The sequence below is a fragment of the Trichomycterus rosablanca genome, chromosome 15 (genome assembly GCF_030014385.1).
Source record: "Trichomycterus rosablanca isolate fTriRos1 chromosome 15, fTriRos1.hap1, whole genome shotgun sequence".
Lineage (NCBI taxonomy): Eukaryota > Metazoa > Chordata > Actinopteri > Siluriformes > Trichomycteridae > Trichomycterus > Trichomycterus rosablanca.
Window position 1 is genome coordinate 19,938,794 of NC_086002.1, and position 233,101 is coordinate 20,171,894.

At 36.8% G+C, this 233,101-nt stretch overlaps 7 protein-coding genes, 2 long non-coding RNA genes, 1 other non-coding gene and 3 pseudogenes across 13 annotated transcripts; 5 read left to right on the forward strand and 8 right to left on the reverse strand.

Moving 5' to 3' along the window:
* Nucleotides 1-4,764: 4,764 nt before the first annotated feature.
* On the reverse strand, nt 4,765-5,202 carry LOC134328354 (histone H2B-like). The gene has a single exon (XM_063009458.1). The coding sequence runs from the start codon at nt 5,200-5,202 to the stop codon at nt 4,828-4,830; it is 375 nt and encodes a 124-aa protein (XP_062865528.1). The 3' UTR covers nt 4,765-4,827.
* Nucleotides 5,203-9,144: 3,942 nt separating this feature from the next.
* On the reverse strand, nt 9,145-9,578 carry LOC134328916 (histone H3). The gene has a single exon (XM_063010157.1). It carries the CDS (start codon nt 9,553-9,555, stop codon nt 9,145-9,147), a length of 411 nt encoding a protein of 136 aa, XP_062866227.1. The 5' UTR covers nt 9,556-9,578.
* Nucleotides 9,579-10,225: 647 nt separating this feature from the next.
* On the reverse strand, nt 10,226-228,330 carry LOC134328802 (histone H2AX-like). Its single transcript, XM_063010030.1, has 3 exons — nt 227,948-228,330; nt 84,412-84,435; nt 10,226-10,607 (listed from the first exon to the last, which is right to left on the reverse strand). The coding sequence occupies exons 1-3, from the start codon at nt 228,328-228,330 to the stop codon at nt 10,226-10,228; spliced, it is 789 nt and encodes a 262-aa protein (XP_062866100.1).
* Nucleotides 11,221-11,861, reverse strand: LOC134328884 (histone H1-like). The gene has a single exon (XM_063010118.1). It carries the CDS (start codon nt 11,818-11,820, stop codon nt 11,221-11,223), a length of 600 nt encoding a protein of 199 aa, XP_062866188.1. The 5' UTR covers nt 11,821-11,861.
* Nucleotides 12,814-12,976, reverse strand: LOC134329710 (U1 spliceosomal RNA). The gene has a single exon (XR_010014934.1). It is a non-coding gene; the product is annotated as a U1 spliceosomal RNA (small nuclear RNA).
* On the forward strand, nt 18,067-19,804 carry LOC134329148 (uncharacterized). The gene is made up of 3 exons (XR_010014803.1): nt 18,067-18,329; nt 19,073-19,226; nt 19,598-19,804. It is a non-coding gene; the product is annotated as an uncharacterized LOC134329148 (long non-coding RNA).
* LOC134329116 (uncharacterized) lies at nt 42,638-43,211 on the reverse strand. The gene is made up of 2 exons (XR_010014767.1): nt 43,081-43,211; nt 42,638-42,923 (listed from the first exon to the last, which is right to left on the reverse strand). It is a non-coding gene; the product is annotated as an uncharacterized LOC134329116 (long non-coding RNA).
* LOC134329761 (5S ribosomal RNA) lies at nt 49,729-49,837 on the reverse strand (annotated as a pseudogene).
* LOC134328712 (NACHT, LRR and PYD domains-containing protein 12-like) lies at nt 125,248-145,225 on the reverse strand. Its single transcript, XM_063009893.1, has 12 exons — nt 145,187-145,225; nt 144,933-145,068; nt 143,989-144,116; nt 135,954-136,011; nt 135,573-135,777; nt 133,427-135,203; nt 132,576-132,749; nt 132,111-132,284; nt 130,883-131,056; nt 126,611-126,784; nt 126,206-126,382; nt 125,248-125,938 (listed from the first exon to the last, which is right to left on the reverse strand). Exons 3-12 carry the CDS (start codon nt 144,099-144,101, stop codon nt 125,902-125,904), a joined length of 3,063 nt encoding a protein of 1,020 aa, XP_062865963.1. The 5' UTR covers nt 144,102-144,116; nt 144,933-145,068; nt 145,187-145,225; the 3' UTR covers nt 125,248-125,901.
* LOC134329646 (5S ribosomal RNA) lies at nt 180,924-181,032 on the forward strand (annotated as a pseudogene).
* LOC134328877 (histone H1-like) lies at nt 191,960-195,308 on the forward strand. 4 transcript variants are annotated; one of them, XR_010014757.1, is made up of 2 exons: nt 191,960-192,512; nt 195,031-195,308. XR_010014757.1 is itself a non-coding variant. In XM_063010108.1 (2 exons), the coding sequence occupies exon 2, from the start codon at nt 192,916-192,918 to the stop codon at nt 193,516-193,518; it is 603 nt and encodes a 200-aa protein (XP_062866178.1). In that variant the 5' UTR covers nt 191,960-192,512; nt 192,653-192,915; the 3' UTR covers nt 193,519-193,608. The 4 variants fall into 4 exon arrangements, 3 of the variants coding, with proteins under 3 accessions (XP_062866178.1, XP_062866179.1, XP_062866181.1); XM_063010108.1 differs by lacking the exon at nt 195,031-195,308 and adding an exon at nt 192,653-193,608; XM_063010109.1 differs by lacking the exon at nt 195,031-195,308 and having other exon boundaries at nt 191,960-192,079; nt 192,427-193,608.
* On the forward strand, nt 200,074-200,470 carry LOC134328963 (histone H3-like; annotated as a pseudogene).
* LOC134329087 (histone H4) lies at nt 205,348-212,921 on the forward strand. Its single transcript, XM_063010334.1, has 2 exons — nt 205,348-205,370; nt 212,600-212,921. Exon 2 carries the CDS (start codon nt 212,610-212,612, stop codon nt 212,919-212,921), a length of 312 nt encoding a protein of 103 aa, XP_062866404.1. The 5' UTR covers nt 205,348-205,370; nt 212,600-212,609.
* Nucleotides 228,331-233,101: the final 4,771 nt, after the last annotated feature.

The window sequence follows — 233,101 nt, forward strand, 5'->3', positions numbered from 1 at the left end:
GTTTTAGAAATGTGTCAGTATATGTGAACTTAAAGCTGACACGAGGATGTTCTGTAGATCTTACAGCACAAACATGTAGGAATAACTGAAATGAATGTTAGTGTATTAAAATATTCTTCTTATTATCACCATTATTATTCTAAATTGTTATATTTACTTTTTTTTTTCCATTTGTTCTTTCTGCTACATGACAGTTAAGCACCCTGGACTCGACCTAGTCCTGCTTGGTAGCTGTGTTTTACTTCGCACTAAACAGCCTATTTTTCTAGTAGAAAAGGAAGCTCACATCCGCTTATAAATACATGTGGAAAACACCAAGGTCTGGTTTGCTCTTTTCAGCCTGTGTCTACAAGAAGATCGGGTTTCCTCGGCATATTTTTACGTGTAATAAGATGTGAAATGTGCGCTGCGTCGCTTTACGCATCAGGAACGGTGTGCTGTTTTAGCAGAACACAAGGAAACAGAGCATCGTTAGGTTCCCTTTGCGGGCTTTTACATGAACGAGAGAGCTTATGTTCGGCCGACGTGCACTTTATTACCTCGCATTTTATACCAGGACTTGTATTTTAATCATTATTTGCCATGAGAAAACACAAGTACGCATGTGTCACGGAAGCACACAGACGCTGCGCTGGCCGAGCTGAGTCTACACAGTTCTCATGTGTGCTATAAAGCCCCGCCCCCTCTCGTAAGAGGGAGGAGTCTCTGTACAACAGAGCACAGCGCTTCACTCGCTCTTTCTTAGCGCCGTTTTAGCTCCAACAACGATGGTAGAAGAAGCTCCAGCACCGGCCAGCTCGGCCCCCGCCAAGGCTCCTAAAAAGAAGACCACGGCCAAACCCAAGAAAGCGGGTCCCAGCGTCGGCGAGCTGATCGTCAAAGCTTCCAAGGAGAGGAGCGGCGTGTCCCTGGCCGCCCTGAAGAAAGCTCTGTCTGCAGGTGGATACGACGTGGAGAAGAACAACTCCCGCGTCAAACTCGCCGTCAAAAGCCTGGTGACCAAGGACATCCTGGTGCAGACCAAGGGCACCGGCGCCTCAGGCTCTTTCAAGCTCAACAAGAAGCAGACCGAGGCGAAGAAGCCCGCGGCCAAAAAAGCCGCCGCTCCTAAAGTGAAAAAGGCCGCAAAGAAACCCGCCGCTGCAAAGAAGCCCAAGAAGGTAACAGCCAAGAAGCCCGCCGCTAAGAAGTCCCCCAAGAAGGTCAAGAAACCCGCTGCTGCCGCTAAGAAAACCACCAAGAGCCCCAAGAAGGCAGCCAAGAGTCCTAAAAAAGCCAAGGCAGCCAAACCAAAGACCGCTAAGCCCAAAGCGGCCAAGGCCAAAAAAGCTGCACCCAAGAAGAAGTAAACATGTTCCTGTTTTATTACCTTCGTTTTTTTAAAACGGCTCTTTTAAGAGCCACCTATTTCCTCCCATAAAGAGTCGCGTTTCCTAAACACATAAATACATATAAGCATGCATGCGATCATACAACTATTCATACATGCAGCCATCTATACATACATATTTTGTGGAGAGTGTAATAAGCAAGGAGTTAAAAACACTAAGTATGACTGGTCCTGTTTTATGTATAATAATGATTTTGTCACACATCCCCATAAAACTGTCCGTATAAATGTGTATATGTATGTGCACTCACGTATATGAGCTCTTTATATAAAGTAATTGTTAGTGTAAATGTTATTGTGACATAATATAATGTAATTGTTGCTTAAGAGAAGCTTTTCTGTATCATACATTACACGGGCGGGAGAACGGAGAAGAAGAGAGGGGGGGGGATGTGGGGGGCAATACAATGCCCCCCACATGTGTGCCCTGGAGCACACAATGCAGTACACTTACCTTGGTCTCATCATTACATTTACATTTTCAGCATTTAGCAGATGCGTTTATCCAAAGCTGAGCAATTGAACAGCCTTGCTCAAGGGCCCAACAGCAGCAACCTGGCAGTGGTGGGGCTTGAACCAGCAACCTTCTGATTAATAGTCCAGTACCCTAACCACTAGGCCACGGCTGTACTCATTACTGCATCAGGGAGTTTCAGCATGGCAGTGAATGTGTATGGGGTCCACTGAAATTTCACAGTTCTGTTAAATGGGACAAACATCCAACAGAAACCCTGCATGCTGATTTCTGTAGAATGATTTTATAAGTCCTAAGGAAAACACCGACCATTTGGCAATATTGTTTCCTACTGTCATGCTTATAGAGCTACTCAAATCTGAATCTACATACTACACAAACAACAGCGGTCAGAAACTAAGCATCATGTTAGGAGAGGAGAAGGAGAGCAGCACTGTAGCAGCACAGTATGTATCTACCTGCAACAGTCTGAGAGACACGGACTGATACACCCGAACAGAGGAACAGTCTGAATTAACCCACAAAGAGAAAGTGTTACATATATATGTGTTTCATTTTATTACTTTTTATTGTTTTAATTTATATTTTCTTTTTTTCCCCTTTGAATAAAGTAGAAAGAGATCAAACATTGTTATTGTTATGGTTATTTATATATATATATATACAGGGGTATATATATATATACAGCTGGTGCACTGGTGCAGTCAGAACAACCTGGAGCTTAACACGCTCAAGACTGTAGAGATGACAGTGGACTTCAGAAAACACTCACCAGCACGGCTCCCACTCACAATTTTAGGCAGTCCTGTTTCAACTGTGGAGTCCTTCAAGTTTTTGGGCACTATTATTTCCCAGGACCTGAAGTGGGAGTATAACATCAACTCCACCATCAAGAAAACCCAACAGAGAATGTTCTTTCTGCGGAAAATGCGAAAGCTGGGACTGCCACAGGAGCTGCTAAGACAATTCTACACTGCGGCCATCGAATCAGTTCTGTGCACTTCCATCACAGTCTGGTTTGGTGCAGCCACAACACAACAAAGGAACAGACTGCAGCGACAGGTGAAGTCAGCTGAAAAAATCATTGGTGCTCCTCTCCCCTCTCTCCAGGACTTGTATACTTCAAGAACCAAGAAACGGGCAGAGAAAATTATCACTGACTCCTCACACCCTGGACACAACCCCTTACCTCCGGCAGGCGCTATAGATCCATCCACATTAAAAGCACCAGATTTAAAAGCAGTTTCTTCCCACAGGCGATCTCCCTACTAAATAAATAAATGACTGATAATACATAACACGTAAGCGTAAAAATATTAATCTGCTGCCAAATTGACTACACTGTAGTACTCATCCTACATGTTGTGCACTTTACTGTTTTGTAAATATGTCAGATGCTGCTAAATTACATATCTGTATATTGTGTGTATATAATCTTATAGTTTGGATAATTTTGTGTTTAATGTTTAATGTATACGTTGCTTGTACACTGTATCGTACCATTACTAGAGAGATACCATCAGCCGGAAACAAATTCCTTGTGTGTATCCACATACCTGGCCAATAAATCTGATTCTGAACATGACATGAGGTCATATTTGTGATGGTCATCCTGATGACCTGTATGAATCTCATGAATAACTGATGACACTTGTACCTTAATTACTAAAATAATTAATATATTGCTCCTGCATTAAGGCATACATTAGCAGTGGTGGACAGTAACTAAGTAAATGTAACTAGTTGGGTGAGTTTTTACTTTAACTCCACCACATTTGGTAGTCAAATGTTTTACTTTTTTCTCCACTACATTCTGAACAATCTGTGATTCCTTTTGGTTTATGTGTGAATAAAAACGTAACATTGTCAAAATAAAGGAAGCGTGAAGCGATCACACCAATCAGTGTTTTGTTCTTATGATAATTTTAATAAACATTAGTGTCAGATTAATAATTGACACGAGTCTTTCCACCCAAAATGAGTTGATTCATCAAGAGTCTTTTTACAGAAATGATAATGAAACATTAGAGCCATAATAAATCATGCTACTTTTACCTTCATACATTTGTACATTTGAAGGTAAATACTTCGGTACTTTTACTCAAGTGGAGGTAAAGAGTATTTTTTTAAATTCATTCATGTATTACATGTAGGAATCTATTATTAATCACTCATGAAATAAGAGATGAATTAATGCTATTTCCTGTACCTGCACTATAATGTTTCTGGTACGGTAGTGTGTTTATGAATCTGTTCATTCAGTGCAGGTAAACCTTATGAATCCAGCCACATGGTTTAGTGTTTAGCCAAAAGTATTATTATTAATCCTCAGGAAAGTGAAGGGAGGTTAGTTTATGCAAAAAAAAAAAACAACTCCTATGCAAAAAAAAACTCTTTAATCTCTGTACTGTATATTGTCTCTACTACTTAATGTCATTGCATTATGTGCTAATATAATGTACTATGTGTTAACAAGAACGACCTATTAAAAAGTCTTTATAAACATCAATCTTCAGGCAGTTGAAAATACCCAGAAATTGTACACATTTTTATTATTTACCGTTTAATGTCATTCACTGCTGCCGGTCCCATATGAGAACATGACAGCGCGGATCTATCTGGAACTATTGAAGGGGCACATGAACCACGTGACCGCGTGGCGGCGAGATCAAGGAGTGTCGCAACTCTCTCTACTACTCTGAGTGAGTCTTACTACAGTATATTAGTACAGTGAGATTTTATTCTGCGTGTTATTCTAAACTCACCACATAGTGGCAGTCAGGGCCCAACAATAGTACTATATATAAATAAAAGGTAAGATATTACAAACATGTGAGGCTACCTAGATAAAGTGGGTATAACATATTCAGACATAATACTTAAAAAGAAGAAAATTCTCTTAACTTGATAAGATGGGTGGCTCTTAAAAGAGCCGTTGGTTTGCCAGAGCGACTAAGGCGCTTTACTTGGAGCTGGTGTACTTGGTGACGGCCTTGGTACCCTCGGACACGGCGTGCTTGGCCAGCTCACCGGGAAGCAGCAGGCGCACGGCGGTCTGGATCTCCCTGGAGGTAATGGTGGAGCGCTTGTTGTAGTGAGCCAGACGAGAGGACTCACCAGCGATACGCTCGAAAATGTCGTTGACGAAGGAGTTCATGATGCCCATAGCCTTGGAGGAGATCCCGGTATCAGGGTGGACCTGTTTCATGACCTTGTACACGTAGATAGCGTAGCTCTCCTTCCTGGCCTTTCTGCGCTTCTTGCCTCCTTTGCCGGCGGTCTTGGGGACGGTTTTCTTGGAGCCCTTCTTGGGCGCGGCCTTCGCTGGTTCGGGCATGATGCTGCTGTTTCCTCTAGAACAAACTGCAAGTGAATGTAGACGCTCTACACACCCGCTTTATTAACCCTGCATGCTGAGTAAGCCAAGTTGGAACACGTAACTCTGATTGGTCCAAAGTCCTGGGTTTCTATTGGACAGACAACATACCGTTCCACGCCCCCTTCTGCCCCATTCACTAGAATCTGTTCTTTGTTGTCTGTTCCCGCTTAATCTGAGGTCGATACATGTTTTAAAACCGAATATAAAATAATCCATAGCAATATTTTATTAAATTTTATGATATATATATATATACATATGTATGTATTTTACACAAAGATCGTGTTAATGATTGTAGTGTAATCTACAGTATGGCTGTACATTGGTAGTATGCAAACACGCCGTATGAAGGCTAAACGAGAGATCTGATAGTAAACGTAATACTAAAACTACTAATGATAATTCCAAGCTTTTAGGGCTACATAAATGAATTTATAAAAAAAATGCATCAGTGAATGTGTTATTTTTACTTATAATGATGCTTTCAAGCTTTTGGGGCTAAACGAGTGATTTGCACATCTACGCATCAGTGAACGTACTACTACTAATAATAACAATATTAATAATAAAGCAGGAGGACTTTCTCTTTTGTAGAAAATATGAGTTAGTTGTGTTAGCGTGGAGGTCTGAACGTTTAACCCCCGAATCCGTACAGGGTGCGTCCCTGGCGTTTCAGAGCAGAACGAGCGTTTACAGCGAGCATGTTATTTCTCTCTACCGGACCTAGTTGAAGACAATGAGGCGGAGTTAAGCAGTGACCGCAGATGCTCGGAGTAGGCCTCATGTAAAGCGCGTACAATACGAAAAGACGGTGTGGGAGAATACAGCAGTGTATGATCAAAAAATCATATTAGTTCAAATCAGTACAGTTGTAGTGAATATTGAATTTGAAACAAACAAGTAGCTTTAGAAACCTTTCAGTGCTTGTGAAAGTAACATTAGAGACACGTTATGATAAAAACAAAGAACTAAAACACCTGCAGCAGTGTAGGAGGAGGTGTAGGGTAAATAAAACATGAGGGTAAAATTGTGTTGAAATGTGTAATATATAAATGGACAACGCCAGTGTTTTTTTCTAGTTTTTGCAGATGTGTCACTGGCCTAGTACCTTAACCACTAGGCTACAGCTGGCCCTGGATATGTGTCACCTGGACTGCTATAGATGTTTTGTTAAAGTGGGTGTTAGTGGGTGTGATTGAATAACTAAATAAATACATAAACAATGAATACATTAAACAAATAAATACATAAATAATGTGTAAAGCAGTGTTTGGATTTGTCTGTGCTGAACAATACTGATTAAAGTCTTTATAAGTGACATCTGTGTTAAAAATGTGTTTGTATATTTCACTGTATTGTGAGAAATGGGACGTTATAAGTCATATTCTGCTAAAGCATAACGTTTCATAAACATATTTCAAAGTCAGAAACATCTTGATTAAAGTGAAAGTGGTGAAAGCTGTGTATCAATAAAAGCGAAAAATAAGTGAAAGAAGATATTTTATGTTTCAGTGTTAGCTGTGTTAAAGCCATTTCTGAGCTTTAAAAGAATTATTTTAAAAAAATAGACTTGAATCTGTTGTGTAAGTGTAGGAGCCATGTGTTGTTTTAGAAATTTGTCAGTGTATGTGAACTCAAATTAAGTAATTAATTTCTTTTCTTTTCTTTTTTATGGGGGGGGGGGGAGGGGGGGTATTTCCCTCTCAGTTTATGATTTAGGTGTGTGCGAGTGTATCCATCTTCACCGTAATGTGTTCGCAAACAGAACTGTAAGTGCAATAGATAGAAACTGCAATTTCTTAACAAAGACTTTTTATTTACTGAAGTCAGAAGTAAAACCGATTAAGATTTACAATTTAAATCCCCATTACGGTACTAAACACCGTGAAATACAAGAACGTGAACAATGTACAACATTCAGGTGTGAAGCTTTACTAGCTCAAATACAAAAGCAACAAGGTCTTTTTATAGCGCTTTATGTACTTTTTGGACATCACAAAGCTGGTCTTGACTGCTTCAAAGGACTGAAAAACAGCAAATGAAGTCATTAAGTTCCAAAAGTTATAAAAATAAGATTTTGTGTATTGTTGATGTGAAAACCTACACTTTTTATGCCCACCTGTTTTCGTGAAAGTAAATTAAATAGTGAAATGGTGTTGATGTTTTTACTCTGCCTCCTTCTAATTGTCATTGACTGATAGTAAAAAAAGGATTATTTTAGGGTTCGAACTAGCTTGGGGTTATCCTAATTTGGGTTAGATACATGTTGGGGTTATTATAGTTACGGTTAGAAACATGGGGTTATATTAGTTTGAGTTAGAAACATTTTGGGGTTATATTAGTTTGGGTTAGATACATGTTGGAATTTTCCTAATTAGGGTTAAAAACATGTTAGGATTATCAAAGTTTAGGTTAGAAATAACTTGAGGTTATCGAAGTTTGGGTTTGAAGGAGGTTGGGCTTAAATTGGACTCAACAGATATCATCTGTGCTGCCTAGGAACACAAGGCGCACCTGGAGCTGATGAACCACACCTGGGTCCTCATGCCTTCAGATCAGGTAGCGAGAACAATGAGTGCCAGCCGGAGAACCTGCAAACGGTGACAAAAACCCGTCAGAAATGGGAGTCGCCGCTGCGGGACTCAGAGGGCAAAGGTTAAAGTTACACACACATACACACGCTTCTCCCAAGACTTGGAACTAAATCTGTCGGAATTTGGACCCATTCTGTCAAAAGAGCATTTGTATGGCTTCAAGCTGATGTTGGTCAGGAGAGCCTCAATCCATATTACCAAAAACTTTAATTCCTCAGCGGTGCAGTGGAGCTTCGGTCAGGCCTCTGTGCAGGACACTGGAGCTTCTTGAAGCCGAGCTTCTCTTTATGTTTGTGGATTTTGCTTTGTGCACAGAGGTATAGTCCTGCTGGAACAGGACAGGGTCTTCCCCTTTAATCTAATTCAGTCATGGTCTTTATCTCACTCACTTATGACACTTGTTAACACTTGTTAGCTATGGTGGCGGCTGAAACACATGAATTACCAAATTAGAAAAGGCATCATTGTGAATACGGTTGTTTTATTACCATTATTACAATAACCAGTCTTATGGTAAACATTCAATATTCTGCTCATTCCTTATGCCTTCATCCAGCGTGTTTACATTCTACCAATGTACAGCCATACTGTAGATTACACTACAATCAGTTAATACCATCTCTGTGTAAAATACAGACTGTGTACACCGTGCAACACCAACGCCACTAAATCCTCCTAACAATTTTTTATATTACATAAAAATACATAAAAATATACATACATAAAAGAAATGAGTAATTATGATTATTTACACTAAAATGTCTCTATTTACCCTGTGTTGAGTACCTAGAATGGTATTTTATTATTGATATATTATTCTGAATAATAATTACTGATTATTAATCTTTTTTTTTTTTTTTTTTTGCATTAGTAGCATAATATTTTAACCACTGCTGCAATTTACAGCTCCCTCTTATTTACCGTCATGTTTGTGTTGTTACTCTACTACTCATAACGACTATATTACTCTTACTAACTCAATGCTTTATAGAACCCCATAAACATTATTAATCATGTGTTATAAGACACCACCTGTCAATCTTTAATCAGCTGTACTTATGTAACCTTGTTTATAATTGTTGTAAGAACATGTAAAGTACATCTCTACACACTCAAAAACACATTAACCAGGTTTTCCTAATATTTATAACTGATGAATTATAACTAAATTATAACACGGAACACACGCACACAATGGAATAATAAAAATACATAAAAAAAAGTTATGAAAAATGCTCATTTCAGTGGAAGCATGTAAGTGGCTCTTAAAAGAGCCTTTGAGGATAACTGGATGGAGCGGGTTTGTTTAAGCACGCTCTCCGCGAATACGGCGGGCCAGCTGGATGTCCTTAGGCATGATGGTCACCCTCTTGGCATGGATGGCACACAGGTTGGTGTCCTCGAACAGGCCGACCAGGTAAGCCTCACTGGCCTCCTGCAGAGCCATGACGGCAGAACTCTGGAAGCGCAGATCGGTCTTAAAGTCCTGAGCGATCTCTCTAACAAGGCGCTGGAAGGGCAGCTTGCGGATGAGCAGCTCAGTGGACTTCTGATAACGGCGGATTTCACGCAGAGCCACGGTACCTGGCCTGTAACGGTGAGGTTTCTTCACACCGCCAGTAGCCGGGGCGCTCTTGCGGGCAGCCTTAGTGGCGAGCTGCTTCCTCGGCGCTTTACCACCGGTGGATTTACGAGCGGTCTGCTTGGTTCTTGCCATCGCGTCTGGAACTCTGCACTTCACCAACTGTAAAACAGAATATGTTAACCCGCCCAACACGCTCCTTATAAGTACCAGAGCCGCTCTGCGCTCATTGGGCGTCTTGATGATGCACTTTTCTCATTGGACGAAGGTGCTTACGTCAAATGTCGCTTACTGGTCGGCGTTCTGCCGCTGCCTCGTTGCAGAAAACATAATATTTCCTCCATGCTGTTGGCGGGATTTATAATACTTTCCTTTATTTCTTTGTGCTTTTAAAACACAGCCTACAATCGCACTTAAAGTATATACCTTTTGCAAAATATATATTATTGATTATTTCGTTCATTTTGCTTATTATTATTGTTATTTTTGTTCCATGTGTATTACACAAACACGTTTGTTGCACCACTTTTAATCGTCTATACTGTTGGTTTTGCTACTGCAAGTGATCTGTAACTTCACTTGTGTATACATGCAGTATATAGTGATATATGTAAAGATAGCTAGAGAAAAAATATATTGTAAATATTGATTTGTTAATTTTACCATGTGATAAATCATGTGTTTTACACCGTGAATCTATGAAACGATATTACATTTATTTACACATTATCTGGGGAAACTGCACTTTTTCTGTGGAAATGGGTGGCTCTTAAAAGAGCCTTTTGGTTAGAACACGAGAGCGACTTTACTTGGTCTTGGCTGCTTTCTCGGTCTTCTTGGGTAACAGAACAGCCTGGATGTTAGGCAGTACACCGCCCTGAGCGATGGTTACACCTCCAAGCAGTCTGTTCAACTCCTCGTCGTTACGCACAGCCAACTGCAGATGACGAGGGATGATACGAGACTTCTTGTTATCTCTGGCGGCGTTACCAGCCAACTCGAGGATCTCAGCGGTCAGATACTCCAGCACGGCAGCCAAGTAGACAGGAGCACCAGCTCCCACACGCTCGGCGTAATTACCCTTACGTAGCAATCTGTGAACACGGCCCACAGGGAACTGAAGGCCGGCACGGGATGAACGAGTCTTGGCCTTAGCTCTAGTTTTACCACCGGTCTTCCCTCGTCCACTCATTTTGATGATCAGATCCGTTCGTCGAACAAAACTGAAGTAAACTGGGAGACAGCTCGAAACGGTATGATATAGGCAAACTGCCTCTCTCCTATTGACTTAGAGCGAAGGCACAGCTGAGTCAATCATAAACGCGCCGTCATGTCTCAGGGAAACACATACACGCCCCTCACATATTGCCCCCCCCCCCTCCCCCCCCTCCCCCCCTCTCTTCTCCTCCGTTCTCCCGCCCGTGTAATGTATGATACAGAAAAGATTCTCTTAAGCATCAATTACATTATATTATGTCACAATAACATTTACACTAACAATTACACTATGTAAGGTGCTCATATACGTAAATTCACATACATATACACATTTATACGGACAGTTTTATGAGTATGTGTGACAAAATCATTATTACACATAAAACAAGACCAGTTATACTTAGTGTTTTTAACTCCTTGCTTATCACTCTCCACAAAATATGTTTGTATGAATAGTTGTATGTTTGCATGAATGCTTATATGTATGTATGAGTTTAGGAAACGCGACTTTTTATGGGAGGATATAGGTGGCTCTTAAAAGAGCCGTTTTAATAAAACAAAAGTAATAAAACAGGAACAAGTTTACTTCTTCTTGGGTGCAGCTTTTTTGGCCTTGGCCGCTTTGGGTTTAGCGGTCTTAGGTTTGGCTGCCTTGGCTTTCTTAGGACTCTTGGCTGCCTTCTTGGGGGTCGCCGGCTTCTTAGCCTTCTTAGGGCTCTTGGTGGCTTTCTTAGCGGCAGCAGCGGGTTTCTTGACCTTCTTGGGGGACTTCTTAGCCGCGGTTTTCTTGGCTGTTACCTTCTTGGGTTTCTTTGCGGCCTTTTTCACTTTAGGAGCGGCGGCTTTTTTGGCCGCGGGCTTCTTCGCCTCGGTCTGCTTCTTGTTGAGCTTGAAAGAGCCTGAGGCGCCGGTGCCCTTGGTCTGCACCAGGGTGCCCTTGGTCACCAGGCTTTTGACGGCGAGTTTGACGCGGGAGTTGTTCTTCTCCACGTCGTATCCACCTGCAGACAGAGCTTTCTTCAGGGCGGCCAGGGACACGCCGCTTCTCTCCTTGGAAGCGGAAACAGCTTTGACGATCAGCTCGCCGACGCTGGGACCCGCTTTCTTGGGTTTGGCCGCGGTCTTCTTTTTAGGAGCCTTGGCGGGGGCCGAGCTGGCCGGTGCTGGAGCTTCTTCTACCATCGTTGTTGGAGCTAAAACGGCGCTAAGAAAGAGCGAGTGAAGCGCTGTGCTCTGTTGTACAGAGACTCCTCCCTCTTACGAGAGGGGGCGGGGCTTTATAGCACACATGAGAACTGTGTAGACTCAGCTCGATCAGCGCAACGTCTGTGTGCTTCCGTGACACATGCGCACTTGTGTTTTCTCATGGCAAATAGTGATTAAAATACAAGTCCTGATATAAAATGCGAGGTAATAAAGTGCACGTCGGCCGAACATAAGTTCTCTCGTTCATGTAAAAGCCCGCAAAGGGAACCTAACGATGCTCTGTTTCCTTGTGTTCTGCTAAAACAGCACACCGCTCCTGATGCGTAAAGCGACGCAGCGCACATTTCACATCTTATTACACGTAAAAATATGCTGAGGAAACCCGATCTTCTTGTAGACACAGGCTGAAAAGAGCAAACCAGACCTTGGTGTTTTCCACATGCATTTATAAGCGGATGTGAGCTTCCTTTTCTACTAGAAAAATAGACTGTTTAGTGCGAAGTAAAACACAGCTACCAAGCAGGACTAGGTCGAGTCCAGGGTGCTTAACTGTAGCAGAAAGAACAAATGGAAAAAAAAATAATAATAAACATAATAATTTAGAATAATGATGATAATAATAATAATAAGAACATTTAATGTTAGTCAGAACAAGTCAAAACAACCGTATTCACAATTATGCCTGTTCTAATTAATAAATTATTTGTTATATGTTTCAGCCTCAGCAATAGCAAACAAGTGTCATAAGCAAATTAGATAAAAACCATGACTGAAATAGATCAGTTTAAGGAATGACAAGTAACGTATCTGTTTATTCTTTTATGCTTTGTTCAAATTGTGCAAAACATAAAAACGTAAATAGAGACAAACGATTTTCTTTGGAAAGCATTTGATACACTTCACTAAAAACAAACCAATAGCAAACAATCATCCTGCAGTCATAAACTCTTTCTTTGCTATCACAGAAATCAGGGGAGAAGAGAACGCAGTCCCCCCATATCAGAAATGCTGCAGTCGAGATTCCCACATTTGGGGAATTTGCAGCGGTCAGCACAACCGGAGTGCAATGGCTGAGCCTCGCCCTGGGTGAATCACCTTCTTGATCATGGTCTCGCCCCTGCCAGGTAAGTATGAGGTCCAGAAGCACCGCCGACCAGAGACACCGAATCACACACCGTTCAAACTCACGGTGACTCCATTCATCTACTCATCACACCAGCACAAACCTCACCGAACACAAACCCGCTATTCTGCAACATCAAAACCACCACGCAGACATCTGCCTGGAAAAAACAAAACAAAAAACACTTGGTTCAACCAAAACAGAAGAAAAAAATGATCATTTAAAATTGATCTACAGAAAAGAAAAAGAACCACTGTAAAAATCCACCTGATAAGCATGCTCTTTACAGGTTTGGCATAGCTCAATCATGAAACGGTCAATTTAGCCTAAGAAATAGTGCAAACGGCTAATTATGTGTCCAGTGCTGAAGCTGATCTAAAACACCGGTCTCTTTAACGTTTGTATCAACAAGCTTTTTATGTAAGGGTGATTCGTCAATTGGGGGAACTTTTACGTCCCTAAGTTATAAATTTGTGTTAAAAATACTTTATTACTAGACAAATATTTTAGGTATTAAAAAGATCATTCATTGCATCACTAAAAAATTACATACCAAAATAATTATGATTTTCATTTTTTATGATGATTTAAACATCAATATTTTGCTACTTTGGCCTTGTCCCCAACCCAGACTTTAAAACTTCTTTGCTCTGATAAAATGCTAAAAAGTGATCAATTCATTATAAAAATCACAATATGAGTTTTATAATAACTTAAAAAGAAACAATATGTATTTTTTTTAGCAATATATTACTGTCCCCAGCATTATCGTCATTACTACAACAGTGTATGGTTTCTGTAGGGAATCATTTGAAGGTAACACTTGTTTATGTTGTAACCATGGAAACAAAGACATGCAAGGAAGCACATGCCAGCCATGAGAGAAGATTGACATTTTAATAAGATAATGTCTGGAAATGTGAGTAACTTAATCATGTATTCCTCCTGATCATAGAGTATATTTATCCAGCGTCATTACCATTTACATCAATATGGCAGTACGTTACAAAAAAAAAAAGAAATGTACACATTATTTATATGTATTTTAAGTGCATCTTGTACTAGCTGTTGACTAGCTTTAGCAAATCCATGGCCTATCTAGTTTTTTTCTTTAAAAAAGTAAAAATTGTCATTACCAACACATAATGACATTTTGCTATGCCACTTCGCAAATAAATATGAAATATTAAAATTCAATATAAGCTCAATTGTAGCCATCATTAAGTCTTTGCTCCAGCATTATTTTGACATGATTAAAACTGAATTATTCCTAATTTTATTTTTCAAAAGTTAAGATGGTCAAAAGAGCCCACACTGAAAAAAAAAATCCATTGAATTTACTTAATTTTAATGTGTACATCGGTCCCACATGATCAAATTGTGGCCAACTGATATAATTTTTTCTTGTCAAGGTAAAATATTTCATTCACATTCAAACTAGTAAATTGAATCATGTTGATACAAAACAGAAATTCTCATTACTGTTAAATAAATGTATTGTGTTATGTTAAATCAATTTAATCATGTAATGTTAATCAATTTATTCATGTAATGTTAAATCAATTTAATCATGTAATGTTAATCAATTTCATCAGGTAATGTTAAATCAATTTAATAATGTAATGTTAATCAATTTATTCAGGTAATGTTAAATCAATTTAATCATGTAATGTTAATCAATTTCATCAGGTAATGTTAAATCAATTTAATAATGTAATGTTAATCAATTTCATCAAATAACATTAAATCAATTTCATCATGTTAAGGGTACATGATTTTAACTGTAACGGCAGCTATATTTTTATTGTGGAATTTGAGTTAATTTTAATTAAGCAAGTTAACTGTTCAGATCTTACAGTGGTACTAAGGACCTATTGAAATTGCTTCATTTAAATAAATCACAAACATCCATATGTTAGTTGTATGCAAATACAAAACCATGAATGGAAACATATGACAAAGAAAAGGCAGAGTCAGAATTCTGTACTAAAATTGCTTTAGTGAGTTTTTTTTTTTTTTTTTAAGCTTCACAGAGAACAAAATTTTGCCAACAGACTCATTTTAGTTCCTATAAACTGATTTAACTTTTAAATATATACTATACTATAAAAATACTATTTAATACTGTAAACCCTGTTTAGGCAACAGATTATTCAAACACATGCAAACCACCATAGTGGTTTAAAAAAAAAAGTGCAATGTATTCACAATACACAAGACTTGCACTGACTATTTTCACACTAAATAAATGCAATACATGGTACTCATACATAATCCAAGTGCATTTTTTATGCATTTTTAATTAGAGCTAGAGTGTACATCCAACCTCAAAGTGCTGAAAACATTTTAACAGTATAAACTATATATGTACTTCTATACACTGATCAGACATACCATTAAACCCACCCACCTTGTTTCTACACTCACTGTCCATTTTATCAGCTCCACTTAACATATAGAAGCACTTTGTAGTTCTACAATTACTGACTGTAGTCCATCTGTTTCACTACATGCCTTTTTAGCCTCCTTTCACCCTATTCTGCAAGTCAGGACCCCCACAGAGCAGGTATTATTTAGGTGGTGGATCATTCTCAGCACTGCAGTGACACTGACATGGTGGTGGTGTGTTATTGTGTGTTGTGTTGGTATGAGTGTATCAGATACAGCAGTGCTGCTGGAGTTTTTAAACACAGTGTCCACTTACTGTCCACTCTTATTAGACACTCCTACCTAGTCGGTCCACCATGTAGATGTAAAGTCAGAGACAATCGCTCATCTATTGCTGCTGTTTGAGTCGCTCATCTTCTAGACCTTCATCAGTGGTCACAGGATGCTGCCCACAGGGCACTGTTGTCTGGATGTTTTTGGTTGGTGGACAATTATCAGTCCAGCAGTGACAGTGAATTGTTTAAAAACCCCATTAGTGCTGCTGTGTCTGATTCACTCATACCAGCACAACCACCACCATGTCAGTCACTGAAGTGCTGAGAATGATCCACCACCCAAATAATACCTGCTCTGTGGGGGTCCTGACCATTGAAGAACAGTGTGAAAGGGGGCTAACAAAGCATGAAGAGAACAGATGGACTACAGTCAGTAATTGTAAAACTACAAAGTGCTTCTATATGGTAAGTGGAGCTGATAAAATGGACAATGAGTCTAGAAACAAGAAGGTGCATGCAAGTCTGCATATACAACCCCAAATCAGATAAAGTTGTGGAGAATGCTAATAAAAAAAAAACAGTTTTCTCAGCTTTGTATGGTAGTTAGATAGTTTATGACAATTTAGGCACATGAAAAAAAGCAGGTCAAGTAGATAGTGCACTTGAACAGTCACTTGATGACATATCTGTATCAGAACCAGCTGACAGGGAAGAAGAGTCACTTACAGAGGAAAGACTGAAAGCTTGGGGATTTAAGACTGGACCACTAACTACAGAACTTTCATAATCTTACTGCATAGTCCTCTACTTCTGAAATTGAGATAAGGTAAAAAAAAAAAACTCATTTCCAAACATGGAATCCAGGTACTAAAGTCTAAACCTTTCAGCAAGTCCACACCATAAGATCAATAGATGCAGGGAGTCCTTGGGAGAGAGTTAACCTCTGAGCACTGGCATCAGGCAAGATAACCTTAGGGATTAAAGAAGTCACCATCTTCAAAGCTGTTTACTCTGCACAAAAACAAAAAAAAATAAATTCAGGACAACAAAAATAATATTTAAATCCCTTAAAAAACATTAATACAAAATGTTAACTACATTTCAGGCTGATATTTGGCCAAATCACCTTTTCCCAAATTAAACCACAAGTGAAAAGGTCAGTACTGCATATCTGGTGAATAGCATAGATCAGTGTCAATTTTTTAAAATTAAATTAATAAATTATAATAACTTATAAATTAGACATAACGACAAGTCCTAATACATACCTATAATGTTAATGACCTGCAGACTCCATGAAATAGAATAATGAAAGAGTAGGTTAGCATAAGTATTTTAATGTATAACTAATTATCTGAGATAAACAGCACATTTACTTTCTTAGCTCACCTTTTATATCAATGTGCCTTTTCAAAGTCAACATGCAAGCTGATCCAATCTTGTAGTGGATAAGTATCAAGGAGTTCACCAGCCCTATAAGAGAGACCTATTTGAAACAGTTTCTGTGCACCCCTTGCAACGCCACATTCCCACCACTAAACCCTGTAACAAACACCAAAATAATCAGTAGGCACATAATTAAACCTCCAATGTGCCCCAAACACACACAACATATAAAAATATACACAAAATGACTGCACCTCATAATATATTATGGAAATCTGCTATAACCTCCACATCAACTGTCCCTAAAAAGTAACACTAACTAGACTAACTCAAAACAACTAAATGAGTTATTATTATTATTGATTTCAGGTGTTTGTTAAAGTCTTGTTTGGAATGGCAGTGTGCAAATATATATATATATATATATATATTGATGTAACAAGTAACTTATGATATATATATATATATATATATATATATATAAAACTTATGGGTGGATCTTAAAGCCTCACAAAACACAGCTTTATGAATTTAGAGGCAGGACAAAGACAGCACTTACCAGAACAATGCCTTTTAGTGCGTGTGCGTTGCGAAAAGAATGAGGAACCTAAGAAAAGATATTTTAATCAATAAGGTAAACTCAGTACATGCCCTTAGTTAATTAAAAGACCACAAACAAATAAAGATGCAACAGACTTATTTTCTGTAATAGCTTACAATGTTAGACATAACGGCAATATTTAAACAAAACTTAGACTCAACTTATATTATAGGCTAATTGTGTAATATTTTTGTAAGCAAAATCCTCAAAACGATGCATAAAGTACAGAGCCACAATATTACCATACAGCCGTTTATAAAATATGGGATTTTTTTCCCGTTATAATGCTGATTGACGGTTTAGCTACGAGTAGGCCTACACTGAAGCACTGTTCTCATCTAAGAAACGTTCATATTTAACCAGCGAATGTTAATGTTGGTTATACTAGTGGGAATGTTGCCTACTCGAACACGAACATAAATTAATTTGACTTACTTTTTCGATTAGTGTTGATGACAACGTGTCGCCACCGAATCCTTCACAGTTCTGGCGGTAAACGACTTGTTATTTGACGAAAGTTAAAATCCAGTTAATTTGTGCAATACCGCCACTTTCTGCTCCGGAGTGCTTCCACAGAAATCACGGGAAAGCGAACGTGGTCCCTCATTATCGAGTGGAGTCACTGTGAGTGTGAACGGTGTGTGATTCGGTGTCTCTGTTCGGCGGTGCTTCTGGACCTCATACTTACCTGGCAGGTTGATTGATGTAACAAGTAAGTTAATTCTGTTGATTTAACTTATGATTTTAAAACATTAAGTTATTACACAAGTTGATTAAACTCTTTTTTTGTTATACCAACTGCTTTTCCCAATATTTCTACTTATCTTGAGCTCAATTTAAAAAAATAGTTTAAAATAGTTTATGTTAAATACATTTTAAATATCAATTAGAAATGTTTATTTATAGAAAAACAGACAATCATAAAATTCTTCTCTTTTTTATTTCACTTCAGAAATATTTACTTAAAATACATGTCAAGGAAACATTAAAAACTGTACAGACTGTATGAAAGCACAAACAGCTCTTTACAGTAATCATGAACCTGTACTGTTTCACACGGCAAGCTGATTTCTTAACATTTGGCTGGCAGCTCTCTAAAACAAAACAAAGAAACAAGAAACAAAAATATTAATATCAACATTAATAGCGTTCATTTAAGAATTACAATAAAACAAGCCAGCACACACTGTTAGACATTTCTGTAATTTCTAGTTATTAACCACATACCACACAGTAAAATACTGCAAATAGTTTTTACAGTACATAACAGTATTTTCCACTGCATCATGACAATTTTGCCTGATGCCAAATACTGAATACAGAGATTTACTGTATTTTTGACATTGAGGTAAATTACTGTAATTACCTTTGGTGCCAAACGATTTTATTGACAAGATTCCACCTAATTTTCAGCTGTGAGAGTTTTAAACTGACATTGTTTGCCTAACGGTTCAGCTTCGGAACCACCACATTATCTCAGGTTTTACGGGAAGGAGTTTAGGAGAGGCGCGCACACAGAAACAGTTCGGCTATGATGGATGGAGCCGCAGTGGAGCAGGAGCAGAAGAGGATTTTTTACACCAAAACTGGGAACCAGCAAAAAATAAAGGTAAAGAGTCTACGACAGTTAGGACAATAAATTAACACTAGTCACGGTTATCGGGACTGTTGTGCACTATAGGAGCGTTAGCATTACTTGTCGGCAACTTTTTTCCAAAGTAAAACAAGTAAATGTTCCATTGTACAAATGACTGTGAGTTTCATGTTTAAAAGCTAAGTTAGTCAGGTTAGGTGAAATATACGACACGACAGCGCTAGCATAGTAGCTAATCTCCTGCGACGCTGTAAACTGTGACATCGTTTAACAGTCGCCACAGGATCCTTACAAAATATTGTATTTTTCAGAAAGATTAGATTTATTTTGAGGATACTGTATTAAATTGAATAGAACTGCTAAAGATGATCTTTCTGTGATTACAGGTGAACAATGATTGGATTGTTAAGGGAAAAGAACAAAGCAGGTTGCAGGTTGAGAAGTGGTTTACCTCACTACGTTTGCTACCCAGGATCTACCTAGGAACACGGTTCATTTCAAGTCGGGTATGTGAGTCGACAGTGTTGAGTGGAGTTTTATACCAAAACTACTGTGTTTCTGTAACCCTGCATTTCTGAAGCTCTTGTGTTATTTCTAATGTAACTTTATCTAGATTCATTGTTCATTGTTGTACTATGCATTCAATACTGATATATTTAACAGTAAAAGTGTTTTTCTGTAATATGAATTAACATGAATTTTGTACATGTTAAGTTACTGCACATTGTGTTATTTTAAATGTGTTGTTTTAAATGTATTTTGAAAGTTGCATGGAGTAAAGTAAGAATGTTTTTAAGGAAATTCTGTACTTGTACACGTTTTTGCTTGAAAGTGCTTTAAGCATTTGCAGTGATTTAAATAAATAATTTGATATGTTGCAATAATTGTCTGTGTGGATTAAATAGCAGTATTGCGTGAGCGGAAGCTAAGCAGGGTCGGGCCTGGTTAGTACTTGGATGGGAGACCGCCTGGGAATACCAGGTGCTGGAAGCTTTTCCTCACACATCTTTACTTCAACCTCCTGCCAAAGGAGCCGAACATTTTCTTTTTTTTCTTCATCACCAAAGCAATACGTGAAGAAAAAGGCCAGCTGATACTTTCATTCTGAGTAGAGTAAAACACTTATCCATCCTGGCCATAAAAAAGGAAATTATTTAAATGAAGAAAAAAAAAAAATTGTTCCTTCCACAATCCAAAGACATACAAGTGAAGTGAATTGTAGACACTAAATTGTCCAGGACTGTGTTCGATATAACCTTGTGAACTGATGAACCTTGTGTAATATGTAACAACCGTTCCTGTCATGAATGTAAACAAAGTGTAAAACATGACGTTAAAATCCTAATAAACAAACAAACAAACAGTATATTTTGATTGCATGTATTCTGATATTTCATTGTATTTTAGTATTTCACGTAGCTTAAATATTGTAATATAATAATAATGACCGGGCGAGGGCAGCCAGTGGGGGGGTGGGGGCTGCAGTGCTGTGGGGGGTTGAATCGTGGATTCTCTTGATAATGTCATCAGCAATGGCTCCTAGCTCTTTTAGTACCATCTCCACGAGCCTGTGATGGTCACCACTTCTGAAGTACCACTCACGGTACTGGCACAAGGGCACCTACAGTACAATAAACCAAAAATAAAAAACATTACTAAATTACTAAATAAAATAAAAAACATACTTTTGTAGTGTTGGAATTTACTGCCACATAAACATAGATTTGTGTTTTTTATGAACTTGTTATTCATGGCAGCAGGTCTCAAAATAGTTAAAACTTGATATAAATAATATGATAACATTGGGTCTTTTTGTCTTCAGATAATCTTCTTTAGTAAAGGCTATATCTGCCCAATAACTACCAGACTTAAATTTATAAAAAGAATCACTGCTCTAGGTTTTATAACAGTTTAAAAAATAAGATATAGTATAGTTAAAAAATACAGTATTTAAAATGCAAATAAAAACAAAAACACTGGTTTGAAACAGTGGGGTCAATATAACTTATATTTTTATTTACTTATGTTTCAATCACTTTTGTACACATTTCTGTCTGATGAAATCTGCTTCGTGATAATTTGTGTAATCTACCCACCTTTGCTAACAATTTACACCCATGTCATTGTTAAATATTTACACCCATGTCAGTGAGAGCTACAGGACACAAAATGTGTTGATTATACTCACAAAGTTAACTGCTGGCTGTGATAGCATGGACAGTACGAGGAGCACATTGCAAGTACTGTTCACATCCGGAAGAAAAGACAAAATCTCTTCTTCTGTCACTAAGCCTTTTGCATTAGGAGGGGGCATTGCGGCTGGGCAATTGGGCATCGATAAGTTAAAATCCGTAGGATCCGTAGCACTATAAACTAGCCGTGTTGTAATACATATGTATGCCACTTTAAGGCACACTACAGTCCTATCTGTATTTGCTTGGTTTAATAACAGTTAATCATGTAAACACAAATAAGTGAGTTTTACAGATGACTAAAAAAGAATGAACCCACCTGAGAAAAGTTGACAGCTGCATGCAAGGCTGAACAGGTGAACATCATCATGGTGATGAACTTGCTTAATTCCAATTTTGTCTTAAATGACTGTGGAAAACCTGAATAAAAATAAATCAAATTTATAGTATTTCAAACAGTAGAACAAAAGCCCAACCTCCACATTGTTCTATCCTCTTGCAGTCATGAAGCATGGGAGGGTGAAAGCTAATGCTGTGTTTACGAAGACAAATTCAGCATCTGTACAAAATTCAGGGCTCTGTGCAGGACACTGGAGTTCCTTCACACCAAACTTGTCTAACCAAAAAGACAATGTTTCATCAAAAAAAACCTTGCCTTTTACACAGCATCTACACATGCATCTCTTTTCTACATTGTGAATAGTTTGCTCAGTTTTCCATTCTTACATGCATATATAAGTGGCTTGTCTAACTATTCACTAAATAAATGACAAATTAATATGCTTCTGTGCAAAACATTGACCAAAGCCAAAGTCACTTTTAATGGTCTTAACAGCAAACCACCTCTCAGAAAATGAGCAAAAACTCTTCAGAATCACTTCTGCATCTTTTACGCCACCATTTGCTTCTCACTCCTCCTTGCTGCAGTGAACTGTTTGGGGAATGGGGGCTGGAGAAGGAAAATTTACTTAAAACGTCTTCCTGTGCAGAAAGGTAAATTCATAAAAAGATTTGAATGTTTGATGTAGAACTCAGATTAACACGTCTGGGTGTTCAGACCATCATTCCATATTAATGCCTGGCTTGTTTTTCTTTCTAAATATCAGTGCAGTTTTAGGGTTGGCCCATATTTTGTCCAGGAGTGTGGACCAATCAAATTACACCCTAATCCAGTCGTAGCCAATTGGAATTTATCTCTCTCTAGATGCGTCCGTTTTTTTCAGCCCTTGTCCCGCCCCTCTACAAACCCACAGCCAATCGTGAGTCTGCGTAAAGGTGCACGTCTGCACGAGCAGGTGATAGCAGAGCAGATGATTGAAATGAAGAGCTGAAGATGTCAGTGTGTTAGGATGTGTAAGTACCAATTTAAACACGTTTATAAATGTACTTGGTTTTAGACTTTTAACAAACACACCTACAAAAACATTAATGTCGTTTCTGATGAATGCAATGCTTTACCACTTCTGCGTATTTACTGTAATACGTCTGTAAATGCTTGGTGTAGAGGACTACCTGATCTATTTAGTATTAATCAGCTCATCAATGGCCACTGTATTTTTACTAGGAATGCAGACGTTGGTGTGGTGTGGTTGGACTGGTAGCTAAACTGAAAATCTTCAAGGTTTAAGTGACTTGTAAAGTGGAGTTCAAAATTATGTCCAGACATCATCTCCATCTAGTTGTGCTAGAAATAAGTTACATCTTGTACCTTACTGCAACTTTGTCATGTGAGTTCAGCACAACAGTGCAGTTCATAAGTGTTTTGTAATTGTGATGTACTAAGTGTAGCGCCCCAATCCCCCTAAGGTGAAAGCTTAGACCTATGTCAAGGAAATAAGGATGGGACCCTGGGTCCTGTGAACAATGTAAAGTTCTTACTTAATCTAAATGTTTTCTAGATGATTTTCCTAGACAACCAACAGTACACAATAAGTGAAATAAACCAACAAATACACTTAAATAACACACTATTTACACGCTTTATTGTATACTTTTTAACTTAAATCAAAGTATTTATAAATTATAATTATTTATCCTCTCAGGAATAGTTTTAGCTACAAAATTGAAGTTCTAAATCATTTCAATAACCTTTTTAGGGTTTATTCAATAACACAAATGCAATCTTATAAAATAGTTATAAAACAAAGCACATATGAAACAAACTTATGTAACCCTGTTACTTTAATATAATAAACCCAAACTATTTTTTATTTACACATATTAATGTCCCTCACATCCTACAAACCTTGTTTCATAGATACCGCTTTTAGTTTTATTATATTTTAATTTATAGTTAAGATCAATAAATCCATAATACTTTTATATTGTAACTAAATAAATGTATTTAACTCTTATATGATTTAATGTAATAAACCCAAAATATTTTAATATACACATATTAATGTCCCTCACAACCTACAAACTTTGTTTTATAGATACTGCTTTAAGTTTTATTAAATGAATTCATTACGTGTGTATTAGAGATAAATCTATTAAACTCTTTCATGATTTAATATAATAAACCCAAACTATTTTTATAAACACATATTAATGTATCTCACATCCTTCAAACCTTGTTTTATAGTTACTGCTTTTATTTTTTATTTTTTTAAATTTATAGTTAAGATAAATGAATTCATAACGTGTGTATCAGAGATAAATCTATTAAACTCTTACATGATTTAATATAATAAACCCAAACTGTTTTAATATACATATTTATGTCTCTTACAAACTACAAACCTTGTTTTTTTAAAAATACTTTTATTTTTGTTTTATTTTAATTTATACTGAAGATCAATTAATCATTAATAAGTGCGTATAAGAGATAAATCTATTAAACTTTTACATGATTTAATGTAATAAACACAAACTATTTTTAATATACACATATTAATGTCCCTCACAACCTACAAACCTTGTTTTAAAGATACTGCTTTTATTTTTATTTTATTCTTATTTACAATTATGATAAATGAATCCATAATTATTTTATATTGGAGATAAATAAATCTATTAAACTCTGATTTGATTTAATATAATAAACCCAAACTATTTCTTAAAAACAAATATTAATGTCTCTCACCTCCTCCAAAATTAATTTAAAAAATGAATTTGATTTTTAATAGATATAATGATTTTTAATATTATTGTGCAAAGAAGTCAATGTTTTGTATAATCTGATAAATAAATGTGTTAAAAAACAATTTTTAATACAAATACATCAATGTCTCTTAACTCCTTAAAAAATAATTTTTTTGATAACTTTTTTTATTATTTTACAATAAATATCAATAAATCTGTTGTCATTTATTATTGGATATAAATAAATATATTAAAGTCAGATATGATGTTTTCATTTTGGTCAAAACACACATTATTTTCTCACCTACTACAAAGCATTTTTTTTTTAAAGCATTTCATATTTTTATTTATAGTTAATATTAATAAATATGATAATTGGGTTAATTGTACAGTGCTCTTAAATAAGTCTATTAAAACCTTGTGTGATTTCTTTTATTGATGTAAAACCATACACACAATAATGTTTCTCATGTACTAACATTTTTTTTTTTTTTTTATAAAGTTTGTATTGATTGTATAATAATTTTATTGTGAGAATAAATACATTAATAAAAATCATGTACAATTTGATAAATTGTTGTCAAACTGTTTTTGTAGACACACATCAACATATCCTCACCTACAGCTATACAACTATATTTTTTAATTACTTTTGTATTATTTTATATTAATTTTGTGATAACTATATTGGAGATGAATAAATCTATTAAAGTTTAATACAGTTGTATTGATTCATGCAAAACTATTTTTATACACACATTAATGTCCCTCACCTACTAAAAATATATTGTTTTTTGCAATTATTTTAGTATACTTTATATACATCTTCTATGAAGATCAATACATCTGTGATAATTTTGTATTGTCAATAAATAAAACTCGAGTGTTGTGTCATTTCATTTATTAATATTATTTTTTATGTACACGTCAATTCCCCTCACCTACTACAAACCTTTTTTTTTTTAGAAATAATTGTAATATATTTTTAATAATATTGAATGATTTTTATTGTGCTAATATATAAATGTATTACAGAATTTTGTTATTTGATGAACTGGGGTGTGTTTCCCGAACAACCACGGAGGTTAGCATTGAACTACCATACCATGCATCATTAAACTAACAAACATCCGAATTATGACTGTTGGTACATGATGGTACAACAGTAGTTAGAACCACGTTGGTTTAAACTAGGGATGCATCAATACCATTTTTTCCCAACCGAGTACGAGTACAAGTACATGTATTTTTGTACTCGATACCTATTTAGAATGATGCAATCTAGAGCATTATGGAATAGTGTAGTTTTCAGAGTAAAATAGTGCAGTGGAACAGTTGCTTGGGTTGCCATCACTTGTAAAAAAAACAAACAAACAAAAAAACACCGCACAGACATCATTAAGAAAGCTTCTGACAAGCTAACGTTAACGTTCATTAATAAACGCACGTAATTAACGTTGTGCACACCATACATGCGATGCGATTCTGCTGATTGAAATATTTACTATTTAATATTTAAGATAATACAGTCCGATCAGATCTGAGCCGATTCTATCAGCACATACAGTACGTTCGTGGTTCACCTCGGTAAATCGTAAACGACTCTGAGTCGGCTCCCGCTCTGTGGTAATAACCAGTATAATTAAGCCTGAGCTTTATAAGGTAAGCGAGTCACACAAAATGTTCTGTAGTATTTGGTGTTTATTTACAACCGCATCATTTATTATAACAGTAAACACGGAGAGATGACTGAGAAAAGAAACTTACGCTGCGCTTAAAACGAGTCGACTCATGAATCACTTGTATCGACACTGTGAACAGTATTGAACACAAACACGTCCTATAACAGCGGTCGCTGCTTTTGTAACCGGTTATCTTCACTGTGAGCTCTATTTTTAAGTTTTTTTTGTTTTTTTTTGTCAAACGGAACTGAATAACATTAAACGTGCGTGTGAGCGTGGTCAGTGAGAATAATTCAATCTGTCTCCCGTGGGTGAAAAATGAATTGCTTTAGTTTTAGAAGTGAAAAAATCTCGTAATGTCAAATAATCAATACTAATATATTAAAATTATTAAAGTAAAATAAAATAAATCATTAAAGTAAAATAATCTTCTTCTTAAAGGGGGAAAAAAAACCCAAAAGAACTAGGTATTTTAGTACATTTAAATTCCTATCTGTGGCTCAAGATGATAAACTGCTGATGGCAGTGTAACGGGTTTGCCGGAGTAGTGGCATAGTGGCAATGAAATCTCTAATTGATGAACAATTGATTTATTAATCCTCTGTACCAAGAAAACAATGTTTAAAAATATTATCTTAGTTCTAAATCTTAGTTCCCTTGGATTATACCAACAACAAACAATTAATATGTTTTTGCTAGTGCACATAGTATTTTAAATAGATTGATAGATAGATAGACAGACAGACAGACAGAGAGAGAGATAGATAGACAGATAGATAGATAGATAGATAGATAGATAGATAGATAGATAGACAGACAGACAGACAGACAGACGGATGTAAGATGTAAAGTATGAATGACAAAGTGTACCGTGCAAAGAGGTGTGTATTTGCCTGCATGTGCATACATGTGCACACCCACATACAGTGTATCACAAAAGTGAGTACACCCCTCACATTTCTGCAGATATTTAAGTATATCTTTTCATGGGACAACACTGACAAAATGACACTTTGACACAATGAAAAGTAGTCTGTGTGCAGCTTATATAAAAGTGTAAATTTATTCTTCCCTCAAAATAACTCAATATACAGCCATTAATGTCTAAACCACCGGCAACAAAAGTGAGTACACCCCTTAGTGAAAGTTCCTGAAGTGTCAATATTTTGTGTGGCCACCATTATTTCCCAGAACTGCCTTAACTCTCCTGGGCATGGAGTTTACCAGAGCTTCACAGGTTGCCACTGGAATGCTTTTCCACTCCTCCATGACGACATCACGGAGCTGGCGGATATTCGAGACTTTGCGCTCCTCCACCTTCCGCTTGAGGATGCCCCAAAGATGTTCTATTGGGTTTAGGTCTGGAGACATGCTTGGCCAGTCCATCACCTTTACCCTCAGCCTCTTCAATAAAGCAGTGGTCGTCTTAGAGGTGTGTTTGGGGTCATTATCATGCTGGAACACTGCCCTGCGACCCAGTTTCCGGAGGGAGGGGATCATGCTCTGCTTCAGTATTTCACAGTACATATTGGAGTTCATGTGTCCCTCAATGAAATGTAACTCCCCAACACCTGCTGCACTCATGCAGCCCCAGACCATGGCATTCCCACCACCATGCTTGACTGTAGGCATGACACACTTATCTTTGTACTCCTCACCTGATTGCCGCCACACATGCATGAGACCATCTGAACCAAACAAATTAATCTTGGTCTCATCAGACCATAGGACATGGTTCCAGTAATCCATGTCCTTTGTTGACATGTCTTCAGCAAACTGTTTGCGGGCTTTCTTGTGTAGAGACTTCAGAAGAGGCTTCCTTCTGGGGTGACAGCCATGCAGACCAATTTGATGTAGTGTGCGGCGTATGGTCTGAGCACTGACAGGCTGACCCCCCACCTTTTCAATCTCTGCAGCAATGCTGACAGCACTCCTGCGCCTATCTTTCAAAGACAGCAGTTGGATGTGACGCTGAGCACGTGCACTCAGCTTCTTTGGACGACCAACGCGAGGTCTGTTCTGAGTGGACCCTGCTCTTTTAAAACGCTGGATGATCTTGGCCACTGTGCTGCAGCTCAGTTTCAGGGTGTTGGCAATCTTCTTGTAGCCTTGGCCATCTTCATGTAGCGCAACAATTCGTCTTTTAAGATCCTCAGAGAGTTCTTTGCCATGAGGTGCCATGTTGGAACTTTCAGTGACCAATATGAGAGAGTGTGAGAGCTGTACTACTAAATTGAACACACCTGCTCCCTATGCACACCTGAGACCTAGTAACACTAACAAATCACATGACATTTTGGAGGGAAAATGACAAGCAGTGCTCAATTTGGACATTTAGGGGTGTAGTCTCTTAGGGGTGTACTCACTTTTGTTGCCGGTGGTTTAGACATTAATGGCTGTATATTGAGTTATTTTGAGGGAAGAATAAATTTACACTGTTATATAAGCTGCACACAGACTACTTTTCATTGTGTCAAAGTGTCATTTTGTCAGTGTTGTCCCATGAAAAGATATACTTAAATATCTGCATAAATGTGAGCGGTGTACTCACTTTTGTGATACACTGTACATACATAGATATATACATGTGCCACCATTCTGTTACATTTAGAATTATGTTTCTTCTCTGTTTTACAAAAGTTGTGTGCAGTGGGTGATTATGATTGTCCATAATAAAAAAAAAGCTCTTTGGTTATAGTAATGAGCCTCTGAGGTGAGGTGAGGTGAACACAAAAGTGATGAACTTTTAAGGATAATTTTTCAGCTGCAGGCTGTAATTTTACATATAGGTTTCTTAAAACAATCTACCCAATATTTTTTTAGTTTAACATATGTCAAACAGCAAGTATGGCCCAAACAAGATTATTTAAATACAGCTTATTTTTACCCAGGTATTTAGACTCAAAGTAAGATCAGCCAAATGGTAATGGACACATTTCCACATAAACTATACATTTAAAGGGTAATGTTGTGTTGACCTTTTTCATACATGTAATAATTAAGCGATTGCAGGCCAAGAAAGACATCACCAATTAATAGATACTATGTTAGGCCTAGCCCCAACCCACCCTCTCACACACCATTTAGAAGTACTTAAGTATATTCATACACATGCATATGTATGCTAATGTACATATAGTTATGGCTATATTGGCCCAATCCAATTTGCAATACTTGTCACTTATCACCTTATATTTATGATTTAATCTGTACCATATAGTGTAAACTTGGAACTGCACCTACCTGCACTTTCTAATTTCATTCCATTAGTTATTTTGTTTATTTACACTCTATCTATCTATCTATCTATCTATCTATCTATCTATCTATCTATCTATCTATCTATCTATCTATCTATTCATCTAAACCACAGCTTTTCCCTTCACTATTCATTTTGTAATTTTCCATATAATCATTCTCACTTATTTTACAACCGTTTCATTTATATATTCATTCATTCATCCATTAAATCATTCATCCACTAACTATTTATTTCATTCTTTCACTCATTCCTTTGTGAATACAAAATATATATAATTATTCAACAACTGCAACTATATTTACATAAATACATTAAGAAGTCTATTAAGAACTACATTAATAAAGATTTTACATTTTAAATGTTCGTACACCAAGATTACCGTCCAAAACTACCATCCTTAAACGGCGTCCAACGTCAGCGATGACGTAGCCACCAGGAGCTACGCTTCTAACCACACATCTACAGGTGTAGTTGGAACTACAGAACTTTACCACAGTAGTTACGAACGTTCGTTGGAACTATGTTTTTGAGAAACACCTGTGTCGTCTTACGATGTTTTGAACTATACAACTTACCAACGTAGTTACCACAGTAGTTCGAACTATGGTTTCGGGAAACACTTGCATCGCAACTCCATCGTTCCAACTATGTAAGTTGCTACCGTAGTTAGCAACTACGCTTTTGGGAAACGCACCCCTGATTTCTATACAAACACAACAATGTTCTTCACCTCCTACAAACATTGTTTCTTTAAAAACTTTTTTTATATTTATTTTATTTTACTTCATAAACAATAAATACATCTGTAATAATTTGAGATTAATTAACTACTAAAGTCTTGTATGCTTAGTGTATATTTTATACATACTCAAATAAGAGCCCCTTATGTATTACAGTCCTTGTTTAATGAAAAAGTTATTTTTTATTGTATAAATAAATAAATAAATCTAATAAACTTTTATAATTTATAATGTCAAACTGTTTTTCCATACAGACATCATTTACATTCAAACATTGAGGAAAAATGAACACATCAATGTCTCTTACCTACTATAAACCTCACTTTGTAAAATAACTATTGTATCAATAGTGTTGATCTATACATTATAAATTGAATATGAATAAATACATTAAAGTCTCAAATGATGTACTGATGCCAAACCATTTGTATATACACATACTACTGACATTGTTTTTTTTTTTTTTTAATAAAAATGTTAAATTTATTTTGTAATCATTTCTAGTCAAGATCACTAAATGTATGATAATTGAATGTAACTGTATCACTGAGATAATTACATTTATTGAAGTGTTGTATATATGTACATACACACACATTGATGTCCCTCACCTCCTAAAACGTTTTTTACAAATTATTTTACTATCTTTTTAATAATTTAAAAAATGTGTGATAATTCTAACAATAAATCTAATAAAGCCTCATGTGATTTGATGTATTAATGTCAGGCTATTTTTATATACACAGATCAATGTTCCTCACCTACTACAATCCTTGTATTTTTTTTGCATTTATTTTATATAAAGTTTTAATAAAGATAATCAATCATTGATAACTGTACAGTGCTGGTAAATAGATCTATTAAAACCTTGTGTGATTACATTTATTGATGTAAAACATTTTATATACACACACATTAATGTTTCTCATTTATTACAAATTCTTTAAAGAAATATTTTTTATTAATTACTTTATTACATATAAATGAAATAAATAATATCTTGTTTAATTTGATTTCTTTAAGTCAAACTTATTTTATTTATACACATCAATGTCATTCACCTCCTACAAACCTTGTGTCGGGAGAATTTTTTTTTTTTTATTATTAATTTGTAGTCAAAAATAAAGAATTTACATCTATTAAAACCTTGTGTGATCATATTTATTGATGCAAAAACAATTTATATACACACATTAATGTCCCTTACTTTTTTATTATTTAAAAACTTTTGTATAATAATTTATTTAATAATTTTTATAATAATTTTTTGTAAATAATTATTGTGCAAATAAATAAATCTATTAGAAAATAAAAATAAAAATAAAAGAAGCATTTATAAAACAACTTGTAGGATGTGAGGGACATTAATATGTGTATAATTAAAACAGTTTGGGTTTATTACATGAAATCATGTAAGAGTTTAATAGATTTATCTCTGATGCACACGTTATGGATTCATTTATCTTAACTATAAATTAAAATAAAATAAAACTTAAAGCAGTATCTATAAAACAAGGTTTGTAGGATGTGAGGGACATTAATATGTGTAAATAAAAAATAGTTTTGGTTTATTATATTAAATGATGTCAGAGTGTAATAGATTTATTTATCTCCAATATAAATGTGTTATCCTAACTATAAATTAAAATAAAATAAAATTAAAATTATTATTTAAAAAACAAAGTTTGTAGGATGTGAGGGACATTAATATGTGTATATTAAAAATAGTTTGGGTTTCTAATATTAATTCATATAAGAGTTTGCTAGATTTATTTAGTTCCAATATAAAAGTATAATGGATTTGCTGATCTTAACTATAAATTCAAATAAAATGAAAATAAAAGCAGTATCTATAAAAAAAGATTTGTAGGTTGTGAGGGACACTAATATGTGTATATTAAAAACAGTTTGGGTTTATTATATTAAATCATGTAAGAGTTTAACAGATTTATTTAACTCCAATATAAAAGTGTTAAGCATTTGTTGATCCTAACTATAAATTGAAATAAAATAAAATTAAAAGTATTATTTGAAAAACAACTTTTGTAGGTTGTGAGAGACATTGATATGTGTATATTAAAAATAGTTTGGGTTTATTACATTAAATCATGTAAGAGTTTAATAGATTTATTTAGTTCCAATATAAAAGTATTACAGATTCATTGATTCTAACTATTAATTAAAATAAGATAAAAATAAAAGTATTACTTAGAAAAACAACTTTTGTAGGTGAGGAACATTAATATGTGTATATTAAAATAGTTTGGGTTTACTATATTAAATGATATCAGAGTTTAATAAAATTCTTCAGTTCCAATATAAAATCATTATTGATATACTGATTGTAACTATGAATTTAAATAAATTAAAAATAAAAGCAGTATTTATAAAACCAGATTTGTAGGATGTGAGAGACTTTAATATGTGTATACTGAAAATAGTTTGAGTTTATTATATGAAATCATATAAGAGTTTAATAGATTTATCTCATATACACACATTACATATTCATTAATATAAACTAAAAATAAAAATAAAATAAAAATAAAAGTATTATTTAAAAAACAAGGTTTGTAGGATGTGTGAGACATTAATATGTGTATAATAAAAATAGTTTGGGTTTATTATATTAAATGATATCAGAGTTTAATAGATTTATTTAGTTCCAATATAAAAGTATTACGTATTCATTGATAATTAGTATAAACTAAAATAAATTAAAAATAAAAGTATTATTTAAAAAACAACTTTTGTAGGTTGTAAGGGACAATAATATGTGTATATTAAAAATAGTTTGGGTTTAGTGTATTAAATTATGTAAGAGTTCAATAGATTTATTTAGTTCCAATATAAAAGTATTATGGGTTTACTGATCTTAACTATGAATTAAAATAAAATAAAAATAAAAGCAGTATCTTTAAAACAACGTTTGTAGGTTTTGTGGGACATTAATGTGTGTATATTAAAAATAGTTTGACATTATTATAGTAAATTATATTAAGTTTAATATATTTATTTATCTCCAATAATAAAAGTATTATGGGTTTACTAATTTTGAATATAAATTAAAATAAATTAAAAATAAAAGTAGTATCTATAAAACAAGGTTTGTAAGGTGTGAGGGGCATTAATATGTGTATAAAAATAGTTTGAATTTATTATATTAAATCATTTAAGAGTTTAATAGATTTATTTGTCTCCAATATCAAAATATCATGGATTTATTGATCTTAATTCTAAATTAAAACTAAATAAAAATAAAGGTATTATCTATAAAACAAGATTTGTAGGTTGTGAGATACATTAATTTGTGTTTATAAAAAATAGATTGACATGAATCCATTAATACATTACAAGACTTTAATGGATTTATTTCTCTGTAGTAAGTGCACAGTAAATGTTTTCTAAGTTTCTCTGTTAGTTTGATGACGCTCCCTAACGCGTTAGCTGAACTTGGCGCTTGATCAGCGGTTTTATTTTAATCTTTGTTTAAATAAACACATTTAACCTTAAAATTATTATAAAATAGCTTTTGTAGCATGTTGTCCACTTTAATCTGTGCAATAATTAATAAAATTTGTACATGTTAGGTGTTTTTTGAAGCATTTATATACAGGGGTTGGACAAAATAACTGAAACACCTGTCATTTTAGTGTGGAAGGTTTCATGGCTAAATTGGACCAGTCTGGTGGCCAATCTTCATTAATTGCACATTGCACCAGTAAGAGCAGAGTGTGAAGGTTCAATTAGCAGGGTAAGAGCACAGTTTTGCTCAAAATATTGCAATGCACACAACATTATGGGTGACATACCAGAGTTCAAAAGAGGACAAATTGTTGGTGCACGTCTTGCTGGCACATCTGTGACCAAGACAGCAAGTCTTTGTGATGTATCAAGAGCCACGGTATCCAGGGTAATGTCAGCATACCACCAAGAAGGACAAACCACATCCAACAGGATTAACTGTGGACGCAAGAGGAAGCTGTCTGAAAGGGATGTTCGGGTGCTAACCCGGATTGTATCCAAAAAACATAAAACCACGGCTGCCCAAATCACGGCAGAATTAAATGTGCACCTCAACTCTCCTGTTTCCACCAGAACTGTCCGTCGGGAGCTCCACAGGGTCAATATACACGGCCGGGCTGCTATAGCCAAACCTTTGGTCACTCGTGCCAATGCCAAACGTCAGTTTCAATGGTGCAAGGAGCGCAAATCTTGGGCTGTGGACAATGTGAAACATGTATTGTTCTCTGATGAGTCCACCTTTACTGTTTTCCCCACATCCGGGAGAGTTACGGTGTGGAGAAGCCCCAAAGAAGCGTACCACCCAGACTGTTGCATGCCCAGAGTGAAGCATGGGGGTGGATCAGTGATGGTTTGGGCTGCCATATCATGGCATTCCCTTGGCCCAATACTTGTGCTAGATGGGCGCGTCACTGCCAAGGACTACCGAACCATTCTGGAGGACCATGTGCATCCAATGGCGGTGCCGTGTATCAGGATGACAATGCACCAATACACACAGCAAGACTGGTGAAAGATTGGTTTGATGAACATGAAAGTGAAGTTGAACATCTCCCATGGCCTGCACAGTCACCAGATCTAAATATTATTGAGCCACTTTGGGATGTTTTGGAGAAGCGAGTCAGGAAACGTTTTTCTCCACCAGCATCACGTAGTGACCTGGCCACTATCCTGCAAGAAGAATGGCTTAAAATCCCTCTGACCACTGTGCAGGACTTGTATATGTCATTTCCAAGACGAATTGACGCTGTATTGGCCGCAAAAGGAGGCCCTACACCATACTAATGAATTATTGTGGTCTAAAACCAGGTGTTTCAGTTATTTTGTCCAACCCCTGTAGATCGGAATGGCGAATGTTAAACGAATGTCGAATATAAAACTAACTTTACCGCATCTATTAGTTAAATAAAGATAAAAAAAAATAAACAAAATTAATGATTTTTTTAATTGCATTTGAAAAGCGTCCCATGTTTTTTTTTTTTTTTACAGAAATTAGGTTTGTAAATAAAAGTGAGAAGGGTGTGAAAGATGAAATTTAAAACTTAAAGCCTCAAATATTTGTAAGATGCTTATTAACACAGTTGCACTGTAAACACGAGTAACCAGTCTAAATGTATTTAAATATTACAACTACAACCACGTTGAAGTTTTATTAGAGAGTTCATGTAACAATATAACATGATATATTTTGATTAAAACATTAAATCTTACTGTCTGCAGCGGAGACGCAAAACGCGTGTGCTCAGCAGCGAGATGAGGTAGTTGTGTTTCAAACCGCTCTCCACTCACTATACAGTGTGTTTACAACAGCACCCACACAGAAGCTAGGGAACTAATAAGTGCACACTATATAGAACAGAGGAGCGCTGTTTAGGACACAACACATAAGTTATATAACTCCTTTTTAACGCAGACATTTTTTTTTATAAATATTTAATAATCAACGAACGTGTTTGATTAAATGATTCCAAATGAATCTATTATTGGTTTATTTCTAATGATTATAAATACATATATAACACAAAGAGAAAGCTTTACATCAATTTTATACAGAAACGCCTCAGAGTTCTCTGGGCCTGAGCACGTGTGCTGGGATTAGAACACACAAACGTACAACAACAAATTATTTCTACTTTATAAACTACTTCTAAATATTTTCATTATTATTTAGTGCACTAAAAAGTTATTTAGTGTTAAATATGAATGTGCACATTTTTACCATGCTGTAAAATTAACTGAAATTCTGCACCAAATGTTATAATTACATTATAGTACAACCCCAAATCAGAAAAAGTTGGGACAGTATGGAAAATGCAATATAAACACAGAGTTTCTTACATTGACGTTTATTAGATGTCAGACAGGATGAAGCTGAGATATTTCATCTTTTATCTGCTCAACTTCATTTCATTTATTAATAAACATACATTCCCAAGCCCGGAGTGGCTAATCGGGAGATTCGGGAGGATTCCCGATGGGCCGGCTCATGTCAATCTCAAGTTTGGGCCGGTTGGGAAAAGTAATTTTGACACTTATCTGTCACTTACAAGGACGGATTAAGGATAGTCTGGGCCCCTGGGCAAAGAGTTGCTCATGGCTCATGTTCAGATCTGAAGGATATGCTGCAGCGAGTGAGTTAGCCTTTAAAGTGAGCTCACTGTTGGACATATTGTCAGGCATGAAAAGAACATCAAATAGCTCAGTTAAGTGTGTGTATGCATTCAAACGGTGGTTGAGACAGGACACAAGTTTGTCAATGACAACATTGAAAGTTTCGATCCGAAACTTGTCCTTTCCGTTAAATGCTACACCTGGCTCTGCACTATCATCAGACATAATTTTGCGCTTCTTTGTACGCTGGAGGTCATGCCTGTACTCTTGGGAGACAGCAGTGGTGACATTTAAAGCTGCCACTTCAAACACCTCAAAGTTATCTCTCTGTGCTGCCACAAAGTCTCGTAAAGACAAGAGAAGTTGTGTAGCTGTACATATATCAATATCATGCTTCTGCAGCTGCAGGCTTGTGGCTTGGAACCTCTGTAGTATTTTGTCCCAGAAGTATGCCATGAAGGCCATCTCCAACGTGTCCAATTTGTCACAGAGTGCAGAGGCTTCACTTCGAGTTACACATTTCTCCTCCACATCTTTAGACATATCATTCAATGCCTCTCTCAGTTGTGCATAATATTTCCAAAGAGGCTTAGTTGACTCAGCTCGTGCGCTCCATCGAGTACCTGACAGTGATTTCAGTGTGAGTTTGATATCAGTATCACGGAAAACCTTTCCCCACCTGTGTGTAGATGATGCACAAAATGTGTACATTGCCTGTACAAAGTCAAAAAAACGTCCAGCTTCTGGGCTACTGTCAACAGCATTGACACCAACTAAATTCAGTGAATGTGCTGCACAGGGGACATAACAAATCAAAGGGTTTCTTTGTTTAAGATGAGCTTGGACTCCATTGTACTTTCCCGACATGTTACTTGCATTATCATATGACTGGCCCCTACAGTTGGATAAGTCTAGGCCCAGATTCTCCACCATAGCAACGACACACTCTGCCAAACTGTCCCCACTATGGTTTTCAATAAGTTGGTCCACATGAGCAAGGTCTGGAGTGGAGTCAACTATAACAGAGAAGTATTTTGATTCTTTGATCTCATTAACAATTGCCTGCTTTGTTCTCTGTCCCATCAAATGGATACATTCTTCACACACTGTCGATGATAAGTAGGACACAGAACCTTTTCCCTTACCTCCAAACCTTTGGAGGTGCTCAGCTAGGAATGGGTCAAATTTGGCTAAGAGTTCTATGATGCCCAAAAAATTACCATTGTGGGCTGATCCTAATAGCTCATCATCTCCCCTGAAAGCAAGTCCCCTCTCCCCCCAAAACTGGATGACTGCAACAACTCTTTTCAAAACTTCCCGCCAGTATTGTCTTTCTGCATCAATTTGTTTGACAATATCAGAATCAATTGTTGCTGTGCCTCTGGAGCGATTATATAATGCTAGCATGCAAGCCCTATGCTCCACACTCCCCTCATGCTCACCAATCCGCTCTGAATGTTTCCAGTCAGAAAATCCATGAACAAAAGTATTGTGCTTACTGGAAAACAGTTTGCAAGCAAAACAATACACACAGCCAGTTGAAGGAGAGTAAAGTAGCCACTGCCTAGTCACAGTTTGCCCGTTGGGTAGAGAGCAACTGAGTGGAGCATTTGTAAAGCTCCTACTGGTACCCCCAATGCCTCTATCCCTGACTGAGGCTGGGTACTTAGCACTTCTGTTTTGAAATGCAGCTTCTCCTCTACTAACAAGAATCGACTTGGCATGGTCGGTAATGGTACTGGGCCATAAAGCAGGGTTGTTGACCGTTTCACACCAGGAGTTGGGGTCCTTGCCCTCCTCATTTGAAAAACGACACTCACACGATGCAGCTGGCTGGTCTGATTGTGGGTCTGACACACCTGCAACTTTCCTTTCATGGTCTTTCTGCTGCTGGTCTGTGGTAGCCTGGCAGGGCTGGCATTCCTGCTCTGCACCTGACTAGGTCTGCAAAGGTACATAGTCACTGACAGGTGACACTAAGCCAGTGGTGATCACATCTTCATTGCTAGAACTCTGATCACTGCTAACGTTAGCAATACTTGTCTCACTCATATCCAGCGGTTTCTCAAAGAAGATTGAGATCAAAGGAACGCTTTTCAGGAAATCTGCCTGATTTGCTTCCTTAATCTTTTTTGCATTTCTTTTTGAGGCACCACTTTTTTGTTTGGGATCCATGTTATTAATGGCAAGTGTTTCTTAAGATGCAAATATAGAAGCTTGTCTTGCAAATTCCTATTCCTATCCAATACTTACTATGTTGTTTCTATGTTGTATGTTCAGGAAAAAAATACAATCACAAAATTGTAGAACCAGATACAATATGTAATAAAAAAAGGCTGACCTATAACTATTTAGCTATAAATTGTTGTTATTGTAAATGTATTGTATGTATGTACTAATATTATAAAGCTTACACTTCTACTATTATCAATAATGTAATATGCAAATAACAATAAGCTTTTAAAAAAGCTGTGAGTTGCTAGTTAGCAACGTTACACTAGCCTTGAAAAAGGCTGTGAACCTTTCAAAGTTTAATATATTATATATAGTAATATAATATTATATCATGTCATATAATATAATATAATATAATATATAAGCCTTTGAAAAGACTATGAAAAGAATGTAACATAATATATGCAATATAGTATAGTATAATATAATATAAAAATATTTATATATATTATAAAATAATATAATGCAGTATAAAGGGCAATGAGCCTTTAAAAAGGCTGTTGGTTGCTGATCTGGTAATAGCAAGGTAAAAGTTGTAGTAAAAGCACAGAGCAAGTTCGCAAGCTGAACTGTCTGAATGTGAGGAGTTTTGATACTGGCAGGGGGTTTTATATAGATCTTGCATATTCACTTGGAAGTTCTCGCAACACCTGATTGGCTCAGCCCCCGTGGGAATTTAGGACAATGTAACAATTTTTCACCACTGAGTGAGAGAGTGGGGGAGGGGCAGCCACTATCTTCTACAAAAAATGCTGTTTTGTGTGTGTGTGTGTGTGTGTGTGAGAGAGAGAGAGAGAGAGAGAGAGAGAGAGAGAGGCATGGAGAGGGAGACAGGGGGAAGGTTTTGAGTATATTAAAAATGCTGTGTTAATGATATTAAATCAAGTTTAATTATTGTCGAGACCCCTTCATACTGCCTTGAAACATGTCAAGTCATGTCAAACTGTCATTGAATAGTCATTGAATAACAAGCTGAATAAAATATGTTTTCCAATAAATAATCCTCAAACAAAATATCAGGGTTACACGCATACGCAGCCACAGCTACTACAACAAAACCACTTGCTGTTTCATCATCTGTCACCAAACCAAAATTGTGCTACTCAGTAAAATTAGCTTGCAGTTCTGTTATATGAAAAGGCACTTTTCCTTTCATGCATTCCTTTAGAGCTAGAGTGACCACTGGTCTCTTTACTGTTGTTTATTAAAGGGGAAACATGAAACTAGTCAAATGGCTTGTTGTTTTCACATAAGTGAAATCACACCCTTGGCCAAATTCACTCAATTTAATCGGTGTCAAAGATAGCATTCATCAGACAAATTGCTTGTCTTAAATTTAAATAATTGCAAAATTGCTACATTAATTTGTGTCTCTGCGCTTAAGAGAAATTGAACATAATAATTTTGAAACAATACAAATTCAGAAACATTAAGTAAGGGCCTGAATCGCATATTTGCAACAAAACGTCTGTTATGAAATATGGTAGCTTGCCTGGCAATTTGTAGGTCCCTAGAAAGTCGAGGAGCCATGGTAAACGACTTCTATGGAAGTCAAGGGCCCCATAGCAGGGGCCCTCGTGATCAAGGGCCCTCTAATGGTATGCCCTGCTCTTCTCTAGGGCCCCCTGGTAGGGGCTCTCATAACCAGGGCCCTCTAAAAATATGCCCCCCTCTTTCCTAGGACCCCTAACAGCCAGAAGTCGAAGTCAGAGCAGTGCCACAACGCCTCATCCATTTTCATAAGGGGCCCAAAAGCATGGCTAGGGCCCAAAAGCATGACTAGGGGCCCCAAAATAATGGCTAGGGCCCCCAAGAGGCCCTGGGGTCAAAGTCCCTAATAGTCAGAGGATCCTTAAAATGGAGGGCCCTCAGACATAAAAATATATTGTATCATAAATGTTGATAGGCATCGCAAAATGTTTTGGGCCAGGGCCCCCCCCGGGGCCCCCTGACCTCAAGGGCCCCTGGGCGCTGGCCCCACTGGCCCGGTCAGTAATCCAGCCATACCTTTCACGTGTATTACCGAGTGGAGAAATCAAGTGAAACTTTCAAAAGTCAGAGAACTTGTTTTTTATGCAAACTTGCCCTAAATGCTGCAGTTGTGCACTTTTTTGTAAATTTTACTAAAATTGTTTGTGTTTTTTAATGATTTTTATGCTTGAAATGTAATGTAATGTGTTAAACAACTGATGATACAAACTTTATTTATTTGCAATTATTTAAAACTATTTTTTGTTGAACTATTGTTATTAAAATATACTTGTTGTCAATTCGTATACTTTTGAAATAAATCTTTTTTTCTCATTTAAGTGTTGTTTGATTAAGGCAAGGTAGCAAATGTGCATGATTGTTCATCATTGATATTATTATCGAGGTACCCAGTAGCGCCATAATGCGCCATGAGAGCCATAATTCCCATCACTAATGCCTGGCTTGTTTTTCTTTCTAAATATCTGTGCAAATTTTAGGTTTGGCCCATATTTTGTCCAGGAGTGTGGACCAATCAAATTACACCCTAATCCAGTCGTAACCAATTGGAATTTATCTCTCTCTAGATGCGGCCGTTTTTCAGCCCTTGTCCCGCCCCTTTACAAACCCACAGCCAATCGTGAGGGAAGGAGCCAGACCAGGTGATAGCAGAGCTGATATTTAAAATTAAGAGCTGGAGATCTTAGCACTGCTGTGTTAGGATGTATAAGTACCAATTTAAACACGTTTATAAATGTACTTGGTTTTAGTATGAGAGGCCGTGTAGGCCATAATTCTAAGTTGAATTCTCTCACACACACCATCATACTCTCACACACACACCATCATACTCTCTCACACACACCATCATACTCTCACACACACACCATCATACTCTCTCACACACACACACACCATCATACTCTCACACACACACCATCATACTCTCACACACACACCATCATACTCTCTCACACACACACACCATCATACTCTCACACATACCATCATACTCTCTCACACACACCATCATACTCTCTCACACACACCATCATACTCTCTCACACACACCATCATACTCTCTCACACACCATCAAGGTGTTAAAAGGAGGCCAGGAAGGAGGACAGGAAGTCAGATTGGCTTACAGCTATAAGAACAGAGCCTGCACATAAATTGGTCTACAAAAAACATTTAAATCTGGCAGCAGACCTTTTAACAATGACTACACTTTTGTTGAGCTTTGTTGAACTAGCCATGATATTTCTACTTTCTACCTTTTTTACAAGGTCACTTTGGTTTGTGGAAATAAATAGTAATGAGGAGGACATGTTTTACTATTTTTGTCCATCACAATGAGATGCATTTAGAACATTGAAAGGAAAACTGACAGCATGGGACATACCAGCATGATTCTGGAAATATTATTTTGTGAGCTTAATGGATAAACACTGACAACTTTTTACTTTCTTTTAATTAGCCCGCAGTTAGAAGGAGGTGACAGTCAATGAAGTTTGTGTGCACTGGAGGCACTTTATGCATGTTTTTGTTCCCTAAAAAATTTATAGGAAAACTCAAGATCAGTAGAAATTAGACATAGGGATATATTTTCTCCAAGATTACCTCCAACAATCAGAACTGGTCATCCTACATAAACAAATTACCTTCGGTTTGTCTCTTGAAATTCGTTGCTAAAGAATAGCTGTATGCTTTGGAATCATCAGGAGGAAATTATACAGGCACAAATAGCAACTTCAAATTGGTTAACTGACGTGTGTGTGTGTGTGTGTGAGAGAGAGCATACAGCAATGTCTGCGACTTTGGCTGACATTGTTAATAAGATTCTTCAAATCACCCCAAATGCAGATGAAAGGTACGTGCTAGGAGGACAACAGTCTTGCAACATCAGAAAACAGCGCTGGCATGCGCTGCAGGTGCTGGACCCAAATGGACATGCCTTCCATCACGGGTGTGCAACTGGCCAAAGAATTTACAATGTTCAAATTCCAAATTAGTTATGGTTATTAGAGTTATTTGTGATAGTAATTAAAACGTCATAATGTATTTCTGATAAATTAAACAATGCAGTAATGTGAAAAAAAAACAAAAAAAAAACGAGGACACCCCATATAATATTTAGATATTTATTATCAAGTTATGGACAGGTCAGGAAATCACTATTATACTGGTTAACAAAGATCTTGTCCCAAGCAAACAAATGTTTCTTATTTATTGTTGCATGCAGAAACCAAATATTTCAGAACAGTCTCAACAGCAAATAATCTGTCACTCAGGTGGATTAAGGTATCCTTAGTCCTTGTAGTCATACAATGACTGGTGTGGTACTTCTGTGGTCACTAGATGCTGTTGTCGTGTCAACCTCCACACCACTGTCCTCTAAATCTGTGGTGACAAACTAAAAACAAACAAAACAAACACACACACAATGCATTTAGAAAATGTTGGGGGTTAGCCTATTGCCAAACCATGAAATCTAAATGCTACAAATTACTTATTATTATTAATAATATGCAATATAAACATACTGCTTACATTATTTTTAAATAACTTACCGTAAATGTGTCATTGTCTAATGTACACTGCCTTTGATATAAATGTATTGTCAATCATGAAGCCATTTAGTTTCTGGCCCTCGTGCAACTTTGGTGAAACCAGTTTGTTTCCTCATGCCATCAAAAGTTCAATACTGAAATCACAAAAATTTTATTTAGTTTCAAAACCAGTCTATAGCAATTCACCCAATCAAATATTTAGAGAACAGTTACTCAAGAGAGCTTGGTCTCAATCTATAATGAATTACATTTTCTGTAATAAAAGAAATATAACAAACTTTAATAGTACAAGTGACTAAGTTAGAATGAGCACTGAGACAGATTTTGAAATGTTAGACTGTAAGTCTGTAGCTTTCCATGTGCAGCAGCTTGTTTATGATTGTGTATACAAAATGAATCTATATTTTATTTTACTTATTAAGACCTACATAGGGAAGAGTCCAAAAGTTCCATGTAATTCGACTCGAATGTAGTGACATATTAATGTGGAGCAACTATAGCCATTAAAACGATAAAGTAATTTTATTTATTGTTCTTTAAGAAAGCTTCCAAAACAAAGTTTCTTATAAATGTGCTTTATCCTCCTCACCCCCGAGATTGGACGCTTTGAAAACAAACAATATCCTGTAACAACACTTGTTCATTTCAGCCTTTTAAATGACATTATACAAAAAAAAAAAAGAAATTTTGCTTGGGGACTGTGAGTTATTTAGTGTCCAGTATACTGGACATTTGGAATTAAGAGCATGAAATGTGCAAGATTCTGAAAAAATTTACATATTATTATTACCATTATAACATGTGACATATCAAGTATTGTACATTTATGGCATAATGTAATACATGTTTATAATATTAAAAAGCATATACTAGTTTATACAGAAGTTAAAATTTACATTTTAATTATTTATATGAATATTTTAAATATTAAATTTAAAACTTTTAATTTTAAAAACTCAAACCTTAAAAATGAAAACTCAGACTTTTTAATTAAAACATTTAGCTTTGTTCATTTCCCCTTTTCTTATAAACAAACTTTGCCTTTATAGATATATTTTAAAAACAAGGAACATTACTAAAACATAAAACAGAATATTCAGTTTGTGAATATAAATTTTAAATTTTAAATTATCCACATATCTATCTTTCAATATAAATATTTTGAAAATAAATGATATCTAAATTATTCAAATCAAAACCTTTTGCATTTCAGCTTTGAGTTTTTATTTTCTTTTTTTAACGGGACCTTGTGTGGAACTCATAAAAGCAGTTTCGTTCAACTTGAATGCAAAGAAATACATTACATTTTAAACATCTTATGCTTGATTTTTTGGTGCAGCCAGGGTTTCTGCACCTCTGAAAGCTGGTGCTATCACTACCCACCACTGGCAAGTGCTCTGCCCCACTGCATCTAACATCTTGGCTTAGAATCACTTGACTCCCTATCACTATCCTGTTGATATTCATCCCACTACTCTCAACACTGCAGTCTATTACTATCATCTAGTAATTTAAGCACATCATCTACTGTCAGCCCTTAACATACATGAAAAAGATATGTACAGCACGAAAAATGCAAAAAGTAATACTGATGCACATCTTCTAATTCATAGTTAGCATGACAAACTAAACAACATTCAATACGTTAAATCCAAATGTCCAGCTGGCTGGACATAAAACATTTGCTCGAAATTTAAGTATGCGTAAATACATATTCATCGCTTATATTGTTACCAATCATTACAAAAACCTTCTAAAAATACATCATTTCTAAAACACTTTGGTTATATGTGCACATTAATAGATAAAAACGTATGTTTTGTTCGGTCACGGAGGCAACAAGCGTCTTTCTCAACAGCTGCCATCTTCGGGTCTTTTTTCAAGAAGCTTAAAAAAAAATTTCAATGTCTTTGACCAACCAGTAGAAAGACAGAGTTGTGTTGGAGTGTCTAAAAGTGAGTGTAACAAAGTAAAACTTCCTGTCGAGTTATAAAACCCAGAAAAAAAATTTCCAGTATACTGGACATTTGGAGTGAGGAGGTTATGAGAACTCACTTACTTAGTTTGGCATTACTAGAACGTTTAAAACGTGTAATTTGCAGACGGTCCCTTACAAAGACGAATATTTATTAAATATCCCAATCTAAACCCGAATCTATCAGAAGCTAAATGAAGAGGTGAATGATATGTAGTGAACTCACCTGTCCCCTGACTCTGGAGCCTTTGCTCTCTGTGGTTGAGGCCGATATGGAGCTCGCAGCACTCGGCTGATGATTCGGATATAAAGCTTCACCGCATCTCTTCCTCCGCGGCCGCGTTTAGACTCCTGTCGGGCTGTCGGGTTTAAATCCACATTTCTGACATGGATGTGGCAGCGGTGGAAAAGTTTAAAATGTTAACAGGCCGATGCTCCATTGATTCTCTCTCGGTCCACTATCCTCTCCTATCAGTAATAATGAGGAAGGCGGGACATGTCTGTGAAATCCCGCGTCTTCTACCAATCAGGTACTGAGAATTTAATATTACTTCCGTTTCAATCAAACTCGTTTCCGTATCAATCAAACTCTCTCACACACACTATCATACTCTCACACACACACTATCATACTCTCACACACACACCATCAAACTCTCTCACACATACAACTATTCTTATTCACATGCACTATCATTCTGTCTTACATTCACTATCATTCTGTTCCATAAACATGATTATTTGCATTCACATACACTATTTATTACGCTTACATATAATAATATTCTCTTACACATACAGTAGATCTTTGTTTTACATACAGTGTTAACGTCCCTTACACAGACTACCAAACTTACATACATATACTAATATTCTCTTTTACACAGATTATCATGAAAGCACATAATGCATGTTTAAGTAGCTATAGTTATATGTGCAAGAGAGAATAGTGCTGTGTGTATGAGAGTATAATAGTAAATAAAAGAAAGTGTGATTATAGTTGTAAGAGGGTATAGTAGTATATGTGAAAGAGTATAGTAAACCATGTATGAGAGTATGATGGTGTGTGTGTGAGAGTATGATGGTGTGTGTGAGAGAGTATGATGGTGTGTGTGTGAGAGTATGATGGTGTGTGTGAGAGAGTATGATAGTGTGTGTGAGAGAGTATGATGGTGTGTGTGAGAGAGTATGACGGTGTGTGTGTGAGAGAGTATGACGGTGTGTGTGAGAGAGTATGATAGTGTGTGAGAGAGTATGATGGTGTGTGTGAGAGAGTATGATGGTGTGTGTGAGAGAGTATGATAGTGTGTGTGAGAGAGTATGATGGTGTGTGTGAGAGAGTATGATAGTGTGTGAGAGAGAATTCATCTCAGAATTATGGCCTACACGGCCTCTCATATTTTAGACTTTTAACAAACACACCTACAAAAACATTAATGCCGTTTCTGATGAATGCGATGCTTTGCCACTTCTGCGTATTTACTGTAATACGTCTGTAAATGCTTGGTGTAGAGGACTACCTGATCTATTTAGTATTAATCAGCAAATCAATGGCCACTGTATTTTTACTAGGAATGCAGACGTTGGTGTGGTGTGGTTGTGTTTAATAATAGTAACTAAATTAAAAATCTTTTAAGTGACTTTTAAAGTGGAGTTTAAAATCATGTACAGTAGTGATGGGAATTTCGGCTCTTTTTAGAGAGCCGGTTCTTTTGGCTCGGCTCACTAAAAAGAGCCGGCTCTTTCGGCTCCCAAGTGGCTCCTTAGATTTTTTTGTTGCTTAAATTAATTTATTACCAAATTACATGTAAAATGAATTACTAATGTAAAAAAACATTGTATCAAATGTTTATTATTTAAATTGCTTTATTTATATACTCAACATGGAACAGAGTGCTCCAACAATAAATTATAAAATACAAAAACAAAGACCCATCTCAATTAGATAAAAAGATCTGATTGTGTATATTATTTGTACGTTTGCATCTAAAGTGGGACAGCATGGTGGCTAAGTGGTTGGCACTGTCGCCTCACGGCAAGAAGGTCCTGGGTTCGATCCCCAGGTGAAGAGCCCGGGTCCTTTCTGTGTGGAGCTTGCATGTCTTTCCCGTGTCCGCGTGGGTTTCCTCCGGGTGCTCCGGTTTCCTCCCAAAGACATGCAAGTGAGGTGAATGTTCCTGTCATGAATGTAACCAAAGTGTAAAACCTGACATTAAAATCCTAATAAACAAAACAAAATAAACAAGCATCTAGAGTGAAACAACACAACATCAACGAAGCATCACTCACACTCAGCAAAATATAAATGAAAATGTGCAAAACAGAAAGTATCTGTAAGTATTTAGTGAAGATTGGCATTCAGAAAAACCAAGGAGCTCATCTTTGATGGCTTGATCCTGTTTCTCCTTTCTGTTATGATCTGCCCTGTTAAAAAAGATTCTCTCTGAGGGGACAGATACACAGTCTATGTGCCATCACATGTATAAGATGTGGGTAGACTGAACACTTGGTCTCCCAGTGAACACTTGGTTTAGTGGGTCTGAACTTCTCTGTAAAAGGTGCTTCTCATGTCCAAACTTTACTATGTTTCTTCTCACTCATTTTCCTCACCTTTCCAGCGTGTAATGTCTGGCTCTGAAAAGCGCTGAGTTCTCTCTCTCTCTCTCTCTCTCTCTCTCTCTCTCTCTCTCCTGTTCGTGTGCTCACTGTCTGTCTGTCTGTCTGTCTGTCTGTGTGTGTGTGTGTGTGTGTGTGTGTAACCCCTCCCCTCCTGCTCAGTGTAATTACACAAACGCCACCACGTATCTTGACCAATCACGTGCGGTTTTGACAGAAAAAAAAATCCGGAAAAAAACGAATCGGCTCCCAGTCAGGAGCCGGATCCCGTCGTTCACTTTAAAGAGCCGGCTCTTAAAGCCGGATCGTTCGCGACCGACCCATCACTAATGTACATAAATCATTCCCATCTAGTGGTGCTAGAAATAATTTACATCTTGTTGATGGGATTGTAATAGTATTTTACAATTACATTTGTTTTTTGTACATTTATTATTTGTTATTTTAAACATAATTTCTGTTCTTCGGTTAAAAGTCAACAAAAGTCTCACATGAAAGACCAAAACGATTCATTCATTTATAGACGGTGGTGTTTATACTTTTACACTTTAACCTATTGTAGCGTCGCCACCCAGAAAGCCTTGCGGCAGTGGTGTCTAAGCTCACCGTAGCCGTGTATCCCGTTGTTGGGAGTGGGGTGGCTGCGGTAAGGGTTGGGTAAGTAGCTTATATGTTTGTCTGTTGTATGAATGTATGTGTGTATGAATGGGTGTCTGTCCCTAAACCACTTGCGGCCCTGACGCTATCCTTCCTGCTCGCCGGCGCCACACTATGAACAGTTTTCAAAAAAGAAATTGTTTAAAATAACAACAAACACAACAACAAATAATCAAAAATACAACAACGACGATGAAAATTAAATCATAATAAAACATAATAATGTCATAAATCTTTACCCCATCAACGAGATGTAACTTATTTCTAGCACCACTAGATGGGGATGATGTCTGTACATAATTATGAACTCCACTTTAAAATTCACTTAAACGTTAAATATTTTAATTCGGCTTTTCAGTAAAGTTACGGAGCCCCTAAGGTGACATCCCCTGAAAAAAAAATAACGCGTGGCCACGACTTATTAACGCGTTCCCACGCCTTATTAACGCGTGGCCACGACTTACTTAACGCGTTCCCACGCCTTACTAACGCGTGGCCACGACTTATGTCTGTGTGTGCGTAACAGTTCCGTACTGAAACATAAAACCATCACACGTTCTATACATTCACACATGTTGTTAGCCGTAGATCGTTTGTTTTGGAGCCTTGATGTAATATGCAGTCTCCCTCCTGGGTGTAACAGATGATCTCACCATATTCAACTGTTTCCCCTAACAACATGTGTTAATGTATGGAACGTGTGATGGTTTTATGTTTCAGTACGGAACTGTTTCGCACACACAGACGTATGCGAGTTGTCATAGTAATGTTTATACACACGTTAATGTTTGCTACTGTTGTAGATGTAATAAATATAAAGTAAGCAAGTACAATGCTTTAATCATCCATTCTGTTTATTGACACGATAGTCAAGAAAGTAAACAGAGTAAACAATATTCAACTGTTTCAACCTTTTTAAGTCGTGGCCACGATCTCATTCCCACTCCTTACTAAGTCGTAGCCACACGTTAGTAAGGCGTGGGAACGCGTTAAGTAAGTCGTGGCCACGCGTTAGTAAGGCGTGGGAACGCGTTAAGTAAGTCGTGGCCACGCGTTAGTAAGGCGTGGGAACGCGTTAATAAGTCGTGGCCACGCGTTATTTTTTTTTCAGGGGATGTCACCTTAGGGGCTCCGTATAAAGTTAATAATAAATGCAATTCAGGGAAACGTTAGATTTTCTAAAGCAGGAAAACAAAGTAATTCGTTGATTTTTTTTTTTGTTATATTTACAAAATAATTTCCTTTCGTACAGCCAGGATGGATAGGTGCTTTACTTTACTCAGAATGAAAGTGTCAGCTGGCCTTTTTCTTCACGTATTGCTCTGATGATGAAGAAAAAAAGAAAATGTTCGGTTCCTTTGGCAGGAGGTTGAAGTAAAGATGTGTGAGGATAAAATAAAAGCTTACAGCACCTGGTATTCCCAGGCGGTCACCCATCCAAGTACTAACCAGGCCCGACCCTGCTTAGCTTCCGAGATTGGGCGTTCTCAGGGTGGTGTGGCCGTAAGCGAGAGACACTGCAAATAGTTTCCCTTTTATAGTCGTCCATCATTCTTCCACTTCACAAGGTTTTAATATTTTGTTGTCAGTTTTTTTTTAACTGTTCATAAGTTGAAGCGTAACAGCATAAACACCACCGTCTATAAATGAATGAATTGCTTTGGTCCTCCACTTAAGACTTTTGTTGAAGTAAACAGCGGCTTAAATATGACGAGCTTGATTAGTTTATAAAGGCTCCCCCGTCCCAAGTGTTTTTGTAAAATGTTGCAGGCATGAAATGACGACTTTTCTGGTAAATAGGAAAGAAAAGCTGAATGCTGCTGATTTGTTGTGATGTTTTGAAGAAAATGGAGGTGAAAAAGGGTTTAGCAGCTGAGCGGTGCACTGTAACAAATTTCTGTAGTTTTTACAGTATTACCCCAGCTAACAAGTTTTGGTTCCCAGAACGTTCTGGGAACGTTAGTTTTTGGTTCCCAGAACGTTCTGGGAACGGATCATTTTGGTTGCCCTTTGGTTCCCCAGGAAAGTTTTCTTTACGGAAATAGAACATTCCCGTTTGGTTGTGCATTATAGTTCTGGGAACGTTCCCCTAACGTTCCCGTAACCTTAACATTATTGAAACCTTTAAGGGAACCTTGTACTAACCTTTAAATTATTGAAAACTTTAGACAACCTTGCAATAACACTCCGGTAACCTAGTACCCAGCTAGCCTTGTAATTGTGGCCCACTTCTGGCGCAGCTCCTGCCAGCCGAGCCTGCCGCATCTGGTTCAGTGCCACCTCCTTCTTGTATGAATACTCTTTTTCTATCAGCTCCACTAACCATATAGTTTACTAACCATTTACTGACTTTCCCTATGGGATTAATAAAGTTATCTATCTATAGAAGCACTTTGTAGCTCTACAGTTCCACTGTCGTCCATCAGTTCCTCTGCATACTTTGTTAATAATAATAATAAATTTTATTTATAGGCGCCTTTCAGGACTCTCAAGGTCACCGTACATAAAAGAATAAACATACAAACAGCATAAAACAGCAATAAAAACAGGGAAAGAATTTTTTAAATATATATAGTCAAGAGAACAGGCTAAAGACTGTATGCTGTCCTAAACAAGTAAGTTTTGAGGCGTGATTTAAAAATGTCTAGAGAGTCAATATTACGAATGTCTGGTGGGAGGGAGTTCCAGAGACGGGGAGCCGAACGGCTAAAAGCTCTAGACCCCATGGTAGTCAGACGGGCTGGAGGGACAATAAGACTAATGGATAAGGAAGATCTAAGGGTCCGGCTGGGTCTATTTATATGAAGGAGCTTGGTGAGATATGGAGGAGCAAGATGATGGATAGCCTTAAAAGTGAGCAGTATAAGTTTATAGTCAATGCGAAATTTAACAGGGAGCCAGTGGAGCTGTTGAAGAACGGGGGTGATGTGATGAATGGATGGGGTTCTAGAAATGACACGGGCAGCAGCATTCTGAACTAGTTGTAGCTTATGGAGGGACTTGAGGGGGAGACCAAACAGAAGAGAATTGCAATAGTCCAAACGGGATGTGACCAGGGAGTGGACCAGAATGGCAGTATTGTCAGGAGTGAGGGAAGGACGGAGACGGTTAATATGACGAATATAAAAGTATGCAGACCGAGTGATGTTATTTATGTGAGTTTGGAAAGACAAAGTGCTATCAAGGACGACACCCAGACTCTTTACCTGAAGGGAGGGGGAAACAAGAGTGTTGTCAATGGAAATTGAGAAACTGTCTACTTTAGCAAGGACAGATTTAGAACCAATGAGAAGAACCTCTGTTTTATCACTATTGAGTTTGAGAAAATTAGAGGAAAACCAAGACATGACTTCCTGTAAGCAATTGCAGAGGGAGGAGGGAGGGAGGGTAGAAGTGGGTTTGCTAGAAAGGTAGAGCTGGGTGTCGTCTGCATAACAATGAAACTGGATATTATACTTATGGAAAATATGACCTAAAGGAAGAAGGTAAATGATGAAAAGAATAGGACCTAGAACCGAACCTTGAGGAACACCAGAAGTGAGGGGAGATGGTTGGGATGTAAATGTCTTTAATTGAATAAACTGAGTGCGATCAGAGAGATATGAGGTGAACCAGTCCAGAGGTATGTTGGAAAAACCAATGGCTGATAGTCTATGGAGGAGAATAGAATGGGAGATGGTATCAAATGCTGCACTCAGATCAAGGAGAATGAGTATGGATAAAAAACCTGAGTCTGCTGCAGTCAAAAGGTCATTTGTTATTTTGAGGAGAGCTGTTTCTGTACTATGATAGGGACGAAAACCAGATTGAAACTGCTCATAAAGGTGATTATTGGAGAGGTGAGAATGTACCTGAGAAGCAACTGTCTTTTCAAGGATTTTTGAAAGAAAAGGCAGATTAGAGATGGGACGAAGGTTATTGAAGTTGTTAGGATCTAGACCGGGTTTCTTTAAAATAGGGGTGACTGAGGCAGACTTTAATGAGGGACAGATCCAGAGGTGAGGGAGGAGTGAATAATGGCAGTTATCAGAGGCAATATAGCAGGTAAACTTGCTTTGACCAGGGGTGTTGGGAAAGGATCAAGTTGAGAAGTGGAAGATTTTGATTTCTGGATGAGATTAGATATATCAGAGATAGTGGGAAGGTGAAAAGTAGTAAATGGATGAATAAGAGGGACCGACACTGGGGAAAATACGGTACAAGAAGTAACAGGAAGCAATTGCTGGTGTATCAGATCTATTTTAGTATTGAAAAATGACATTAACAAATTGCAATGATCGACAGAATAGAAGTGTGAAGGTAAAGAGTCAGGTGGGCGAAGAGTGGAAGTGACCAGAGAAAACAGGGCCCGTGTGTTTCCATCATCAGCTCTAATTAATTGGGAATAGTACTGGGATTTTGCTGTGTGAAGATTATCTTTATATAGAAGAAGATGGTTATGATATAGCTCCTTGTGTATTATAAGGCCAGTTTTCCTAAAGAGACGTTCCAGCTGGCGTCCTGTAGTTTTAAGCTGACGTAGATGGGGTAAAAACCAAGGAGCTGAATGGGTGAAAGAAACAGTCCGGGTTTTTAATGGAGCAAGTGAGTCCAGTAGAGAATGAAGTCCAGTGTTATAGTGACAAACCAAATCATCAGTAGTGGCTGAAAGACTAAGGTTAGGAAAACTGTCAATACCTGATAAAAGAGAAGTTAGATTAATATTTTTAATATTACGATATGTAATGTCACGTAGTGGTCTACTTTTAGATAGAATCATATTGATATTGAATGAAATTAACAAGTGATCAGAGACAGGGAGATCAGTGGCAGTACAGTTGTGGGGAGTTACACCAGAACAGCAGACTAAATCCAAGGTATGTCCTTTAGAGTGTGTTGGAAAGTTGATATGTTGTTGTAATCCAAAACTGTCCAAGCAAGATATAAAATCCTTAGTAGTAATGTGATTAACATTGTCCATATGTATGTTAAAATCACCAAGCACAATGATGTTAGGAAAATGTAAACAGAGGAATGTGAGAAATGCTGAAAAGTCATTTATAAAATCCTTATTGGGCTTGGGAGAACGATAAATAGTAGCCAGAACAGTAGGTTTTGGTCCATACAACTGTATGGCTGCTACTTCAAATGTATGGTAGACAGGTAGAGTGAGAGTGGAGGCTTTCAACTGCTCACGGTAAAGTATCGCGAGACCTCCTCCACGACCAGTGACACGCGGCTGACAGATGTAAACAAACCCAGTCGGCGTTAGCTCGTTCAGCTGGGCGAAGTCACCGGATTGTTGCCACGTCTCTGTAAGACAAAGAAAGTCAAACTTACGGTCGAGGAGGATGTCCCGGAGAAGAAGGCTTTTACCCGAGAGAGACCGAGTGTTGAAAAGCCCAACATTAACTACACAACGGTCCGAGGATGCAATGATGTTAGCCGACCTGGCTACCCTGACTAAGACAGCACAGTCCACTTTCCTGCCAGAATTTCTCCGAGAGCGACGAGTTTTAGACCAGATGGTGTTTATGGTAGTCGAGTCATCAATGTGGAAATTCCGTCGGGACCCACGATGGATGTATCTGCGCTGAAAAGGCCGAGCAATGTCCGGGTGAATGTGGAGTACCGGTGGCATATAGGGCAGGTGGAACCGCAGCTTAAGAAGTTCAGCAGCCGAGTACTGGTGTAGGGTTGCCGATGGTTGAAAAACTATGGACAATACAGCCCAAACAAGGACAAACCTTACAACTGAGTCATTATTCCACATGGTGACAAAATAGAGTTAGGAAGCAGCAGGTAGCGTCTGAGAGCAGAGTGATTCACATACAGGTAAGCCAGTTAAAACACACTGAATACACAGAGTTAATTCGTTCTGGTAGAGGACTGGGTTGGAGTCCAAGCTGTGACATTAGCAAGATCTCAGAAATCACAAGCTCATAACGAACAAAAATCATAAAATAATAATAAAAATAAAATAAATAAATAAATAAATAAATAACCGGGGAGCAGCGGCAGCTACACGCGCCAGCGTACACTCGAACCGGGAGTTAGCCCCCTTATTCTTCAATAGTCAGGACCTCCACATGACCACCTCAGAGCAAGTGTTAGTGTGTGTTGTGCTGGTATAAGTGGATCAGACACAGCATCACTGCTGGATTTTTCAAATACCGTGTCCACTCACTGTTCACTCTTATATTATACACACCTGCTTTGTTGGTCCACCTTGTGGATGTAGTCAGAGATGGTAGGTCGTCTGTTGCTTATTATTGTATTACTATTATTGTTGTTGTTCTTGTTGCTTATTGTAGCTTTTAAGTTTACGTTATCCACAGTATTCAGTGAGCTTCAATTATTTAGCAGCTGTTGTCTAATGCTAGAAACTGTTAGCCTTTTAGCTAACGTTACCTGAAGTGTTTCAGTTCAGACTACCAGTTAACCTGAAACTCACTAGATAACATTACCATAAACAGTTTCCATTTCCAAATTGCTCTCTATCTTAGACCAAATCTCATTAATATACTTTCTGCTTATTTTTCACTAAGTAAAAATTTGTTAAGATTAAATGTTTATTTACCTCACACAAACGAACGAGTCCTCATTTTCAACGGCTCGCATCGCACTGTTGCTATGGTGACGCTGTTCTGCCGGCGCTGAATCAGAGACTGGACGCTGGGCCACAGCCGGACAACCAGCGTCGGCGCGCACGCGTTTCTACGAGCACCAGCCAAACCCAGCTGTGGTAACAACTGGGCCGGATCTGGCTACATTAATTCTGGACGATTCTGACACTCGGCCGACTGTGCCGATAGAAAAGTGGGAACTGGGCCAGATGATTGTGCTAGCTGGGTTAACTTAGAAACCTTCCGGGAACGTTACTGGAACGATACTTTATACACTTAAGAAATAAAACCTTATACAAGCTTTAACTAACGGTCTCGGTTAGTTCTCATAAAAACATGAGAGAACGTTAGGTTTCATAGTTTTATAGTTGGTACTTGTAAGTAAAGTTATGTAAAGTAAAACTACATGGACCGTCTCAAGCAAAAAGCTGCTTTTTTGGTAAGTTCCTACCAAAAAACTTTAAAGATCATAAGAAAACCTTCCGGGAACGTTACTGGAACGTTACTTTAAACACATAAGAAAGAAAACCTTGAGCCAACTTTTAGATAACGTTCTCTGTTATTTTTCATAAAACCATGAGAGAACGTTAGGTTTCATAGTTCCCGTAACGTTCTGGGAACAGCACAAATTTTTTTAACGAAAATAGAACGTTACCATAACGTTATGGGATGGTTCCCTAAAAATAACCATAGGGGAACCAAAATCTAACGTTACGGGAACGTTCTGTGTTAGCAGGGGAGCTAATGGGCCTCAAAAATTTTGGGCCCCCTCAGGGTGTCCCAAAATTCACGCAAGAAGTAATTTTGATAAAGAACACAGGTTTTTAATTAAAAATTGTAAATTTTTAATTGATTCATAAAGTATACAGTATAGGGTTATGTATGGAATAGCATATCGGGTAAATGGCCTCCACGGCTTTGCTGGCACATACGCACTCTTTTGTCGAAATTTTCTATGACCGTTTTGCATAAATGTGGCTGAATTTCATTGATACAGCGCTCAATTTCCTCCTTCAAGGCGTGGGTGGTCGTGGGCTTGATGGCATAAACCTTAGACTTTAAAAAAACCCAAAGAAAAAAGTGCAACGGCGTTAAATCGCATGATCTGGACGGCCAATTCTGATCACCAAAACGGGAAATTACACGACAAGGAAATGACTCATGCAGTAATTGAATTGTTTCTCGGGCTGTATGGCATGTGGCACCGTCTTGTTGAAACCACATGTCGTCCACATCCATATCTTGCAATTTAGGCACAAAAAGCTGGATTATCATGTCGCGATAGCGAGCACCATTAACTGTTATTGCCTGACCAACCGCATTTTCTAATGAAGAATGGTCCAAATTCAAATCTTGCGTGAATTTTGGGACACCCTATATATACCGTATATATATCAGAATGAATTAAAGGTACTCACTCACTTTTAATATTTTACTGAACAAAAATATTGTAATAATAATAATGACCTGGCGAGTGCAGCCAATGGGGGGCAGTGCGGTTGGGGGTTTAGTTCATGTCGTGGAGGGGCCCCCACCCGCCATGGGCCCCAGTGTACTATCTGCCCCCCTCCCTAATGTTATGCCCCTGGTTTAGAACAAAACAGTGAGTATCTGAATCTAAAGTTAACACTCACAGATGATTTAATTCATTTAATTCTACATTAGTTCTGATTACAGAGTACTTTTATTTCATTTCATTATTTATACTCATTTCCTTAATAAGCTTGAGTCGCTCTCACGTGATCATGTTGATATAATAAGAATGATGTAAATATATTTATGTAGTGTAGTACTTATTTTTTTGAAGTACTATAAGGTGAGTTTATTCAAAACTATTATAGTAAAGTAAATACAGCATGTTATTATCCAGTTCTGAATATTATAGTGCTACAACAGCTTTTGCATTGTAGCTGAAAATGCTTTATAAATGTCTTAACTTTTAGGAAGAATTGTTACCTAATAGCATTAAAAATGTTTAAATATCATGTTACCATATATTGTGTCACACATATCAAGCTCATTTTAAGACCAGAATGACTTATGTGGTATTGATGAATTAATATAAGGGTGTGTCTTCTTGCAGGAATCCAGCTGTGTCTTCATGAAGAATGATTAGTCTGTGAAACGTCAACAAGGACAACTTTGTTTTGTTCGTATGAGGAATGAAGAACACAAAATATGCTTAATGATTCCAAATGTTATATAATATTGCAAAACAAGTTTAAAGCATGTCTTTATGTGCTCCATCACATTATCCTCTATAATAAACATATTTCCAAATGATGTATAAACTAGGACGCGGGCAATTTAGGGCTAGTAATGAGGTGAAAAAACTAAATACTGATGTGACTCCGCTTCGTGTCGTGCCAAAACATCCTTCCCCGTGATAAAACCGCAGTAACGCATGGTCTCTTGTAGCTTAGTGCTTTCCACACTTTAAAATAAATAAATTACATTTAAATCAAATTCATTTACATTCAAAAAGTGTTATAATAACAAAAGAAACTTTATTTATATGTTAATCTGCTGTAAAGGACAAGAGTGAATAAATAACCCAGCTAGCAAAAAATTTATCCGGCATGCCAGAACTTTTTGTGTCCGCCCACATCCAGCAGCCGGATCTGGCCCGGTGTCAAAATGAATGACAGTTTGATTCTGGCCCGCATACGGCTGCCCGGATCATAGCCATGACTGACAGCAATAAGTCAGCACTACAGTAATGTATTAATAAGAAGACAAAGGTGAAGAATAAGAATAATAGTAACAAAAATGTACACACTTTAAACATGTTTTTACATCTCTTGTAAGCACTTATCTTTGAAAATACTCTGTAAAATATATATATACTGTATATATACTGTATATATATATATATATATATATATATATATACACGTATATATATATATATATATATATATATATATATATATATATATATATATATATATATATATATATATATATATATATATATATATATGAAATTCAGGTGTTCTAATCACGTTTATGGCCACAGGTGTATAAAACCAAGCACCTAGGCATGCAGACTGCTTCTACAAACAGAATGGGTCACTCTCAGGAGCTCAATGAATTCCAGCATGGTGCCGTGATAGGATGCCATTTGTGCAACAAATCATGAAATACTCCACAGTCGTCTGTCAGTGGTATTATAACAAAGTGGAAGTGATTGAGAACGACAGCAACTCATCCATGAAGAGGTAGGCCACGTAAAATGACAGAGCAGGGTCAGCGGATGCTGAGGCTCATAGTGCACAGAGTCAATCGGTACAGACTCCAAACTTCATGTGGCCTTCAGATTAGCTCAAGAACAGTGCATAGAGAGCTTCATAGAATGGGTTTTCATTGCTGAGCAGCTGCATTCAAGCCTTACATCACCAAGCACAATGCAAAGTGTCAGATGCAGTGGTGTAAAGTACGCCCCCACTGGACTCGAGAGCAGTGGAGACGTGTTCTCTGGAGTAAGGAATCACGCTTCTCAGTCTGTAATGCAGTAGTGTCCACTGTAGAGGTTGATGTGCATTTGAAGTATGGAAACCTGTGCTTGTAAAAAACAGCTATTAAATAGCTCCAGTAGCTTTAAACTTCTTTAAGCTTCTTTATTACAAGCCAGATAGTGAACAGCATGCTAATGCATCAAGCTAATGCAGGGTTTTCTAAAACAGTCCTCATAGACCTTCACTCCATTTTACGGGTACCAGTAACCTGATGGACTTTCCAATCTCTTTACTTCAGTACTGATGTACTGATCCTTTCTGATGAGGGAAAGATGAAGGTCCATCAGGGTTTAAGGGTGTTGATCTTGAACAGGAAATGATGTCATGAGAGAAGAACATAGTTATACAGAGAGCATGTTTACAGATTTGAGCAGTAAGAAGCTGAACAAAGTGTCACCATGTAGAATCCCAGTGTGAAGAGTAGATGCTGTTTATCTCCACTGCTCTTCATCTTCTTACAATTCAATGTGTATTACAATCAGAAGCTGTAGAAGAGATCAGACATGATCAGATGTTTCAGTCACCTATCAGACTCAACACAATCAGAACCAGAATAAACACCAGCACACACACACCAGCTGAAACAATGATAGAACACTGTTCGCTGAAGAACCATGATAATAATGCTAATGAGCATTTTGATTCCACAATAAGATAGATATATCATTGCAAATGTAGGTGTCAGGAGTCTCATTTGTGCATGTGAATTTATTATGCTCCACTCTGAGAAGCTTCAGACATCTGGTGGAGCTGAAGGGAACTGCCTCAGCTTTACCAATAGCTCAGCCAATAGATCTTCCAGCCGGTCCTCCCTTGCCTCTCTCCCAGCCTCTTGGTCCCCTCACTGCTCCTTCTTCTGCCCTAAGTATTCTTAATTTTGTTGTCTTTAATAAACCCATTAAAAACTACATCCAAATCCTTTGTGTGGTGTTCGCTTGGCAGTTCTAAAAAACCTTTATTGGTTCAGTGCCACCCCTAACAGTATGTAATATGTGTCTAAGTAGTGTGTTTAAGTGTGTCTGTGTATAAAGCAACAGTAACTCACTGTAGTTCCTTCAGGTTACATTGTGGATCCACCTGTAGATCTTTGAGCAGTTTTACTCCTGATTCTCCTGGACGATTTTGGTTCAGTTGCAGTTCTCTCAGACGTGATGATGGATTTGATTTCAGAGCTGAAGCCAGAGCAGTAAAACCTTCATCTGTAATACTGCAGAAATTTAACCTGCAGAAGAAAATCATTTAATAAAAATCACTGAGAAATCTTCAACATGTAAAACTATTCTATTATATTAATGATGAAGTGTTTTATCTTGTGTGGGGAAAATGAGTAAAAGATCAAACTCATACACACATCAATAACAACTTCTGTATGAATCTTCTGTATCTACAGTGTGAAAGTGAAGATCTTACTTCAATATCTCCAGTTTACAGTGTGGATTCTCCAGTCCAGCAGAGAGCAGCTTCACTCCTGAATCCTTCAGTTTATTGTAACTCGGGTTCAGATGTTTCAGACTGGAGAAGATTAAACTGAAAACTGAGGACAGAACTTCACAACTTTTCTCTGTTAGATCACAATCCCACAACCTGGAGAGAAATAATAGATTAGTATTTTCTCTTTATTAATTACAAAACTCTGCATATTTAGCAATGTATAATGTTTAAAATGTACAATAATCACTTTAAATTGTTTATTTATTTATTTGTCAATCATTAATTTATTTAATAATTATAAATCTATTCTCTGTTCACTGTATTTTAAGCAACCAAATCCATATGTAATATTGTATTATTATTTTTGTGCATGCATTATTACAAAATATTTTATTCCTGAAAAAAGTAAAAGAAACAATCCTGCTAGGATGTGATGAAGAATGACGACTTAAAAGAGTTCTAAACAAGGTCTGCTAAATTCATTTTCTGGTGTAAATGAGGCTTTTAATAGGAACAGATCTTCTGTATCTACAGTGTGAAAGTGAAGGTCTTACTCCAGTATCTCCAGTTTACAGTGTGGATTCTCCAGTCCAGCAGAGAGCAGCTTCACTCCTGAATCCTTCAGTTTATTGTAACCCAGGTTTAGATGTTTCAGACTGGAGGAGTTTAAACTGAGAACTGAGGACAGAACTTCACAACTTCTCTCTGTTAGATCACACTCCCACAATCTGGAGGAAAAAAAAAAACCAGATGTCACCCTGCACCAGTAGGTAAAATTAAAGAAACAGATTTGACCCAGACTGCATTACAGATGAAAGTGAAAGCAGTTGAATTGCTGATTCGGAGTGTAGTGCAACGGATCTTGTTTCTACAGACATTTGGACTTTGGGTTATAACCAAATCTGAACTTAATTAAACTAAAACATGTTTTTTTTTTTCTTTTCAATCATCTCGTTTTACTTAAGTTCTGTTAAGATGTTGATAATCAACCACCCTAACAACTGAAATGCAACGGATATTATTTTTGCAAGATCTGCAGACATGTGAACTTTGGATTACCCCTTCCCCAGAAAATTAACGAGCCTCAGAACTGGAACCACACTGAGGTCAGCCTTTCCTCTAGCATTGTTACTGGATTAAGGGAACAGACACCCAAAAGTGATGTTTATGGATGATACGACTAAGGGATTCTTTCAGCATTGTCCACCGGGCTACCCTTTGCTTCTTTGCCGCATAAATCCAGCTTACTAGCTGTTCCTATGCTCAATTATTCGTGTGGTGTATTCTCCAAGACAATCGGCGATTGTGAGGGCCCCTTTCCTGTTGGCCAAACACCGCTGGGCCTCTCACCACCTTTTGCACATCTACTCTTATACACACACACATACACAAAGAGAACCACACGTTTATGTCATTGCTACAGTTATTGCTCTGATTATTCTTCTTTTTGTACCTGTTCAATATATACAGTGGGGAAAATAAGTATTTGATACACTGCCGATTTTGCAAGTTTTCCCACCTACAAAACATGGGGAGGCCTGTAATTTTTATCGTAGACACACTTCAACTTTGAGAGACAGAATCTAAAAAAAAAAAAATCCAGACAATCACATTGTATGATTTTTAAATTAATTAATTTGCATTTTATTGCATGGAATAAGTATTTGATCACCTACCAACCAGCAAGAATTCTGGCTCTCACAGACCTGTTAGTTTTTCTTTAAGAAGCCCTCCTATTCTGCACTTATTACCTGTATTTATTGCACCTGCTTGAACTCGTAACCTGTATAAAAGACGCCTGTCCACACACTCAATCAATCACACTCCAACCTCTTTACCATGGCCAAGAGCAAAGAGCTGTCTAAGGACACCAGGGACAAAATTGTAGACCTGCACAAGGCTGGGATGGGCTACAGGACAATAGGCAAGCAGCTTGGTGAGAAGGCAACAACTGTTGGCACAATTATTAGAAAATGGACGAAACACAAGATGACTGTCAATCTTCCTCGGTCTGCTGCTCCATGCAAGATCTCACCTCGTGGGGTAAAGATGATCCTGAGAAAGGTGAAATATGAAAAACAAAACCTCATCTTTTTACACATCTGCTACACAAGGTCCCCCTGCTCATGCCAGCACATGTCCAGGCCCGTTTGAAGATCACCAATGACCATCTGGTTGATCCAGAGGAGGCATGGGAGAAGGTCATGTGGTCAGATGAGACTAAATTAGAGCTTTTTGGTATCAACTCCACTCACCGTGTTGAACGATGAGTACAACTCCAAGAACACCGTCCGAACCGTGAAGCATGGGGGTGGAAACATCATACTTTAGGGGTGCTTTTCTGCAAAGGGGACAGGACGACTGCACCGTTATGAAAGGAGGATTGATGGGGTCATGTATCACGAGATTTTGGCCAACAACCTTCTTCCCTCAGTAAGAGCATTGAAGATGGGTCGTGGCTGGGTCTTCCAGCATGACAATATCATGAAACACACAGCCAGGGCAACTAAGGAGTGGCTCCGTAAGAAGCATTTCAAGGTCCTGGAGTGGCCTAGCCAGTCTCCAGACCTGAACCCAATAGAAAATCTTTGGAGGAAGCTTAAACTCAATGTTGCCCAGCGACAGCCCCGAAACCTGAAAGATCTGAAGAAGATCTGTATGGAGGAGTGGGCCAAAATCCCTGCTGCAGTGTGTGCAAACTTGGTCAAGAACTACAGGAAACGTCTGACCTCTGTAAAGGTTTCTGTACCAAATATTAAGTTTTGTTTTTTCATTGTATCAAATACTTATTTCATGCAATAAAATGCAAATTAAATATTTAATTGATTTTCTGGAATTTTTTTTTTATTTTGTCTCTCACAGTTAAATTGATAAAAAATTACAGGCCTCTCCATTCTTTGTAGGTGGGAAAACTTGCAAAATCGGCAGTGTATCAAATACTTATTTTCCCCACTGTAACTTGTAACCCAATTGATAGTATTGGAGATTATTATATGCCATATTATTCCCAATTAATGTATGTTGTTCTAAATCTTATCTGCATGTCATATTATGTTTTGTATGAATTAAGTTGTTTACTATCCACTAAATAGACTAAATGAATTATGTTTATCATAATAACTTACAATCATAGTAATGTGTGTTAAAGCTATAGAACATATTTTGATATTATTAGTATAGAAGCATATTTGAGACTAAGAGCAAACTTGTGTACCTATGAATAACTGGTAAGGGAATTAAAAGAGAATGGTACCCAATGACTCAGATAAGAACTGTCATGGGGAAGATGTATCAATAGTGCCATCTAGTGGCCACTAGTAATTTGCTCTTTTGGTGAAATACAGGAAGAGTTTCCAAATTCGTTACACCCACCGAAGGAGGGCCAATGGCTCATTGGCTATCTCTAACCAAACCACTCCTCCTATTTTCCCTTGAAATGGGGCAGTTAGTCTGGCCACAAGAAAGAGCCTGAAAGAACATCACAGAACTTCAGAACATCGGAGTTAAGAGGTGAACAGCAACAGAAAGGAGAGAACAGCACAAGAGAAGAACCAGGCAAAGTTAATCAGCAGAAGGAGAGGTAAATGGCTTGCGACTTCTTGGCTGTTTTGCAGATCTCAAAGCTTGCAGTCTCGACTCCTAGTTAAAAGTTACTAAGTTACGGTTGTAGTAAATTAGTCTAAGTTAAAGTGCGCAGGTTGCCTTTACTGGACTTTTGAAACGGTGCTGTTGGAACCAAAGGGTTAGATTTTTAGCACTATGATCCAGATTTGGTGACGCTGGCAGAATCCAACTTCTTCACGTGACACATTGCGTGAGTCTTACCACAAATCTTCTCAAGGGAGAAAAGCCAACAACGGACGTCAAGCTCCACGTTCCATGTTGTAGAGCTGATCTAGGCAGAGGAGAGGTAAAACTGTTCCATCTGTTGGACCGGTAGAAAGCTCCAACGTGAGGTAACCTTGCTGACTCCAGAGGACTGCTCCAAGAGGAAGACTCAATTCTTTTTATGCTCAGTCAAGGGACTTGGTTCTGCCATTACTTTTAACAATGGATCTCTATTATTGATTGACATCAAACATCGCAAATAGGCCCGTTTTCTGATTCTCACCAAAGTTTTTCAGTTTTAAGTCTTAGTATTGATTTAGCATTTACACATTTATTTTACTGTTCTTATCGCTCAGTTGTATATTCCCTTAATCACTGTTTTATGCTATGTCTTAAACTTTTAATAAACATTATAATCCTTCAAAAATAATGTTGTAAGTTCAATAACCAGGAGCGATGAATAGTTCTTAAAGAACTTTACCCCTACAGAACAGGACTGATTTACTCTTAATTTGTTTTTTCTGGAATTTACCAAAACATAAATTAACTTACTACTACAGGAGCCAGTAAACATTTCAACATTGTCTCTAAAAGTGTGTGTATGTGTGTGTGTGTGTCGCCCCGAGATGGATTATTTTTTTATGCTTATTGTTTCCCAGGATGAAGTGATTAGTGTAAATGAATGAATGTGTGTAAAACTTAGTGAAAGTGAAGATCTTACTCCAGTATCTCCAGTTTACAGTGTGGATTCTCCAGTCCAGCAGAAAGCAGCTTCACTCCTGAATCCTTCAGTTTATTGTTACTCAGGTCCAGATGTTTCAGACTGGAGGAGTTTAAACTCAGAACTGAGGACAGACCTTCACAACTTTCCTCTGTTAGATTACACTCCCACAACCTAGAGAGAAATAATCAGATAGCAAGTAGCAGATCTGATAATATTACCCAGACTGCAGTGCAGATGAAAGTGAAAGCAGCTGAATTATTGATTCTGAATCAGTAATCATTCCAACATGAGTATAAATCTGATTTCAGATTTTGGATTCCACATTTTAAAGGTTTTCAAAGATAAATGTGGAATCTTCAGTAGATATTTGTTAGCTAGTAGATCATTTAGGAACAATGAACATCAACATCTACACATTCAAAACCAAAAACCCTCCCAAACACTAATTAATGAAACCTGGGATTTTAGTTCTAGTTTAATTAATGAAGCTTCATAATTAAACAGAAGTCTGAATCATTAACATGTTTTCATAGTGGTGTTTTGGTTATTTTATTTGACAGTGGTGTTTTTATTGTGTTATTTCATAGTGCTGTTTTTATTGTTTAATTTCATAGTGATGTTTTCATTGTTTTATTTTATAGTGACGTTTTTATTGTTTTATTTCATAGTGGTGTTTTTATTATTTTATTTAAAAGTGGTGTTTTTATTGTTTTATTTCATAGTGTGTTTTTATTGTTTTATTTTATAGTGGTGTTTTTATTGTTTTATTTCATAAATATGTTTTTATTGTTTAATTTCATGGTGTTTTTATAGTTTAATTTAAAAATGGTGTTTATATTGTTTAATTTAATAGTGATGTTTTTATTGTTTTATTTCATAGTGGTGTTTTTATTGTTTTATTTCATTAGGAGGTTTTCATTGTTTAATTTCATAAATATGTTTTTATTGTTTTATTTCATAAGGAGGTTTTTATTGTTTAATTTCATAGTGGTGTTTTTATTGTTTTATTTTACAGTGGTGTTTTTGTTTTATTTCACAGTGGTGTTTTTATTGTTTAATTTCATAGTGATGTTTTTATTGTTTTATCCCATAAAGATGTTTTTATTGATTTATTTCACAGTGATGTTTTTATTGTTTTATTTCATAGTGGTGTTTTTGTTGTTTTATTTTACAGTGATGTTTTATTGTTTAATTTAATTGTGGTGTTCTTTATTGTCTAATTTCATAGTGGTGTTTTTATTGTTTAATTTCATAGTGATGTTTTTATTGTTTAATTTGATAATGATGTTTTTATTGTTTGATTTTATAGTGATTTTTTTATTGTTTAATTTCATAGTGGTGTTTTTATTGTTTAATTTTATAGTGATGTTTTTATTGTCTTATTTCATAGTGGTGTTTTTATTGTATAATTTCATAGTGGTGTTTTTATTGTTTAATTTCATAGTGGTGCTTTTATTGTTTAATTTCATAGTGGTGTTTTTATTGTTTAATTTCATAGTGTTGTTTTTATTGTTTTATTTCATAGTGGTGTTTTTATTATTTTATTTAATAAGATGTTTTTATTGTTTCATTTCATAGTGATGTTTTAATTGTTTATTTTCATAGTGATTTTTTTATTGTTTAATTTTAAATTAGTGTTTTTATTGTTTTATTTCATAGTGGTGTTTTTATTGTTTCATTTTACAGTGGTGTATTTATTGTTTTATTTCACAGTGGTGTTTTTATTGTTTAATTTCATAGTGATGTTTTTATTGTTTTATCCCATAAAGATGTTTTTATTGATTTATTTCACAGTGATGTTTTTATTGTTTTATTTCATAGTGGTGTTTTTGTTGTTTTATTTTACAGTGATGTTTTATTGTTTAATTTAATTGTGGTGTTCTTTATTGTCTAATTTCATAGTGGTGTTTTTATTGTTTAATTTCATAGTGATGTTTTTATTGTTTAATTTGATAATGATGTTTTTATTGTTTGATTTTATAGTGATTTTTTTATTGTTTAATTTCATAGTGGTGTTTTTATTGTTTAATTTCATAGTGATGTTTTTATTGTTTAATTTGATAATGATGTTTTTATTGTTTGATTTTATAGTGATTTTTTTATTGTTTAATTTCATAGTGGTGTTTTTATTGTTTAATTTTATAGTGATGTTTTTATTGTCTTATTTCATAGTAGTGTTTTTATTGTATAATTTCATAGTGGTGTTTTTATTGTTTAATTTCATAGTGGTGCTTTTATTGTTTAATTTCATAGTGGTGTTTTTATTGTTTAATTTCATAGTGTTGTTTTTATTGTTTTATTTCATAGTGGTGTTTTTATTATTTTATTTAATAAGATGTTTTTATTGTTTCATTTCATAGTGATGTTTTAATAGTTTATTTTCATAGTGATTTTTTTATTGTTTAATTTTAAATTAGTGTTTTTATTGTTTTATTTCATAGTGGTGTTTTTATTGTTTCATTTTACAGTGGTGTATTTATTGTTTTATTTCACAGTGGTGTTTTTATTGTTTAATTTCATAGTGATGTTTTTATTGTTTTATCCCATAAAGATGTTTTTATTGATTTATTTCACAGTGATGTTTTTATTGTTTTATTTCATAGTGGTGTTTTTGTTGTTTTATTTTACAGTGATGTTTTATTGTTTAATTTAATTGTGGTGTTCTTTATTGTCTAATTTCACAGTGGTGTTTTTATTGTTTAATTTCATAGTGATGTTTTTATTTTTTAATTTGATAATGATGTTTTTATTGTTTGATTTTATAGTGATTTTTTTATTGTTTAATTTCATAGTGGTGTTTTTATTGTTTAATTTTATAGTGATGTTTTTATTGTCTTATTTCATAGTGGTGTTTTTATTGTATAATTTCATAGTGGTGTTTTTATTGTTTAATTTCATAGTGGTGCTTTTATTGTTTAATTTCATAGTGGTGTTTTTATTGTTTAATTTCATAGTGTTGTTTTTATTGTTTTATTTCATAGTGGTGTTTTTATTATTTTATTTAATAAGATGTTTTTATTGTTTCATTTCATAGTGATGTTTTAATTGTTTATTTTCATAGTGATTTTTTTATTGTTTAATTTTAAATTAGTGTTTTTATTGTTTTATTTCATAGTGGTGTTTTTATTGTTTCATTTTACAGTGGTGTATTTATTGTTTTATTTCACAGTGGTGTTTTTATTGTTTAATTTCATAGTGATGTTTTTATTGTTTTATCCCATAAAGATGTTTTTATTGATTTATTTCACAGTGATGTTTTTATTGTTTTATTTCATAGTGGTGTTTTTGTTGTTTTATTTTACAGTGATGTTTTATTGTTTAATTTAATTGTGGTGTTCTTTATTGTCTAATTTCATAGTGGTGTTTTTATTGTTTAATTTCATAGTGATGTTTTTATTGTTTAATTTGATAATGATGTTTTTATTGTTTGATTTTATAGTGATTTTTTTATTGTTTAATTTCATAGTGGTGTTTTTATTGTTTAATTTCATAGTGATGTTTTTATTGTTTAATTTGATAATGATGTTTTTATTGTTTGATTTTATAGTGATTTTTTTATTGTTTAATTTCATAGTGGTGTTTTTATTGTTTAATTTTATAGTGATGTTTTTATTGTCTTATTTCATAGTAGTGTTTTTATTGTATAATTTCATAGTGGTGTTTTTATTGTTTAATTTCATAGTGGTGCTTTTATTGTTTAATTTCATAGTGGTGTTTTTATTGTTTAATTTCATAGTGTTGTTTTTATTGTTTTATTTCATAGTGGTGTTTTTATTATTTTATTTAATAAGATGTTTTTATTGTTTCATTTCATAGTGATGTTTTAATAGTTTATTTTCATAGTGATTTTTTTATTGTTTAATTTTAAATTAGTGTTTTTATTGTTTTATTTCATAGTGGTGTTTTTATTGTTTCATTTTACAGTGGTGTATTTATTGTTTTATTTCACAGTGGTGTTTTTATTGTTTAATTTCATAGTGATGTTTTTATTGTTTTATCCCATAAAGATGTTTTTATTGATTTATTTCACAGTGATGTTTTTATTGTTTTATTTCATAGTGGTGTTTTTGTTGTTTTATTTTACAGTGATGTTTTATTGTTTAATTTAATTGTGGTGTTCTTTATTGTCTAATTTCACAGTGGTGTTTTTATTGTTTAATTTCATAGTGATGTTTTTATTTTTTAATTTGATAATGATGTTTTTATTGTTTGATTTTATAGTGATTTTTTTATTGTTTAATTTCATAGTGGTGTTTTTATTGTTTAATTTTATAGTGATGTTTTTATTGTCTTATTTCATAGTGGTGTTTTTATTGTATAATTTCATAGTGGTGTTTTTATTGTTTAATTTCATAGTGGTGCTTTTATTGTTTAATTTCATAGTGGTGTTTTTATTGTTTAATTTCATAGTGTTGTTTTTATTGTTTTATTTCATAGTGGTGTTTTTATTATTTTATTTAATAAGATGTTTTTATTGTTTCATTTCATAGTGATGTTTTAATTGTTTATTTTCATAGTGATTTTTTTATTGTTTAATTTTAAATTAGTGTTTTTATTGTTTTATTTCATAGTGGTGTTTTTATTGTTTCATTTTACAGTGGTGTATTTATTGTTTTATTTCACAGTGGTGTTTTTATTGTTTAATTTCATAGTGATGTTTTTATTGTTTTATCCCATAAAGATGTTTTTATTGATTTATTTCACAGTGATGTTTTTATTGTTTTATTTCATAGTGGTGTTTTTGTTGTTTTATTTTACAGTGATGTTTTATTGTTTAATTTAATTGTGGTGTTCTTTATTGTCTAATTTCATAGTGGTGTTTTTATTGTTTAATTTCATAGTGATGTTTTTATTGTTTAATTTGATAATGATGTTTTTATTGTTTGATTTTATAGTGATTTTTTTATTGTTTAATTTCATAGTGGTGTTTTTATTGTTTAATTTTATAGTGATGTTTTTATTGTCTTATTTCATAGTGGTGTTTTTATTGTATAATTTCATAGTGGTGTTTTTATTGTTTAATTTCATAGTGGTGCTTTTATTGTTTAATTTCATAGTGGTGTTTTTATTGTTTAATTTCATAGTGTTGTTTTTATTGTTTTATTTCATAGTGGTGTTTTTATTATTTTATTTAATAAGATGTTTTTATTGTTTCATTTCATAGTGATGTTTTAATTGTTTATTTTCATAGTGATTTTTTTATTGTTTAATTTTATAGTAGTGTTTTTATTGTATAATTTCATAGTGGTGTTTTTATTGTTTAATTTCATAGTGGTGCTTTTATTGTTTAATTTCATAGTGGTGTTTTTATTGTTTAATTTCATAGTGTTGTTTTTATTGTTTTATTTCATAGTGGTGTTTTTATTATTTTATTTAATAAGATGTTTTTATTGTTTCATTTCATAGTGATGTTTTAATTGTTTATTTTCATAGTGATTTTTTTATTGTTTAATTTTAAATTAGTGTTTTTATTGTTTTATTTCATAGTGGTGTTTTTATTGTTTCATTTTACAGTGGTGTATTTATTGTTTTATTTTACAGTGGTGTTTTTATTGTTTAATTTCATAGTGATGTTTTTATTGTTTTATCCCATAAAGATGTTTTTATTGATTTATTTCACAGTGATGTTTTTATTGTTTTATTTCATAGTGGTGTTTTTGTTGTTTTATTTTACAGTGATGTTTTATTGTTTAATTTAATTGTGGTGTTCTTTATTGTCTAATTTCATAGTGGTGTTTTTATTGTTTAATTTCATAGTGATGTTTTTATTGTTTAATTTGATAATGATGTTTTAATTGTTTATTTTCATAGTGATTTTTTTATTGTTTAATTTTAAATTAGTGTTTTTATTGTTTTATTTCATAGTGGTGTTTTTATTGTTTCATTTTACAGTGGTGTATTTATTGTTTTATTTCACAGTGGTGTTTTTATTGTTTAATTTCATAGTGATGTTTTTATTGTTTTATCCCATAAAGATGTTTTTATTGATTTATTTCACAGTGATGTTTTTATTGTTTTATTTCATAGTGGTGTTTTTGTTGTTTTATTTTACAGTGATGTTTTATTGTTTAATTTAATTGTGGTGTTCTTTATTGTCTAATTTCACAGTGGTGTTTTTATTGTTTAATTTCATAGTGATGTTTTTATTTTTTAATTTGATAATGATGTTTTTATTGTTTGATTTTATAGTGATTTTTTTATTGTTTAATTTCATAGTGGTGTTTTTATTGTTTAATTTTATAGTGATGTTTTTATTGTCTTATTTCATAGTGGTGTTTTTATTGTATAATTTCATAGTGGTGTTTTTATTGTTTAATTTCATAGTGGTGCTTTTATTGTTTAATTTCATAGTGGTGTTTTTATTGTTTAATTTCATAGTGTTGTTTTTATTGTTTTATTTCATAGTGGTGTTTTTATTATTTTATTTAATAAGATGTTTTTATTGTTTCATTTCATAGTGATGTTTTAATTGTTTATTTTCATAGTGATTTTTTTATTGTTTAATTTTAAATTAGTGTTTTTATTGTTTTATTTCATAGTGGTGTTTTTATTGTTTCATTTTACAGTGGTGTATTTATTGTTTTATTTCACAGTGGTGTTTTTATTGTTTAATTTCATAGTGATGTTTTTATTGTTTTATCCCATAAAGATGTTTTTATTGATTTATTTCACAGTGATGTTTTTATTGTTTTATTTCATAGTGGTGTTTTTGTTGTTTTATTTTACAGTGATGTTTTATTGTTTAATTTAATTGTGGTGTTCTTTATTGTCTAATTTCATAGTGGTGTTTTTATTGTTTAATTTCATAGTGATGTTTTTATTGTTTAATTTGATAATGATGTTTTTATTGTTTGATTTTATAGTGATTTTTTTATTGTTTAATTTCATAGTGGTGTTTTTATTGTTTAATTTTATAGTGATGTTTTTATTGTCTTATTTCATAGTGGTGTTTTTATTGTATAATTTCATAGTGGTGTTTTTATTGTTTAATTTCATAGTGGTGCTTTTATTGTTTAATTTCATAGTGGTGTTTTTATTGTTTAATTTCATAGTGTTGTTTTTATTGTTTTATTTCATAGTGGTGTTTTTATTATTTTATTTAATAAGATGTTTTTATTGTTTCATTTCATAGTGATGTTTTAATTGTTTATTTTCATAGTGATTTTTTTATTGTTTAATTTTATAGTAGTGTTTTTATTGTATAATTTCATAGTGGTGTTTTTATTGTTTAATTTCATAGTGGTGCTTTTATTGTTTAATTTCATAGTGGTGTTTTTATTGTTTAATTTTAAATTAGTGTTTTTATTGTTTTATTTCATAGTGGTGTTTTTATTGTTTCATTTTACAGTGGTGTTTTTATTGTTTTATTTCACAGTGGTGTTTTTATTGTTTAATTTCATAGTGATGTTTTTATTGTTTTATCCCATAAAGATGTTTTTATTGATTTATTTCACAGTGATGTTTTTATTGTTTTATTTCATAGTGGTGTTTTTGTTGTTTTATTTTACAGTGATGTTTTATTGTTTAATTTAATTGTGGTGTTCTTTATTGTCTAATTTCATAGTGGTGTTTTTATTGTTTAATTTCATAGTGATGTTTTTATTTTTTAATTTGATAATGATGTTTTTATTGTTTGATTTTATAGTGATTTTTTTATTGTTTAATTTCATAGTGGTGTTTTTATTGTTTAATTTTATAGTGATGTTTTTATTGTCTTATTTCATAGTGGTGTTTTTATTGTATAATTTCATAGTGGTGTTTTTATTGTTTAATTTCATAGTGGTGCTTTTATTGTTTAATTTCATAGTGGTGTTTTTATTGTTTAATTTCATAGTGTTGTTTTTATTGTTTTATTTCATAGTGGTGTTTTTATTATTTTATTTAATAAGATGTTTTTATTGTTTCATTTCATAGTGATGTTTTAATTGTTTATTTTCATAGTGATTTTTTTATTGTTTAATTTTAAATTAGTGTTTTTATTGTTTTATTTCATAGTGGTGTTTTTATTGTTTCATTTTACAGTGGTGTATTTATTGTTTTATTTCACAGTGGTGTTTTTATTGTTTAATTTCATAGTGATGTTTTTATTGTTTTATCCCATAAAGATGTTTTTATTGATTTATTTCACAGTGATGTTTTTATTGTTTTATTTCATAGTGGTGTTTTTGTTGTTTTATTTTACAGTGATGTTTTATTGTTTAATTTAATTGTGGTGTTCTTTATTGTCTAATTTCATAGTGGTGTTTTTATTGTTTAATTTCATAGTGATGTTTTTATTGTTTAATTTGATAATGATGTTTTTATTGTTTGATTTTATAGTGATTTTTTTATTGTTTAATTTCATAGTGGTGTTTTTATTGTTTAATTTTATAGTGATGTTTTTATTGTCTTATTTCATAGTGGTGTTTTTATTGTATAATTTCATAGTGGTGTTTTTATTGTTTAATTTCATAGTGGTGCTTTTATTGTTTAATTTCATAGTGGTGTTTTTATTGTTTAATTTCATAGTGTTGTTTTTATTGTTTTATTTCATAGTGGTGTTTTTATTATTTTATTTAATAAGATGTTTTTATTGTTTCATTTCATAGTGATGTTTTAATTGTTTATTTTCATAGTGATTTTTTTATTGTTTAATTTTAAATTAGTGTTTTTATTGTTTTATTTCATAGTGTTGTTTTTAATATTTTATTTTACAGTGGTGTTTTTATTGTTTTATTTCATAGTGGTGTTTTTATTGTTTTCTTTCACAGTGGTGTTTTTATTGTTTTATTTCATAGTGGTGTTTTTATTGTTTTATTTCATAGTGGTGTTTTTATTGTTTTCTTTCACAGTGGTGTTTTTATTGTTTTATTTCATAGTGTGTTTTTATTGTTTTCTTTCACAGTGGTGTTTTTATTGTTTAATTTTATAGTGGTGTTTTTATTGTTTGATTTTATACTTTTGTTTTTATTGTTTAATTTTATAGTGGTGTTTTCATTGTTTTCTTTCACAGTGGTGTTTTTATTGTTTAATTTTATAGTGGTGTTTTTATTGTTTGATTTTATACTTTTGTTTTTATTGTTTAATTTTATAGTGGTGTTTTTATTGTTTGATTTTATAGTTTTGTTTTTATTGTTTAATGTTATAGTGGTGTTTGTCTTTGTGTGAGTTAATGTATCTAAAAGTGTGTGTGTGCACATGAAAGAAGACACACTCCTTGCTTTTAAGGGGTGTGGGTCTTATGGGAAAAGTTTATTATCCACCAGGAGGAACCACATGAACCCCTGCATTGTCAGAAGCTGAAGTCGGACAAATTGAAATTAATGATATGTAATATGAACTGTCCGAGTTAACATTTACATTTTCGACATTTAGCAGACGCCTTTATCCAAAGCGACTTACATTACAGTTACAGCATATAGTCTGAGCAACAGAGGGTTAAGGGCCTTGCTCAAGGGCCCAACAGCAGCAACCTAGCAGTGGTGGGTTGTGATGTAAATACTTTTTTTCCAACATGACTGAACAATTTATCAAGTGTAGATATCAAATAATAATGTACAATTTGTAATCCTGAAAAACCTGATTTGATTTCAGAACATTAAACTGACAGCTATTCAGAGCTAAAATGCAAAGTCAGAGCTAACATGTAAAGTCAGAGCTAATTTGCTAAGTCAGAGCTAAATTGTTAAGTCAGAGCTAAGTTACTAACTGAACCATAAGAACTGATGATTTCTGGTTAATATCTCTCGGTCTCAGGATCCTGAACCAGCAGTAGAAGTTTTCTGATGCTCATGCTGCTGTGGAATTGATCACAGATGAATATAAACTGGTCATTACTGGTTTGTTGCTAAAATGTCACTGTTACCTCTGTAAATGTTGCTAACTAAAGAGCTAATCCACAAAATTCATTTTACTCTTGTATAAAGGAACACAGAAGATAAAAATAGCAGTTATGACTTTTTTTTCTTCATCCATGATAAATTAATACAGCAGGTTCAGCAGCAGAAACTCAGGTGCTGCTTGTTTAGGATCTAATCTCAGGTAAGTTAGTGAGCTACAGTAAAAAACAATCATCCTCCAGATGTTGTGACAAATCCCATAAAACATCTGCAAAAGTTCTGTTCAAATTAAAATGATGCTTCAGAGAATGGAACAGATCTTCTGTATAAAAGTGAAGTGTAAAAGTGAAAATTTTACCCCAGTATCTCCAGTTTACAGTGTGGATTCTCCAGTCCAGCAGAGAGCAGCTTCACTCCTGAATCCTTCAGTTTATTGTTACCCAGGTTCAGATGTTTCAGACTGGAGGAGTTTAAACTGAGAACTGTGAACAGAACTTTACAACTTTCCTCTGTTAGATCACACAGACACAACCTGTAGAGAAATAATCAGATAAATCAGAGAAATGAAAGACATCACACTGCAGCAGTAGGTAGTAATATTTCCCAGACTGCATTGCAAATGAAAATGTAAAAGTTTTTACTTTATAGTGGTGTTTTTTATACAATATTTGCTAAGCTTACAGTACCCTGAACAAATGTTTGAAATGGTTGATCACCACCAAACTCAAAATATATCAGGATGGTTGGGTGGAGCAGCTGGTTCCTGAGCTCCTAGATTCATTGATCATTTTTAGTTATTGTCTGTCTACATGTTCTCCCAATGGTACCCTACATTTTCTGTTTTTTTTTTTTTTCAATATGTATGTTAATTCTAATGGTAAATCACACAAACGTGTTTCATCTCACAGAAACCTACTGCTCGACTGCACTTGAAAGCAGCCTTCAGTCTACAAAGATCTTCAGTATCTACAGTGTGAAAGTACGGAGCCCCTAAGGTGACATCCCCTAAAAAAAAATAACGCGTTCCCACGCCTTATTAACGTGTGGCCACGACTTAGTAACGCGTTCCCACGCCTTAATAACGTGTGGCCACGACTTAGTAATGCGTGGCCACGACGTTCCCACGCCTTAGTAACGCATGGCCACGACTTACTTAACGCGTTCCCACGCCTTAATAACGCGTTCCCACGACTTAGTAACGCATGGCCACGACTTACTTAACGCGTTCCCATGCCTTAATAACGCGTGGCCACGACTTACTTAACACGTTCCCACGCCTTAATAACGCGTTCCTACGACTTAGTAACGCGTGGCCACGACTTAGTAAGTAGTGGGAATGAGATCGTGGCCACGGCTTAAAAAGGTTGAAACAGTTGAATATTGTTTACTCTGTTCCGTTTCTTGACTATCGTGTCAATAAACAGAATGGATGATTAAAGGATTGTACCTGCTTACTTTTTATGTATTACATCTACAACAGTAGCGAACATTAACGTGTGTATAAACATTACTATGACAACCCGCATGCAACTGTGTGTGCGTCGCTCTAACAGTTCCGTACCAAAACATAAACCATCACACATTCCATACATTAACACATGTTAGGGGCTCGGTATGAAATAGTTAAATGTGCTGTGATCATCTGTTACACACAGGAGGGAGACTGCATATTACATCAAGGCTCCAAAACAAACAATCTGCGGCTAACAATATGTATTAATGTATGGAACGTGTGATGGTTTATGTTTCAGTACGGAACTGTTACAGTGACGCACACACAGTTGCATGCGGGTTGTCATAGTAATGTTTATACACACGTTAATGTTTGCTACTGTTGTAGATGTAATAAATATAAAATAAGCAAGTACAATTCCTTTAATCATCCATTCTGTTTATTGACACAATAGTCTAGAAAGGGAACAGAGTAAACAATATTCAACTGTTTCAACCTTTTTAAGCCGTTATTAAGGCGTTATTAAGGCGTGGGAACGTGTTAAGTAAGTCGTGGCCACGCGTTACTAAGGCGTGGGAACGCGTTAAGTAAGTCGTGGCCACGCGTTACCAAGTCATGAGAACGCGTTATTAAGGCGTGGTAACGCGTTAAGTAAGTCGTGGCCACGCGTTATTAAGGCATGGGAACGCGTTACTAAGTCGTGGCCACACGTTATTTTTTTTTTAGGGGATGTCACCTTAGGGGCTCCGTATGAAAGTGAAGATCTTACTTCAGTATCTCCAGTTTACAGTGTGGATTCTCCAGTCCAGCAGAGAGCAGCTTCACTCCTGAATCCTTCAGTTTATTGTTACTCAGGTTCAGATGTTTCAGACTGGAGGAGTTTAAACTGAGAACTGAGGACAGAACTTCACAACTTTTCTCTGTTAGGTTACAACCAACCAACCTGTAAAGATCAATCAGAGAAATTAAAAATGTCACCCTGCAGCAGTAGGTGGAATCTGATAACATTACCCAGACTGCAGTGCAGATAAAAGTGAAGCAGCTTAATTAATGATTCTGAATCATAATCATTTCAACATTGTCTCTAAAAGTGTGTGTGTTTGTATGTGTGTGTTTGTATGTGTGTTTGTATGTCACCCTGAGATGGTTTATTTGTTTATCCTGTTTCCCAGGATGAAGTGATTAGTGTAAATGAATGCATGTGTATAAAACTGAAAGTGAAAATCTTACTCCAGTATCTCCAGTTTACAGTGTGGATTTTCCAGTCCAGCAGAGAGCAGCTTCACTCCTGAATCCTTCAGTTTATTGTTACCCAGGTTCAGATGTTTCAGACTGGAGGTGTTTAAACTGAGAACTGAGGACAGAACTTTACAACTTTCATCTGTGAGATTACACAGACACAACCTGGAGAGAAATAATCAGATCAGATTACATTTCAAATGAATGTGAAAGCAGCTGAACTGATGAATCAACCAATAGCTGGACTGATCTACTGTACTGATTTACAAAGGGCCAAAGCTTCACATTTCTACACAGTCCAAAGCACAGTGTAGCGACTGAGAATTAATACTTTACTTACAGAATATAAGACAACTTTATTTTCGTCTTTATCCTAAAACATAGTTGATAGTGACTCTGTGTGTGTGCATCACCAGGGAGTGTTTCTACTAGTGCTACTTTTTGAGTAGCACTGGGTCCACCATCGTCCTGACCAGTATGAAGTGATCCAATCATTTTATATGAATTGAATTTACATTCCATAATTACTCACTATTTTTTCACTCTCACTGCTGTATTTCTGCACAGCATGACTGGAAACTAATTATTATCAGGAAGCTCTACGTAGAAACTGCTGTCACTAACATTCAGGGTTAGAGGTACAAATACTTCTGATCCTGCTTTCAGGTGAAATTCTACATTCTGTATAAAACTAGTGCACTAGTCTAAATATGTAATTTACACGTCATGTTTATGTAAACTGAGCTCTGATCTGATTATTATTACAGTGTTTTCATCAGAGTAAAATTAATTCTCCTGAAAACACAATGTCACGTGTCTTTTTTTTTTTTTTTTATTGTTAATAATTAATGCATTTCTCTCTTAATTATTGAACTTGCATTCACCATTTAAACTTGATATTTTTGGAGCTCTGTAGTTAATGATTTTCACCATTTCACATCAGATTTTATATTAAGTATAATTAGCAGAGTACAAGTTAGTAGGTGGTGCAGAAACAGTTATTAAATTAGATATTAATTTCAGACATATTTTGAGATCAGACTGCAACAATGTAGTTTTGCACCTTCTCAGTTTCATAAATCTAATTATTAGTGTTTAAGTGATGAACCCTTAAACCAAACATTTATTAATAAATTACTTACTCAGCTTGTCTCGATTCTTTCACCAATGGCAGCATCTTCAGAAGACCTTCATGTGATGGATAATATTTACTTAAATCAAACTCATTCAGCTCCTGATCTGAGTTCAGCAACACAAACACCAGAGCCGACCACTGAGCAGGAGACAGACGAAGTTCATCGTGACAAACACAACCTTTTCTGTTCAGGTATTTTTGGACTTCCTGCACTAGAGAATCATCGTTCAGTTCATTCAGACAGTGGAACAGATTGATGGATTTCTCTGGAGAGGGATTCTCACTAATCTTTTTCTTGATGTACTTGACTGTTTCCTCTTTGTTGTAAGAGCCACTTTCTGTTTGTGGCAGTAGGCCTCGTAAGAGAGTCTGATTGGACTCCAGCAAGAGACCCAGGAGGAAGCGGAGGAAAAGATCCAGGTGTCCATTTTTACTCTGTAAGGCCTTGTCCACTGCACTCTTCAAAAAGTCAGACAAAGTGTTTCCAAAGAATCCAGTGTTTTGCACCACCTGCACATTTCTGTTTTTGTTGATGGAGGTGAGAAATACATATAAAGCAGCCAGGAACTCCTGAACACTCAGGTGCACAAAGCTGAAGACCTGACCCAGGTGCAGTCCAGACTCTTTTTTGAAGATTTGGGTGCAGACTCCTGAGTACACTGATGTGTTTTTGACATCAATGCCACACTCTGTCAGGTCTTCCTCATAGAAGATCAGGTTTCCTTTCTCCAGCTGTTGAAAGGCCAGTTTTCCCAGTGCCAGTATCGACTCTCTGGTTTGGTGTGGATCAGGGTCAGATTTCCCATGATACTTTTGTTCCTTGTGTTTTATCTGAAAGATCAGAAAGTAAGTGAACATTTGAGTCAGAGTTTTGGGGATCTCTTTTCCCTCGGCTCCATCCAGAATTCTCTCTAGAACAGAGGCTGAGATCCAGCAGAACACTGGAATGTGACACATGATGTAGAGGCTTCTTGATGACTTAATGTGTTTGATGATTTTACTAACCAGGTTCTCATCACTGATCCTCTTCCTGAAGTACTCCTCTTTCTGAGGGTCACTAAACCCTCGTACCTCTGTTACCTGGTCTACACACTCAGAAGGGATCTGATTGGCTGCTCCTGGTCGAGTGGTGATCCAGAGTTGAGCAGAGGGAAGCAAGTTCCCCTTGATGAGGTTTGTCAGCAGCACATCCATTTTTACTGACTTTGTTATGTTACACAATCGCTCATTATTTTGAAAATCTAGAGGAAGTCGACACTCATCCAGACCATCAAAGATGAACAAAACTTTATAAGCATCACAGTCTAATGATGATAGGTCTTTTATTTCTGGGAAAAACTGATGAAAAAGTTCCATCAAACTGAGATTTTCCTGCTTCATCAAGTTCAGCTCTCTAAAAGGAAGTGGAAATATGAAGATGACATCTTGATTTGCTTTTCCTTTAGCCCAGTCCATAATGAACTTCTGCACTGAGACTGTTTTTCCAATTCCAGCGATTCCTTTAGTCAGCACAGTTCTGATGGACATGTTTTTAAAGAGGTCATTGCATTTGATTGGAATCTCCTGTACTGCTGGTCTCCTGGATGCTGCTTCAATCTGTCTGACCTCATGTTCATTATTGATGTCTCCACTCCAACCCTCTGTGATGTAGAGCTCTGTGTAGATCTCATTCAGAAGTGCTGAGCGTCCATGCTGAGAGATTCCTTCCCTGATTCTTTTACATTTCTCTGTCAGGTTGGATTTGAGTTTTTTCTGATATACAGGGACTAAAAGTTCTAATAAACAAACACAGGTAATCAATATTTTACTGCATGATCAATATACACAGTATGTAATTTAAATTTTTAATAAATAATAGTTTATTATATAAATTATTATATTATATTATATATACAGTGGGGAATATAAGTATTTGATACACTGGAGATTTTGCAAGTTTTCCCACCTACAAAGAATGGAGAGGCCTGTAATTTTTTATCATAGACACACTTCTACTGTGTGAGACAGAATCTAAAAAAAAAAAATCACATTGTATGATTTTTAAATAACTAATTTGCATTTTTTTTGCATGAAACAAGTATTTAATAAAATTGAAAAACAGAACTTAATATTTGGTACAGAAACCTTTACAGAGGTAAGACGTTTCCTGTAGTTTCTGACCAAGTTTGCACACACTGCAGCAGGGATTTTGGCCAACTCCTCCATACAGATCTTCTACAGATCTTTCAGGTTTCGGGGCTGGGCAACATTGAGTTTCAGCTTCCTCCAAAGATTTTCTATTGGGTTCAGGTCTGGAGACTGGCTAGGTGACTCCAGGACGTTGAAATTCTTCTCACGCAGCCACTCCTTAGTTGCCCTGGCTGTGTGTTTCGGGTCACTGCCATGCTGTAAGACCCAGCCACGACCCATCTTCAATGCTCTTACTGAGGGAAGGAGGTTGTTGGCCAAAATCTCGCTATACATGACCCCATCCATCCTCCCTTCAATACGGTGCAGTTGTCCTGTCCCCTTCGCAGAAAAGCACCCCCAAAGTATGATGTTTCCACCCCCATGCTTCACGGTTCGGACGGTTGTACTTATGGTCCTTCTTCCTCCAAACACGGCGAGTGGAAATGATACCAAAAAGCTCTATTTTTGTCTCATCTGACGACATGACCTTATCCCATGCCTTCTCTGGATCATCCAGATGGTCATTGGCAAACTTTAAATGGGCCTGGACATGTGCTGGCGTGCCTGCAGGATTTTAATACATGGCGGCATAGTGTGTTACTAATGGTAATCTTTGAGACTGTGGTCCCAGCTCTTCAGGTTATTTACCAGGTCCTCCTGTGTGGTTCTGGACTGATTCCTGACCTTTTTCAGGATCATCCCTACCCCACTAGGTGAGATCTTGCATGGAGCAGCAGACCAAGGAAGATTGACAGTCAATGTCTTGTGCAGGTCTATAATTTTGTCCCTGGTGTCCTTAGACAGCGCTTTGGTCTTGGCCATGGTAGAGAGGTTGGAGTGTGATTGATTTTGTGGACATGTGTCTTTTATAGAAGTAACAAGTTCAAACAGGTGCAATTAATACAGGTAATGAGTGCAGAATAGGAAGGCTTCATAAAGAAAAACTAACAGGTCTGTGAGAGCCAGAATTCTTGCTGGTTGATAGGTGATCAAATACTTATTTGATGCAATAAAATGCAAATTAATTATTTAAAAATCATACAATGTGATTATCTGGATTTTTTTTTTTTGATTCTGTCTCTCACATTTGAAGTGTACCTACGATAAAAATTACAGGCCTCTCTATTCTTTGTAGGTGGGAAAACTAGCAAAATCGGCAGGTGTATCAAATACTTATTTTCCCCACTGTGTGTGTTCCCCACTGTGATCTCCTGCTGATTTTGTAAGTTTACCCCCTAACAAAGACTTGAACAGTCTATAATTTTTATGGAAGGTTTATATTAACAGAGAGAGACAGAATATCAACAAAAAATCCAGAAAAACAAAAATTAAATAAAAGTTATGAATTAATTTGTATTTAATGAAGGGAAACAAGTATTTAATCCCCTACCAACCAGCAAGAATTTTGACCCCCACATGAGGCACACAAATTAGTCCTGTCCCTGTATAAAAGACTCCTGTCACAGAATCAGTTTCTTCCTTTTAAATCTCTCGACCACCATGGGCAAGACCAAAGAGCTATCAAAGAACTCCCTTGAGATCATTGACAAGCTCCTCCCATGTAAATCTGGGCTGACCTCAGCTTTCTCAGAATCATTCTTACCCCACCAGGTGAGATCTTGCATGGAGCTCCAGAGCGGGGGCGATTGACTGTGATCTTGTATTTCTTCCATTTTCAAATTATCGCACCAACAGTGGTCTCTTTCTCACCAAGCTTCTTGCTGATGGTCTTGTAGCCCATTCCAGCCTTGTGCAGGTCTACAATCTTGTCCCTGACGTCCTTTGATAGCTCTTTGGTCTTGCTCATGGTGGTCGAGAGATTTGAACAGAAGAAACTGATTCTGTGACAGGTGTCTTTTATACAGGGACAGGACTAATTTGTGTGCCTTTTGTGCACATAACCGGTCTGTGGGGGTCAGAATTCTTGCTGGTTCTTCTATTCTTGCTCAAATACTTATTTCCCTTCATTAAATACAAATTAATTTATAACTTTTATTTAATGATTTTTTTTCTGGATTTTTTGTTCATATTCTGTGTCTCTGTTAAAATAAACCTTCCATATATATATATATATATATATATACAGTGGGGAAAATAAGTATTTGACATATATTATATATATATATATATATATATATATATATATATATATATATATATATATATATATATATATATACACGTATATACTGTATATATATGTATATATATAAAAACCTCTATTATTATAATTGGCTTATGTAGAGATGTAGTGACCAATATCATAGTTACAATTCTCATCTAATATCAAGTACCTCATGCTCATAAACATTATGTAATAAAATTTAATGACCAATCAAAAGCAGAGATGAATCTAGAACCAAAATGAATATGAAACTTTTTTTAGCCAATGTTAAACAAATTAATAAATTAAGTATTTAGGTCTCTTACTACTCTGTAGGGCATTAGTGAGGTCTGTCTGTTTCATAATCTTCAGAACATTCAGTGTGATCTTTAGCGCCCCCTCTCTGAAACTACTCAGATCTTCCACATTCTTCACCTCCTGATCAGAGCATGCTGGGTAATCTTCATTCAGGAGCTTTTTGAACGTGTTTAATTCATTCTTTAACATGTTGATGACTTTGAGCTCCAGTTCCTGTTGAGGAATTTAGAGGAACAGATCATCACAAGAAGCACCATGAGGTAATAAAGAAAGATGAGTGATGTGACCATATAAGGAATGATGTAGTTCTAACATTATACTGAAACTAGTTGCTGTGATACATTTAGTATAATAACTATTGTGCGCCACATTGTTTTATTTTTTTTGCTGCATATTAAAAGGTCTAAATCAAAAATCAACATAAGCTCCCTCACAGTTTTCATTTAGCCAATGGCAACCTAGACAAGTATCATCATTATTATCACACACACATACATACACACCTTGAATATAGATTCCAGCTGATCTCTGTAAGTAACATTTAATTTCTTCTTTTTTGGTCTGTTAATAAAAAACACAAATAAGCAATTGTGCAGCTTTTCAGTCTTTATTATACAACACCAATAAATATATTGTCACGCCTCCTAACAAAGCGGCTGTCTCTATCCGGTCTTCAAGCGTAGATCTTCCTACATACTTTGAGAATTTTCCCAGCATACAACGGCCAATCATGTGACTCCACCAACCAATCAACCCTCGCTTGACAGATCATGTTTGCCCGAATACTAATTACATTCACCTGTGTTCTCTAGTATACAGTTGGGCCAAAAAGTATTTAGTCAGCCACTGATTGTGCAAGTTCTCCTACTTAGAAAGATGAGAGAGGTCTGTAATTTTCATCATAGGTACACTTCAACTATGAGAGCCAAAACGAGAAAAAAAAATCCAGGAAATCACATTGTAGGATTTTTAAATAATTTATTTGTAAATTATGGTGGAAAATAAGTATTTGGTCACCCACAAACAAGCAAGATTTCTGGCTCTCACAGACGTGTAACTACTTCTTTAAGAAGCTCTTCTGTCCTCCACTCGTTACCTGTATTAATGGCACCTGTTTGACCTTATCTGTATAAAAGACATCTGTCCACAGCCTCAAACAGTCAGACTCCAAACTCAACCATGGCCAAGACCAAAGAGCTGTCGAAGGACACCAGAAAGAAAATTGTAGACCTGCACCAGGCTGGGAAGAGTGAATCTACAATAGGCAAGCAGGTTGGTGTGAATAAATCAACTGTGGGAGCAATTGTAAGAAAATGGAAGACATACAAGACCATTGATAATCTCCCTTGGGGTCAAGATCTCATCCCATGGGGTCAAAATGATCATGAGAACGGTGAGCAAAAATCCCAGAACTACACGGAGGAACCTGATAAATGACCTGCAGAGAGCTGGGACCAAAGTAACAAAGGCTACCATCAGTAACACACTACACCGAGAGGGACTCAAATCCTGCAGTGCCAGGCGTGTCCCCCTGCTTAAGCCATATAACCTATAAAAAATATAACGTGTCTCACACTGCCATAGGAACAATGATTCATATATTATTTTTATTCTTTATAATAATAAACCAGAACCATGTTTTAGGCAAAACAACATCCATAAAGAACAACATGTAATCATGTAACAACAGTGCAACAACATTTTTACATAATCCATATAGCACCGGTCCTGCCTGCGTTACTTTAGTTTGGTCCTAAGCCAGATTCTAACCTAGGATGGAGAAAAAATATGTGATGTGCTCTACCCACTGCGCTACTCAAACAGCGGTGTAATTAACAGGTTGTTCTGCTGAAATAACCTGCGCACACACGGCATTACTGAGACTAAAAGTAAATACTACTTAGAGTAATAACCAAACGCTTTCTAATTCCCACAGTAGCAGCAGTTTTCTTCTGTTTTATACATATCGCCCTGTCTCAGTCTCATCTGCTGCATTTCTTTCCCACTAATAAAAATTGATAAACAAAAAAACAAAGTTCATCCAGTATCAGTGTAATACAGAACACAGCGTTTAGTTTCCAAATAAGGAACGATTCCGTATTTTACGGGATGTTTGGCAACCCTACTATCACCCCAGCATGATCAAACTACACATAAACCATTACCTTATGTTTAAAGGCTGAATTGGTTTTGTTTAGACGGAGATACACCAAGTAGAAACAAAGATAAAAATAATAAAAAATTCACACGTGTAAATGTGCACATAATAGAATGAGTCTGACGTTTCATTTATATTCAAAAATTCATCCTTTAATCACAAAAATAAAAGTTTAAATGTGAATACCAAACCACCACCGCACCCACCCGGCCCGGTGTGGCCCTTGAGCCGAAAAGTTTGCCCACCCCTGGTCTAGAAGATGACCGACTCAAACTGTCTCTGACTTTACATGTACAAGGTGGACCAACTAGGTAAGAGTGTCTAATAGAGTGGACAGTGAGTGGACACGGTATTTAAAAACTCATACCAGCACAACACACACTAACACACCACCACCATTTCAGCATCACTGCAGTGCTGAGAATGATCTACCATCTAAATAATACCTGCTCTGTGGTGGGGGGGTCCTGACCATTGAAGAACAGCATGAAAGGAGCCAACAAAGCATGTAGAAAAACAGATGGACTACAGTCAGTAATTGTAGAACTACAAAGTGCTTCTATATGGTAAGTTTTTTCAGGATGAACTCAAGTTCATATGCGTGTAAAGGCAAGCGAGCAAATACTTTTGGCAATATAGTGTAAACCCGGTTCAAACAGACTATTGTTGCGAAGAAGTGCCACCAAAATGTCGAAAGCATACAGAGCTTTTCAATTGTGTTTGATATCCTGGTACGAATTCTCTTTGTTTATCGATTTACTCTCTTTGTCTTTGCCCTATGGTTTTGGTTGCCGATCTGACTGATTTACGTTGGCCGAGTTTCGCTTGTTTACCCGTTTTGCTTTTGCTTATCCCTTTGTACATCTGCCTGTTTGGTGGTCTGTTGGAGTTCTTATCCATTTTTCTTTAATAACCCACGCTTCAACTCTTTAATCCGTGTGCATCTCGTCTGTTTGTACAACGTTAAAGGATACTTTGCCAAACTACAGACGGCAGATTTAAAGGAGCTCCTTGCAACTGTGAGTAATCAGGAACAAACGTTTAATCAGCATCACCATTTGTTTGATTCCCTAGCTCAATCAGTTAAATCGGTTAAGCAACTACAGAGAGAACAACAGAATCAGATGGCCTTCATTGAAAAAAACATGAAGAAGATTACATCTAAATTAGAACTTTTATCTCCTCCCAGCTCTGCCAATATTCAGCCCACACCCGCTACTGTACCACCTTTTGATAGTGGCACGTTTCCTGTTAGTAAAACAGATAAGTTTGATGGCACTTCAAATGTATGTCATGTTTTTCTGTTACAGAGCTTGATTTATTTAAACAATTCACCTTGTAGCTCAGACCAAGCTTGCATTTCTTTTGTTATTTCCCACCTCACAGGCAAAGCTCTGGAATGGGCTACAGCTATATGGCCACATGTTTAAAATAGCTTGATGATCAATTTTTGAATGATTTTTGATCATCCTAACGAGGGCCACTCACAGGGTGAGCTCCTAATAAAACTTAGGCAAGGCAATAGATCTGTAGCTGACTACACCCTTGAGTTTCGTACCCTTGCAGCGGGCACTGGCTGGAATGAACCAGCATTATTAATCACTTTTAGAAATTGATTAAATCCTAAACTATTAAAAGACCAGTTCCTGAAAGACCAGTCAACATTCACGAGGTGTATGCTGATCTAAAGGAGGTGTTCAGCAAACACAAAGCTACTGAATTTCCTCCACATCATAGCTATGACTGCACTATTGATCTCAAGGAGGGTGCTGTACCTCCCAAAGCCAGACTTTACCCACTTACCCAGGCTGAGGAACTGGCTATGGAGGAGTATATTCAGGAGGCTTATGCTCAAGGTTACATTTGTTCATCCACATCACCTGCTGCATTGCCATGGATGAGCTTAGGGTTGGCTAGCAGTTTGGCTAACCCATTGACTTCTCTACTCAAGGGTAGAGCTAAAACCCTAAACTGGACATCTTCAGCTAAGATGGCCTTCCAGGAGCTTAAGGAGGCTTTCACGTCAGCACCAGTACTGAGACATCCGGACCCGAATGAACCATTTGTCATTGAGGTAGATGCCTCTGAGGTAGGGGTGGGGGCTGTATTGTCACAATGTCTAGGCTCTTAAACTTTACCCTGTTGGCTTTCTTTTCACACAAACTTACTTCTATAGAGAGAAACTATGAGATTGGAGTTAGATAACTTTTAGCTATTAAATTAGCATTTGAAGAGTGGCATCACTGGCTGGAGGGAGCCAGACACCCATTCATAGTGTTTACAGATCACAAGAATCTGGAATATTTAAGACATTTTAAAATTTACTCTCTTTGTCTTTGCCCTATGGTTCTGGTTGCCGGTCTGACGTTGCTGACTTTACCCATTTCGCTTTTGCTTATTCCTTTGTACCTCTGCCTGTTTGGTGGTTTGTTGGAGTTTGTGTCTTCAATAATTGGAGTTTTTCTTCAATAAACCACGCTTCAACCTTTTAATCCGCAAGCGTCTCGTCTGTTTGTACAACGTTACATACCTGTATATAGAACAGTACTAAACACTAGCACGTTCCATCATCCAGTTATTTAAACATTTCCTAGCTGATTTGTATATTTTTATGAATAAATTGACCAGTTGAGTGAGTTTAATGGGTTTAATCAGGAACAACTAAAAGCAAAACACTAGAACATGAGATTATACTGACCTTGGATCTTTATTCTTACAGTAAGTCAAAGGATCCACTGACCGGTTCCTCTTCATAGAGACGGAGCTCAGATCTGGTCCTGTATCCTTTATCAAACTGGGGTACAAGTAAAACCAAACATCCCACATTTTTAATTTAAGTTTTAATTTAACACAGATGCCAAGTTTGCTAACTCAGGGGTAAAAATGTAATAAACGATTAGCAATTTATCACTGTGCAGAAATGCACAGTAACAGTAAATGCAAGGTAACAAACAGCTAGCTTAACTAGCATCTAGTTTAGTTAATCTCTTATGTCTGAGTTTTAAATGTCTGCAAAATTAGTGATGCTTGACAATACTCATTTGTTTAACAACAGTACTCAACCACTGCTGATCTGATTTTACATTTTAAAATAAAATCAATATTTTTTATTACAATTATTAATATAAAGTTTAACATTAAAATCATCTACTGATTCATCTTCATGATCAGTGTTGAATTTTGTAGACTTAATTGCAGCTATTCAGTCTAGTCTTGGACTTAACCAAAGAGGTTGTGGCAGTTCTACACTGTCTGGATTGTCCTTCAATCCCCAGAGTTACATTCATTTAACCCTTAAATCAGTCTCTGAAGTGGTTTGGTTCATTAACCAGTTACTCTTTGCTAATAAACAATTATTAGACGTTTCAGCTTTTCATCATTTTAGTCATTTACACTTTGAGTAAAACTTTACTTAGTTCTGATCAGTAATCATCAGCCCATACTGAAACTCCCACAGTCAAAACCCAATTTACTGATTACTTATACATTTTCACATACACAGTGAATTTTAAAAATGTTCAGAGCTGGTGCTCGATTGATGCAGTGTTCTAAGGCACTAACACACCATAAAATTATACTGACCTAGAATCAGTAGAACATCCATCATCTTTAAAGTGACGTAGGGGTTCCATTGACTGGTTGCTCTTCATGGAGACACAGCTGGGTTCAGATGAATCTGGTCTCTTACCCTCCAACACACTGGGGTACAGGTAAAACCAAACATGAATAAAAAACATAAAAAAGCATGAAAGCCCCCGAAAGTTTTAGTTCAGAGGAAAACCATCAAGGACATGACAAAGTACTCAGAGAGCTAGCATTCCTTGCAGCTAGTTTAGTTATACAGAAAAGAACTGAGCACTAACATGTTCCAACATCCAGTTATTGAAACATTTCCTAGCTAATTAGTATAATAAATTGACCAGTTGGGTTTAATGTGTTTTATCAGGAAGAACTGAAAATAAAAATAACAAAACATGAGAATATACAGACCTCACATCAGTAGAACATCCTCCATCTTCAAAGTTACGTGGAGGATCCATTGACTGATCACTCTTTATGGAAACACAGCTGGGTTGGGGTGAATCTGGTCTCGTACCCTCCATCACACTGGGGTACAAGTAAAACCAAATATAAATAAACTATATAGAAAGCACAAGGGTACCTACAGTGGGGCCAAAAAGTATTTAGTCAGCCACTGATTGTGCAAGTTCTCCTACTTAGAAAGATGAGAGAGGTCTGTCATTTTCATCATAGGTACACTTCAACTATGAGAGACAAAATGAGAAAAAAAAATCCAGGAAATCACATTGTAGGATTTTTAAAGAATTTATTTCTAAATTATGGTGGAAAATAAGTATTTGGTCAATAACAAAAGTTTAACTCAATACTTTGTAACATAACCTTTGTTGGCAATGACAGAGGTCAAACGTTTCCTGTAAGTCTTCACCAGGTTTGCACACACTGTAGCTGGTATTTTGGTCCATTCCTCCATGCAGATCTCCTCTAGAGCAGTGATGTTTTGGGGCTGTCACTGGGCAACACGGACTCCACAAATTTTCTATGGGGTTGACTTCTGGAGACTGGCTAGGCCACTCCAGGACCTTGAAATGCTTTTTACGGAGCCACTCCTTCGTTGCCCAAGCGGTGTGTTTGGGATCATTGTCATGCTGGAAGACCCAGCCACGTTCCATCTTCAATGCTCTCACTGATGGAAGTTTTGGCCTAAAATCTCACGATACATGGCCCCGTTCATTCTTCCCTTAACACGGATCAGTCGTCCTGTCCCCTTTGCAGAAAAACAGCCCCAAAGCATGATGTTTCCACCCCCATGCTTCACAGTAGGTATGGTGTGCAACTCAGCATTCTTCTTCCTCCAAACACGACGAGTTGAGTTTTTACCAAAATATTCCATTTTGGTTTCATCTGACCACATGATATTCTCCCAATCCTCTTCTGGATCATCCATATGCTCTCTGGCAAACTTCAGACGAGCCTGGACATGTACTGGCTTAAGCAGGGGGACACGCCTGGCACTGCAGGATTTGAGTCCCTCTGGGTGTAGTGTGTTACTGATGGTAGCCTTTGTTACTTTGGTCCCAGCTCTCTGCAGGTCATTCATCAGGTCCCTCCGTGTAGTTCTGGGATTTTTGCTCACAGTTCTCATGATCATTTTGACCCCACGGGATGAGATCTTGCGTGGGGCCCCAGATCGAGGGAGATTATCAATAGTCTTGTATGTCTTCCAATTTCTTCCAATTGCTCCCACAGTTGATTTATTCACACCAACCTGCTTGCCTATTGTAGATTCACTCTTCCCAGCCTGGTGCAGGTCTACAATTTTCTTCCTGGTGTCCTTCGATAGCTCTTCGGTCTTGGCCATGGTTGGGTTTTGGAGTCTGACTGTTTCAGATAACGTGGTCAAACAGGTGCCATTAATACAGGTAACGAGTGGAGGACAGAAGAGCTTCTTAAAGAAGAAGTTACAGGTCTGTGAGAGCCAGAAATCTTGCTTGTTTGTGGGTGACCAAATACTTATTTTCCACCATAATTTACAAATAAATTCTTTAAAAATCCTACAATGTGATTTCCTGGATTTTTTTTTCTCATTTTGTCTCTCATAGTTGAAGTGTACCTACGATGAAAATTACAGACCTCTCTCATTTTTCTAAGTACAAGAACTTGCACAATCAGTGGCTGACTAAATACTTTTGGCCCCACTGTGTATATACAAAGGTTGGACAAAATAACTGAAACACCTGGTTTTAGACCACAATAATTTATTAGTATGGTGTAGGGCCTCCTTTTGCGGCCAATACAGCGTCAATTCGTCTTGGAAATTACATATACAAGTCCTGCACAGTGGTCAGAGGGATTTTAAGCCATTCTTCTTGCAGGATAGTGGCCAGGTCACTACGTGATGCTGGTGGAGGAAAACGTTTCCTGACTCGCTTCTCCAAAACACCCCAAAGTGGCTCAATAATATTTTGATCTGGTGACTGTGCAGGCCATGGGAGATGTTCAACTTCACTTTCATGTTCATCAAACCAATCTTTCACCAGTCTTGCTGTGTGTATTGGTGCATTGTCATCCTGATACACGGCACCGCCTTCAGGATACAATGTTTGAACCATTGGATGCACATGGTCCTCCAGAATGGTTCGGTAGTCCTTGGCAGTGACGCGCCCATCTAGCACAAGTATTGGGCCAAGGGAAAGCCATGATATGGCAGCCCAAACCATCACTGATCCACCCCCATGCTTCACTCTGGGCATGCAACAGTCTGGGTGGTACGCTTCTTTGGGGCTTCTCCACACCGTAACTCTCCCGGATGTGGGGAAAACAGTAAAGGTGGACTCATCAGAGAACAATACATGTTTCACATTGTCCACAGCCCAAGATTTGCGCTCCTTGCACCATTGAAACCGACGTTTGGCATTGGCACGAGTGACCGAAGGTTTGGCTATAGCAGCCCGGCCGTGTATATTGACCCTGTGGAGCTCCCGACGGACAGTTCTGGTGGAAACAGGAGAGTTGGGGTGCACATTTAATTCTGCCGTGATTTGGGCAGCCGTGGTTTTATGTTTTTTGGATACAATCCGGGTTAGCACCCGAACATCCCTTTCAGACAGCTTCCTCTTGCGTCCACAGTTAATCCTGTTGGATGTGGTTTGTCCTTCTTGGTGGTATGCTGACATTACCCTGGATACCGTGGCTCTTGATACATCACAAAGACTTGCTGTCTTGGTCACAGATGCGCCAGCAAGACGTGCACCAACAATTTGTCCTCTTTTGAACTCTGGTATGTCACCCATAATGTTGTGTGCATTGCAATATTTTGAGCAAAACTATGCTCTTACCCTGCTAATTGAACCTTCACACTCTGCTCTTACTGGTGCAATGTGCAATTAATGAAGATTGGCCACCAGACTGGTCCAATTTAGCCATGAAACCTCCCACACTAAAATGACAGGTGTTTCAGTTATTTTGTCCAACCCCTGTATATACTGTATATATATATATATATATATATATATATATATATATATATATATATATATATATATATATATATATACTGTATATATATACAGTGATGAGAATAAGTATTTGATACACTGCCAATTTTGCAAGTTTTCCCACCTACAAAGAATGGAGAGGTCTGTAATTTTTATCGTAGGCACACTTCAACTGTGAGAGACAGAATCTAAAAAAAAAAATCCAGAAAATCACATTGTATGATTTTTAAATAATTAATTTGCATTTTATTGCATGAAATAAGTATTTGATACAATGGAAAAACAGAAGTTAATATTTGGTACAGAAACCTTTACAGAGGTCAGACGCTTCCTGTAGTTCTTGACCAAGTTTGCACACACTGCAGCAGGGATTTTGGCCCACTCCTCCATACAGATCTTCTCCAGATCTTTCAGGTTTCGGGGCTGTCGCTGGTCAACATTGAGTTTCAGCTTCCTCCAAAGATTTTCTATTGGGTTCAGGTCTGGAGACTGGCTAGGTCACTCCAGGACCTTGAAATGCTTCTTACGGAGCCACTCCTTAGTTGCCCTGGCTGTGTTTCGGGTCACTGCCATGCTGGAAGACCCAGCCACGACCCATCTTCAATGCTCTTACTGAGGGAAGGAGGTTGTTGGCCAAAATCTTATGATACATGACCCCATGTATCCTCCCTTCAATACGGTGCAGTCGTCCTGTTCTCTTTGCAGAAAAGCACCCCCAAAGTATGATGTTTCCACCCCCATGCTTCACGGTTGGGATGATTGTACTTATCCTTCTTCTTCCTCCAAACACGGCGAGTGGAGTTGATACCAAAAAGCTCTATTTTTGTCTCATCTGACCACATGACCTTCTCCCATGCCTCCTCTGGATCATCCAGATGGTCATTGGTGATCTTCAAACGGGCCTGGACATGTGGCGGCGTAGTGTGTTACTAACGTTAATCTTTGAGACTGTGGTCCCAGCTCTCTTCAGGTCATTGACCAGGTCCTCCCGTGTAGTTCTGGGCTGATTCCTGACCTTTCTCAGGATCATCCTTACCCCACGAGGTGAGATCTTGCGTGGAGCAGCAGACTGAGGAAGATTGACAGTCATCTTGTGTTTCTTCCATTTTCTAATAATTGCGCCAACAGTTGTTGCCTTCTCACCAAGCTGCTTGCCTATTGTCCTGTAGCCCATCCCAGCCTTGTGCAGGTCTACAATTTTGTCCCTGGTGTCCTTAGACAGCTCTTTGGTCTTGGCCATGGTGAAGAGGTTGGAGTGTGATTGATTGAGTGTGTGGACAGGTGTCTTTTATACAGGTTACGAGTTCAAGCAGGTGCAATAAATACAGGTAATGAGTGCAGAATAGGAGGGCTTCTTAAAGAAAAACTTACAGGTCTGTGAGAGCCAGAATTCTTGCTGCTTGGTAGGTGATCAAATACTTATTTCATGCAATAAAATACAAATTAATCATTTAAAAATCATACAATGTGATTATTTGGATTTTTTTTTTAGATTCTGTCTCTCACAGTTGAAGTGTACCTACGACAAAAATTACAGGCCTCTCCATTCTTTGTAGGTGGGAAAACCGGCAAAATCGGCAGTGTATCAAATACTTATTTTCATTACTGTATATATATGTATATATATATATCTATATATATATATCTATATATATATATATTTATATATATATATATATATATATATATATATATATATATATATATATATATATATACAGTGTATCACAAAAGTGAGTACACCCCTCACATTTCTGCAAATATTTCATTATATCTTTTCATGGGACAACACTATAGACATGAAACTTGGATATAACTTAGAGTAGTCAGTGTACAGCTTGTATAGCAGTGTAGATTTACTGTCTTCTGAAAATAACTCAACACACAGCCATTAATGTCTAAATAGCTGGCAACATAAGTGAGTACACCCCACAGTGAACATGTCCAAATTGTGCCCAAATGTGTCGTTGTCCCTCCCTGGTGTCATGTGTCAAGGTCCCAGGTGTAAATGGGGAGCAGGGCTGTTAAATTTGGTGTTTTGGGTACAATTCTCTCATACTGGCCACTGGATATTCAACATGGCACCTCATGGTAAAGAACTCTCTGAGGATTTGAGAAATAGAATTGTTGCTCTCCACAAAGATGGCCTGGGCTATAAGAAGATTGCTAACACCCTGAAACTGAGCTACAGCATGGTGGCCAAGGTCATACAGCGGTTTTCCAGGACAGGTTCCACTCGGAACAGGCTTCGCCAGGGTCGACCAAAGAAGTTGAGTCCACGTGTTCGGCGTCATATCCAGAGGTTGGCTTTAAAAAATAGACACATGAGTGCTGCCAGCATTGCTGCAGAGGTTGAAGATGTGGGAGGTCAGCCTGTCAGTGCTCAGACCATACGCCGCACACTGCATCAACTCGGTCTGCATGGTCGTCATCCCAGAAGGAAGCTGACGCACAAGAAAGCCAGCAAACAGTTTGCTGAAGACAAGCAGTCCAAGAACATGGATTACTGGAATGCCCTGTGGTCTGACGAGACCAAGATAAACTTGTTTGGCTCAGATGGTGTCCAGCATGTGTGGCGGCGCCCTGGTGAGAAGTACCAAGACAACTGTATCTTGCCTACAGTCAAGCATGGTGGTGGTAGCATCATGGTCTTGGGCTGCATGAGTGTTGCTGGCACTGGGGAGCTGCAGTTCATTGAGGGAAACATGAATTCCAACATGTACTGTGACATTCTGAAACAGAGCATGATCCCCTCCCTTCGAAAAGTTTTCCAACAGGATAACGACCCCAAACACAACCTCCAAGATGACAACTGCCTTGCTGAGGAAGCTGAAGGTAAAGGTGATGGACTAAACCCAATTGAGCACCTGTGGCGCATCCTCAAGTGGAAGGTGGAGGAGTTCAAGGTGTCTAACATCCACCAGCTCCGTGATGTCATCATGGAGGAGTGGAAGAGGATTCCAGTAGCAACCTGTGCAGCTCTGGTGAATTCCATGCCCAGGAGGGTTAAGGCAGTGATAATAATGGTGGTCACACGAAATATTGACACATTTGGGCACAATTTGGACATGTTCACTGTGTGGTGTACTTACTTATGTTGCCAGCCATTTAGACATTAATGGCTGTGTTGAGTTATTTTCAGAAGACAGTAAATCTACACTGCTATACAAGTTGTACACTGACTACTCTAAGTTATATCCAAGTTTCATGTCTATAGTGTTGTCCCATGAAAAGATATAATAAAATATTTGCAGAAATGTGAGGGGTGTACACACTTTTGTGATACACTGTATATATATATATATCAGTGGCGGCTGCTGGTCTTTCAAAGAGGGGAAGCTCAATGTCGGCTTACATCATAAAATTTGTCAATTTATTTATACATAAATTCTGCCCTCCATTCCTTTTCAAGAAAATGGCCTGAAATTGGTTGCAGTGTGTCTTTCGACTTCACTCGCAAAATCCGCGATGGGACTGAAGCTCCCAGTGATTAAGTGACTAACGATTAAATGTATTGCTTTGGCAATACGAATGTCCCTATTTGTCATGCCAATAAAGCTTCGTTTGAGTTTGAGTTTAAGAAGTGACGGTGTAGATCTCAAAATAGCTGTCAATCAAAACGGGATTCAGCCTTTCGACTGATCCTCCAATCATCTTGCAGAAGCTCAGCATCCAGACCCGCCCACAGCTCCATTCACCCCCAGAGACGCTCAGCGTCCGGGGGCGGGACAAAATCGTGGCATTTATCCAATGACCGGCGAGTTTCGAAGCAATGAAAAAAAACCTCCCATGCAGCCCCATAGAAGTGAAGAGACGCTCAGTGTCTGCGGGCAAATGCATTGAGGTTCCGGGAATGTATGAGAAGTTAACAAAATCGAGTCGATTTGTGATAAGTAGCTGATTCTGAACGAACTCGTCTTCGATATGAACGTGTTCTAACGCATTTGTAGTCAATGAAATGTTAACACATCTGTACATAGTTGACCATTTAATTTTTGACATTTTAGGGGAAGCTGAGCTTCCCTTGCAGTCTTACAGATATCGCCACTGATATATATATATACTGTATATATACAGTGGGGCCAAAAAGTATTTAGTCAGCCACTGATTGTGCAAGTTCTCCTACTTAGAAAGATGAGAGAGGTCTGTAATTTTCATCATAGGTACACTTCAACTATGAGAGACAAAATGAGAAAAAAAAAATCAAGAAAATCACATTGTAGGATTTTTAAAGAATTTATTTGTAAATTATGGTGGACAATAAGTATTTGGTCAATAACAAACAAGCAAGATTTCTGGCTTTCACAGACCTGTAACTTCTTCATTGATTATGTTGCGGGTCATTTTTACCCGTATTTTGTAAATCCACTCAACACAGTCAAAAATGAAGTTAAACCAATAAGAACTTTATTTTAAATTATACAAACATTTAGAAGAAACGAGAAGAAGAGATATATAATTTCAACTCTATATTAAATAACTCAATTTCAATTTAAGAAGACACAAACTGAAAAGAACTGATTTAAATTTTTCCCTCTTCACGAACCCTTTTTTTAGGTTTTCAATGTTCAACATTTTCAGTGTTCCCCACATGATGGACAGAATGTGACTGTGTGCTTTCTGCAGATGTATTTCTTACACCTCACACAGCAGGTACTTGTTTTACTGTCATCTCGGGAGGGACAGAATTTACATCTTTTGCGTTTCTTTGCACCTATATCCAAAGGATCCATTGTTGGTTGGTCAGATGCCCTGCCCTGGACTTTTGCGATGACAGCTGCAGCTGCTGGGGATCGAGCTGGCCTGGCCCGGTTCTGGATCTTGGGAGTGACGAGTGCTTTGCCTAGTTCTTCCAGGAAAAGTCGACGTCGGTACAGTTTGCTGGCATTCCACTGCTGGTTGATCTCAATCCACAGCACATAGGCATTGTAAGCAGACACGTCCACAATGTTGTAGAAAACCACCAAGGGCCAATGGGCAGTCTTGCGCTGGCAGCTATATGTTGCTATGACTTTGTCAAGATTGTCAACTCCTCCTTTGGTGGAGTTGTAATCCAGGATCATTTGTGGCTTCATGTCCTCTCTCGTGCTCAGAGATGCATCTTTGTGCATTGTGCTCATCACAAGAACATTCTTGTTTCTCTTTGGGCAGTAAGAAACAAGTGTTGTTTTCTCTGTAAAAACAAATTTTGAGGAATGCAGAGGTCTTCCTTGCATCTTCAGAATCTCACTGGGAAGTTCTGGCTTATTTTTTCTGACTGTTCCCAACATAGTCAGCTTTCTCTCCTGAAGTTCATCTCCAAGACGGTAGGATGTAAAGAAGTTGTCACATGTGATGTTATGACCTTGCAGCCCTTCAGTCATCTCCAATACCACACGCATTCCCTGATTCTTTTCAGGTGCTCCTCCAGGTGGCTTTCCAGTATATACTTGCAGGTTCCATGCATAACTGGATTTTGCATCACAGGCTGCCCATATTTTAATGCCATATTTCGCAGGCTTGTTTGGCATATACTGTCGGAAAGGACAGCGTCCTCTGAATGGTACGAGGCGCTCATCCACAGTAACATGGGGGCCAGGATTATACAATAAAGGCAGGATTTCGACCCATTTATCCCAAACATCTCTGATCGCTGCAAGTTTGTCTCTCTCGCGACGACCAGCTCTGGTGTCACGATTGTCAAATCGGATCACACGAGAGATCATGTGAAACGTCTCCAAAGACATTGTTGCTCGGAAGATTGGCCTTCCATTCTCTTCATTCCATAAACTTGCAGTTGCTTCACCCTTTGACCTGTATACTCCAGCTAATACCAGAATTCCAATGTAAGCATGCAAGTCAGTTGGATCCAGTGGCTTCCATTTTTCTTGAAAGACACGCCTCCCCTCCAAGTTGGTCATGTCGAGGATTATCTTCTCTATGGGTGGGGATATGAAGAGCTGAAATGCTGATTCAATATCATCAATTCTTGTGACAGCAAATCTTGTCGGACCAGGCGTCATTTTGATGACATTAGAAGATGACAATCTGCCTCGGCTTTGGTGTGGTGATGTTGACCATTTTATTTTACCATCTTTAGATGTCCATGTCCCCTGTGTGGATGACAATTGTTGCGTGTCTTGGTTTTCATCTGATGAAGGGACACCGGCAGACTCGTCCTCTGAATCCTCCTCATCGTGGGAAAATTGACAATCTGGATCATCAATAGCATTGTCCTCTGGCTCTGAAGGATCCTCCGTCTCTGAAATCTCTTCCTCTACATCACTATCCCAGTTCATAAGCTGCGATAAAACTTCTTCAGCTGTAAATTGTTTGGAGCTCATTTTGGTGTATTTCTCAAAGAAAGGGCATGGAAACAGTGACAATGACAGGGGAGATTAAGTCCCTCTTCCACACACACACACACACACCTGGTTCTGAATGGCTATTCAGAGGCAGTCAAAATAAAAAATATCAAAGAGACATGTTTATTTTGGATTTGAACAGCTTGTTTTTGTCTGGGTCAAAATGACCCACAACATCATCTTTGTATACAAACTCTGTGCAGACACTCCACGACACATCAAAGTGTCCAGATTTTACACAGCAGTTCATGACCCTAGATGAGAAAAACTCATAAAATATCTTGGGAAAAAAAGTAAGGATAACTTGCACTTTGGTCAACTCAAAAATTGAAATGGGTCAAATTGACCCGAAACATAATACAAGGGTTAAGAAGCTCTTCTGTCCTCCACTCGTTACCTGTATTAATGGCACCTGTTTGACCTCGTTATCTGTATAAAAGACACCTGTCCACAGCCTCAAACAGTCAGACTCCAAACTCAACCATGGCCAAGACCGAAGAGCTATCGAAGGACACCAGGAAGAAAACTGTAGACCTGCACCAGGCTGGGAAGGGTGAATCTACAATAGGCAAGCAGGTTGGTGTGAATAAATCAACTGTGGGAGCAATTGTAAGAAATTGGAAGACATACAAGACCATTGATAATCTCCCTCGATCTCAATATCTCATCCCGTGAGGTCAAAATGATCATGAGAACGGTGAGCAAAAATCCCAGAACTACACAGAGGGACCTGATGAATGACCTGCAGAGAGCTGGAACCAAAGTAACAAAGGGACCATCAGTAACACACTATGCCGAGAGGGACTCAAATCCTGCAGTGCCAGGCGTGTCCCCCTGCTTAAGCCAGTACATGTCCAGGCCTGTCTGAAGTTTGCCAGAGAGCATATGGATGATCCAGAAGAGGACTGCTGAGTTGCACACCATACCTACTGTGAAGCATGGGGGTGGAAACATCATGCTTTGGGGCTGTTTTTCTGCAAAGGGGACAGGACGACTGATCCGTGTTAAGGGAAAAATGAACGGGGCCATGTATCGTGAGATTTTAAGCCAAAAACTCCTTCCATCAGTGAGAGCATTGAAGATGGAACGTGGCTGGGTCTTCCAGCATGACAATGATCCCAAACACACCGCTCGGGCAACAAAGGAGTGGCTCCGTAAAAAGCATTTCAAGGTCCTGGAGTGGCCTAGCCAGTCTCCAGACCTCAACCCCATAGAAAATTTGTGGAGTCTGTGTTGCCCAGCGACAGCCCCAAAACATCACTGCTCTAGAGGAGATCTGCATGGAGGAATGGGCCAAAATACCAGCTACAGTGTGTGCAAACCTGGTGAAGACTTACAGGAAACGTTTGACCAACATTGTCATTGCCAACAAAGGTTATGATACAAAGTATTGAGTTGAACTTTTGTTAATAATAAATTCTTTAAAAATCCTACAATGTGATTATATATATATATTATGCATTTAGTAATATAGCAACAACCACAGTTATGCACTATTTGAACATAAATATGGACACCTGACCATCTAAAGGTTGTTCCATGGTGTCTTGTTCAGGGCTCTGTGCAGATTTGAAGCTTAAAGCTCTTTCACTGATGTTATTTGATCAATAAACCAGATTTCATCTTTAAACATAAGTCATAAGTCAACCTCTGTTATTGCCAACAAAGGTTATGTTACAAAGTATTGAGTTGAACTTTTGTTATTGACCAAATACTTATTTTCCACCAATATTTACAAATAAATTCTTTAAAAATCCTACAATGTGATTTCCTGGATTTTTTTTCTCATTTTGTTTCTCATAGTTGAAGTGTACCTATGATGAAAATTACAGACCTCTCTCATCTTTCTAAGTAGGAGAACTTGCACAATCAGTGGCTGACTAAATACTTTTTGGCCCCACTGTATATATATATATATATATATATATATAATGCATTTAGTAATATAGCAACAACCACAGTTATGCACTATATGAACATAAATATGGACACCTGACCATCTAAAGGTTGTTCCATGGTGTCTAGTTCAGGGCTCTGTGCAGATTTGAAGCTTGAAGCTCTTTCACTTATGTTATTTGATAAATGAACCAGATTTCATCTTTAAACATAAGAGAAGGAAAAACAATGGAGAAGCTAAGCGACATGTATGTTTGTTTTCATGTAATTTACGTCCTGCTGACTCTTTAACTTTAACTTTAAATCTGACTCAATTTAATAAAACAACTGTGCACCGATTTACTAAGAATATAAAGTATATTTACAGGGATTGGAAGGCTTTGAACAAGGACGTGCCAAATAAGCTATAACAGACTAATAATATAACATTTTTATTGTTTTGCTAACAAAAGCCATTAATAAAACTTTATTTCATTTGTTTTTGTGTTGGTTAAAGTTCTCAAAGCTGCAGTTTGCTTCACTCTGCACAGATATTGTAAAAAAATGCTGTTTACTGATTGATATCTTGCTGCTGTCAATGATGTGAAAATGGGGATGGAACAAGTTCTCCTTGTAGTGAAGAATTAAATGAGGAACTTAAGGATGATGCAAGGAGCCTGTTTGCTACATCTTTAGCTAAAATGTAAGCTTTATAATACAACAAAATGTTTACTTAATTTGTTAAAAAGTGATTAGATTCCTAATGATATTATCTGGTAATTGTTTGTCTATCTAGTTCACCAGAAGACTTTGCTGATTGCATTACCAACATGGCTGCAGAAGTCGTCAGTGAGATGAGCGGCCCCAAAGAGGCTATGCCTCAGTTAAAAAGGGAAAGAAAAAGAATGCAGCAGTGGCTCAAAATACTAAGAAAGCCTCTCTTAAAAAAGCAAAGGTCCAGACTAAGGCCGGCAGAGCTCCCAGGGCCTGGGAGACGCCAAGTAACCTTTCCGGTTAAACAGATCTGAATAGTCTGCCTGAGGGAGGGTTTCAATCAAGGGTTCAATGCTGGTCATTATTAATTGCATATCCAAAGACGCTGTTAAAACTCCTTCAAGCAACGATGCGGCCAAAAGATCTGGATTCGCTGCAGACATTGCCCCCATGTTCAAAAATGTCCAAAAGAAAGTGAACAAGTTCTTTAAAGTGTTGAAGAAAATCTCACCAAGTACAGACACTGAACAAATCCCATCACCTTCATCAACATTGTGCATTAAAAGTTTGCCACCAGAAGGAGGAACCAATGATTCCCACCTAGATGATTTCCCAACTTCCTCCACAAAGAACATAAACAGTCAGATGGTCCATTTTTATTCTGATGTTTTCTGCACACCTCCAGAAATGTCAAAATGGTCCAATCAGGGAATGCTTGGTGGCAATCAAGGGAGCTCAGCCCAGAGCTCCTTGTTCTCTGAAAGTACCACAATGAAAAAGGCAGATCGAGAACCCTGTTGCAGTTGAGTTAACTGTTCAGCATTGTGGAAGAGGTTACTGAGACTTTACAGGCTCAGGTAAACCTGGTAAAGCGTTGACCAAAAAAGCAGGTAAGTTGGTACACCAAGTAAGTTGTGTTCTGCAGCCAAACAAGTCTACAGAGGTGTGCAGAAAAAGGTACGTGGATTTTTATCTGAGCCCCAAAGATCCAGTTCACCAAAAGAAAAGATCTATAAATAATTCCATGTTTATTGTAGCCACTCAGATTCCATTCTTGACATGGAATGGGTAAGAAACATCGAGCAAATGGATTCTCGATCAGGTCTTCCATCACTGCTTATGATGTTTGTGGAGGAATCTGTGAGACGGCTACTTATTGACTTGTTTGGTCACCACCCACATCAGATTCACTGACTGTCCCTAAACTTGGCTCAAGCTCTGCTTTACCAGCCTAGAAAGGTCACTGCAGTCCCCCACAGCAATAACAATAACACAAAATCTGAAATATTCAGGTAAGGTTATTCTGTTCTTCTGTATGGGTATGGATAGTCTGTATACATATATCAAAATAGATAAAGTAAAGTATTGACATATTTGCACACTGCATGTTCTGTAAGTAACTTTATCACCTTAACTAAAATAATAATTTAAAACTGCCCACCACAAACTTCCAATGACTATTATTCACATAGACAAAGCCAACCGCTCCATCAAAGTTGACCTATTAAAAGGAATAACCAAAAAGCAAAATGATGAAAACATTTACACTCATACACACCAGTGGAATTGTAACAGTTCATTGGAACTGTAAATGCAGTAAACTTTTATTAAAATTACAGCAGTGGTTCTTAATTCCTCAACACTTAATAAAGTAATAAAAATGTGAATTTAATTGCATGCTAGTCATTTACATTTACAGCCTGTCACAGGCACTTTCATCCAGAGCAACTTGCAATGCAGTGCAAGTCCCAGCTTGTTCAGAGCCCCACAAGTGTGCACCACAGAATACTTGGTTTTTCAGCACGAACCGTGACATCAGGTTTGGAGCAGACGCTTTTACATGACAACATTATATAGAATTTAAACCACTTTCATCTTTTAAAGTTTACCTGATTACATTTTAAGCCAGTTTTCCACTGATATTTGCTGATATTTTCAAAGCGATGAACTGTGTGATATGACTGACCCGGACAGCAGTGGCGATTTCTCTAAGACTGTCAAAATGTCAAAAATTAAATGGTCAAATATGTACAGTTGTGTTAACATTTTATTGACTACAAATGCGTTAGAACACGTTCATATCGAAGACGAGTTAATTCAGAATCAGCTACTTATCACAAATCGACTCGATTTTGTTAACTTCTCATACATTCCCGTAGCGTCAATGCATTTGCCCGCAGACACTGAGCGTCTCTTCACTTCTATGGGGCTGCATGGGAGGGTTTTTTTCATTGCTTCGAAACTCGCCGGTCATTGGATAAATGCCACGATTTTGTCCCGCCCCCGGACGCTGAGCGTCTCTGGGGGTGAATGGAGCTGTGGGCGGGTCTGGACGCTGAGCTTCTGCAAGATGATTGGAGGATCAGTCGAAAGGCTGAATCCCGTTTTGATTGACAGCTATTTTGAGATCTACACCATCACTTTTTAAACTCAAACTCAAACGAAGCTTTATTGGCATGACAAATAGGGACATTCGTATTGCCAAAGCAATACATTTAATCTTTAGTCACTTAATCACTGGAAGATTCAGTCCCATCTCAGATTTTGTGAGTGAAGTCGAAAGACAAACTGCAATCAATTTCAGGCCATTTTCTTGAAAAGGAATGGAGGGCAGAATTTATGTATAAATAAATTGGCAAATCTTATGATGTAAGCCGACATTGAGCTTCCCCTCTTTGAAAGATCAGCAGCCGCCACTGCCAGACAGTAAAAACCACATTTAATGTGAAAAATAAAACGTAACGTGGCTTGTTGTACTAAAACAATGAGAGATGAATTTTGGCAGCACAGAGCAATTATAACCAGTATCAACGGAGAGATGTTTAGTTCCTGTGTTTTACTTTTTGTACATTAAGCCACGTTATGATTCATTTAGGTGAAGCTTTTTGCGGATTCAGAAAAAACTGGTGAAAACCTGAATAGAACTGGTTCAAGAACCAGAGTTCTTTTGGTGGAAAAGCCCTATAAGTGATTCTTTCAGCATTGTCAAAAGATCCAGATGAAATTTCACCTTTGCATCTTTACCTCATAAATCCAGCTTACTAGCTGTTCGTATGCTCAGCTATTTGCGTAGTATATATACAGTGGGGAAAATAAGTATTTGATACACTGCAGATTTTGCAAGTTTTCCCATCTAAAAAGAATGGAGAGGCCTGTAATTTTTATCGTATTTACACTTCAACTGTGAGAGACAGAATCCATATAATCACATTGTATCCTTTTTAAATAATTAATTTGCATTTTATTGCATGGAATAAGTATTTGATCACCTACCAACCAGCAAGAATTTTGGCTCTCACAGACCTGTTTTTCTTTAAGAAGCCCTCCTATTCTGCACTCATTACCTGTATTTATTGCACCTGTTTGAACTCGTAACCTGTATAAAAAACACCTGTCCACACACTCAATCAATCACACTCCAACCTCTTTACCATGGCCAAGACCAAAGAGATATCTAAGGACACCAGGGAAAAATGTAGACCAGCACAAGTCTGGGATCTGCTTCAGGACAATAGCTTGGTGAGAAGGCAACAACTGTTGGCGCAATTATTAGAAAATGGAAGAAACACAAGATGACTGTCAATCTTGGCTCCGTAAGAAGCATTTTAAGGTCCTGGAGTGGCCTAGCCACTCTCCAGACCTGAACCCAATAGAAAATCTTTGGAGGAAGCTGAAACTCAATGTTGCCAAGTGACAGCCCCAAAACCTGAAAGATCTGGAGAAGATCTGTATGGAGGAGTGGGCCAAAATCCCTGCTGCAGTGTGTGCAAACTTGGTCAAGAACTACAGGAAACATCTGACCTCTGTAAAGGTTTCTGTACTGAATATCAAGTTCTGTTTTTATATTGTAATAAATACTTATTTCATGCAATCAAATGCAAATTAATTATTTAAAAATCATTTTTTTTAGATTCTGTCTCTCACAGTTGAAGTGTTCCTATGATAAAAATTACAGGCCTCTCCATTCTTTGTAGGTGGGAAAAAATTGGCAGTGTATCAAATATTTATTTTCCCCACTGTATGTGTGTGTGTGTGTGTGTGTGTGTGTGTATGTGTGAGCTCCTACTTACACCACTGAGCTAACACCTTTTCCTCAAAGCTTAATACTACACATAGGTCTTTTGTTTGTCTCGTCTTGTTCTAACCTGTCTTGTGAAATCATGTTGTGTCTTGTTATAATTAAATACTGTTATACAGCTCTGCGTGTGTACCACCCTTTTGTCTCGTCATAGCCCATATTGTTACACAGTGATTAAAACTATTAGTTTAATCAATGTATTAAAGCAAAAAAAGCTTTGACACAGATCAGTAATAATCTTCATCATTATTTTAACTGAAAAATAAATTCACTCACCTCTTGCCTTTCCTCAGCTTCTCAGAGAGATTTGTTTTAACGCTTAAGTTTCTTCCTACAGACTGAAGCTTTAAAGCTGCTTACACATGTAGAGAAACACTGAAGCACAACAAAATTCTTCTTTATGAAGTGTAGATTCATAACATTCACACATTACATCTGTAACATCTGTTTCTTTCTGTGATTTTCTCCTGAACAACTGTATATTCCTCTAAACAGTGCTGCAAACGAACAGGCTTTCTCTTTCACTCAAACCAGATTGTACTGGTTTATTCAGCAGAGGAGGAGGCGGGCGGAGCTACAGTATAGGTACACACCTGAATTAAAGTTATTTAAGTTTTTACACCAAATGACCTTCCTGACCCTCCTTATTTATACGGGATAGGTAAGACATAGTCAGTTATGTCTGTGTCGACACTCGACTAATTAATAGCAGATAGACTACCTAATAGGAGATTATCTTAGTCACAGCATTGTGTAGCACTTTTTTAGTAGGTAAAATACAGTGTTTACATCATGTTAATGAGTTTACAGTCAGTGGTCTAATAACTGGAGGGTCCCTGGTTCAAGCACCACCAATGTAAGGTTGTGACTGTTGGGCCCTTGAGCAAGGCCCTAAACCCTCATCTGCTTAGATGGTATTCATCACAGTTGTAAGTTGCTTTAAATAAGAGCACAGTAATTCACCCGCCAACAGTTACGTTCAGAAATACTAAATTTGTATATGCTAATTCACTTAGCTCTGTTATAAGAATCTAAGATTAGTGATGAACCATTTAGAAACATTACAATTTCATATATTATTACAGGGTGTTCCAGGTGGTCAGGCATCTAAACAGACAAAATTGTCTGAGGAGAGTGGATACCCAAAGCCCTGTGACAGACTGGCACCCTGGCCATGCCCTTGTTCCTACCTTGGAGTCTCACTGCCACTCTGTGCTGAAGTTTTGACCTGTGATACTTCTAACCTTACATCCATTCTTTTTCAGATCATCTGAAAGTATTTTTGGTTTTGTTTAATAAACCCCCTTAGTAAAATACTTTTTTTCCCATTATGCTTACATGAATCCTAAGCCACTTTTGATGACTATTAAGCATGTAATTTTCTATTTCTCTTATTAGGAACCTTCTGACTCAGTTAGTGCACTACCCTATTAACATGGTTTAAAGAAACTCCAGTAGTCCACACAAACCTCAGTTTTGGAATGAACTGGAACTGGATCAATCAAGGTATTCTTGACTAATCTAGCCATACTGTACATAGCTGTACATTTTTATACATAAAAAGGCTACATATATATTTTACATTTTAATGAGTTTTGGATTAATATTCAACCCCAAATCAGAAAAAAGTTGGGACAGTATGGAAAACGCAGTTAATAAAAACACAGAATTTCTTACATTTACATTTACATAAGATATTTCATGTTTTCTGTGGTCAACTTCATTTCATTTATTAATAAACATCCATTCCTGCATTCCAGGCCTGCAACATGTTCCAAAAAAGTTGGGACAGTAAAGCATTTACCACTTTGTAATTTTAAAAATTAAGAGCATTGAAGATGGGTCGTGGCTGGGTTTTCCAGCATAACAATGACCCGAAACACACAGCCAGGACAACTAAGGAGTGGCTCTGTAAGAGGCATTTCAAGGTCCTGGAGTGGCCTAGCATGTCTCCAGACCTGAACCCAATAGAAAATCTTTGGAGGAAGCTGAAACTCAATGTTGCCCAGTGACTCTGATCTGTATGGAGGAGTGGGCCAAAATCCCTGCTGCAGTGTGTGCAAACTTGGTCAAGAACTACAGGAAACATCTGACCTCTGTAAAGGTTTCTGTACCAAATATTAAGTTCTGTTTTTTCCATTGTATCAAATACTTATTTCATGCAATAAAATGCAAATTAATTATTTTAAAAATCATACAATGTGATTATCTGTATTTATTTTTAGATTATGTCTCTCACAGTTGAAGTGTGCCTACGATAAAAATTACAGGCCTCTCCATTCTTCTTTGTAGGTGGGAAAACTTGCAAAATCGGAAGTGTATCAAATACTTATTTTCCTCACTGTATAGGAGGAAGCTGGAGTGCAAACTCCAGCAGAACAACATGAGGGAGGTCTGGAGTGGAATGAGGACCATCACTGGCTTCTGGTCCAGCAATAACAGAGAAGCAGAGGGCAGCGTGGACAGGGCCAATATTTTAAATATATTTTTAATAAATAAATGTTTAATCTTTAATAATATATTGTTAATATACACTATTTTTAATATACACATATTAATGTCCCTTATATACTAAAAACCTTGTTTTATAGCTATTGCTTTTATTTTTATTTTAATATATAGTTAATATCGGTAAATCCATAATAAGTGTGTATCAGAGATAAATCTATTAAACTTTGACATGATTTAATATAATAAAGTCAAACTATTTTTGCTAAACACATATTCATGTCCCTCACAACCTACAAACCTTGTTTTATAGAAGCTACTTTTATTTTTATTTATGATAAAAAAAAAATCCATAATACTAAATCATATTATACTGGAAATAAGTAAGTAGAATGTGAGGGACATTAATCTGTGTATATAAAAAAATAATTTTACTTTATTATATAAAATCATTTCAGAGTTTATAGATTTATCTCTGATACACAATTATTATGGTTTCATTGATCTTAACTATGAATTAAAAATTAATTAAAAATAAAAGCAGTATCTGTAAAACAAGGTTTGTAGGATGTGAGGGACACTAATATGTGTTTATAAAAAATAGTTTGGGTTTATTATATTAAATCATATCAGAGCTTAATAGATTTATTTGTGTCCAATATAAAAGTATTATGGATTTATTGATCTTAACTATAAATTAAAATAAATTAAAAATAAAATCAATAATTATAAAACAAGGTTTGTAGGTGGTGAGAGACACTAATATGTGTTTATAAAAATAGTTTGGGTTTATTATATTAAATCATATCAGAGTTTAATAGATTTATTTGTGTTCAATATAAAAGTATTATGGATTTATTAGGCTTAACTATAAATTAAAATTAAATGAAAATATAAGCAGTAACTATAAAACAAGGTTTGTAGGTTGTGAGGGACACTTATATGTGTTTATAAAAAATAGTTTGACTTTATTATAATAAATCATATCAGAGTTTAATAGATTTATTTGTGTCCAATATAAAAGTATTATAGATTTACTGATCCTAACTACACATTAAAATAAATTAAAAATAAAAGCAGTATTTAAAAAACAAGGTTTGTAGGATGTGAGGGACATTAATATGTGTATATAAAAATAGTTTGTTTTTTTAATAAATTAAATCATAACAGAGTTTAATAGATTTATTTAGTTCCAGTATAAAAGTATTATGGATTTAATGATCTTAACTATAAATTAAAATAAATTAAAAATAAAAGCAGTAATTATAAAACAAGGTTTGTAGGTTGTGAGAGACACTAATATGAGTTTAGATTTTTTGTGTCCAATATAAAAGTAATATGTATTTATTAATTTTACCTATAAATTAAAATAAAAAAATAATAAAGGCAGTATCTATAAAACAACTTTTGTAGGATGTGAGGGACATTAATATGTGTATATTAAAAATAGTTTAACTTTATTATATTAAATTATATCAAAGTTTAATAGATTTTTTTCAGTTAAAATATAAAAGTATTGGATTTACTGATTTTAACTATAAATTAAAATTAAATTAAAATAAAAGCAGTATCTATAAAAAAAACAGTTTTGTAGGTTGTGAGGAATATTAATATGTGTATATTGGACATTCGACTTTCTTTTGGCTCATTCTTGGCTAATAAACATCCAAAATGTAATTACACTGCATGAACTGATACACTGAACAAACTACAATCAAATTTGTTTAAAAAGTTCATTTCTGTTAATTTTTTATTTCATGTTATTTTGTAAATGTTAGGTGCATCTGCGTTGAAATGCTAAGGAAGTGCTGAGAGAGCGTCTATAAAGTGCATGAAGCTGAGGTGTAGTAATTACCCAGTGGCATGTACCATCTAATACACCTGTATTAAGTCCTAGAGTATGGTTACAGTAAACATCCAGAAACACAATTTTTGATATGACGAGGGATGTAGTAGTTAACTAAGCATCTGCAATAGTTACTACAACTACAATACATATTAAAAGTCCCACAGTACAGGTACAAAAGTTAATTAAATAATGTAAAATAATAACAAAAATAAAAAATGCAAATGTTGATATGATGAGGGTTGTAGTAGTTAATTAGTCACCTGCACTAGTTACGACAACTACAATTCAAATTTTTATTTTTTACATTTTATATTTCAGAAAAATGCATTTGAATACAGAGCAATACATTGAAATCAATTGTTTCCAAAACAATGGCAGTCATGTACAGCATATAATATAAATACAAATGGTTTTTTATAATGGTTTAAATTCTTATATGGCTGATCTCTGTTCTAGTTTCCTTAATTTCACCTCCTTTTTTTTGTACCTTAAACAATAAGATTGTTACTGGTTTCATCTGAATCCCTCCCAGAAAAGGTGCTTTACCACTACCAGTTACAAACTGTCAGATTCTGACCAATCAGAGTAGTTTCATTACCCAGGCAGCTAATTGTGGATATGAGCTGTGTGATGCTGGAGGATCCTCCTCCTCTGTTCCTATTTCACATTTACCAGTGATCAGTGATCAGTGAAGTCTCTTACATGCTTTCTGTTTAATTATAGTAGCTCTTTTATACTTATCTACTAATACTCACTCATTATTACTCTACTAATACTCACTCATACTCAATATTACTCTACTAATACCCACTCATACTCATTATAACTCTACTAATACTCACTCATACTCATTATTACTCTACTAATACTCCATCATACTCATTATTACTCTAATAATACTCACTCACTCATTATAACACCACTAATACTCACTCATACTCATTATTACTCTACTAATACTCACTCATACTCATTATAACTCTACTAATACTTATCACTCATTATTACTCTACTAATACTCCATCATACTTATTATTACTCTAATAATACTCCCTCACTCATTATAACACCACTAATACTCACTCATACTCATTATTACTCTACTAATACTCACTCATACTCATTATTACGCCACTAATACTCACTCATACTCATTATTACTCTAGTAATACTCACCTATACTCATTATTACTCCAATAATACTCACTCATATTTACTATTACTCCAGTAATACTCACTTATACTCATTATTACTCTACTAATACTCACATATACTCATCATTACTCCAGTAATACTCACTTATACTAATTATTGACCTACTAATACTCACACATACTTATTATTACTCCAGTAATACTCACTTATACTCATTATTACTATAATAATACTCACTCACTAATTATAACACCACTAATACTCACTCATATTTATCATTACTCCAGTAATACTCACTTATACTCAATATTACTCTACTACTACTCACACATACTCATTATTACTACAGTAATACTCACTCATACTCATTATTAGTCCACTAATACTAACCCATACTCATTATTACTGCAGTGATACTCACCCATACTCATTATTACTCTGCTAATACTCACCCATACTCATTTTTACTCCAGTAATACTCACTTAAACTCATTATTAATCCAGTAATACTCACTCATACTTGTTATTACTCCACTACTCACTCATACTCATTATTACTCTACTAATACTCACTCATATTTATTATTACTTCAGTAATATTCATACTCATTATTACTCTACTGATACTCACCCCTACTGACTAATAATAATACTCATTAATACTCCAGTAATACTCACTCATACTCATTATTACTTTACTAATACTTACTCATACTCATTATTACTCCTGTAATACTCACTCATACTCATTATTACTTTACTAATACTTACTCATACTCATTATTACTCCTGTAATACTCACTCATACTCATTATTACTCCATTATACTCACTTATACTTATTATTACTCCACTAATACTTACTCGTACTCATTATTACTCCTGTAATACTCATTTAAACTCCTTATTACGTCACTATACTCACTCAAACTCATTATTACTCCACTAATACTCACTCATACTCATTAATACATTAATACAAGGGCCAGTGGTAGCTCAGTGGTTAAGGTACTGGACTAGTAAACACAAGGTTGCCGGTTCAAGCCCCGCCACCACCAAGTTGCCACTGTTGGGTCCTTGAGCAAGGCCCTTAACCCTCAATTGCTCATTGTGTTCAGCTCATTGTGTAAGTCGCTTTGGATAAAAGCGTCTGCTAAATGCTGAAAATGTAAATGTAATACTTAATTAATACTCACTCATACTCATTATTACTCCACTATACTCATTATCACTCCACTAATACTCACTCATACTCATTAATACTTCAGTAATACTTACTCATACTCATTATTACTCCACTAATACTCACTCATACTCATTATTACTCCACTAATATTTACTCATACTCATTATTACTCCTGTAATACTCACTCGTATTTATTATTACTCCACTAATATCATACTCATTATTACTCCAGTAATACTCACCCATACTCATTATTACTCCACTAATACTCACTCAAACTCATTATTATTCCACTAAAACTCACTCATACTCATTAATACTTCACTAATACTCACTCATACTCATTATTACTCCACTATACTCATTATCACTCCACTAATACTCACTCATACTCATTAATACTCCAGTAATACTCACTCATACTCATTATTACTCCACTAATACTCACTCATACTCATTATTACTCCACTAATACTTACTCATACTCATTATTACTCCTGTAATACTCACTCATATTTATTATTACTCCACTAATACCATACTCATTATTACTCCAGTAATACTCAACCATACTCATTACTCCATTATACTCACTCATACTCATTAATACTTCACTAATACTCACTCATACTCATTATTACTCCACTAATACTCACTCATACTCATTATTTCTTTACTATACTCACTCATACTCACTATTACTCTACTAATATTCACTCATATTCATTATTACTCTACTAATACTCACTCATACTCATTATTACTCTACTAATACTCACTCATACTCATTATTACTCTACTAATACTCACTCATACTCAATAATACTCCAGGAATACTTACTCATACTTATTAATACTCCAGTAATACTCACTCATACTCATTATTACTCTACCAATACTCACCCATACGGTTATAATGATAGGCTTTGGGCCCAAAGATGCAGAGATAAAAATAAGTTTATTTAACAATTATAAATAATAAACAACATAAAGGTAAAAAAGGAAAACAAAAAACAATCCGGGGAAATCCTGAACTAGCCGCTGGCGCCGCAGGCAACTGAAAAAGAGAAAACACAAAAACAAAGAGAAAACACACACACAAAACACAAACCCTGGTCGCTCACTTATGGGGCAATTACTTATCTCGCTACGCCACAGCGTAGCTGAGGAAGTAAAGAACCTTTCATGTTTAAAGGGAGTGTGGAGGGAGGCAAAGTCCGGATAATAATCCGGGTATAAAACAAGACTGTAGAAAAAAGGTTTTTACAAAATGCCAAGTCGGCGTTGTCACCAGTCAGTGTCTGCTGCTGGGAAGGAGCCGACTTAAGAGAAAAACATAGTGGCAGTACAGATTAGCACATTCAAACCGGGGTTGCACCGGTGGAGAAAGCAGTGGCTTAATCCCCTCAGCCAAATCAGCAGTGGTGAACCTAGGAATCAAAAAGGCTATTAAAGGCCGCTGAGGTTGGCTGTTAGCCCAGCGCTAGCCCGCTGCTAGCTGCACAAGCGGAGGCTAGTTAGCAACACCAAAAACAAACAGCAGCTTGATGGCTGCACAGAATCTCACCAGCTTTCCCTAAATGAGAAACAAAACCATAGGTTACCTCGGCCTTACGACCTACCCACCCAACCGCTCTAACAGCGCCTGGGGTAACCGGACTTTCCCTAAAAAAGGAAAAGGTAGTGCTGTGCAGCAGAGCCAAACAAGAGACAAAAGTGCGACGCCTGCAATCTGGCGACGCCCCCTTAAATAGGGAGATCGCAGCTGCAGGTCGTTCGCCCTAATTAGCTGGCCTCCTGCGATGCTGGGAACTGATGGTACATTCACCAGACGCCGCAAGCACCTTAACACATACTCATTATTACTCCACTAAAACTCACTCATACTTTTTATTACTCCAAAAATACTCACCCATACTATTATTAGAGTAATAATGAGCATGAGTGAGTATTACTGGACTAATAATGAGTATAAGTAAATATTACTGGAGTATTAACGAGTGTGAGTAAGTATTACTGGAGTAATAATGAGTGTGCGTGAGTTACTGGAGTATTAATGAGTATGAGTGAGTATTAGTAAAGTAATAATGAGTATGAGTGAGTATTAGTAGAGTAATAATGAGAATGAGTGAGTATTAGTAGAGTAATATGAGTATGAGTGAGTATAGTGGAGTAATAATGAGTCAGTTAGTATTAGTGGAGTAATAATTAGTGAGTAAGTATTAGTAGAGTAATAATGAGTGAGTGAGTATTACAGGAGTAATAATGAGTGAGTGAGTATTAGTAGAGTAGTAATGAGTATGAGTGAGTATTAGTGGAGTAATAATGAGTATGAGTGAGTAATAATGGAGTAATAATAAGAATGAGTGAGTATTACTGGAGTAATAATGAGTATGAGTGAGTATTACTGGAGTAATAATGAGTATGAGTGAGTATTACTGGAGTAATAATAAGTATGAGTGAGTTTTAGTGGAGTAATAATGAGTATGAGTGAGTATTACTGGAGTAATAATGAGTATGAGTGAGTTTTAGTGGAGTAATAATGAGGATGAGTGAGTTTTAGTGGAGTAATAACAAGTGAGTATTAGTAGAGTAATAATGAGTGAGTATAGTGGAGTAATAATGAGTATGAGTGAGTTTTAGTGGAGTAATAATGAGTGAGTGAGTATTAGTGGAGTAATAATGAGTATGAGTGAGTATTAGTAGAGTAATAATGAGTATGAGTGAGTATTAACGGAGTAATTAGGAGTGAGTGAGTATTAGTAGAGTAATAATGAGTATGAGTATTAGTGGAGTAATAATGAGTATGAGTGAGTATTAGTAGAGTAATAATGAGTATGAGTGAGTATTAATGGAGTAATAATAATTGAGTGAGTATTAGTAGAGTAATAATAAGTGAGTGAGTATTAGTAGAATAATAATGAGTGAGTGAGTATTAGTGGAGTAATAATGAGTATGAGTGAGTATTAGTAGAGTAATAATGAGTATGAGTGAGTATTAATGGAGTAATAATAATTGAGTGAGTATTAGTAGAGTAATAATAAGTGAGTGAGTATTAGTAGAATAATAATGAGTGAGTGAGTACTAGTAGAGTAATAATGAGTGAGTATTAGTAGAGTAATAATGAGTATGAGTGAGTATTAGTAGAGTAATAATGAGTGAGTGAGTATCAGTAGATTAATAATGAGTATGAGTGAGTATTAGTAGAGTAATAATGAGTGAGTTAGTATTAGTAGAGTAATAATGAGTGAGTATTAGTGGAGTAATAATGAGTATGAGTGAGTATTAGTGGAGTAATAATGAGTATGAGTGAGTATTAGTAGAGTAATAATGAGTGAGTATTGGTAGAGTAATAATGAGTATGAGTGAGTATTAGTAGAGTAATAATGAGTGAGTGAGTATTAGTAGAGTAATAATGAGTATGAGTGAGTATTAGTAGAGTAATAATGAGTGAGTGAGTATTAGTAGAGTAATAATGAGTATGAGTGAGTATTAGTAGAGTAATAATAAGTCAGTATTAGTAGATAAGTATAAAAGAGCTACTATAATTGGACAGAAAGCATGTAAGAGACTTCACTGATCACTGGTAGATGTGAAATAGTAACAGAGGAGGAGGATCCTCCAGCATCACACAGCTCGTATCCACAATTAGCTGCAATCTCCCCGGGTAATGAAACTACTCTGATTGGTCAGAATCTGACAGTTTGTAACTGGTAGTGGTAAAGCACCTTTTCTGGGAGGGATTCAGATGAAACCAGTGTAGATCATTTGGTTAAATGATGTTTGTTATGAGCCACTGTACTGGTGTGCGTAAGCCAATCGGAGTGCGGGATACTGGAATGTTGTTCTCTCATGTAATATGATGACTCGTGCTGTATGTTGTGCTCATGAAGTTTTCATACTTTAAACTTATTAAAAGTTATTGTTTTGTAAACCGGTGTCATGATTGACACACACCATATAAATAGTCAAATTCTACATGGTGTCAGAATCCGTAATGGACTTCTTGTCTTTGAATAGGACCAGTTATTTTTTATCTTTTTTCCCGGACTGTAACGGTTTGTAAACACTACTCGGACATTATGGCGGATAGATTTCGCAGACCCGATCCTTTGGAAAATACTGCAGATAATTGGCGAGTTTTGTGAGTATGACATTTTTATCGCCGCTGCACACTCCGACAAGCCAGCGATAACAAGGGCTTATATTCTCCTCAATATTGCGGGAGCAGATGCTATTGAACGTGAACGCTCATTCGTCTATGCAGCTGAAGTGCGCGCGCCCGGGGCAGATGGAGCAGTAATATCACCAGCAGAGTCTAGAGAGGATCCAGAATGTCTAAAGAAAAAGATTCGCGAAATTTGCAATCCCCAAAGCAACAGAACAATGGAAGGACACAAGTTTCACTCAAGAAATCAAAAACAAGGTGAAAGTATTGAGTCCTTCATCAGTGATTTGAGGATTAAAGCTAAAAGCTGTTACTTTGGAGATTTGAATGATGAACTTATATGTGACCGGATCGTGTGTGGTGTTACCAGTGACTCTTTGTCTGTTGAGAGATAGTGAGTTAACACTTGCAAAAGCCATTTCAATATGTTGCATCAACGAGATGACAGAGGAAAATAGCAAAACTCTAGCCAAACAGGCCTCTAGTGTTGATGCAATAAAGCCATTTTCGAACAGAAAGCGGCTGCCAAAACAACAGTCACTACCAAATACCATCACAAACTGCAACAATTGTGGAGGTAGCCATCCAGCAAAACGCGATAAGTGCCCAGCATTTGGACAACAATGCCATAATTGCAAAAAACTAAATCATTACAAAAGCTGCTGTAAGTCTAAACCACGAAACCATAACATAAAACCTTTCAAATAATCTGTGCATGAAATAGCAACCGATCAACCCACAACATGTGAAGATGAAACAATATATGTGGATGGTATCGAGATTGAAAGTTGTGTTGACTGTGTTCATTCTGATGTTAAAGAGACAGACGAAGGATTTGTCACAATGCACATAAATGGCAAAGCCACTGAAATGAAAGTTGACACAGGAGCAAAATGCGATGTAATGTCACTGCAGACTTTCAAACGTATAACTGATGGCAAACAGCTGGTAAAACAGAAAAGAACTGCCAATCTCATTGCTTACGGCGGTACCACCATCGAGACTGTTGGTATAGTCGAACTGTCATGCTACTTAAAAAATCAATGCCACTCACTACCTTTTTTCTTAGTGGACAGAGAGGTGCAACCACTGCTAGGATTCGTGCATGCATGGAAAGATGTCAGGAGCAACAGTGTTCTCGGTTCTAGACGCAAAAAAATTATTAATTAATTTCTAGACGCAGATTCGGCTCGATAAAAAGTCCTCAATGTTGACAACATTCAGCACTCCATTTGGGTGTTACAGATTTTTACGGATGCCGTTTGGTATTAACTCTGCAAGCGAGTTCAAAGTCTCCAGTACAATGAGAATCTACACCAGATAGGATTTAATTTTTTTTAACAGTTAGACAATAATTAGACAGTAATCAAAATGATATTTTTGTTCTGTGTGAATGATAAGATTAAACAGTCTTCATGCGTTTTTACTGAAGAACAGAAATACAACTCATCGAACAACAATTTATCTGCATGTGAACTCTGCACTCAAACTAGCAGCTGTTATTTTTATTACAGCAGCCCAAACCAGTGTTGCTCACACTGTTATAAAGTGTTTCCTCAAATAGACTAAGTAACAAACCATATTTGTTATTATGTAAATAAAATAATGATAAATAAAATAAAAATAAATAAATGTCTTACAGGAACCTCTAGCATTGGTCTTGGCTATTTGATGCACATAGTCATTAAGGAAATAAGGTAAAATAAGGTAAGGTGCATTAATAGCTTTTTTTTGATAAACTGACATGAGCATCTACATGCACCTTGAGTTTCCGTTTTTTTTTCTTTAATCCGTGTTCCTTCTTATGATCCAAATTAAAACCATGTAAACATAAAATGATTAAAACACTAATTATCACTTTTGTGATACAGTTGCAGTTGTGCACATTTTGGAAAGCTAAACTATGCAAGAGACAACAAAACATTTAAGAAATAGGGATTATTTTATTATAGGACATGCATTTTCTGTATATTTGTACACCAGAAGTTTGATGTTAGTTCATAAACTAATTTCATTTCTCAGATCCTGGTGATGGTGTACAAATACTTCTTCTGTCTTTGATTGCTGCAGTGAGAGACACAAACATGGAGCCTCACATGACAAATTACAATTCAGCTTCAGATATGAGACGTAAATCCCGTCAACATGTAGCAAAACGTTTAAAAACATTATTTTCTGAAATGCAGGATGAGACCCTTTTTACAGCTATTGATAGAGCTAGCAATGTTGACACTGACATAAATGAAATGATGCCAGTAGACCCGGACACAAACAATGAATGTGTAAATCTTCACAGTGGCTCAGGTCATGATGATCTAAATAATGAATTCAGTGAAGATTCAGTTAGTGAGAGTGAGGATGACTTTGATGGACAGGACCACGGGCTTGTTCTAGTTGCATCCTTGGCAAAATGGGCAGTACAGTTTGGTGTAACATTAGTTGCCCTCTCTGCCCTCCTGTCTATTCTTAGAATTCACCATCCTTACTTGCCAAAGGATGCTAGGACATTACTAAACAAAGACAAAGTATGTGATTCAAAGGAAAGCAGGAGGGGTCTATCACTACTTTGGGCTTCTGACAACCTTAATGTCATCTCTGCAATTTGGGACACATGTAAAGAACAACCACATTTTTTAAATGCAAATAAACATTGATGGTCTCCCACTTTTCAAAAGCTCTAAATACCAGCTTTGGCCTGTCTTAGGACTAGTGCATGAATTACATAGACAGTCTTTCCTAATAGCTCTTTATGGCGGAGTTTTAAAGCCAACATCTTTAACTGATTATTTGGGAGAGGTTGTTGCAGAGCTGAAACAGTTACAATCAGGATTTATTCATGAAGGGAAACGATTGTTCCTGAAAGTGAGTGCAGTTATCTGTGATGCACCAGCAAGAGCCTTTGTCAAGGGTATTAAGTCCCACACAGGTTATTCTGGGTGTGATAAATGTATTTTTGGTGTATATATTCAGCATAGAATGACTTTCCCACAAAAACATGCAGCTCTGAGAACAGATGAAAGTTTCAGGGAAATGACAGATCAAGATCATCATCTTAGCCTTTCTCCTTTCCAAGAATTAGTAGGAATGGTATCTCAGTTTCCCCATGACTATATGCATTTGGTTTGCTTAGGTGTTACACAGAATTTATTAGAACTATGGACTAATGGACCACTACATGATATGTACTGAAATCAGATTTGGGCCTGAAAACTACTGGCCTCAGCTTAAGAAAGCAAAAAAAATGCACACAAATGGCAAGATGCTCTGTGCATGCAATATACCAAGTACAATTGCGTGAAGTATATTTTTAGCTTTGCATCATATATAGATTTTACATACAAATCAATTCATTTTTTCACAGGGCTTTGGACTGTTCATGTTTTTTCATAGTTGGTTTAGTACATGTTAAAACATGATATCATTTGTTGTGCATTATTAAATGTTTGTATTTTACTTTTTTTTTTTAAATTCATTTATTTCTAAAATGTATTTTTCTATACATTTGGCTGTTAATAAAATGTCACTCTCAGTGAAACTCAAATGCATAAGTAGACACATGAACAACTCCTAAAAAAATCTTGAATTCATGCAGGAAAGGGTTAACATGGTCACAAGCTCTCATATTACCAAATCATATTACTTTTTATTTACAATTCTCCAAAAGTACCACAAGAGGGCGACATTACAAGGATTTTTTTAACATGGTCACAGGCTCTAGTATTACATTTAGCAGACACTTTCATCCAAAGCGACTTACAGCTGGAACAGTATACAGAGTAAGCAATTAAGGGGTTAAGGGCCTTGCCCAAGGGCCCAGCAGTTGCAACCTGGCAGAGATGAGGTTTGAACCGGCAACCTTCTGAGTACTAGTCCAGTACCTTAACAACTAGACTTCAACTGTCCTAATGTAATATTACCATATTATATTACTTTTATTAACAATTCTCCAAACGTGCCACTGTTTTGTATTACACTATATGTAATATGTACATGTGTGTGTGTGTGTGATCATGTTGTTTTCTCTAGTGAACACACCGTTTATACTTTCATTACCTTCAGGATGAGTCTGTGTCGCTTCATCCTCCATCATTTTCCTCCGCTGCTGATCGGTGAAGCTGTTATAGAAATAATAAACTCCTGCGGTGACAGTAGCGGCTCCGGCCACGAACAGCAGGGGGCGCAAGTTCACCTCCCTCAGTCCAGCGGAGAGATTTCACATAAACGCTTCATATTTAATATAATAAATATCGTTTTAAGAGAGAGAAAGAAAACACAGTGAACGCTGCGGGGGGTCTCAACATAACTGATCCTTCACCTCTCTTACTCCCCGCTTTATAGAACACCTTACTGTGACGTCACAAAGCCGGTGTTTAAATGTGAGCTCCTGAGTTTTAACTGTAATGCAGATCAGATGTTACTAACTTACCACTACTAGAGTTATCTGCTGACTTCACTCAACTTCTGCTCATAGGTTTGTTACATTTTCTCTGTTTACCTTTATATATTATACCTTTTAAGGTCTAAAAAATATTATTTTATATGAATATTACTACTACTTACTATTATTAATAATAATATTATAAATTATTTTAATTCAAACCCATTAACAGAAGTGTGGACAAATTGCAAAAATGCAAATATACACTGAACTTACTTGATATTAATGTGTACATCACTCCCACATGATCAGAAAATGGCCAACTGATATATTTTTCCTTGTCAAGCCAAAATATTTCATTCATTCACAAGATTTTAATTGTAATATCAGCTACATTTTTATTGCCATTATTTAAAGGTATTATGTAACTCAGAAGTAATCAGGTCTGAAAATCGAACTTGTTTTTTTTAAATTAACTAAATTTAATCTGCCACAGCAGCTCCTCTGCAGCTTCTACAGATTCACTGTGAACAGGGAGTTGATGGATATGCCGGGCAAAAATTGACCTCAACTCTATTTGCAACTCTGGGCCAGGATGAAGCCAGGGATGGCTGCAGTTCGAGCATATTATTTTCATTTATTAAGCACTTGGCATTGATAGCAGTTTTAACATTGATTTCTGTCTGATTATCCATAATATCACATTACTGGCATCACATAGGATGGTGCATATACACACAATGTCTATTATTTAGATATAGGACTAGTCACAATTGAAACAGAGATATCAGCCCACACACAGAGTGACCAACCTATAACGGTTATAACAGAGAGTTTTTATTGGATGGGCAGATGATTCCTTTGTGTGGACGATCTTAACTCTGAGTGAGCAATGTCCACTCCAGCCCACCTGTAGACATGTGATAACCCTGCTTGTGATGGTGAATATTGACTAAGATTAACATGGAATCAGCTAGAGGTTCAGTCAGATACATGCAGCTGGTGATTAGTTGTCCTGGATGGACTGTCCGATGCCCAGCTCAGATATTTTTGAGGGTTTATTTTGAGCTTTCCAAATGTATACCCCTAGAAAGCAGAAGATGTTGATTGTCATGGAGTCTCCAGAAGTGTTCTGGGTGGAATCCCACCAATCCTTGTTTTCACACTTATCTAAAAATGTTAGATTTTATGTTAGGTAAAATGAGAGATAGAATGACAAGCGTCTTTAGTACACAGTAGAGCAACGTTTTTAAACCTTTTTAAGCAACCCACATTTTGTCCTTGATTTTTAACCTGACCCAGGCAACACAAATAATGCATCAAAACAAAACACAAAGAAAATAAGCCTAATTAATAAAAATGGTGGCAATTTGGTCCCACTGTGGTTTACAAAATGTAACATAAAGCCTCCACAAGGGGGCATTCTTGTACAAGTTTATTTCATGTTTGTGCCTGTTAAAATTTGTTGATTTAATAATTATCTCTGCGACCCATTTTTGGCTAGTGACCCAGGGTTTGATAAACCCTGCAGTAGAGCACCCTTTTGCTGTTATGAGTTTGCAGTTCACTAATATTCTTGGGATTTTGTGCTACAACTGCCATCTTCAAATCCTTTGTTTGGAGAAATATTCAGGCGAGTGTGACAGCCACTCCAGAATCTTCAGGTACTTCTTCTGACACCAAGCCTTGGTAGACTTTGAGGTATCCTAGGATCACTGGCCTGGTAAAAGGTCCAATGATGCCCAAGCTTCAGCTTTCTTAGAAAACGCATAACATTTTCACCTAGTATTTCCTGATGCTTGATTGAATCTATCTTGCCCTCCACACACTGAAGAATTCCAGTGCCAGAAGAAACAAAGCAGCCACAAAGCATCACAGCGCCACCACCATGCTTCACAGTAAGCTCTTTTAGCGAATGCTTCATTGTTCCTCCTCCAGACATACTGCTGATCTATAGACCCAAAACATTATAGTTGTGTTTCATCACTCCACAGAACAGTATCTAAAAACTTCTGTGGATTATTTATGTGTTTCTGTCATATTGGCACCAACTTTTCTTGTGCTTTTGGGTCACTAGAGGTGTACATTTTGGGGTTTAGACATGGAGCATTTAGTATAAAACAATTACATTGCATACTAAAACCTTAGTTCCTGCTGCCATTAAATCTTGCTGCAGGTGGTCAGATATCAAGCGCCAGTTCTAAATCTAGAGATTGTGCATCATAACTGCCACACATTTCACAGCTCATTTGAATGCTCTGTGTAACACAGTATAAATGCTACTGAAATTAGATTTTTAAAACAAGTGTCACCCAGCGAGTGTCACATGCCAAATCCAAAGTCTGTGCATCATTATTAAAACAGAATCACACTCTTTACTGTTAGTTTTACCAAAATATGGTTTAAATGCTGTTGAGAGCCCAGATCTCCATAAATAAATGTACATGTTGTATTACTTAATAAAAGCTTGTGGGTAATTATTGTCAAATATTTATACGTTTTATTTTATACATCATTCTTGGTTGATTTTAGGAAGGTCAATCATTAGATGCAGCAGTTATTGAATAGCAAATGCACGGTAAGCAGCAGCTTTTCTTCTGTTTCTACATTAAGAGCATTACGCTTAACAGAGAAACACTTTTAACTTACACTGCACAACACCATGTCTCCTTTACTTATTTTTAATGAGGTAAAATTCTAATAACTGTTATTTGTTTATTCTTATTTTAATATTTCATTATTACAGATTGTTAGTTTTTAAAATAACATTAATATCTGTTTTGTTTATTACATTTCAAAGATGAAAATAACCATTTGCATCATGATGTAAAATAATAACTATTTAATTATTTCATTAAAACTAGTGCAGAATGAAGCTGCATTTATGTGCATGAATGAAATCTTGTGTTTATTGTCATGAGCAGAAGAATAAAGTGTGTCAGATAAAAGATGATGAGACTGTCAGCACTACAGAAGAGTAAGAAAAAAATCATGAACATGAACTTAAATCACCTGTATGGAGAATAAACAGCAAATTAGTGTAGAAGTGAAATGATTGAAACTGTAGTGTCCACTGTAGAGGTTGATATACATTTGAAGCATTGAAACCCGTGCTTGTAAGAAAACTATTAAATAGCCGCCACTGTAGTGACCACTATGCGTCAGAGGGTTAATATTATTATTAATCATTAACAGAACTGCTACACTTACTGCATCTTTTATCAGATACTTACATTATCATCATCTTCTATATTTAACATCATTAATAAGAATCATCACTTTGTTTATCATCATTTTAATCTATTGTAGTTTATTGCATTAATCAGTTAGTTGGTTTACATGTATGGTTAAATAGCCTAGTAGTTAATGTACTGGACTAGTATTCGAAAGATCGCTGGTTAAAGCCCCACTACTGCCAGGCTGCCACTGTTGGGCCCCTGAGCAAGGCCCTTAACCCTCAATTGCCTAGACAGCATACTGTCACAGTACTGTAAGTCACTTTGGATAAAAGTTTCTGCTAAATGCCAAATATGTAAATGGAAATAAAAATTACTCATAATTTTGCAAATACAGTGTATCACAAAAGTGAGTACACCCCTCACATTTCTGCAAATATTTCATTATATCTTTTCATGGGACAACACTATAGACATGAAACTTGGATATAACTTAGAGTAGTCAGTGTACAGCTTGTATAGCAGTGTAGATTTACTGTCTTCTGAAAATAACTCAACACACAGCCATTAATGTCTAAATAGCTGCAACATAAGTGAGTACACCCCACAGTGAACATGTCCAAATTGTGCCCAAATGTGTCGTTGTCCCTCCCTGGTGTCATGTGTCAAGGTCCCAGGTGTAAATAGGGAGCAGGGCTGTTAAATTTGGTGTTTTGGGTACAATTCTCTCATACTGGCCACTGGATATTCAACATGGCATCTCATGGCAAAGAACTCTCTGAGGATGTGAGAAATAGAATTGTTGCTCTCCACAAAGATGGCCTGGGCTATAAGAAGATTGCTAACACCCTGAAACTAAGCTACAGCATGGTGGCCAAGGTCATACAGCGGTTTTCCAGGACAGGTTCCACTCGGAACAGGCTTCGCCAGGGTCGACCAAAAAAGTTGAGTCCACGTGTTCGGTGTCATATCCAGAGGTTGGCTTTAAAAAATAGACACATGAGTGCTGCCAGCATTGCTGCAGAGGTTGAAGACGTGGGAGGTCAGCCTGTCAGTGCTCAGACCATACGCCGCACACTGCGTCAACTCGGTCTGCATGGTCGTCATCCCAGAAGGAAGCTGACGCACAAGAAAGCCAGCAAACAGTTTGCTGAAGACAAGCAGTCCAAGAACATGGATTACTGGAATGCCCTGTGGTCTGACGAGACCAAGATAAACTTGTTTGGCTCAGATGGTGTCCAGCATGTGTGGCGGCGCCCTGGTGAGAAGTACCAAGACAACTGTATCTTGCCTACAGTCAAGCATGGTGGTGGTAGCATCATGGTCTTGGGCTGCATGAGTGTTGCTGGCACTGGGGAGCTGCAGTTCATTGAGGGAAACATGAATTCCAACATGTACTGTGACATTCTGAAACAGAGCATGATCCCCTCCCTTCGAAAACTGTTTTTCCAACAGGATAACGACCCCAAACACAACCTCCAAGATGACAACTGCCTTGCTGAGGAAGCTGAAGGTAAAGGTGATGGACTAAACCCAATTGAGCACCTGTGGCGCATCCTCAAGTGGAAGGTGGAGGAGTTCAAGGTGTCTAACATCCACCAGCTCCGTGATGTCATCATGGAGGAGTGGAAGAGGATTCCAGTAGCAACCTGTGCAGCTCTGGTGAATTCCATGCCCAGGAGGGTTAAGGCAGTGCTGGATAATAATGGTGGTCACACAAAATATTGACACATTTGGGCACAATTTGGACATGTTCACTGTGGGGTGTACTCACTTATGTTGCCTGCCATTTAGACATTAATGGCTGTGTTATTTTCAGAAGACAGTAAATCTACACTGCTATACAAGCTGTACACTGACTACTCTAAGTTATATCCAAGTTTTATTTCTATAGTGTTGTCCCATGAAAAGATATAATGAAATATTTGCAGAAATGTGAGGGGTGTACTCACTTTTGTGATACACTGTATATACAATTCCAAAAGCCCACTGGTTACTGGTAAAAACATCACAGGATCACAGTGGCTTGTGGGTAATAGTCTGAGGTCTGATTTGGACTTTTGGAGACATTGGAGCATTACAGTATGTACCCCTCAACACAAGACCTCTACTGTTTGATGTTTTTTTAGGTCTGTTCTGACCATTTAACAAGGTCCCTTAGAAAGTTCCAAAATGAGAATCATACAGAAGAGACTTTTTTCAGTCAGTCCTCTAAACAACTTCTGGTTATGTATGAAAATGTTCTGACCTCGAGACCTCACTAACGTCTGTAATTTCCCAGTAAAGATCCTTAGAGATTCTCTGGCCACTCGAGTAATCCTCCTCATGTTCTCCTCCAGGCAGAATCTCAACATCTCCAGTAGCTTTAAACTTCTTTAAACTTCTTCATTACAGGCCAGATAGTGAACAGCATGCTAATGCATCAATCTAATGCAGGGTTTTCTGAAGCAGTCCTTATAGACCCTCAACCCATTTCACAGCTCCTAACTCACCTGTACTGGAATAATTTAGATGGTACCAGCTACCTGATGGACTCTCCAATCTTATCCATCAGAACTTCATTATGTGTTTGAGATTGTTGATCTTGTACAGGAAGAGATGTCATGACACTTTCCATGCTGAACAAAGCATCACCATGTAGAATCAAAGTGTGAAGATGATAGATGGTGTTTATCTCCACTGCTCTTCATCTTGTTCTCATCATCCAATATGTGTTTCTGGTGCTGTACAAGAGATCAGACATGATCAGATGTTTTAGTCACCAATCAGACTCAACACAATCAGAATAACCAGTATAAACACCAGCACACACACACACACACACCAGCTGGAACAATGATAGAACATTTTACATGATTCATTGTTCACTGAAAAACCCTGATACAGATGAAGTTCTGTTAATGAGCAGTTCTGATTCCACAATAAGTTAAACATACCACTGCATGTGTGTGTGTTTAGGTGTGTCTGTGTATAAAGCAACAGTAACTCACTGCAGTTCCTCCAGGTTACATTGTGGATCCTCCTGAAGATCCTTAAGCAGTTTTACTCCTGATTCTCCTGGATGATTGTGGTTCAGTTGCAGTTCTCTCAGACGTGATGATGGATTTGATTTCAGAGCTGAAGCCAGAGCAGTAAAACCTTCATCTGTAATACTGCATCTCCTCAACCTGCAGAAAAAAATCATTTAATAAAAATCACCCATCATCTTCTCCCACCTCCTCCTCCATCTCCATTCAGATCCACAATCAGACAACATCACTGAGAAATCTTCAACATGTTAAACTATTCTATTATATTAATGATAAAGTGTTTTATCTTTTATCTCCTACACACATCAATAACAGTTTCTGTATGAATGATCTTCTGTATCTACAGTGTGAAAGTGAAGATCTTACTTCAGTATCTCCAGTTTACAGTGTGGATTCTCCAGTCCAGCAGAGAGCAGCTTCACTCCTGAATCCTTCAGTTTATTGTTACTCAGGTTCAGATGTTTCAGACTGGAGGAGTTTAAACAGAGAACTGAGGACAGAACTTCACAACTTTTCTCTGTTAGATTACAATCAACCAACCTGGAGAGAAATAATCAGATCAATCAGAGAAATGAAGGACGTTACCCTGCAGCAATCACACTACAACATCTACAAAACCATTCAAAACCAAAAACCCTCCCTAAAACCCAACCAATGGAACCTGGGATTTCAGTTGTCATTTAAATAATGATGCTTTATAATCAGACAGAAGTCTGAATCATTATCAGATGTTTTCATAGTGGTGTTTTTATTGTTTTATTTCATCATTGTGTCTATTGTTTTATTTCATAGTGGTGTTTTTTTGTTTGTTTAATTTTATAGTGGTGTTTTTATTCTTTGGACTTGTTCAGAATCTTATCCCAGGTAAGTTAGTGAGCTACAGTAAAAAAAATCATGATAGGATGTGATGAAATATGAAGACTCCAGAGTCACAAACAAACCGTCCACCAAGGTTCCGCTTTAATGAAAATAATGCTCCAGAGTGAAACAGATCTTCTGTATCTACAGTGTGAAAGTGAAGATCTTACTCCAGTATCTCCAGTTTACAGTGTGGATTCTCCAGTCCAGCAGAGAGCAGCTTCACTCCTGAATCCTTCAGTTTATTGTTACTCAGGATCAGATGTTTCAGACTGGAGGAGTTTAAAATGAGAACTGAGGACAGAACTTCACAACTTTCCTCTGTTAGATTACAATCAGCCAACCTGGAGAGAAATAATCAAATCAGTATTTTCTCATTATTCATTACAAACACAAAACAGTTTTAGCTCTGTATAATGTATAAAACGTTCACTCTATACTGTAGAGGGCCAGTGATAGCTCAGTGGTTAAGGTACTGGACTAGTAAACAGAAGGTTGCCGGTTCAAGCCCTGCCACCACCAAGTTGCCACTGTTGGGTCCCTGAGCAAGGCCCTTAACCCTCAACTGCTCATTGTGTAAGTCGCTTTGGATAAAAGCGTCTGCTAAATGCTGAAAATGTAGAGTCTAATGTGAAAAAAACACTTTACATTGTTTTATTTATTTATTTGTCAAACATTTGTTTATTTAATAATTTTTAAACTTTCCACTGTTCACTGTATTTCAAGCAACCAAACACAACCCCAAATCAGAGAAGTTGGAAAGAAAGTAGACAGTAGGGAAAATGCAAATAAAATTAAAACACAGAGTTTCTCACATTTTCCTTGACTTTTATTTGATTGCAGACACGATGAACCTGAAATATTTCATGTTTTATCTGCTCAACTTCATTTCATTCATTAATAAACATCCATCCAAATGTTTAAAAACAATGTACCTCAAAGAAAGATTGGAAGGGATTTGCATATTTCTCCCTCTACAGTGCACAATATCATTAAACCATTCAATAAATCAGGAGGAATTTCAGTGCGTAAAGGCCAACTTCCATCCCTCGGACGGCACTGCATCAAGAACCGCCACTCAGCAATAGCTGATTTAACTATTGAGGGATTAGTTTATCAAACCTTCATCAAGCTCTATAATACAGAGTTACTGCACACATGATACTTAAAACTTTACTGTGCAAAAAAAAGGAGCCTTATGTTAACCATGTCCAAAAGTGGCATTGACTTTTCTGGGCTCAGAGGCATCTAGGATGGACCAACACACAGCATTCCAAGTCCAAAACAAGTCCAAGTCAGCAACAAGTCCAAAAGCCAGGGTCTGTCATGGTATGGGGCTGTGTCAGTGCCCTTGGTAAAGGTCATTTACACTTCTGTGATGCAGCATTAATGCAGAAAAGTACATTGAGATCTTAGAGCAACATATGCTGCCTTCAAGACAGGGCTCTAGACTAACTTTTTGCACTGGTTGCACTGGTGCGCCTAACTTTTTTTCCTTAGGTGCACCAGCACAAAAGTTAGGTGCACCCAAATTTTCGACCACATCGCATTTAACACCGCAGTTTTACAGGTTCACTTTTTTTTTTTTTTTATCGCTTTCCATATAGGCAATATTGACTTGTAAATAACGAACAATCTCTTCAATATAAAGTTCTTTATTTGAAGCACAATTCTACAAGAAGGGGGGGGGGGGGGGGGGCACGGTGGCTAAGTGGGTAGCACTGTCATCTCACAGCAAGAAGGTCCTGAGTTCGATCCCCAGGTGGGGCGGTCCAGGTTCTTTCTGTGTGGAGTTTGCATGTTCTCCCCGTGTCTGTGTGGGTTTCCTCTGGATGCTCCAGTTTCCTCCCACAGTCCAAAGATGTGCAAGTAAAGTGAATTGGAGACACTGAATTGTCCATGACTGTTTGAAATAAACTTCTGTGAAATGATGAACCTTGTGTAATGAATAACTACTGTTCTTGTGATGAATGTAACCAAAGTGTAAAAACATGACGTTAAAATCTTAACAAACAAACAAGAAAGGGGGGCATCAGTATCTGTCTGGGGGAGCGCGAGTGCCTGTCCAGGGGGCGTGGCATTATGAGATTTATTTTTTTTACTTTTAAAACAAAAACAATAAATTTTTCATCCACAGGAGACATATTTGATTAGTCTTGCTGACCACGCACAAACGCATGTTTAATGTTATCCAGATTAAAAATACGGCTAACTGTGCAGATAAATCGGTGACTAAATAATGAGTGCTGTTATAGGACGTGTGTGTGTCTTTAAGAAAGGTGTCGGAGATGCTCTGTTCACAGTGTCGCTATAAGTGAGTCATGAGTCGATTCATAAGATGCGAATCGTAAGTTTCTTTTCAGTTATCTTTTTTACTGTTATAATGAATGTTGCGGTTTTAAATAAACACCAGTTACTGGAACATTATGTGTGACTCGCTTACCGTATAAAGCGCAGGCTAAATTACCATGATATTTAATTATTTAGTTATTTAATTAATGCTATTACCACAGAGCGATAACCGAGTCAGACTCGTTCTGCCTGTGGGCTAAAAGTTTAGTCAGACGAAGCAGATGATCCTGAACCAACCAACTTAGTCATTGATGTACTTTTGCCTCTGCTTGGCTCTGTAACGTTTTCTGCTCTCATCTACATCAAAAGCAAGAACCGCTTACGATTTACGAAAGTGAACCACGAGTTTATATCATGTGTTCATAGAATCGGCTCAGATGGGATGCGGATGGCAAGTTTGCGCGTGCGTGCGTATGTGTGTGTGCGCGCGCGCAAGTTCGCGGTCTGCAAACGGATCGGGGCGCATGTCCAAAAAGGTTGAAAAACCCTGGTTTATACCGCAATATGGGCCTAATGTGTGTCTGTTGTTGAACCACAGGAAGGCTTTCAGAGTCGCGGACACTTTTCCCTCGAACGGCTGGTCGCACCGGTGCGACCTCAGATTTTTCTTAGTCGCACCATTGAGAAATTAGGTCGCACTCTAGAGCCCTGCAAGACGTCATCTTTTTCAGGGACATTCATGCATTTTTCAACAAGACAATGCAAAACCACATGCTGCACACAATACAAAGGCATGGTTGCAGAAAAAGAGGGTACAGGTACAGGTACTGGACTGGCCTGCCTGAAGTCCTGACCTGTCCCCAATAGAGAATTTGGAAAGGAAAAATGCAACAATGACAACAACCCTTACTGTTGCACATCTTAAGACGTGTTTGCAGGAAGAACGAGACAAAATAAAAGCTAAAACACTAAATCACTTGGTCTCCTCTGTTCCAAAATGTCTTTTCAGTGTGGTGAAAAGGAATAGCAACATTACAACGTGGTAAATGCTTTACTGTCCCAACTTTTCTTTGGAATGTGTTGCAGGTCTGAAATGTGAATGTTTATTAATAAATAAAGTGAAGTTGAGCAGATAAAACATGAAATATCTTAGGTTCAAACTGTCCGCAATCAAATAAAAGTCAAAGTAAATGTATGCATTTACCATACTGTCCCAACTTTTACTGATTTGGGGTTGTATATATGTAATATTGTATAATTATTTTTAAAAAATGTCTGTTTCCACTAACTGTGGCTCTGTTGTTGTTCATGCATTAGAACAAAATTGTATTCCTGAAAAAAAAACGAAAGTAAAAGAATCAATCCTGTTAGGATGTGATGATGTATGACGACTCTAAACAACGTCCTCTAAATTCATGTTCTGATTTAAATTATGCTTTTAATTAGAACAGATCTTCTGTATCTACAGTGTGAAAGTGAAGATCTTACCACAGTATCTCCAGTTTACAGTGTGGATTCTCCAGTCCAGCAGAGAGCAGCTTCACTCCTGAATCCTTCAGTTCATTCTTACCCAGGTCCAGATGTTTCAGACTAGCGGAGTTTAAACTGAGAACTGAGGACAGAACTTCACAACTTTCATCTGTTAGATTACAACCAGCCAACCTGGAAAGAAAAAATCAGATCAATCAGAGAAATTAAAGATGTTATCCTGCACAGTGCTGTTTTTATTGTTCTATTTAATAGTGCTGTTTTTTTTATGCATTTTCTTCCCTTTTTCTCCCCGTTTAGCACGTCCAATTGCCAATTGCATCATGCTTCCTCTCTGCCTATGCCGATCCCTGCTCTGAGCGAGGAGATCAAAGCTAACCCACGCCCCATCCGACACGTGGGCAGCAAGCCGCATGCATCTTATCACCCACACATTGATGAGTGTTGTGCCACCTAGCGTTGCGTACAGAGAGACACACCCTAAGAACACTCCTTTCCCATCTCTGTGCAGGCGCCTCTAATCACGCAGCAGAGGTCGTTATTGCACCAGTCTGACAGAGAGAGACCCATATCCGGCTTAGTCCCGCCCATCTTGAACAACCGGCCAGTCGTTGTTCAAGTAGCCACTCAGCCTCAGCCAGCAAGGCAGAGCAGTGATTCGATAAGATGTATTCAAAATCCCAGCTCTGGTTGAAGCGTGTTTTTTTTAACACTGCGCAACCTGAGCGGCTAATAGTGCTGTTTTTATTGTTTTATTTTATAGTGGTGTTTTTATTGTTTAATTTCAGTGGTGTTATTATTATTTTATTATTTTTTGTTTAATTTTCCATAGTGGTTTTTTTATTGTTTCATTTTATAGTGGTCTTTTTTGTTTGATTTTATAGTGATGTTTTATTTCAAAGTGGTGTTTTAATTTTTTTATTTCATAATGGTGTTTTTATTGTATTTATTTCATAGTGGTGTTTTTATTGTTTTATTTGATAGTGTTTTCTTTATTGTTTTATTTTATATTGAAATTTTTGTTTCAATTATTGTTTTATTTCATAATGGTGTTTTTATTGTTTTAATTTATAATGCTGTTTTTATTGTTTTATTTCAGTCGTGTTTTTATTGTTTTCTTTCATAGTGGTGTTTTTATTGTTTTATTATTTCATTCCGCTTTAATGAAAATAATGCTTCAGAGTGAAACAGATCTTCTGTATCTACAGTGTAAAAGTGAAGATCTTACTCCTGTATCTCCAGTTTACAGTGTGGATTCTCCAGTCCAGCAGAGAGCAGCTTCACTCCTGAATCCTTCAGTTTATTGTAACTCAGGTTCAGATGTTTCAGACTGGAGGAGTTTAAACTGAGAACTGAGGACAGAACTTCACAACTTTCATCTGTTAGATTACAATTCCACAACCTGGAGAAAAATAATCAGATCAATCAGAGAAATGAAAGACATCACCCTGCACCAGTAGGTATATTCCAAGTAGCAGATCTGATAATATTACCCAGACTGCAGTGCAGATGAAAGTGAAAGCAGTTGAACTGATGATTCAGAATCAGTAATCATTATAACATTGTCTCTAAAAGAGGGTGTGAGTGTGTGTGTGTGTCATCCTAAGATGCTTTATTTGTTTACACTAATTATTTCCCAGGATGAAGTGATTAGTGTAAATGAATGAATGTGTATAAAAAGTGAAGATCTTACTCCAGTATCTCCAGTTTACAATGTGGATTCCCTAGTCCAGCAGAGAGCAGCTTCACTCCTGAATCCTTTAGTTCATTGTTACTCAGGTTCAGATGTTTCAGACTGGAGGAGTTTAAACTGAGAACTGAGGACAGAGCTTTACAACTTTCCTCTGTTAGATTACACCACCACAAGCTGGAGAGAAATAATCAGATCAGACTGCATTGTAGATAAAAGCAAAAGCAGTTGAATTAATGAATCAACCAACATTCAGGGTTAGAGGTACAAATACTTCTGCTCCTGCTTTCACAAACATGACGTGTAAATTACACGTTTAGACTCGTGCACTAGTTTTATACAGAACGTAGAATTTCACCTGAAATGTAAACTGAGCTCTGTGTATTCCAGATTCATGATACTGTCGTACAGCAAAATGATCTGATCATTATTACAGTGTTTTCATCAGAGTAAAATTAATTCTCCTGAAAACATGATTACACATCAGTCAGATCAATTCCCTCCATGCTAACATCCTCAGATCTCAGCAAAAGTGGGCTAGTGTACTTTACCTCTGCACCACCTGAGTGCCCTGTTCATGTTAACATGAGTGTCTTTATTTAAAAAGATTGTCTATTGTTAATGCATTTCTCTCTTTATTACTGAACTTGCATTAATCATTTAGTCCTGATGTTTTTGGAGCTCTGTGGTTGATGATTTCCACCATTTAACTGGTGCAGAAACTGGTAACATTATTAAGTTAGACGTTCATTTCAGACACATTTTGAGATCAGACTGCAGCACTGCGTTTTGCACCTTCTCAGTTTCATACATTTAATAATTATGAATCAAATGTTTATTAATAAATGACTCACATAGCTTTTTTTATTTCTTTCACCACTGGCAGCATCTTCAAAAGACCTTCATGTGATGGATAATATTTCCTCAAATCAAACTCATTCAGCTCCTGATCTGAGTTCAGCAGCACAAATACAAAAGCCGACCACTGAGCATGAGACAGGCGGTGTCCATCATGATGAAGAGAACCTCTTCTGTTCAGGTATTTTTTGACTTCCTGCACTAGAAAATCATCGTTCAGTTCATTCAGACAGTGGAACAGATTGATGGATTTCTCTGGAGAGGGATTCTCACTGATCTTCTCCTTGATGTAACTGACTGTTTCCTCTTTTTTGTAAGAGCAACTTTCTGTTTGTGGCAGTAGGCCTTGTAAGAGAGTCTGATTGGACTCCAGTGAGAGACCCAGGAGGAAGCGGAGGAAAAGATCCAGGTGTCCATTCTCACTCTGTAAGGCCTTGTCCACTGCACTGTTCAGAAAGTCAGACATAGGATTTCTAAAGATGTTGAGGAATCCAGTGATTTGCATCACCAGCACATTTCTGTTTATGCTGATGAAGGTGAGAAATGCATATAAAGCAGCCAGAAACTCCTGAACACTCAGGTGCACAAAGCTGAAGACCTGACCCAGGTGCATCCCAGCCTCTTTTTTGAAGATTTGGGTGCAGACTCCTGAGTACACTGATGTGTTTTTGACATCAATGCCACATTCTGTCAGGTCTTCTTCATAAAAGATCAGGTTTCCATTCTCTAGCTGTTGGAAGGCCAGTTTCCCCAGTGCCAGTATCGTCTCTCTGGTCTGGTGTGGATCAGGGTCAGATTTCCCATGGTACTTTTGTTCTTTGTGTTTCATCTGAAAGATCAGAAAGTAAGTGAACATCTGAGTCAGAGTTTTGGGGATCTCTTTCCCCTCGACTCCATCCAGAATTCTCTGTAGAACAGAGGCTGAGATCCAGCAGAAGACTGGAATGTGACACATGATGTAGAGGCTTCTTGATGACTTCATGTGAGTGATGATTTTACTAGCTAGGTTCTCATCACTGATCCTCTTCCTGAAGTACTCCTCTTTCTGAGGGTCACTGAACCCTCGTACCTCTGTTACCTGGTCTACACACTCAGGAGGGATCTGATTGGCTGCAGCTGGTCGAGAGGTAATCCAGAGGTGAGCAGAGGGAAGCAGGTTCCCCTTGATGAGGTTTGTCAGCAGCACATCCATTTTTGCTGACTTTGTTATGTTACATAATTGCTCATTATTTTGAAAATGTAGAGGGAGTCGACACTCATCCAGACCATCAAAGATGAACAAAACTTTGTAAGCATCACAATCTAATGATGATAGGTCTTTCACTTCTGGGAAAAACTGATGAAGAAGTTCCATCAGACTGAGATTTTCCTGCTTCATCAAGTTCAGCTCTCTAAAAGGAAGTGGAAATATGAAAATGAGGTCCTGATTTGATTCTCCTTCAGCCCAGTCCAGAATGAACTTCTGTACTGAGACTGTTTTTCCAATTCCAGCGATTCCTTTAGTCAGCACAGTTCTGATGGACGTGTCTTTAAAGAGGTCATTGCATTTGATGGGATTCTCTTGTGTTGCTGGTCTCCTGGATGCTGCTTCAATCTGTCTGACCTCATGTTCATTATTGACGTCTCCACTCCAACCCTCTGTGATGTAGAGCTCTGTGTAGATCTCATTCAGAAGTGCTGAGCTTCCATGCTGGGAGATTCCTTCACTGATTCTTTTACATTTCTCTCTCAGATTTGATTTGAGTTTTTTCTGATATACAGAGTCTAAAAGTTCTAATAAACAAATAAAAGTGATCAATATTTTACTGCATGATCAATTAACACAGTATATAATGTAATATTTCAATTAGTAACAGGTTTATTTCTATAATATTTTCTTTATGACTATAAACCTCTATTATCTTCATGAGTGACTGATTTGTAGAGATGTACTCAACAATATCGTTATAATTCTCATCTAATATCAAGTACCTAGAGCTTGTAAATCAATATATTATTGAATCTAATGACCAATCAATAGCCTAGATCATTTTAGTAAGTGTTACTGTTAAATTTTATTTTTATCTAATATTTAAATTCTAATATTTAAAGAAATTTAGGTGAAGTATTTTAGTTTTTAATTTAAGTATTTAGGTCTCTTACTCCTCTGCAGGGTGTTAGCGAGGTCTGTCTGGTTCATGATTTTTAGAACATTCAGTGTGATCTTTAGCGCCCCCTCTCTAAAACTACTCAGATCTTCCACATCCTTCACCTCCTGCTCAGAGCATGCTGGGTAATCAATATTTAGGAGCTTTTTGAACTTGTTTAGCTCATTCTTTAACATGCTGATGACTTTGAGCTCCAGTTCCTGTTGAGGAAATTAGAGGAAAAGATAATTTGTTTACTGCCCCTAATAAGTCCCATCAACCGTATATGGCAAAAATCAAGAGATCATTCAGGTCTAAAAGAACCAGAACAACATCTAAGAAGGGTCCAAAATCCAAAATCAACATAAAATCCCTCACAGCATTCATTTAGACAAACCTTAAACGTGGATTCCAGCTGATCTCTGTAAGTAACATTTGATTTCTCCTTTTGTTGTCTGTAAAAATGACAAATAAGACAGTATTGAACACTAGCAGGTTCTATCATCCTGTTATTGAAACATTTCCTAGGTGATTAGTATTTTTATGAATGAATTGCTTAGTGGACTTTAATGTGGAGTTTAGTGTTGTTTTATGAGATTAATACATTTGATCAGGTAAAACTTTAAGTAAAAACACTGCACTAAAACATGAGATTATACTGACCTCAGATCAGTAGAACCACCACCACCTTTAAAGTTACGTAAGGGATCTATTGACTGGTCGCTCTTCATGGAGACACAGCTGGGTTCAGGTGTATCTGGTCTCGTACCCTCCATCACACTGGGGTACAGGTAAAATAAAACATATAGGAGCCAATAAATGGGTGAATGTTTTAATCTGAAATGTGATTCTTCCATCCTAATTCAAGCTGGAAACTTCATGGAAGATTTAATTGGTAAATATATTACATTTAGAGGAGTTAATATATTTAGAAATAAAACCAAAACTTTAGGATTTTGGTTTTAGCTTGTTTTAAAAAAAAATTATTAGTTTTATATGTTATATGTTTTGTTATTAGCATTTTCACTAAATCATAGATTTAAGTGGACTTTAAAGTGGACTTTAACGATCGACAATGCTTTTTTTTAGCATACACCAGTATGCTAATAACACAACCATGACTGATATGATTTTACATTCATAAATAAATGATCAATATTATTATTACAATTTTGATATAAATATTAACAATAATATCAAGCTTTATTTGCACTTGTTCTTAAATTTGACTCTTGTAAACTGTAGTCTTAGACTTAGCATTACTACATCAGAGCAGCAGAAGAATGTAATGGAGTTTGTACAGTTAACCAGTTACTACTCCTTACTAATAAAAAAATGATAAATTAATACATTATATACATATACAGCGGGGAAATAAGTATTGAACGCATCAACATTTTTCTCAGTAAATATTTTTTTGATGGGGCTTTTGTCATGAAATTTTCACAAGATGTTGGTAACAACCATAGTAATCCACACATACAAAAAAATGTAAACAAATAAGTCCATAAATGAAGTCATGTGTAATAAAGGTGAATGACACAGGGAAAAAGTATTGAAGACGCTTACTGAAATTTATTTAATACTTAGTAGAAAAGCCTTTGTTGGTAATGACAGCTTCAACACGCCTTCTGTATGGAGAAACTAGTTGCATGCATTGTTCAGGTGTGATTTTGGCCCATTCTTCCACACAAACTGTCTTCAAATCTTGAAGGTTCTGGGGGCCTCTGCTATGAACTCTGATCTTCAGTTCTTTCCATAGATTTTCAATTGGATTCAAGTCGGGTGATTGATTGACTGGGACATTCTATCAGCTTTATTTTCTTTGTCTGAAACCACTTGAGAGTTTCCTTGGCTGTGTGTTTGGGATCATTGTCTTGCTGAAATGTCCACCCTCGTTTCATCTTTAGCATTCTGGTAGATGGCAGCAGATTCTTATCAAGAATGTCTCGGTACATTTCTCCATTCATCCTTTCTTCAATTATATAAAGTGTGCCAGTACCATATGCTGAGAAACAGCCCCACACCATGATGTTCCCACCTCCAAACTTCACTGTTGGTATGGTGTTTTTGGGGTGATGTGCAGTGCCATTTCTCATTCAAACATGGTGTGTGCTATGACATCTAAAGAGTTCAATTTTGGTCTCATTTGACCAGACTATATTCTCCCAGTATTTCATAGGTTTGTCCAAATGTTGTGCAGTAAACTTTAAACAAGCTTTAACATGCTTTTTCTTCAGCAATGGAGTCTTGCGCGGTTAGCATGCATAGAGGCCATGGTGGTTGAGTGCATTGTACTTAATGTTTTCTTCGAAACAACTGCACCTGCTAATTCCAGGTCTTTCTGAAGCTCTCCATGGATGGTCCTTGGCTCTTGGAGAACTCTTCTGATTTTTCTTTTGACTCCCCCATCAGAAATTTTGCGAGGAGCACCTGGTCGTGGCCGGTTTATGGTGAAATGATGTTCTTTCCACTTCCGGATAATGGCCCCAACAATGCTCACTGGAACATTTAGAAGTTTAGAAATATGTCTATAACCAATACCATCAGTATGTTTAGCAACAGTAAGGTTGTAAAGGTCTTGAGAGAGCTCTTTGCTTTTACCCATCAAAAGATGCTTCTTGTGTGACACCTTGGTAATGAGAAACCTTTTTATAGGCCATCAATTAGGACTAAACCAGCTGATATTAATTTCACATAAGTCCTAAAAGTAGATAAAGAGACCCCAGTTGAACAAATTAGACAAAAATATTATACTTGGTCATTTATTTATTGAGAAAAATGATCCAATATTACATATTTGTGAGTGGCAAAAGTATGTGAACCTTTGCTTTCAGTATCTGGTGTGACCCCCCCTTTGCAGCAATAACTGCAACTAAACATTTCCGGTAACTGTTGATCAGTCCTGCACAATGGCTTGGAGGAATTTTAGCCCATTCCTCCATACAGAACAGCTTCAACTCTGGGATGTTGGTGGGTTTCCTCACATTAACTGCTAGCTTCAGGTCCTTCCACAACATTTAGATTGGATTAAGGTCAGGACTTTGACTTGGCCATTCCAAAACATTAACTTTATTCTTCTTTAACCATTCTTTGTAGAATGACTTGTGTGCTTAGGGTCGTTGTCTTGCTGCATGACCCACCTTCTCTTGAGATACAGTTCATGGACAGATGTCCTGACATTTTCCTTAAGAATTCTCTGATATAATTCAGAATTCATTGTTTCATCAATGATGGCAAGCCGTCCTGGCCCAGATGCAGCAAAACGGGCCCAAACCATGATATTACCACCACCATGTTTCACAGATGGGATAAGGTTTTTATGCTGGAATGCAGTGTTTTCTTTTCTCCAAACATAACGCTTTTCATTTAAACCAAAAAGTTCTATTTTGGTCTCATCAGTCCACAAAACATTCTTTCAATAGCCTTCTGGCTTGTCCATGTGATCTGTAGCAAACTGCAGACGAGCAGCAATGTTCTTTTTGGAGAGCAGTGGCTTTCTCCTTGCAACCCTGCCATGCACACCATTGTTGTTCAGTGTTCTCCTGATGGTGAACTCATGAGCATTAACATTAGCCAATGTAAGAGAGGCCTTCAGTTGCTTAGAAGTTACCCTGGGGTCCTTTGTGACCTCTTTTGTGACTATTACACGCCTTGCTTTTGAAGTGATGTTTGTTGGTCGACCAATCCTGGGGAGGGTAACAATGGTCTTGAATTTCCTCCATTCGTACACAATCATGGAAAAGATGTTAATCTGTTTCAGAAGAGTCAAATTATTGGCATGCATCAAGCAGAGAAAACATCTAAGGAGAAGCTGAAACGACTAAAATCAGGTTAAGAACTGTCCAACGCATTATTAAGAAGTGGAAGGACAGTAAGGAAACATCATCTTCGAGAATGGAATGTGGTCGGAAAAAAATCTTAAATGAACATTTGGTGAAATCAAATGGTAAAAAAACAACAGTAGAACTCAGGGATATGTTTAATAGTGAAAGTAAGAGCATTTCCACACACACAATGCGAAGGGAACTCAAGGAATTGGGACTAAACAGCTGTGTAGCCTTAAGAAAACCACTTGTCAGTGAGGCTAACCGGCAAAAATGGCTTCAATTTGCTTGGGAGCATAAAGATTGGACTCTGGAACAATGGAAGAAGGTCATGTGGTCTGATGAGTCCAGATTTACCCTGTTCCAGAGTGATGGGTGCATCAGGGTAAGAAGAGAGGCGGCTGAAGTGATGCACCCATCATACCTAGTGCCTACGGTACAAGCCTGTGGGGGCAGTGCTATGATCTGGGGTTGCTGCAGTTGGTCAGGTCTAGGTTCAGCAACGTTATGTGCCCAAAGAATGAGGTCAGCTGACTTCCTGAATATACTGAACAACCAGGTTATTCCATCAATGGATTTTTTCTTCCCTGATGGCATGGGCATATTCCAAGATGACAATGCCAGGATTCATCAGGGTCAAATTGTGAAAGAGTGGTTCAGGGAGAATGAGACATCATTTTCACACATGGATTGGCCACCACAGAGTCCAGACCTGAACCCCATTGAGAATCTTTAGGATGTGCTGGAGAAGACTTTGCACAGTGGTCCAAATCTCCCATCATCAATACAAGATTTTGGGGGAAAATTAATGCAACTCTGGACAGAAATAAATGTTGTGACATTGCAGAAGCTTGTGGAAACGATGCCACAGCGAATGCGTGCCGTAATCAAAGCTAAAGGCGGTTTAACAAAATATTAGAGTGTGTGACAATTTTTTGGCCAGGCAGTGTATATATACACTATATTGCCAAAAGTATTTACTCCCCCATCCAAATCATTAAATTTAGGTGTTCCAATCACTTCCATGGCCACAGGTGTATAAAACCAAGCACCTAGGCATACAGACTGCTTCTACAAACATTAGTGAAAGAATGGGTTGCTCTTAGGAGCTCAGTGAGTTCCAGCGTGGTACCGTGATAAGATGCCACCTGTGCAACAAGTCCAGTTGTGAAATTTCCTCACTACTAAATATTCCACAGTCAACTATCAGTGGTATTATAACAAAGTGAAAGCAATTGGGCACGATAGGAACTCAACCACGAAGACAGAGATGCTGAGGCGATAGTGCGCAGAGGTCACTAACTTTCTGTAGAGTCAATCGCTACAGACCTCCAAACTTCATGTGGCCTTCAGATTAGTTTAAGAACAGTGTGTACGAGGAAATACCTTGGAATAATCTTCCTGCCTCTGTTCGGGATTCGGACACAGTCTCAATGTTTAAGTCTAGACTGAAAACATATTTATTTTCTCAGGCTTTTGATTACTATAGACAAAGACGCAGAGCTTGGGGGTTCTTGGTCATAGAAACTTGTGGTGATCAAGGATGTTGGGTTGCTGTCGTTCTGCCTCTCCTGTCCGATCACTCAGGTTTGGGTAGGAGAGGTGGGTGCTGATGTCCTGTGAAAGCCTTCATGACCTTGTTACCTGCTCGCTCTCACTTTTAGTTATGCTGTAATAATTAGGGCTGCCGGAGTCTAAAACTCTCTGTAAAACTGTTTTACTTAACTAGCATTGTACATTAATAACTACATTCTCTATTGTTTTACCCCAGGGGCATTCAGATGAAAACCTGTTTACCCGCCGAGGTTAAGGATTAAAGTCGAGACTGCAGTGCCAACGATGCTGCTCCTGCCAGATGTGACGGGTCTGGAGTATTTGCACCAAGAATGACAAGAATTCACTACAGACTTTATTAAAGACTAGACCGAATAATAACTCTATTATTATTTATTTCTTTATTTATTGCCAGTTATAACTTTTAGTTCATTTAATTCTGTGTTTGTATGATTTGTGTAAATCCTATTTATTTAAAGTTTCCTCCAGACCACCCAAGAAGGATGGGCCCTGCTGAGTCTGGTTCCTCTCAAGGTTTCTTCCTGTAATTTTCAGGGAGTTTTTCCTCGGCTTTCTCAACAGGGGTTTTTGTATCTGTTGGTCCTGGATTTTGTAAAGTTGCTTTGAGACAATGTCTATTGTATAAAGCGCTATATAAATAAAGTTGACTTGTGTAGAGAGCTTCATGGAATGGGTTTCCATGGCCGAGCAGCTGCATCCGAGCCTTACATCACCAAGCGCAATGCAAATCATCAGATGCAGTGGTGTAAAGCATGCCGCCACTGGACTCCAGAGCAGTGGAGACATGTTTTCTGGAGTGAAGAATCACGCTTTTCCGTCTAGCAATCCGATGGATTAGTCTGGGTTTGGCGGTTGCCAGGAGAACGGTACTTGTCTGACTGCATTGTGCCAAGTGTAAAGTTTGGTGGAGGGGGGATTATGGTGTGGGGTTGTTTTTCAGCAGTTGGGCTTGACCCCTTAGTTCCAGTGAAAGGAACTCTTAATGCTTCCGCATACCAAGATATTTTGGACAATTTCATGCTTCCAACATTGTGGAAACAGTTTGGGGATGGTCCATTCCTGTTCCAACATGACTGCGCACCAGTGCACAAAGCAAGGTCCATAAAGACGTGGATGAGCGAGTCTGGTGTCGAAGAACTTGACTGGCCTGCACAGAGTCCTGACCTCAACCCGATAGAAAACCTTTGGGATGAATTAGAGCAGAGACTGCGAGCCAGGCCTTCTCGTCCAACATCAGTATCTGACCTCACAAATGTGCTTCTGGAAGAATGTTCAAAAGTTGAAGCTGTTATAGCTGCAACGGGTGGGCTGACATCATATTAAACCCTATGGATTAAGAATGGGAGTCACTCAAGACAGGTGAGCGAATACTTTTGGCAATACAGTGTATATACAGTGCCTTGCAAAAGTATTCGGCCCCCTTGAACTTTTCAACCTTTTGCCACATTTCAGGCTTCAAACATAACGATATGAAATTGTAATTTTTTGTGAAGAATCAACAACAAGTGGGACACAATCGTGAAGTGGAACGAAATTTATTGGATATTTTAAACTTTTTTTAGAAATAAAAAACTAAAAAGTGGGGCGTGCAATATTATTCGGCCCCTTTACTTTCAGTGCAGCAAACTCACTCCAGAAGTTCAGTGAGGATCTCTGAATGATCCAATGTTGACCTAAATGACTGATGGTGATAAATAGAATCCACCTGTGTGTAATCAAGTCTCCGTATAAATGCACCTGCTCTGTGATAGTCTCAGAGTTCTGTTTAAAGCGCATAGAGCATCATGAAGACCAAGAAACACACCAGGCAGGTCCGAGATACTGTTGTGGAGAAGTTTAAAGCCGGATTTGGATACAAAAAGATTTCCCAAGCTTTAAACATCTTAAGGAGCACTGTGCAAGCGATTATATTGAAATGGAAGGAGTATCAGACCACTGCAAATCTACCAAGACCCGGCCGTCCCTCTAAACTTTCAGCTCAAACAAGGAGAAGACTGATCAGAGATGCAGCCAAGAGGCCCATGATCACTCTGAATGAACTGCAGAGATCTACAGCTGAGGTGGGAGACTCTGTCCATAGGACACAATCAGTCGTACACTGCACAAATCTGGCCTTTATGGAAGAGTGGCAAGAAGAAAGCCATTTCTCAAAGATATCTATAAAAAGTCACCTGGGAGACACACCAAACATGTGGAAGAAGGTGCTCTGGTCAGATGAAACCAAAATCGAACTTTTTGGCCACAATGCAAAACGTTATGTTTGGCGTAAAAGCAACACAGCTCATCACCCTAAACACACTCCCCACTGTCAAACATGGTGGTGGCAGCATCATGGTTTGGGCCTGCTTTTCTTCAGCAGGGACAGGGAAGATGTTTAAAATTGATGGGAAGATGGATGGAGCCAAATACAGGACCATTCTGGAAGAAAACCTGTTGCAGTCTGCAAAAGACCTGAGACTGGGATGGAGATTTATCTTCCAACAAGACAATGATCCAAAACATAAAGCAAAATCTACAATGGAATGGTTCACAAATAAACGTATCCAGGTGTTAGAATGGCCAAGTCAAAGTCCAGACCTGAATCCCATTGAGAATCTGTGGAAAGAGCTGAAAACTGCTGTTCACAAACACTCTCCATCCAACCTCACTGAGCTCGAGCTGTTTTGCAAGGAAGAATGGGCAAAAATTTCTGTCTCTCGATGTGCAAAACTGATAGAGACATACCCCAAGCGACTTGCAGCTGTAATCGCAGCAAAAGGTGGCGCTACAAAGTATTAACGCAAGGGGGTCGAATAATATTGCACGCCCCACTTTTCAGTTTTTTATTTCTAAAAAAAGTTTCAAATATCCAATAAATTTCGAAATGTGGCAAAAGGTTGAAAAGTTCAAGGGGGCCGAATACTTTTGCAAGGCACTGTATATATAATTTTAGTCATGTTAACTCTTTTTTTTAAACTTCACTTAGTTTGGAGCTGGTGCATAGGTGGCACAGTGATCTAAGGCACTAAAACACCATGAGATTATACTGACCTCAGATCAGTAGAACATCCTCTATCTTTAAAGTGACGTGGACAATCCATTGACCGGTCGCTCTTCATGGAGACACAGCTGGGTTGAGGTGAATCTGGTCTTACACCCTCCATCACACTGGAGTAACACTGAAGTAAAGGTAAAACAAACAAAAAATAACTATATAAAAAAGCACGAGGGCACCTAAACGTTTCAGTTTCAGAGAAACACCACCAAGGACATGATACAGTAATCACACAGCTTAACTACCTAGCAGCTAGTTTAGTTAAACTAAAGTCACATACTCTAAAAGCATTACAGAGCAGTTTTACATTACAGCTAAGACATTTATTTATTTTTTATTAGTTTTACACCAGTATGCCAATACCTTTGATCTGGTTTACATCTTAAATAAATGAAAGTGTATTAATAACAATCTCACTCTCATCAATGTGTTAGATTAGTGCTTTCTTTATAATCACACACAGCGTGGACACATTATCAGTAATGAATTCCAACCTTTCTTCAGTAAAGTTTATACTCTTCATGTAATAATCTCATACATGTTTATTATTTGATGTTTTTTGTTTATTATTGATTGTGTGTTTCTGTTATTTTCTCCACCGCCTGCATGTATGTATATACCAGCGCGCTGACGTCACAACATCTGTGTAAAGCTACATTTTAGTATCCAGACGAAAACAAGGAAGCAGTTTTCAGAAATCTCTTTATCCTGTTTTCATTAATCGTGGGTTTGTGAGTTCGTGCGGATGAGAGAAAAACACAGAAAACTAAAGTGTAAAAAATATCTGTGTTGTTGTTGACACGCCTAAATAACGGTGTTAAATGTGACGCATTTCTCCTTACCGAAAAAATATCAGGTAATAAAATCAATCCTAAACATTTCTCCATCAAATACGGATTAATAACATTTACATATTACAACTTTATATTCACAAACTCACCGTGATTTTCTAGAAAACTTTATATTTCTCTCCACATAAACCGAAGAGCTCACTTTTACTTTAACTCGATGCAGCATTCAACTGCTCCTCCACATCTGCAACTTTATGAGTTCAAAGTCGCGAGTGTAACCTGAATCTACAAAAGAGAGGATTTTAGTTTTTAAACAGTTAAACATACAGAATCAGACAGTAAACAAAAGTATATATGTTTGTTCTTTGTGAATGATAAAATTAAACAGGCTTTTATGAGTTACCTTTTTTTTTTTTTTACGTTGAAACAATTTGTCTACTTGTGAATGCTGCACTCAAAGCAGCGGTCGCCATGTTATGACCACAGCCCGAACTATCGAGAGCGTATCTCTGCAAACACCTGTTACGGAGAATTCAGTTCCCCCTGTTTCCCCTTTAACGCGCATGTGCAAAAATCATGACGTTTTATTCTTTCGCTTCGTCGAGCGTCGGTTTATTTGGAATATGTATTTATAGCGGTATGTTCTTTTTAAATTTCATGTTGTATGTTAGGTAGTTTGTGATTAAATACATACTTTAAAGTATTGAGTGAACTACTGTCAGAGGTTTTATTGCTCCACCGCAAGTCAGAGGTTTTCACACTGCTGTCTTCAGCCTTGCTGTCAATCAACTAGAATTAACGTGTCAGATGTATTTGTAAATAAATCCTAATACAGGACATGCTCTTATTCACACACTAGTTTGTTTCTTCTCGTTTTGTCACACAAGATAAAGTTTTGGTGCAGATACAAATTAACTATATCGTACAGGACAATAAACAGTCTGTTATTATTTAAGGTTACTCATCTCAGCTGCACTACCATTTACTTTCAATAATAGTTTCATTCATGGTGATCTCTCTTGTTCATTTAAACTTTACAAACTTCATCCATGTGATTTTAAAATTAACAAACAGTATGTAGAACAAGTTTAACCTGTAGATCAGTCCATTATACTAACAACACAGGGGGGAACACATTTACCTGGAGACCTGGGGAATATGGTTCCCCACATGTATATCACTGTGTGTGTAATTACAACCCCTGGCAAAAATTATGGAATCACCACTCTTGGAAGATGTTCTGTCAATTGTTTAATTTTGTAGAAAAAAAATAAATCACAGACATGCCACAAAACTATCATTTTTCAAAATGTCAACCTTCTGGCATTAAGAAACAATAAAAAAAAGAAACAAATATAATAGTTGTGGTCAGTCACAATTGCTTTTTTTAGATCAAGTAGAGGAAAAAAATATGGAATCACTCAAATCTGAGGAAAAAATTATGGAATCACTCTGTAATTTGCAGTTTAAAAACAAAACATCTGCAGCAGATTAGATTTGCTAATTATTCTTCAGTTTAAAAAGAGTGCTTACACCTCGGAGAGCTGTTGCACAAAGCAGATTGTCATGAATCATGGTTCTAACACAAGATATGTCAGTTGAAACAAATGAGAGGATTATAAAACTCCTTCAAGAAGATAAATCATTGTGGAATGTCGCAAAAGATGTTGGTTGTTCCCAGTAAGCTGTGTTTAAAATCTGGACCAAGTACAAACAAAATGGGAAGGTTGTAAAAGGGAAGCATACTGGAAGACCAAGTAAGACATCAAAGCATCAAGATAGAAAACTTAAAGCAATATGTCTTGAAAACAGAAAATGCACAACAAAACAAATGAGAAACAAGTGGCCGGAAAGTGGAGTCAATGTCTGTGACTGAACTGTAAGAAATCACCTAAAAGAAATGGGATTTACATATAGAAAAGCCAAACAAAAGCCATCATTAACACCTAAAAAGAAAAGAACAAGGTTAAAGTAGGCTAAAGAAAAGCAATCGTGGACTGTGGGTGACTGGATAAAAGTGATCTTCAGTGATGAATCGCGAATCTGCATTGGGCTAGGTGATGATGCTGGAACTTTTGTTTGGTGTCTGTCCAATGAAATTTATGAAGATAACTGCCTAAAGAAAACATGTTAATTTCCACAGTTGTTGATGATATGGGCCTGCATGTCGGGTAAAGGCACAGGGGAGATGGTCTTCAATAAATGCCAAAGTCCACATTGAAATTTTGGACGCTTTTCTTATTCCATCAGTTGAAAGGATGTTTGGTGATGATGACTTCATTTTTCAAGATGATAATGCATCTTGCCATAGGGCAAAGGACGTGAAAACTTTCCTTCAAGAAAACATATAATGTCAATGGCATGGCCTGCAAATAGTCCGGATCTCAATCCATTTGAAAATCTCTGGTGGAAATTGAAGAAAATGGTCAATGACAAGGTTCCAACCTGCAAAGCTGATCTGGCAACAGCAAGAGACAGTTGAAGGCAGATTGATGAAGAATACTGTTTGTCATTAGTTAACTCCATGCCTCAGAGAGTTTAAACCATTATAAAAGCCAGAGGTGGTGCAACAAAGTAATAATGGTGCAGTGTTTTCTAATGATTCCATAATTTTTTCCTCAGATTTGAGTGATTCCATATTTTTTCCCTCTACTTGATCTAAAAAAAAGCAATTGTGACTGACCACAACTATTATATTTGTTTCTTTTTTATTGTTTCTTAATGCCAGAGGGTTGACAGTTTGAGAAATGATAGTTTTGTGGCATGTCTGTGATTTATTTTTTTTCTACAAAATTAAACAATTGAAAGAACATCTTCCAAGAGTGGTGATTCCATAATTTTTGCCAGGGGTTGTATAAAACACTACAGTGATGCTGGTGATGTATTTACGTGTTGTCATTATGTAGAACAAGTTTAACCTATAGATCAGTCCATTATACTAACAACACTGGGGGGGACAGATTTACCTGGAGACCTGGGGAATATGGTTCCCCACATGTTTATTACTGTGTGATGATTCTTTTTTTAAATTGCAAACTACAGGCACACACACATTTTAAGAACAAAATATCTGTATTAGAAATTAGTGTTAAATTAAATTATGCATATATTACAATTATGCAAATATATAATAAAGAAATCCACCTCAATGCAAAGTAAAACCTAAATACTTGAAAAACTAACATATTTATAGCTTAATAAAAATATTTTTTTATAAATAAAATAAAATCTGACATGTGCAAATGTATTTGGGGATGGTGCCCTGGGATTGACTAGCATCACATCCATAGTGCACTCCTGCCGTATGTCCAGTTTCCCCAGGAACAGTTCTGGATCCTCCACGGCCATAACCAGGATAAAGCAGTTACTAAACAGAAATGAATGATTAATTTACTATCTATTTTTTAAACAAACTAAAAGAGCAACATAAAATAAAATACAGCAACAAGCTAACTTTTTAGAAATAACGTCCCAGTTAACCTTGGTCTAATCTTCAGTACATGCCGGACAATAAAATCTTCCTCTACTGGTGGGTTGCCAACACATGACTGGTGGTACCATCTGTCACATCCATCACAGGCAATCTCAATGATCACAAGGTCCTTCAATTGATCAATAAAATGTCACAAAATAGTTTTATGGTTACGTTAGACTTCTCAATTACAAGTGTAGCTATAATAGCATGGTGCTATGAAAAAGCCAATAAAATTAAGGCATTATTACTATTTACATGACCAACAGTCATGTGTTGGCAACCCACCAGTAGAGGAACATTTTTATTGTCCAGCATGTACTGAAGATTAGACCAAGGTTAACTGGGACTTTATTTCTAAGTTTGCTTGTTGCTGTATTTTATTTTATGTTGCTCTTTTAGTTTGAGATAGTAAGTAGATAGTTAAGTAGATAGTAAATTAATCATTCATTTCTGTTCAGTAACTGCTTTATCCTGGTCATGGCCATGGTGGATCCAGAACTGTTCCTGGGAAAACTGGACATATGGCAGGAGTGCACTATGGATGGGATGCTAGTCAATCCCAGGGCACCATCCCCAAATAAATTTGCATGTGTCAGATTTTATTTTATTTAGTTTTTAAAAAAATATTTTTATTGAGCTAAAAATATGTTAATTTTTCAAGTATTTAAGCTTTACTTTGCATTGAGGTGGATTTCTTTATTATATATTTGCATAATTGTAATATATGCATAATTTAATTTAACACTAATTTCTAATACAGATATTTTGTTCTTAAAATGTGTGCCCCTGTAGTTTGCAATAAATAAAAAAAATCATCACACAGTAATATACATGTGGGGAACCATATTCCCCAGGTCTCCAGGTAAATCTGTTCCCCCCTGTGTTGTTAGTGTGATGGACTGATCGGTTAAACTTGTTCTACATAATGACAACAGTTAAATACATCACCAGCATCACTGTAGTGTTTTATAATTACACACACAGTAATATACATGTGGGGAACCATATTCCCCAGGTCTCCAGGTAAATCTGTTCCCCCCTGTGTTGTTAGTATAATGGACTGATCTATAGGTTAAACTTGTTCTACATAATGACAACAGTTAAATACATCACCAGCATCACTGTAGTGTTTTATAATTACACACACAGTGATATACTGTACATGTGGGGAACCATATTCCCCAGGTCTCCAGGTAAATCTGTTCCCCCCTGTGTTGTTAGTGTAATGGACTGATCTATAGGTTAAACTTGTTCTACATAATGTCAACAGTTAAATACATCACCAGCATCACTGTAGTGTTTTATAATTACACACACAGTGATATACATGTGGGGAACCATATTCCCCAGGTCTCCAGGTAAATCTGTCCCCCCCTGTGTTGTTAGTGTAATGGACTGATCTATAGGTTAAACTTGTTCTACATACTGTTTGTTAATTTTAAAATCACATGGATGCAGTTTGTGAAGTTTAAATGAACAAGAGAGATCACCATGAATGAAACTATTATTGAAAGTAAATGGTAGTGCAGCTGAGATGAGTAACCTTAAATAATAACACAAACTGCTAATTGTCCTGTACGATATAGTTTATTTGTATCTGCACCAAAACTTTATCTTGTGTGACAAAACGAGAAGAAACTACGGTGGCCGAGAAGTGCAAAACAAATTTACATTTCAGAAAACAAAATTACAAAAAAACAAAAACAAATTTACAACAAAAGCAAAAACAAATTTACAAGTGCTCGGGTACCCAGTGTTTGTAAATTTGTTTTGGCATATGTAAAAGTGTTTCAGCACTTGTAAATTTATTTTCGGCATATGTAATTTTGTTTTCTAAAATGTATATTTGTTTTGCACTTCCCGGCCGCACATTTCTGACGGAAAAGGCAGGGACAATAAACCGGAAGTGCGTGTTGCTTACCTGCTGTCAATCAAACTGTTTCTCAGCGATAAAGTGAACGGAGTTTGTGATGGTGACGATAAACAAGGTTTTGTCTAGTTTGTGGAAATCATTTTATCCAGTTGACCCGCTATTGTTTTTCTTGTGGAAAGTTTTGTGCAGATGTTTAGACGTGGCGTGTGCATCTCTATTTACCGTCCGCTCTTCTAAACATCTAAGGAATTCCCACAAGAACAACAAAAGCGAAATAATGAAAATAATTAACACAAAATGGACAAAACATTGTTTATCAGGGACGGAACATTTGATACCGAGGCTTTAAAACTTGTTTCACTTTTATAACACTGGACTCAGTGTATCGGAGCTTATATTAAAGCAGCATGTGCGGGACTGATGAAGCTTTGTGCTGAGTTTTATCTCACTCACTATATAAGAGACAATCAAACCAGGGTTACCAACCGTCCTGTAAAATACAGAATCCTTCTATATCTGGAGACTAAACGCTGCGTTCAGTATTGAACTAATACAGGACGCTTTGTTCTGTATTTTTATCAATGGGAGACTGAGGGAATTATATTAAGTAGTGTTCACTTTTATTCTTAGTAACGGTGTGTGTGCGCTGGTTATAGCAGCAGGGGGGGACCTTACACAGTCATGAGAACAAAGGTTTTATTTATGGTGTTTAAAATTTATTATTTTCATTCTTTATAATAGGCCTAAGTCAGAACCATATTTTAGGCAAAACAACGCACTCCGCCCACTGTGCTACTCATACAGCGGTGTATTAAACAGGTTATGTCACGTTACTAAGAATAAAAGTGAACACTACTTAATATAATGAATTAAGCAGCAGTTTCCTTCTGTTTTATACACCACACCGTCTCCCATTGATAAAAATACAGAACAAAGCGTCCTGTATCAGTTAAATACAGAACGCGGCGTTTAGTCTCCAGATATAGAAGGATTCTGTATTTTACAGGACGGTTGGTAACCCTGGTTTGATTGTCTCTTATATAGTGAGTGAGATAAAACTCAGCACAAAGCTTCATCAGTCCCGCACATGCTGCTTTAATATAAGCTCCGATACACTGAGTCCAGTGTTATAAAAGTGAAACAAGTTTTAAAGCCTCGGTATCAAATGTTCCGTCCCTAATAAACAATGTTTTGTCCATTTTGTGTTAATTATTTTCATTATTTCGCTTTTGTTGTTCTTGTGGGAATTCCTTAGATGTTTAGAAGAGCGGACGGTAAATAGAGATGCACACGCCACGTCTAAACATCTGCACAAAACTTTCCACAAGAAAAACAATAGCGGGTCAACTGGATAAAATGATTTCCACAAACTAGACAAAACCTTGTTTATCGTCACCATCACAAACTCCGTTCACTTTATCGCTGAGAAACAGTTTGATTGACAGCAGGTAAGCAACACGCACTTCCGGTTTATTGTCCCTGCCTTTTCCGTCAGAAATGTGCGGCCGGGAAGTGCAAAACAAATATACATTTTAGAAAACAAAATTACATATGCCGAAAATAAATTTACAAGTGCTGAAACACTTTTACATATGCCAAAACAAATTTACAAACACTGGGTACCCGAGCACTTGTAAATTTGTTTTTGCTTTTGTTGTAAATTTGTTTTTGTTTTTTTGTAATTTTGTTTTCTGAAATGTAAATTTGTTTTGCACTTCTCGGCCACCGTAAGAAACAAACTAGTGTGTGAAAAAGAGCATGTCCTGTATTAGGATTTATTTACAAATACATCTGCCACGTTAATTCTAGTTGTTTGACAGCAAGGCTGAAGACAGCAGTGTGAAAACCTCTGACTTGCGGTGAAGCAATAAAACCTCTGACAGTAGTTCACTCAATACTTTAAAGTATGTATTTAATCACAAACTACCTAACATACAACATGAAATTTGAAAAGAACATACCGCTATAAATACATATTCCAAATAAACAGATGCTCAACGAAGCGACTGAAAAAAACGTCATGATTTTTGCACATGCGCGTTAAAGGGGAAACGGGGAACTGAATTCTCCGTAAGCACTGGCCCGCTGAGCATTTACGAAACTGTTCTTTAGAGTCGGGCTTGAGAACTGAATCACTGAGTTAACGAGTTAGAAACGACTCACTCTGTTTCATTATGATGTTGTGCATAAACAACTCCATGAATCGGTTCATTTGGTGAAGAGATTCAGATGTATAAAGCAATCAGATCTTCAGAACTCAGATTCTGGGCGGAATTTCAATCTCTTTCTTCATTGGTTGTTCTATAAATGACAGTTTAGTGAACGAATCACCAATTTAAGCTTTTTACCTGGAAATCCGAGATAATAAATATAGTTTTCATTAGTTAGGTGGATGAAACAGTTGGGTATGGATTTATATATTCTGGAAACATACAAGATGGTCTTATATAAAGTGGATTATATCCCTAATGGAACAACACATGGATATAGATCAGGTAAGCAGATAAGTGGTTATGATTTTCTGTTGCTGTGTGACTGATCTGGGTCGCGGTTTTGCTGTTTATGGTTGGCTTTCATTTTGCAACGATAGCAAAGCAATATGAAATATTGTGATTTTTTATGTTCATTATTTTTGAGTATTTATTTAAGTAAAACGGAGCATAAATGTGATTGTGAGATTAGTCTGGTACTGCGGTAAAGTTAGTTTTATATTCGACATTCGTTTAACATTCGCCATTCCGATCTATATAAATGGTTCAAAAAACACCTAACACCTACCTATTTTACGATTTCTTGCACATATTTAAGTGTACTACATACTACAAAAATTATTTTATAGTAATTTTGAGGTTAAATGTATTTATTTAAAGAAAGATTAAAATGAAACCGCTGATTAAGCGTCAACTTCAGCTAAAGCGTTAGGGAGCGTCATCAAACTAACAGAAAAACGTTGGAAACATTTACTCTGCACTTATTACAGAGAAAAAAATCCATTAAAGTCTTGTAATGTATTCATGGATTCATGTCAATCTATTTTTTTATGAACACAAAATAATGTATCTCACAACCTACAAACCTTGTTTTATAGATGATACCTTTTATTTTATTTTAATTTATAGTTAAAATCAGTAAACCCATAATACACTTATATTGGAACTAAAGAAATCTATTAAACTCTTACATGATTTAATATAATAAACCCAAACTATTTTTAATATACACATACTAATGTCCCTCACATCCTACAAAAGTTGTTTTTTAAATAATACTTTTATTTTTAGTTTATTTTAATTAATAGTTAAAATCAATGAATACGTAATGTGTGTATAAGAGACACATCTATTAAACTCTTACATGATTTAATATACTAAACCCAAACTATTTTTATTATACACATACTAATGTCCCTCACATCCTACAAAACTTGTTTTTTAAATAATACTTTTATTTTTAATTCATTTTAATTTATAGTTAAAATCAGTAAACCCATAATACTTTTATATTGGAACTAAAGAAATCTATTAAACTCTTACATGATTTAATATACTAAACCCAAACTATTTTTAATATACACATATTAATGTCCCTCACATCCTACAAAAGTTGTTTTTTAAATAAAACTTTTATTTTTAATTTATTTTAATTAATAGTTAAAATCAATGAATACGTAATAAATGTGTACAAGAGATAAATCTATTTAACTCTGATATAATTTAATATAATAAACCCAAACTATTTTTATTATACACATATTAATGTCCCTCACATCCTACAAAAGTAGTTTTTTAAATAATACTTTTATTTTTAATTTATTTTAATTAATAGTTAAAATCAATGAATACGTAATGTGTGTATAAGAGACAAATCTATTAAACTCTTACATGATTTAATATACTAAACCCAAACTATTTTTATTATACACATACTAATGTCCCTCACATCCTACAAAAGTTGTTTTTTAGATACTACTTTTATTTCTACTCTATTTTAATTTACAGTTAAGATCAATGAATACGTAATAAATGTGTACAAGAGATAAATCTATTTAACTCTGATATAATTTAATATAATAAACCCAAACTATTTTTATTATACACATACTAATGTCCCTCACATCCTACAAAACTTGTTTTTTAAATAATACTTTTATTTTTATTCTATTTTATTTTATAGGTAAAATTAGTAAACCCATAATACTTTTATATTGGAACTAAAAAATCTATTAAACTCTTACCTGATTTAATTTAATAAACCCAATTTATTTTTAATCTACACATATTAATGTCCCTCACATCCTACAAACATTGTTTTTTAAATAATACTTTTTTTTTTATTTTTTTTTTATTTATAGTTAGGATCAATGAATCTATAATACTTTTATATTGGAACTAAAGAAATCTATTAAACTCTAATATCATTTAATATAATAAAACCAAACTATTTTTAAAATACACATATTAAGTTCCCTCACATCCTACAAAAGTTGTTTTAAAAATACTGCTTTTATTTTTATTTTATTTTTATTTATAATGAAGATCAATAAACCTATAAAACTTTTATATTGAAACTAAATAAATCTATTAAACTATGATATGATTTAATATAATAATGTCAAACTATTTTTAGTAAACACATATCAATGTCCCTCACATCCTACAAATGTTGTTTTAAAAATACTTCTTTTTTTTTTTCATTTATAGTTAACATTTTTATATACATAATACTTTTATATTGGAATTAAATAAATCTATTAAACTCTGATATAATTTTATATAATAAACCCAAACTATTTTTATTATACACATATTAATGTCCCTCACATCCTACAAACCTTGTTTTGTAGATACTGCTTTTATTTTTATTTTATTTTAATTTATAGTTAAGATCAATTGATCCATAATATGTGTATATCAGAGATAAATCTGTTAAACTCTAAAATGATTTAATATAATAAAGGCAAGCTTTTTTTGATAAACACATATTAATGTCCCTCACATTCTAAAAACATTGGTTTATATATACTGCTTTTATTTTTTTTATTATTTTAATTTATACTTTAGACCACTGAATCCTCAACACTTTTACATTGGACACAAATAAATCTATTAAACTCTAATATAATTTAATATAATGAAGTCAAACTATTTTTAATATAAACATATTAATGTTCCTCACAATCTACAAACCTTTTTTTATAATTACTGCTTTTATTTTTATTTTATTTTAATTTATAGTTAAAATTAGTACATTCATAATACCTTTATATTGGAACTAAATACATTTATTAAACTCTGATAAGATTTAATATAATAAAACCAAACTATTTTTATATACACACATTATTGTCCCTCACATCCTACAAACATTGTTTTATAGATACTGCTTTAATTTTTTTTATTTTAATTTATAGTTAAGATCATTAAATCCAAAATAAGTGTGTACAAGAGATAAATCTATTAAGTTCTGATATAATTAAATATAATTAACCCACACTATTTTTTATATACACATATTGATGTCCATAACATCCAACAGTTGTTTTGTAGATACTTCTTTTATTTAGATTTTATTTTATTTTATGGTTCAAATCCATAATAAAAAAACCATAATAAGTGTGTATCATAGATAAATCTATTAAACTCAGATTTGATTTAATATAATAAAATAAAACTATTTTTTAAAAACACATATTAATGTCCCTTATATCCTACAAACCTTGTTTTGTAATTACTGCTTTTATTTTTAATTTATTTTAAATTAAAGTTAATATCTGTAAATACATAATAATTGTATATCAGAGATAAATCTATTAAACTCTGAAATAATCTACTATAATAAAGTAAAACTATTTTTTATATACACATATTTATGTCCTTCACATCCTACAAACATTGTTCTTAAGATTTATTTATTTCCAGTATAAAAGTATTATGGATATTTTGATCATGATTATAAATTAAAATAAAATAACAATAAAAACAGTATCTATAAAACAAGGTTTGTAGGATGTGAGAGACATTAATATGTAATTAATAAAAATAGTTTGACTTTATTATTTTAAATTATATCAGAGTTTAATAAATGTAACTCTTATACACACTGATTATGGATTTATTATTATGGATTTTAACTATAAATTAAAATAAAAATAAAAATATGAGCATTATCTATAAAACAAGGTTTGTAGGTTGTGGGGGACATTAATATGTGTATTTACAAAATAGTTTGGGTTTATTATATTACATCATATCAGAGTTTAATAGATTTATTTAGTTCCAGTATAAAAGTATTATGTATATAACAATTTTATCTATAAATAAAAAAAAAAAAATTAAAGCATTTTCTATAAAACAGGGTTTGTAGGATGTGAGGGACATTAATATGCATATATTAAAAATAGTTTGGGTTTATTATATTAAATTATATCAGAGTTTAATAGATTTATTTATCTATAGTATAAAAGTATGTATTTTATTGATCTTAACTATAAATTAAAATACAAAAAAAACAGTTTTTTTAAAACAATGTTTGTAGGATTTGAGGGACATTAATATGTGTATAATAAAAATAGTTTGGGTTTATTGTATTAAATAATATCAGAGTTTAATAGATTTCTGTAGTTCCAATATAAAAGTATTATGGTTTTCTTTGATCTTAAGTATAAATTTAAATAAATTAACAATAAAATTATTATTTAAAAAACAAGTTTTGTAGGTTGTGAGGGACATTAATATGTGTATATTAAAAATAGTTTGGGTTTATTATTTTAAATCATGTAAGAGTTTAATAGATTTCTTTAGTTCCAATATAAAACTATTATGGATTCATTGAACCTAAGTGTAAATTAAAATAAATTAAAAATAAAAGTAGTATCTATAAAACAACTTTTGTAGGATGTGAGGAACATTAATATGTGTATGTTAAAAATAGTTTGGGTTTCTTATATTAAATCATGTAAGAGTTTGATAGATTTATCTCTGATACACACGTGTGCATTGATATAAACTATAAATTAAAATAAATTAAAAATAAAAGTATTATTTAAAAAGGTTTGTAGGATGTGAGGGACATTAATATGTGTATATTAAAAATAGTTTGGGTTTCTTACATTTAATCATGTAAGAGTTTAATAGATTTATCTCTTATACACACATTACGTATTCATTGATATAAACTATTAATTAAAATAAAATAAAAATAAAATTATTATTTAAAAAACAAGTTTTGTAGGTTGTGAAGGACATTAATATGTGTATATTAAAATATTTTGGGTTTATTACATTTAATCATGTAAGAGTTTAATAGATTTATCTCTTATACACACATTACGTATTCATTGATATAAACTATTAATTAAAATAAAATAAAAATAAAATTATTATTTAAAAAACAAGTTTTGTAGGTTGTGAAGGACATTAATATGTGTATATTAAAATAGTTTGGGTTTAGTATATTAAATCATGTAAGAGTTAAATAGATTTATCTCTTATACACACTTATTATGTATGCATTGATATAAACTATAAATTAAAATAAATTAAAAATAAAAGTATTATTTAAAAAAGAAGGTTTGTAGGATGTGAGGGACATTAATATGTGTATATTAAAAATAGTTTGGTTTTCTTTTATTAAATCATGTAAGAGTTTAAAAGATTTCTTTAGTTCCAATATAAAAGTATTATGGATTCATTGATCCTACTTATAAATTAAAATAAATTAAAAATAAAAGTAGTATCTATAAAACAACTTTTGTAGGATGTGAGGGACATTAATATGTGTATGTTAAAAATAGTTTGGTTTTATTATATTAAATCATATAAGACTTAAATAGATTTATCTCTTATACACACTTATTACGTATGCATTGATATAAACTATAAATTAAAATAAATTTAAAATAAAAGTATTATTTAAAAAAGAAGGTTTGTAGGATGTGAGGGACATTAATATGTGTATATTAAAAATAGTTTGGGTTTCTTTTATTAAATCATGTAAGAGTTTAATAGATGTATCTCTTATAAACACATTACGTATTCATTGATATAAACTATAAATTAAAATACATTTAAAATAAAAGTATTATTTAAAAAACAAGGTTTGTAGGATGTGAGGGACATTAATATGTGTATATTAAAAATAGTTTGGGTTTATTATATTAAATCATATCATAGTTGAATAGATTTATTTGTCTCCAATATCAAAATATCATGGATTTTTTTATCTTAATTTTAAATTAAAATAACTGACATATAAAAACAGTATCTATAAAACAAGGTTTGTAGGTTGTGAGATACAATAATTTGTGTTTATAAAAAATAGATTGACATGAATCCATGAATACATTACAAGACTTTAATGGATTTTTTTCTCTGTAATAAGTGCATAGTAAATGTTTCCTACGTTTTTCTGTTAGTTTGATGACGCTCCCTAACGCTTTAGCTGAAGTTGACGCTTGATCAGCGGTTTCATTTTAATCTTTCTTTAAATAAATACATTTAACATTAAAATTATTATAAAATAGCTTTTGTAGTATGTTGCTCACTTAAATCTGTGCAAGAATTCGTAAAATAAGTAGGTGTTAAGTGTTTTTTGAACCATTTATATAGATCGGAATGGCGAATGTTAAACGAATGTCGAATATAAAACTAACTTTACCGCAGTTCTGCACTGCGGTAAAGTCGCAGTTCTGCAGGTTTGTTTTTGATCATGTTCCTATGACGGTGTAAGACCTGTTATATTTTTTATAGGTGCAACCCTAACCGCCTATCCCTTTTATTGAGGATAAACAGAAATAATGCGGTTCTGAATTGACAACAGCAGTTGCAGTGTGTTAGGTGTGTAGAGGTTAAATCCACACATGAACTGCTAATATGCTGCATGGCTGGTGAGCTGTGTGTGATCTGCTGTATCATTCATCTATCAACTTCTGTTGGAAAATAATGTTCCTCCTTCTGTTAAACAAGTAACTAAGTCACGTTTACTCTGAGTACATTTTAAATGAGTTACTTTTTACTTGAGTAGATTTTTAGACTAGTAATTTTACTTGTACTTAAGTAAAAAATCATTAGAGTAATAGTACTTTTACTTGAGTACAATATTTTAGTACTCTTTCCACCTCTGCTTTTAGGCTATGTCTGGAACATGGCTGCCATCTTGAAAGCCCCCATATTGGATCAAGGGCAAGTTTTTCCAATGGGAAGGTGGTCATGTAGCACATCAAAGATGCCAAGACAGAGACAGACTGTAAACTGTTGCCTGTAAACTTTAAAAGCTCTGGTTAAGTATAGACAGCTACTTGGCTATGTTAAGAGCCCTTGCAGATAGTCAGGTGGCTAAGTGGGTAGCACTGTCGTCTCACAGCAAGAAGGTCCTATGTTCGATTCCCAACCCGGTAGGGTTGTTAGGGTCCTTTCTGTGTGGAGTTTGCATGTTCTCCCCGTGTCCGTGTTGGTTTCCACCGGATGCTCCGGTTTCCTCCCACAGTCCAAAGACGTGCAAGTCAGGTGAATTGGAGATACTAAATTGTCCAAGACTGTGTTTAATATAACCTTGTGAAATGATGAATCTTGTGTAATGAGTAACTACCGTTCCTGTCATGAATGTAACAAAAGTGTAAAACAAGACATTAAAATCCTAATAAACAAACAAACAAAACACTGTAATTTTGGCCTTGTGTTTGTTTTGCCATCAGTTTTGTAAAGATTGTTCATTTTTCTCCTTCTTCCTTACCCACGTTCCCCATTGTGAACAGGAAAGAAGGCATCCATACATTCATACATGTAGGTATTACTATGTTTAGCCTATTAGGTAAAAAGTGGGTGCTACCCAGGGCTGGCGCTAGGGGGGGGCTGAGGGGGGCATTGCCCCCCCAAATTGTGTCTTTGCCCCCCCAAGCACAATGCAAGCAACGGCTATTTTTAAAATTATCTCTGAACCAATCACAAAAATGCATTTTGTTTTACAGTGTGAAGATATTTCCTTGCTTATTCCTGATTGGCTCTTTGAGTCATATAAAAATCGGCAGACTGCCCCAAACAGTTCAGTTCGGCAGTATATGTTCTGTTAGTGTGAGCGAGAGGCAGGTATACTGGTAAACACTTTTTTTTTACAGAATTAGTATTCTTTTGTTTTCTTTATATTTTAATTTCCCAATAATATAAATATTCTCACTCATTCCTATTTCCACGTTTGAATATTCTCAGTCTGTGTGTAGGTACATTTGTCAGCTTTGACTTAAATTTGTATTAAAGCCTTTCAAGAAATAGAGTTGTTCTATTAGTAATGGCAATTTAATTAAGGGGGCGTATTAAAATGAAATACAGTTAGATAATCTTTTTTCTCCATTTACATAAGCAACATGTATTTTTTAATCATTGGGTTTTAAGTTTAAGTTCGAAAACATGCATTTTTATTTCTTTACCTCATACATCACTTTAAGCCAGTATCAATAGCTTGGCTGTCATCATTCATGCACAAATCAAGCCTTGAATATATTTCTGGCTTCAAAAACATGACTATCAACATGCCCCCTCATTAGGTTTTACTGCCCCCCCAAGCAAAGCAGTCCAGAACCGGGGCTGGTGCTACCCCTTGTATTTTTTTTCTTTGTTAGTTAGTTTAGGCCTGACTAGGCAGTTTAGCTGTTTTTCTTATTTGTTTTATTTGGCACTGTCTACAGTTTACTTTGTGAGTGGGAGCTTTGTTGGATTTTAAGTTCCAGTGTGTACATTTGTGTTCTCTAATTAATACACTTTGTTTGTAAAAACCTGTAACATTTAAAGACCTGCTAAGTGAAGTTGATTTAGCTGGGTATAAATCTGGTTTTCTGCTTATTTTCACACCTCTTCACTGAGTTATGTAGCACCTTGGCAATGTACCAGCAATTACTGTACCCTTAAATTAAGGCTAACCATGTACATGTAACAGATATGGTAATATGGGATCATGTGACCATGGTAAAACAAAAAAAAATTTGAGATGTTGCCCTCTTGTGGCACTTTTATGTCTTTGGACTGTGGGAAAAAAACCGTAGCACCTGGAGGAAAAACATGCAGACAAAGGGAGAACATGCAAACTCCTCTTGTGGAACTTTTGGAGAATTGTAAAAAAAAAAAAAAAAAAAAGGTAATTTGATATGATAATACAAGATCTTGTGACCATGTTGAAAAAATTGTGATGTTGCCCTCTTGTGGCACTTTTGGAGAATTGTAAAAAAGTAATCTGAAATGTTGATACACTATATTGCCAAAAGTATTCACTCACCCATCCAAATCATTGAATTCAGGTGTTCCAATCGCTTCCATGGCCACATGTGTATAAAATCAAGCACCTAGGCATGCAGACTGCTTCTACAAACTTTAGTGAAAGAATGGGTCTCAGGAGCTCAGTGAATTCCAGCATGGTACTGTAATAAGATGCCACCTGTGCAACAAGTCCAGTCGTGAAATTTCTTCGCTAATAAATATTCCACAATCGACTGTCAGTGCTATTATAACAAAGTGGAAGGGATTGGGAACAACAGCCATGAAGTGTTAGTGCCATGTAAAATAACAGAGCTGAGGCTCATAGTGCACAGAGGTTGCCAATTTTCTGCAGAGTCAATTGCTACAGACCTCCAAACTTCATGTGGCCTTCAGATTAGCTCAAGAACAGTGTGTAGAGCTTCATGGAATGCAGCCAAGCAGCTGCATCCAAGCCTTACATCACCAAGCATAATGCAACGCGTCGGATGCAGCGGTGTAGAGCACACCGCCACTGGACTCTAGAGCAGTGGAGACGTGTTCTCTAGAGTGACGAATCACGCTTCTCTATCTGGCAACCCGATGGACGAGTCTGGGTTTGACGGTTGCCAGGAGAACGGTACTTGTCTGACTTCATTGTGTCAAGTGTAAAGTGTGGTGGAGGGGGGATTATGGTGTGGGGGTGTTTTTCAGGAGTTGGGCTCGGCCCCTTAGTTCCAGTGAAAGGAAATCTTAATGCTTCAGCATACCAAGAGATTGTGGACAATTTCATGCTCCCAACTTTGTGTTCCCAGTTTGGGGATGGTCCCTTCCTGTTCCAACATGACTGTGCACCAGAGATAATGCATAAAGACTTAGACGAGCGAGTTTGGTGTGGAAGAACTCGACTGGCCTTCACCGAGTCCTGACCTCAACTTGATAGAACACCTTTGGGATGAATTAGAGCTGAGACTGCGAGCCAGGCCTTCTCGTCCAACATCAGTGTCTGACCTCACAAATGTGCTTCTGAAAGAATGGTCAAAATTCCCATAAACACACTCCTAAACCTTGTGGAAAGCCTTCCTAGAAGAGTTGAAGCTGTTATAGCTGTTAAGGGTGGGCCGACATCATATTAAACCCTATGAATTAAGAATGATACGTCACTCAAGTTCATATAGGTGTGAAGGCAGGTGAGCGAATACTTATGGCAATATAGTATATGTCTTGTGACCATAATAGAAAAAATCTTTGTAATGTCGCCCTCTTAGAACACTTTTGGAGGATTGAAATGGTAAAATGAAAACATGTGACCATGTTGCTAAAAAATTCTTGTAATGTCGTGTTTGGTTGTTCTGTCTTTCTGTTATTTTGCAGTACAAGTGGCTGCTGATTGGTTGCAACCTGTTCTCCACTGCAACCAATGTCAGATATGCCCCCAATCCCAATCCACTCCCTACTCACTCCGCCTCTCCACTCCACCTCCATTTGCGCGTTCACGTGGAGTGCTCACCACATCAAGGGCTGTCCCAAAGTAATTAGGACGGAGGGGAAGTGAACTGTAAAACCCTTCAACAAGAGCACAATCAACCACCACACTCCACAGAAGTGCAGCTAGGAAAGGTGAATGGAGGAAACACCTTACAAATGTAGGAAACACCTTACATATCATTTTCAATAAAATATGATATTAGGTTTCCTCATAAGGTGTTAGGGAAAATTTAGGCACAGTCTTCTTCAGTCTTTTTAAAGAAAGTAATGAAATCTATGATCGGTGAACTTAAACTTCATAAATGGCAAAATTATTTTACCCCAACAATACTATCACTAACATTCTTATCATATTTAACACAATTTTTTGGAGAATTAAAACATAACTATATATTTGTACTAGTTATAAAGTAGCAGGTTCTTGCTCCTCCTAAGCTCGTATTTCCACTTGGAGATGCTGAAATGATAACGGAGAGCAAGACATGACAGCAAGGCGAGAAAAGCGTCTATCTGTAGCCATGGTGACGGCAGCTTCCTTCTTCCGCTCAAAAGCAAAGAGGGCGTCCCAAAGTTGACTTCTGAGTTTAGACCCTCCCTTTAATTGGAAGCATCCTTCACAGCACAGAGTGTGACTTCATATGGAGTGTGACTCTGTAGTGGAGTGTTAGTGAGGAGGGAACGGTTTGGGAAAGGCCGATGGTGAAGTAAGTAAGTAAGTAAGTAAGTAAAGTTTATTTATATAGCGCTTTTCTAGGACCAAGCCACAAAGTGCTTTACAATGCGGTCAAGTATAATACAATAAAAACACAAAAATTAATAATCATAAAAGCTACACAGTGACATAAAAACATTAATACAATAGCACAAATACAATTTTTAAATGCACTTTAACTACACATACATACATGAAGTGACTAAGCATCAGCAGTACAAGTGGCTGCTGATTGGTTGCAGCCTGATCTCTACTGCAACCAATTACAATGTATACTTTTAAAGCACTGGTTAAGTAAATACAGCTACAGGCTATGTTAAGAGCACATGCAGGTAGACAGACCACTGTAATTTTGGCCTTGTGCTTATTTGTGGCCACCAGATTTCTTGTGAGCATGGTACAAAAAAATAATTTGTAATGTCGCCCTCTTGTGGCACTTTTGGAGAACTGTAAAAAAAAAAAATGTACATGATACGGTAAAATGAGATCATGTGACCTTGTTGGTTAAAAAAAAATTCTTGTTATGTCGCCCTCTTGTGGAAGTTTTGGAGAAATGCTAAAAAGATTAGATAGATAGATGGATGGATGGATGGATGGATGGATGGATGGATGGATGGATTAGATAGATAGATTAGATAGATAGATAGATAGATAGATAGATAGATAGATAGATAGATAGATAGATAGATAGATAGATAGATAGATAGATAGATAGATAGATAGATAGATAGATAGATAGATAGATAGATAGATAGATAGATAGATCACTCTTTAAAAATGTAGAATTAGATTCAAATCCTGAACAAAATCAAATTATTAGTAAGTTAGAGGAACTGGAACGGGCTGTTAAAAACCACCAGAATCCTCTAGACTCTCTCATTACTGAGCAGGAACTTAAAGACAACATTAAAAAACTAAAAACAAAGAAATCATCAGGACCTGACGGGATCCTGAATGAAATGATCAAACACAGCAGCTCCAAATTTCACCTGGCAATGTTAAAAGTCTTTAACCTGGTTCTGAGTGTCGGTTCCTTCCCTGAAATCTGGAATCAAGGTCTCATAACACCCATCTACAAAAGTGGAGATAAATTCGACCCTAATAATTACCGGGGCATCTGTGTGAACAGTAATTTGGGGAAGTTATTCTGTAGTATAATTAACTCACGATTATTACACTTCCTTACCGAACACAACGTCCTGAGTAAAAGTCAGATTGGTTTTCTACCAAATTACCGCACTAATGATCATATTTACACCCTACACACCCTGATCGAAAAATATGTAGTTCAAAATAACTCTAAAATATTTGCTTGTTTTATTGATTTAAAAAAAGCTTTTGATTCCATTTGGCATGAAGGATTGTTTTATAAAATGTTGGAGAGTGGTGTAGGGGGTAAAACATACGATCTTATTAAATCCATGTACACAGAAAACCAGTGTGGAATAAGAATTGGCAGTAAGAGAACACATCTCATCTCTCAGGAGCGTGGAGTGAGACAGGGCTGCTGTTTAAGTCCAACTCTATTTAACATCTATATTAATGAATTGGCCTCCATGTTAGAGCACTCAGCCACGCCCGGTCTCACTCTACACGACTCCGAGATTAATCTCCTGCTGTATGCAGATTATCTGGTCCTGCTGTCCCCCAGCGCTCAGGGTCTCCAGCACAAACTGGACCTGCTGCAGCAATACTGTCAGACCTGGGCCCTGACAGTCAACCTCAAAAAGACCAAAATTATGACCTTTCAGAAAAGAGTCAGATCTCAGGGAACCAAACACACATATAAATTAGGACAGCATGAAATTGAGCACACTAAAGATTATACTTACCTCGGACTGAACATCAGTTCCACAGGAAACTTTAACCCGGCAGTAAATGAACTGAGAGAAAAAGCTCGCAGGGCGTCTACGCCATAAAACGTCAAATATTCGTAGAAATTCCGATTAGAATTTGGCTTAAAATTTTTGAATCAATAATTGAACCGATTGCTCTATATGGCAGTGAAGTTTGGGGTTCGCTTACACACCATCAATTCCATAATTGGGACAAACATCCATTAGAGACCCTGCACACAGAGTTCTGTAAAAGCATCCTAAAAGTGCACAGACACACCACGAACAATGCGTGCAGGGCAGAATTAGGCCGATTTCCACTAATTATCAACATACAGAGAAGAGCAATCAACTTCTGGAACCATCTAAATGAGAGCGACCCCCAATCTTATCATTATAAAGCCCTGAAACACCAAGAGCTGAGCAAACATACCAGTCCCCTCATTCAACTGGTCCTGAGTCACTGCACCCATACACCACTAACACACACAGATACACCACTAACACACACAGATACACCACTAACACACACAGATACACCAGTAACACACACAGACACTCCAACACACACAGATACACCACTAACACACACAGATACACCACTAACACACACAGACACTGTAATAACACACGCCGACACACCACTAACACACACTAACACAATAAAGACTCAGGAACAGGAGAAATCTGCAAACCCAATTAGAATAAACCAAATTACACAAAAACTCAGAACTAAATATCTGAATTATTGGGAAACTGAAACTAAAACTCAAAGTAAAATGCAGTGTTATTTGGCCCTAAACAGACACTACAGTGCAGCAGATTATCTGAGCGCAGTATCCGACCCTAAATTAAGAAACACCCTGACGAGGTACAGACTGAGCGCACACGACCTGGCCGTGGAGACGGGGCGACACACCCGGTCCTGGCTGCCCCGGGAGGAGAGGTTGTGCCAGCACTGCACTCTCAGTACAGTAGAGACGGAGCTGCACTTCCTCACCCGGTGTACCAAGTACCACCACGTCCGCTCCCAATTCTTCCCTAAATTTAATAACATCGTCCCCAACTTTACCTCCCTCCCAGACCCTGACAAACTGCCCCACCTACTGGGGGAGCACAGAGAGAGCTGCACACTAGCAGCACTCTATACTCACACCTGCCACCAGGTGAGGGACAGTGGGTGACCATGTCTCATACACACATACACACACACACACACACACATACACACATACACACACACACACACACACACACACATACACACACACACACACACACACACAAACTGATCGTTTTTCTACCTCATTAATGTAAATATTATAATTTTTATTGTTATTATTTTTGCACTGTTTTTATTAAAAATGTGTAAAAATTTATTAATATTTTAAATATTAAAATTTTATTATAAAATTTTGACACATGTAACTGTTCTGTATATTTTTGTTCTTTCTTATTTTTACTTTTATATTTCCCTGTAACTTGCTTTGGCAATACGAATGTCCTTATTTGTCATGCCAATAAAGCTTCTTTTGAGTTTGAGTTAGACAGACAGACAGACAGACAGACAGACAGACAGACAGACAGACAGACAGATAGACAGACAGACAGACAGACAGACAGACAGACAGACAGACAGACAGACAGATAGATAGATAGATAGATAGATAGATAGATAGATAGATAGATAGATAGATACTTTATTGAGTCCGAAGGAAATTAGTACAGTGGCCCAGAAGGGTAAATGTTGTTACAAATGATCAGTGTTGTTCACTGTGTTTATATCAACATAGTTATGTCACCCTCTTGTCGCACTTTTAGAGAATTGTTATAAAAACTAACATGATGTGGTAAAATGAGTTCATGTGACCATGTTGCTAAAAAAAAATCCTTGTAATGTCGCCCTCTTGTGGCACTTTTGGAGATTTGCAAAAAAGTAATATGATGTGTTAATATGTGATCATGTGATCATGGTAAAAAAAAATCTTTGTAATGTCGCCCTGTTGTGGTACTTTTGGAGAACTGTAAAAAAAATTGTGAATTGATATTGTTACGTGCCGGAGGGACGGTTTTTTTCTGTTTTCATGTCTTTTGGTTGTGTTTGGTTGTTCTCTTTTTTGTCTATCTGCCCTTTTGCAGTACAAGTGGCTGCTGATTGGTTGCAGCGTTTTCTCTTGTGGCCAGTTTTTTTGTGACCCTGGTAAAAAAAAAAAAAAAAAAACTTGAAATATCGCCCTCTTGTGGCACTTTTGAGAATTGTTATAAAAACTATTATGATGTGGTAATATGAGGTCTTTTGACCATGGTAAAAAAAAATCTTTATAATGTCAACTTGTTGTGGATCTTTTAAATAATTGTAAAAAAAAATAGTGATATGATATTGTTACGAGCCTTTTCTCCACTGCAACCAATTAGAGACATGGTGGAGTGACTGGGGGAAAGACTTTCAATATAAAAGCAGCAGGCGACCGCCACAAATAATAAAAAAAAAGAATGTCAAGACAAAGCTAGAGTGTATACTTTGAAAGCTCTGGTTAAGTAAATACAGCTACAATGATATAATAAGCGCACATGCAGGTAGATAGTTAAAAAAAAAATATTGTAATGACTCCCTCTTTTGGCACTTTTGGAGAATTGCATAAAAGTAATATAATGTGGTAATATGAGGTCTTTTGACCATGGTAAAAAAAAATATTGTAATGTCGCCCTTTTGTGGCACTTTTGGAGAACTGTAAAAAAAAAAAAAAAAATAGTGATTTGATATTGTTTCTTGCCTGAGGGACACGTGTTTTTTTAATGTATTCATGTCTTTGTGTTTGGTTGTTCTCTCTTTCTGTCTTTCTGCCTTTTTTCAGTACAACTGGCTGCTGATTGGTTGCAGCCTGTTCTCCAATAAAAAACAAAAAAAAGAATGTCAAAACAAAGATAGAGTGTATACTTATAAAGCACTGGTTAAGTAAATACAGCTACAAGGTTATGTTATAAGCACATGCAGTTAGACAGACCACTGTAATTTTAGCCTTGTGATTATTTGTGGCCAGTTTTCTTGTGACCATATAAAAAAAAATTGAGATGTTTCCCTTTTGTGGCACTTTTGGGGAATTGTTATAAAAACTAATATGATATGGTAATATGAGGTCTGTTGACCATGGTAAAAAAAATCCTTGTAATGTCGCCCTCTTGTGGCAGTTTTGGAAAACTGTAAAACAAATTACCATGATATGGTAAAATGAGATCATGTGACAATGTTGGTAAAAAAAAAATATTTTAATGTCGCCCTCTTGTGGCACTTTTGGAGAATGGCAAAAAAGTAATATGATGTGGTAATATGAGATCTTGCGACAATGGTAAAACAAATCTTTGTAATGTCGCCCTGTTGTGACACTTTTGGAGATTTGTAAAAAAAAAATAGTGATACGATATTGTTATGTGCCTGAGGGACACGTGTTTTTTTCTGTTTTCATGTCTTTGTGTTTGGTTGTTCTCTCTTTCTGTCTTTCTGTATTTTTGCAGTACAAGCGGCTGCTGATTGGTTGCAGCGTTTTCTCCACTGTATCCAATGAGAGATATGATGGAGTGACTGGGGATAAGCAGTACAAGTGGCTGCTGACTGGTTACAGCCTGTTCTCCACTGCAGCCAATGAGAGATATGGTGGAATAACTGGGGATAAGCAGTACAAGTGGCTGCTGACTGGTTACAGCCTGTTCTCCACTGCAGCCAATTAGAGAAATGGTGGAGAAACTGGGGGCGGGGCTTCCAGTAAAAAAAAAAACCAGCAAGAGACCGCCACGAATAAATAAAGGAATGAAAAGAATGTTAAGTTAAAGATAGAGTGTATACTTTTATAGCACTGGTTGAGTAAATACAGCTACAAGGTTATGTTATGAGCACATGCAGGAAGAAAGACCACTGTAATTTTAACCTTGTGATTATTTGTGACCATGTTAAAAAAAAAAGAAATGTCGCCCTCTTGTGGCAGTTTTTTGAAAACTGTAAAACAAATTAACATGACATGGTAAAATGAGATCATGTGACCATGGTGAGAAAAAAAAACTTGTACTGTGCCCTCTTGTGGCACTTTTGGAGAATTGCAATAAAATAATATGTTGTGTTACAGTTTTTCTCAATCGCTAAAACACTAAAACCCATTCTTGGAACACAACTGTCAACTGCCAAAACTTGTCTATTGAATGACTCACTCATTTCACTAAACCTTAAACCATTTTCTCCTAGTTTGACACAGTTTCACATCTGATTCAACCTTTTTGCAAAACTCTAAACACATTCTCACTGACTAACACACATTTCTCATGGTAGTGCACTTTGATGCAAAATAGTACACACAAGCCACTAAAGTTAAACACAACAAACACACTGTTGTCATCGTTAACACACTGCAGGTAAAAACTGTGCACACACGTGTCATATCACTTAAAAGGATTAAAATCAGTAGGTAAACAAGATAAAAGTCAGTACCAATGCATGTGGCATTTCTGAGCTGTATTGTGAACTAGAGGCAATAGAGGCAACAATAGAAGAAGAAGAGGAGGGCGTGGTGAAGAAGAGAAAGATGAGGACAAAAAAGAACAAGAGCAGTCGTATCAAAATACTGTATTCTGTGTAAAGCAGCACATGTATACAATGACATTAGGTCAGTCCTGATGTGTCACATATAAACTAAAACCCCAGAGAGGCCTCATGAATGTTTATATTTGGACAAAGCTGGATTTAGTCTCACTAAGAAGTGGAGAAGAGGTCTCAACATAACTGGTCAACATGCAGTTATAGAAATGCCTGTCCATCATAGTGGCAATGTGACCATGTAGCCTAGCGGTTAAGGTACTGGGCTAGTAAGCAGTCTACAAGACGCTTTGCCTGGTTTTGAGTGGGGGATCCTGAGCTGAGAAAGCATCCTGTGTACGTTTTCGTTTGGGACAATGTGAGCTTTCACCGTTGTCAAAATGTATGTGAGGGTTTATCAATAACCTCTGTTTCATAAATCTAAGTCCTCCACCCATACTCTCTCCTTCTAAATCCGATTGAGGAATTCCTCTCAGCATACTCAGGAACATCTACTCCAGTCAATGGATGCAGCATGTGATGACATTAGAGTGGACTCTTCTCAAGCCTGGATTCTGCATGCAATGCATGATTTTATTTTTTCTGTTGTCTAGTTAGGGAGAATAATGCCTGTGATGTAGATGAAGTCTGGTGGCCTGACTGAGCCTAGAGACATGATCCTAAGGCAGAATAAATGATTGACATTGCAAACTGTATATACAATAAATAAATATATTGCAGTTCATATACTGTATTTCTTTGTTGGTTCTCTAGTATATACATACATAAACACTTCAGTAAATATGTTTTTATGTAAACAAAAAACATTTCAGAATTGCTGAATAAAGATATTTGGTTTTGCTATGATAAAAGCTCAGTGTTTTGTATAGTTTTATGTAGTGTGTAATAACTGCTGTGTAGTGTTCATGCATTGGCTGGTTTTGTGTGTATTTTGACGGCAGTGTTTGGTTTTGAGCGAAGATAAAATAGTTTTGAGTTGATTGTTTGATTTTGCAAGACAAGTCAGAGGTTTTGTGAAAGTAGCTTACATTTTGTGTTTAGTGTTTAATGTTTTGAAAAAAGGAGAGGACATTTCAGGAAATGTGTTTTAGCAATTCAGAAAAACTGTAATATGTTATCTTGTGACCATAATAAACAAAAATCTTTGTAATGTCGCCCTTTTGTGGCATTTTTGAAGAATTGTAAAAAAAAATAGTGATATGATATTGTTACGAGCCTGTTCACTACTGCAACCAATTAGAGACATGGTGGAGTGACTAGGGGTCAGGACTTTCAGTATACAAAAAAAAAAAAAAAAAGAATGTCAAGGGCAGTTGTAGCCTAGCAGTTAAGATACTGGACTAGTAAGCAGAAGGTTGCATCACTGCCAGGCTGCCACCTTTGGACTCTTGAGCAAGGCCCTTAAGCCTAAATTAGACTGCAAAATGTAAGTCGCTTTGGATAAAAGCATCTGCTAAATACTGAAAATGAAAATGTAAAGACAAAGCTAGAGTGTTTACTTTTATTATTCGATTAATTGATTATTTGTGGCCAGTTTTCTTGTGACCATAATAAAGAAAATTGTAATGTCGCCCTCTTGTGGCACTTTTGGAGAATTGCAAAAAAAGTAATATGATGTTGTAATAGGAGGTCTTTTGACCATGGTAAAAAAAGATCCTTGTAATGTCGCTGTCTTGTGGCAGTTTTGGAAAACTGTAAAAAAAAAAATTGAACATGATATGGTAAAATGAGTTCATGTCACCAAATGGGTAAAAAAAAAAAATATTTTAATGTCGCCCTCTTGTGGCACTTTTAAAGAATTGCAAAAAAGTAATATGATGTGGTAATATGGGATCTTGTGACCATGGTAAAACAAATATTTGTAATGTCGCCCTGATGTGGCACCTTTGGAGAATAAAAAAAAAAAAAAGTGATATGATATTGTTACGTGCCTGAGGGACACGAGTTTTTTTCTGTTTCCATGTCTTTCCATGTATTTGTGTTTGGTTGTTCTCTCTTTCTGTCTTTCTGCCTTTTTGCAGTACAAGTGGCTGCTGATTGGTTGCAGCTTTTTCTTCACTGCATCCAATGAGAGATATGATGGAGTGACTAGGGGCGGGACTTTCAGTACAAAAGCAGCAGACGACTGCCACAAATAACAAAAAAGAAAGCAAAGAATGTCAAGACAAAGATAAGTAAATGGTTAAGTAAATACAGCTACACAGCTGTGTTATGAGCACATGAAGGTAGACAGACCAGAGTAATTTTAGCCTTGTGATTATTTGTGGTCAGTCAAAAAAAAAATTTAAATGTTGCCCTCTTGTATCACTTTTGGAGATTTGTTATAAAAACTAATATTATTTATTATTATATAATATTATGGTAAAATGAGATAATGTGACCATGCTGATAAAAAAATCTTGTAATGTCGCCCTCTTGTGGCACTTTTGGAGAATTGTAAAATAAAAAAAATACTGATATGATATTGTTATGTGCCTGAGGGACACGTTTTTTTTTCTGTTTTCATGTATTTGTGTTTGGTTGTTCGCTCTTTCTGTCTTTTTGCAGTACAAGTGTCTGCTGATTGGTTGTAACGTTTTCTCCACTGCATCCAATGAGAGGCATGGTGGAAGGACTAAGCATCAGCAGTACAAGTGGCTTTTGATTGGTTGCTGTATGTTTTCCACTGCAACCAATGAGCAATAGGGTGGAGTGACTGAGGGCGGGGCTTCCAGTTAAAAAACAGCAGGAGACCGCCAGAAATAAAAAACAAAGAAATGAATGTCAGGATAAAGATAGAGTGTATACTTATATCGAATACATACTGTATATGAAAGCTCTGGTTAAGTAAATACAGTTACAATTAGTTACAGTTACTGCTTTTGATACTGTTGACCATGACATACTTGTTGGTCGCCTGGAAAAGTGGGTGGGGTTACAGGGAGAGGCCCTGAATTGGTTCATATCTTATTTTAAGAATAGAACCTTTTCAGTGAATTTTAGCAGCTATTTCTCTTCTTCTGCTGATGTCTCTTGTGGTGTTCCACAAGGGTCCATACTAGGGCCCCTCCTTTTCTCTCTCTATATGCTGCCATTGGGTCAAATAATTAGGAAGCACAATGTCAGCTTTCACCTGTATGCTGATGACATACAGCTTTATCTTCCCATTAGACCGAATGACAATGGCTCGTTAACATCTCTTAGCAGTTGTCTTGAGGACATAAAGAGGTGGATGGCTGACAATTTTCTTCAGCTGAATGAAAGCAAGTCAGAGGTTATCGTTTTTGGGGGTCCTCATCACATCAATAGTGTCTCCAATAACCTTGGTCACTTGTCTACATGTGTCAAAACATCTGTGAGAAATCTTGGTGTTATCTTTGACTCTGACCTCCGATTTGATAAACAAATCAACTCTGTGGTAAGGAATGGCTTCTTCCAGCTCAGAAATATTGCGAAGATTAAGCCTTTTCTCTGCTATTCTGACCTGGAAAAAGTTATTCATGCATTCATTTCTGCAAGAATTGACTACTGTAATTCTCTGTATATTGGGATTAGTCAGTCTCTGTTGCGGCGCTTGCAGGTAGTCCAGAATGCAGCAGCAAGGTTACTGACTAATACCAAGAAAAGAAACCATATTACACCAGTCCTTGCCTCACTACATTGGCTGCCTGTTCAGCACAGGATTCATTTTAAAGTGCTTTTATTTGTTTTTAAAGCGCTTAATGGTCAAGCCCCGGCTTATCTCAGTGGTATGCTTTCTCCCGCAACCGCACAGCGATCTTTAAGATCAGCCACTCAGAGTTTGTTGACTGTTCCTAGGGCTCGTTTGAAGCTAAAAGGTGATCGTGCATTTGCAGTTTATGCTCCGAGGCTATGGAACACTCTACCTCCTAATATTCGACAAGCACCTTCGGCCGCTGTTTTTAAATCACTCCTAAAAACATACCTTTATAAGCTGGCATTTGAACAGTGAGGAGCTGTGTTAATTTTAATTGTTTAGTCTATTTGTATTTGTTTTATTTTGTCTCTTACTCTGTATTTTTATTTGGTTCTTACTTTTTTAATATATTGTTGTGTTATGTATGCTTATTCGATGTACAGCACTTTGGTCAACGTAAGTTGTTTTAAGAGTGCTTTATAAATAAAATTTACTTACTTACTTACTTACTTACTTACAAGGTTATGTTATGAGCATATGCAGGTAGACAGACCACTGTAATTTTGGCCTTGTGCTTATTTGTGGCCACCAGATTTCTTGTGACAGTGGAAGAAAAAAAATTGAGATGTCGCCTTCTTGTGGCACTTTTGTAGAATTTTTGTAAAAACTAATATGATATGGTAAAATGAAAATCAAAATAAAAAAACCACTGTAATATCAATAATAATCAATAATAATTTGTGATCAGCCTCACTGGTTGTCCCTCAGATTGTGACAAGCTGCTACAAATTGTGCAGCATGTGTGATCAGTCCTCTCTTCTCTCCCAGTATGTAGGGCAGTTTGTGTGTGTTACTGCAGTGTAGGAACTCAGGGGAGATGCTGCTGATCTTCCTATAGTATAGACTCCTGATAGAGCTGTACTTCAGGTACTCTGTTAGGAAGTGCAGCTCTGTCTCCACCACTGCCAGCTCACAGTGAGAGCACAGCCTGGCCTCTCTGGGTGTCCAGCTCTGTCTGTGCCGCCCGGTTTCCATGGCCAGGCTGTGCTCACTGAGTCTGTACATCGTCAAAACCTTGCTCAGTTTTTTCTCTTTAATTTCTGTCAGGTAAGCAGCCAGAGAGTAATCTCGGTTCAGGGCTGAAGGGCTGTGTTGTTGTTGTATTGTCTCAGTCCAGTATTTGATGTAATTTTGTTTTTGTTTGGTTATAATTTGGTTGGGTCTAATGTTTTGGGCGAGTGTGTGGTGAGGCTGATTGGTGTGTGTGATGTTAGTGTGTTTTAGGTCACTGAGACCAGCTGGGTTAGGGGACTCCTTTCCATGTTCAGCTCTTGGCATGTCAGTGCTTTATAATGGAGTGAGTGGGGGATACACACTTTCACTCCTCCCCCCTGTTTTATACATAAACACACACACACACACACACACACTTTCAGTCCTGTTTAGACTCCTCCCCCCTGTTTTATACATAAACACTCAAACTCAAACTCAAAAGAAGCTTTATTGGCATGACAAATAAGGACATTCGTATTGCCAAAGCAAGTTACAGGGAAATATAAACAATAAAAATAAGAAAGAACAAAAATATACAGAACAGTTACATGTGCAAAAAATATAGAATAGAATAAAATATTAATAAAAACAGTGCAAAATAATAACAATAAAAAGTATAATATTTACAATAATGAGGTAGTAAAACAATCAGTTTGTGCGTGTGTGTGTGTGTGTATGTGTGTATGAGACATGGTCACCCACTGTCCCTCACCTGGTGGCAGGTGTGAGTATAGAGTGCTGCTAGTGTGCAGCTCTCTCTGTGCTCCCCCAGTAGATGGGGCAGTTTGTCGGGGTCTGGGAGGGAGGTAAAGTTGGGGATGATGTTATTAAATTTAGGGAAGAATTGGGAGCGGATGTGGTGGTACTTGGTACACCGGGTGAGGAAGTGCAGCTCCGTCTCTACTGTACTGAGAGTGCAGTGCTGACACAACCTCTCCTCCCGGGGCAGCCAGGACCGGGTGTGTCGCCCCGTCTCCACGGCCAGGTCGTGTGCGCTCAGTCTGTACCTCGTCAGGGTGTTTCTTAATTTAGGGTCGGATACTGTGCTCAGATAATCTGCTGCACTGTAGTGTCTGTTTAGGGCCAAATAACACTGCATTTTACTCTGAGTTTTAGTTTCAGTTTCCCAATAATTCAGATATTTAGTTCGGATTTTTTGTGTAATTTGGTTTATTCTAATTGCGTTTACAGATTTCTCTTGTTCCTGAGTCTTTATTGTGTTAGTGTGTGTTATTAGAGTGTCTGTGTGTGTTAGTGGTGTATCTGTGTGTGTTAGTGTCTGTGTGTGTTATTAGTGTATCGGTGTGTGTTAGTGGTGTATCTGTGTGTGTTATTAGAGTGTCTGTGTGTGTTAGTGGTGTATCTGTGTGTGTTAGTGGTGTATCTGTGTGTGTTATTAGTGTATCGGTGTGTGTTAGTGGTGTATCTGTGTGTGTTACTGGTGTATCTGTGTGTGTTACTGGTGTATCTGTGTGTGTTACTGGTGTGTGGGTGCAGTGACTCAGGACCAGTTGGATGAGGGGACTGGTATGTTTGCTCAGCTCTTGGTGTTTCAGGGCTTTATAATGATAAGTTTGGGGGTCGCTCTCATTTAGATGGTTCCAGAAGTTGATTGCTCTTCTCTGTATGTTGATAATTAGAGGAAATCGATAAACACACACACACACACACACACACACACTCACAAACAAACACACACACACACACACACACACACACACACGTAGCTCCTTAATTGTAACTTTTTAGGACATTGCTGTGCAATAATTCAACCTGGACGCCTGTTCTGATTCTGCAAACACTGTTTTCAGAAATGTAGGGGAATTTTGTGCAATTACAAAAAGCTGTTTAGAACTTAAGAGGTGTGTGTGTTTGTGTGTGTGCACGCACCACCTGGTTCGATCAGCTTACCTACACTAAAGCACTACCTATAGAATCTGCTCAAAAAATGTAGGGTAGATTTTACTCAAATTGAACATCTCTGAAATACGAATAAAAAGTAAATAAAATCTACTTAATACATCTTATTTTATTACACAAATAAAAAAATGTGTGTAATATTTATTCTTTAATTGCTAGTAGATAATATTAATCTATTTAATAATTATATCTATTAATTAATCTATATGACTAATTAGCCATTACTTATTCAGGAAATTTCCGCTTTACTGAAAAATATTGTCCTACACAGGTTCAGTATTTATATTGTAGAATTAATCATGTCTTTAATAAAATAAAGACATGAAGCACAAAAGATCCTCTGTACTTTGTATGGTTTATTAAACAATTCAAATTCAAATTAGTCCGTGATTGTGTTTGATATTAAACTTCCTCTTGAGACTGTAAACCTTCTTGTACAGCTTTTCTTCCATCAAGTTCCAGATTAAGTTTCTGGAATCTTTCAAATGTATATTTCAGCTTCACAGGAAACTCAAGGTTCAAGGTACTTGAGGCCATTGATCAATCCCATTACCAGCATGCATGCCCGGGCTTGGTTTCCACATCCGGGTTGTCCTCTATCAGAATAGACACGTCTACCAACTCATTCTCAGCAATGGGATTATGGATCACAAGCACCTTCATGGTTTGGTCCACGTGGAGCTCACATTCATTCTTCATGTTGAAAAGTAAAAAAGCAAAGGAATTTTAAATATAAAACAAGTATGTGTGTAATCCTGTAAGTATCTTATTGAAAAAGCTCTTCTTGATGTTCCCCAAGGTACTCGATAAGGTAACAGATAACTGCATCCCTTTTTACTCAACACTCTGCAATGGTAAGGAGACGTTAATAATTCAGCCTTTATTCATCACATCTACATTACAGCATAGTGAAATTTGTCTTTGCACTCTGTCTTTGTTGGAAAGTTGGGTTCAGAGCATGAGGGCAGTTATAGCACAGCTCCCCTCTCAAGATCAGGAACTCAGGGTGTTACAGGATACTCGATGTGATGGAAAAACTGAGTCAGAATCAGGAACTTTGGATGCAGTTGTGTTGATACTCCCACATGCCCAACCAAACAAACTCCTTTTTTTCCCTTAAATACTCATGAGGGTTTGGACCAAACCAGCTGTGTCTGATCCACTCATACCAGCACAACACACACTAACACACCACCACCATGTCAGTGTCACTGCAGTGACTATCAAAAAGTCATTGGTCTATGACAAACAAATGGTATCATTATACCGTTACATCAATTTATATTAATTACATTGAGACAGTGTCACAATCACAATTATATCAATCCCATCAACCATCATTGCTCGGGTCCTTTGACTCCCAGCACAGCTGCCTGCATGCCTGGTGCAAACCTGTAAGTAAACCAAACCTTTTTTGGTTAAAAATTAACACTACTAACCCTACAAACATTTATCCCACGTTTTACCCTTATTCCCTTTCAATTAAATAATCAGTAAATGATTTAATAAGTAAATGATTGTGGTGTTTGTACATTACAGTCCATATAATACGGTGGCCGAGAAGTGCAAAACAAATTTACATTTCAGAAAACAAAATTACAAAAAAACAAAAACAACATTTACAACGAAAGCAAAAACAAATGTACAAGTGCTTGGGTACCCAGTGTTTGTAAATTTGTTTTGGCATATGTAATTTTGTTTTCTAAAATGTTAATTTGTTTTGCACTTCTCGGCCGCACATTTCTGACGGAAAAGGTAGGGACAATAAACCGGAAGTGCAGCTGTATTTACTGAACCAGTGCTTTAGAAGTATACTCTCTATCTTTGTTTTGACATTCTATCCTTTTCTTTTTTTTAATCATGCCAGTCTCTTGCTGTTTTTTTTACTGGAAGCCCCGCCCCCAGTCACTCCACCATATCTCTCATTGGATGCAGTGGAGAAAACGCTGCATCCAATCAGCAGCCACTTGTACTGCAAAAGGGCAGAAAGACAAAAAAAGGGAGAACAACCAAACACAAATACATGAAAACAGAAAAAAAAACATGTGTCCCTCAGGCACGTAACAATATCAAATCAATATTTTTTTTTTTTACAATTCCCAAGTGCCCCAACAGGGCGACATTACAAAGATTTTTTTACCATGGTCACAAGATCTCATATTACCATAACATATTACTTTTTTGCAATTCTCCAAAAGTGCCACAAGAGGGCGACATTACAAGGATTTTTTTACCAACATGGTCACATGATCTCATTTTACCATATCATGTTAATTTTTTTAAAATTCCCCAAAAGTGCCACAACAGGGCGACATTACAAAGATTTCTTTTACCATGGTCAACAGACCTCATATTACCATATCAAATTAGTTTTCATAACAATTCTTTAAAAGCGCCACAAGAGGGCGACATCTCAATTTTGTTTTACCACGCTCACAAGAAAACTGGTGTCCACAAATAAACACAAGGCCAAAATTGCATTGCTCTGTCTACCTGCATGTGCTTATAACATAGCCCTGTAGCTTTATTTACTTAACCAGAGCTTTAGAAGTATAGACTCTATCTTTGTCTTGACTTTGTTTTCTTGTTTTTTATTGGAGAAAATGCTGCAACCAATCAGCAGCCACTTGTGTTTTTTTTTCTGTTTTCATGTATTTGGTTGTTCTTTCTTTCTGTCTTTCTGCCCTTTTTCAGTACGTGTCTCTCAGACATGTAACAATATCATATCACAATTTTTTTTTTTGCAGTTAGCCTACATCAGCAAATAAAACTTACCTTCACAGTGGTGTCTTTTAGTGGTGCTTTTTTCATTTCCTTTTAAAATCCGGAAATTGTGGAATGACTCCACCACACTGTTTCCAGTGCTTCCTGCTTCAGAGTCTAATCAAATATCATCAAGAGAGTACATGTCTGTTCAGACATCCAGTATTCCAAACTATATTTATGAAGTGCAGTACAGTCTCAGTCTAATTTAAAAACACAAGTAATCTTTGAAACGTTACCTTCACTCATGCCACGCTTATCAGCATGGCACAAGAATTGGATGTCCTTGTCACATGAACTGCAGATCGTTGTTTGAGAATACAGGCTGAATCCACAAAATGGACAATACATTGCTCTGTAGGACAACAAATAAAGCATTATTAGGCAGGTACCCACTGTGGTTGGACATTTTAACAGAGGTCTAGTTAACAGACAATAGCCACTTAACATGAATGGTACAGCATGTTGTTCAACACCTCTGTTGACTTAACATAATCGATTATCTGTTTTACTAACGTTACCGAAGTGATGTCGGTTACGACGTAGCTAGCTTCACAATAACAATAACGTTCGATGACAGTCTACATAACTATGTCGATATAAACACAGTGAACAACGCTGATCATTTGTAACAACATTTAACGACATTAATCACAGAATCATCATTAATCACATAGCGACAAAGTTATCACTTACTTTTCAAACTTGACTGCTGCTAGCTTCCGTTGTGGCTTAACTTTCATTGTGACTTAGCTTCCGTTGTGTCTTAACTTCTGTTGTGGCTTATTTTTATTTGCATTGAGACTTCTTTTATTTGCATTGTGGCTTAATTTATTTGTGTCGTGACTTTTTATTTGCGTTGTGACTTTTTTTATTTGTGTTGTGACTTTTTTCTTTGTGTTGTGGCTTATTTTATTGCATTGACCCTTCTGGGCCACTGTACTAATTTCCTTTGGAATCAATAAAGTATCTATCTATCTATCTATCTATCTATCTATCTATCTATCTATCTATCTATCTATCTATATCTATCTATCTATCTAGATCTATCTATCTATCTATCTATCTAGATCTATCTATCTATCTATCTATCTATCTATCTATCTATCTATCTATCTATCTATCTATCTAGATCTATCTATCTATCTATCTATCTATCTATCTATCTATCTATCTATCTAGATCTATCTATCTAGATCTATCTATCTATCTATCTATCTATCTATCTATCTATCTATCTATCTATCTATCTATCTTTTTAACAATTCTATTTTTTGTACCATGCTCTCAAGGACACACAAGGCCAAAATTTCAGTGGTCTGTCTACCTGCATGTGCTCTTAACATAACCTGTAGCTGTAGCATTAAGACGCTGTTTACTTAAACAAAAGTATCAAGTGAAGGACCAAAGCAATTCATTCATTTATAGACGGTGGTGTTTATGCTGTTACGCTTTAACCTATAAACAGTTTTACAGGAAAAGAAATGATGTCTAAAATAACAAAAATAATAAATCTAAACATACTGAAGTGAAAGGCTGAATGATGGACGTCTTTAAAAGGGAAACTATTTGCCGCATCTCTCGCTTACGGCCACACCACCCTGAGAACACCTGATCTCGGAAGCTAAGCAGGGTCGGGCCTGGTTAGTACTTGGATGGGATTCCGCCTGGGAATACCAGGTGCTGGAAGCTTTTCCTCACACATCTTTACTTCAACCTCCTGCCAAAGGAGCCGAACATTTTCTTTTTTTCTTCATCAAAGCAATCCGTGAAGAAAAAGGCCAGCTGATACTTTCATTCTGAGTAAAACACTTATCCATCCTGGCTGTACGAAAGGAAATTATTTTGTCAATATAACTTTAAAAAATTTAACGAATAACTTTATTTTCCTGCTTTTAAAATGTAAACGAAAAACCAAATTAGGATTTTTAGCATTTTAGTGACTTTAAAAATGAAGTTCAAAATTATGTCCAGACATCATCCCCATCTAGTGGTGCTAGAAATAAGTTACATCTTGTAGATGTGGTATTATTGTTATTATTTATTTATTTATTTATTATTACTGTCTTTTTAATTATTTGTTGTTGTGTCTGTTTACATAAAAGTCTCAAGTGGAGGACCAAAGCAATTCATTCATTTATAGACGGTGGTGTTTATGTTTTTATACTTTAACCTGTTAACAGTTTTCAAAAAAGAAATGATTTAAATATCAACAAACACGACAACAAATAATCAAAAATATAACAACAATACAAAATAAGTGAATAATACACTGCTCACAAAAATTAGGGGATATTTCAAAATGAATATGAAGCAATAAAAAAAAGAATAATTTGATTTTTTTTTTAAACAAGAACATCAAAAAAGCAAACGACAAGTCAAAGAAAGTTGTTCGATTATGCAATTGAGATGCAAACTCAATTATTGTGATTGAGTAGCAAGTGACATATTGGTGGGGATGAACAGAAGCATGTCAAGCTGAACGAGAGTGCCACACTTTGACTGTTCAGTAGGGTGTATGGTCACCCAAGACTGCCAAAACACACTGACAGCGATGGGGCATGGACAGGACCAGATTGTCCAGCAGTTCTTGTGGGATCCTCTGCCACTCTCGCTCCAGGGCAACTTCCAGCTCAAGAAGTGTTGTGGGAGGCATTGGTTGGTTTGCCAGACGTCTTCCCAGTGCATCCCAAGCATGTTCAATGGGATTCAGGTCTGGAGAACGTTAAGACCTGGCCATGCGTTCGATTCCTGCCTCCTGAAGTATGTTGTTGATGAGATGCGCACGGTTGGGCTTTGCATTATCATCCATGAAAAGAAAGTTGTTTCCAACTGCTCCAGCATAGGGTACCAATATAGGGTGCAGGACCTCATCTCGATATCGGACAGCAGTCAGCGATCCGTTTCTGATGACGTGGAGGTCGGTACGACCACCAATGCTGATGAGAGCCCACACCATGATTCCACCACCACTGAAGGAGTCCCTTTCTCGCATGAAACGTGGATTCTCCCATGTTCCTCGTTCACGCCAGATCAGGACACGATGATTGTCAGGCTGCAGACTGAACCGTGACTCATCAGAAAAGAGGACAGTTGACCACTCATCACAGGTCCAATGACGATGCTCATCAGCCCACCTTCTACGGGTTCTACGGTGTTCATTCAGCAGATAACTGAATGCATACCATTGGTCACCGGACATGCAGTCCAACACGATGGAGCCGATTTTGTATGGTCTGGGTGCATATCCGTCGTCTAGTGGCAGCAAGACACTGTCCCTGCAGCTCTGTTTCATTGCTGCGCCTGTTCCTTCTTGCCAATAAGGTCAAGTAGTGGTCATCTCTTGCTGTTGTGTGTGTCTGTCGCCTGTGTTTGACCACCTTCAAGACGTCCTATGGCTCTCCAGGCTTCGCAGTTGGGCAAATCGTGTTGCAGGGGCATTGCAAGGGCTGGGAAATTGCAGGATGTGCACTTTTAAGATCAGGGAACGTGCAGATACTCCAGTACTTCCAGCCTTTTTTTATAGTGCATTTTCACCAATAAAATAAAAGTTGGTTTGCATGATCGAACAACTTTCTTTGACTTTTCGTTTGCTTTTCTGATTTTTTTGTTTAATAAAAAAAAATCAAATGCTTCTTTTTTTATTGCTTCATATTCATTTTGAAATATCCCCTAATTTTTGTGAGCAGTGGATGGATGGATGGATGGATGGATGGACGGACGGACGGACGGACGGACGGACGGACGGACGGACGGACGGACGGACAGACAGACAGACAGACAGACAGACAGACAGACAGACAGACAGACAGACAGACAGACAGACAGACAGACAGACAGACAGACAGATAGATAGATAGATAGATAGATAGATAGATAGATAGATAGATAGATACTTTGGTCTCCAGTAGTTTAACAAAGAAGAGAAACTAATACAAATAAAGTAAGTAAATAAGGTGCATTTATACAGCATATGGTATGCAACAAAAAAAAGTATGTGCAAATTGTGCATCTTGCAGTATTGTATCTATTCTTATGAACAATATTTAAAAATATATAAGAATAAATTTAGAGATAAGGATATTGCTATAGTTATAGCTATTACATATATACAATGTAACGGTTATTGGTATATACAGTATATATATATATATATCATCTCTCTCTCTCTATATATATATATATATATATATATATATATAAGCTTTTAAGAGCCACCTATATCTTCCCATAAAGAGTCGCGTTTCCTAAACACATACATACATATAAGCATGCATGCAAACATACAACTGTTCATACATACAGCCATCCATACATACATATGTTGTGGAGAGTGTGATAAGCAAGGAGTTAAAAACACTAAGTATGACTGGGCCTGTTTTATGTATAATAATGATTTTGTCACACATCCTCATAAAACTGTCCGTATAAATGTGTATATGTATGTGCACTCACGTATATGAGCTCCTTACATAATGTAATTGTTAGTGTAAATGTTATTGTGACATAATATAATGTAATTGTTGCTTAAGAGAAGCTTTTCTGTATCATGCATTACATGGACGGGAGAACAGAGGAGCAAAATTAAAACTTTAAACTTAGATTTTGAAATAAATAAAAAAACAATTATGTTTGGAATCTTTGAAAACACTTCTCAAAAAATAAATGACCTTTATTGGTTAGTTGTCTGTATTGTTAATACAAAAATCTGGAAAACTAGGTGTAAAATGATCATCGAACAATGCAATATACCCCCAGATATTGTTTTTAAACAAATCATATGCCACCTCAGAAGACTAAAAAATGAACACTTGCGTACAAAAAAAAAACTCCACTTCCTTGGTCAATATTAAGACTGTAATCTATTTTGTTACACTCAGCAAAAATTTAGAGTATAAAAAAAAAAATGATAATAATATATGAATAAATAAATAATAATAATTATAATAGAATACATAAATAAATAAATAAACATCTATAAAAAGGGAAAAGAAAAAAAAGATCTGAGGACACTCTTTCTGTATTTGTTTTATTCTTGAAATTGTAATAAATACTTTGAACTGATGTAATTATCTCGATAATGTATTGATCTGCATATATTTGTAATGTGATTTAATCTTGTCAAATAAAGCTATTTAAAAATTGAGAACGGAGAAGAGGGGAGGGGAGGAGGGAGGGGGCGGGGCAATATGTGAGGGGGGCGTGTATGTTTCTTTACTGAGACATGACGGCGCGTTTAGGATTGGCTCAGCTGTGCCTTCGCTCTAAGCCAATAGGAGAGAGCCAGTTTGCCTATATCATACCGCTTCGAGCTCTCCTCATCACAATGAGTGGATGATGTTTTGTATGTGTTATTGCTGTGTTCTTTATCTGGTTCGGATTGTAATGTAATGATAATAACTTTGTTCTGAAAATCATGTCTTAATAAAGATCATATTTAAAAAGGAAGACCGGTGGAAGACTGCAGCATTAATCCAGTCGCTAAGTAGTAGCTGAGCTCCTACCTCCGTGCGGTTAGGAGCATCGCTTTCACCAGCGTATCTCAGTCGAACCCAGTGCCTCCCCACCTGACACACGCGGGAGCATGTGTTAGCGTCCTTTGTTCTTTTAATGTCCGTTTGTTGGTCGCTGTTTCACAGGAAAGCTTTCGTCGTCAGATGTTTAACATATGAAAGAGTTGTTAGCTTAACCACCGGTCTTCCCTCGTCCACTCATTGTGATGATCAGATGTGTTCGTGGAACAACACTGAAGTAAACTCTCCCGTCCATGTAATGTATGATACAGAAAAGCTTCTCTTAAGAAACAATTACATTATATTATGTCACAATAACATTTACACTAACAATTACATTATGTAAGGAGCTCATATACGTGAGTGCACATACATACACACATTTATACGGACAGTTTTATGGGGCTGTGTGACAAAATCATTATTACACATAAAACAAGACCAGTTATACTTAGTGTTTTTAACTCCTTGCTTATCACTCTCCACAAAATATGTATGTATGGATGGTTGCATGTATGAATAGTTGTATGTTTGCATGCATGCTTATATGTATATATGTGTTTAGGAAACGCGACTCTTTATGGGAAGATATAGGTGGCTCTTAAAAGAGCCGTTTTAATAAAACGAAGTTAATAAAACAGGAACATGTTTACTTCTTCTTGGGGGCAGCTTTTTTGGCCTTGGCCGCTTTGGGCTTAGCGGTCTTGGGTTTGGCTGCCTTGGCTTTTTTAGGACTCTTGGCTGCCTTCTTGGGGGTCGCCGGCTTCTTAGCTTTCTTAGGGCTCTTGGTGGTTTTCTTAGCGGCAGCAGCGGGTTTCTTGACCTTCTTGGGAGACTTCTTAGCTGCGGGCTTCTTGGCTGTTACCTTCTTGGGCTTCTTTGCAGCGGCGGGTTTCTTTGCGGCCTTTTTCACTTTAGGAGCGGCGGCTTTTTTGGCCGCGGGCTTCTTCACCTCGGTCTGCTTCTTGTTGAGCTTGAAAGAGCCTGAGGCGCCGGTGCCCTTGGTCTGCACCAGGATGTCCTTGGTCTGCACCAGGATGTCCTTGGTCACCAGGCTTTTGACGGCGAGTTTGACGCGGGAGTTGTTCTTCTCCACGTCGTATCCACCTGCAGACAGAGCTTTCTTCAGGGCGGCCAGGGACACGCCGCTCCTCTCCTTGGAAGCGGAAACAGCTTTGACGATCAGCTCGCCGACGCTGGGACCCGCTTTCTTGGGTTTGGCCGCGGTCTTCTTTTTAGGAGCCTTGGCGGGGGCCGAGCTGGCCGGTGCTGGAGCTTCTTCTACCATCGTTGTTGGAGCTAAAACGGCGCTAAGAAAGAGCGAGTGAAGCGCTGTGCTCTGTTGTACAGAGATTCCTCCCTCTTACGAGAGGGGGCGGGGCTTTATAGCACACATGAGAACTGTGTAGACTCAGCTCGGCCAGCGCAGCGTCTGTGTGCTTCCGTGACACATGCGCACTTGTGTTTTCTCATGGCAAATAGTGATTAAAATACAAGTCCTGATATAAAATGCGAGGTAATAAAGTGCACGTCGGCCGAACATAAGTTCTCTCGTTCATGTAAAAGCCCGCAAAGGGAACCTAACGATGCTCTGTTTCCTTGTGTTCTGCTAAAACAGCACACCGCTCCTGATGCGTAAAGCGACGCAGCGCACATTTCACATCTTATTACACGTAAAAATATGCTGAGGAAACCCGATCTTCTTGTAGACACAGGCTGAAAAGAGCAAACCAGACCTTGGTGTTTTCCACATGTATTTATAAGCGGATGTGAGCTTCATTTTCTACTAGAAAAATAGGCTGTTTAGTGCGAAGTAAAACACAGCTACCAAGCAGGACTAGGTCGAGTCCAGGGTGCTTAACTGTCATGTAGCTGAAAGAACAAATGGAAGAAAAAAATAAATATAAAAATGTAGAATAATAATGATGATAATAAGAAGAATATTTGAATACACTAACATTCATTTCAGTTAGTTCTACATATTTGTGCTGTAAGATCTACAGAACATCACCGTATCAGCTTTAAGTTCACATATACTGACACATTTCTAAAACAACACATGGCTCCAACATTCACATTCTACTGATCTTTCTAACACTCACAAAACAGATTCAAGTCTATTTTAAGTTTTTTTATCTGATACATCTCACTTATAAAGATGCACTTTTGTAAAATGTTTTTAAAACTCAGAAATGCCTTTAACACAGCTAACACCGACTTATAAGTAGAATCCAAACACTGCTTTACACATTCATGACCCTAACACCCAATTTGACAAAACATTAATGGCTCTTGCAGTCCAGTCATTTCCACCTATTTTACTTACATTTTTTACTCTCTCTTTCAGTTCAGTATCGATCCGATACCAAGTAAATACAGGGCCAGTATCGCCGATATCAATCCGATACCGATACTTTTTACTTATAAAGTAGCTTATTTATGTAAAAATGTAAAAATGTAAATTTATTTTTATGGAGGGAAGAGCAGGGAAGTGTGATTAATGAGATCAATGGATCATCAATATGCTGTACAGTGAGATATGTAGGTGCTTGGCCATGCAAAGCCTTAAAAACCAACAAAAAAACTTATTTATTGAATGTGGTATTGGATGGGTAGCCAGTGGAGCTGTTTAAGTGAAGGAGTTATGTGGTCACGTGATCTTGTATGTGTTAGGACCATCGCGGCTGAATTTTGTACATCCTGTAGCCTCTTCAGCCTGGAGGCAGGGAGCCCATAAAGAACAGCATTACAATAGTCCAGTCGGAAGGTGATTAGTGCATAAATGAGAGTTTCTGTTCCATAGTAGAAAAGAGAGGAGAGCAGTCTAGAGATGTTCTTAAGATAAAAATCATCAGTTTTTGCAACATTTTTTATGAGATTCAAAAGAAAGAGTGGAGTCTAGAATGACACCAAGATTGCGGACCTGAGACGGACCTGAGGGAAGAATTGGTAAAATCTGAGAATTTTACAATATCATATTACTTTTTATTAACAATTCTCCAAAAGTGCCACCAGAGGGCGACATCACAATAATTTTTTTAACATGGGTTACAAGATCTCGTTTTACTATAATGTTACGACCCCTTTTGATGGTATAAGGGTATTGATGGGGTCAGTATCTAAAAAAATAACCTTTTGTGAAGTACCAGAGTAGCAGAGAGCGAACAGACCCAGACACAAACTCTGGATTGTACTGACTTTTTACTGGAAAAAATGAGAAAAACAATTCACAAAACAGATATTTATGGTACAATCTATAAATAAAATATATACAATATAAATTTACATAATAAAGAAAAGAAAAAAATGAGGCTCTGGGCTTAGGTGGTGCTAAAGCAAAGAAAATAATAAAACATAACAAATCCCCTAACAAACAAAAGACAAAACAAAACCTACACTAGGATTACCTGTCTTAACAAATATACATGGGGTGGCACACACCTCTTACCTAATGTATTTAGACAGATGGCTTCTTACCTGTAGCAATATGTATGGGCGCGCCCTTACTTACCTGCCCAGGCCCTGAAATACAGCCACCTGACTGTACGTAGTGACGGTACATTTAATTTAGCTGAAACACTGAGCAGGAGGCACAGACACATACACACACAAATACAAGGGTTAAACTTTCTTTACAAGTTCTAGTGACGGCATGAGGAAACACAAAACAATCCGTATGTACTTCAGCTAAATTAACACAAAGTTACAAAAAAACCCTGAAAATTTTCACCACCGATGATAATCGGCACTCGCACAATATACAACAAAACAAGTTACTTGATTGTCACCATGTCAATGGAGATTGCTACCAGGATGAGTATTTGTTTTTGACTGAAAATCTTTTTCGACAAATCCTCACGTCGCTTATATGACTTAAACAATTTATCAGTTCCCACTCAGCGTTGTCCTGCTTTGCGGATCATCAGGCATGACAATCTCTAAAAGCGGCTCATGCATTTGGACAGAGAGAGTGTTAATCACCATGGAGCATAAACATTTAACAATAAAATAAACCCATACGTGCACAAAGATTCTTTTTTTTTTACCAAGATTTTATATGACCATTTCATATTGATATTTTACAATTCTCCAAAAGTGCCACAAGAGGGCGACATCACAAGGATTTTATTAACATGGGCACGAGACTGAGCTCCACGTGGACCAAACCATGAAGGTGCTTGTGATCCATAATCCCATTGCTGAGAATAAGTTGGTAGACATGTCTATTCTGATAGAGGACAACCAAGTACTGAACGCAGACATCCCAAGTGTCCCGGAGGTTCCGGGAGTCTCTCACATATACATAGCGGCTCCCTGATGCCCGCAAGTCAGATAAAATCTCCCGGAATCTAGAACGAGCGGCCAAGAGCGACACAAACGCGCACGCAGGCGACACAGACTTTATTCCCCGATCGGGTATTAAATCCGTTATCTGATATACAATCTAGTGAACTGTGTAGGAAACATAAATCAAGTGTCTAATATACAATCTAGTGCACTGTGTAGGGAACATAAATCAAGTGTCTAATATACTGTCTAGTGCACTATGTTGGGAACATAAATCCGTTATCTGATATACAATCTAGTGCACTGTGTAGGGAACATAAACCAATTGTCTAATTCACTATCTTGTGCACTACATAGGGAACATAAATTCATATTTAAAATACTATCTAGTGCACTATGTAGGGAACATAAATTCGTTATCTGATATACAATTTAGTGCACTATGTAGGGAACATAAATCCGTTAACTAATACGCCACCTAAAGCATTATGTAGGGAACATAAATTATCTATTATCTTTCACACTATATAGTGCACTTTGAAGTACACATTAATGTGTTTGTGACACAAACAGTTAGCTTAGTAGCTCAGTTAGCAGCTCCTTTTTATTTTTTTGAGCTTGGGGGGTCGGGGTCGAGGTCCGGGGGTACCTCACTGAAATGAGTTTTTGCAACTTGGGATGTCTGTGAACGGATGTGGAAACCGAGCCCGGGCATGCATGCTGGTAATGAGATTGATTCATGGCCTCAACCTTGAGTATCCTGTGAATCTGAAATATATATTTGAAGTATTCCAGAAACTTTTTCTGGAACTCGATGGAGGAAAAGCTGTACAAGAGGGTTTACAGTCTCAAGAGGAAGTTAATGGAGTAAAAGTATTTCTAAGGTAACTTGTTACATGTTGATCTTATATTTATTGATTTATTAAAATTTTAACATCATGTTTTACACTTTGTTTACATTCATAACAGAATCAGTAGTTACACAAGATTCATCAGTTCACAAGTTTAATATCAAACACAGTCACAGACTGAAATGAATTTGAATTGTTCAGTAAACTTAAATTGTTTAGTAAAAAGGATCTTTTGTGCTTAATTTCTTTATTTTATTTAAGACATGATTAATTCTACAATATAAATACTGAACCTGTGTAGGACAATATTTTTAAGTAAAGCTAAACTTTCCTGAATAAGTAATGGCTAATTAGTTATATAAATTAATTAATAGATATAATTATTGAATAAATTAATATTATCTACTAGCAGTTGAAGAATAAATATTACACACTTTTTGTAAATAATTATTTGTGTAATAAAATAAAATGTATTAAGTAGATTTTATTTACTTTCTATTAGTATTTCAGAGATGTTCAATTTGAGTAAAATCTACCCAAACAAAAGGGGTGTAATTTGTTACCTCACATGTTTTGAGTAGATTCTATAGGTAGTGTTTTAGTGTAGGTAAGCTGATCGGACCAGGTGGTGCACACACACACACACACACACACACGCACACACACACACACACACACACACACACACACTCTTAATTGCACAAAGGTTCAAGGTTGGATTATTGCAATGTCTTAAAAAGTGAAAATTAAGGAGCTACGTGTGTGTGTGTGTGTGAGAGTGTGTGTGTGTGTGTGTGAGAGTGTGTGTGTGTGTGAGTGTGTGTGTGTGTGTGTGTTTATGTATAAAACAGGGGGAGGAGTCTAAACAGGACTGAAAGGTGCAGAGCTGTAGAACACGATGATGTCACAGACAGGATGACATCACACGTACAGCCCCTATATAACCACACACTTGGTGACTTTCAGATCACTTCAGTTTCGACGACTCGAGAGACTCGTCTGTGTTTGGTGTTCGTGCTACGTTCCTTTGTTTAAGTAAAAAAAAAAAAACTGGCGGTACAACCATGCCGTGGTCGGCCGTTCGAGACCGACTGCTGTCGTTCCTGCGCTCCTGCTGCCCGGCCCGGCGGAGACACAGGCTGAGGGAGCTGGAGGCCGAGCTGAGGGCCGAGCGGCTGGCGACGGAGAGACTGCGGGCCAGGCAGGGTTGGGACAGAAAGGGTCTGCTGGAGGAAGTGGACCATCAGATAAGGATGAGGATGCTCTCCGAGTCAGTGAGGAAGAGGCACCTGCTGACCTCTGTGTGGAAGGAGCACCTCTGCGAGACCCAGCTCCAGCAGTACAAGGAGAACGTGACGTCCACGACCGAGGAGACGGAGAGAGCCAGACACAACCTGCAGGACGTGCGGAGGCTCCGACTGATGGAGGAAGAGCAACACAGACTGGAGGAGGAAGGTCTGAAAGTGTGCTGGGAGGAGGAGAGAAGCACCATGAGGCAGGAGAACGAGGAGCTTATGAGAAGAGTCGGAGAACTAGAGGAGCTCCGACAAAAAGACCGAGAGCAGCAAAGACTGCTGACAGAGAGAGAGGAGCAAAGATCGGACGCATAGGGTGAACTGGGATCGTGCAAAATAGGAGGAGAAAAAGATCTTCAAAAAGTAACTGGTTTTTCCTCATCATTTCTCAAGATGAAGATTTAACGAGTCACTGCGTTTAGAAAGAAAGAGAAAAAGACAGAAAGAAAAAGACAGAAAGAAAGAAAGAAAGAAAGAAAGAAAGAAAGAAAGAAAGAAAGAAAGAAAGAAAGAAAGAAAGAAAGAAAGAAAGAAAGAAAGAAAGAAAGAAAGAGAAAAAGAAAGAGAAAAAGAAAGAGAAAAAGAAAGAGAAAGAAAGAGAGAAAGAAAGAGAGAGAGAGAGAGAGAGAGAGAGAGAGAGAGAGAGAGAGAGAGAGAGAGAGAGAGAAGAGAGAGAGAAAGAAAGAAAGAAAGAAAGAAAGAAAGAAAGAAAGAAAGAAAGAAAGAAAGAAAGAAAGAAAAAGAAAGAAACCCCTCAGCAATTAAATACGCCTCATCATCTCACAGGAAGAAGGTACCGGGTGACCTGGGAATTGAACCCAGCTAAATTTCAGCAGCTTAACCCTTAGATGCATGAGTGACTGGACCTTACACTCTTCCATAAGTGGGTCAAAAATGACCCGTGGTATAATCAATGTGTTTTTATGCCACATTTGTCATTTTGGTTAAAAATGACCATTTATATTATATTTAGTAATATATTCTGGTCCACAAAAGAATGATTTCATGTTTGAAATATTTGTATTTTTCACTTTTTAAAACAAAAATTTGTAAAACATTTTGAAAATTGGAAAAGAAAATTACACAACAGCAATAGAACAATGCCAACATCTATTGTGTGTGTGTGTGTGTGTGCGTAAGAGAGAGAGAGAGAGAGAGAGAGAGTGTATTTCACGGTATGCAGTTGTGACAAACTACCTGTCTCTGGCTGTAATCATTGCACACAGGTACGTACAGGCGCATTTTGCACACAGACTGTTGACTTTACAATCTTTGTTACTTGGGCAGATCTGACACCTCTTTCTCTTCGGTTGACTCTGTCTGATTCTTTCCTGTGGCTTTTATCACCTTGGGGGCAACCTTCCAGTCAACGTCTCATGTGTGGGTTGATAAGATCGATCGATCGATCTGTCTGTCTGTCTGTCTGTCTGTCTGTCTGTCTGTCTGTCTGTCTGTCTGTCTGTCTGTCTGTCTGTCTGTCCGTCCGTCCGTCCGTCAATGTAACACAAGCCATGAATAGAGGTGCAATTTGGGTTGGAAAAAAAGAATATTGGTCAAAACAAAAAGGTAAAAAGAGAGAGCACAGCGCTTCACTCGCTCTTTCTTAGCGCCGTTTTAGCTCCAACAACGATGGTGGAAGAAGCTCCAGCACCGGCCAGCTCGGCCCCCGCCAAGGCTCCTAAAAAGAAGACCGCGACCAAACCCAAGAAAGCGGGTCCCAGCGTCGGCGAGCTGATCGTCAAAGCTGTTTCCGCTTCCAAGGAGAGGAGCGGCGTGTCCCTGGCCGCCCTGAAGAAAGCTCTGTCTGCAGGTGGATACGACGTGGAGAAGAACAACTCCCGCGTCAAACTCGCCGTCAAAAGCCTGGTGACCAAGGGCACCCTGGTGCAGACCAAGGGCACCGGCGCCTCAGGCTCTTTCAAGCTCAACAAGAAGCAAACCGAGGCGAAGAAACCCGCGGCCAAAAAAGCCGCCGCTCCTAAAGTGAAAAAGGCCGCAAAGAAACCCGCCGCCGCAAAGAAGCCCAAGAAGGTAACAGCCAAGAAGTCCCCCAAGAAGGTCAAGAAACCCGCTGCTGCCGCTAAGAAAGCCACCAAGAGCCCCAAGAAGGCTAAGAAGCCGGCGACCCCCAAGAAGGCAGCCAAGAGTCCTAAAAAAGCCAAGGCAGCCAAACCCAAGACCGCTAAGCCAAAAGCGGCCAAGGCCAAAAAAGCTGCACCCAAAAAGAAGTAATCATGTTTATGTTTTATTACCTTCATTTTCTTAAAACGGCTCTTTTAAGAGCCACCTATTTCCTCCCATAAAGAGTCGCGTTTCCTAAACACATACATACATATAAGCATGCATGCGAACTGTCCATACATGCAGCCATCCATACATATTTTGTGGAGAGTGATAAGCAAGGAGTTAAAAACACTAAGTATAACTGGTCCTGTTTTATGTATAATAATGATTTTGTCACACATCCCCATAAAACTGTCCGTATAAATCTGTATATGTATGTGCACTCACGTATATGAGCTCTTTACATAATGTAATTGTTAGTGTAAATGTTATTGTGACATAATATAAAGTAATAGTGGCTTAAGAGAAGCTTTTTTGTATCATACATTACACGGGCGGGAGAACGGAGGAGAAGGGAGGAGGGGAGGAGCGGGGCAATATGTGAGGGGGCGTGTATGTTCCGTCCCTGAGACATGACAGCGCGTTTATGATTGGCTCAGCTGTGCCTTCGCTCTAAGCCAATAGGAGAGAGGCCAGTTTGCCTATATCATACCGTTTCGAGCTCTCTCCCAGTTTACTTCAGTATTGTTCCACGAACGGATCTGATCATCAAAATGAGTGGCCGAGGGAAGACCGGTGGTTAAGCTAACAACTCTTTCATATGTTAAACATCTGACAACGAAAGTTTTCCTGTGAAACAGCGACCAACAAACGGACATTAAAAGAACAAAGGACGCTAACACATGCTCCCGCGTGTGTCCTCCCCACCTGAGGTGGGGAGGCACTGGGTTCGACTGAGATACGCTGGTGAAAGCGATGCTCCTAACCGCACGGAGGTGGGAGCTCAGCTACTACTTAGCGACTGGATTAATGCTGCAGATGTTTATTCTTTCATTGCATCTCCAAACCGCAGAGACTTCGAAATATGTTTCCATCAATTACAGACTCTACAACGTTTCACGCAGATCTTCAACAGCGCCACTGGCACGGGTTTCTGGAAGAACTGGGAACTGATTTCTTCTGTCCCCAATGATATTAAATTCATAGTTGTTAAATTCTGGACTGGACGTGTTGCTGATGGCGATGTGGAACAATATATAAAGAGGTTTGGAGAAATCTTACAAGTTTACAAGCCCGTTGATCAATTTGGAATATGGTATGGCGTTCGCAAATTCAAAATTAGGATAAAAAAAACTCCTGATGGCAACACAATGACTATTCCAAATAACATCTCAATGGGGCCTTACAATGGCAGCATAACTTACCCGGGGCAAAGCAAGAGTTGCTACATCTGCTCCTCAACATTACATCATGTTAAAGACTGTGACATACTTAAGTGCTGGAAGTGCGGACAGCATGGTCATAAAGGAAAAGACTGCAAAAGCACAGAAATCTGTAATCTATGCAACAAAGAAGGTCACACTTTCTTCAATTGCCCTTACTCCTACAGTAACAAAATTAAAGGTTCTCAAAGCCAACAAAATCAATCTGTGCAAGTGATCAACCCTCCGTCTTCTCTAGAAACAAATCCGCTACAGGAAGTCTGCACACAAGAGCCTTTAACAACTATAATAGAAACCAACAATGAAGATAAGAAGCAACAAGAAAAGAACATCGAACCCGAGGGAAACAAAACATCGGACTCCGACACTTCTAACACATCGACCAGCTCTGATGAAACAGACTCTTCCTCCTCCACCACCACAGCAAGTGATGAACTCACGAGCCCTCCTGCTCCAACCAAGAAGACTTCGATTAAACCTTCGACTTTAAAGCCTCCATCTAATGATAATGTTCAAGGTAATATAGATATTTCAACAGAAAATGTTGTACAAAGCTCTACTCTTTCACCTAAATTAATAAAAAATAAAAGACGTAAAAGAAATTCTCCCCCTGACAGTAATTTAGGTAAAAGGACAAAAGAAAACACATGATTAACAAATAATAAAAAAAATAAATAAAAAAAGGTCCTTTACCCTATAATAAATATATGGATTTTGGTTGTTAGAATGTCACTTAACGTAATTTCAATTAATGTAAGAGGGATTCAATCGGAAAAAAATCAAATACAAAAAATTAATCAGTTAAAGCTTAAACGTTGTGACATAATATGTGCACAGGAATTAAGACTAGTTAGCTTAAACGACATGAATAAAGTACAAAAATTATGGTCACCGAGTAAATGTTTCTTGTCCATTGGAGAGAATAAAGCTGATGGAGTGGGAATATTTTTTAAACAACCTGTTGACATTATTAAAGTTAGACAAATAATCCCAGGTAGAATTCTTTTAGTTGACTGCTTTTTTCAAAATCAAAAAATCAGAGTAATTAACATATACACGCCGTCAGATCGCGCCGGTAAAATAAGAATTTTTCACAAAATGTCAGAATTATTAAATATTGGGTTTCCCGTAATCTTATGTGGGGACTTCAATACAATTACTGATTTAAAAGATAGAATTCCGTTTAAGGATACTCCAATAAGTAGGGAGGGAAATCTATTAAAAAAGATCTGTGAATCATCCGAACTAAATGATGTCTTTAAACAATTACATCCAAATCGAATGGGTTTTACACGTTTTGATAAGATAGTTAACACACGAATTGATAGAATATATACATCAAAAAATATACAAATTATTAACTATACAACATAATATTTAGTAGACTCTGACCATTTAGCAGTGAACGTTAAAATAAATATAGGGAAATACGAGAATAAAGGATATTGGAAATTAAATACATCATGCCTAAAAAACCCAAATTTAATAATAGAAGTGAAGGAAGAAATTAATCGAATTAAGCAATTAAATGTTTTAACTAAGTCAAATATAGAACTATGGAGTGTTTTAAAAAGTCAAATAAGAACCTTTTTTAAGCGTAAATGTAAAGAACTTAACTTTCGCAGAAACGAATATTATAAGCAGTTAACCCTTGACTACGTAAGTTTGCAAACTATATCAAATCGAAATTATGAAGAAGAAAATAAATTAAAAGAGGTAAAATTGGAAATCGCAAACATAAATAATGACATTTTTCTAAGTACTCAAATACAAGCTGGTTTTGACTCCAGCTACATGGGAAATGTAAATACTGTAATAAAACACTTCAAAGAAAGAAAAGAAAAGAAATATATAACGGGTATTCGAAATCAAGATGGCAAAATTATAAAAACCAATAATGAAATACGTAATTTAATACAGGAAAAATGTGAAACTGCATATAAAAAAGAACATATTGATGAAGCTCAAATTATAAAATTCTTGAAACTTTTTCCTAAAAATAATATAGAAAATTTAGAACACTTAGAAAAACCATTTACAAAGGAAGAAATAGAATTAGCCATAAGACAACTAAATAAAGAGAAAACACCAGGGTCAGATGGCCTCCCTGCTGAATTCTATCAAATATTTTGTAATGACTTGATAGATCTTTTGGAGAAAGTATACAATGAAGGTTTCCAATTAAGAAAAATGCATGATTCCTTTTATCATACCATAATAAATTTAATATTCAAAAAGGGTGATCAATACAATTTAGATAATTGGAGACAAATCAGTGTAACTAATGTAGATTATAAAATATTAGCAAAAATTTTAATTAATAGAATGAACGAATTTTTAAATAAAATTGTAGAACAAGAACAAACGTGCGCTATAAAAGGGCGATTCATGTGGGATAACCTAAGTACTATAAGAGATATACTAACAAATGAAAAAAATAAAAATTATTTCATAGTAGCATTAGATCAGAAAAAAGCTTTTGACTACGTCTCAAGAGAATATCTCTGGCATGTATTAGAAAACTATGGCTTTCCAGAAAATTTCATCCAAATGATAAAGCTGCTTTATGCAAAGTCGGAAGTACAAATAAATGTTAATGGTGTTTTAACACATAATTTTAGCTGTCATAGAGGAGTAAAACAAGGTTGTCCCCTGAGTTCTGCCCTATACATTTTGGCAATTAGTCCACTTTTAAAATTAATTAAAAATAATAAAAAAATCAAAGGTATTCAACTAGATCCCAATAACTTAGTTAAAATTTCAGCATATGCAGATGATATCACCGTAATAATAAAAGATCAACAAGAGCTTGATATTTTAAAAGAACATTTTAAAACATACGAGTTAGTTTCGGGAGCCAGACTAAATCAAAACAAAACCGAAGGAGTTTGGATAGGAGATGATGATATTCAACCCCATATCAATCTAAATCTGAAAGATAAAATAAAAATTTTAGGTATATATATAACTAATAGTAAAACTAGAGAACTAAATTGGGAGAAAAAGGAACAATTAATAAAAGAGGAACTAGAAAAATATAAAGCTACCAATTATATGACACGAATTCAAATTATAAAAACTTTTATCTTGTCTAAATTATTATTTCTAGCTACAGTTATACCACCCGATGATAAATATATTACAAGATTAAACAAGCAATGTGTAAAATATATATGGGGAACTAATAGAGAAGTAACAAAAAGAGCATTATTATACAAACCAAAAAAACATGGGGGCTTGGGAGCTGTTGATATGGGTAATAAATTAAAAATAGCATTTTGTAAAAATGTAACACAAGCCATGAATAGAGGTGCAATTTGGGTTGGAAAAAAAGAATATTGGTCAAAACAAAAAGGTAAAAAGAGATTAAATATACCATACTACCAACTCCTTTACGGAGATTTTATGTTTAAACATGATCATTTAAATATAGACTGGCTAAATCAAACCAATAAAGATATTTATAATATAATTAATAATCATTATTATGGTGAAAAGATACAATACAGTCAACTAACCGAAGAGGAATCGACAAAAGTAAGAAAAAATATCTCCTCTAAAAACATCTCTGAAAACATACGCGATACAATATGGTTAATAACGGTTGGAAGACTTCCTGTAAGAGTTATCGTTAAATGGAGTTGCTTTGTAACAACAAAATTATGCCCGATACAGGGCTGTTTACAAGATGAAACCATCGAGCATCTACTAATAAACTGTAGTAGATCAGTTGATATTTGGAACAAAATTAAAACTTTAAACTTACATTTCGAAATAAATAAAAAAACAATTATGTTTGGAATCTTCGAAAATATTTCTCAAAGAATAAATGACCTTTATTGGTTAGTTGTCTGTATTGTTAATACAAAAATCTGGAAAACTAGGTGTAAAATGATTTTCGAGCAATGCAACATACCCCCAGATATTGTTTTTAAACAAATTGTATGCCATCTTAGAAGACTAAAAAATGAAGACTTGCGCACAAAAAAAACTCAATTTCCTTGGTCAATATTAAGATTGTAATTTATTATTATTATTCTTTTTTTTTTTTTCACTTAAAAAAAATAATGTATAAAAAGGGAAAATAAAAAGAACAAGCTCTGAATATATATATTTTTTGTGTATTATTCTATACTGGATTTGTAATGAACATTTTGAACTGATGTAATTATTTTGATGATGTATTGATCTGTATATATTTGTAATGTGATTGAATTTTGTTAAATAAAACTATTTAAAAAAGGAAAGACCAGAGCTAAGGCCAAGACTCGTTCATCTCGTGCCGGTCTTCAGTTCCCTGTGGGCCGTGTTCACAGACTGCTACGTAAGGGCAATTACGCCCACCGTGTGGGAGCTGGTGCTCCTGTCTACTTGGCTGCCGTGCTGGAGTATCTGACCGCTGAGATCCTCGAGTTGGCTGGTAACGCCGCCAGAGATAACAAGAAGTCTCGTATCATCCCTCGTCATCTGCAGTTGGCCGTGCGTAACGACGAGGAGTTGAACAGACTGCTTGGAGGTGTAACCATCGCTCAGGGCGGTGTGCTGCCTAACATCCAGGCTGTTCTGTTGCCCAAGAAGACCGAGAAAGCAGCCAAGGCCAAGTAAACTCGCTCTCGTGTTCTAACCAAAAGGCTCTTTTAAGAGCCACCCATTTCCACAGAAAAAGTGCAATTTCCCCAGATAATGTAAAAGAAAAAAAGATATAATATCGTTTCATAGGCTCACACGGCATAAAACTCACATGATTTATGACATAGTAAAATTAACAAATCAATATGTACGATTTGTTTTTTCTCTATCTTTACATATATCTCTATATACATACATAAGTGAAGTTTTATATCACTTGCAGAAGCAAAACCAACAATACAGACAATTTAAAGTGGTGCAACAAACGTGTTTGTGTAATACACATGGAACAAAAATAATAATAATGCTAATAATAACTAATAATAAGCAAAATGAACGAAATAATATATTTTTTAAAAAGGTATATACTTTAAATGCGATTGTAGGCTGTGTTTTAAAAGCACAAAGAAAGAAAGGAAAGTATTATAAATCCCGCCAACAGCATGGAGGAAATATTATGTATTCCGAAACGAGGCAGCGGCAGAACGCCGACCAGTAAGCGACATTTGATGTAAGCACGATCGTCCAATGAGAAAAGTGCATCATCAAGACGCCCAATGAGCGCAGAGCAGCTCTGGTACTTAAATAGAGCGTGTTGGGCGGGCTAACATATTCTGTCCTACAGTTGGTGAAGTGCGGAGTTCCAGACGCGATGGCAAGAACCAAGCAGACCGCTCGTAAATCCACCGGTGGTAAGGCGCCGAGGAAGCAGCTCGCCACTAAGGCTGCCCGCAAGAGCGCCCCGGCTACTGGCGGTGTGAAGAAACCTCACCGTTACAGGCCAGGTACCGTGGCTCTGCGTGAAATCCGCCGTTATCAGAAGTCCACTGAGCTGCTCATCCGCAAACTGCCCTTCCAGCGCCTGGTTAGAGAGATCGCTCAGGACTTTAAGACCGATCTGCGCTTCCAGAGTTCTGCAGGAGGCCAGTGAGGCTTACCTGGTCGGTCTGTTCGAGGACACCAACCTGTGCGCCATCCATGCCAAGAGGGTGACCATCATGCCTAAGGACATCCAGCTGGCCCGCCGTATTCGCGGAGAGCGTGCTTAAGCAAACCCACTCCATCCAGTTATCCCCAAAGGCTCTTTTAAGAGCCACTTACATGCTTCCACTGAAATGGGCATTTTTCATAAGTTTATTATTTATTTATTATTCCATTGTGTGTGTGCGTGTTCTGAGTTATAATTTAGTTTTATTTATCAGTTATAAATGTTTGGAAAAACTTGTTAATGTGTTTGTGTGTGTGTGTGTGTGTAGAGATTTACTTTACATGTTCTTACATGTATTACATGTTCTTATGTTCTAAAAAAACATGCCAGTAAAGAAGAGGGAGCCATAAATTGCAGCGGTGGTAAAAAATATCAGGCTACTAATGCAAAAAAAAAAAGAAGATTAATAATCAATAATTATTATTCAGAATAATAGATCAATAATAAAATACTATTCTAGGTACTCAACACAGGGTAATTAGAGAAATTTTAGAACAGACATACTGTAAAATATTAAGTGTAAATAATCATAATTACTCATAATAATGATTTTATTTCTATTATAGTTGTTGTAATAATAGTATTATTGGTGATGGTAGTAGTAGTAGTAACTGTAATTATAATGTTATGGAGAACCAATAGACGGTTAGTGGAGCGTTTCTTACATTTACATTTTTGGCATTTAGCAGACGCTTTTATCCAAAGCGACTTACAGTACTGAGACAGTATATACTATCTAAGCAATTAAGGGTTAAGGGTCTTGCTCAAGGACCCAACCCTGGCAGTGGTGGGGCTTGAACCTGCAACCTTTGGATTACTAGTCCAGTACCTTACCACTAGGCTACAACTGCCCTTCTTCCATCTCGTGACCAAAATGTGAAAACACGAACTAAATCTGTGTGTTTATGTGTGTATGTGTGTGTTTTCTTTTATGTATGTATATCTTTATGTATTTGTATGTAATATAAAAAATTGTTAGGAGGATTTAGTGGCGTTGGTGTTGCACGGTGTACACAGTCTGTATTTTACACAGAGATGGTATTAACTGATTGTAGTGTAATCTACAGTATGGCTGTACATTGGTAGAATGTAAACACGCTGGATGAAGGCATAAGGAATGAGCAGAATATTGAATGTTAACCATAAGACTGGTTATTGTAATAATGGTAATAAAAGAACCGTATTTACAATGATGCCTTTTCTAATTTGGTAATTCATGTGTTTGAGCCGCCACTGTGTGTGTGTAACTTTAACCTTTGCCCTCTGAGTCCTGCAGCACCGACTCCCATTTCTGACGGGTTTTTGTCACCGTTTGCAGGTTCTCCGGCTGGCACTCACACTCAGGCTGGCACTCATTGTGCTCGCTACCTGATCTGAAGGCATGAGGACCCAGGTGTGGTTCGTCAGCTCCAGGTGCGCCTTGTGTTCCTAGGCAGCACAGATGATATCTGTTGAGTCCAATTTAAGCCCAACTTCCTTCTAACCCTAATTACAATAACCCCAAGTTATTTCTAACCTAAACTAATATAACCCCAACATATATCTAACCCAAATTAGGTAATTTAATTTACTTTCACGAAAACAGGTGGGCATAAAAAGTGTAGGTTTTCACATTAACAATACACAAAATCTTTTTTCTATAACTTTTGGAACTTAAATAATTAATTTGCTGTTTTTCAATTCTTTGAAGCAGTCAAGACCAGCTTTGTGATATCCAAAAAGTACATAAAGCGCTATAAAAAGACCTTGTTGCTTTTGTATTTGAGTTAGCAAAGCTTCACACCTGACCGTTGTACATTGTTCACGTGCTTGTATTTCTCTGTGTTTAGTCACTTATAAAGACTTGCATCAGTATTGTTCAGCACAGACAAATCCAAACACTGCTTTACACATTTTTTATGTTTTTATTTGTTTAATGTATTCATTTAGTTATTCACTCATTCATTTTATTTATGAACATTGTGAACTGATATGAAATCGATGTTTTCCACTCGAGCAGTTAGTTGCCGGCACCGTACGGTACCTCATGCGGTCTTTCCCAATCCGCTCCCTCCTCACTAACACTCCACTATAGAGGGACCCTCCACGTGAACGCGCAAACGGAGGCGGAGTGAAGAGGGGGAGTGAGTAGGGAGCGGATTGAGATTGGGGGGATTGGGCTTCCTGACGGCACTTCATGTTTACATTCCGTTTCTGCTCTCCACGCTAGCCTGCAAAATGACCACAGCAAAAGTTAAGTTGATGTTTTTCTGATATGTGTCATGAATTAGTTTATATTATTATTAGGGCTGTCGTTAATCGCGGTAATTAACGCGATTAAAGCGTTAACATTTTTAATCGCGATTAAAAAAAAATAATCGAGATGAAAATTTTTTAATCAAACTATTTTTATTGAGCTGTTTGTGTCACGTAAATTTGCGTCTTTGTGGTAATTTTTGTTCCTTAAAAGTGCATGAAGCAGAACTCTGATGAACAGAACTTCTGATAGCTTCCATACACACTCGCTCCCTGCGCACTATAGTACACTTAACATTCTTAAAGGACCAGACACTAGATGTGTAATTCACATTACATGACAGGTGAGAGGAAACATTTTTAAGGAAAAATAGTTCTTGTGTGAATTACAAGGGCAGGAAAAACTACGGCAGATACAGAAGGTGCACCGGGGCCCATGGCAGGGGGGCCTCCACGACATTAACCTCTCACCTCACTACCATTGGCTGCACTCGCCAGGTCCTTATTATTATATTACAATATTTTTGTTAAGTAAAATTAAAATAACTAAAACTGTGCATTAAAAATACCAGAGGCAGAAATTTGGACTTGAAGTGTAACTTCTGAGTGACTTTTAATTCATTCTGATCAGCTATCAGCATATGCAATTTGTTGAGGGGGCCCAACATTTTTTTTTGCACTGAAGCCCATGAGCTCCTAGTTACACCACTGGTGTTGCATCTAGAAATGGATCATATTATGAGCGCCTGTTTTCAGTGGCAGGGTTATGGACAGGTAAAGATCCTCACTTTTACCAATTCATGTGAACAGACTCATTTTAAATAACTGGCTGAAAGATGGTAACTGTCAACAACTACATTTCAGCAGCACTATTATACACATTTTGCACTTACGGCTGATATCTTGTGGACTGTTACAGTTTTTGTGGACAGTTGGTTGTTCAACAGTATTTGAAAAAAAAATGTAAATGGTATCTTTTGTTGAGTTTTTATTACACAGTACTTACTCTGACCTTTTTGAATCCTGCACCTGAAAAATGACCCCAAAAAATAACCCATATGAGACAGAGTGGGAGAATAGAGCAGTGTATGACCAAAAGTCATATTAAGTCAAATCAGTAAATTTGTAGTGAAATTGAAATAAAACAAACAAATAGCTTTAGAAACCTTTCAGTGCTTGTGAAAGTAGCATTAGAGACACGTTAGGATAAAAAAATATACATCTAAAACACCTGCAGCGGTGTAGGAGGAGGTGTAGGGTGAATAAAACATGAGGGTAAAATTGTGTTTAGGAATGTGTAATATATAAATGGACAACGCTTGTGTTTGTTGCTAGCTTGTGCAGGTGTGTGTGAGAGAGAGAGAGTAAAAAATTTAAGTAAAAAAGGTGGATATGTCTCACCTGGACTGCTAGAGCCATTAATGTTTTGTTAAATTGGGTGTTAGGGTCATGAATGAGTGATTAACTACATAAACAATGAATACATTAAACAAATAAATAAATAAAATTTGAGTAAATAAGTTTTCAGATTCTTCGGTGCTGAACAATACTGACTTATAAAGTCTTTATAAGTGACCTCTGTGTTAAAAATGTGTTTGTATATTTCACTGTATTGTGAGAAATGGGACGTTATAAGTCATATTCTGCTAAAGCATAACGTTTCATAAACATATTTCAAAGTCAGACACATCTTGATTAAAGTGAAAGTGGTCAAAGCTGTGTATCAATAAAATCCAAATAAGTGAAAGAAGACATTTTATGTGTCGGTGTTAGCTGTGTTAAAGCTATTTCTGAGTTAAACATTAAAAAGTGCATCTTTATAAAAGAGATGTATCAGATAAATAACTAAAATAGACTTGAATCTGTTTTGTGAGTGTTAGAAAGATCAGTAGAATGGGAATGTTGGAGCCATGTGTTGTTTTAGAAATGTGTCAGTATATGTGAACTTAAAGCTGACACGGTGATGTTCTGTAGATCTTACAGCACAAATATGTAGAACTAACTGAAATAAATGTTAGTGTATTAAAATATTCTTCTTATTATCACCATTATTATTTTAAGTTATGTTTTTTTTTTTCTTCCATTTCTGCTACATGACAGTTAAGCACCCTGGACTCGACCTAGTCCTGCTTGGTAGTTGTGTTTTACTTCTCACTAAACAGAGTAACAGAACAAAAACATGCCAGTAAAGAAGAGGGAGCAGTAAATTACAGTAAATTGCAGCTTGCAAAAAAGAGGAATAATAATCAGTAATTATTATTCAGAATAATGTATCAATATCAATAATAAAACACTATTCTAGGTACTCAACACAGGGTACTTACAGGCATTTTAGGACAGACATATTGTAAAATATTAACTGTAAATAATCATAATTACTCATAATAATCAATTTGTTTTTAATATTATAGTTGTTGTCGTAATAATAGTATTATTGGTGATGGTGGTAGTAGTAGTAACTTATAATATAACTAGTTACTTATAATGTTATGGAAAACATGGTGTGTGTGTGTGTGTATACATTTCACTCAAACACACACAGATACTACTAAGAAACAAAAGTGCTGTAAGAACCGGTGACAAACATACACAAGTCCATCACTGTTTAATATCTACATAAATGATTTAGTGTGCAGCCCCCGGACTCACTCTGCAGGACGGGGAAGTAAAATTTCTACTCTATGCAGCTGCACCTAGACCTGTTGGAGCAGTACTGCCAGAACTGGGCCCTAGCAGTAAATCTGAAGAAAACAAAAATGATTGTCTTCCAAAAACAAACCTAGATGTCAGGAACACATGGCACCAGTTTACCATGGTCAGCACTGCCCTGGAGCACACAATGCAGTACACTTACCTTGGTCTCATCATTACATTTACATTTTCAGCATTTAGCAGACGCCTTTATCCAAAGCAACGTACAGTGCAGTTACAGTATACAATCTGAGCAATTGAGGGTTAAGGGCCTTACTCAAGGGCCCAACAGCAGCAACCTGGCAGTGGTGGGGCTTGAACCAGCAACCTTCTGATTACTAGTCCAGTACCCTAACCACTAGGCCACGGCTGTACTCATTACTGTATCAGGGAGTTTCAGCATGGCAGTGAATGCACTAAAGTATTGTACATACGCAGTCAGTAGGAGATTTTACAACATTGACATCCCCACCTCAGTTTGGAGTAAATTAATTGATAGTGTGATACAGCCCATTGCACTGTACAGGAGTAAAGTATGGGGTCCACTGAAATTTCACAGTTCTATTAAATGGGACAAACATCCAACAGAAACCCTGCATGCTGATTTCTGTAGAATGATTTAAGTCCTAAGAAATGATAGAAGTCCTAAGGAAAACACCGACCATTTGGCAATATTGTTTCCTACTGTCATGCCTATAGAGCTACTTGAATCTGAATCTACATACTACATAAATAACAGCGGTCAGAAACTCCGCTGCTCGGAGCGTGACGAGACTGAGCAGATCTGGCCATTCAGTGATGGGAGAGCAGTACAGTGGCGTGTGCTAAGTTGGCGACTGGAGCCGTAGAGACAGAGCTTCGGGATCGGTGTGGAAGCGACTTGGAACCACGAGTGACCGGCGTGCAGGTGAGACGAAAGGGTCGAGACGCACTGGAAGAGGAGCGTGGAGGAGCTGCACCGGAGGCTGCTGTCGTGTTACATTTCACCCAGGCCTTGGAAGACTTACACTGGGGGTTGGTGGTTACCACTCCCGGGCAGAGTGTGAGTATTATCTCCCGATGACGTAAGGGTGGGTGGAAATACTAAGTATTGAATTCGGCTGGTGCTCGCTTGAGCGAATAGCAACGAAGACGTACTGCTGCATGCCCGTGTATTGGCCAGAATACTGCGGTCTGTTCTCTTTGTCTCCCTTCTAGCCGGTCGTTACCGTGAAGCACGTGGAGGAGAATCAGTGCGGAGGAGAGAGAGACATTGAGCCGCGTCACGTTCTCGGGGTCTGCATCGTGGAGACTCCGGCCAGGTTCTGCTGTGGCTGGGGGAAGTTCGCTCCACGATTTCCTTTCCTTTTTCTGACAATACACTTTTAAGAGTACTGGGAAATGGATCTTTTACTCTTCTTTCTAGACTAAATAATTGAGTACGATTTAGAACCCCTGAGATTGTCTTGTCTATTTGTTTTTGTCTGTTTTTATTTGGTTTAGTTACGTATTTAGAGTAATTGTTTGTCCTTTTGTTTCTTTCAGTATTGATACTGACTGGGCACGGGTTATATTAATTAGTAGTCTAAGTGTGTTATTTGTGGGTAGTGTGTTGTGAGTTTGATTTCCTTTGATTGATGTGAAGGTGTTTATTTTGGGGTTGTGTGCTGGGGGTTGTATGGGGGATGACCCTAGCCTAGTCGTAGTAAACTGTGAGTAAAAAAATTACCCTAGTATTTTAAAGTATTTAGCCTGTCGAGAAGAGTAATTTTATATTGGTCCTTTATGTGAATCTAATTTTTATGGTCAATAAAAATACTTTCTAAAAGTTGGAAAATTGTGGTGGTTCATCTTGACTGCTCGCACCCCAGATTAAAAAAGAACCTGTGGTCTTAAAACATGGTGTTTAAAAAACCTTCCTTATAAATATAAAAATCTGAGTTCCTAGAGCTCGTTAAACTCCTAGGTGGCGTTGTTGGCAACATTAAAGTACAAACTGATATAGTCCCAAAATTCTTGTCGCAGGTGGACCACGACCCACCGGGTGACACATACACTTTTTATGCCCACCTGTTTTCATGAAAGTAAATTAAATGACCTAATTTGGGTTAGATACATGTGAGGGTTATCATAGTTTCGGTTAGAAACATGGGGTTATATTAGTTAACAAGGAAAAACTTGTTAATGTGTTTGTGTGTGTGTAGAGATGTACTTTACATGTTCTTACAACAATTATAAGCAAGGTTACATAAGTACAGCTGATTAAAGATTGGCAGGTGGTGTCTTATAACATGATTAATAATGTTTATAGTGGTGTATGTTTATGGGGTTCTATAAAGCATTGAGAGTTAATAAGAGTAATATAGTAGTTATGAGTAGTAGAGTAACAACAAAAACATGACAGTAAAGAAGAGGGAGCAGTAAATTGCAGCAGTGGTTAAAATATTACGCTACTAATGCAAAAAAAAGAAGATTAATAATCAATAACTATTATTAAGAATAATATAACAATAATAAAATACTATTCTAGGTACTCAACACAGGGTAATTAGAGAAATTTTAGAACAGACATACTGTAAAATATTAAGTGTAAATAATCATAATTACTCATAATAATGATTTTTATTTCTATTATAGTTGTTGTAATAATAGTATTATTGGTGATGGTAGTAGTAGTAGTAACTGTAATTATAATGTTATGGAGAACCAATAGACGGTTAGTGAAGCGTTTCTTCCATCTCGTGACCAAAATGTGAAAACACGAACTAAATCTGTGTGTTTATGTGTGTATGTGTGTTTTCTTTTATGTATGTATATTTTTATGTATTTTTATGTAATATAAAAAATTGTTAGGAGGATTTAGTGGCGTTGGTGTTGCACGGTGTACACAGTCTGTATTTTACACAGAGATGGTATTAACTGATTGTAGTGTAATCTACAGTATGGCTGTACATTGGTAGAATGTAAACACGCTGGATGAAGGCATAAGGAATGAGCAGAATATTGAATGTTCACCATAAGACTGGTTATTGTAATAATGGTAATAAAACAACCGTATTCACAATGATGCCTTTTCTAATTTGGAAATTCATGTGTTTCAGCCGCCACCATAGCTAACAAGTGTTAACAAGTGTCATAAGCGAGTGAGATAAAAACCATGACTGAATTAGATTAAAGGGGAAGGCCACTTCCTGTTCCAGCAGGACTAAACCTCTGTGCACAAAGCAAAATCCACAAACATAAAGAGAAGCTCGGCTTCAAGAAGCTCCAGTGTCCTGCACAGAGGCCTGACCGAAGCTCCACTGCACCACTGCTGGCACTCACACTCAGGCTGGAACTCATTGTTCTCGCTACCTGATCTGAAGGCATGAGGACCCAGGTGTGGTTTGTCATCTCCAGGTGCGCCTTGTGTTCCTAGGCAGCACAGATGATATCTGTTGAGCCCAATTTAAAACCTCCTTCTAACCCAAACTATAATAACCCCAAAATGTTTCTAACCGTAACTATGATAACCCCAACATGTATCTAACCCAATTAGGATAACCCCAAGCTAGTTCTAAACCTAAATTAATCCTATTTTTACTATCAGGCAATGAAATTAGAAGGAGGCAGAGTAAAAACATCAACATAATTTCACTATTTAATTTACTTTCACGAAAACAGGTGGGCATTAAAAGTGTAGGTTTTCACATCAACAATACACAAAATCTTATTTCTATAACTTTTGGAACTTAATGACTTCATTTGCTGTTTTTCAGTCCTTTGAAGCAGTCAAGACCAGCTTTGTGATATCCAAAAAGTACATAAAGCGCTATAAAAAGCTTTTGTAGTTGAGCTAGTAAAGCTTCACACCTGAATGTTGTACATTGTTCACGTTCTTGTATTTCTCTCTGTGTTTAGTACCGTAATGGGGAATTAAATTGTAAACTTTAAACGGCTTTACTTCTGACTTCAGTAAATAAATAGTCTTGTTAAGAAATTGCAGTTTCTATCTATTGCACTCACAGTTCTGTTCGTGAACACATTACGGTGAAGATGGATAAACTCGCACACACCTAAATCATAAACTCGGAGGGAAATAAAAAAAAACAGAAAACCAACCTAATAAAAAAAGAAAATAAATAAATTAATTAATTAATTTGAGTTCACATATACGGACACATTTCTAAAACAACACATGGCTCCTACACTTACACAAGAGATCTCACTTATTAACATGCATTTTTTTTTTTTTATAATTCTTTTTAAAACTCAGAAATGGCTTTAACACAGCTAACACTGAAACATAAAATGTCTTCTTTCACTTATTTGGATTTTATTGATACACAGCTTTGACCACTTTCACTTTAATCAAGATGTGTCTGACTTTGAAATATATTTATGAAACGTTATGCTTTAGCAGAATATGACTTATAACTTCCCATTTCTCACAATACAGTGAAATATACAAACACATTTTTAACACAGATGTCACTTATAAAGACTTGCGTCAGTATAGTTCAGCACAGACAAATCCAAACACTGCTTTACACATTTTTTATGTACTTATTTGTTAATGTATTCATTGTTTATGTATTAATTTAGTTATTTACTCATTCATGACACTAACACCCACTTTAACAAAACATCTATGGCTCTAGCAGTGCAGGTGACATATCCAGGGCCAGCTGTAGCCTAGTGGTTAAGGTACTAGGCCAGTGACCAGAGGGTCACTGGTTCAAGCCCCACCACTGCTAGGTTATCACTGTTGGGCCCTTGAGCAAGGTTTTTAACCCTCAATTGCTCAGACTGTATACTGTAATGTAAGTCGCTGTGGATAAAGGTGTATGCTGAAAATGTAAATATCCACCTATTTTACTTTTTTTGTAAACTCTCTCTCTCTCTCGCTCTCTCTCAGTTCAATTCAATTGAATTTGCTTTATTGACATGACAAATTTCTATATTTGTATTGTCAAAGCATACATATAGTATATATAAATATTTAAAAAAAGAAAAAAAAAACAGGTGTATATATAGAAAAAAAAATTGTAAGAAAATATTCATTATGTAATTAGACAATTATTCACACACAAAAAAAGAAAATATTACTATGTGTGTGTGTGGTGGGTGTGTGTGATGTGTGTGTGATGTGTGTTTGGTGGATTTGTGATGTGGATGTGTGTGTGTGTGTGTGTGTGTGTGGCGGGTGTGTGTGATGTGTGTTTGGTGGGTTTGTGATGTGTGTGTGTGTGGGTGTGTGTGTGGCGGGTGTGTGTGATGTGTGTGTGATGTGTGTTTGGTGGGTTTGTGATGTGTGTGTGTGTGCGTGTGCGGCGGATGGGTGGGGGTATTATCTGGTGTTTCACTCACTGTCCCGGAGTGTGTGACACTCATGTACATATTTGGCTGCAGTGGAGGCTGATGGTCCCTCTCCTAATATAATGGCCAGTTTCTGGCTGGCTGTCGGCGATCTGAAGCCGCTCACCTCTCTTCCAAACTGATTATAATATTTGTTTTTGATTGTTGTGTATTTTGGGCAGTTTAGAAGGAAGTGCACTTCTGTCTCAACCTCACCTGTCCTGCAGTGACCACACAGTCTCTCCTCTCTGGGGATCCAGGACTTTTTTAACCTGCCTCTCTCGATGGCCAGGCTGTGGTCACTCAGTCTGTATTTGGTGAGGATCTGTCTCTGCTTTGTATCTCGGACAGTAAGGAGATACGTGGCCAGGTTGAATTCATGTTTTAGGGTCAGATAGCAGTTTAGTCTATTTTGGGATTGAGTTTGGGTTGTCCAATGTTCCAGATAAGTGTTTATGAGGTGTTTGATAATTTGGGTGATCCTGATTGGTGTTTGGGAAGCAGAGCTGGTCAGAGAGTTGGGGTTGTTAGGGGTCAGTGTGTTGGTCAGTCTCTGGACCAGCTGACACACGGGACTCTTTTCAGGGTAGAGCTCTTGGGATTGGAGTGCCTGAAACTGCAGGCTTGTTTTGGGACTGGATTTTAGGTGCATCCAGAATTTAAGGGCTCTTTTATCAATATTAATAATTAATGGGTATCGGCCTAATTCAGCCCTGCATGCATTGGTTGGGTTTTTTTGTACATGTAAAATCATTCTGCAGAATTCTGCATGCAGGACTTCAGTGGGATGCTTGTCCCATCTAGTGTAGTCATGATGACTGAGTGGACCCCATACTTCACTACCGTATAGCGCAGTGGGCAGGATTATACTGTCAAAGATCTTTAACCAGATTCCAATTGGGATGTCAATCTTAATTAATTTGTTTTTAATTGAATAGAGGGCTCTGCAGGCTTTCTCTTTCAGTGCTTCCACTGCCAGACCGAAGCCTCCTGAGGCGCTGATTTTGAGCCCCAGGTAATCATAAGTAAAGGTGTGATCTAGGGCGGTGTCTCCTAGATTGAAAGTGTACCTGCTCTCCTGAGATCTGGCTTTCTTTTGGAAGATCATGATTTTAGATTTATCAGGATTTACTGTCAGGGCCCAGGTCTGACAGAACTTCTCTAGCAGATCCAGCACACTCTCTCACACACACACACACACACACACACACACATCTGCAAAAGCTAGCAACAAACATTGGCGTTGTCCATTTATATATTACACATTCCAACACAATTTTACCCTCATGTTCTCTTTACCCTACACCTCCTCCTACACTGCTGCAGGTGTTTAAGATCTTTGTTTTTATCATAACGTGTCTCTAATGCTACTTTTACAAGCACTGAAAAGTTTCTAAAGCTATTTGTTTGTTTAAAATTCAATATTCACTACAACTGTACTGATTTGAACTAATATGAATTTTTGATCATACACTGCTGTATTCTCCCACACTGTCTTTCTGTATTCCTAATATGTTTTTTTTTGGCTACATTGTCATGTCTCTAATGGCTTTTTGTCCCACCTAATTGTACAATATTAAAAAATGCGACAAACATGGCGATTATAGTAAATTGTAATAGGGTTTAAAGTTGTTTCTTTGTTTGTATTTCTTTCTTCTGGCACAACATATTTAAAAAATTTTTTTTAACATTTAACATTAGTTACAGAAAAATATGTCATGTGGAATACATCACATCGATTGTGGACCGATTTACTGTGGGGGAAAAACAGTGGAGGTACTAAGTTATGCGCTTTACATGAGGCCTACTCCGAGCAGCTGCGGTCACAGTGGGCGGTCGCTGCTTAATTGTCTTCATTGCCTCATTGTCTTCAACTAGGTCCGGTAGAGGGAAATAACAGGCTCGCTGTGAACGCTCGTCCTGCATTGACTTGCTTCATCTCGACGAGAGCAGTAACGATGTCCGGAAGAGGAAAAGGCGGCAAAGGTCTTGGAAAAGGAGGCGCTAAGCGTCATCGCAAAGTTCTCCGTGATAACATCCAGGGTATTACTAAACCCGCCATCCGCCGTTTGGCTCGTCGTGGCGGTGTGAAGCGTATTTCCGGCTTGATCTACGAGGAGACCCGCGGTGTGCTCAAGGTTTTCCTTGAGAACGTCATCCGTGATGCCGTCACCTACACCGAGCACGCCAAGAGAAAGACCGTCACCGCAATGGACGTGGTGTACGCTCTGAAACGCCAGGGACGCACCCTGTACGGATTCGGGGGTTAAACGTTCAGACCTCCACGCTAACACAACGGCTCTTTTAAGAGCCACCCATATTTTCTACAAAAGAGAAAGTGCTTCTTTTTTTATTATTAATATTGTTAGTAGTAGTATGTTCACTGATGCTCGTTTAGCTCCAAAAGCTTGAAAGCATCATTATAAGTACAAATAACACATTCACTGATGCATTTTTTTTTCAGTTCACTTGTGTAGCCCTAAAAGCTTTGAATTATCATTAATAATTTTACGTTTACTATCGGATCTCTCGTTTAGCCTTCATACGGAGTGTTTGCATACTACCAATGTACAGCCTACTGTAGATTACACTACAATCATTAACACGATATCTATCTATCTTGTCTGTCTGTCTAATCTAATCTATCTAATCTATCTATCACATTTAATAAAATATTGCTATTGATTCTTTTATATTCGGTTTTAAAACATGTATCGACCTCAGATTAAGCGGGAACAGATTCTAGTGAATGGGGCAGAAGGGGGCGTGGAACGGTTTGTTTCCTGTCCAATAGAAACCCAGGACCTTGGACCAATCAGAGTTAAGTGTTTCAACTTGGCTTACTCAGCATGCAGGGTTAATAAAGCGGGCGTGTAGAGCGTGTACTTTCAATTGCAGTTTGTTCTAGAGGAAACAGCAGCATCATGCCTGAACCAGTTCGTGTACAGTGATAACTACTATAACAGAATACGTTTGGAAGTCCTTTTCTAGAATCTTATTTTCCTTTGTATAAGTAGTGTACCTTTAGGTCCTACTTATTGGAGTCTCCCCAACAAACATGGCCCCAATTGGGGCCCAACCTACCCAGGTCGGAAGACACTGGGTAAGGTTGAAATTTGTTGGGGAAGGGGAAGCACCGAATCGTAGCACAGTTGGAGCACATCTCATACGTTCTGAGTGGATAGAAGCTAAAGACATTTACTCTTTTATCACTTTACAAAATCAAAGAGAATATGAGCTGGTTTTCTACACAGAGCATATGTTGAAAAAGTTTTGCCAGCTATTCAATGCTTGGATTGGGGAAGGCTTTTGGAAAAACTGGAATATCACAAGCTCAGCTCCCCAAGATATTGTCCATATTATCATCAAGTTCTGGACTGGACGAATCGCCGATGAAGACGTAAATTGCTATATCAGAAGATACTGTGAGATTCTACAACCTCCGGATAAGCCAGTGGATCAGTTCGGAATATGGTATGGAGTAAGAAGATATAAAGTCAAGCTAAGAACGAACGAGAATGGAGAGATCCAGCAACTGCCCAACACTATAGCTATGGGTCCTTATGTAGGAAAGATTTCATACCCTGGACAAATTCAACGATGCTACATATGTAACTCCGCTCAACATCAAGTAAAGGACTGTGATAAGACCAAATGTTGGAAATGTGGACAGTTTGGACATAAAGCTAAAGATTGTGTAGATGTGGAACAGTGTGGACTGTGTGGACAAAGCGGTCACTCGTATTTCACGTGTCCTAAATCTTTCAGCAACCTTTTAAAGAAGGAAAGAAAACAAGCACAACCAAATCTACAAGATCCAGAACAAACTACACCTGAAACAAAAGATCCAGCTTGTGATAAACCTGACAACAACGACCAGCCACAACAAGAACAAGCGAATAAAGAATCCAACAGCAGTGAGGAAGAGTCATCCGGTTCAACAAGCAGCGATGAAGCGGATAGCAGTGATGAGGAAGACGACAGCGACAGCGAAAGCAGTGAGGCGACGGATATCGACAGTACACCGGCACAAAGACAAGCGGATAACATCGAACAAACAACTACAACAGAACAATTAAAGAGAACTAATGAAAAAATGGAGGATATGGAAACAAATACTGAAACCAACACGGACAAATCACCGAACTTGGAGAGAAGATCGAACACTCAACAACCTGAGATCAAAACTGGAAAACGTATAAGATCCCCAACAGAGACAACAACCAAGAGACCAAAAGATAAGTGAGATGTTCACCCACTTATTTAATGTTTGGGGGGATTAATGTTATAACTTATAATGTAAGAGGAATACAAACGGAAAAAAATAGAACGGAAAAATTAGATAAGCTAAAACGGTTAAAGGCAGATATTTTATTTCTCCAGGAATTAAGATTAAAAACTCATGATGACATAAAAAACGTACAGCAAACATGGAACATAGGTGAATCTGTAATCTCTATAGGCGATGATTCAGCGGATGGTATTGGAATATTTTTTAAAACAAAACAGATAAATATTATTAAGAGAAGAGATTTAATACCAGGTCGACTTTTAGTGATAGATTGCATTTTAGAAAATCAAAAAATTAGGTTAATAAATATATACACAGCACAAGACAGTTTTAAAAAAATACAGCTATTTCAAAAAATGAGAGAATTGTTGCTTTGCAGTCATAACATTATCTTAGCGGGAGACTTCAATGTCATAACAGATAAAGAAGACAGAGGTGATGGATTACCTTTTAAGCTAACCAGAGCAGCAAAAGTATTAAAAGAAATATGTGATGAATGTGGAATGAAAGATGTTTTTAGGGCTTTACACCCTCATAAATCGGGTTTCACAAGATTTGATAGCAAGGCAAAAACGAGAATAGACAGAGTATATGTATCAAACCAAATAAAAGTTGAACAATATAAAACAGAATTGATAATACATTCAGATCATTTAGCCGTAAATTGTAAAATTCTTTTAAATGCAAAAATTAGAAAAAACTATTGGAAATTAAATTTGAAATGTCTGAAAAATGAACCACTCGTAGATGAATTAAAAAAGGAGGTAAATATATGTAAAGATCTAGATGTTATCTCTAAATCGTATTTTGAATTGTGGCAAATCTTAAAAAATAGGCTTAAAAATATGCTGATTAGGAAATGTAAAGAACTAAATCAAAAAAGAAACCAGACATATGATGAATTACTTACAAATTATATAAAGAACAAAACAAAAATGAATAAAACGCCACAAGATTTAACAGAAATAGATGAACTTAAAGAAAAAATTTATAAACTGAACTGCGATTACCGCAACAGCTTAAAAGTAATGTGTGGCTATGAAGGGCCTGAGAATACTGATTGTAATATACATAATCTTATTAAGAAATATAAAGAACGTAAAGAAACAAAAAATGTTAAAGGAATACGGACAGGAAATAACTCAATAGTAACCAATGGAAAAGAAATAGCTGATGAAATTGTTAAATCATTTAAAGAAATGTATAAAAAAACAAGCACTAATGAGAGTGATGTAAATAATTTCTTAGGAGAAACGATCCAAGGTATAAATGTAAGCTTTAAGGAAATTGTTGGGAAAATCACCAAAGAAGAAGTTAGTATAGCTATCGCTTCGTTAAACAAAGGAAAATCTCCAGGTTCCGACGGCTTTCCTGCTGAATTTTATTTGTTATTGTCTGATGATTTGTCTGATTTACTTACATCAGTTTTTAACCATGGAATAGAAACAATGGACATGTACGATAGTTTTTATGAAGGTATAGTAACATTAATCTTTAAAAAAGGTGATGAATATGATTTAAGTAATTGGAGACAAATAACTCTAATGAATGTGGAATATAAAATCTTTGCAAAAATTTTAATGAACAGGTTGCAGGTAATTTTAAATTCTATTATCGAACAAGAGCAAACATGTGCAATTAAAGGGAGAAACATGTGGGATAACTTATGTATTATTAGAGAAATTATTACATGCAAAGGCCTTAATGTACCTGGGTTTTTCATGATTGCATTGGACCAAAAAAGAGCATTCGACTTTCTATCAAGAGACTATCTGTGGAGAGTATTGCAATGGTATGGGTTTCCTGATGAATTTATAAATATGGTTAAACTGTTATATAAAGAATCAAAAGTAAAAGTAAATGTGAATGGGAACCTGACTGAAAGTTTTGATATATACACGGGAGTTAAGCAAGGATGTCCACTAAGTGCAGCTTTATATGTGATAGCGATTAGCCCTCTGCTGTTCAAAATTAAAAAAGATAAAATGTTATCAGGGGTTCAGGTTAACAATCAAATGAACAGATGTATAATATCAGCTTACGCAGATGATATAACTTTGTTCATAAAAAACCAAAGAGAATTAGATAGAATCAATGATCACTTTTTAAATTATGAGAAAGTATCTGGAGCAGTTTTGAATCAAAATAAAACAGAAGCAGTATGGATTGGTGACCCAAAGAGTAAACCAAGTCTTAGCATACAAGTAAAAGATGAAATCACAGTACTTGGTATACAAATAAGCAATGAGAATGCATTAGATAAAAATTGGAATAAGAAAATATTAGAAATTACTGAAGAGTCCAACAAATTAATGAATTGGAAAACAAGTTATGAAGCAAAAATAAATTTAATTAATGTCTTTATATTAGCAAAATTATTGTTTCTATCCATTGTATTCCCACCAACGCAAAATATAATAACAAAATTGAACAAAACTTGTATCAGAACAATATGGGGTAGAAACTTCGAAATAGTTAAAAGAGAATTCCTATATAAAGCTAAAAAGAATGGAGGACTAGAAGCAACTAATTTTGGAATAAAGCTTAAAATTAATTATTGCAAACATATTAGTTTAAGCTTAGCTCGAAAAGCAGCTTGGTTAGGGAATACTGATGAATGGGCCAAACTAAGAGGGAAGAAAAGGAAAGATGTTCCCTACTATAAACTCTTATATGGCGACTTTGTCGAAAAATATAGACTTTTGGAAATAAATTGGGTCACGCAGTCCAATAAAATAATTCATAAAGAAATTGCGAATTACATTTATAATGGTATGATACAGTTTAAAGACTGCACAAAAGAGGAAAATGAAAATCTTATAGATTTATTACAAAATAAAATAATATCTAGAAAAATGAAAGATACAATGTGGTTGTCAGCCTTAGGTAGATTACCGGTGAGAGCAGTAGTAAAGTGGAGTTGTTTTGTTAAAACTAACTTATGTCCAATGCCAAATTGCAACGAAAACGAAACAGTTGGGCATTTACTAGTAGACTGTCAACGCTACAGAGAAATTTGGAATTGTATTAAGGACTTGGGATTAGATATAGAACTGTCTAGGAAAAACGTCATTTATGGTGGCTTTAACCTTGATAAACTATGTGGGAAAAGACTTTTGTATTGGATTGTGATTGCTGTAGTGGTGAATCAAATATGGAAAACTCGATGTAAAATGACAACTGAAAATGTGTATATTGATTGTGAAGATGTAGTTAAACAATGTATGGCCAAATTAAAATGCATGAAAAAATGTAAAATGAAATCTAAACGCATGACAATTCCATGGGACCTTTTTAATGGACTTTAGACAAATAGTGATCGAGTTTAATTAATTCTAAAAGAAAATGTAAATATTTGTATTATTACATGAAATGTATCAATTAATGTAATATTACTGTACGTGTATGATGTAAATGATATTTGTAATGTGATATAAATTTGTACAATAAAGTTTATTTAAAAACCCTAAGGCCGCGCCCAAGAAGGGCTCCAAGAAAACCGTCCCCAAGACCGCCGGCAAAGGAGGCAAGAAGCGCAGAAAGTCCAGGAAGGAGAGCTACGCTATCTACGTGTATAAGGTCCTGAAACAGGTCCACCCTGATACCGGGATCTCCTCCAAGGCTATGGGCATCATGAACTCCTTCGTCAACGACATTTTCGAGCGTATCGCTGGTGAGTCCTCTCGTCTGGCTCACTACAACAAGCGCTCCACCATTACCTCCAGGGAGATCCAGACCGCCGTGCGCCTGCTGCTTCCCGGTGAGCTGGCCAAGCACGCCGTGTCCGAGGGTACCAAGGCCGTCACCAAGTACACCAGCTCCAAGTAAAGCGCCTTAGTCGCTCTGGCAAAACAACGGTTCTTTTAAGAGCCACCCATCTTATCAAGTTAGGAGAATTTTCCTCTTTTTAAATATTATATCTGAATATGTCATACACACTATCTAGATAGCCTCACATGTTTATAATACTTGATTTTTATTTATTTATTAATATATTACTATTTTTGGGCCCTGTTGTTCTTCACGAGTTGTCCACGACTGTCACTATGTGGTGAGTTTAGGAGATTACACAATAAAATGTTTCTGTACTCTTAAAGTTATTATAATACACTCAGAGCCGTAGAGAGAGAGTTGCTACACTCCTTGATCTCGCCAAACAAACCCTGTGCAGTTAAAATAAAAAAAACGATAACTAACTGTAACTGTATTAGGCGTTTGCAAAACTAACGAGAACGTACTAAAATTATAGATAGAATAGCCTTCGTTTTCGTGTTTATCATTTTATTTATGAGCATTGTGAACTAATATGAAATCGATGTTTTCCACTCGAGCAGTTTTAGGTGAGCTGCCGGCACCGTACGGTACCTCATGCGGTCTTTCCCAATCCGCTCCCTCCTCACTAACACTCCACTACAGAGGGACCCTCCACGTGAACGCGCAAACGGAGGCGGAGTGGAGAGGGGGAGTGAGTAGGGAGCGGATTGAGATTGGGGGGATTGGGCTCCCTGACGGCACTTCATGTTTACATTCCGTTTCTGCTCTCCACGCTAGCCTGCAAAATGACCACAGCAAAAGTTAAGTTGATGTTTTTCTCAGATTGAGCTCCCTGATGTGTGTCTCATGAAATAGTTTATATTATTATTAGGGCTGTCGTTAATCGCGGGAGGCAGGAATTTGGACTTGAATTGTAACTTCTGAGTGACTTTTAATTCATTCTGATCAGCTATCAGCATATGCAATTTGTTGAAGGTTCAAAATTTTTTTTTTGCACTGGGGCCCTTGAGCTCCCAGTTACACCACTGGTGTTGCATCTAGAAATGGTTCATATTATGAGCGCCTGTTTTCAGTGGCAGGGTTATGGACAGGTAAAGATCCTCACTTTTACCAGTTCATGTTTTACCAGCTCATTTGAAATAACTGGCTGAAAGATGGTAACTGTCAACAACTACATTTCAGCAGCAGTATTATACACATTTTGCACTTACGGCTGATATCTTGTGGACTGTTACAGTTTTTGTGGACAGTTGGTTGTTCAACAGTATTTGAAAAACATTTTTAAATGGTATCTTTTGTTGAGTTTTTATTACACAATACTTACTCTGACCTTTTTGAATCCTGCACCTGAAAAATGACCCAAAGTATGAAAAAAAAATAAAACTAATACTAGAACTAATAAAAACTAAACTAAAACTAGGCATTAAACCCACTTTAAAAACTTATTAAAACTAACTAAATTAGAGAAAATAAAGTCACAATGAAATACAACTAAACTATAAAGAAAAATCCAAAACTATTATAACCTTGATTCCTACATGTAATACATTAATGAATTCATTATAAATATGCACAAGTTTATTTTGTCTAAAGTAAGTGGTGGAGAAAGTACAGAAACCATGTAGTCGAGTTTAAGTAGAGATATCCAAGGTAAAATATTACTCCAGTAAAAGTAGTAAAAAAAAAACGTTACAACGGTTCCCTATGGGAGTGTCGCCGCTCTGGATACACTTAAAACATCGTCCCGTTATTATTGTTAGGATTTAAGTTTTGTTTAAGCTGACAGTGTAATGGTCAACTATTATCATTAAACAGCATTAAGTGGCCCCATTTATATGCATTCTTACATATATAAGTATATATATGTATGTATATGTATGTACCTACCCATTCCGTCAGATCGGCCGTTTGTAAATTTGTTTCGGTATTGGTAAAAGTGTTTCAGCTCTTTAAAAAAAAATTTTTAAGTTTTTTTTTTGTTGTAAATTTGTTTTCTAAAATGTTAATTTGTTTTGCACTTCTTGGCCACTGTAGTTTTTCCTCAGTAAATTGGTCCACAATCGATTTGATGTTTTTTTTTTCTTGAACTAAAGTATACAATATACTATAATCGCCATATTTGTTGCATTTTTTAATATTGTACAATTAGGTGGGACAAATAGCCATTAGAGACATGCCAATGTAGCCCAAAAATAACCCATACTAGGATATAAGACAGAGTAGGAGAACAGAGCAGTGTATGATAAAAAATTCATATTAGGTCAAATCAGTAAAATTGTAGTGAAATTGAAATAAAACAAACAAATAACTTTAGAAACCTGTCAGTGCTTGTGAAAGTAGCATTAGAGACACATTAGGATAAAAAAAATACATCTAAAACACCTGCAGTGGTGTAGGAGGAGGTGTAGGGTGAATAAAACCTGAAGGTAAAATTGTGTTTAGGAATGTGTAATATATAAATGGACAACGCTTGTGTTTGTTGCTAGCTTTTGCAGGTGTGTGTGTGTGAAAGAGAGAGTAAAAAATGTAAGTAAAATAGGTGGATATGTGTCACCTGGACTGCTAGAGCCATTAATGTTTTGTTAAATTGGGTGTTAGGGTCATGAATGAGTGATTAACTACATACACAATGAATACATTAAACAAAAAAATAAATAAAATTGAGTAAATAAGTTTTCAGATTCTTCTGTGCTGAACAATACCGACATATAAAGTCTTTATAAGTGACATCTGTGTTAAAAATGTGTTTGTATACAGTATATATATATATATATATATATATATATATATATATATATATATATATATATATATATACACACAGTGGAAAATAAGTATTTGGTCAATAACAAAAGTTCAACTCAATACTTTGTAACAAAAAGTGTCAATGGTCGTCTTTTGGACAACTGTCAAGTCAGCAGTCTTCCCCATGATTGTGTAGCCTACAGAACTAGACTGAGAGACCATTTAATTAATTAGCTGATTAGCTGTAGGGCAGTGATAGCTCGGTGGTTAAGGTACTGGACTAGTAAACAGAAGGTTGCCGGTTCAAGCCCCGCCACCACCAAGTTGCCACTGTTGGGTCCCTGAGCAAGGCCCTTAACCCTCAGTTGCTCATTGTGTAAGTCGCTTTGGATAAAAGCGTCTGCTTAATGCTGAAAATGTAAATGTAGAGTGTGGCACCAGGTGTCTTCAATATTATACCTTGTCACAATATTCTAATTTTCTGAGATACTGAATTTGGGGTTTTCATATACAAGTTTCACTTTTTGAATGGAATTACTGAAATAAATCAACTTTTTCATGATATGCTAATTTTATGACCAGCACCTGTATATATATATATATATGAAATTTCATGATGGGGACCCCTGCCCTAGAGCAACTCACTCAATTTTAGAAAGTGAATCCTACATTTAATAAAATGTTCAATAAACAGATTAAGTAGTTTTTTTAATCAAATTCTATTTATAGTTCACATGAAAATAATACATGTCAAAATAAATACATACCATGTTGTCCTCTTGTTTATCCTCTTGTTTATCCTCTTGTTTATCCTCTTGTTTGTCCATTCTCTGTAAAGTTTAGTACACATTTGAAATATCAGTAAAATAATTTTGCTTCAGGTCAACAAACAAACAGAAAGAAAAAACCCAGATGAACCTAAATGTAAGTGCGTGTTATCACAGAGCTCATGGTGCACTTTACCCTCCCCCACCCCACTTAGTTACACGCGGGAATCTACATTTTAGGAACACCTGAATTTAAAGGTATCCAGTACAAAACCATCACTGACTGTAGACTCAAACTGCTAAAACACATGATTACATTCACACCTGTGTGTGTTTTATCTACATTTAAACCCTCATTTGTTTAAATACCAAGTCATGCAGGTGATAAACGAGGTGAAAGCATCAGTATGTGTTGTGTGTTGGACGGATTAAAGCTCTGAGTACAGCCTGAGTTTACAGTTGAATAGAAGAGTAAAACAGGTCTCACCTGCAGCAGCTTCACACTTTCCTCGTGCTCCAGTCTGTTCCTCTCTCGGGACTCGAGCTCGTGCCGCTCCACACAGCGCTGATGATGCTCGCGCAGCCTCTGAAACCTCCGTGTCTCGCGCGCACCGAGCATGATTATAATGATGCGTTCAAGGTGCACAGAGAAAGTGCAGAACTGCACACGTGCGTTTATGATGGCGGGGTGTTTTAGAAAATGTTTCAGTGCCAATTTACTTCTCATGAAGTTAATCACTCTCCCATAAAATCATTACCCAAACACAGCTTCAGAGACATTTTATTAAACGCTTTAATGTGTTGTAGAAATCTGTACATTAAAGAAAATACAACATTATTTTTAATAATATCAATTATCAGGTCAGGGGATGGCTTCATTAACTCAGAAGGAGCTCAAATTGTTGTATGACTTCAAAATAATTACTAAAACAAAAGAGGGCTGAGCAGTTCTCCATTTCAGAATAAAATATATTCATACAGATCAAGTTAATAAACAATTTCAGTGTGTCATGAACAAAGCATTATAGTTCACAGGTGCTTAATTGCTCTCTCTCTATCCCCTCCCCCACCCTGACTCTGGACCTGTTATGCTCTGGATCTGAAGATGCACAAACCAGTGTGACATGAACGCAGTATGAAATGTCCCACCACAACACTACACTATATTTAATGCTATTTATTTTTACTGATGCTTTTACATCAGATACAGTAGATAACAACATATTGTGCTAAATAATTTAGCATGAACTACATGTATAGAACAAATGGATACTTCTGATCAAATTCCATGTTTTACTGATTTTGTAAAAGTAAGTACAATACAAAAAGAAAAATAAGTTTACACATTCTCTACAGGAAACAAAGTGCTGCACATTTTAATGCATGATTACTTTTTACTTGCTGAATGTAAGTACTAGGGAAAAAAAACACAATGTGCCTGGTATAAAAGTAATAATGCATTAAAAAGCTAACTTTTTTTTTCTTTTAGTTACATACAGAAAAAATATTGTTCAAATTTCTATCCCATAGAAGAGACATTAAGACGTTTAAACCAATAACAAAACATGGAATTCAGCTAGCTGTGCCCAAACCACTGCGTACTATGTATTTATATAACATGTAGGACATCTTTATAGTGTGATTTAAATATTTGTGCTCTGTCATTCAATTTGAAAATAGAAAACCTGATCCTGAAGTTTACTTGGAAAGCTTATGTTCTTGCCCCTCCCCCACACCCAGTCCTGCATAAATGTAAAAAAATGGCATAAATGTAAGTCGCTCTGGATAAGAGCGTCTGCCAAATGCCATAAATGTCAATGTAATTTGATTATTACTGTTGTATATGTATACATAACAGTAAATGAAAGCAGTAGTATTAATTAAACAGTACATACAAAAAATCCCCAGATGTGGAACTGCATCGTCAAACATTTTAAAGTATGAGAACCAAGCACGTTAATCGTTAATCTATCCCATAATTCAACTGGAGCTGCAAGGATATTCAAAGCAGAAGATGAAAAATGTCAGAAAGCAGGGAGTTGGCTGTTTACAACAAAAAAAACAGCCAACTTAATCCAGTTGATCACTAGACCAATGTCCTCCTCAGTGGACATTTTCCTGCTCATTTATTTAAAAAAACCATTAAACACCCTGATGTGTGAATACTGTACATTTACCATCCTAGGTTGGTTTGATGGTTATTCACCACCCACTGATAGGTACAGATATTTACCATGCTAGATATCTATCGGGTGGCTGTGATGCATTGGCAAGCTCTTGGATCACAGCTCTGAAGAGTTGATAAATAGTGATCAAGTCACTCAAAATTACTAAAGAGTTTCACTTGGTCAGCTTTTCAGTCAGTCAAATAAGGGTACTTCCATCAGGATGTGAAAGGGCTTGGACCCATGGGTCAGTCCGGCCTCATCAGAATTGGGTGTAACATAGATGCTTTGACAAAAGAACATGCTAGAAATGGCTGATATAAAAAGGGGCAGTGGAAAAACATGGACATATGCATGGGAATGACCCGTGTTGCATTTTTGGCTAATTATTGTCATGTGTTTGTAGGGCGGCACGGTGGCTTAGTGGGTAGCACTGTCGCCTCACAACAAGAAGGTCCTGGATTTCAATCCCAAGGTGGGGCGGTCCGGGTCCTTTCTGTGCAGAGTTTGCATGTTCTCCCCGTGTCCGCGTGGGTTTCCTCTGGGTGCTCCGGTTTCCTCCCACAGTCCAAAGACATGCCACCAGGCTAATTGGAAACACTGAATTGTCCTATAGATACCTAGCCGCTAGATGCACAAACCAGTGCATTGTAATGCCGGTCCAAAGCCCGGATAAAATAGGGAGGGTCGTGCCAGGAAGGGCATCCGGCGTAAAAACTGTGCCAAATCAATGTGCGGATCATGATCCGCCGAAGAGCTGACCCCGCAACCGAGCGGGACAAAGGCCCAGGAGAAGAAGAAGATTGTCGTGTGTTTGTAAATACATCTTTTCGGATGCAACAACTCTTTTTATATGTGTGTTCAGTTTTAATCTGAGAAGCAGCCTTTGAAAATGGGTATCGTTGAGTGTCATCTTTGTCTGAAGTACCTTTCGTGGTTGACCCAGCACCTAAAAAGGATTTGCAGTTCTCCCAGGGGCTTAAGTAAAGTTTAGTACTTGAAATTCTAAGTGCTGACCTTAAGAAAACATGGCAAGTCTGCATGGATTTTGCTCGAATCGTTGTCTAGATAAAATTTTTTTGTATGTTTATCTAGAGCCTCTGATGACAATGTAGCCGAAATTTCGGACTCGTCTGACCTTTCTAGAGCCTGTTTGGACACGTTCCAATTCCAATATATTCCCATTCAAATCCCATAATAACTTTTTGGACACCACTTGGGCCGTTTGACTTAAAACTCAACTATGTGGGCAGTCAACACCTCTAGAAGTAGTCTGAAAAATCTGAAAGCTCTAGGTCCACATGAAGATTTTTAAGGCCTTTCAGTATTTCTCCTCCTTCACTGAGAAAGGCATAATTCCAAGGTGCAAGTCTGCATGGATTTTGCTCGAATCGTTGCCCCAATAAAAAATACTTCGGAATGCCCGAACGCTTCCAAATTTGAGTATGTTTATCTGGAGCCTATGTCGACAATGTCGCCAAAATTTCGGACCCATCGGACCTTGCTACCCCGTTTGGACACGTCCAAATCCCAATTTATTCCCATTCAGATTCTTACACGCTCTATGTAACACTGCTTTGAAAGGTCCGATCGACTCAAAACTCGAATGTGTGGGCTGTGGACACCTCTAGAAGCAGTGTGAAAAATCTGGAAGCCCTAGGTCCACTGGAACATTTTTAAGGCCTTCCTGTGTTTCTTTTGCCTGACTTTGAACCATTTCTAAAGGTTCCAGAATCTCTAGGACAACAAAACTACGTTATGCAAAACTGCATTACATTACAAACTACGAGTTTTCCCGAGTGTAACCATACCAAATTTGTCTACCTAAGTGCCCAATAAACATGTTAATTTAGTAGCTAAACGTTATAAAAACGGGGCGATTTTCCGCGATTTCCCGTGGAGTTAGCTCAAGCTGCTGGTGTCAAACAGCATCTACTTATCGAGACAAATCTATTGATATGTGTATCTTGCATGTTGACCACCGGGAAGTATGAAAAACGAGTGTCATTAGCATTCGGTTGCTAACGTAGGCCTCATAGGCTTGGCGGGAATAAACAGTCAAACACAGACACCGGGACTCGATTGAATCGTAATCTAGGAGTCCTCCCGAGTGCATGGGTACCAAATTTGTTTAACAAAGTGCCCGATAAACATGTTAATGTAGTAAAAAGAATAATAAAAAACGGGGCGATTTTCGGCAATTTCCAGCGGAAATAGCTGCCGTTTCTGGTGTCATATGACATCTACTCGTCAAGACGAATCCATTGGTATGTGTTTCGTGTCTGTAGACCCTTGGGAAGTGTGAAAAATAAGCATTTGGGCCTTCACTACTGTATGCTGCTTATGGGACCCCACTCAAGTATTCAATATATTGCAAATGGGATGACTTTTCACTGTCCAAAAGCTGTATATTTGTCATGCCTTTATTATATTGGAAATGGGATAAGTTTATTTTTATTTGGTCCAAAACCAGTATAGTATGACCAAAACCCTTAAGAGATTTTTTCTTTGTTTCTCTGATCTTTTTCAAACTTGCACCATAGGTTGGGGAGGTGGAGACTTAGAGAGGAACGCAGATTTGGAAGTCCTACCTCGCTCCAAACCTGAGATCTGACATTCCCATTTCCAATATATCGCATAGGTAAAAAATATACTGGTTTTGGACACTGCAATTCGGACCATTAAGCCATGGATAGTGACTGAGGGACACGTGTAGTGTGTAGTATGTATATATATATATATATATATATCAGTGGCGGCTGCTGGTCTTTCAAAGAGGGGAAGCTCATTGTCCGCTTACATCATAAAATTTGTCAATTTATTTATATATAAATGTATAAATTCTCCCCTTTGTTAGTTTTCAAAAAAATGGCATGAAATGGGTTGCAGTTTGTCTTCCGACAGAATATGTTAGCCCGTCCAACACGCTCAATTTAAGTACCAGAGCCGCTCTGCGCTCATTGGGCGTCTTGATGAAGCTCTTTTCTCATTGGACGAACGTGCTTACGTCAAATGTCGCTTACTGGTCGGCGTTCTGCCGCTGCCTCGTTTTAGAAAACATAATATTTCCTCTATGCTGTTGGCGGGATTTATAATACTTTCCTTTCTTTCTTTGTGCTTTTAAAACACAGCCTACAATCGCATTTGAAGTATATAACTTTCTAAAAAAATATATTATTGATTATTTCGTTCATTTTGCTTATTATTAGTATTATTATTATTATTTTTGTTCTATGTTTATTACACAAACACGTTTGTTGCACCACTTTTAATCGTCTATATTGTTGGTTTTGCTACTGCAAGTGATCTATAACTTCACTTATGTATACATATATATATAGGGACATATGTAAAGATAAGATAAGAAAAAAATCTAATCGTAAATATTGATTTAATTTTACCATGTGATAAATCATGTTTTACAACGTGTGATTCTATGAACAACAATATTACATTTGTTTTGTTAACACATTATCTGGGGAAATTGCACTTTTTCTGTGGAAATGGGTGGCTCTTAAAAGAGCCTTTTGGTTAGAACACGAGAGCGACTTTACTTGGCCTTGGCTCCTTTCTCGGTCTTTTTGGGCAACAGAACAGCCTGGATGTTAGGCAGCACACCGCCCTGAGCGATGGTTACACCTCCAAGCAGTCTGTTCAGCTCCTCGTCGTTACGCACGGCCAACTGCAGATGACGAGGGATGATACGAGACTTCTTGTTATCTCTGGCGGCGTTACCAGCCAACTCGAGGATCTCAGCGGTCAGATACTCCAGCACGGCAGCCAAGTAGACAGGAGCACCAGCTCCCACACGGTGGGCGTAATTGCCCTTACGTAGCAGTCTGTGAACACGGCCCACGGGGAACTGAAGGCCGGCACGGGATGAGCGAGTCTTGGCTTTAGCCCGAGTCTTACCACCGGTCTTCCCTCGTCCACTCATTGTGATGATCAGATACGTTCGTGGTACAAAACTGAAGTAATCTGGAGGAGAGCTCGAAGCGGTAAGATATAGGCAGGACTAGGTCGAGTCCAGGGTGCTTAACTGTCATGTAGCTGAAAGAACAAATGGGCAGTGGCGGAGCCAGACAATTTTCACAGGTGTGGCCAGACTGAGACCATTGCTCACACAGGGGTGGCACAGAAACTGATACTTTTTTTATGTGGTCACTCACTCATTTACCTATACAGACAGTGAGTGCCATGTAGAATTACATCACGAAGACCTGCATACTAATAATAAGCTTTTTTTCTCTTCATTTTCTTTGACAAGTGAAAAAACAAAACATAGCAACCTTAACATTATGAGGAAGAATTTCAAAGATATTCCTTTGCAATACTTTATCATTTGGCTGCCAACTTGTGTGTACTGATGAGACTCAACTGAATCCCAGAACATGCCAGTGTGAATGCATGGAGAACTAATTTTAATTTTCTTTTCAAGAATATGATACAGACTGACCAACACTATTACGCTAAATCAGCATTGAAAATTGATTTTACTTTTTATAGCCTTCTACAATGCTGGAGCTTCTTAAAATGGAAGATTTTCTTTTAAATAGAAGTGTTATTTACCTCCCAGCCAACAATTTTTGGTTCCCAGAATGTTCCGGGAACGTTAGTTTTTGGTTCCCAGAACGTTCTGGGAACGGATCATTTTGGTTGCCCTTTGGTTCCCCAGGAAAGTTTTCTTTACGGAAATAGAACGTTCCCGTTTGGTTGTGCATTATAGTTGTGGGAACGTTTCCCTAACGTTCCCGTAACCTTAAAATTATTGAAACCTTAAGGGAACCTTGTACTAACCTTTAAATTATTGAAAACTTTAGACAACCTTGCAATAACACTCCAGTAACACCGGCAGACCGTGTCGGCTCTGACTCTTTTTGAATGACTGCCCAGAATCGGGCCAAATACACTGGCCCAAATCCGGATGCCGGATCTCTGCCGACTCTCCCATAACTGGGCCGGAATAGCCCCCAAAACACTACGATACCATTTATTTACCGTTTTCTTCTCCTTTCACATCCTCATAGAAAAAATAGTAGATTTATGCTACAGATTAACTACAGATTGTGCAGTAGAAAGTATTTTATTAAGATAATTGCAGCAAGTAGTATAATAATAATAATCAGAATATTATAAATAAGACCAATTACAAAAGTGAACCAAAATGACAGCTATATGAATATTATATATAGAAAATAACATATAATTGCATATAAGAATAATAATTATAAAAGTAAATTATATATATATATATATATATATATATATATATATATATATATATATACAATATAAAGAAGTACTGTTTGTTTGTTTATTAGGATTTTAACCTCATGTTTTACACTTTGGTTACATTCATGACAGGAACGGTAGTTACTCATAACACAAGATTCATCAGTTCTCAAGGTTATATCAAACACATGAACAATTTAGTGTCTCCAATTCACCTCACTTGCATGTCTTTGGACTGTGGGAGGAAACCGGAGCACCCGGATGAAACCTACGCGGACATGGGGAGAACATGCAAACAACACAGAAATGACCCAGACCGCCCCACCTGGGGATCGAACCCAGAACCTTCTTGCTGGATCTTGTGACCTTGGCTGATGATCTACACCGGCTGTTAGATGCTGCAGAGTAGTGTTCATAGTTTTTACTCATGTATGAGAGGTGAATAAGCAAATGTGGCTCAGTGATGGTAGTGGACACTTGAATATCTACAAAGAATACAAGGGACAATCTTTGGGTTATAAAATTATATACGATCAGCCATAACATTAAAACCACCTCTTTGTATGTATACTCTTTTTCTATCAGCTCCACTAACCATATAGTTAACTAACCATTTACTGACTTTCCCTATGGGATTAATAAAGTTATCTATCTATAGGTGCACTTTGTAGCTCTACAGTTTCACTGTCGTCCATCAGTTACTCTGCATACTTTGTTAGCCCCCTTTTACCTTATTCTTCAATAGTCAGGACCTCCACATGACCACCACAGAGCAGGTATTATTTAGGTGGTGGATTATTCTCAGCACTGCAGTGACACTGACGTGGTTGGTGGTGTGTTACTGTGTGTTGTGCTTATATGACTGGATCAGACACAGCATCGCTGCTGGAGTTTTCAAATACCGTGTCCACTCACTGTCCACTCTTAAATTATACACACCTGCTTTGTTGGTCCACCTTGTGGATGTAGTCAGAGATGGTAGGTCGTCTGTTGCTTATTATTGTATTACTATTATTATTGTTGTTGTTCTTGTTGCTTATTGTAGCTTTTAAGTTAAAGTTATCCACAGTATTCAATGAACTTTAATTATTTAGCAGCTGTTGTCTAATGCTAGAAACTGTTAGCCTTTTAGCTAACGTTACCTGAAGTGTTTCAGTTCAGACTACCAGTTAACCTGAAACTCACTAGATAACATTACCATAAACAGTTTTCATTTCCAAATTGTTCTCTATCTTAATCCAAAACTCATTAATATACTTTCTGCTTACATTTTACTAAGTAAAAAGTTGTTAAGATTAAATGTTTATTTACCTCACACGAACGAACGAGTCCTCTTTTTCAACGGCTTGCGTCGCACTGTTGCTATGGTGACGCTCGTTCTGCCGGCGCTGAATCAGAGACTGGACGCTGGACCACAGCCGGACAACCAGCGTCGGCGCGCACGCGTTTCTACGAGCACCAGCCAAACCCAGCTGTGGTAACAACTGGGCCGGATCTGGCTACATTGATTCTGGCCGATTCTGACACTCGGCCGACTGTGCCGATAGAAAAGTGGAAACTGGGCCAGATGATTGTGCTAGCTGGGTTAACTTAGAAACCTTCCGGGAACGTTACTGGAACGATACTTTATACACATAAGAAATAAAACCTTATACAAGCTTTACCTAACGTTCTCTGTTAGTTCTCATAAAACCATGAGAGAACGTTAGGTTTCATAGTTTTATAGTTGGTACTTGTAAGTAAAGGTTGATCTACATGGACCGTCTCAAGCAAAAGGCTGTTTTTTTGGTAAGTTCCTACCAAAAAACTTTAAAGATCATAAGAAAACCTTCCGGGAACGTTACTGGAACGTTACTTTAAACACATAAGAAAGAAAACCTTAAGGCAACTTTTAGATAACGTTCTCTGTTAGTTTTCATAAAACCATGAGAGAACGTTAGGTTTCATAGTTCCCGGAACGTTCCGGGAACAGCGCTAATATTTTTAACGAAAATAGAACGTTCCCATAACGTTATGGGATGGTTCCCTAAAAATAACCATAGGGGAACCAAAATCTTACGTTACGGGAACGTTCTGTGTTAGCTGGGGTTCAGTATTGTAACTGATACGGGACGCGCTTTGTTCTGTATTTTTATCAATGGGAGACGGGTGGTGTGTATGAAACAGAAGGAAACTGCTGCTACTGTGGGAATTAGAAAGCGTTTGGTTATTATATTAAGTAGTATTCACTTTTATTCTTAGTAACGGTGTGTGCGCGCTGGTTATAGCAGCATAACCTGTTTAATACACTGCTGTATGAGTAGCACAGTGGGTAGAGTGCGTTGTTGTTTTGCCTAAAATATGGTTCTGATTTATAATTATAAAGAATGAAAATAATAAATGTTAAACACCATAAATAAAACTTTTGTTCTCATGACTGTGCCCTTCAACGCACTCTACCCACTGTGCTACTCATACAGCGGTGTATTATCCAGGTTATGCTGCTATAACCAGCGCGCACACACCGTTACTAAGAATAAAAGTGAATACTACTTAATATAATAACCAAACGCTTTCTAATTCCCACAGTAGCAGCAGTTTCCTTCTGTTTCATACACACCACCCGTCTCCCATTGATAAAAATACAGAACAAAGCGCGTCCTGTATCAGTTACAATACTGAACGCAGCGTTTAGTCTCCAGATAAAGAAGGATTCTGTATTTTACAGGACGGTGGGTAACTCTGCTTTGATTGTCTCTTATATAGTGAGTGAGGTAAAACACAGCACCAAAGCTTTAAATCAGTCCCACACATTCTCCTGCTGGTTTAATACAAGCTCTGATACACTGAGTCCAGTGTTACAAAAGTGAAACAAGCTTTAAAGCCTCGGTATCAAATGTTCCGTCCCTAATAAACAATGTTTTGTCCATTTTGTGTTAATTATTTTCATTATTTCGCTTTTGTTTTCCTTGTGGGAACTCCTTAGATGTTTAGAAGAGCGGACGGTAAATAGAGATGCACACGCCACGTCTAACCGTCTCAAACAATCTAATAACTTTCCACAAGAAAAACAATAGTGGGTCAACTGGATAAAATGATTTTCACAAACTAGACAAAACATCGTTTATCGTCACCATCACAAACTCCGTTCACTTTACCGCTGAGAAACAGTTTGATTGACCGCAGGTAAGCAACACGCACTTCCGGTTTATTGTCCCTACCTTTTCCGTCAGAAGTGTGCAGCCGAGAAGTGCAAAACAAATTTACATTTTAGAAAACAAAATTACATATGCCGAAAACAAATTTACAAGTGCTGAAACACTTTTACATATGCCAAAACAAATTTACAAACACTGGGTTCCCAAGCACTTGTAAATTTGTTTTTGCTTTCGTTGTAAATGTTGTTTTTGTTTTTTTGTAATTTTGTTTTCTGAAATGTTAATTTGTTTTGCACTTCTCGGCCACCATAGTACATAGGATCTCATTCCAGTTGCAAC

Excerpts from the sequence above, each read along its gene's own strand:
- LOC134328354 (XM_063009458.1), bottom strand. The coding sequence starts at position 5,202 with ATGCCCGAACCAGCGAAGGCCGCGCCCAAGAAGGGCTCCAAGAAAACC.
- LOC134328916 (XM_063010157.1), bottom strand. The coding sequence starts at position 9,555 with ATGGCAAGAACCAAGCAGACCGCTCGTAAATCCACCGGTGGTAAAGCG.
- LOC134328884 (XM_063010118.1), bottom strand. The coding sequence starts at position 11,820 with ATGGTAGAAGAAGCTCCAGCACCGGCCAGCTCGGCCCCCGCCAAGGCT.
- LOC134328712 (XM_063009893.1), bottom strand. The coding sequence starts at position 144,101 with ATGGAGGGTGTAAGACCAGATTCACCTCAACCCAGCTGTGTCTCCATG. Across the intron at positions 135,778-135,953 it reads AGCTGGAATCCACGTTTAAG|GAACTGGAGCTCAAAGTCAT; the intron begins GTTTGTCTAAAT and ends TTTCCTCAACAG. Across the intron at positions 132,750-133,426 it reads AAAGAAATAAAAAAAGCTAT|CTTGTGGTGGTGTAATCTAA; the intron begins GTGAGTCATTTA and ends ATTTCTCTCCAG.
- LOC134328877 (XM_063010108.1), top strand. The coding sequence starts at position 192,916 with ATGGTGGAAGAAGCTCCAGCACCGGCCAGCTCGGCCCCCGCCAAGGCT.
- LOC134329087 (XM_063010334.1), top strand. The coding sequence starts at position 212,610 with ATGTCCGGAAGAGGAAAAGGCGGCAAAGGTCTTGGAAAAGGAGGCGCT.
- LOC134328802 (XM_063010030.1), bottom strand. The coding sequence starts at position 228,330 with ATGAGTGGACGAGGGAAGACCGGTGGTAAGACTCGGGCTAAAGCCAAG. Across the intron at positions 84,436-227,947 it reads GAGAAAGGAGCCAAGGCCAA|AATCTGGCTTAGGACCAAAC; the intron begins GTAAAGTCGCTC and ends ATCCTAGGTTAG. Across the intron at positions 10,608-84,411 it reads TGGCTTAGGACCAAACTAAA|TGGACGAGGGAAGACCGGTG; the intron begins GTAACGCAGGCA and ends CATCAAAATGAG.